At 43.9% G+C, this 268,709-nt stretch overlaps 10 protein-coding genes and 2 long non-coding RNA genes across 55 annotated transcripts; 6 read left to right on the top strand and 6 right to left on the bottom strand.

The window, feature by feature from the left end:
* Positions 1–13,688: 13,688 nt before the first annotated feature.
* On the bottom strand, positions 13,689–16,653 carry LOC310687151. 2 transcript variants are annotated; one of them, XR_014516273.1, is made up of 2 exons: positions 16,513–16,653; positions 13,689–13,852 (listed from the first exon to the last, which is right to left on the bottom strand). It is a non-coding gene; the product is annotated as an uncharacterized lncRNA (long non-coding RNA). The 2 variants fall into 2 exon arrangements; XR_014516274.1 differs by having other exon boundaries at positions 16,477–16,653.
* A 46,557-nt stretch (positions 16,654–63,210) lies between these two features.
* On the top strand, positions 63,211–83,278 carry C1QTNF4 (C1q and TNF related 4). Its single transcript, XM_083461386.1, has 2 exons — positions 63,211–63,354; positions 81,704–83,278. The coding sequence occupies exon 2, from the start codon at positions 81,706–81,708 to the stop codon at positions 82,825–82,827; it is 1,122 nt and encodes a 373-aa protein (XP_083317512.1). The 5' UTR covers positions 63,211–63,354; positions 81,704–81,705; the 3' UTR covers positions 82,828–83,278.
* A 360-nt stretch (positions 83,279–83,638) lies between these two features.
* On the bottom strand, positions 83,639–94,247 carry FAM180B (family with sequence similarity 180 member B). The gene is made up of 4 exons (XM_083461688.1): positions 93,676–94,247; positions 88,650–88,717; positions 84,746–86,365; positions 83,639–84,501 (listed from the first exon to the last, which is right to left on the bottom strand). Exons 1-3 carry the CDS (start codon positions 93,761–93,763, stop codon positions 85,907–85,909), a joined length of 615 nt encoding a protein of 204 aa, XP_083317814.1. The 5' UTR covers positions 93,764–94,247; the 3' UTR covers positions 83,639–84,501; positions 84,746–85,906.
* A 2,878-nt stretch (positions 94,248–97,125) lies between these two features.
* NDUFS3 (NADH:ubiquinone oxidoreductase core subunit S3) lies at positions 97,126–104,813 on the bottom strand. 2 transcript variants are annotated; one of them, XM_083461640.1, is made up of 7 exons: positions 104,684–104,813; positions 103,193–103,255; positions 102,584–102,681; positions 102,165–102,314; positions 99,870–99,995; positions 98,356–98,475; positions 97,126–97,399 (listed from the first exon to the last, which is right to left on the bottom strand). In XM_083461640.1, exons 1-7 carry the CDS (start codon positions 104,724–104,726, stop codon positions 97,232–97,234), a joined length of 768 nt encoding a protein of 255 aa, XP_083317766.1. In that variant the 5' UTR covers positions 104,727–104,813; the 3' UTR covers positions 97,126–97,231. The 2 variants fall into 2 exon arrangements, with proteins under 2 accessions (XP_083317766.1, XP_083317767.1); XM_083461641.1 differs by lacking the exon at positions 104,684–104,813 and adding an exon at positions 104,265–104,371.
* Positions 104,814–104,925: 112 nt separating this feature from the next.
* On the top strand, positions 104,926–115,987 carry KBTBD4 (kelch repeat and BTB domain containing 4). 3 transcript variants are annotated; one of them, XM_083460462.1, is made up of 4 exons: positions 104,926–105,066; positions 106,864–107,505; positions 112,088–112,194; positions 114,431–115,987. In XM_083460462.1, exons 1-4 carry the CDS (start codon positions 105,048–105,050, stop codon positions 115,289–115,291), a joined length of 1,629 nt encoding a protein of 542 aa, XP_083316588.1. In that variant the 5' UTR covers positions 104,926–105,047; the 3' UTR covers positions 115,292–115,987. The 3 variants fall into 3 exon arrangements, with proteins under 3 accessions (XP_083316588.1, XP_083316590.1, XP_083316589.1); XM_083460464.1 differs by lacking the exon at positions 104,926–105,066 and adding an exon at positions 105,131–105,495 and having other exon boundaries at positions 106,044–107,505; XM_083460463.1 differs by lacking the exon at positions 104,926–105,066 and adding an exon at positions 105,253–105,366.
* Position 115,988: 1 nt separating this feature from the next.
* PTPMT1 (protein tyrosine phosphatase mitochondrial 1) lies at positions 115,989–120,484 on the bottom strand. Its single transcript, XM_083461675.1, has 4 exons — positions 120,090–120,484; positions 118,110–118,190; positions 117,176–117,367; positions 115,989–116,414 (listed from the first exon to the last, which is right to left on the bottom strand). Exons 1-4 carry the CDS (start codon positions 120,309–120,311, stop codon positions 116,199–116,201), a joined length of 711 nt encoding a protein of 236 aa, XP_083317801.1. The 5' UTR covers positions 120,312–120,484; the 3' UTR covers positions 115,989–116,198.
* A 52-nt stretch (positions 120,485–120,536) lies between these two features.
* CELF1 (CUGBP Elav-like family member 1) lies at positions 120,537–162,463 on the top strand. 34 transcript variants are annotated; one of them, XM_083460582.1, is made up of 16 exons: positions 120,544–120,671; positions 131,338–131,424; positions 132,375–132,488; positions 137,975–138,162; positions 139,805–139,887; positions 140,860–140,908; positions 145,585–145,719; positions 145,896–145,975; positions 146,317–146,478; positions 147,064–147,145; positions 149,894–150,022; positions 151,670–151,783; positions 151,914–152,099; positions 152,907–153,050; positions 154,805–154,973; positions 159,621–162,463. In XM_083460582.1, the coding sequence occupies exons 3-15, from the start codon at positions 132,418–132,420 to the stop codon at positions 154,930–154,932; spliced, it is 1,551 nt and encodes a 516-aa protein (XP_083316708.1). In that variant the 5' UTR covers positions 120,544–120,671; positions 131,338–131,424; positions 132,375–132,417; the 3' UTR covers positions 154,933–154,973; positions 159,621–162,463. The 34 variants fall into 34 exon arrangements, with proteins under 34 accessions (XP_083316719.1, XP_083316727.1, XP_083316699.1 ...); XM_083460602.1 differs by having other exon boundaries at positions 151,673–151,783; XM_083460572.1 differs by having other exon boundaries at positions 147,076–147,145.
* A 4,458-nt stretch (positions 162,464–166,921) lies between these two features.
* On the top strand, positions 166,922–179,104 carry RAPSN (receptor associated protein of the synapse; the record flags this gene model as incomplete). Of its 3 annotated transcripts, none has more annotated exons than XM_083461240.1 (8): positions 166,922–167,137; positions 171,428–171,802; positions 173,498–173,656; positions 174,123–174,221; positions 174,467–174,589; positions 175,655–175,708; positions 176,665–176,864; positions 178,071–179,104. In XM_083461240.1, 8 exons carry the CDS (start codon positions 166,922–166,924, stop codon positions 178,141–178,143), a joined length of 1,299 nt encoding a protein of 432 aa, XP_083317366.1. In that variant the 3' UTR covers positions 178,144–179,104. The 3 variants fall into 3 exon arrangements, with proteins under 3 accessions (XP_083317366.1, XP_083317364.1, XP_083317365.1); XM_083461238.1 differs by having other exon boundaries at positions 171,464–171,802; XM_083461239.1 differs by lacking the exon at positions 166,922–167,137 and adding an exon at positions 168,733–169,505 and having other exon boundaries at positions 169,582–171,802.
* Positions 179,105–180,476: 1,372 nt separating this feature from the next.
* PSMC3 (proteasome 26S subunit, ATPase 3) lies at positions 180,477–187,899 on the top strand. The gene is made up of 12 exons (XM_083461222.1): positions 180,477–180,701; positions 180,897–180,977; positions 181,563–181,688; positions 182,573–182,677; positions 183,163–183,225; positions 184,367–184,504; positions 184,706–184,849; positions 185,132–185,280; positions 186,474–186,570; positions 186,724–186,869; positions 187,416–187,497; positions 187,665–187,899. The coding sequence occupies exons 1-12, from the start codon at positions 180,675–180,677 to the stop codon at positions 187,773–187,775; spliced, it is 1,269 nt and encodes a 422-aa protein (XP_083317348.1). The 5' UTR covers positions 180,477–180,674; the 3' UTR covers positions 187,776–187,899.
* A 483-nt stretch (positions 187,900–188,382) lies between these two features.
* LOC310686949 (transmembrane protein 178B-like) lies at positions 188,383–200,082 on the bottom strand. 2 transcript variants are annotated; one of them, XM_083461516.1, is made up of 4 exons: positions 199,620–200,080; positions 193,417–193,530; positions 191,077–191,214; positions 188,383–190,156 (listed from the first exon to the last, which is right to left on the bottom strand). In XM_083461516.1, the coding sequence occupies exons 1-4, from the start codon at positions 200,062–200,064 to the stop codon at positions 189,912–189,914; spliced, it is 942 nt and encodes a 313-aa protein (XP_083317642.1). In that variant the 5' UTR covers positions 200,065–200,080; the 3' UTR covers positions 188,383–189,911. The 2 variants fall into 2 exon arrangements, with proteins under 2 accessions (XP_083317642.1, XP_083317643.1); XM_083461517.1 differs by lacking the exon at positions 191,077–191,214 and having other exon boundaries at positions 199,620–200,082.
* Positions 200,083–200,179: 97 nt separating this feature from the next.
* Positions 200,180–205,080, top strand: LOC310687163. Its single transcript, XR_014516285.1, has 2 exons — positions 200,180–200,503; positions 201,268–205,080. It is a non-coding gene; the product is annotated as an uncharacterized lncRNA (long non-coding RNA).
* On the bottom strand, positions 203,766–223,984 carry SLC39A13 (solute carrier family 39 member 13). 4 transcript variants are annotated; one of them, XM_083461398.1, is made up of 10 exons: positions 223,828–223,984; positions 212,050–212,352; positions 211,089–211,202; positions 208,976–209,097; positions 208,053–208,208; positions 207,078–207,167; positions 206,640–206,690; positions 205,865–205,997; positions 205,644–205,743; positions 203,766–205,306 (listed from the first exon to the last, which is right to left on the bottom strand). In XM_083461398.1, the coding sequence occupies exons 2-10, from the start codon at positions 212,318–212,320 to the stop codon at positions 205,231–205,233; spliced, it is 1,113 nt and encodes a 370-aa protein (XP_083317524.1). In that variant the 5' UTR covers positions 212,321–212,352; positions 223,828–223,984; the 3' UTR covers positions 203,766–205,230. The 4 variants fall into 4 exon arrangements, with proteins under 4 accessions (XP_083317524.1, XP_083317525.1, XP_083317526.1 ...); XM_083461399.1 differs by having other exon boundaries at positions 223,569–223,933; XM_083461400.1 differs by lacking the exon at positions 208,053–208,208.
* Positions 223,985–268,709: the final 44,725 nt, after the last annotated feature.

Here is a 268,709-nt window from a genome sequence, read left to right on the forward strand (position 1 = left end):
TATTTAGAAACAGAGCATTAAAACTCTCCTAGGAAGTCCAAAGTGTCAGGTCAATTAGTATTACAGTATTAGTAGCAGGCTGGCTTGGAAACATTTGTTCGGCTGCTGTTATGTAGGATGGTGAAACGTTGCAGAAACAGAGGACGCTGTACAGTAATGGCTACAAAAACTGATGAGGGACAGATTAGCTTGGGCAGAGAAGAGATGGGCTCCTTTAAGGGTTATCTGAGGCCAAGCGAACCTGCTATAATTAGTAGCCCAGCTGCCACTGACGGGAAATACCCAAAGACAAGATGTAGCCCCTGTTCACTGTGTGCTGCACAGATTGTGCTACCAGACTGCTCCTCAGCTACTAAGAACACCCCAAACAGGCAGAAGTTAAGCAGGAGAGACCTTTCCAGTTTATGCCAGGGAACGCTTCACCTGCTTAACTTCTGCATATCAGGTGGCAGTTAAAGGCCCAGAGTCTTCACTCATAACCTGTTTTTTATGTTATGGTTACCACCTTCTTTTTGCAGCAGATTGAATGGCATCAGCAAGGAATAATGATCATGCTATGAAGAGCCTTTTGGGCTGCTGTTAAAGGCACAGTAGCTGGGGGGAAATAAGTTGGCAACCCTAAATGACTGCAAACTTTTAGGCTCCTTTTAAAGGCACAGTGGGCAGGATTCCACCCCACCTACCCACCAGTGACCACTTCACTTCCACGTGAAGAAAAGCATCGCCTGCTGAATTTCTGCATGTCAGATGGTGTGGCTAAAGGCATAGGAGCAGGCTGGGCTGGTTCTTTCTGGCAACCCCTTCTGCCAGCGACATAGCTGTCAACCTTCCCTTATTCCCTTATTCCAGCGCCGTTTCCCACAGCTATCGCGGATTCTTAGATATCCCATGGACTGTCCCCGGGACAGGTGAGGCTGCTGATCCCTTATTTTCAAATCTGAAAGTTGACAGCTATGGCCAGTGATGAAAGCATCACCACCGTGCACTGAACCAAGCAGCTCTTGAACATACAACAAGTTGGGAGGTTGTTTGAAGTCATCCCATATATATATCTTTCTTCCTTCCATTTTTATGTTTTCCTCTTTATCACTAAGAACCAGGTTTTCTCCCAGCTGGACTGCTCTGTCCCAAACACTCCCTGACTGACAGGGTTGCCACCTTTTTCACTGGTCCTGCTTCTGCCTTCAACAGCAGCCTGACTCTCACCCTCCTTTACAATTGTTATTTTTCCCCATTGAGCACAAGCCTGGGCATGCCTCACCAGAAGGCTATTGCTGTGTACAATTCCCAGACATCTGGGAATTGTAGTTTGCTATGCATGATGAGAATTTTAGCTCTGTGGGGGTAAACTATGGTTTGTAGGGCATGTCCCTTCCCTGTAGCATTAGGACTGCAGTTTCTTGTCCTAGTGTCATGGATGCAAATGAGTGGTGGGAGGCGTCAGCTGGGGAACATCCAAGGGAACCCCAAAGGAAAGAAGACTCAGAATCAGGGGGTTGGTGGTGGGATGACAATGAATGGTCCGAGGGATGAAGAGGGTGGAGCAGAGACAGACAAGACCAAGAAGTCTCAGATTGCAAGGGGGAGGAGGAGACTTGGGGAGCTGTGGGAAGGCGGGGACCTGATTGGGATGAGACCTGCTGGGAATAGTTGCTGTGCTCACTAGGCCTGTGCTGTTTTCTTTCTTTCAATAAAGAATTAACTGCTCCCGACTCTGACGCCTGGACACCCGATACATCTGAGTGCCCCTTTAAACCTCCCAGCAGAAAGGACTAGAATGAGCAAATGCATTCCAAGGTCGAAAACTCTGCATCCTACGAGAAGGCAAGCAGCTATTATGCTTTTCGAGGAATGCCAACTTTTCAACAGCAGATTGATCTGTGGTAATTAGAAAGCAATAATCTTTAGCTCAAGGCCATAAAATAATGCACCTGCCGATTTCTGCATGTGGAAAGCTCCATTAAAGACACAGAAGTGTGCCAGGCTGGTTTATTTCTAGCTAGTTGACAATCCAGCTCCTCTCCCTCCTGTTCTCTTTCTGCAATTTCTCTCTTCTTTCCCTGCCCTGCTTCCAGCACACCATAGGGCACACCAACCACCACACCACACCAACCAACCAACAGGGCTCCTGCACCTTTACTAGTTGCATGGCAAGCTGTACTTGCTGAAAGTCCTGCTTCGACACAGCTCTTAAAGGTACAGAAGCCCTGCCCTCTTTTGCATATGGCCCTCTAGAGCACTGAGAGATTGGAAAGCATGTATCTGGTGTTGGAGAGAGGAGGAGGCAACCCTACCAACCATCCATTAAGCGGGAAGAGTAGGCGTTCTTCCATGTCAAAGATGTGTCTAGATATGAAAGTGACTGGGTCTTAAAACAGTCATGGAGTTACTCAGGGAGAGACTTTGGGGCTGCTCTGGGAGGAAGGGTGGAATATACTATTAAGTGATAATATAACAGCCTGCTAGACAATATGAGAAAGGTGATTGCATGTCATGGGAAAAAAGAAAGAAATAGGCATAGTGGGATCAAGTTTGGTACTACAGCACATGGGAAGGAAGATTTTACCCTTCTCCCCAGACTGAAAATTGCCCCCCCCCACTTCACCCTTAACCACCCCTTTCCCATGCACTGCAGTCCTTATGCCTGCTATTTAGAAACAAAAACAAAACAAGACTCATGAAATGTGCTCATACATGTCTCATGTTGTCCCAGAGGATGCCTAGAATCTGATTAGAGATGTAATTGCAGCTAAGCCCTTTGGGAACTGTGAGGATAAGTGAAGTCACCACCAGTTATTGTCACATTTCTCTTTGGGCTGCCTCCCTGATTTAGGGTGACAAGGGGTTGAAAGGGGACAGGGGATCCTGCACCTTTGGTAGCTGTGGTGCTAGCAGAGGCGGCTGGTGCCTATTGGGGCTAGTAGGACAGAAGGCCAGGAATCCAACAGTGCTTGGAACCACAGCCCATAATAGGCAGAACTAACTAATTCTAGTTTTGTCTCCATTCTTGGCCTGATATTTCTACCCAGAATGATTAGCTAGCGGAGTTCATTCCTCCTGAAGTTTCCAATTTATTGTACTCAAACTCCTCTTTGCCATCTTGACCAGCACCCTTGCTAGTGCAATCTACTCTCTCCTTTCTGTACATCTCTACACCCAGGTATACCCGTGTCCCAGCTGATAATCGCAGTCCCACCAGACTTCTGATATTCCCACCACAGCTGTGTTCTCTTCTAATACTATATTGCATTGGTATAACTTAACCCAGAAGCTCCAAAAATGTATATTGTGTTGTGAGTTTGAGTGGTTAGACAGAAAAGGATTGATGAGGGGAATTAGACATTGTGTTCTCCCAATCGTTCCATCAGTGCAAGCATTTCAGGTTCCCCAATGCAATGGACTCCCCTCTCTTTCCCCCGCATGCTGTCTGGGGCTTCTCCTGGGCCCCACAGAGCTTATTTGTGGGGGGCATAGGAGAGGAGAGGGTGGAAAGTCCCATTGTGCTAGCAGGACTCCTTGTGCTGGATCCTACTAGTGCATCTACTAGTTCAATCTGGGCCTATGATCATAGCTGTCAAGTGTCCCTTATTTGAAGGGACAGTCCCTTATTCCAGCGCCATGTCCCGCTGCTGTCCTTTATTGATGGATGTCCCTTAAATGTCCCTTAAATGATGTCCCTTCAATTTCAAAGGAAGCAGCTCCTCCCCCTCCCTCCCTGCCGGCCAGGGAGGAGGGAGGCTCCAACTGTGTTGCTTGGCTGGGTTGCTCACCCAATAAGAAGCCTAAGAACGACTTGGGGGTGGAGCTTGCATGCCTTGTGTGTGGCTAGTTAATACAAGCTGAGGGGTTTTTTGAATGCTGGACGCCATTTTGTTGCACGTGCTGCAGCAAACTTTGCAGTGCAAAGCCAGGCCAGGGAGCCATCTTAAGTTGAGGCTGCATAAGCCTTGTGATGCATGTGATTCAGATTCTGTTCATATATAGTTATATAGTTATATAGTTGGTTGGGCAGTGTTCTCGAAGCTACCAGCATGAGTTTGACCAGACTGCAGGAGGACAGGAAGACTGGAGTGCCTGGAACAGGTGAGGCTGCAGCTCCCTTATTTTGGCTGCTGGTCCCTTATTTTCAAGGCTGCTGGTCCCTTATTTTCAAATCTGTAAGTTGACAGCTATGCCTATGATACCAGAATGACTGCTAATAATGTTCTTTTGTTAGGAAAAAGAAAGGCCAACAGCCCAGGAAATCTAGGACATGCTAGTGACTCATCCTTATCCCCTCACTCCAAAGGGAGGGGAAAGCTAGCTGTGTGTGCAAAAGAAGGAAATAATAGAACCTGAAGTTTTTGAGTGTGGTGAACAGAGGAAGAGAAGCAGAGAGGGCTGAGGTGAGTGATGGGGCTTTAAAAGCATCTAGGAGGAATACAGGGATGTCTGTCTGTGTAGGGACTTCTCCACACTGGGGTTTACTGTGTGTTTGTAACTGTTTGGGTCCCCATTAATTTGTGTAGTTCTCATACAAAACCAGTCCCCATGCTTTTCCCCTGTAAATTTGGGTTTACCTGATACCTACTGCCTTGCAGTACATCTTCCAGAGAAAAGGCTAAGGAGTATATGTGGGATGTAAAACACAGAGAATTCAAATACAACATTCCCAGAGTGAATATGTTTACACATGAGGAGGAATGTTTGTCCAGCCAGCAGGTAAACTTCCTGTTTCCTTCTGGGCTGGGAAGGCTTTCTCTACATATGACCAGAGGTGGGTGTGACCTTCCCTATGCAGGTAATGACAAAAGCACAGGGCAGGGCAGCCATCTCTCTCTCTTTGACTCCATTCCTCGAAGAAGCAACATCTGCTTAATCTGAGATGCTCAGCCAAGAGAGGACAAAGGAGCTATCTCCTTATGGGATAGTTTCCAGGTATATTACTCTTGTAACTCAAGTCTGTCTTCTGGGATCCATCTGTGAACAGAATGAGTGAGTAAACTCTTTTTATACTTTTATAGAAGACTGTGTCGTGTCTATCTTTTTATAAGGGACTAAAGGGGAAATTACCAGGAAACTTATTTTTGAGGCTTATACAAGCCTGGCAAACGCTATCCACTGCACAAGTTTAAAAATGTTACTCTGCTAAATTGTAGAACTTGTTAACACAAGTTGGAAAGGATATAATTAAACAATATATCCTCTCCTGCCTCCCTGAACATTCCCACAGTAAACTCTACACAAATTCAGAGTGCAGTCCCTTAAAGGTTGGGTGGTGATGCCTTGTACGCCTCCTTCCGCCAACTCCTGCAGCCAAGCTTGTGCCAAACGTATTGCTCTGCTTTCCTTTGGACCACATCAGTGAGGCTGAGATGGGGGTCTTGTCATCTGGGCAGCCCAGGACTTCCACACACATTGCCCAGGCTCGTGCCCCTGAGAGGTCACTTTGGTGCTGCTACACAGCAAAAACCATGTGACAGGTAGCAGTTACGAGTTACCAGTCTCTACAGCCACAGCGGGTGCTGTGATTCTCCAGTGGTTTGACTGCACCACTGGCATACCTTCCAACATTTCTCCGATGAAAATAGGGATGTCCCACTCCATAATGATAATTTTACTATTTATACCCCACACATCTTACTGTGTGTATCTGAAGAAGTGTGCATGCACACGAAAGCTCATACCAAGAACTAACTTAGTTGGTCTTTAAGGTGCTACTGGAAGGAATTTTTTATTTTGACTATGGCAGACCAACACGGCTACCTATCTGTAACTACATCTTACTGGGCTGCCCCAGCCACTCTGGGGAGCTTCCAACATATATAAAAACAGAATAAAATATTAAACATTAAAAAAAATCCCTATACAGGATTGCCTTCAGATGGCTTGGGGTTGAATAACTCCATATCCTCCAATGTTTCTCCAATGAAAATAAGGACATCCTAAAGAAAAGCAGGACATTCTGGGATCAAATTAGAAACTGGGACGGCTTCTCTAAATCAGGGATGTCCCTGGAAAATAGGAACACTTGGAGGGTCTGCACTGGAGGTGCATTTCATTGTCTCTTGAGACAGATGCCAATAACCTGATACAAGGGTAATTAGATAAACTGGGGAAAATGAGGCTCCATGCCACTCCAGATGGATCGTGGATGATCTGTTTCAGTGTGTTTGGATCAATAATCCCTCTGCCGCGCCACTTTCCATGCCTGCTACTTAATACTTTCATTTCTTTTCTGACTGCACTTGTAACTTTTTCTGGTGTGCTCCTAAATATTTTTTCCCCTTTTGGTCCCTCAGATTTGCACAAAACCAGAAAGCTGCACAATGTGCTTTTGCACACTTTTTTGGTCAGGGATTATTCTGTTTTTTTATGGTGGAAGGGAGATAAAATACCAACTAAAATGGAGCAGCAAGTGAAATTATTTGAATATGCAGAATCGGCAAAGATGACAGGAAAAATTAGGAACCAGAAAAAACAAAAGTTTAACAAAGAATGAGATATATACAAATTATACTTAAAAGAACATTGCTCACATATGAAACCTTTGACATGCTTTGATTAACTTCTGCAATGTTATATGCCAAAAAGATTACAGACAATTTATAATAAAGGGTATACAATATGCAGTCAACAAGGAAACAAAGGACCCATACTGAGGAAGACAAAAGTCCCAATGCATGGAAGAACTTTATTTTATAAGTAACATTCTCTTTGTATAGGGTGTGATTTGTTTTTTCTTTTGTTCTTTTTGGGGTGAGTGGTTTCAATATTTAAAATCAATAAAGATTAAATTGCTCGCGCGCGTGCTCTCTCTCTCTCTCTCGTTTTTAACCCAAGGTATGCAGCAGCTATCTCTGCACATGCCCTATCAGTAGTTAACTAGCATAAAAGAATTCACACATTCAAAGGCAGAGACCATCACAAAAGGGAACGCCTACTGATATGAATGGGAGAGACCAAAGATGCTCCTCATATACAAACTCAAATAGGTGAGGGTGTAGACTACTGTACTCCAGTCTAATCTGAATGGGAGGGGAAGTGGATTAACAGTTTTAAAATGCTCAAAGGTTTCCTGTGATTTGGAACAGCCTTTATTACGAAATACCTGGGGAAAGCATTTCATTGATGATTCAAAGCTGTTTGCATAATAGCTCTGTTCTTTCACTGTTTGGTCCACTAAAATGCGTAATTCATACTAAGTTTCTCGTTTTTTTCCACTGCTTGAGAACACGGCGGCTCCTACTTTTTTTCCAGCAGTGCTGGAGCCTCAAAGGGCAAACATTTGTATGGCCAGCAGGAGACTTGGGTTGTTGTGCTGTTTTTAGCAGCATTGACAAAACAAGGTGTCAAAAAAGCCGCTTTCTATTCAATGAACAAAAACACCGTTTTGATGGCTAGTGTGATGTTGGAACATTCTGCTAAAAGCCTTATTGCAGGCCCTGGGTGATACCCTGCCCTCTGTTTTCAAGGCAAGCCATTACAAGGAGGAGTTTGAGTCAAACAGGAGCTTGGGAAGATAATAAGATACTATTACTTCCTTATTCCTGGTCATCTCTGATAGTGGGCAGCTGTTGCAATGCCTTCAACACATGATGTATTTGGCATATATGTTCTTACATGTAAAGCAATCATGTGGAGAAGACACGACAAGAGGTTTATAATTTCATGAAGCTTCTGGAGAAAGGGATATCCAGGGCAGCAGATTTGCTAAAAGGGTGCTTAAGCTGTCCAGCTATTTCAAAATAAACTAACATTTTTAGTTTTAGCTGTCTGCCTCTACCGATGTTGTTGTTGTTGTTATCCCGCCTTTCCTCCATGGTTTTGCCTGCCGCCCTATTTTATTCCCTCAACAACCCTAAAAGACAGTGACTGTGTCCCAAGGTCACCCCATAAGCTTCATGGCTGAATGAAGTTTTGAACCCATTTCCCAGGTCCCAATCCAAAATTATAACCACTGCACCGTGCTGGTTCAACTTGCATAATGCCAAATAAATGAAAATGTGACAAAATGCTGTAAAACCCCAAACCTAGCTAAGCACTCCCTCCAGGAACTTTTTAGCTCTTGGAGGATTAGGTAGGGGGAGCATAACAGTGCATTATGGTAGAGTTAGCCCCAGTGTATTTATACCTAGCTGGGATAGTTCAGGCAATAGTGCACAAGACTCTTAATCTCAGGGTTCAAGCCCCACATTGGACAAAAGATTCCTGCTTTGCAGAGGGTTAGACTAGATGACCCTCATGGTCCCTACAATTCTGAGATTCTATGATTGGTCTGGCTGTGTATGCAGAGCCCATGAATCTATGCCTCTCTAATGCAGACATTTCTATAGGAAATACCTTAATGACTCACTGAATGATGATGCTTAAAGAGCTAACTGTGCCTGCTGTCAGCTTGCGCCTTTTTCCTGTGCTTCCCCAGAGGATGATTCAGCAATAGGCCTGGCTAGCCTCCTTTCTGCAGATTTGTAGCGTGGGCCATATAGCAGCTCCTTTAAATGAAACTCTTAATTGCTACTACTTAGTGCATTCTCTGAAGAGATCATCAGACTGCAATGGGCAAACATTCTCTCTGCTTATGCCAAATTGCCACCAAAGCTCTCCCCACCCAGCGGCGGAGCTAGCCACTCAGGCACCCAGAGCAGCACACATGCTGTGCACCTGGGGGGCAGCAATCTGCCCTGGGGGGACTTTGTTACCCCCCTCTGGGATGACACCTGGCATGTACCGCCCCCTTTCCTACACCCCTGTCCCCACCCTCTCGTTCTGCCATTATCATCCAATATACCCCAGCCACTATACCCACTATGTGGACACACTGAAAAACCAGATATTCAAAAGTATCGCAGCAAAACTTTTGATAGGATTGAGGAACAAGGCACAGAAGGAGGGACAAAACAGCTTTAGAGCTAGGAGAAAGGTGTCTCAGAAGAAATAGAATATAGAGGATTATAACAGGAATGATATAAGTGTAGGGAAGATGGAGCTTTCTCCTTCTCCCAGTGATGTTAACTGATACAGTCGTACCTTCTAAGTTGAATGGAATCCTTTCCAGAAGTCCATTCGACTTCCAAAACATTTGGAAACCAAAATGCAGCTTCTGATTGGCTGCAGGAAGCTCCTGCAGCCAATTGGAAACCACGGAATCCCCGTCTGATGTTTGGGTTCCAAAGAAGGTTCGCCAAACAGAACACTCACTTCCGGGTTTGCGGCATTTGGGAGCCAAAACGTCTGAGTACCAAGGCATTTGGGATCCAAGGTACGACTGTACTAGGTTTGAAAGAGAGAGAAAAGAAGCGCTATTGTACACAATGCATCATACTTCACTCGTGGAACTGACTGCCACAGGAAGTAAAACTAGAAGCGTCACAAGAAGCCATGTGGAGGGAGTATTTCAGATTGGTAGTGCTGGGAGAGATGGGCTTGTCACATTCTCGATTACACCCCTGAAGCTGCTGTTTCCCCAGGGAGGAGGACATAAAAATGCCATTTATGCCCCTGGATGCTTTCCTCCATGGAGCAAATACCAGCTTCAGGGGCATTTTTATATGGGAAAATGACACAGGTAAAATAGACCTGAAGGTCTGCTGTTCTTTTAAAAATTAAGGCTTAAATGACTGCTATGGGTGGGAAGGAAATTTGATTCACTTCAGACTTAAAGGTGAATCTATCAGTTTTTCACTTTCCGAAACAATACAAATCGCCGCCCTCTTTCAAAATTCAAAATTTTGTGATGCAGTTCTGCAGTGAAATAATGCTTATAAAAAGGCATGAGTTGGGGGAAAGCATGCATAAAAATAAATAGCACACAAAAATGTATTATATTAGAGGAAATTGCTCACCTTGGTCAAAGGAACATACAAAAATGTGGTTATCAGGAGAAATTGACAGATCCTCCCATCCCTAATGACTGTCCATTTTATCTTGCTCTGCTTATGGAATAAGTACACAGTATCACTTTTCTCATTTTTTGCCATTGTTTTATTAAAATGCCCTTTCTGTAAAACTTTGAGGCCTAGTGAATAGTGTGCTGTAGTGGTTAGACCATTGGACTAAAGCTGCAGAGACCCGGGTTTAAATGCCCACTCGGCCATGAATCTCACTAGGTGACTTGGAGCCATTCACTATCATTGCATTCCTGCATTACATTTGGGCATGGGCATGGGCAGAGGCAGTTTTAGGGTAGTGTGACCGGTTTGGCCATACTGGGTGCCACACTGCAGGGGGCACCACAATAATGCTGTACAGTGGAGTGCAAGGGGGGGATTTTAGTGTTGCACAGGGCACCACTAAAATTTGGAGAAGGGCCACAAATTAGTGGTAGAGTACACATGGTAGATTTTTGCATGCAAAAGGTCCCAGGTTCAATCCTTAGCACTGCCAAGTAGGGCTGAGGGAAAAGACTTGTGTGTGAAATCCTAGGGAACCAAACCCAAGAGATCTGCTGCCAGTCAGTGTTGGCAATCGTGAGCGAGATAGACCAACTACAACCAAGCCTAAGTAGCGCCACAACATTTGCTCATATTCTTGTCTCAACCTTCCTTTTCTTTCCTTGTCAAAATTAAGTTTATATGCTTGTGGGGAGCAGAGATCTCTCTTTTGTCTCTGCCCTGTGAAGTGTCATGTATGTAGCCAGTGGCAAAATATAGAGCACATAGCTGCTCCTCCACTGAGATGTCTGAGCAGCTCCCAGCTGATAATGGCGTTTGCATATTTGCGTATGTGTGTTTTCCATGCTCAGCCAGTGCTAATATTTTGTGCTCTGCCAGATATAATGCTAAACCACGAGCACTCCTCTAACAATTGCTCCAAACTAATGAAAGGTTTTCCTTCGCAGCAAAGGGCAACAGACATTTCCCTGTTCCACTGCTTCCATATCAGATAATTACCTCGTGAACTGTTGACATATGTAGGATGAAGCCTTGGTGCTAAATTTGCCAACGCACTTCAAAAAGATGGCTATCCTTTTGTGCAAGATCCTTGGTGAGCCGCTTCAAGGACTTCAGCACACAATTGCTCATTTTCTCACATGCTCACATAAGATGCTGGGGTCATGTCCTTCCAAACATTTCAGCACATAGCCAACTAGATACAAATTGGCCTGCCTCACACAACACAGTTAAGCCACACGATGATTTGCTGGGACTCTGAGAACATGCAGGCTCCCAGAGAGGAGCTCATAACCACTGGTCCTTTTTGCTCCCATGCTCCCATGCAAGTCAAGGTTTGGCCTAGCTCGGAGCAGAATTCAATGTTACATCCATAAGGAAACCTGGACAGTTGCTTGGAACCAGCTGACTGGAACTCCCCGGGGAGAAAAGCAACCTTGGGAGGGCAAGAGTCGCAGAAGGAAATTGATAGGTAGAGAAAGGGTTAAATATTCCCTCCCTCTAACATTTTCCTGCTCTAAATTTCCCCCTCCTGAGGTGGCTTTGCACATACCCACCAACAATTTGGGAAGCCAAATCGGGACACCTGCCCATCCCCATCATTTGCTCGCTCGCGCACTTGCCAGTTGCCACTGCCTGCCCACCCACCCCCTCCCTCCCTTGCCCCTCCCTCCCCCATTGCACTTTCTCCCGCCAATGATGCCATCACTGGCGCAACCTCCTCTGAAGCCACTGGCTCCTCCACTACCAGTACCACAGAAATACTTCTGGAAGCCAGTGCTGCAGTTCCAGAAGTGCTGGCTTCCAGAAGTGCCCCAGCAAGAGAAGGAAGAAAAGTGCTGATGTGGGGGCGGGGAGGGGCAAGGTAGGTTTTGCTTCTGTCTTTTTCCCCCACAAAAAAATTATTCATTTTATAACACAAATAAACAACACAAACAGAAAAACAAACAATACAAACAATTTCTTGTCTTGTCCTTATTTTTTCTAAACCTTGTTAGGTGAGCTTCCCCAAGTCCCCCCTATCTGATTTTCATTTTACCTCACCTTTAGCAGTTTACATATATCATAATTTTTAACCATTTTCTTTTATCACACTTACTTTTACCATAAAAATCTTCACATATTACCCCTTACAAATAATACTATTTTAAAATACACTATCTTCTACTTCTAACCCTAAAGCCTATATCCACTTCCAAAGCTATTCTAAGATTTAAATATTAACATATTTTTTCAAATATTCTTTAAACTTCTTCCAGTCTTCTACCATCATCTCTTCTCTCTGGTCCCGGAGTCTCCCAGTCAATTTGGCAAGTTCCATTTGCTTCCGTCTTTTAGTCCCACACTCTGGTGTGGGCCAACTGACTCACGCCACAGAGCGGGGCAAAAAAAAGAAAGGTGTGTCTTTTGAACTCGTTCTCTGGAGCAGCAAGAACCCAGGAGCCAAAACAGGATGTTCCACTTAAAACAGGACACTTCTGTGGTGTGCGTCTAACTGTTGAGCTGCTTGCTTCCCACTCAGCTATCAGCTCTCACACTCCCAAAAGCCGCCAGTCAATTAGGCTGTTCATATTTCTTTGTAGCTGATGGCAATATAATTGTCCTTGGCTAGTGGGAGTAGCAAAGGGAAGGGCCCTTTTGACCCAGGAAGGCTCACTGATGCCAAGCAAACCCCCAGAAGTGATGTAGTGTTTGTTGAATGTGGTATTTGGTGTGAACAGAAATCCTGGGATACGCTGCAAAATAGATCCTAGCCAAAGATCAAGTGGAGATGCTGAGGAGAGGAGAGGAAGGAATGTGCCGTCTCCACTGCGCAAGCCGCTGCGAGAGGAAAATGGGTTTAAAAGTAAAGATTGGGAATGAGAGCCTGTGTGAAACTCTGAGCCGGTATGAAAGAAGCCACAATACTCTGCGTGGGATGGAAACAAAGGCACACAGGTTAATGGTGGGAGAGAGCGAAAAAGTGAGCCTGTGGGGCAGTCACACTGAATGTGTGGGTAAGCTGAGCAGAACGCGGAGAGACAATACAAATGCGAGATGGATTTCCAGGTGGTTTGTTGCTTTGCAAGTATTTTCGTCTTCTTTTTTGTCCTTGCCTTCCTTTGTGCCTTTCTGTAATAAATAAACTTCTGAGGCCTTAATCTTGTCAAAGCAATTGCTGCACGCAAGAAGCCAATTCAGTAAGACAAGCCTGTAGATACAGCTGCTTTCTGGCTCCCCCCCCCCCCGCCCCGATTTCTGAAGAAAACTCACATTTCTTCACTATTTTAAGTACGTAGCTGGGACACATTTTCATTTATCAGCCTCATATCCAGAATCATCTTCAACAGTTCTGCTTTTCATTTAGAAGGCAGTATTTGGTGCAGAACATAGTACAAAATGAAGATTGCAGCGCTTTCACCTCTTGCATTTTTTCCTTTACAGTTATGTAGATGTGACAGGCACAGGAGCCCCGAGAGAGCAAAAAGTTGGCAACTCAAGTAGACAGCTGGACCTGTCCCAGCCCCTCTCAGCCGCCTCCTCCTCCTGCGGCTCTTCCCTCCCTCTAGTAACTGCTTCTTTCCCCTCAGCCACTCTGTCCTTTTGTGACATCAGAGGCAGCCTATAGCTGATAGCAACAGCTAAGGAGGCGTCAGCACAACCTCCCTTGGCCTGACCATTGTGGGGGCACCTCAGTAATGGTTTATTATAAAAAAATATTTACAGCCCACCCTTCATGTGTGCTGATTGGGGGGGGCAGGGGGTCACACCATAAGCTCAGGTATTTGACCTTCCATTATCTGTCTGAAGAAAAAGATAGAAGAGACATGAAAGGTATATGTATTCGGAAAAAGCATTTATATAGAAATATAAGCTGGCTTGTATTTAAGCCCTGCAATTCTCTTCATTGCTTTCACCAGGGGTGGGGGGTGGGGGTTCAGATAGCCCTATGGTTGGTTTCATGCATGGTCTTGGGAAAGCTTCATCACCTTCAGATATTCCTGGAATCAAAAAGCAAAAAAACAGACAGTGAGGGCGACAGCTACCATCCAACAGCATCACCCAAGCACCACCACTGACATCTGCCTGGTGACTTCATCCACTAACTTCATCCTTCCAACTTCCACAGGTTTCATCTATTCATAACCAGTTTCCTTTCACACCTCTCATCCAAGCACCATGCACCTACCATTTGTCTCCACCACATTCAAAACTTCCCATTCACGCGCTCAAGCATTTGCCAGCCAATATCCAAGAAGAAGGGTGGGAGAGTGCTAGAGTTCTGTCTAGTCCTGTTACATGGGATCAATTCCAATCTGTTACCTCCGAGGATGTGGACAGGCTGCTTGGACGAGTGAAGCCAACCACCTGTCTCCTTGATTCTTGCCCATCCTGGCTGATAAAAGCGAGCCGGGAAGGGCTGGGCGATGGGCTCTGCGGGGTGGTGAATGCTTCCCTCTGTGAGGGAGCCTTCCCAGACCCGCTGAAAGAGGCGGTCATTAAACCACTTCTTAAAAAAACATCTTTAGACCCAGCCAATTTGGCCAACTATCGCCAGTCTCAAATTTACCATTCTTGGGCAAGGTGATTGAGCGGGTGGTTGCCAGACAACTCCAAACACGCCTGGAGGAAACGGACCATTTGGATCCCTTCCAATTGGGATTCAGGCCTCACCATGGTACTGAAACTGCCTTGGTCACGCTGGTTGATGATCTCCGGCGGGCTAGGGACAAAGGTGAGAGCTGTTTCCTAGTTCTGCTGGATCTCTCAGTGGCCTTTGACACCATCGACCATAACATCCTTCTGGACCGTCTTGAGGGGCTGGGAGCTGGGGGCACTGTTATACGGTGGTTCCGCTCCTTTCTCCTGGGCCATGTCCAGAAAGTGGTGGGGGGGATGAGTGTTCAGACCCCTGGGCTCTCACTTGTGGGGTGCCTCAGGGTTCCGTCCTCTCCCCCATGCTTTTTAATACAGTGGTGCCTTGCAAGCCGAAAATAATCTGTTCCGCGAGTCTCTTCGTCTAGCGGTTTTTTCGTCTTGCGAAGCAACCCTATTAGCGGATTAGCGGATTAGCGCTATTAGCGGTTTAGCAGCTATTAAAGGCTTAGCGGCTTAGCGGCTAAAAGGCTATTAGCGGCTTAGCGGCTTAGAAAAAGGGGGGGAAGCGAAAAAAATCACAAGACTTGCAAGACGTTTTCGTCTTGCAAAGCAAGCCCATAGGGAAATTCGTCTTGCAAAGCGCATCGAAAAACGGAAAACCCTTTCGTCTAGCGGGTTTTTCGTCTTGTGAGGCATTTGTCTTGCGGGGCACCACTGTATCTATATGAAGCTGCTGGGAGAGATCATTTGGGCTGGGTGTTCATCAGTATGCAGATGACACCCAGCTCTACCTCTCATTTAAATCAGAACCAGTAAAGGCGGTGAAGGTCCTGTGTGAGTGCCTGGAGGCTGTTGGAGGATGGATGGCGGCTAACAGATTGAGGTTGAATCCTGACAAGACAGAAGTACTGTTTGGGGGGGACAGGGGGCGGGTGGGTGTGGGGGATTCCCTGGTCCTGAATGGGGTAACTGTGCCCCTGAAGGACCAGGTGCACAGCCTGGGAGTCATTTTGGACTCACAGCTGTCCATGGAGGCACAGGTTAATTCTGTGTCCAGGGCAGCTGTCTACCAGCTCCACCTGGTACGCAGGCTAAGACCCTACCTGCCCGCGGACTGTCTCGCCAGAGTGGTGCATGCTCTAGTTATCTCCCGCTTGGACTACTGCAACGCGCTCTACGTGGGGCTACCTTTGAAGGTGACCCGGAAACTGCAATTAATCCAGAATACGGCAGCTAGACTGGTGACTGGGAGTGGCCGCCGGGACCACATAACACCGGTTCTGAGAGATCTGCATTGGCTCCCAGTACGTTTCCGAGCACAATTCAAAGTGTTGGTGCTGACCTTTAAAGCCCTAAACGGCCTCGGTCCAGTATACCTGAAGGAGCGTCTCCACCCCCATCGTTCAGCCCGGACACTGAGATCCAGCGCCGAGGGCCTTCTGGCGGTTCCCTCATTGCGAGAAGTAAGGTTACAGGGAACCAGGCAGAGGGCCTTCTCGGTAGTGGCGCCTGCCCTGTGGAATGCCCTCCCAGCAGATGTCAAAGCAATAAACAACTATTTTACTTTTAAAAGTCATCTGAAGGCAGCCCTCTTTAGGGAAGTTTTTAATGTTTGATGCTGTACTGTTTTTAATATTCAGTTGGAAGCCGCCCAGAGTGGCTGGGGAAACCCAGCCAGATGGGCGGGGTATAAATAATATTATATTATTATTATTATTATTATTATTATTATTATTATTATTATTATTATTATTATTAGAATGTCAATGGACACATTCACTCCTCTTTCCTGTCCGTTCATTCACACCCCACCATCAATTCACAAATATGCATTGGCTCCTGCCAGCTGGCTTACGAAGGTGAATTTCAACCAGCTTCCACCCACAAACACCAGCCTGCTTCAGCCTTAAAGCACCCACCAGCTTCTAAATGCAAATTCCACCAGCTTCCACCCACCAATGTTTGCCAACTTCTGCTAGGGCCACCACTAGACATCAGCCAGCTTCCAGCCATGGATTTCAGATACCTTCAAGCCATGATCCCGCTCTGCAAGCCAACTTGCCTTGTTGTTGCTCTAAAGCATCCCACAGCCTCATGATCACCTCCGTCCATCTGTCAGTTTGCTTCCTCCAAGTGGAGGGAGACTGCATGGTGCTGAATGCCATAGCTGTTGCCTCTGTGGAAGAGGGAAAGGCCCACCTTTCTATCCACTCAGCTGCCATGTATTTTTGTGACGTCACAGGTAGTCTGTAACCAATGGCAACAGCTGGGGAGGCATAATCTCCTCAGGCCTCACAATTGTGAGTACAACTCAGCAGTGATTTATTTGTGTTCTTGTTTATTATTTAAAAATATGTAGACCAACCTTCCTCTGTACTGCTAGCAGGCAAAGCCATAAAACCATCCTACCCAGGGCTGCATGCCAGTGGTAAGTGGGAGGCAGAGGGGAATAGCACAGTCAATGTGACTCCCGTCTTTGTACAGCTATGCAAAAGTCAGAGGTTTCTAAGTGCCCCCCCTTTAAATCCACTTAAGCAAGAATGTTCAAGGAAACATTCCAACCAGGCAAAATCACTTGAGTGTGTAGCGTACAGCTGGAGAGGAGTATGACCTGGAGAGAGTCCACTGTTGTTGTTTAGTCGTTTAGTCGTGTCCGACTCTTCGTAACCCCATGGACCAGAGCATGCCAGGCACTCCTGTCTTCCACTGCCTCCTGCAGTTTGGTCAGACTCATGCTTCAAGAACACTGTCCAACCATCTCGTCCTCTGCCGTCCCCTTCTCCTTGTGCCCTCCATCTTTCCCAACATCAGGGTCTTTTCCAGGGAGTCTTCTCTTCTCATGAGTCCACTAGGCTGCATTTAACTCATGGGCTGGACGTTCCCCCACCCCTTTCATAAAACCCAAGGGTTTTATTCAGCATTAGCTATATTCAGAGTAGACCTAATCAATCAGTAGACATGGTAACTCAAATCCATTGATTTTGAGAGGCCTACTCTATGAAGTATTTGAATATTACTCCAATTATTAAAGACGTAAGAAGTTGAACAAAGGAGAAGGCTAAAATACTAACTTCACACTTTGTTTTATTTTTAGAAAACAACCTTAAAAGCTTGAGGGCGCTTAGAGGGCTAATACCTTCACAACGCTGATGGTCATCCTTACAACAATATTTTAACTGTGTGGTGTGTGAAGAAATGCATGTTTCTGTCTATTGTGAACCTCCCACTATTCAGTCTCATCTGCAAGGGCATGCCTGTGTCAGAAAGGAGTGATAGCTCATTTAAGATGGTGCTTGCTTGCTTTCTGTAGTTGTACATGTTTTAAAAGTATTATCTTTTCAACAAACAAACAAACCCTGCCATCTGATTGAGGGGACCTTTATAACTCATTAATCAAACCAATTCTCTGATTAAACATTCAGACCATGTAGTCCCTTCCAGCTCTAGAATTCTATGATTTTAACAAAAATAATCCTAAAAATGTAACTTGCTTTATGTGGATAATTGCTTGCATGTGTGTCCGGCAAGGTACAAGGACCATTTTCCCTGCTCAAAGGTTCCCTACAATATTCTTATTCTTAGATTCTCCATTTACAAAAGGAGAAAAGCAGACCAATTTCATGGGCAATGAGCACTCACAAAGCACCAAACCCACTTGTATGTTTCCTATAGGGATCTGGCTGACCACTCTGAGAAGGGTGCTGGACCCAATTTTTTATTTGTTTATTTCACAAAATTTATTTACCGCTTGACTGCAATAAAACCTCCAGGTGGCTTACAAGATAAACCTCTAAGCAGCTTACAAGACACAAGATTGGTCTTATTTTCTTATGTTGTGTAAACCATGTAACCTATTGCGACTCTAAAATCAGATTTATTGTGGGGCAGAAGGGAGATCAAAGCAAATGGCTAAAGAGCCCTTTAACTTTGCTCCTTATCACTGCATTTCAAATACATGATTGCCCTCTGCTGGAAGGATTTTTAAAAGTTCTCCTTTTAAAATCGCATCTATTGGTTCAGTAAAAAAATCAAAGAAAGAAAGAACTTGTACATTTGGGCATTCTGATGCGAATAAAAAGTATACAGGTGTACAAGATGGTTCCCATATATGCATATTTGTGTATGTGCCAGATGTTTACATCTGAACATGCCTGATACTGCTGGTTTTAAGTGGTGGGTCCGCTACAGCAGCAAAATGGTTAAAGAGGTGAAGCTTTGCCATGTCTGAGAAACAGAGTTCAATCTATATAACTTGTCACTAACCACCTTAAGCAAATTTGGGAAATGGGGGTGCAACCATTGAAAGCAAATATATACAAGGGCTTTTCCATGTGATCAACTGAAGTGCATGCCAAATGCATTTTTTCCTGATTGGCAGTATGTCCTCACAACCCTGCTCAGAGAATGTATTCCCACTGTAAACAGATACGGTAAATGGGCGTATACAACTTAGGCAACAAGCCAAAGGCACACCCTTATTTTCCTTTCTCTTTTTTTAAGCAGGCAGGCAGGCACCTCTTTGTGCTATGTTCAGTACATTTGCTATAGTTATGCTGAACAATTTCCCTAGTCATCACCTTAGGACTTGTCAGCTTCAGAGCTGGTGTTGTGCAGCACAGGAGCACACTGCCTCCAAATAATTTGTAAGGTGGCTAAAAGAAAGTGTCACATAACACAGCATAAGAAAGCATTGGTGGAGTGAGGTAATTGGGCAGAGTACAGTGGCTGCTTCAGGCAGCTTGTTTCAGGAGTCATGAAAGAGCCATGGAGATTTGTTTATTTTTCTTGTATTTTTACTGCCAGGTAAAGGGGAAAGTGCTTGTGGGATTTTCCACCTCTGGTCCCAAAATAGCTTGGCTTGCCTTGAGTTCTAAGCATCATAATGGGATGGGAGTGCCTTTTGCTGCTCCACCTCAGGCAGCAAAATGCCTCAGGCAGCCCTTGGCACCAGCCACATGTCATATGATAACCGTAAGGGCAGCCACATTCCACAAAGCAGCAAAGCAAACTTGGATGACTTTAAAAGGGGATTCATGGAGGATATTCTATCAAAGGCTGCAAGTCATGGTGCCTGTTGTCAGGAGTGCGTGCAGGAGCCAGGCCCTGTGACCAGTAGGGCTTCGCAGGACTGGGGCCTTCCTAAGTTTATTCTGGAGACGCAAGGCACGACTGCACAGGTGAGGCCGTTTCGTAACTCACTGCACCTGGTGGCGAGAGCCAGGAAGGGATATAAGGTCAGCATTTCCCTCCAGCTCTTTGCCACAGGAACACGCTTCCTGCCTTGTTGCGTTTGGCTTCTTGCTTCCTGATCCTCGGACCTTGGCTTCGTGACTCCTTGCTTCTCAGTCCTTGGACCCTTGACATTGTGACTCCCTGCTTCCTGACCCTCAAACTCCTGGTTTCTGGACTCTTTCCTGCTCCCACCCTGCCATCTTGCCCCCAGTCCCCATATCCTCAGCCAAGACTTCAATTGCCTGTATACCGGACCAAGGCAGCTGGCGTTCTGACTCCAGTATCGCATACCAGTTGCTGAGTGCAGAGAGTGCTGTTGTGCTCACGATCTTCTTCCAGGATTCCCATACGCATCTGGTTAGCCATTGTGGCAAGCAAATATGGGACAAGATAGGCCTTTGGTCTAATCCAGCAGAACTCTTATGTTCTTAAGACAGCATTATCTAATCAAAGGCTTACTTTCCCCCGCAGCAACAAAATATCCTCATTCAAGTTCTCTGAGAGTCACAGTTTAAACATCACGAAATCCCCACACCCCACCCGCCAAAAAACAAGATGTCTCATCTCACTGCCATTTAACAATCAAGTTCTGAAACTGTTGGAGGGCACATTCTTAAAAAAAAAAAGACCAATTATTCAAGCAGGAACATGCAAATTTGTTCTGAATGCGTATTTGTAATTATTGTGATTGCAGACAAAGCTATGTTATTCCAAGTGAAAATGACCAATTAAGTCCATAATTGGCCCTTTGCATGTGAACTGCTTAACTGGAGAGCAAAGCAGTAGTAACTGTGCATGCAAATCAAGCAATCCCCGTGACAGGCTACGTTTAAAGCTCAGACCTTCTTCCATGGTGGAAAATTACAAAGCAATGATAGTTCTGTAAGGAGGACTTCGTGGGAGTTAAATCATCTCTATAAATACATATTCTAATTTGCCACTATATTCCACAGTAAGGAATCTAGCATAGAGCAGATTGGATTCTCAGTGGCTAGAATCAGGGAGAAGGAAACTAACCCCATCCTGTGTGCAGGCACACACACAAACATTGCCCATCTTATAGTGCCCCCAACTGAACCCATTTACCTTTCCCCCATTTGACTGCATAGTTTCAGTCTTAGGAGAGGAATATAAAACACTGCAATGGGAGGCCAAAATCGACCTTCTATCCCCTCCCCCCATATTTGATAACCTGGTCCAAATTTATGGAATTTTTGCAATGAGGGTGTAATGTGTCTGTCTCATGTACAGAGGAATTATATACTTTCTGCTGTATGCTTGGAGTGCTACACATAGTAGTAGGTTAGATGCTTTTCATTTCACTCTGTTGTGATGCTCACTACAAAGCGAAGAACTTTACAGGAAAAGGGTATTCCAGTATCTCAGAGGGCAACATCTGAGCCAGTCAGTCTGATTGCCAGTTATGCCGAGGCCACATTAGGCTTTTCTGGCAAGGTAAAGAGAAGTTGGCCATCTCCCATCCCAAGAGTATTTCCTGAACAGATGTCGTCAACATTTGCTATGGCATTAGGCCTAGACTTGTCAGGCAAGCAAGTCTGACTTGGACAGTTCAAGTTTGTGCTGTTTGCTACCTGCCATGAAACTCTAAACCAGTGACAACTCTTGTGGGTGGCCCAAGCGGGATCTGTCAAGCCTCAGCTTCTCCATCAACCCCTCCTGCCGGATGAGAAGCAGTCAGAATGTTTTTGAGACTAGCGAGCAACATTTCATTTCCACAATGCTGATAGTTTATTATTATTATTTCATTTATTTATTCAAAGGATTTATAGCTTTTCTTTTGAGAATGTGCTCCACAAAGTGGCAAGCAACATATCTGAAGATATAAACTTAATAAATAATGAAAATATTAAACCCAACAAAAGCACAGAGATAAAAATAAAATTTAAAAACTCCACCAGACCCTTGTGTAACACCTCCTGTTTATATTAATCATTAAATGCCATCAAGAAAAAATGAGTCTTCAAAGCCCACTAAAAGGACATAAATATTGGAGCCTGTTTAATTTCAGAGGAATGGAGTTGCGGAGTCACCAAAGAGAAGGCCCTGCAATGAATGTTCACTTTTATTTATTTGTTTACTGCATTTATTGCACTTATTGCACTTATATACAGTACTGTCTTCCTGCCAAGACACTTAAGCAAGCCATCTGAGATGGATCTCAGCATAATTTTTGAATCCAAAAAAAATCTGCTTCCTCAGGCGTTTGATTGAAGTTGCTGGTTCCCTCCACAGCCCTCCTTTGTGCTACCTTCCATACTCTTCTGGAGGGTCTCCCACCCTCTGGAGCAGTCTTTTTTCAAGGGTGCGATGGTCTGCAGCAGGAAAGAGGAATTGCAAAAAGCCACTTCCCCTTCTCTTAAGTTAGTGGACACCTCCTCTGGATTAAAAGCAATTCCATAAATAGGACAGCGAGCTACGTAAGATTCGCCCCAAGGCTTTTCTGCTTATCCTCAAATGCCAGCCAGTACTCGTCTGTAGATGTTCAAAACACTAAAAATCATTAGAAAAGTTTAAAATCTTGTTTGGGTGCATTTTCTAGGAAAGACCAGTATTTCACAACTCCTTCTAGACCTCTCCTTGCCGTGTGTTTTTATTTATTTTTAATGTATTTGCTGCCTCATCAAAAGTTGATAAGGTAGACTACATTTCCTAGTTTAATGCATTCATTTTTTACAATATACTAGTATGACACTCTCTCACACAAAAGCCAGCTGCCTTACTTCCTACTACGGAGAAAATTGTGGGAAATTCACAGGAGGGAAATTCTCATATGGAAGGTAAAAATCAGAAAACAGAACAGAAATTGTAGCTCATTTACTCCCTGTTACAAAAGAAGAGCCTGCTGGATCAGGCCAATCTAGTACAGTGGTACCTCGGGTTACAGACGCTTCCGGCTACAGACTCCGCTAACCCAGAAATAGTGCTTCAGGTTAAGTACTTTGCTTCAGGATGAGAACAGAAATTGTGCTCCAGCAGCGTGGCAGCAGCAGGGGGAGGCCCCATTAGCTAAAGTGGTACCTCAGGTTAAGAAGAGTTTCAGGTTAAGAACGGACCTCCAGAACGAATTAAGTTCTTAACCCGAGGTACCACTATACAGGATCCTGTTCTCACAAAACCCGCAAGCAGGACTCAAGCAGAAGAGCACTCACCTGGGGTTTCTGGTGTTCAGAAGCTTTTTGCCTCTGACTGCTGAGACCTTGTTCCCTTTCCCAGATACAAGAAAGCACAAATCAGTGAAATAATGGACACAGTGGAAGATCAAAGAAAGTGTTGCTCAAGGGAGTTGCTTGGTTACTCCAAAACCATATATTTCTCACATATAATGGGAATTATTTGAGAACCCACCTTTTAAACTGAAAGACTGCACATAATGCATGATGGACTTTGCAGCTTCCTCCACCCTCTTGTGTAAAATCAATTTGGAATGCAGTTTTCGATCCTGTTCCCTCCATTTTCAGGCCAGATTGGGAGATTGGCTCATGATGGTAGTCATCTTACATTTCCTCCAGAACTGAAAGATAACAATTTACTGACACCTGGACCTTGACAGTATCCAGCTTTTGAAAACCAAGGCTCAGCTCACAAGGCAGATCTGCAAACATATCCCCCCCCCCAAAAAAGTGCTATGGGGCAGCCTCCCCACAGAACCATTAGCCCTGGCACCAGATTCCAAAGGATCCAGAATTTGAAACAGCCCTGTCAGTGTAACATCACTTTGGCTTAACTGAACTCCATTTATTTTTTCATACGAATAGAATATTCTGAACTCTGCTCAGTTTCCTAGCATCATCAGAAGCACAAATAAACAATTCACTTCACATTAGTTTGATATCAATTCATATTTAAGGACTGAATCAGCTGCCAGGCGACTGGCTTGAGAACAGTGTAGCGGCAATTCATATATACAGAGCACAAATATAACAGAAAGAAACAATGTCAGCTCACATTAACAATAGGAACAACCCAATGATCCTAATTTAAACATATATGTTAATATAAGCAGTCCATATGTCCAAATACATAACCAAATGAGGCTGGCAATGGTAAGAAGTATGTATTGCATTTGCAAATCATTAACTTGATACCTGATGGCTACAGCCCCTTTTCCTAATATAGAAGAAAGGGGGTTGCCAGCTTTTGGACCTTTAGAGCAACTGGATCTGCAACCATTAGCAGATGATTACATTTGCTTCTACATTTTCTTTGGAATTTGCCCTCCTTTGATCGCTCACTTGCTTTGAAGACTCCAGATGATGAGACTGCCAAGCTATTGCAGTCTGGTGTTTCCTGCATGTTGTCCTCCCTCCTTCCCTAGACCTAGTTCGTGACCATGTTTTTTTCTGGCTTTAAATGCGGTAGCAGTGCATTCAAAATCATTTTCCTCAGTGTCTCACAGCAATGCCTCAGATATTGGGAGTGTTTAAATGGTGGCTCATAGCTGCTCACTGCCAGGCTGTGCTAGCGCATCCTCCAACATTTCTCTGATGAAAATAGGAAACTACATCAGGAAACTTCTCCCACATTTGAACCCTGTCGCACGCATAGACATCATATACACATCGGACACCTCGAGCCAATTGCAACCACTCTGCCAAACCTACCTCACAGAATTGTTGTAAAGGAAAAATGTGTGAGGGAAGGGATTGTGTGCAACACCTTTGACAGATAAATGGAATGAAATAAGATTTTAGCTGTAAGCTGCCTTGAGTCCCTGTCAGGGAAAAAGGAAGGAAATAATAATAATAATAATAATAATAATAATAATAATAATAATAATAATAATAATAATAATAATAATAATAGCAACAACAACTGTGAGAATGAACAGGAACATACTAGGGAGTAACTCCTATTGAACTCAGTGGGACTTAGTTCGGAGTAAAAATGTTTAGGATTGCAGTATAAGAGTGCCCAGTCTTGGCCCAGTTACCTGGAAGTAAGTTCCATTGAATACATTGGGACTTACTTATGAGTAGACAGTGTAAGGCTCCATTTACAATAAAGGAATAAACACTCCATGCGTTTCCTTTAAAAATGGCTGGCTGCATTGCAATTATAGAATTTAAAGTGGATTGGTGACATTTTCCTTCAAAATTTATAGAAAGGGCTTTGTGTGCCAGCTTCACCATTTCCTTCATTTGGTGCAGCTGTTTTATTTTCAGGATAAATATGACTCCGTTTTTGCACTTGAGCACACACACATACAGACACCATTTTTTATTGTTCTCCAAGTCATGGAGGGGAGGAAAAAGGAAAACATGGACATTCTGGGATCAAATCAGAAACCAGGATGGCTTCTGTAATTCCGGGACTGTCCCTGGAAAATAGGAGCACTTGGAAGGTTTGTGCTAGTGGACTTTGGTGTGGGCTGTGGCCCTTACAGCTGCCCTAGGGGGTAGGGTCTGGGGTGAAGCCTGCTGGAACCTGATATTCACTGAAAACATTTATGTCCTTAATCTTCTTACAGCTCATCTCCTCAGTCCTGGTCACACTGAGCTCATTCAGATCTTCATCTCCCCAATTATGCACCAGCATATTCCTAATTATGGAGCCCAGCTGGCCTCCGATTTCCATCTCGCCCAGACTGAAGCCAGGGTCAGGGTTTCCAGGCAGCAGCCTCTGCATTTCAAAGGAACGATGCCTTAGAGACAAGCTAATAAAACTGGTAAAAGTGCAAATGTAGAGTGTTTGTATCTGAAACACCTTTCCAGAAGTCATTCACGTTGCAAGCAGCTCAAACTGGGCTCGGCCGAGTATTTAATAATGGTTGAAGCAACATGCAAAATTCTCCCTGTCTGCAAGCATTAACTAAGACTCTTCCCTCCTGCGGTTCTCTCTTTTATACAGGAATGTATTTAAGATTCATAGCAGAGTTTTCAGTTATAATACTGGAAAAGTGAAAAGTTAGCTTGTCATGAGAAGCTTCATTATGGGAATTTGAGTTTTTGATCTTTCTGCTTTGTGGAACCGTCTAAGTTTAGTCCCATTTCCCTGACGGGGCCTCTGTCCTTTCAACAGTGGCATGATGGGTAGAGATGGAGGAGACGCAGCTTCCCCAGCAGGGGAGTCTACTGAGAGGGAACAAAGCACTTCCCAGAAGCCTCTGTCAGGTGGCCAGGGCTGTAGCTCAGTGGCGGAAGACACGAACCAGGTGGCGGAGATACCAGGTTTGATCCCCGCCATCTCCAGCAAGGGCTGGGGGAAACTGCCATCCGAAAGCCTGGAGGAGAGCTGCTACCCTGCCCATCAGTACAGTGGTACCTCGGGTTACATACGCTTCAGGTTACATACGCTTCAGGTTACAGACTCTGCTAACCCAGAAATATTACCTCGGGTTAAGAACTTTCCTTCTGGTGGTGCGGCAGCAGCAGGAGGCCCCATTAGCTAAAGTGGTGCTTCAGGTTAAGAACAGTTTCAGGTTAAGAACGGACCTCTGGAACAAATTAAGTACTTAACCCGAGGTACCACTGTATAGGCATTGCTGAGCTGGATGGACTAAGGGTTTGACTCATTGCAAGGCAGCTCCTGTGTCCCTAGCCTTTATCTCTGAGGTAGGCTTACAATCTCAGAGGCGCTGACACGTCCATCCCCTGTATAATCTAACAGCCGAGCTCCCATCAGCATCAGGTGACAAACTGTGGCCGAACTACCTAGTGCAAGATTTGCATCCCTGGACACACCAAGCTAGCATATCAAGGAGAATGCTACCACCTACAATCAGGTGTAGCACGGTGGGGTGCCATGGGTGCCATGGCCCCAGGTGCCATTTTGAGAGGGGGCCCAAACAGGCACCCCCACAGCAGGCTCCTTCACCGGAGCCTGGCTCTGCACCAGAAGTAGCTGGGCCTTGGCTGCAGTGCTTGTGCCTGCTGCAATTCCGCCCCCCGGCTCAGGCCTGACCTGGGGGAGCAGAGCAGGCCCATGGGTGGCAGTGGAGATACCTCGCGTACACAGGCTCCAGGTTGCCCCCAAGATTGGGGGAGGCCAGTGCACATCGTGCAAAGTCACACACTTCTCCTGGAGCCATGCAAGCTGGTGATGCTAGCTGCAGTGAAGCCCGACGGGGTCCGCTGCAGCCATGGGAAGGCCTGACAGAACCTGCCATAGGCCATGGATTATTGAGGGCACTTGGTCCCCTCCTTGCAGGGCTGATACAACTTAACAGCTTGTGATTTCAAGGTTCCCAGGAACAGTATCTTTCAGTCATCAAGCGCCTGTGGGAAAAGTTAGGCTTCTGAATTCCTCCAGAATGTAAATAGTGAGAAGGACAGACATATCTCACCAGGGAGGGCATTCCATAAATGAGGAGCAACCACCACAAAGGCCCTGTCATGGGTAAAAGCCAAGAGGGTAGCACCCAATGGTGGCACCACCAACAAGGCCTACAATCTCTCCTGAAGTTTTAGGTACTATTTTAGGTACTATTTTTTAAAAAAAACACCACTATTTTTATTAAAAATGTCTTGGTTTACAAAAGTATGTGCAATGTCTCTTTTTTCAAGTTACATTTTCTACAGATCAGTTTCATTTGTTGAGACATTAGTGTTACATTAAGAAGAAGAAGAAGAAGAAGAAGAAGAAGAAGAAGAAGAAGAAGAAGAAGAAGAAGAAGAGTTTGGATTTGATATCCCGCCTTTCACTCCCCTTCAGGAGTCTCAAAGCGGCTAACATTCTCCTTTCCCTTCCTCCCCCACAACAAACACTCTGTGAGGTGAGTGGGGCTGAGAGACTTCACAGAAGTGTGACTGGCCCAAGGTCACCCAGCAGCTGCATGTGGAGGAGCGGAGACATGAACCCGGTTTCCCAGATTACGTGACTACCGCTCGTAGGGGAAAGAAGTGGAGGGGGCCATGGTGAGTGGGGGTGGAGTCGGGTGGTGATGTTTCTATTTTACTTAATGTATGTGTGGGGTTTTGTGGGTTCTCTTTACTATTCACTTGTGTTCCTTTGGTGGTGAGAGAGGTTGGGGTTGGCCTAGGGTGTGGTTCCTTGTTTGTGATTGGCTGTGGTGAACTTTGTTTTCATGTGTGAGTGGGGTGGGTGGGTATTTTTGAATCAGGTTAGCAATATTGATTTGTATGCTGTTGGTGGATTCTTGTTGATCCATAGCTGTCAACTTTCCCCTTTTTTAAATGGAAAATCCTAATTGGAATAAGGGAATTTCTCTTAAAAAAAGGAAAACGTTGACAGCTTTGTGTCATTGACTTGTTGGGCTGTGTATGTGATAAAGGGGAGCCATACTAGGTGAAGGCATCTTTCTCCATTTGTCCCTGTGTCAGTTTCAGTTTATTGGTTAGTTTTTCTAATAAGGCTGTTTCCCATACTATTGGTCCATGCTTACTCCTGACAGGTCTCTCCAGTGTCTGGCTATGATGTTTCTGGCTGCTGAGAGTAGGTGGATTATGAGCTCTTTGTGATGTGAGTGGACATTATTATATTGAAAGATGTTTGGTAGGGCTAGTTCTGGGGTGACTTCTAGTACTGACTTAGTTATTCTTGTATGATTGTTGGATTTTGGGACACGCCCACCACATGTGGAGGTATGTGCCTGTGGAGGTGCATCCTCTCCAGCATTTTGGTGAGGTTCCTGGGTGTATTATTATCACTAGTTTCCTTGGTGTTGGGTAATTTCAGGTACTATTTAAAGTTTTGTATGTGCTAACACCTTGAAGTGGGCCCTGGAAGCTCACTGGCAGCCAGCGCAGCACTTTCGGTGAAGCTACATGTAGTAGCCACATTTTGCAGTAGCTCATAGACTCACAGAATGATAGCTCCTGCTTCCAGACCAACTTCAAGGGCAGCTCTACATAGAGTGCATTGCAGTAGTCCAGATGGGTGGTTACTAGAGCATGGGGAACTAAGGGCAGACTATCCCAAACTAGGAATGGAGCAAGTTTAGTGTGAGCCTGGATCTGACACACCCACACAAAAACTGATGGCTTAATTCAAACACAGCTCTGCCCCCCTTTTGCTATTTTCACTGCATTTTCAGTCTTACTTGCAAATACCGAGCCAGAGGACATGCTTTGCAGAGTGGCATAACGTTTTGACAGGAGGGCTTGCCTGTCCCAACGTACCAATGTGTGTTTTCGGGCTATTCTAAAATTGTTTCCTGAAATCTCTGTTGTTTACACCAAAATTACCTTGATGTTATGGGAACAGTGGGATAGAGGTCCGTGATGCTGAGCCGAGTTTGATCTAAAATTAATTATGTCAGGTGGTGCCTGGAGCTGTCTCTCTCTCCCTCTTTCTCTCCCAGGTCTCCTCATCGCTCGGTGTATGTTGCTAAGGGAAAAGCATCAGAGAGAGCTGTGGGAGGCAGGAGGCAAAGATCATGCTTGAATTTCCCCTCCTCTTTATGAGCTTTGCGCAGCTTTGCCCCAGCTCCCTGCCCAGCAGCTCTCCTTGACCTTTCCAAAACTGGGCTGGCCCCAGCCTTGCAGATGGCAGCTCTGCAGTCAGGCCACATCTTCTGCCTTCAGTTCAGCTGATTTTCCTCGAAATGCAAACAACAAATGACAAGCCACGTAATAAGGATGCCTTTGTCGGCAGAGGAGAAGCAGCTGAGAATTCTAGCAGGGAAATATGTTTCATTTTGAGAACGAGAGCCAAATGCATAAGCAGGAGGCCAATTAGAACAGCCTAAGCAGGTGCAGTCAAGGGGCTAGAAGTTTGCTTTTTCTCAAGGACTTAAAAAATTGCACGATGGGCCACTGTTCAAAATAAAACTAGAAAGAAATCATGAATGGTGTGGAGATAGTGGAGAGAGAGCTTTTGTCCCTCTCGCTCAATACTAGAACCTGGAGTCACAAAGCTGAATGGGGGGGGGGATTCAGGACAGAGGATTCCTGGAGAACAGGCGAAGTCCCGGCAGACTGGAGGAGGGCAAATGTTGTCCCTATTTTCAAAAAGGGGAAAAGAGAGGACCCAAATAATTACCACCCAGTCAGTCTGATATCAATACCAGGGAAGATTCTGGAGCAGATCATTAAGCAAACAGTCTGTGAGCACCTAGAAAGGAATGCTGTGATCACCAATAGTCAGCATGGATTTCTGAAAAATAAGTCATGTCAGACTAACCTGATCTCGTTTTTTGACAGAATTACAAGCCTGGTAGATGAAGGGAACGCAGTGGATGTAGCCTACCTTGATTTCAGCAAGGCATTTGACAAGGTGCCCCATGATATTCTTGTAAAGAAGCTGGTAAAATGCAGTCTTGACTCTGCTACCACTCAGTGGATTTGTAACTGGCTGACTGACCGAACCCAAAGGGTGCTCATCAATGGTTCCTCTTCATCCTAGAGAAGAGTGACTAGTGGGGTGCCACAGGGTTCTGTCTTGGGCCCGGTCTTATTCAACATCTTTATCAACGACTTGGATGATGGACTCAATGGCATCCTGATCAAATTTGCAGATGACACCAAACTGGGAGGGGTGGCTAACACCCCAGAGGACAGGATCACACTTCAAAACGACCTTGACAAATTAGAGAACTGGGCAAAAACAAACAAGATGAATTTTAACAGGGAAAAATGTAAAGTATTGCACTTGGGGGGGGGGATGAGAGGCACAAATACAAGATGGGGGACACCTGGCTTGAGAGCAGTACATGTGAAAAGGATCTAGGAGTCTTGGTTGACCACAAACTTGACATGAGCCAACAGTGTGACGTGGCAGCTAAAAAAGCCAATGCAATTCTGGGCTGCATCAATAGGAGTATAGCATCTAGATCAAGGGAAGTAATAGTGCCACTGTATTCTGCTCTGGTCAGACCTCACCTGGAGTACTGTGTCCAGTTCTGGGCACCACAATTCAAGAAGGACACTGACAAACTGGAACGTGTCCAGAGGAGGGCAACCAAAATGGTCAAAGGCCTGGAAACGATGCCTTATGAGGAATGGCTAAGGGAGCTGGGCATGTTTAGCCTGGAGAAGAGGAGGTTAAGGGGTGATATGATAGCCATGTTCAAATATATAAAAGGATGTCACATAGAGGAGGGAGAAAGGTTGTTTTCTGCTGCTCCAGAGAAGCGGACACGGAGCAATGGATCCAAACTACAAGAAAGAAGATTCCACCTAAACATTAGGAAGAACTTCCTGACAGTAAGAGCTGTTCAACAGTGGAATTTGCTGCCAAGGAGAGTGGTGGAGTCTCCTACTTTGGAGGTCTTTAAGCAGAGGCTTGACAACCATATGTCAGGAGTGCTCTGATGGTGTTTCCTGCTTGGCAGGGGGTGGGACTCGATGGCCCTTGTGGTCTCTTCCAACTCTATGATTCTATGATTCTATGATTCTATGAAAGGAAATACTTTTTCACACAGTGCATAGTTTAGCTATAGCATTTGATCCCGTAAGATGGCGTAAACTTGGGTGGTGGGTCTAAAAGGCAATCCAACAAATTCTGAGAGGCTGAAGTTATCAGTGCTGGTCAGTATCAGAAGCAGTATGCCTCTGGATGCCAGTTGCTAGGGGACACAAGCCAAAGAGGGCAGCACCAGATTAAGGGCAGTTGCCACCTTTGGTTGGGCAAAATAAAGGACAGGTCAGGCAAAATATGGGACAGGTGGGGGGAGATAGGGGGAATTTTATGCCCCCTTTGTGCACACAAAAAGAAATTTTTCTCCATGGTACCGGAGCAAGCCTATGCTGCTGCAAACCCCTTGAAAGTGAGAATTTGTTGTATTGATTACTAAATTGTTTATAGCGATTTTGTTAGCTTTGATTATTCACTTTGGCAATGAACTAGATTATTGAGGCATATTGTTTTATTTATATTAGCTGCAGAAAAAGAACACACATATATATATAAATCACACATTTTCCTCAAAGTATCCTGGGAACTGTCATTTGTTAAGAGGGCAGGGAATTTCAGCTCTGTTGCAAAGAATGCTGCTTTGGCGCAAGATCAATGTGCTTTAAATGCATGATGCATACACAGCCAAAAATATATATAAATGCATTATACACCCATCATGGGAGGCAGCGGTGTGCATTTTCTGAATCTGGTGAGGTATGAGACCAAAGAACAATGCGCTCTGGCCCTTTGTCTTTGTCAAGCGCAAGTCTGGCCTGATTGCACACTGGCTCAAAGGAGTCCAGCTTTGCACAGAGTGCCTGGAATTGCCAACAGAAGAGCGGGCAGCTTTCCTGACACCTCAAACAACTACGAGGATAAATGAAAGCACTCGCCCAAGCTTTTATCCTTATGGCATGTGAAGCTGAAAACACAAGCTCTTCATGGAATGCACATCATTATATCTGCCTGCAAAGGTGTAGTTGAACTCTTACACTGTCATGGGGTGATGGGGGGGGGGAGTAAAGATTCCCACTGCTGAGATGAGTGAGAAAAGCCTGAGCAGGAGGGCCCAGGAATAGTGACATTTTAATGATTGTTTCAAAGCAACAGAATGTCTGTGCTGGAAACAAGCTGCCTTTCATTACCTTTGGACACGAATCACTGTCTGCTATTAGGTGCAGAACCATCTGGCAAAATCAGCCAGCTAGCCTCTCCCTACTTACTCCTGGGCATGAATTCTGGGGGCAAGGACTGTGGGTTGTGTTTTTAAAGTCTGGCAGTGATTAGTTTCTTTTAAAGTAGGTTTTTTAAAATACAAAATTTTATGAAGCTTTTTTAAAAAGAAGAACAAAATGAATGAATACAAAGAACAGCACAGAATGTAAAATACAGAGAAAGCAACAGTGACCAAAAGACCTCCACCAGTATCCAAGAGCAGACACCTTCAAGATAAATAATTCCACAGAGCAAAGGATATAGAATCATATACTGTATATGTGTGTGTGTGTGTGTGTGTGTGTGTGTGTGTGTGTGTATATATATATATATATATATTTGCTTTCGTAGATTTTCACGGGTACAGGAATGCAGGTTTTGGTGTCTTCGGGTGTCTTCCCGTGTAAGAGTTGGGGTGTCTAGGCGACGTTTCGACGAGGTCTCACTCGTCATCTTCAGGCTGGTGCTTTCGGCTTCTTGTTACTGGAACAGAGCAGGATCTCAGTGTTTGAGTTCCTATAAATACTGTTGAGGGGTGTGGTGTATAGCCTCCAACGTTCTGGGCAGAGAGGAAGTTCCCAGGTTAGTGTGCCTTTTCTTCTTTTGTTCCTTAATTACTTGAGGGATATCTTGAGTGATTTCTTGAGTGATATTCTGAGTACCACTTAGGTGGGTCATTAAGTGTGGATTAGTTGCTAAAGCTTTCGTGTCTTGACCTCTTGAGCTTGTGAAGAGTTTTTCTGAGAAGATGGCTGTACTGCACTTAGTTGTGCTCTGGCTTGGCTTCGTGTATAGGGGCGAGCTGTGGTTTTGTGCCCTGTGCCAGCCAGATCTGTGTAGGGATTGCAGGGGGGTGCAGCATCCAGAGGTGCCACTATGGTTTGGCTACTGGATGGTGTCTGTAATTTATCTGTGGAGAGGGTCTGGGTTTGGGTCTGGTGTGGTTGATTGGTGATGGCGTTCTGTGTGCCTCTGGTTCTGGTGTCGGTTTTTGTGGGGAGGGCTAATTTCCAGATGTCTGGCAGGCGGGACGTGTCGTCACGCTTGTTCATGTTGTGAGGGTGTTTCTCTATCTCGATGGCTTCCATGATTATTCTCTTGTGGTGATGTTCCATGTTAAAGAGCAATTTGGAATCTGCAAAATTAATTTCGTGTCCTGTTTCTTTCATGTGTTGGAAAAGAGAGGAAGTTTTTTCTTCTTTTTTGGATGCTGCACCCCCCTGCAATCCCTACACAGATCTGGCTGGCACAGGGCACAAAACCACAGCTCGCCCCTATACACGAAGCCAAGCCAGAGCACAACTAAGTGCAGTACAGCCATCTTCTCAGAAAAACTCTTCACAAGCTCAAGAGGTCAAGACACGAAAGCTTTAGCAACTAATCCACACTTAATGACCCACCTAAGTGGTACTCAGAATATCACTCAAGAAATCACTCAAGATATCCCTCAAGTAATTAAGGAACAAAAGAAGAAAAGGCACACTAACCTGGGAACTTCCCCTCTGCCCAGAACGTTGGAGGCTATACACCACACCCCCTCAACAGTATTTATAGGAACTCAAACACTGAGATCCTGCTCTGTTCCAGTAACAAGAAGCCGAAAGCACCAGCCTGAAGATGACGAGTGAGACCTCGTCGAAACGTCGCCTAGACACCCCAACTCTTACACGGGAAGACACCCGAAGACACCAAAACCTGCATTCCTGTACCCGTGAAAATCTACGAAAGCAAATATCTCACCTCTACGGGGAGGAAACCTTCCAGCTGACAAGAACCTACGAGAAACTAGAAATCCGAAGAGCCACCATCTTATGTGATCTCTTGTTCCTACGCAACTGCCGAGACAACAACTTAATTCCCACATGCTTCCAACTTAAATTCCACTCTAAAACCCCAGCTACCGAAAGGATCCTGAAACGAACTGAACTATCCCTAATCAGAAACGAAATACATAAGAAAAGATACCTACTAAACCAAACCAACAAAGATCTGCTCACTCTTCACCTCAAACTCTGTAACAAAATCCACCCTGCACTCTGGGACAAATGCAAACAACTAGCCGTCTGGAGAGCTGAAACTGAGACCTCACATAAGACAGACAGACACACCAACAAACTCCACAAACTAGAGAAACGCCAGAAGCCCAGCCACCCTCCACAACAACCCATGAAACAAACAGTACATAACATATCAGACAGGATCCTCACCTCAACTGAAACCAAAGTACTCTCCAAAGGTTTCAACTTTGCAGTCGCCCCGAGACGCATCCCCACGGAAAACATCATATGCGGAGTCGAAGCTAGCCTAACCAAAATCAACCCAGATGAAGCCAATAAAATCAGACTTGAAGTCACCAACATCCTCTGCTCCAGCAAACCACCCAGAAGCAATTTACACAAAGAAGAACAGAAAGCACTCACCAACCTGAGGAAAGACAACAACATAATCATTCTCCCAGCAGACAAAGGTAATGCCACTGTTGTGATGAACACATCGGACTACCAAGCAAAACTATCAAATCTACTCCAAGACCCTACCTACCAACCTATAAAAACAGATCCCACCACCTATCTGGAAAAAACCACCAAATCCAAAATAAAAGCCTCTCCTATCAGTGAAGAAATCCAGCTAAGAATCATCCCCAGAGAAAAATCATCCAGATGCCCCAAACTCTACGGTCTCCCCAAGATACACAAAGAAGGAACACCACTCAGACCAATAGTCAGCTCCATAGGCTCACCTCTACAAAATCTCGCTAAATTTCTCGCTAAGCAACTTCAGCCCTATGCAGAATCCATCGCTTCACACGTTACTAACTCCTTCCAGTTCATAGAAACAATAAAGAAGCAAAACCTACATCCCGATGACCTACTTGTGAGCTTCGATGTTGTATCTCTCTTCACACAAGTGCCCATTAATGAAGCCTTGACAGCCATTCAAAACAAATACAATCCCCCCGAATACATCCTGGACCTGACCAACCACTGCCTAACCAACACGTACTTCATCCACAATGGACAAAGATACAAACAGATAGAAGGAGCACCTATGGGATCACCCCTCTCACCGGTCATCGCAAATTTGTACATGGAACACTTTGAAACCAATGCTTTAGACAAGTCAGAACACAAACCCAAACTTTGGCTCAGATATGTTGACGACACCTTTGTAATTTGGCCACACGGGAAAGAAAAACTAGATAGCTTCCTCACACATCTCAACAGCCTACACCCCAAAATACAATTCACTATGGAAATAGAAGCCAACAACCAACTTCCCTTCCTTGACGTCCTAATCTACAAAAAACCTGATGGCTCCCTAGGACACACTATCTACCGGAAAAAAACACACACCAACCGCTACTTACATGCACAATCACACCACCACCCTGCACAAATAAACTCCGTAGCCAAGACTCTCATCTCCAGAACCAAACGCCTGGCTGACAAAGACCACTTGACAACTGAGTTACAGAATCTCTCAAATGTGTTAATCGCCAATGGATACCAGCAAAACAGGGTTACGAAGCTAATCCAAAAAGAAACACCCCCCAAAAACCAAGACACAGAAGAAAACAATGGCATGGCCCTCCTTCCTTATATCAAGGGCACTACAGATAAAATTAGCAAAATCCTCCATAAACACAATATCAAAACAGCCTTTTGCACCAACCAAAAAATAGCCAATATCCTCAGAAACCCCAAAGATAAAATCCAGTTGGAAAACCAAGGGGTCTATGAAATACCCTGCAAAGTCTGCCCAGCCACGTACATTGGACAAACAAACAGACGAATAAATGCACGTATCGCAGAACACAAGAATGCCGTCAAAAAAGAAGAAAAAACTTCCTCTCTTTTCCAACACATGAAAGAAACAGGACACGAAATTAATTTTGCAGATTCCAAATTGCTCTTTAACATGGAACATCACCACAAGAGAATAATCATGGAAGCCATCGAGATAGAGAAACACCCTCACAACATGAACAAGCGTGACGACACGTCCCGCCTGCCAGACATCTGGAAATTAGCCCTCCCCACAAAAACCGACACCAGAACCAGAGGCACACAGAACGCCATCACCAATCAACCACACCAGACCCAAACCCAGACCCTCTCCACAGATAAATTACAGACACCATCCAGTAGCCAAACCATAGTGGCACCTCCGGATGCTGCACCCCCCTGCAATCCCTACACAGATCTGGCTGGCACAGGGCACAAAACCACAGCTCGCCCCTATACACGAAGCCAAGCCAGAGCACAACTAAGTGCAGTACAGCCATCTTCTCAGAAAAACTCTTCACAAGCTCAAGAGGTCAAGACACGAAAGCTTTAGCAACTAATCCACACTTAATGACCCACCTAAGTGGTACTCAGAATATCACTCAAGAAATCACTCAAGATATCCCTCAAGTAATTAAGGAACAAAAGAAGAAAAGGCACACTAACCTGGGAACTTCCCCTCTGCCCAGAACGTTGGAGGCTATACACCACACCCCCTCAACAGTATTTATAGGAACTCAAACACTGAGATCCTGCTCTGTTCCAGTAACAAGAAGCCGAAAGCACCAGCCTGAAGATGACGAGTGAGACCTCGTCGAAACGTCGCCTAGACACCCCAACTCTTACACGGGAAGACACCCGAAGACACCAAAACCTGCATTCCTGTACCCGTGAAAATCTACGAAAGCATATATATATATATATATATATGATTCCACCTGTAGTGTTGGAAGGCACCACAAGTGTCATCTAGTCCAACCACCTGCAAGCTTTTGCCCAGCATGGAACTCAAACACACAACACTGAGATTAAGAGACTCATGCTCTAGTGACTGAGTGTTTTTTATATATATATATATATATATATATATATATATATATATATATATATATATATATATAAAAAAAAGTTGGAAAGCCTGACAGTTACAATATTGAATTATAGACTGTCTTAATATTGTCTTGTTCTCCAGCTAGAGTCACTGCAAAAATCTTCCTTCCTTCCTTCCTTCCTTCTTTTATAAACTTTACTGAAAAAAATAGAAAGTGTTCTGCAAATATTTCTGTAAAAGCCAGAAATCACCATCATCATGTCCACAGGCGGGCAAACATACATAGGTAGCTCAAGCAGCAACTATCAGCATTTTAAATGGGTAATCGTCTGGGGAATTTTTTTAATAATATAATTGATTTTTAAAAACAGAAATTACATTTTGTTCATTATACTGTATTTCATAAACTACAATGGGGATTCTTATAAAATCCAATAAAGATACCATCATAAATCTGATTTATCTACAAATATCATATCATATGTACTGCTAAGCAGTAATTACGCTCCTGAGTAATCATTTTATTAAAATGCTAGTATTCAAAAGGTACATTCTATAACCAATTCCAGTTTTCATATTCTTGCCTTGTTTAGCTTCTCCCTTGTGACATGAAATTTTATCATATGTGAACATTTCACCAATACACAAGGCATTCTAAATTATTTTTAACCAATTGACTAAAGAGACCTTCAGTAGCCTTCCATTTACTAGATGACTCAATTATTGCAGTTTTTATTAAGTTACCAACAATTTCTTGAATGTTCTTTATGTCCTTTATGTTCCTAAGCATGAATCTAACTGATAGCATTGGAATAATCTTCACGTTTAAGAGATTCTTCAGTCTCCTTCCAAGCAGTCCTGAATCATTTGTACAACAGCAATATAAACTCATGGACCAGGATATTTCTGCTCTGCCTATTCTTAATCCATTTCGCAGGAATGAGAATTTGTATATAAATCAGTAGCGATTTTTTTCTTGGAGGCAGAGTATCTGATATCATTAAGGAAGAGAACTTTCTACTTTTCATCCATTAATTCCTCTCGTAAGTTACTGTGGAGTCAGTGGGGAAATTTTAATTTTAAATGTTTACCATCCAACTTTTCCTATATCATTGTCGTAAACATTTGATAAAAGATTCTGGAATTGCTATCTTTTTAATCAGCAAACATGGTTACATTTCTATTCACTCCATTTTCTCTTACAAATTGTACTAAAAATAAGCTAAAGTACTTCATGCAGCGCATAGTTAAATTATGATACTTGCTCCTATAGGAGGCAGTGATGGCCACCAGTTGAGATGGCTTTAAAAGAGGATTAAACAAATTCATGGAGGAGAGGACTATCAATGGCTCCTAGCCATGATGGCTATCCTCTGCCTCCAGGGTCAGAAGCAGTGATGCTTCTGCATATCAGTTGCTGAAATCCAAAGAAGCGTGTTCTTGTGCTTGAGTCCTATTTGCAGGTTGTTGCAAAATGAGAGTCAGACAGACAGACAGAAGGTGTCAAGCAACTCTGCCAGGTGAAACCTGGGAGCTGTTCTTTTATTGAATATTAACAAGCATTGCAATGGGTGTGCTAGTTGCTGATTGGCTGATGCGAAGACAAAGAAACTCATCTCTTATTGGGTAGTATAATTACAAGGAGGGATTAAATAAGTATATTAATCTTCAGTACATCAAAGGGTAAGAAAGAACTTGAGCTCAGACACTTATGACAGCTCCTTATCAAATTAAAACTAGAGATTGATTATAGCATGACTTAAAGCAATTACTAATGATTTAGGATAACATAAAGAATATAATTGGGAGCGAATAAACATCAACTTTTTGACCTGTGCACAATGAGGAGAGATCTTTGGTATGTGGCCTTGGTACGTTACACACTTAATAACAAGAGAGAAATTATTAGCAAGAGAGGAGATTATAAATGAGATTTCCCAGAATGCAATAGGAAGAAGAAGAAGCAAGGCTTCCCATGATACGACAGTTTATGTTCAAAGACTTCCATTCAGCAGGTCTTCCACCGGCATCTGGTTGGCCACTGTGAGAACAGGATGCTGCACTAGATGAGTCCTTGACCTGATTCAGCAGGTTCTTATTATGTTTTTATGTTCTTAAATAAATAATACAAACATACATACATAAACAATTGGAAATACTGAATTGTGAGTCCTGGTCTCCATAATCACCATACTCACTAAAGTTCACCACGTTCAAAAAAACCTCCCAATTTATTCACCACATTCAAAAATCTCCCAATTTAAAAACAAATCTATAATCTAATTGTAACTATAATTTGCATATTATCAGTTCATGAATGACACTCCATGGGCAGGGGGGGTGGAGATTATCCCTACAGATGACACTTTAGAACTAGGTTTGCCTTTTACTTTCTCTCAGCTCAAAAAGCATGTTTTCGTTATGGAATACTTACTATTACGGTGTGACTCCCCACCCCACCCCCTCTTTTCAAGCACAGTTGGTAAAATACTGCATAAAGTTTTAGTTTTCAAACACCTTTTCCTCCATATAGACCTAGTGGTGAACCAGCACAAGAACAGACCAGGACAGGAGAAACGTGATGGATCTCAGGAGGAAAATATGCATGTTTACCCAGAGGAAAGTCCCACAGATGATAATAGGACAAGTCTGAATTGTATTGCTCCACTGATCTGTAATCATTGTCAAATTATGAGATCCAATATAATGTTATGTACAGGGCCGGATTTAGGTTTGATGAGGCCCTAAGCTACTGTAGGTAATGGGGCCCTTTATATGTCCAGCTGTCCTTTGTCAACAACAAAATTGTCAACAAATTTTGTGCTGAATATATGTTATATGGTAATTTATGGACCTAATAGGTATCTAAAGCCATTTGCACATAACAAAATATGTATTTTATCAAAGTTGAACTGAAATACAATTAAGAAGAAGTATACAGCGATACCTCGGGTTACGGACACTTCAGGTTACAGACGCTTCAGGTTACAGACTCCACTAACCCAGAAATAGCACCTCGGGTTAAGAACTTTGCTTCAGGATGAGAACAGAAATTGTGCTCCAGCAGTGCAGTGGAGGCGGGAGGCCCCATTAGCTAAAGTGGTGCTTCAGGTTAAGAACAGTTTCCGCTTAAGAACAGACCTCCAGAATAAATTAAGTTCTTAAACAGAGGTACCACTGTATTAATAGTGAAATTTGGGGGGGGACCCCAAGAGAGTGGAGCCCTAAGCTATAGCTTGTTCAGCTTATACGTAAATCCGGCAGTGGTTATGTATCTGCGCAAAATGTGTTACAATGAACAGAACTCAAAGAAAATATTTGCTATACATTGTCTCCATCTTTTGGATATTCTAGGAAATGCATTTCAGAAATCTATCCATGCAGTACATGTAAAACATATACACCCACAAAGTTCAAAATTGTATATTATTTTTGTGTTTTCACTCAGTTACTTTGCAGCGAAGTTCTTTGGGAGGGGGCAGGAGAAGTGCCCCCCCCCCAAGTTTATTAGCATTGCCATTAATATGGTGTGGGTGTGCTGTATCATGTGATCACTTATGTAGAGCAGGGCTTACCTGCCCCCCCCCCCGAAAATATTTTATTGGAGTTGGCACTCCTGCTACATCTTAGTTGCGACACCCTGCAGCACCCCATAGGCTTGGCATCCAGTGCAGAGGAACTGGTCACACTGCCCTAAATACATCTCTGTCAGTGAGCAGCTCTCTTTTGCACAAGCTGCAGCTTCTTACATAGAGCACATGACAGCAGACTGCTCTTGAGGTTAACAATGTGTGAGTCAAGAGTAGCTGTGGATGTGAATGAACCCTGTAACATTCTCATGCGCCATATTTCCTGAATGACAAAGTCACTTCCTGTATGGTTTCTTGAAAAAGATTTAAACGTTTCTTTATGCTTTGGGTTATATTTTGTATATTAATCAAAGAAAAATTATTTTAAAAAGAGAAATGTGATTGGAAGGAAAAGATTCAAATTTGAGTTCTGCCAGAATAAGAGCAACACTAGTTTTGTTAGATTATAATGCAGCACAAGCACTGTAGAAAATGGTAGGCTATTAAATCAGGGTATTCATTTATATCCTGCATTTTTTCCCCATAGGCTCTGTGATTACATCTGCCTTCTGGTTTTGCAACATTGAAACTGGCCATGTTCTTCCTGGAGAGGACAAACTCCGGGGTTACGTCATGTGTTTCCTTGTGAGAGGAAGGGCAGGATATAAATGTGACTAGATAGGGAGACAAATAAAATAGCAAGGCATAGGCTTGCTTCTAGGAACAGGCAACAAGCATGTTGCTAAGATGTAATATTCACTTGCAAACATTGTACTTCTTTTGGATAAAATGAAGCACAGGGAAAGCCAGTGCTCTCTTCACCAGTTGTGGTTGCTATGGCAGTTGGTCTACATTGTTCATTTTAAAACAGTGTATTTTTCCATGATTCACTGAATATTCTTAGCCATTCTTCCCTTCTACTTTGAGCCATCCCTCTACTGCCTGCCACCTTATTCTCTGCTGTTAATAACTGTTGGCCAGGTTACAGCACACTTGGAAATGTTTAAAAAGGAACTGACTCTGAAAGTCAAATTTCCTGAGCACCTCTTCTGTCAAACAAGCAGTTCAGTCAATGATACAGAACTTACCTTGAGCTTCAAAAGACCATTCAGACTGCTTGATCTGCTTTTAATTGCTTGCTTGCTTCATTTATTTATGTTTACTGCTTTGGGGATTATTGTGATGTTTATAAGTGCTACAAATAAACAAACGAATAAGTAAGAACCTATTCCTATAAATACGCAGTAAGCCCTTAACACTCTTTAAGTGCTGTACTACTTGCACAGATAAAAGTTGAAATGAGTTTACATTTAAGGCAACCCCCCAAAGAATCTTGAAAACGGTGCATTAAACATCATTGAAGTTCATCCTAAAAAGGTTAATTTCCAACCTTAATTTCCCACTCTAAATCATGGGCTATTGCAGATGGAGAGTGGGCTGGGAGGGAGGCAGTGCAGAAGGTCTCAATGTCAAAACATGGGTAAGTTCCACTCGATGCTGTGGAAAGGGGAAGAGAGAGCTAGAAATGAAACTGCTACTTATTGCCGCAGAAACATGTTTAGCACCACATCTAGTTTGGCCGAAAGACAGACTCCTTCAAGCAAGCATAGGAAACCTGTGGCCTCCCAGATGTTCTTGGATCATCCTCTCATCATCCTTGACCATTGTCCATGCTGACTGGGGCCAAGATGAGTTGGAGTCCAGCAGTTTCTGTTAGGATTTTTATCTATCCGAGCTGCTCCAGCGAATGGTACTAGGATTTGTATACATCATGTGAGTGTCTGAGAGAGCGTGAGAAAGGAAGTCTGTATTATCTCTTCCTTCTGAGTACTATTGGAAGTTAGTTTCACTTCTGTGGGTGTCACAGTTTTCTGTACTGGTGTTCAGAGAGCAGAGACATACTGATGGAGTCTCTGTATAAAAGACTGCAAATAAAGTAGTTTTAGAATTACAATTGAGTCTTTCTTCTGCTATGATATGCCAGAAGACTGGCGTGCTCTTTTCAGGAGAGAAGGGTCGCTTACTACCGGCTACTCTGGACTGAAGGAGATTTACAGCCAGAGGGGGCCACCGGGGATTGCTCCGGAGACTTGGAACATTTGCAGCCTTCCCAGGGCATGTTTCCCACAGTTTCTAGAGGGCCACAGGTGCCTCATTTCTGGTTTCAGGGATGATAGAAAGATGGTCTACACATCTGGTTAGATGCTGCCCCAACAACAATCTCAAATTATGGGGAAAGTGTGTGAATCATACATCCCATTCCCAAGCAATGATATTTGAACATCAAGATCTGCACAGATACACAGACGCTGTACTTCCTTATATTAAAGTGTGCACCGATAATGTAACAACAGAGAGGTTCATTAGAGTCTATGGGAACTGCAAACCCTGGATGGCTGCTGAAGTAAGGTCACTCCTGAAAGCTTGGGATACTGTCTTCAAGGCAGGGAACACAGATATATACAGAGGGGCAAGAACAAAGCTCAGGAAAGGCATTAAGGTGGCAAAACAACAATATAAGCTTAAGGTGGAGAATTGCCTAGCTGATAACAACGCGAAACAAGTGTGGCAGGGACTGCAGCACCTAACCAACTACAAGGGCAATACGAGGAACACAGTTAAGGCTGATGATTTGTTGGCAGAGGAGCTGAATATCTTCTTCACCCGCTATGAGGTAAAAAGATCAGGTATCATAGCTCCTGCCTGCCAGCCTACAAACTCTCAGCCACTTATTCTATATGACCATCAAGTGAAAGGTGCATTGAAGGCGGTGAATCCCAGTAAAGCTGCTGGTCCAGATGGGGTGCTGGGGATAGTGGTAAAAAACTGTGCCGATCAACTAGCAGGGGTCCTGACAAGGATTTTTAACATCTCTCTGCAAACGGCTTGTGTTCCATAACATTTGAAAGCAGCCACCATTTTCCCAGTCCCAAAGGAAACAGCAACTAACTGCCTAAACGACTACAGACCTATTGCATTAACATCTGTAGTGATGAAATGCTTCGAGAGATTAATCCTTCAACACCTTAGGACATGTTTTCCAATGGATTTTGATAAACATCAGTTTGCCTATAGGAGAAATAGGTCAACAGATGATGCCATAGCTACAGCCTTTCACCTTGCAGGGAGTTATCTGAAGAGACCGGGGAATTATGTTAGAATGTTGTCTATTGATTATAGCTCGGCTTTTAATACCATCCTTCCGGACATTCTTATCAAAAAGCTGGTGGAACTAGAGCTTTCTTCTACCATCTGTGACTGGATTAAAGACTTTCTGAGGGATCGGACACAAACAGTAAGGATTGGGCCTGTTACATCTCCCTCCCTGAAGCTCAGCACTGGCACCCCACAGGGATGTGTGCTGAGTTCCTACCTGTACTCGTTGTATACATATGATTGTAATTTCATCTGATCCACTGTAATTATTAAGTTTGCAGATGATGCTACCATAATGGGTTTAATTACAGGTGGAGATGAATCAGCATATAGGGAGGAGGTTCAACAAGTCTCCACATGGTGCCTAGAGAACAACTTGCACCTTAATATCAGCAAGACAAAGGAGATGGTGTCGGACTTTCAGAAGAAGAGAGGGGTACTAGCCCCGTTGTATATTGGGGGGTGGGGGTGGAGAGAGTCTCTTCCTTTAATTTCCTGTGAGTTTACCTTAGTGAAGACCTCACTTGGAAAAACAATATAACTCAGGTGATTAGGAAAGCCCAACAGAGACTCCATTTTCTCAGGGTCTTGCGAAAGAACAATGTTAAACAACAATTGATGACCACCTTCTACCGGTCCACAATAGAAAGTGTCCTCTCACAGTGTGATACGTTGGCTTGACAGTCACAGACAGAAAGTCTTTACAGAGGGTGGCGAACACAGCACATGGTATTATGGGCTGTCACCTGAGCCCGCTAGATGACATCGCAAGGGATTGTTGTCTTAGGAGAGTGAGAAAAATTCTCAGGGACGATTCACACACCAGCCAGCACCTCTTTAATCTTCTACCCTCAGGCAGGAGATGTATAATCAGTTGTGCCAACAGGCTAAAAAACAGTTTCTATCCGTGGGCTGCTGAACGGAAAATAATATAGTGCAACTGACTTTCGGGGTTGGTGTGTTGTGCGACAAGCACACAGAGTGTAATGAGACTAAGTGTTTGGAGGGAAGCTCAGTTAATTTCATTGTACACAGGTTGTACATTGACAATAAAGGTATGATGATGATACTGTTACTGTAACTGTATCTGATTAAAATTACTGGCTTTTTGTATGAGAGCTTTTGGCTTTGAGATATGATAATATGGGGGGGAAATTGTATATATGTTTTCATTATTTCATTATTTTAAACCCACTATGTCAGGGAAGAAATAGGCCGCTCCTCTTTTTTGTATGGAGAAGCATTCGACCATGTAATGACTCTCCTTCAGTCAGAAGTGATACGACGACAGTTTGAGAACACTTACCACATGTGCAGTACATGTAGTCTGGATCAATCACGGTGATGGTCCTCTGATCTGATAGAACATCACCCTCTCAGATTTTATGTGAAAGGTTGAGTGTTTGAAAGCATCCCCAGTGTGAAAACAAAACTCCACACATCAAAATTTTACTGCCTCACAGACAAAGTCATTCATATGGGATAAGTGATGGCCACATTAAAACTGCGGTGGTACAGTCAGTCCATGCATGCAAGGACTGAACCACATAAAAATGAACATGTCAAGCTGGGAGGGAAGCAGTTTTGCAGATAGGCTCCCACCCCAGTGAAAGCAAGTTGGGAAAAGTGGAGAGAGGGTTTTTCAAGCCCGAATTGGTTTTGAATAGTAGTTTTAATATCAACATTTGCTGATTTGCCAAAAACAATCCCCTAAGTATCCAGTAGATGGTGGAAGGACATCACAAATGCTTCTCAGTTCAAATGGTTTTCTAAATGCAGCAGAGTTAAATATATTACAGCAATCTTCTCCCCTATCTATCAATAGACATGTTTTTATGTAAGTAGTTCTGCCATTTTCATCCTCTTCATTTAAATTATACAAATGTATCAGAATATGCATTGTTGAATTGATGTCTTACTATATAATCTGATCCCATGAATACTGAGCTCTTACAACCCTCCTGGCATATGATATTTTGAAATCTTATAACCTTCCTATACACTGCACATATGTATCAATAAGACCCCTAGAGGACATATATGTGTTGTAGTGCTGTGAAAGAGAGGGAGGCTTGGTTCACAAGCACATCCTGCTAGTGTGTGTGTGTGTGTGTGTGTGTGTGTGTGTGTGTGAGAGAGAGAGAGAGAGAGAGAGAGAGAGAGAGAGAGAGATTAGATTGTAACAAAACTAAGCGGCTGACAAGAAATAGTAAAACTATCAACAAAAGCAGTTAAAAGCAAGTAACTAAAAACATTTTAAAACAATTTGAAAATGCAGTAAACTGAAAAGAGCTTAAAACACATCGACAGCTACCTTTCTGGACAGGCTTGCCTAAACAAAAATGTTTTAAGCAGGCCCCCAAAAGGATACAGTGAAAGCGTCTGCCTGATGGAAGCGGTTCCAAAGTGTAGGTGCTAACACACTAAAAGAACAATTTCTTACAAGTATGGAACACGTATTGTACCAGATCAAAGTGGTCAAGTGGTAAGGTGGTCCTGAAACTAAACTGGTCCCAAGCTTCTTAAGTGCTTGATATACCAATAGCACTACCTTGAACGTGGTGCATCCTGGTAACAAATCAGCAACCAGTCCAGATCTCTGAGCAGGGTTGGATGCTGGCAGGGTCTCGCTCCTGTCAACAGCAGTGCTGCAGCATCCTGCACTATCTGCAGTACAATCATACTTCGGGTTACAGCCGCTTCAGGTTGCGTTTTTTCAGGTCACAGACCGCCGAAACCCGGAAGTACCAGAACGGGTTAGTTCTGGGTTTCAGCGGTCACACATGCACAGAAGTGCTAAATCGCACTTCACGCATGCTCAGAAGAGCCGAATTGCAACCCGCACATGCGCAGACATGCAGGCGCAGGTTGTGAATACTGCGGGTTCCGAACGTGCATCCCGCACTGATCACATTCGCAACCCAAGCATCCACTGTATCCTGATCAAGTGAAAGGGAAGCTTCACACAGAGTCCACTGCAGCACTGAAGCCACCGCTGCCTGGCCTGCCATGGTAAAGCTCCTTCAGGGGCAGTCCAGGGAGGTTAATGGACCAATTGCTCTATCACATGAACCACTCGCTTACAGTGCCTCTGTCTTGCCAGGATTCAAGTTCAGCTTATTTTCCCTCATCCATCCCACCACTTTGTCCAGGTACCACTCCAGGTCCTGCACAGCCTCCCCTGATTCAGATGTTATGGAGAAATTCTAATGACAGCTTCATATAGATTTCGAACAGCATGAGAGAGAAAACGGCGCCCCGTGGAAATGCCTAGCACAACCACTAGGGGCCCCCAAAAGCACTCTTCCAATGCTTGAGAATAACCAGGATTTGTTCCCAAAGGCAAGACTGGAACCATGTGATTCAGTCAATGGCACTGTAAGCCACATGAGGGACGCGGGTGGCGCTGTGGTCTAAACCACTGAGCCTTGGGTATGCCAACTAGAAGGTCGGTGGTTCGAATCCCCGCGACGGCGTGAGCTCCCGTTGCTCGGTCCCTGCTCCTGCCAACCTAGCAGTTCGAAAGCACGTCAAAGTGCAAGTAGATAAATAGGTACCGCTCCAGCAGAAATGGCTTAGTCATGCTGGCCACATGACCTGGAAAAACTGTCTGCGGACAAATGCCGGCTCCCTCAGCCAGTAAAGTGAGATGAGAGCCGCAACCTCAGAGTCGTTTGAGACTGGACTTAACTGTCAGGGGTCCTTTACCTTTTTTAACTGTAAGCCACAGAGAGGTTAAGAAGCAGGAGCAAAGTGACAGTCCCCTTGTCCCGCCCTCTGTAAAGGTCACCCATCAAAGCATCTAAAGGCACACACCTTCATTTCCAATCAGTACATATCCCACAGCTTCCTGATGAAATCCTTTTTGTACCATAGATGTTCCAGTTTATTTTTGCCCCACTTTTGTTGTGCAGTACTGCCCCTCCAGACAGCAATAATGTGGTACCTTTGGTGAAGCATCAGAGAACATACTGAAGCAGAATAAATCTACCACTAAACTAATGCACAATGATTGTGCCAAGAATGCACCCACAATAAAACACCACTCTGGAGGGGACCTTAGTCAAATTTGTGTGGGGTTTTTAAACCCCCATCATTTATTATTTTACCTGTTTCGTAAAAAAATAATATTGTGTGGGCAGATTGTTTCTCTTTGTTTCAAATATATCCAACAACTTGACTTTTAAGACCTACAGATGACACCCTGCTGTTAATGCCCTGCTTCCATGGGGCACAGAGATTTTTTGTTGTAACTGCAGAACTCTATTCTTCTGGTCTTTTGTCTGCAGCTTCTGATATTCAGTGCTATATTGCCACTGTACATTTAGCTATTGTCCCACTGATAGACCTAATATCCTCCATGAATCCCCATAATCCTTTTTTAAAAATCCCTTTAAAATCCTTGTACTGTAATGGGGAGGAGCTGCCTTATTCTAAGTGAAACCACTGGCTCGTCTCGCACAGTTCTGGCACTACTGACAGCAGCGTTCCAGGTTCTCAGGCAGAAGTCTTTCCCAGCTCTGCTACCAGAGGTTATTTACCCAGAGATATTAGAGAATTGAATGTCAAGGCATTGTGCACACAAGGCATGTGCTCTGTGACTGAGTTTGGGGCCCATTATACACATGCTTTGCATTTCCTTGGCCTGTGTCGACACAATAACCAGATCTATAATATCTAAAATGTATGTTTGCTCTAAAAATCATTCTCTTCCACTGTGTATTCCATTTGAACAGCAATCATAAATGCATACTAGCAGCAAGAACAATCCTCAGAGTTTTTAGTTGGTGTGGGTGCCTGTAAGCCTTCCCCTCTGCAGCTAATAACAGCTTCAGAGTGGGGGGATGAATTTGCACTGGTGAATCAGTAAAACGACAACACCATTAAAAGAAATCACACAATGGTCCTGATCCGAATCCCACATGCACGCATGTGCATGGAGCTTTATTCATGGAACCCACACATAACGTCTACTGTGGCCCTCAGAATCTACACTGGAGTAAACAACGTTTGCTTACTCTTGGGTGTTCTTTGCAGGTAAACAGATTTTTCACATAAAAAGACACTAAAAGGACTCAGCTATATAGCTGCAAATAAAACGTTTAAAGTGCCGTATACAATGTGACACTAAATGATGATCATGAGCCTTATGGAAAATTCAATGTATTTTTTTTTAAAAAAAAAACATTTTCAGAACATTTTTTATATGTGTATAGATTCCACCTATGAGAATTAGGGAAATTCCTTATATCCATCACAAAAGTACAGGGGGAGGTGTATGTAGATGATGTGCTCAATTCAGAGAGCCATACCTATTTTAAGCAAGTGCCCAAACTGTAATCAGTGGTCTCCCAAAACAGTGTCTCCTTGTGACCACTGAATCACATATCTCACAGATGGCTGTGAGTCAGAAACTGTATGTGTGTGCATGCGCATGTAGTGTGGTGGGGAGAAAGGCTGGGTGACTAGGATGGTGCGGTGTTTGTGCTTGAATAACCATTTATGTCTGAAGATAGCAGAGAGCTGCAAGGAGAATATCTGAAAGAATCTGCTCTCTGTGAGTGTAGAAATGGATGCGGAGTGACAAGTGCAAGTTGCAGGTTTACTTAACTGGAAAACTGGTAATACATCTAGAGTTCATGTTGTTATGTGCAGTTCCATAATAAAAGCCATGACATCTTTGAACAGATTTAAAACCCATAGGATCTGGAGAACTATTATTGCAGGTGAATAAATTGTCACCTTCATATAAGCTGCCTTCAGCTGTCCATTTTTCCACGGGAGGAGGGGAAAATGAGAATAGCAGCACTCATTCTCTATCGCCTTCCATGAGCTGGAGGGCAACTGTCTCTGCAATGGAGAGTCAACACTGCAAGTGAAAGTTCCCCATGCATTTTAAGACCCTGGTTTTCCAGGACTTTAAAATGCACAGGAGTCTGACTACAAGAAAGAAGATTCCACCTAAACATTAGGAAGAACTTCCTGACAGTAAGAGCTGTTCGACAGTGGAATTTGCTGCCAAGGAATGTGGTGGAGTCTCCTTCTTTGGAGGTCTTTAAGCAGAGGCTTGACAACCATATGTCAGGAGTGCTCTGATGGTGTTTCCTGCTTGGCAGGGGGTTGGACTCGATGGCCCTTGTGGTCTCTTCCAACTCTATGATTCTATGATTCTATGATAGAGCAGGCTAGGAATGGACAAATCTGCTCATTTTTCCAATCTTAAGTTCAGATCTCTACATTTCTGCATCACTTGGTGAGTTAAAAGTCCTCATGAAAACCATGAATGTATTCAGTTTTGCCTAATATTTGCAAGCATTTCCCCCTAATGTAATGCTTTAGTATCCACACCTCTTCCTAATACATGCATTTCTGTGCACATATTTTGGTTGAAAACTGCATGTCAGAATTCAGGAGTTGCTTTTCAGTTCATGTATCATCATGGGAAGTGCAAATTAGATAAGTCTAAATTAAATTGTGAGCCAAGCTATATTTCTTCTTCCATTCTTACTGCAGACATTCACCCTCCAACTCAACTGGAGCCACCCTTAGAAGTGTACATAGTGCTCTTGCTTGGCACAGCATTATCTAACCTCCCTATAACAAATCAGAATGAATGCTCAATAAATAGCTGGTGTCTTCTAACCTCCCTGCAAATTTTGTTCAAACAAATGATGAATGCTCAGTGAACAGGTCACCTGGAAATGACCTCAGGAGTTGTGAATATTTTACAATGCCACTAGTCTATTGGTTGGAAACCTTCCATTTGCTTCATTTGGATGACACAGTGGAACTCATTTGGCTAATGAAACAGGGTTTCCACATGAACTTCTGGATCTGAGCACAACTGCTCCTTTGTCAGCGAGGTCCCCCTACACAAAAGCCCCCACCCTTCTCATTGTCCTAGAAGGGGTTCCTTATTGGTGTCCTTGCTATTGCCTAGCTTTGAAGTCTGGCTTGTTATTTGGTTATATCTCGGGTTGCAAAAAAACTGATACAGTTGATCCGGTTTCCATTGTGAGGGAATGATTTCATGTAAAGCAAGCGAAAAGGCACCAACCAGTTTGTTGGCCGGCTGAGTGGAACTGAGAGTGTGTTGCATGCAATGCTCACTTTAACAATGCAAATCTGGCACAATTCTACAGAGAAACTCAATGAACAGAGTTGAATCAAAACAAAAGTACCATATTTTTTGCTCTATAAGACTCACTTTTTCCCTCCTAAAAAAGTAAGGGGAAATGTGTGTGTGTCTTATGGAGTGAATGAAGGCTGTGCAGCAATCCCAGAAGCCAGAACAGCAAGAGGAATCACTGCTTTCGCTGCGCAGTGATCCCTCTTGTTGTTCTGGCTCCTGAGATTCAGAATATTTTTTTTCTTGTTTTCCTCCTCCAAAAACTAGGTGCGTCTTGTGGTCTGGTGTGTCTTATAGAGTGAAAAATACGGTATCTCGGTCTAACACAAACCAAGAGGGATCACCTGGTTGCCAGGAGCTGATACATAAAGGAACTGAATCTAAACTCTTGTTATCTTCCTCCATCAGGAAAAAATCGTTTACCATATGATATAGGTAAAGGGACCCCTGACCATTAGGTCCAGTCGTCACCGACTCTGGGGTTGCGGTGCTCATCTCGCTTTATTGGCCAAGGGATCCGGCGCTTGTCTGCAGATAATTTTCCCGGGTCATGTGGCCAGCACGACTAAGCTGCTTCTGGCGAACCAGAGCAGTGCACGGAAATGCTGTTTACCTTCCCACTGGAGCAGTACCTATTTATCTACTTGCACTTTGATGTGCTTTCGAACTGCTAGGTTGGCAGGAACCATATGATATAAGCAGCGGTAAAACATGAGTGATTCAGTGTGCATTCAGATAAGGGTTGAATAACCTTAACCAATTAGAGAAACCAGTAATAATAATCACCAGCCTATTGTTTGGAAGAGTCCTGCAAGGCATCTCAGGTGGAAGGGGAGAGGGCAGTATTTATTTCTTAACTATTCTTTCCACAGCTGTTGAAGTATTAGGAATTTGGCAATCCTATGGTTCTACAGCTAGCATTTCTGGAACACAGAATTATGCTTTAAAAAATCCACACTGCTCCCAAAAAGTAGCCAGGATTGGCTGAAACACAGAATTTATTTAATTAGGTCTGGGGAAACCCCTGACATTGACTAGCATTAAAATGAGCATATGGTGTTGGCATCCTAGATCACTAGTAGTTTTTACATGAAAGAACCGCCCTCTAACTAATCTTCACTGAAAAACTGAGCTATTTACTGAGAGTGAAAACATCTATCTTTCCACCAAGAACTTTGAAACCAGATACAAGGTATAGGAATATGAACTTCTCATCTTTTGCATTTATCTTTAATACACCATGTGAACCCATAGCCTTAAGACAGCATCAGTCTCAAAGTAAGATTTTAGGTGACAAGCTGCACCCAACATTTTAGGCATGGTCCTTCCTTCTGCACTTAGGGCTCCACTAATGGAATGGGGGGTTGCCAAATCCCCCTCCTTCTTGCAGCCCTCCACACCACTGCATCTGCAGTTATTGAGGATTCTTCTAGAACAGGTTTTGCGGGGAAACGGGACCACAGGAGGAATGGAAAATATCACCTTTCTGCTTCCATTAGCACAGGCTTCTGATGTATCAAAAGCCCTTCTGTAGACAGAAAGACTTTTTCTGTTCATGGAAAGGCAATGTTGGATGCAATCCTTCAGCACCATTAGGCAGAATGGTAGGATACAAATTTAATAAATAAATACCAACATACATGAACACAAATACAAATACACTTTCTTCAATTTTAGTGAATTAAGCTTATGGTTTTGTGTTTGTCTTCCAATATGTGTCATCTTTCTGTCCTGAATGTTTTTAAAATTGCATGTGCCTATCCATAATTTGCTACTACGACTGAAACAAGGATTGTGGATGCATGTGAAGAGGATTGGGAGCCAGGATTCAAAGCTCCATACTCAAGTCTTTGGCCCCCAGTAAAGCTTAAAATTCCCCAATTCAACTGAAATTATTATTATTATTATTATTATTATTATTATTATTATTACCCCGCCCATCTGGCTGGGTTTCCCCAGCCACTCTGGGAGGCTTCCATAAAACATCAGTCATTAAAAACTTTCCTAAACAGGGCTGCCTTCAAATGTCTTCTAAACATCAGATAGTTGTTTATTTCTTTGACATCTGATGGGAGGGCATTCCACAGGGCAGGTGCCACTACCGAGAAGGCCCTCTGCCTGGTTCCCTGTAACTTCACTTTTTGCAGTGAGGGAACCACCAGAAGGCCCTTGATGCTGGACCTCAGTGTCTGGGCTGAACGATGGGGGTGGAGACGCTCCTTCAGGTATACTCGGCCGAGGCCATTTAGGGCTTTAAAGGTCAGCACCAACACCTTGAATTGTACCCAGAAACGTACTGGGAGCCACTGTAGGTCTTTCAGGACCAATGTTATGTGGCCTCACTGGCCACTCCCAGTCACCAGTCTAGCTGCCGTATTCTGGATTAGTTGTAGTTTCTGGGTCACCTTCAAAGGTAGCCCCATGTAGAGTGCGTTGCAGTTGTCCAAGCAGGAGATAACTAAAGCATGCACCACTCTGGCAAGACAGTCCGCGGGCAGGTAGGGTCTCAGCCTGCGTACCAGATGGAGCTGGTAAACAGCTGCCCTGGGCACAGAATTGACCTGCGCCTCCATGGACAGCTGTGAGTTCAAAATGACTCTGAGGCTGCGCACCTGCTCCTTCAGGGGCACAGTTGCCCCATTCAGGACCAGGGAGTCCCTGGTTCGGGTTGCGAACACTGCAGGTTGCGAACGTGCCTCCCGCACAGATCACATTCGCAACCTGAGGTTCAACTGTAGTAGAAGGTTATGGCAGTGTGCTTCTAACTGGAGCCCCCAGGTGAGCTCCCGTCATTTCTGACCATAAGTCTAAAAAGGTTGGGATGATGGGACCCAATGTTGAAGAGCACTGTGCAGTCCTGGTTATAGCTGGATTGCAGAGTTGAGAAGACCAAGAGATCACAAAGAGCACATGGCAATAGTCCAGCATCAGTACCTGGATTGGTGCACCATGTGAGCCAAAGGCCATGTCAAGGCTCAGGTAACCTGGAGCCAAAGGGCAGGTCATTTGGAGAGTCATCCCAGCACCAGACTAAAGCCTGATTGGGCTGCATTTGGAAAATGCATGCATTTCTCTGCAGAGTACTGTTCTGCATATAGTTGAATACAGAAAGGATGCAGGAATTGAAGAGATTTCACAGTGACTAGTTAACAGAGAATGAAGGCAATGAAAGTTACTATAGAATTCATCCGATAGAAGTTAATGTTTAAAAATGGTGAATCAATGAGCCCATTCAAGGTTATTCCCATTGAGGGACTAGAATCATGGAAGCAGACCATGAATCATACCCAAGTAGTATGGGTAACAGTGTAATTGAGAGGTAAATGAAATTATGATTCCACGGCTATGGAGCAGAGATTGACGAGGCAGCCAAAAGCATTATTGAAGATAGAGATCCTAGATCCTTTTCCAATTAGATAACTGTCAACTTGGGCAAAAATTAAACAGCAGCAGCATTTTCACAAATAAAGTCTCATTCCAAAAGTCTTTCCAGACATTTTTGTGGGAGGTATTCTGGAAAAAGGAAATTGGAATATCAAGCACAGCTGATTAATTAAATTACCATAACTGGCAGAACTGGAAAAGTCCCAAGAGTATAGATTGGATGCAGCAGGAATCACTACAGTGGTGCCCTCCAGATGTTGTTGGATTGAAAACCCTACCAACCCTGACTATTGGCCATGCTGCCTGGGACTGATGTAGCATCTGGAAGGCAACACACTGACTGCCTACCCCTGTGATACAAGGTGAGTAAGATACAGGTCTCTCAATTCCCCCCTCCAGCCTTCAGGAGCCAACATGTAGGAGGAAGTCTTTCAACTTTTGTTGCCTTAATTCATGTAGAGAAGGAGGCCTGAATTACCCACAGTTTCTCCAGTTGGCAACCATCACTTTTAAAATTACTGAAACATAGTTGTTTTTTGTTTCCATGGACATTTTTCTCAGCTGGATGTGGAGAAGTAAATTAAAAATTTGTGCCATGGAGCAAAACGTGACGTCCACATCTATAAGGGCAGCATATGCTTGGTCCCACCAGAAAGCTGTGTGGTTGTACTTGAAGTAACAGATGGCATGACTAACCCAATGATATTCTGAAAATGTTAAGAAGAGAATTAATGTACAGTTCGTTGACAGAAAATATCTGATGCAAGGGACAAAGCCACGACAGAGTGGCTGTCTTGGCAAAATTGCATGGCTCTAATTGTATGGTATGTTTTGGGTTTTTTTGAATACAAGGAGATAATTATGCATTATAACAACATATAAGAATAAGCTTAAGTTTTCATGGGGGAGCATCTATATTATTATTAGCATTATTTATTTGAAACATTATACAAAAAAAGTCTCAAAAGTGTCTTACTGTCATGGAATTCTACTCAGTATTGATCCACAGTAGATTCCAATGTATAGTTAGCAGAGTAACAACTTAAACATGTTGCAGGATTCCAAAAAAAACCAGAGGCAATTGTATTTCATCCAGCAAAGCTTTACTGCTACTGAAGGCAAATGAGCATAATGGTCACAAATCCAATACATTCAAGATTGGCACTGTCCATAAGAAATCCAGTTGCAGTAGACTTAATTTAAACTTATAATAACTTATAATAAGTCTAAACTTTAACACTAAGCATACTATATATACCACACCAGAAGGAAGAGAGATAGAAAGAGAAAGTGGAAACCCAGGCTCCTTCAGGCCCTACTTTTATAGTTAGCATGACTTTGACTGAAAGACATAAGAGAACCAGTTTAAACCAGCTGTACTCAGCTTCTCTGAAGGAATAACCCAAACATCATGAACCTTCTACTTGTTTCTTTCATACAGAGAAGCTTCCAGAAGCTTCCAGAACCCTCTTGAATTAATTAGAATAGGAAAGATCTCTACACATCAGCTCAATACTTTCTGCACTAATAAATGCAAACTGACACTTACAACATCATAAAATTAAAAAAATGAATAAATTAGTTAAAGAACAAGGAAATCAAAATAAAGTGAACAAATATTTCCTGGAGTGCCCAAGCAGCAACACTCTTACAAGGACACATCCTACCTCACCCCACTAAAAGATGAGAACCACAAAAGAGGCCCAAATCATACTAAGTATCATCCAAAGCTAACAGCCAGAAGCCTGGGGAAACAGGAATGCCATAGCCTGTAAGTTAATAATGATGCCGTTGGGTGTATTTTTCTAGGGAAAACATTCCACAGATAAGGAGCCAGCACCAAAATTGGCTGTTCCTGTGTTGTCACCTCCACAGCTCACCAGATCTGCTTCATCAGGTGTATATGAAGGAAATTCAGTTAACATTATCATCAGTTTTGTTCTGAAAGGAATAGCATGTGGAATGCTGGCACTCCCAACCTAATGTGGATGAGAACAGGTTTCTAGGGGGAGAAATTACTATAGAACAGGTGTGGAGAAGTTTGGGTCCTCTAGACAGCCCCAGGAAGCAAAACCCATTGCAAGGGATATGGGGAGCTCAGCAACATCTGGAGGCCCCAAGGTTCCCTACATCTGTTTTAGAGAGTCATAATCCTGTAGGACAGATCCTGAAGCTGAGGCTCCAATACTTTGGCCACCTCATGAGAAGAGAAGACTCCCTGGAAAAGACCCCAATGTTGGGAAAGATGGAGGGCACAAGGAGAAGGGGACGACAGAGGACGAGGTGGTTGGGCAGTGTTCTTGAAGCTACAAACATGAGTCTGACCAAACTGCGGGAGGCAGTGGAAGACAGGACTGCCTGGAGTGCTGGAGTCCATGGGGTCACGAAGAGTCGGACATTACTAAACGACTAAATAACAACAACAAAATCCTGTAGACTTCTGAACACAGCAGGTGAGGCTTCCCCTCCTTTGAACTAAATATTACTTATCATTTCTGTGGTGTTCATGGCATTCCTTAGGGCATATCTCTCTACACCACAGACTTAAATTTGTTTAACAGTTATTCATTCTCTTCAGGGAACCCTTGGAACTGTAGTTCTGCAAAGGTGGCTGGGGATCTCAAAGAATTCTCAGCAACTCATCATCACACAATTCTCAGTATTCTTTAGGGAAAGCTATGACAGTTCTCCAAAAGCATAAAGCTGATATAATTTTGTAGTGCAAAGTAGAAATTTAGTGTCGTCAACTACAATCCAAGCAAGATCACCCCAAGAAAATGCATTGAGGGTTGAATCCAGAGGAGACCCACTGAAATCAATGGGGCTTAAGTTAATCGTGAATAACCTAAGCCCTACTGATTTCAGTGGACCGATTCCAATCACAGCGAAGTGTGGATCCAACACAGGGCTCTTTCCTTCTCTACATTCTACATCTTATCACTCTGGGTCCTGGTTAGCCATCAGAAACTTTGACGATGGAGTTCCTCATCCTTGCTTAAAGAGTCAAGAAAGATCTCAGATGGGCCCTAGAATTGCCTTTTCACTCCAGGTGTGCTGGACTACAACTCCCATCATCCATGACCATGGGCCATGCTGGCTGGGGATGATGGCTGCTGGGATCCAATATCTGGAGGGCCACGGACCTGTCCATCCCTGTTTTAAAAATAAAACAGAAAAATGATTAAGTGTAATAGAGAAGCTTTATACGATTGCTTAATTAGCATTAAGAGGGCACAATTTTTCTTCCTAAGGATGGAGAACAACAGGATGAGCTCCTTATAAATGCATATTAATGGCATCAAGCAACATGATTTTATTATGCACTGTAGATGACCCCAGGAAAGCAAAGGAGTCCCATATGGTGTCTCAGCAAGAGAAGACATCATACACCTACTACAGAAGAAGTCGCAGTGACCCACTTGAGAAAGTAAACAGAGGGCAGGCAAGAAAAGAACTGGGTTCCCTACTTTACTGAATATGAAATGCAAGTCCTATGTGACACTTAAGGAATTGTCATTTTATCAGTTATGATAAATAGAGCAGCTGGGAATGAGATTTTTTTAAAATTCCGTTTTATCCTTTTTCTTTTTATAGAGCTTTTGTGTTCTAGCACAATTGATCGGCTCCTTTGTATTTTGTCTCCAGCAATACCATCTTTGTCATGCGGGTGGTATTTGAAATAGGTTAAGTGCTCCATGTGGTGAACTTAATAATTGTTTCTGATGAGGTTGTTAAGTCGTTTTGGGCAAGATAAAATGACTACCAAATCCTAGCACTCCATCATTTTCCATGAGTTTGTGTTGGGAAGTGATTGATCAGCTCTGTAGAGTGTATGTTACTGTTGAACACAGTGGCCCCTTGCTGGCTCTAGAGCAGTGTTTCCCAACCGGTGTTCCGCGGCACACTAGTGTGCCGTGAGACGTTGCCTGGTGTGCCGTGGGAGGGAGGCGGGCGAGTCGGGCGGCGAGAGGCGGGGCGGCGGCGGCGAGGATCCGCGGTGAGCCGGGGGCGGCTCCGCGGTGGTGGTGCCGAGGTTTCTCTCTCCATTCTCCCCTCACACACACACACAGGAAATAACACAGGATCAGCTGACAGGACCCGGCCAATGGGGTGGCGGCGGGGCAGCGCGCGCAAAAGGGAGGAGCGCGAGACGGCGGCGGTGCAGGGCGGGAGGGCGGCGCATTGCGCGTGCTCAAACCCACCCTCCGAGGCGCAGAGGGGAGCTGGGCAAGCGCCTTCTTCAACCACGCGCTCGTTTAAAGAGGCAGCGCCCGGGCGGAACAGAACTCTGTGCCTCTCGCCTAGGGATGAAGGCGGGCACCGGCTTAAGCCAGTAGTAGCCTAATAATGCATTAACTTCCGTGGGACTTCCAAGTAAACACAGTAGCCCAGCGCCTCCCTCCCCAAAAGGAGGGGGAATTACAGCAGCGCAGGCGACTCCTGCGTCTCCCCGATATTTAAGGCTGCCATCCCTCGTGCACACTTACGCGGGAGCAAAACCCCGTGAACAAACTAGGGCTTACTCCAGAGTAAATACGGGTAGGATCTGGCTGCAGTTGTACAAGAAGAAGCAATTGATAACGTTTTCGCGCCTTCGGGATTGCCTTCCTTCACGCCTTCCTCCTCCCGGGTCCTTGAGAGCGCGGGAAGCGGCAGCGCGAGACCGGCGTTGAGCCCGGTAGATATTGCGCTTGCCAAGGCAGTCATTTGGGAAATGAAAACTTGCAAAGCAAGCAACCAGTTCAATCTGAAGTACGTGTATGCTTAATATCCTGTATCTGAAACCTGTTCTGCCCCCTCCCCCACACTTGGTGCCATTTTTATCTACACATGCAGCAGAGTAAGTTGACCCAGAATAGTACCAATTCAGATGGCAGATGGGAGAATGACAGTGCTGAATGCTTTCCCATGTAGAACAGTCCCTGCAAATAAAAACCTAGCATATTTGGAAGAGGGATGCTAGCCTAACCATTACCTTCTATACTGTTACTATTTTTTTATTTTTTTTACATAAGTAAAAAGTGACCTTTCCCCATCTGGCATGGTGGTGTGCCTCGAGATTTTTTTCATGAAACAAGTGTGCCTTTGCCCAAAAAAGGTTGGGAAACACTGCTCTAGAGATAGGGGCTGTGGTCTCCAGTCCAGGCTTAGGAGTCTCCAGCATCTCAGTTACATAAGCAACTTGGCCTCTGGTGTCTCCTGTTCTGCATTGGTGTTCAAGCCCTCCTTTTATGGAACCACTGGTCCTTCAGCCTTTGAGTGTGCCCAAGTGTGATCATGATACATATGCAGGCAGACGAGCTAACATGGGGTGGAATGATGAGTGGGATGTAGGCAGCACAGGGACCATATCCTATACTCCTTCAATCCACAGGCATGCCCACATCAGTAATACGAGCAGAAGTGTTGGTTAGCCAGGCTAGTGGTCCATAAAGCATTCCTCCCGACTGGCTCAGCTATGTATCCTGGATTTGAACCTGGGGCACCACACATGTGTAAAACATGTGCTCTTAGCTCCTCCTGCAACCACTGTACCCCTAGCATCTATGGCCAGGTACTGAGGTGAGAGAGGCAAACAGCCTGTTATGAGTGTGATTTGGGTCTGCTATTGCGGTTGCGAGGTTAAGTAACTGCTCTGTGAGTTTGAGTTCCTTCTCTTTTGCCTCTGACATTCTGTTTGGTGAGTCACTGGAGGTTGCTACTCACAGTGTGTGTCTGAGTCTGCCCTGGCCCCTTCCTCCTGTTTGACTGCTTGGCAAAAGTGCATTTCCCTCCTTGGGTCGGCCTTGAACCCTTGTCCGAGGAAGACTGTGCGTGCTCTCTGCTGTAGGCATCCTGCCCAGAAATCGTTGTGATTACTCTGTGTTATGTCTTCCACTTACCTACTTTTTGTCCATTATAATAAAAGTGTTTGTGAGGAACATAAGTGTGTGTCTTCTGTGCCAACTTTTAAATGCCTGAAGAAAACTTTACTGTTCCACCAGGCCTATGCAGCAATTAAGAGTACATCGCCCACAATGGTTAATTGATGTTTCTTTTTAATTTTATTTTCTCTTTTAACTAGTTTTCAACTTTCTATGATTCTATTGTCTGGTTTTGTTTTTATATTGTTGTAAACCTCTGCAATATATTTTTATGATACAGTGGTATATAAGTATCTTTATAAATAAAAACAGATAAATTAAATTTGAACACCTGCCTTTAGGGATGACTGGAGACTGACAGTACAGATGGTTATTATCTTATTCACATCCCAATCTATCAAGGCCTGTGCTCTGCATTTGCATCAGTGATCTCTTCCTCATGTAGGCTGCTTCGTTTATTTTCATGGCTTTGCCCAGGAAAAGGAATATGCACATAAGAAATCTTTGAATTGAGGTTTTGTTATTCTCTACCCAGAGGCTCTGGGATGAAGAAGAACTACAATAGTAAATAATATTATTATACTCAAGGTATACCAAATTAGAATTGTCTAACATTCTAGCCACTAATCATATGTGACCAATTTAGAATCTAGATGCAGCTAACTGAATTTTTAATCACACATTAACAACCGTAATAGATGCACGTTTTGGGCAAATGATCTTTTGTGCTCACATTTGTCTGCTGTTAATTACAGTCAGTGTTTGCTCATCGATCATTGTACTTCTGTTACTGCATATTGGTTCTCTGCTGAAGCATAGCACCACTGAAACACCAGCAATACAGCAACACAGAGGGCAAACCTGTCAAACACACTCAGCTCAATTGACCAGAATAACTGCTTTTAGCTAGAAAATAAAAAGGCAAGCTCAAACAACACTGCTCAAGTAGTCCCCTTAAGGACAGGGCAAAGGGCAAGCAAAACTCAGCTGCATTCAGGATGGACAGCAGGAGCAATTGTGCTATGTTCACACAGGAAATGACAGACAGCACCAAAAGCAGGGAGTTACTGCTTCTGGTGTGCCATTTACCAAGATTTTTTCTCTCTCATGTTCTCACTCTATAATGATATGCAAGGGTTTCAACCGAATTTATGAGTTCAGGGTGCTTGGCTTCCACTCTGTGAGACAAACCCTTTCCACACCTCAGTAGGAGCACTGTTCCTGGCATCTGCAGTTGCATGGTGCTACAAGGTAGTAGAGAAGGAGAAGCTTCAGCGGACCCCAAGGATGATGGCAGAACCACATTCTCATGATGGAGTTAATGTGCTGCTGAAGGGCTCCCCCTCAAGCGAAGTGGCTGTATTATCCAAATCACAGTACTCCTCAGGTCAAGACATGAGGCCTTGAAGCCGAGGACATGAAAATTTATAGCAAGGGGGTGACAAGCCCCTGGGCCAGCTCCATTCATTGAAGGCACTTCTGGTGGTCTGCCAGTGCTTGGTCAAAATTAGTGGGAAGCTATGGGGCCATTACAAGAGGGTAATGGTCAGGAAAAAGAAAGCCACTCTAAGACTTTCTTGTAATGGCATCCCACCAGAATAAGGCAAGAGAGTGGGCAAGCTTTTCTGCCTCTGTTTTTCTACCCACATGGTGCTGTTGGGCTAGGAGAAGATCTAGCAACTGCTTCATTTGATATCTTAAATCTTTGGTTTTGATTCATTATTCTGATGGTCATAGGATCTTTGAAGGCTAGGAGTACAAAAACCCATCACAGGTTAGGGCCATCCATCCATCAGCCCCACACAAAATAACATGCACAATCTACACATGCCTCCAATTCCCTGTAGTCTAGTATGTGGAAATTAGGACAAGTTAATAGACACAGATCCAGCACTCAATGACTGTGTCAGTCATTTCAAAGACAACGCAATAAAGTTCAAATGTAGACTGTCCATGATGCTGAGCAAAAACTAAGGTGCAAGGTTGCTCCTACATGAATATTTTTGTTGGAACAGAATGCTGGACTAGTTTGGCCTTTGCTTTGAGGCAGTTTCCTTCGCTCTCTCTCTCTCACTTAGTTTGTCACCCTTTAACTTTTCTTGCCTTTAACAGCTGCATCAATAGAAATTCAACAGGTCCCACCATGATTACAAAGGATGTGTCAAGGGGTAAGGTAGGTAGCTGTTACTGCAAATACCATGTATTTGTTTTTACCAATGTAAGGTAAAAAGGTAAATGACCCCTGGACAGTTAAGTCCAGTCAAAGGCAACTATGGGGTGCAGCACTCATCTCCGCTTTCAGGTCGAGGGAGCCGGTGTTTGTCCGAAGACAGCTTTCTGAGTCATGTGGCCAGCATGAATAAACCACTTCTGGCACAACGGGACACCATGATGGAAACCAGAGCGCATGGAAACGCCATTTACCTTCCTGCCACGGCAGCACCTATTTATCTACTTGCGCTGGTGTGCTTTTGAATTGGTAGGTTGGCAGAAGCTGGGACAGAGCAATGGGAGCTCACCCCGTTGCGCGGACTTGAACTGCCAACCTTCTGATCAGCAAGCCCAAGAAGCTCAGTGGTTTAGACCACAGCGCCACCCGCTCCCTCCCAGGCAAGGTGGAGCCAGCTGCCCCTAAGGATTAGCTTCCCCAAGACCTGGATCTTGGGCATTGCCCCTCCCTTCCTTCTCCTTTCTAGAAGGGCTAGTCATTTGGTGGGTGGAGGCGGGGAAGGATACAGCCTCCTCCTCCTTCCCAAGGACCTGTGCTTGCTTTTGGCAGGCAGAAACCCCTCAGGTTCAGCTTCGCCCCCCCCCCATCGCCACACCTGTTGAATTTCTGCATCAAAGGCGCCTTCCGCAGCACCATTGGAAGGAGCCCTGAGGAAGAGGCACCCCACCACCCCCACGAGCAAGGCGCCGCAGCCATGACTGCCTGGCATGGGAAGCGAGACGCCGCGCCCCGCCCTCCGCGCGCGCCCTTCCTCGGCTCCTCCTCCGGCCCCGGATTTTGCGCCGGAGCCCCGCTCGCGCCGGCGCCCCTTCTGCCCAGCCACCCCGCCCCCGCCCGCCCGCCTGCCCTCCTCACAGCCGCGGCGCCGCTTCCAGAGCTGTCAGTGCAGCGGCAACAGCAGCCGCCGTCCAGCCGGCTCTCTCCCGCCTCCTCCAGCAGCAGACGGCGGCGACGGCCACTTCAGCAGCAGCAGGTACATGGCGAAGCGCCACCTACAGCAGCGCCCCCAGGGCAGCTTCCATTGGGGGTGCGTGAGAGAGGCAGCCGCCCGAGGTTGCTTTTCCCACCTTTTCTTTTTCTCTCTCCCCCTGCTTTGATACAGTGGTCTCTCCTCCGGAGAGGGGGCAATGAATGCTGTATATGGAGGGTTTGAAGAGGAGGAGGGGGTTGTCCTACTGTGAAGCGGGAACGGGGGGTGTCTCTCTGTAAAGTATTATCCGGGGCAGATGAGATTACCTATTTGATGCATGGCTTATCTTTATGGAGCTTTGTTCTGGTCCGGAAGGGGGAGTCTGGATGGAGCCTGCGGGCTAAAGCCCCGTGCAGAATCCTGGCAACGGAGACAGGGAGGCATTTAGCTAGATATAGATGGTGTAGCCCTGGATATAGATAAAGACTCCTCAGCCTTGTAGGTTTTCTTGATCAGCTCCACCCCCATCCCCATTCTAAGGTCCTTACAGGTGACCTCCTTTTCCAGGTGTCCTTCTCCCCACTGATCCACTCCCCCCACCTGTCACTGATTTAAGAAGCCGCCAGATCAAAACGTAAAAAAGAAGGGATGTTTTAGAGTTGTGCTTATTGAGGCGGGGACACCCCCTATTTTCTATGGAAATATGAAAATCAGTTAATGCCAATGGAGCTAAAGGGATCAATTCATGTCAATAGAACCAAGGTCCAGCCTTTTAAAAATGAAGGATACCTCCTCAGACTGGGATATTTGACCCCTGAGATCTCAACTGGAGTGCTGTTTTGCTAACCTCCTCTCTACACCACAAGGATGGGATATCATCCGCTCTCTCGTTCTATTTCTCATAATCTTTGGGTTCCCTGACTGCTTTCTCTGTGGGACCAGGGTTAGAAACTGAGGGGCAATGCTGGAATTTGCGTGTGTGTCTATGGGTGGGTGGGTGGGCATTTCAATTCATGACAGAAGATTATCTGGGAAGGCATACAGAGAATCTCTCTAGTTGGTCTCTGGAGTTGAAACCTGAGGACAGAGTTCTATTCGGCCAATTTTTTTCCAGCAGGTAAGGAACAGGAGCAGGGTGTTAAACCCAGGAAACAAGTCTTGAGGCTCATTTCTTAACATTTGTTTATTTGCCTAACATTGTGAAGCGATTGCCTTCTGATCAAGAGGCCATCCCGATCCAGGGCGATGTTGCCACAGTCCTTGCTGTGACCTCTTCGTGAGCCCTCCTCAAAGCTCCTAGGAAAGTGGGTCAGCTTCTCCTGAGAAATCTATCTATCCGGCACTTTCTTTGTGAGTTTCTGCACTGCCAGCTGGTTAGGAGGCTGCACTCTGGCCTCTGTGTTTATGCACATATTGAATGCGCTTTGCTTCAATTATTCATTTTTGGTGCTACAGTAATTTCCTGCAGCTTCTCTTCTCCAGGGAGCTGGTGCGTAACAAGATTTTAACATACTCTGCTTTTGAGGATATCATCCCATTTAGCCACATGGCAGCTGTCTTTATTTCTGTGCTTAATATCGGATACGTAACCAATAACAGGAAAATCATTCCGGATCTGTCTGAATACATCAAGGGTCTCAATCATAACAAGTGTGGGAGGGAAGTATCTTAGCATTTCAACGTGAGGCTGAAAGTGAGGTGAAGTCACATCTAAACCAACCTTTTCCATCTTTTGGGCAGGGGGGCAGGATTACTGGACTCATTTGTATGCACGAATAGCCTGCCGTGACCATAAAGCAAGTAACTAACAGTAAAACACCAACCAAAACAGCCCCCCCCCCCCGCCCAGCCTTCAAACGTTACGACTCTTATATTTGCTGGCTTCACAATTTTGAATGACAGATTGTAAATTCAGTCAAGCTCTGTCCATTACATCAGAGGTAATGGAGGAATTTTATCAGGGTTCATGGATGTCAATTCCTTTCTGTGTCTGCAATTTCAGCCATAATATCTTGGTTGCATGCTACTTATACAAATATCCATTCCCATTTCTTCATCCGAAGTTTCTGCAAACAATGCCCTTTGTACATAAATCATGCATCCCTGAGTTCCAGGTTTGGTCTCCTGACTCGGTTATGCAATCAGATTAAATAGATGCAAATATTCTCAACTTCCTACATCCTGGTGTTTTGCCCATTTAGATTTTGACACTGGATCCATTTAAATTTTCTTTCCAAAGCAGGGTTGAATGATTGGGAATAATATGTGCAGGGAAAGAAGGAAGGGAGGCCATGGTTAGGGGGCTCAGCCATTGAAGAATAGCAGCACATGGGATCATGACTGATAAACTTCTGCTCATGGTGTGGAAGCCTCAATCACTGGCCACTGGAAGCCCCCACAATTCTTTCCTGATTTCTGAGGACTGAATCTAGACAATCCAGGTTGGTTTTGATGCAGTTGCAATGGAAAAATACTCATCTCTTAATCCCCACATAGTAAAGAGGTGGAGTAAACAGTTTTCAAATGTAGGAAGGGAAGAACCAAGCAGAAAGGTAGCTTAATGGCTGGCATTTGAAACCCCCAGAATGGCGAGGGAGGAATTTAAATCATAAGCTGTTGCAATGATGTCCCAGGCACTGTCCCAATATCAGCCCACAACACCAGCACAACCACTCAAGTCTCCACACAGTATTTGTGCAAGAATTGTGAGACACACATCTTCAGCAACATTGTGCTGTTGTTTAAGCACTTAGAAAATGTGGTTTCTGCTGAAACAGATCAGCTCATCATAGGAAAAACGTCTGGATCGTGTATGGCAATCAGATTTCTACTCTACATTCTGCACAATCTGGGAAGGGCCTGAGCCGTTAGCAGATATTGCCCTCATGTTTCCAAGCCTTTCTTAACAGCCTTGTGGTCTGGACTTTCCCCCCCTCCCCACTCTCTCAATATAAAAGGTGAGATACTTTCGGAACCAAATTTTGCATTTCAACAAAGGAGTCTGTGGATACATGAAATATACACACCTGGCCATGCTTAGAGTGATGCAAATTGACATGGAACAAGAATGGATATTTTTCTCCCCTTGCCACTTTAAAACAACACCTTCTAATCTGCCATTCCCTTTCAAAGGCAAACGACATTATTCCAGGACCATTTCAGGCTACATTGTTGGATTTTAAAAACAGAGAAAGTCAAAGCTCGAAAACCTAAAACCAACATTTCATCATCAAAGCCAGAGTTTTATGGGATTCAAAGCTATTTGCCTACTTTTGAATTCAACAAATTCAAGCATCAGAGCTATGTCTGATTTGAATGTTATGTGTGATTTATTTCATTTACCACTATTTAGCAAAGAGACCCCCTGATAAAACATCATACTGGGGTAGTGCCTTCTCATCCCATTCTTATGCCTCTCCTGCATTAGTTTTGAAGACAGTCTATAATATTTTGGCAGAGTCAGTCTAAGAAGCTAAAGTCTGAACTCTGCTTTATTCCCTAGAAGTAACAAATCACAGGTTTATTCTTTCATTCATTCCATATATTTATATACTGCTTAAAACTTGAGACAATCTCTAATTGAGTTACAAAATAACAAAAATGATATGTATACCATTAATGTGGCAAGCTCGTTAATCTCCACCCATTTGTTCTGTGCATCCCTTGAATATTCAGTTCTTAAAAGTAAAGACCAAGCATTTTGAGTGAAGGAATGAGGGCTAAAACAGACAGCTAGTGACCATGGAGAAAGCACTATCATTTGCATGCCAGCAGTGGCACCTGCCCTGGTCACTGATCACTGGCATGTTAACCCTACATGAGTATGGGCCAACTCACATGGTAAGTGTGTTAGACACGGTAGTGCATACATGAAATACTTGCATTGGAAACATAATGTGGGCACACACTTGGCTTATGCCCACTCTCACATCTGCTATTTGCCTCACTTTCTGGATTTCCCCAGAAATTTCAGAGATCACTTGATTGCAATCAGCAATCAGTAGAGGCGGAGATCCTGGCTCTTATTTGTCTTAGAAGCTCATTACTCACTGAAAGCCTGAGCCTGTGGTTCCATTTATACATATAATCAGCCTATGCATTGCAAGGGTGAAAGAAGCAGGGAAACTTTTGCTCCAGCTTACCTGAAGCCAGGATACAGTTGTACCTGCTCAGGTACAACTGTCCCTCCCCACGAGGGAAGGTCAGGGAAGATGTACATCAGGAACAAGAGAGGAAGAAAGATTGGCACTGGCATCTGCTGCCCCTGTGGATCTTGCCACCTGAGGCGGTCCCCTCACCTTGCCTCATGGGTGGACTGGCCCTATAAGTGCCCTTATGCAACCCTTCTATGTTGGGGGCTGGAGGCAGCCACCATAGCAGGACCAGCAGCTTCACTGATAGTATAAGTAAGTGTAGCATTAGAGCAAGGCCACAGTGCTGCAACTTAAGAATCCAGATACTGTACATGCAATGTTATTCTGCTTAACTTTTTTCACTGCAACTTGAGTACTTCAGTGTGGTCCAACTGTTTTTATGCAGCCACATGTAGCCTGCTGGAAATTTCTCTCATCCCCCTTCTGTGTGTTCTTTCGTGTGCCAATTCTGGTACCTCCGTAGTCCTCTACTGCCTCTCACCAATGCTTTGTAAATTACTGGCATGCTCTAATCAGAGTAAAGAACAAGAGAGAAAATCCTTTCTGTGCCTGATCAAAGGATTGAGGCTTCCAGTAGGAATCACCCTGCTAGGAGCAGGAACTGATCACAGAGCCAAGCAGCAGAGATATCCATCTAGAGGCTGGTAATTGATTGCAAAGGCTAGAGGAGAGGAGCAGGGAGAGATGAGTTCATGGTGGCAACCTCCCCCTCAGCCTCCTGTATTTGTCAAATGCTAGAATGTCTACCTTAGCGGTGCTGAGATGAAGACTCGAGAGGGGCAAAGAGAGACTGGCGATGACTGTAGAGAGAATATTACAGTGGTACCCCGCAAGACGAATGCCTCGCTAAACGAAAAACCCGCAAGACGAAAGGGTTTTCCGACTTTTAGAGGCTTCGCAAGACGAATTTCCCTATGGGCTTGCTTCGCAAGACGAAAGCCCATAGGGAAATCTCCTGGGACAGCGGGGAAGCGCAGCGCACCTTCTCCTCTGTTCCCAGACCTGTCCTGAAGGCTTGTGGTGGGAGGTCCGGGAACAGAGGAGAAGGCGGCAGCGCTTCTCCTCTGTTCCCGGGGCTTGCGGTGGGAGGAGGGTTTTTCCTCCCCACCGCCAACATTCAGAACAGCATTCTGAATGCTGGCGGTGGGGAGGAAAGCCCTCCTCCCACCGCAAGCCTTCAGGACAGGTCCGGGAACAGAGGGGAAGGCATGCAGCGCTTCTCCTCTGTTCCCGGACCTGTTTTGAAGACTTGCGGTGGGAGGAAGGTTTTCCTCCCCACCGCCAACATTCAGAAGGCTGTTCTGAAGGCTGGCGGTGGGAAGAAAAGCCCTTCTCCCCCGCCAGCCTTCAGAAGAGTTCCCGGAGGGCTGCCTAGGCTGCGGATAGCAGCATGCTGCCCCGCGCAAGGGGCGCTCTTAAGCAGAGCGCCCCTCGCGCGGGGCAGACATTCACAGCTTGGGGAGCCCTGCAGGACTTCCCCGCAGGGCTCTCCAAGCTGCGGATAGCAGCCTGCTGCCCCGCACGAGGGGCGCTCTTTAGCAGAGCGCCCCTCGCGCGGGGCAGACATTCACAGCTTGGGGAGCCCTGCAGGACTTCCCCGCAGGGCTCTGCAAGCTGCGGATAGCAGCCTGCTGCCCCTCGCGCGGGGCAGACATTCACAGCTTGGGGAGCCCTGCAGGACTTCCCCGCAGGGCTCTGCAAGCTGCGGATAGCAGCCTGCTGCCCCTCGCTTAACCCTCTGCTTAACAGTGCCCCTCGTGCGGGGCAGCAGGCTGCTATCCGCAGCTTGGAGAGCCCTGCGGGGAAGTCCTGCACGGCTCCCCAAGCTGCGAATGTCTGCCCCGCGCGAGGGGTGCTCTGCTAAAGAGCGCCCCTCGTGCGGGGCAGCAGGCTGCTATCCGCAGCTTGGAGAGCCCTGCGGGGAAGTCCTGCAGGGCTCCCCAAGCTGCAGATGTCTGCCCCGCGCGAGGGGCGCTCTGCTTAAGAGCGCCCCTCGTGCGGGGCAGCAGGCTGCTATCCGCAGCTTGGAGAGCCCTGTGGGGAAGTCCTGCAGGGCTCCCCAAGCTGCGAATGTCTGCCCCGCGCGAGGGGTGCTCTGCTAAAGAGCGCCCCTCGTGCGGGGCAGCAGGCTGCTATCCGCAGCTTGGAGAGCCCTGCGAGGAAGTCCTGCAGGGCTCCCCAAGCTGCAGATGTCTGCCCCGCGCGAGGGGCGCTCTGCTTAAGAGCGCCCCTCGTGCGGGGCAGCAGGCTGCTATCCGCAGCTTGGAGAGCCCTGTGGGGAAGTCCTGTAGGGCTCCCCAAGCTGCGAATGTCTGCCCCGCGCGAGGGGTGCTCTGCTAAAGAGCGCCCCTCGTGCGGGGCAGCAGGCTGCTATCCGCAGCTTGGAGAGCCCTGCGGGGAAGTCCTGCAGGGCTCCCCAAGCTGCAGATGTCTGCCCCGCGCGAGGGGCGCTCTGCTTAAGAGCGCCCCTCGTGCGGGGCAGCAGGCTGCTATCCGCAGCTTGGAGAGCCCTGCGGGGAAGTCCTGCAGGGCTCCCCAAGCTGCGAATGTCTGCCCCGCGCGAGGGGTGCTCTGCTAAAGAGCGCCCCTCGTGCGGGGCAGCAGGCTGCTATCCGCAGCTTGGAGAGCCCTGCGGGGAAGTCCTGCAGGGCTCCCCAAGCTGCAGATGTCTGCCCCGCGCGAGGGGCGCTCTGCTTAAGAGCGCCCCTCGTGCGGGGCAGCAGGCTGCTATCCGCAGCTTGGAGAGCCCTGCGGGGAAGTCCTGCAGGGCTCCCCAAGCTGCGAATGTCTGCCCTGCGCGAGGGGTGCTCTGCTTAAGAGCGCCCCTCGTGCGGGGCAGCAGGCTGCTATCCGCAGCTTGGAGAGCCCTGCGGGGAAGTCCTGCAGGGCACCCCAAGCTGCAGATGTCTGCCTCGCACCGGGCAGCAGGCTGCTATCCGCAGCCTAGGCAGCCCTCCGGGAACTCTTCTGAAGGCTGGCGGCGGGAGAAGGGCTTTTCTTCCCACCGCCAGCCTTCAGAAGGCTGTTCTGAAGGCTGGCGGTGGGGAGAAAAGTCCTTCTTCCCCCGCCAGCCTTCAGAAGAGGTCTGGGGACAGACTGTCCCCGGGCCTGGTCTGAAGGCGGTTTCCCTAGGAACGCATTAATTGATTTTCAATGCATTCCTATGGGAAACCGTGCTTCGCAAGACGAAAAACTCGCAAGAAGAAAAAACTTGCGGAACGAATTAATTTCGTCTTGCGAGGCACCACTGTAGTTGGAAATTACAGCCATTTTTGAACCTATGCAAATCAATATCAGGGCTTCAAGGTATGATGATGTACTGCCTCTCCCACCTACCCTTTTCCTTGCTTCAGTTTTTCCTGATCCAGTTATAAAGGGCTGGATCTGTTCCAAGGGCATCAGAAATACAAAGCAAGTAATGTGGTATCTTCAAATCAGGGATGGGGATCCTGTAGCCCTCCAGATGTTGCTGACTCCCTTCAGCCTCAGCCAGCTTGGCCAATGGTCAAGGAAGATGGGAGTTGTTTTCAAGTAACATCTGGAGTGCTGCAGTTTCCCCATCCCTGCTTTAAAGAGATCCATGTATTCTTACTGTAAGGGAAGCTGCTCCCATAAACTTTATGACACAAACTATATAATTACTTCCTTTGCATCTCTGACATGAATTTGAGCCTCATGTGATCCCACTGATCAGAGGGAGGCCAGCAGGTCAAAACCTTGTTTAATCATGTTAGGGAGATGATTAGTGAGATTCCAGCAGATTACATGTTGGAATTGTAACTGTGCGTCCTAAATCTGAAAGTCTCATCAGCCATGAACTCATCAAGTGGCCATGGGAAGATAACTTTCTCTGTTTTGATTTGTAATATTGGACAGAGAAATGGCAGCCACCTAACTCATAGGCTTGCTACTGGAACGAATTGAGAGAGAATGATAAAGCATGTTGCACTCCAGAACTACTCTGGAAATTATGAACAGTCATCATATGGATATCTTGATTTGCCCTCACTGGAGGAGCAGTTATGGAGGGTGTTTGCTGAAAAAGGAGTCTGAAGTCAATTATATTAACTGGAGGTATTGTGTCGTGTGTATATATGTTGCCAAGGGAAAGTATCTTGATCTAGAAGGCATGCGATTAGTTTTTGGTTTTTTGCTTTCCTGAAGCATAGATGAGGAATGTGTCTGAAGAAGAAATCCCATCTGCACCTTTATCAATATCAGCAAGACTTGTAAAAGGCATTAAAATGTGGAATGTGGAGTATTTTGAGCATTTCATTTTCCATTAAGACAAACCTGATAACAATTAGCTGTGCATTGTGTCTTATCCATACTGCATTTTAAGGGCTCATCCAGATTTCATTTTGTGCTGCACTCCTAGACACAGGTCAAGGCTTAATGCTCCATGTTTCAGTGGTTTTTGTTTTGCCCCTGCACTTTCACCAGGAAAATTCTCGTTTTGCCGCTGAATCTGAGCAAATGTCAACCTGCAAAGAACCCAATTGCCGTTTGCTCTGATTCAGTTTTCCCAAGGGAAGCGCTGGGGAATATACCAAAAAGCTACTTGGAAACAGATATTTAATGCACAAACCTGTGCCTGGAAAATGTGGCACAAAATGAAATCTGGATGAGCTCTAAGTCTTACAAGAACAATGAACGTAAGATCAACTGACAATACCAATAGAGGAGCAGTTGCAAACCATGGTGTCACACTTAATACTCTGTTAATGAGTTGAAGCCTTCTTTTATGACAGATACCATTAGTGACTCGAACCATCATCTGGAAACTTTGAAGATTATCTTCAGAATGAAAATTCTACATAGTTCAGTTCCTTTTAAAATAAAAACCAAAGATTCCAGAGCATATGTCTTCAGTCTTTAAACAACAATATTATAACTGGAGAGATGGAGAATCTGGCAAGACTCAGAGCTGCAGCCATAGAGAACCTGAAGATATACAGACTGATCATGAAAGTTATTATGTTTATAGGAGATTCATTCACTTTGTATTTTTTATAGGAAATGAAGCCTGAGGATCACAGCCAGTCTCCCTCTCTCATGAATAAAAATCAAAAATTACATGCTAAATCTCAGAAAAGAACAAAATCCTTATTGATAATATCAGCAATCAAAGGCTATCTGCATTGAGCGTATCATAATCCTGGCTTAGTAGAGGATGCTTGATGCATTTCTTAACAGAAAAGGAGACAAAATTAAACCAGCCGTATGAGGAAGAGAATTATGAGATAATATCTTTGTTGATAAGGCATATATATATTTATATATATATATATATATATATATATATATATATATATCTCCTGACTGAGATCCTTTGACTAAACCCTGAAGACTAACTAGTCAAAGAGATGTCTTCTCTAGGTGGAACATGACTCAATAAGAGTGTGGAGTCAACAAATGAGTGTGGTTTAGTGGAAAGAACATTGGGAAGAATTCAAAATAATGTTCTTCAGCTTGCCAAATGGAACACCTGCCAATTCCCTTTGAATGCTGTTCTGAGGGTTCTCCTGACCCCTCCCTGAACCAATTTCAGGGGGTGGGCATGTAGGACAGGGGGGAGGGGAGCCCCATTGTGCAAGCAGAAATTCTTCCACAGTGCTTCCACTGACGGGACCCGTTCAGTGAATCGTGCCATTGAGTTCAGCATCATGCAGACTATTCAAGTTTAGAATTTATGATTAATTTACAAATAGCAGCAAGAATGTGAATCGGAAACAAAGGGGATCCACATTTAAAGAGATCGGCATTTGGAAGACAGGTATGGCTATCACAGTGAAACACGCTATCTTTGTGAGAACGCTGACAGCAGAATGATAATCTTATGAATAATTGGTCTGAATAGCACCTTTTGAACCGTCAACTATCCTTGCAATTTATTTTCCATGTTGTAAACTCTGTTTGAATAAAAACACATTTGGACAGCCATAAGAAGCTCACTGAATCACTTTAGGCAAGTTCCTGTCTTACCATCTAATGTGGTTGCTGTGAAAATGAGATCACCCCAGGTATGCTGCTGCAGGGTTATTAGAGGAAGGGTAAGATACAAATAGGGTACGCAGGTGGCACTGTGGTCTAAACCACTGAGCCTAGGGCTTGTCGATCAGAAGGTCAGAGGTTTGAATCCCTGCGACGGCATGAGCTCCCGTTGCTCAGTCCCTGCTCCTGCCAACCTAGCAGTTCAAAAGCACGTCAAAGTGCAAGTAGATAAATTGGAACTGCTCTGGCGGGAAGGTAAACGGCGTTTCCATGCGCTGTTCTGGTTCGCCAGAAGCGGCTTAGTCATGCTGGCCACATGACCTAGAAGCTGTCTGCGGACAAACACCGGCTCCCTCGGCCAATAAAGCGAGATGAGCGCCGCAACCCCAGAGTCGGTCACAACTGGACCTAATGGTCAGGGGTCCCTTTACCTTTATTATTGGGTATAAAGTAGGGCCTTATCGGTTGAATACAGGTATTGAAATAACATGGTGATAAGTGTTTCAACAAGGCAATATACCGATGAACAACAGGCTTAGCAGCTTCCCAGGAGGTATCCCAGCTGGACCGATACTTTACAGATACTTTGCAGATAATTTGCAGGCACCTGGTCTCCTGCTTTGTTTGCTCTCTCCCTCCTCCCTCCTAACCTAAAGGATAAGAAGATAGATAAGAAGATAAGCCCTCACACAAACCAGTAAACACTTTCAGCTTCACCTGTATCTTTCCACTTAGGTAAACAATAGCAAATATAATAACACACACAAAAATTAATAAGATTCTCTGAAATATAACATATTCTCTGGAATATGATGTCAGTTTGCAAACGTAATGCCTGGATCTGTGGCAGAGCCATCTAATGTGGTGTCTTCCAAATGCTGTTGAACTACACTTCCATTAGCCCCAGCCAAAATGGCCAATCATCAGGGATGGTGGGAGTTTGTAGTGGCCACTCTGGCTACCTCTGATCTATATATTGTTGCTGTTCATTGCTTTGCATTGCCTAATGGGTCATATCTGCCATTCAAAATGTCATGTCATATTTATGACATGAATAACATATAATATGGCATGAAAGTGAACTGGGAAATCTTAGGATCTATGTGAAGAAGGAGGTAGTGTAAATACAAAGGAAACAAGGCAGTGGTCTTCAGATAACTTGCTGCTAATGCCCACTCTAAGGTCCCAAAGGGATTAGGCACAGGGGGAAAAATCATTTTGAGTACAAACCTGTTTTGATTTGTTGTTGTTTTTTTGAAAGGCTCTTGAGAGAGATTGTAGTTTTTCTTCTGCAGGTATTAGCCATTTCCAAACACCTAAAAAGACAGCTCTGGGGGAAGTTAAAGTTCATCAGGTACCAGGAGGATGAGAAGTGCATTTCTTCCACCAGCCAAAAACCAGAGGAAATCTCTCTGGGACCAGAAGGCTGCAGAGCAACTGCTGGAAAGGTGGTTTTTTATTATTGAAGGCACAAAATAAACCGAAGCTGAGGAATTAGACTCCTATACTTCAGTCTTCTCATTGAGGCTTTATCCATTTGACTGTGGCATATTAACACTGAAATCCCATGAGGCTTATGCATTGTTAGAATGCACAAAATTGTATGGAATATTCCCGATGTCATATTCTCTGGGATTTGTAAGAATATATTATTGGGGTGGGGCGTGCAGAAGGATCAGGTATAGTGGAATGGGAAACACTGTAATCATCATTCGTGCACCCCTCAAAAAGTGCCAACCCATACTGCTATATAATCAACCTTGAGCTAAGTGTCATAGTGAATACCCTACCACTTGAAATAGAGTCCACATACTGGGCAGTTTTAGTGCTCCGCATTAGGGTGGGCATGCAGCTTCACAGAGGCCACTCTTCTATTTGAAGGGTCCAAGTCTGGTTTAAAGACAAAGAACCCTAAGAAAAATGAACAAGACCCTTGAAAGCAGAAGGGCTCTAACTTAGTGGCAGAAGGTCATGCAGAAGGTCCCAGGTCCTCAGCATTTGCAGGTAGGGCTAGGAATGTCCCATGTCTGAAACCCTGGAAAGCCACTGGTAGTCAATGTAGACTATGCAGAGCTAGATGGACCAATAGTTGGACTTGCTATAAGGCAGCTTGCTATGTTCCTATGCTGCTGACCATCCAGAGTTAATACCTGGACAGCAGACTGGGTAGGTACACAGGTCACCTTCTCATAGTCTTCCTCGCTCAGTTGTAGTTATTATTTCTACAAATGGATCCATGCGTATAGAATAGCATAGGCAAGGCTTATGCAAAAGTGTGTCCTCTTTTTTGGCAGTGCAGACAACCAGGCAGGCAAAATCTTCTACCACGAACAGAGCCTTAGTTTCATATGGATTCAGTCCTTCTAAGGTATAATTAACTTTTTCCTGTGATGATGCACGCAAATTATAAATTGTGTCATCATCTGATACTTGGGATCAGCATCCTGTGAATGGAACAGGCAGCACACAGTATCAGGGCAAATCAAAGAAAAAGCTTTATCACGTCTCTGCTAACCACAGGGCATGCAGGCTGCTCATTGTACAGGCTTTTGATGATTCATATAATTGAGACACTTGCAGCTGTCCTGAGACATTAGGGTGATGTGTTACAGTGCAGCCGGCTAGAAAGTACCAGGATTTTTTTAAAAAAAAAAATGCAGCTCACAAGATGTTGAGAAGTACTTATATCATTCCGTGCAGCTACATCATTTCTTGTGAGTAGGCAGTTCACCTTTTTTCGATCATGGGTCTAATCCGTTAGCCATATGTCCAAAAAGTCTGTGTTTGTGGAACATCTGCAGTGTCGAGATTAAAATATAGAACTGTGCTGTGCCTCCTCATAAAATTCTGGCCTCATTAATTATAAGAAGGCTCACCTTTCCATAGCCTCAGATTCATTGTGGACACCACCTGCAGTCTTAACACCATGAACATAAAAATGCAAGGATAAAGTTCACCTACCATTTTGACTTTGCCAGAGGTCAGAAAAACTCCTCTCTAACCAATGTGAGGCTATTGATATTTGTTTCCCTGAGAAAATGGTGAAATACTTAATTTCTGAGAGGGGCTGAAAGTAGTGGCTGAATATGTGAACTGTTAAATGTTTCAGCTCTTGACTTCCTGGTCATTAATTTAATAGCAATAAGATGAGTCACATGTGGGTACACTCTGGGTGCTATAACCACATAAAAATTGCCATCTGTTCATGATTGATGGCCGAGAGGCTGACTTCATTAATAAATAACATTTACAGAGAAATCACCATCTAATTTATGTTCTGGACTCATTTATATCCTGCCCTAGTGTGCTTCAGAAGATATGCAGCTTTATAACCTGAATGTAGCTGTGTTGGCCCAAGGATTTAAGGTATGCTTTGCACCCTCAAGGGAGCACCTTAATTTGGAGGATCTTATGGATGTTCAAACTGAAATTTCTCTTCTCCTGCACCTTATCTTCTTAGATAATCCAGGCAAAGTGATCCTGCTGATGTCTGGAAGTGGGTTCTTACCTAATGATGGGACCTAGTAAATGCCTGGCTTAGCAGAGAAGGATCTAGTTGTTCAACTGCCTGATTTCCAACCCCTGGAGCAATGTGTCTGCATGGAATCTCTCATCCCTTTCACTTCCATGGGAGTCTTCTCAATGGGACACACTACTTCCAGAGCTGCACTTTATATTTAATTCTCTCTCTCTCTTTCTTTCTTTCTTTCTTTCTTTCTTTCTTTCTTTCTTTCTTTCTTTCTTTCTTTCTTTCTTTCATACCTTTTTATTGGGGGAGGGGACTGGATTTTGTACATTAACAACACAAGGATTGGTAAAATAGCCATCAAATGCCGTAAATACCGGTAGCTAAATATTTCTAACCAATGTAAACAAATCACATAACCACTTTTACTTTTGTAAGTATTTTCTTATCCGGGGAAGATTTGGGAAACTATATTAATATATGAGGACAAAAACCAGTGATACATTCAGATCTGGGTGAGCCTGAGGATAAATAGTGCCCTGGCCAAGGAGCACCTTGGTAAGTGTTGCAGTCTTGCCAAGATGTTTGGCTTGGAAAACTGAACAGTGTTAACAGCTTCTCCAGCTCCCAAGCTTTTCCAGCAATAGCCATGAAAAACTGCTTCATTTCACCCCTAGCTCACAACATACAGTCAAAAAGCACCAGGCTTTGCTCAGTGCTCCCTTCCAGTCAGCACGCAGGGTGAGCCTGCAGCTCAGTCAGCTTAGAGATGGGTGAATATGTCAATGATGGTTTCTCCATTTTTCATTTTTTCCACTTTTGAATTCAGTTCCCCACATTTCCACATCAGTTCGGGCTTTGAAAAAAGAAGTCCTTGTGAAAATTCATCGACATTTAGTACAAATTTCTCCTAATACACACATCTTTGTATGGAATTTTGCCTAATATAATCGTTTTTGCAAAGCATATTTTCCCTAATGTAATGCATGTTCATATGACATTTTCACACTAGTATATACACTTTTGTCCATATTACTTGGCTGGAGAAGGGCACTGCAAAATTCAGAGAAGTATGAATCTGAAAGGATGGCTGTGTTTCGGTTTCCATCTTCTTTCAGAAAGTGTGAATTAAGTAGTTTGTCCTTTAATGTGAACTGAATGTACGCATGTACAAAGGCATTTCATGATATTTGTGTGGTTTAAAAATGTTTGCAGATAAAAGTAGCTCAATAGTCCCCTCTATTTCTGATGAATGACTATTGATTGAGACAGAAGATCAAACCATTCTGACGTCTTTGTCAAAGGGAGATTTGGAATTCTGAGAAAATGCAAATAATTTGCTGACTATTTAGGAAGAGCTCTAATTCAAAATGAAACTAAGTGGCTACTTCATCCAAGAGCTGCTGCAAAGCGGCTAAATTTAGCCTCTTCTATAATGACCTTATCCGGAAATTAACACTGAAGCAGTAACAGGGCAGTTGTTGTTTCAGGGACCGTGGGGGTCAGCATTCAGTGGAGACGTCTTCAAGTCTGCAAGCCCTTTTTGCATAGCAGCTACCAGATGCCTCTCTGAGAAATGCTGAACCTGTCCCAGAGAATAAGACGTGCTTTGGAACAATGCTGGCTACATGCTGTCAAGCTCAGTCCTTTGCTGTCATCCCCAGCCTGAGTATGAACAAAGACATAGCAGCCCTCCAGGGCTTCAGTGCAATCTTGTGGCCATAATATCTGAATGCACTAAGGATCCACAGACTGAGACTGGAGACAGTTGAAGGTGGTTTGAAACAGATTGCTTCTCATGACATGTACATTCATCCCATTTTCACCTCTGGTAAACATGCTTTGCAGGGTTTTGCAATTGTTTCAAAGCACCTCTGCATACACACAGTCTTTCTCATGCCACTTTTAATGCTCATAGAGACAATTGTGTGGCAGATACAAAGCTGTCCTTCTGCGCCATTCAGGGCTCCTGAGTGGAGCCAGTTCCTGTTAAATGTGGGGCTTGTATTGGGCACTGAATTTAAGTCTCATGTAGGCCTCACCCCCACTATGCATTTAAAGCACTATGGTACCACTTTAAAGAGTCACCATGGCTCCCCCCCCAAAAAAAAAACTCCTGGGAAATGTAGTATGTTAAGGTGTTGAGAGTTGTTGGGAGATCCCCTATTCCCCCTGCAGAGCTACAATTCCCAAAGTTCTCTGGAAAGAGGGATTGACTGGTAAACCACTCTGAGAAGTCTGGGAAATGTTAAACCATTATGGGAGAGGAGTGTGGTGAGAGAGTCCCATTTCACGAGTGGAAACTGCTCACAGGATCTGGATTCAACCTTATAATATCTTAATTTAGAAGCAGTTACTTAGATAAAAACTGAAACATGTGGCTTTGCAGTAAAAAAAGTGTACATCAAGCAGCTTTGAGTGAAGGCGTATTTTTTTCCTGTTCTGCGAATGTGAAAATAGTGAATGTGTTTACTATTCTATCGTACCAGAGAATTGAGAGGAAACCTTCTGTAGACACAGTCTTCATAGCTTTGGGGTAATGAGCGTGCAAAGGTTTTACATGAAAGGGGTCTGCTTGAAAGCCCTTGCTGTTTGCAGCACACGGGGATAAAAGAGATCTGATATTTCCCTCTATTTCTAATTATGCAACTGTAGATTTAGACAGAACATCAAACCATTCAGAAGTCCAGATTTGTGCCTGGAATTTGAGACACAGGCCTGAGAGTAAAGACAACCAGGACTGAAATCCTCACGACAGTATTTTGTCTTCCTACCAGCATCTCTCCCTAGAAGAGGATCCCAACACCTGTAGGCCACTTGCTTTACTTCTGCTTGTGCTTCAGAGTTTCCAGACACACACACACACACACACACACACACACACACACACGGTGAAGCGTATCTTTTTCATGGTATCTCTAGCACTTTGCCTTTGAAACCCTTTGATGCCCACAGCACAGCCTTCTAAATTCATAGGCTGCCACCTGGCAGTGGGCCAGCTCTGAAGTGACAGACAGTGCAGACAAGAGACCCCAGCCATTGAGCTCTCAGACTGAGTGATGTTTTAATGAGCACAAGAAAGAAAGGACAGTGAAAAGAGCTCCATGTCTATGCCATGACTGCCAGGTTTGTTCTCAGGCTGAAAGTGCCAATAGATCATGCTTTGGCCTCTTGCCATTAGGATTATATATATTGGAGCAGGGAGGGAAATGCATTTAGTTCTTTCTCATCTGTGTTTCTCGTGGACCATCGATGGTTGTTTATGGTAGGCAACCCAATCTATTTCTATCCCGTAGTTTGGATCCCCCTCCCTTTCACGAAAGGTCTGGTTTTTACTGCTAATATAGACATTGTGCTTTGTGCTCTCTGGTTCCATCCCCTCCTGTGTGTGGAGCTGCATGCAGATTGCCTCATCCAGGGGGGTGGAACTGGATTATCTGTCTGGAGTTTTAGCCTACCAAATGATAAAATCAGGTTTGTGAACAATGGTGTATTCATTTTCATGTTGTCGTGTCCCCCCCCCTCACTTTTTTCCTAATTTTCCCAGTGAAATGCCCCTACTGTTTGTGCCGGCAGTGAAGTAGCCTTTCTGGAACCAACCAGGGAGCAGCCCTAGATCTCAGCAGCTCTGTTTACATTTGCCTACTTCAGAGCTGCTAATAGGCTAAGCAGGACAAAGCCCACACATCTCATCATCACCCAAACCCTTTGATGGGTGACCAAATCACATCCAGCCCTGGCATGCACCTTAGGAAAAGGAGGCAGGGGGGACTAGCAGTCAAAGTCAGAGTGAAATGGGAAATACATTCTAAACCAAGGAATTATTTATCACAATAATCATTATACAAGCAAACCCTCCAGAAATAAATCCTTAATAGGCTCTTTGAAGATGAGCCAAACCCATTTATTTGATGCTTTGGTGGAGACCGTAAGCAGATTTGGCCTATTAAGGATTTATTTTTGGAGTGCTTGTATATACGATAATTTATTTTATTGTAATAAAGAATTCTATGCTTAAAATACATTTACCTCCACTACCACCCCAAGCTCTGTTTTTGAATCTAGCCCTGTTAACAATAGTTTCCAGACCTCTTGCTCTCAGTGGGCAAAGCATCTTGAATTAGCAATCAGTGTTCCTTAAAACCAGACAGCAGTGTTCAACTGAAAAGGGAGAGAAATGTCAATAGTAGGTTTAGGTGAACAAATACTGGTTAAAAATGGAGAAACAACTAAAATATTGGACAGAATTAGGTTGCCATAGCAACAAATAGAGCTCTGTTTAGAAGTCTGCAGGGCTTGTCTGCAGACACATGTTGAATGGTTGGATTCACATGAAACTCCAGCAGTCTCCTCCACTATCTCCCCACCTTCCAACACTGATCCATGATCACTCATGTCACAGCTGGCGCTTAAGAAAGTTGGCCAGCCCAACTTCCCCCATGCCACATTTTCCCACATCAAAGGGTATTGTTCTGGATGGTTTTGATTTTAAACAGTCAGAGTTGGATATGCCCTTGGAGTTCATTCCTGTGCATGTTAAGTGTCTTCATGTTTTCAGTCCCAAGTAACCATACATAAACGTGTGGGCTGATGCCAGCTGAGACTGGTCAAGGTATGGTAGTCTTACTTGGATTGCCACAGGATCTTTGGTGCTTGGATTTCAAATGCTTCCCTCCCTGCTGATAATCTGTTCCAGTTTTGAGTGTGATCGAGCTGCAGCGCTGAACCTGCTCTTACCTTGTTTTGAAATACTTCAACTAAAATGTTGTCCCCTTCACTTTTTAAAAAAATTCTTTAGATATGACGACTCAACTGAGAACCCAACTTTTGTTTGGCTTCCTGTGTCAAATCACCTGCTCCATTGTCTACGGCTTCCCTGCTGATTCTGGATCTGAGTTCCGGTCTGCTTTCTCCGTCGCTAGAACCAGCAGTATGGAAGGCAGCACTGAAATGGTGATCACCTTTGACAAAGTCTATGTGAACATTGGCGGGGACTTTGACCCCAAAGCTGGATTATTCCGATGCCGTATCCCTGGAGCCTATTACTTCTCCTTCACGGTTGGAAAGTACCCCAAGAAAAACTTGTCCGTCATGCTGATGAGAAACAAGAACGAGGTTCAAGCCATTGTATATGACGAGCATCACCGTAAAGAGCGGAAAGTGGCAAGCCAGAGTGCCATGTTGCAGTTGGACTACGGTGACACAGTCTGGCTGCGCTTACATGGAGATCCCAAATATGCCCTCTACAGCAATGTAGGTCCCTATACAACTTTCAATGGGTACCTCATCTATCCAGACACATCCAGCTATTTTCAAAACAGTGTTGGTTCCCAAGAGCTAGGAGAAACTTCAGGGCCTTCTTCACCTAATGTAATTCAGCAACTTTCAACGAACCAGAACGAAATCTCAGAGAAGCACCTGTTTTCGGACCAGCCCAGCAGATCGCAGGATACTCGCTCAGCCTTTTCTGCTGCCCGTTCGGAAAGCCTCCTGGGGTCAGATGAGAAGCAAACCCAGCACGAGCCAATCACATTTGACACAGAATTTGTGAACATTGGGAAAGATTTCAATTTCTCCACCGGCATCTTTACGTGTCGCGTTCCAGGTGCCTACTATTTCTCCTTCACCATTGGCAAGATGCCCTTCAAAACCATGTCCGTGAAACTGATGAAGAACCACAACGAGGTTCAGGCGATGATCTACGATGACAACCACTCCAAAAGGCGTGAGATGCAGAGCCAGAGCATTATGCTGCCTCTGCAATATGGCGACACCGTCTGGCTCTACAGCCACCAGCACGATGGCTATGGTGCCTATAGCAACCATGGCAAGTACATCACCTTCACTGGATTCCTGGTCTATCCCGAGACAAAGACAAAACCGCCTCCAGATGCCAACATGTCTCCAGGGTCAAGAATCTAAACAGATATATGAAAAGGGCATAAGAGAAGCCAAGATGCAGTAGGCTCTGGTGCAGGTCCTGGACGGACGTCATCTTTCACATGACAATGTTAAGAGCATGCTATTGTATGTCCAGTGCATTCCTTATGCTGCACGCTTGTGTTCTGACTGCAGAGCCATTGTTGTTTCTCCCACTCATTCATTCATAGAATGACCTTCACGGGATATGTGTGTTTTGTTCATTATTGATGTTTGATTTAAGCATAAAGCATGAGGTAGCTTGGGGAGTAGAAGAAATAGGGGCAGTGAAATGAGATGTGAATAAAGGAACTGAATACTGGAAGAACTTATGAAAGACTCGGCAAGGCACTTGGGAGTTGATAACATCCACTGCAAATGCAGACCAACACTCTGAGAGAGGGGTGTCTGTAATGAAAATAATGAACTCAATAAAATCCTGAGAGAAAAGGTACTGGGTTTCCTTGTCTGTTTTGATGTATTAGATTGATTTAGATGTATTAGATTAGATATAGCTACCTCCATCATCAGTTCATGGAACATGGTACAGTATGTTTTGGAGCTGCCAATTATTAAAGAATGTGAGGCAGATTGGTTACAAAGAGAGGTGATCAATTAACTAACAGGCAATTGTTAATTTACATAAATTTTAATATTGCCAAAAACTCAATATTGAAGGAAGTGTGAGTTAATAAGCATTAACTACTCCCATAAAAAAACTGGAACCAACATAACCTTAAACCCAATAACACGTCTGCCCTTAGCTGGCCCCTGCAATTAAAAATGCCCCCCTCTAATTAATCAACTAAATAGGGTAAATCCAATGGTATTTATTCACTAGCAGAATACAGATGGTGGAAACGATTCCCCTTTCCCCTCTGTGCACCCCATAATCTGCTCTAGAGGGTTGGGGCATTGCCCAGAGCAAGAATGGGAGGGAACACAGAAGACTGCATGAGAGACAGGAGAAGGGTGAAACTCCATCATGCATGATGTGGAATGTCGCCCACTTAACACTTCTGGCCTCTGTGTGTGCACAGCTGTGTTGTTAACACAACAATGTATTATTGGCTATTGCATATATTGATGACCACAGTTGGTGCCTTCAACAGATAGGTTAGGTGCCTGAAGAGCAACTCAGTTGTCTCCATATTAATAATCTTTGGAGCTGCAAATGGATAAATTCTGTTATCGAAGCCAGACATACATCCACTGGGCAAAGCTATGCGGCTGCCTAGAGCCACTTTAACAGCAAATGAATGGGACCCAAACCCACTGAGTTCTGTTCTGTGGTATAAGTTTTTCTGCTTTTTTAAAAGCATTGTTTCCATGTTTGGGTGCTGGGGCATCTATTCCCTGTGTGCTTGGCCCTGGCATGCTGCATTTTGACCAATACAACTGGTGTAGGATTGGGATATTCCGGCACAGACACCTGCTGAAGCCCACTTCTGCATACAGGCAATGACTGATTTAGTTAAAAAGCCAAGGGCAAGACTAAAGCTATTTCTTGGCTAAGACAATGCTGTCACAAGTATATATATTCACATTTTAAAAGGTAGCATAGCCCTTAAAAGTTTATATCAGGTCCCAACCAGAACATATGCAACACTCTAGTCTCATTTGCTTACAAACTCTGTTAACTAATCCCATACAGACAGCTCCCTAAACGGCACATTCCTTAATACAGTGGTATCTCAGGTTACATACGCTTCAGGTTACATATGCTTCAGGTTACATACTCCGCTAACCCAGAAATAGTGCTTCAGGTTAAGAACTTTGCTTCAGGTTGAGAAGAGAAATCATGCTCCGGCGGTGCAGCAGCAGCAGGAGGCCCCATTAGCTAAAGTGGTGCTTCAGGTTAAGAACAGTCTCAGGTTAAGAACAGACCTCCGGAACGAATTAAGTACTTAACCTGAGGTACCACTGTACATTCAAAATTAAATTCCCACAAGTGTTTGATACCACAATTCAGTTATGGCTTCCCCAGTGCACTGTTTATCACACAAAGCATATTTGATTCATATATGGAGCCAAGCAAGCTTGCTTGCTTATGGTACATTCAGTGGTTAAAGTTGCAGGTCGTGGAACAGACTTACTAAATTTGCTAACTGCTTCCTTCAAATGGTCTGGATTCAGGGGCATAGCAAGGGGGGTGCGGTAGGTGTGGTCTGCCCTGGGTGTCCCCACTAAGGAGGGTGAGAAAATGGTGGGCAACACTCACCACGGGGCCTGCAGTGCACCTGAGCCATGCGTCTCTTCTGGGAGTGACGTGGTGGCTTGAGCGCCTGCAGGCCCCACGCTGCCCCAAACAGTCCGCCCATTGCCTACCCCTCAGCTGTAGGGTGACTGAGTGGGAGGAGGCAGGCAGACTCCTTGGAGGCCCCGCGGTGCCCCCATGAGCGGCTAGCCCCGCCCCTGGGCGCAGGGCACGCGCGCCACCCCAGGTGTCCAATCGGCTTGCTCAACTGTTGTCTGGATGCCAAACCTAGTAGAACTAAACTAACCCTTTTCTGACATAGTGGCTTTTAGGGCAAACTGTACACTGTACCTGAAGACTTTTATGTTCTACAAGAAGAAACACTAAGCTGGAAGGACTGCCCCATTGGGCATTCAGTCTCATCACTTTCTTTCTGACATACAGCCTCCTGAACTAATGCTTGTCCATAATTTCGTAAAAGCTCCCTTCTAAGAAGATACATGTTCTGTTGGTAAACAGTTCTTACAATTCGTAAGAGTTCCCTAGTGTTTAACATGGATCTGGTTTCTTGTAATTTCCGCTACACACAAAATTGCAGTGTAACACATAAAAATGCCAAGAGCAGGGACATGTAACTCCATGTTCCTCAGTAACCCAATTCCAATCAACAGCAAAGTGCTGTCTGAACTGCATGTCCTATAGAGAGCGCAGGGCAGAGGCCTTGAACAACATGCTAATCATAGAAATCCAGTGAAAAGCTAAGCAGCAGCTACACCAGAGATAAGAAAACAGGAAGGGTGACACTTCTGTGCACATTCCTGGAGAAGGAACCTAAAAATATATATTTGCATATTAATTTGGCTTAGAGGGACCAAGATTTCCCCTTTATGGATGAGAGTCTCTTTGGGTCCTGGCTAGGCTAGACCGGTAGAATTTCTTCAGTGCAGAAATATAGACAGGCATTTCCTGCCAAGGCCTAGAGGCCAGAAGCTGAACAGAATCCATAGATTCCTTCGAACAGAATCGTTTGCAGAGATCACGGAGTATTTCAATAACCAGCTGAGAGAAAAGGTTGATCCAGAGGTTTTTCTCCAGGCCTTGAATGGAGCGAATTTGGTAAGCACAGTAGACAGTGGTAAAGATGAGCTTCTTGAATTCCAGTGGAGTTATAGGGGTGTCAGACTGTGAGAGGAAGTCCAGGTACTCTTCAATCCCATCTGGGTTTTTTGGAATCTCATGCTGAAAGACCCGGAGTAATCGCTTGGTGGGACGCAGAGAGGCAAACTCCTCATCCTCAATCCTGATTGTCTCATTGGCCATAATTTCAATTCCTCTCCAAAGTAACTGAAAGAAAAAGAATAGAATTGTGAGGATCAGCAGACAGTTTTTTCTCTGTGGTAAGAAGTGATCATGCTCGAGAATTAATTTTTGCTCAGGGCAGAGTGGCTAATGGCCAGGAGGATAAAATTTGTTTTCTGTTGTTGCATGTGACTTGACTTACTTGCTTGCGTATTCTGGGTTGTGTTATTAAACTAATTCCTGACACCATTCAAATGGCTTGTTGTGGACTCTTCTCTATTCACAGCATCTACAATCCAGCTTAGATTGGCTCATGAGAAATAACTGGTGATAAAAAGGACTCTTGGCAGTCCTATCTTTGGGCCAATGCAGGGATGGGGAACCAACATCCAGATGTTGTTGAGCTATAGTTCCCGTCATCCCTAACCGTTGACCATTGGGTAGTGAAGTCCAACAACATCTGGAGGGTCACAAATTTCCATAGCTGTCAACGTTTCCCTTTTTTTAACGGAAATTCCCTTATTTCGAATAGGATTCGAAAAACAAGAAAAGGGAAAAGTTGACAGCTATGCAAATTTCCCGTGCCTAGAGCTTGATTAATTTTATCTCCATTCTAGCTCTGTGACTCCTTATCCAAAGTTTCCTTTCCAACATAGCCTGTACCCATCTACAGGCATGTTGTCAAACTTGGGTGTCTTTTAGACTGCTAGGCATGGCAGATGGAGTGAGGGATCATCAAGAGAATATTGTTCACAACAGCAGGATTGTGGAACTATCCAATACCACATCATTTCTGCTCCTAGAGGAGATTTGTTTCCTGCATTCCTGATTCTAGCTCCTCAACACAAATAAGGGCAGGAAATTCTGATACAGGCTAAGCAAAGCTCACGAACATTAAGTGAAGATACCCATTTGCATCTGGCTGCTTGAGACCTCAAAATGAATTGTGCTCCAATATAATAAACAGAGTTCATCACTGATATCACCACTGTTTTGGTGGCAATGGTGTGTGTGTATTCAAGATTATTTTTAAAAAAGGAAGGGTGTGGAAGGTTCACACATACAGAGGGAGAATAAATATTAAGCACGGGTTCCCTGTTGAAGGTTAACGGTGGGTTCCAATTCTGAAGGATGAAGACCATCACCTTAAGAAATACTGCTGTTAAAGAAAGTGGTGAAACAGCAAATGTTGGTAGCCCAGTACTGAATGTGTTCTCTGTAACTCAGCTGCGCTGTTGCACAATCAAGAGTTCAGAATCTTTCCATATCTCCTTCCTATAGCCCAGCCAGCTAGCTCAGTCTAATGAGCAGAAGTAGCCCAAGGCTGCCATCTTCTGGACCATAGCTTACATAAACAGAAAACAGTGTTTCTCGGGAGTTCCATTTCTCCTCACTGAAGCTTCAACCGGTGCCTTAGCTGAAGTAAAAGAGAACCTGAAATCCTTAGTAATATGGAGCTGCTGTAAAAAAGGGGGGGGGGGCATTGTGCAGTATAATGATCTCAGTCGAAACTGAAGAGCCAAGAGAAAACAAATCAGAGCACTAATGTTATTGAGGGCCATTGCTACCATACAAAAATTTTGAAATTTGCCTCAAGCATTGGTAACAGTAACCAATTGCTGTGGTAGAGAATCTGCTTGCAGAAGGTCCCAGATTTAATCTCTGGCATCTCCAGGTAGAGCTTGGAATGTCCCCTGCATGAAACGCTAATAATAATAATAATAATAATAATAATAATAATAATAATACTTTATTTATACCCTGCCCATCTGGCTGGGTTTCCCTAGTGCTCTCAAAAGCTGCTGCCAACTCAATACAGTGGTACCTCGGGTTACATATGCTTCAGGTTACATACGCTTCGGGTTACAGACTCCGCTAACCCAGAAATAATACGTCAGGTTAAGAACTTTGCTTCAGGATGAGAACAGAAATTGCGTGGTGGCGGCGCAGCAGCAGCACCAGGAGGCCCCATTAGCTAAAGTGGTGCTTCAGGTTAAGAACAGTTTCAGGTTAAGAATGGACCTCCGGAACGAATTAAGTACTTAACCCGAGGTACCACTGTATATGGTAGATTCCTAAGCTCCTAGATTCACAGTGACCATCTTCACACCTAACACAGCCACATTCCTCAGTACTAAAGAAGGGGCAGAAGTGTGTCCTTGTTCCTACACAATGACAATCACACTTCTCCTCCTGGCACCAACAAAATGAAAGGTTGGGTAGCTGTAGGCCAAGAAGTTGGAGCTGTTGCAGTGATATCGGCAGGCCATGCCAAAGGTGAAGGAACCTCACATCCTTTTCTTTGTGGATTTGCTTTTGCCTAAATTACCTCTAGTATGATGCCAGCATTCTCAACCCCATTTGTATCTGGAGCATCCTGGAGGTCAATTTGTTCATCTGGAAAAACAATAGAGAAAATAGTATTTAAATCAACATCTCTTCACCTATCCTCCTTCACATAAATGCCTGATTTTCTGAGATTTATTTTATTGTGTTCAATATTAACCTGAGGTAAAAATCTCAGTTATAACACTTATCATAAAATAATCTTTATTATTATTTTTAAAAAATGTATACCACTTTTTATATGAAGATCACAGGGAGGTTCACAATATAAAAATACAAAATAAAAACACAAAATACATAATAAAACAAAAACAAAACGAATAACCCACTTCCCAGAAACACATTTAAAAGGCCATAGAATGTTAATCAGCCAAACAGCTTGTGAAAGAGAAACGTTTTCACTTGGCACCTAAAGGTAAGTAATGAAGGTGCCAGGCGAGCCTCCCTGTGGAAAGAATTCCACAAATGGGGAGCAATAATGATACAATCTGTTTTGTTCTCTCGGGTACACCAGTAAAGACAGATGTCAAATTTCTTCAATATAATGTGGTTTCATTTATTTAACAATCAGAGCATAGCTTTGATATTTACTTCATCATGGTCTTGTTCTCTCCTAGCTCCCTCATACACAACTCCAACAGACAGTCTGCCTCTGGCTGAGGCTCCATCCTTGCATATAAACCTCCCAGAGGGTTTCCCCTTCAAAATGTTTCGGGCCTTTTAAAGCCGGTTGGACTAAGTCAGGGGTTGGGAACCTCAGGCCCTCCAGGCCTTTTCAGCTGGCCTGAGGGATTTCCTCTAGACCAGGGGTCTGCAACCTTTAAGACAAAAAGAGCCACTTGGACCCGTTTTTGAAGGAAAAAAAACCTGGGAGCCGCAAAACCATTGCGACATTTAAAACAAATATATCTCCGGAGCCGCGATCTGACAGCGGGAGGGAAGGTGACGTCGGGGCGGTGCGTGACTAATGCACGTACCGCCCCCATGCGACGTCACAGCCAGTACAGCGCCCGCCACAGTGGAGAGTGTCGGGGCGCACAATGCGCCTCCTCCCCTCGCTAGTATCCGCCCCGGAGCCGCGGCAAAGGTGTAAAAGAGCCACATGCGGCTCCAGAGCCGCGGGTTGCAGACCCCTGCTCTAGACAATGGCTCCTCTCCAGATCATGCTCCTCACTTGTCCTACTTCTGCACCCTTCTGGGTTCTTTGTCTGACTGGAGTGCGATGCTTGATCTGCAATAATGCCTCATTCTCATCAGGACGGAGAGACATGTGAGTAGGGACTCTGGTTTTTGCAAGGCTGGATTTGCAAGCATCCATTCTTCCACCCACTTCTGCCTCTGACTCCACCCCCCCCCACTGACATGTGACCCCCCCCCCCCACCTTGTGTGTGGAACAGGAAAGACTGCTTGGCTTAGAGATTTGGGGGAGTATTATTATTATTATTCTGCCCCGTGGAGGACCTTAAGGTCCACAAATGACAACATTTTGGAGGTCCCAGGTTGCAAGGTGGTTAGATTGGTCTCAACTAGGGCTGGGGCCTTTTCAGTACTAGCCCCGACTTGGTGGAACGCTCTGTCACAAGAGACTAGGGCCCTGCGGGACTTGACATCTTTCCGCAGGGCCTGCAAGACAGAGTTTTTCCGCCTGGCCTTTGGTTTGGACTCAGTCTGACCCTTATGTTTCCCTCCCCTTATGGTCTTGATTTATCAGCTACTTTAAAATGAGGCTGCATTTTAAATTGCATTTTAACCTGTATTTTAAATTGGGGTATTTTTTCCCCTCTCTCTTTTTCTCCTGTTATGTTTTTATTGTGATTTTATTGGTGTTAGCTGCCCTGAGCCCAGCTCTGGCCGGGGAGGGCGGGGTATAAATAAAATTTATTATTATTATTAGGCATTTTCAGTGGGAGGTCTGTGCCCCAGTAGCCCCAGTGGACCAGCCTCCGCTGCATGCTGATAAAGTTAATAAAGTATACTGCAATGATCACAGTAAAACTTAGAACTACTGTATTTTGTTCAAAAGGATGAAATTTGCTGTAAGTGAGGTAGCCTGTTTAAAGGTCACAGAACTTCCTCCATTTCATGTTGTTGTATAGTGTTTTAACTTAACATGCTAAGTTATACTGAAGTCTTATCTCGTTATTTTATGTATTCATACTTAGCTGGTTCTGCATTTTCTCTGTTTAGGCATTATTATATATTTATTTATATCCTGCATTTTCCCCTGGCAGGGACTCATGCGCTCCATTGTTACAACCCGTAGGCTAGACCAGAAGTGGGGGCCCCGTGGCCCTCCAGATGTTGGTGAAGTACAACTTCCATCAGCTGCAGCAAACATTGTGAGTGCTCAAGAATGATGGAGTTGCATTTCACCAATGACTGAAGGGACACTAGTCCCCAAACCAAACAGTTCAGCTGTTCCCAGATTTCTTTGCTAGGGACTGTGGGAGGCAGCACCAGGCCATATTTTGCAAGTGGGGTTGCATACAGAAGCAGGTCTGGAGTGCATTATACTGTGGAGTCCAAAACTAGGCAAGTATCCTGGAATGGCGTACCAAAGATGAAGAGGTTAAAACTGTGATAATACATTGGGCTAAAAATTTTGGATATAATATTCAATCAGAATCATGGGAAAGGTTATGGAAGGAAGGTATTAACTTTGCTGCATCCAGCGAACTTAAAGAAAATGTTATGAAAATGATGTATAGATGGTATTTAACACCAGCTAAACTTGCCAAAATGTATAAGACAAGAACTAATGAGTGCTGGATATGTAAGGAAAAGGAAGGTATATTTTAGCACATGTGGTGGACTTGTAAAGAGGTAAAGGCTTTCTGGGAAATGATATATACCGTAATGAGTTAAAGAAATTGTTTAAAAATACTTTTGTTAAAAAACCAGAAGCCTTTTTATTGGTTATAGTGAGTGAAGAGATACTAAGGGAAGATAAAAGACTGTTTATGTATGCAAAGAAGTACCAACAAAAGAAGAGTGGCAGTTGAAGATGATGGACTTTGCAGAACTCTGACAGGAAAAAATCCTGACAGAAGCTGACAGGAAAAATCGAAAACCAACAAGATCAAGTGTTTCAAAAGGACTGGAGTAAATTTATACGATATCTGAAAGATTATTGTAAGCAACTAACATCACTAGCAGGGTTGTTTGAAGTCTTGTAATGAGAAACTTTCTACCTTTCTATATTTATTTAAATTTTGAGTTATTTTGTAATGTGTGTAATTAGAATCGGAAAACATACAAAATGCAATGATATAGAGGGTTAATTCTGAAAGCCATGAGGTGGGAGGGAAGGAGGTTGACAGGCTCTAAAAAGCCAGGGATGTAAAGTGGAGTGTAATAATATATATAAACTAGGCAAGTACCCTTGGGAATCAGGCACAGGGAGGCTCAGTGTATTGTCGGAATGAAAAAGCCAGTGGGAACTCCTGATCTACAATATTTTCATTTTTGGCACAGATGTAAAAAGGTAAGGTTCTCAACTCACAGAGGCAAGATAAGAACTAAAATAGAGGTTAGGCTTGCTCTAGAAATGTATTTTCTGAATTTCATCATTGGGATTATTAGATTAAGCTAAGGAGGTGCCTGCAAGAAATATAACATCTGCTGTTTCTGTAACTTTCCTTATTGCAGACAGCTTCCAGCTTTCCCTTCTAGAGTAATTCTCCCCAGAGTCATGGAGAAAAACTCACAAAAGTTGCTTGGAGAATGAGGCTGTGCACTTTTGCTTAGAAAAGATGATGTCTCTAGCCAGGTTGCAGTCTCCTGATCAAAGCCATCTGTCTTCAATTTTGGATTAAAGCTCAGATTGCAGCTGCATTTCACTTCTCCATAATACATAATTCAGGAAGTCTTTTGAGACTGACAGGCAGGAACAGAAATATTCCATTAAAATAACACTAATGGTGAAGTTAGTATAGTTCTCAACATCTGTTTTGTTGAGTTCACCCAAGTGACTTCCAAGCCTTTAAAAAGAAAAAGGTTCTGTTGGCAGTGGCAGGCATCCTATGCCTTCAGTAAATGATAGGAAAAGCCCTATTTTGTGCTACCTTTAAAAATATTGCTTTTCCCCTGGCCATTGCCACCCGAGGTGTATGTTTTTGGGACCCATCCAATTATTGTGAATGTGGTTTGTTTTAGACGGCTGTATTTTAAATTGTTGTAACTTAACCTTTAACATTCAACTTAATCCTTGTGGTGAAGTATAATAAATTAATAATAATAATAATAACCCTGCCACTTTTTTTTAAGGCACAAGAGTTGCTTTCCTAACCAGGACCTGGCAACTTCACATTTGATTACCCTACCAATGCAATCATATCACTACGGTAAATTCAAACTCCTGCTTCTGAGAGTGAGGTATCAAGAAAACGGCTACGGAAATTCAGTATATAAATAGACCAGTCAGAAACTAGCCCTCTCTGGAATTGTTAGTCCAAAACCATTTGCCATTTTGTGAATGCAACAGTGCGAGCAGCAATTGGAAGCAGAATACAGCAACAGAGTAAACCACTGCAGAAATAATAATAAAGTCAAGATTTTCCCCACAAAGCACCTGCCTCATAGCTGCCACCTATGTTTGAAGGCTGCTGGAAAATTCCCAGATGATGTTAACATGCTATTAATTCCAAGAGAGAAGAGCTGCATGAGTGTCCCATACAAACAGATGCTTGTTTCAGAGATTAAACAGAGGAAAAGTCGTTGATACGTATAGCATTCCTTAGAAAGTATGTGAAAGGGGTGTGTGAAAACTCAGTAGAAAGTATCTGTGTCTGCACTCTAGCAAGATCCTGACTTATTTTCTTTGGCACAGTAGCAATCCTTTCTTGAGTTTTATCAGATAACCTTCGTCCTGAAAAAAGCCCATGAAAAGCCCTCCACTGGCACTCATGCACAAAACAGCCCGAACGGTTGCATTGATAATAACAGAAATACCGGTATATTGGCTGCCCACTGCAGAGCAGCCTTCTCCAGTTGTGGGTGAGCTTCTTACCTGTCTGTCTCTGGGATCCAGCAAACACACAGAGCATCAGAGCTGCCCACAAGCAGATTCCAAAGTGCAGCTGCAACACCTGGGCCATGTCAGGAAGAGTCCTTACCCCTTTCTGCAGATAAAACACTTTGGGTGAACCTGAAGTTGTTTACTGCTCTGTAGTTTCTTTCTCCTCTCTTTACAGTCCAAGAAGTTGCTGCTGAGACAGCTGGCCTTTCTCCAATTCCAGCCCAGGGCAGGGCTTCCAGTTCAATTCCCAGTTCCTAACAGATAGTTTCCATCATAATGCAAAAGAAAAAGAAAAGAAAAAAACTTTGAAGGCTCAGGCTCCAGATTCTCCAAATGCTGTGCCAATGCAAGTCCCATTTATTTCCACTTGGAGCATCGGGCTGTTCCTTATTTGGTTTTTGGCTCACCAGGTTAAGACTTTTATGATTCTACCCCTTCCCCCAACCAGCTGCGAACTTTTAAGAAAAGAAAGAACATGCTCTTAATAACCAAGGATTTATACTGACAATTTGAAACGTGCATGGCCATAAACTAGTCCTCCTTAGAAAGGCCCATTGATACTGCCTGAAGGACAGTGGAAGTGCAGCTTGTTTCGTTTTGCTTCAAGTCATTCTTTCCCCCCCAAAGTTTGCTTTCCAGCACTGAAATCCAACAGAAATTCTGACATGCCACAGGAGGGTGGGGCTGGCAAATCTATGCCAGAAAGTATTCAGCAGAGAGGAAAGAAAGGTCATTTCTTCAACTCCGTTGCTCTTGGAGGAGAAAGAGTACAGTGACCTGTCAGAAACCAACACACACCCAACTGTCTCCATCAGCCAGCTATCTCCACATGGGAGGACCAGTTTTAAGAAGTTTGATATTATCATCCGTTTCAGCCATTCATAAGAATTTTCCACAGCACTTTCCCACCCCCACCCCTGGATTTCAGGAAAAACAGGATTTATGACCTATAACCCTGCAAATCCACTATGGCACTCCAATTGTTGTTGGGACTACATTTCCCATCATCCCTGATCATTGGCTGTGTGGGCTGGGGCTGATGGGAGCTGGGCCAACAACCGGAGGGCCTCAGGTTCCCCATCCCCTGCTGTAGGATCTCTCTCTTTTAGCACCATCCCAATGTTTTAAAAGGGTTGCTGGATTCTATATATTTAAATAATTTCATGGAGTGGGGGACTGGTAAGAAACTTTCTGCACCTACCCAGTCGTCCCCCCCTTGTACCAATATCAAAAGCTTATCAAGTTTGACCCAATGCTGTGGTTCAGTTTGCACCACAGACGTTTGCATGTGCAATGGAATTCCCCCTTCCTCTCCCCTGCAGCCCCCTCATGCACCCTCAACATGTATCCCAGAGGGATGTGGGTCCTTCCAAAGCAGATAGGGCAGCATTCAGACAAAGGAGAGGAAGGGTAGTGCCAGTGTGCAAATGGCAATCCACTTGTGCAGTGTTGAAATACAACCCAAATCCCATATTGATACACCAATATCTAGAGGGCCTTGATGTATTTCAAACCTATAAAGACACCTGCAGTCAAAACAGTATTGTTGCCCACAATCCTCTTCATTTTCATCTTTCCCAGCTACAGTACTGTATCATTTTCAGGTTTGGGGCCTCCACAGGCGGAATCTCTTCTTCCTCTCATTAGGAAGAGAGACAACAAAAGTGCCACAGTATCTTAATGCTACCCTTCTTTCCAAAACAGGTCTAAGCACACACTAATCCATGGAGTTTGATTCATTGCATCTAAGCCAGTTTTCTGGAAATTTTACCAAATTGGGTACTCCCTAGAGGTGCATGTGAGAAACCTCTAGAACATGTCTTTTTGACAAAGGATCGCTGAAACATCAAAAACGGCCCTGGACTTGTCATTTAAGTTCACTCCAGTAATTCTTGACAATCTGCAAAGTGTTGCAAAGGCACAAATCCATTGTAAGGAAAATGGCAAATGCTCCCCATTATCTAGAAAAGGGGAAGATGTTTGGGAAGATTCACCCACCCTACTCCCTCCAATGCAAAGTGGAAAGCACTCTGTAGCTGATTAGCTCCACATGTGCTGAACTCCAGCTGCTCAAATCTCTGCAGTGAGCTTTGGCACAACTTCTGTTGTCTCTCAGAAATCCCCCATACAGCAGCTTTTTTTAAACAAATGAAATTTAACTAGAACAAAAGCTTAAAACATCTGGATTCCAAACATTGTTCTGGGTTCAAACCCTCAAGAAAGGAAACGTTCCATATAATATATCTGAGGTCAAATTAAATCTATTGTTTGCAGCCCTCCACCCACTCATCCTCCCCCTTCTCTTATATCACACCCAGTCCTCTATGTTACAGCCTATGCTCAGGGATGGGGAACCTGTGGCCTTCCTGATGTTTCTGGACCGCAATTCCCATCATCCTTGACTATTAGCCATGTTGGCTGGGGCTGGTGAGAACTGGGGGTCCAACATCCAGAAGGCCACAGCCTCCCCATTCCTGTCCTAAGCCCTGCAACGATCTATGTCTTGCTTCTGCAGAGTGTTTGGCTCACTTTTGGTGCTTAATGTTTATTCTTAGTAGAGGGGCAACCAGAAAACCACAACTCATATTGCTCCACATTTCAAAGAGCAGCCTCCTTTATGGCCACATTCATTATTGAATAACAAAGCCATATGCTTGCGGTCACATTTACTGCAGCATATTGGGGTGGGGGGGTCACAAATGAATTGGCAGATAGAGACATTAATAAAATGTATCCAACTTCATGGCCTAGAGAATTTCTCAATAACCCGCAGACACTGCTGCCAGTGTCCTCCAACAGCAGCTGCGTGACCACAGCTTGTTTGAAGACACACAAATAGGCCTAACAATCCAATAGACTTTGTGTGCAGAGTTCCATGGGACTTCTCCTTCCTCTCTGCTCCCCCATAGCCTCAAAATCGGCTTGAGGGTCTTTCTGGATATTTTGAGGGTGGGGGCACAGGGGAGAGGAAGGGAAGTTCCACTGTGCACGTGGAAGTCTGCTGCACTAGCAGTTGAATGCGACCCGTTTTGCTTGTTTCAACAAAAAATATCAGTTTTCCAGCTACACAGAGTATTCAATAATTCTAGAATGGAGCCTTTTACCAAAAACTGAAAAAGCAAGGCTGGAACTTTGGTGCCTGCAGTGTCTCTGGGCAACTGAGAGTCTGTGCTTGCAAACAGTTGATGGTCATAAAGCATGGGATCCTTCTTTCTTGAGGTTTTTGTTTCTTTCCTGAAGGGAAGCAGAGTCTACTGTTCTCATAGTGCTCTTTTAAAAAACAAAAAACACAACCTCCCCAGTTTTTTGTACTCTTCCCTGCTGCTCCTTTGTATACCTTGAACCCTGCTCCAATCTTCTGGATATTAATAACACCTTATGCATGTTTCACAGCCAGTCTGAAAGCTGCATTTCCCGCACATATCAGACAGACAAAAAACCTTATGTCAAGTTTTTTTATTGATATTTAATATATATAAATACTTAGATCAAACAGGAAGGTGGTGACACAAGGATATCTCTGGCTTCCTCTCCTTCTTTCCTGCTGCTATTTCTCATCTCCTTTCTTCTCTCCTGCCTCTATCTTGATGGTTTGCGGAGCCTCGCGATAGGCAGGGAAAGTCTCCCAGGGACTGTTCAGATCAAATTTGCGGAACTCCTGAGACAGCTCCACAGGCTCTGCCACCACTCGCTTCACCTCATCATCATACCTGACCTGAAGGAGGAGAAAAGGCATTAAGATGAGCGATGGTGATGGCGGTCAACTACAAAAACATACCTGGAATTTTAGAATTAAGCTTCCTCCTCGTTTGTAGGTTGCTTAGTATAGATCAACAGTCAATTTTCCAGTTAGTTAAATTTTCCAGTTAGGCGATAAAAGCAGTTATCTCCAAATCTACAACTCCTATCATGCCTAGCTAACAGGACCAGTGGTCAGGGATGATGAGAGTTGTAGTCCCAAAACATCTGGAGGGCCGAGTTTGCCTATGCCTGTGCTAAAGCTTCTCAAGTGGTTTGTGAGCCCAAAAGTCATAAAGTGTAGGATTCTCAGGACATTATATTATGTAGCATCAAAGGCACTTAATCAAAGGCATGTCTCAGAGGGTGCTTAATACATGGACTTTTGGTCACAGGGCAGGAGACCAGGCAGGAAAGAGTTAACCCACCCACCCACCCCAATCAAAAGCATTGCCAGCAGAGTCAATGTCCCTTCTGAGGATGAAGTTCCTCCCACGTCCAGGACATGACTTCATCCATGCAAAATAGGAACTCATAAACCAAGGGTACAACATGCAGCAGCAGAACCATTGCCCTAAGGAAGCTAATGAACAAATATCGGAGAACATATCCACAAACAGGTGAGCTTCCTTTCCCTTTTCTTGAATTCTCTGTTGCCTGTACAGCAGAGTAAGACTTCAATTATAGGGTTTGATGTTTATTTAATATTACATTTATATCCCACCTTTCAGCCACAGAGCTCATACATGCTTCTCCCCTTCCCTATTATATCCTTCCCACAACCCTGTGAGAATTAGGCTGAGAGCTGCTGACTGGCCTACAGGACCTCCTTGAGCTTCGAACCATGCTCTAGTCCAACACTTGAACCACTATGCCATACTGGGCCTCTGGAAGGATTCTGCAGTTGAGTCTAGCTTTTCCAAATGCTCTTACCTCCACATATCCAGAAAGAGGGAAGTCCTTCCGGAAGGGATGACCCTCAAACCCGTAGTCTGTGAGGATTCGCCTCAGATCAGGGTGGTTAGCAAAGAACACTCCATACATATCCCAAACCTATGAATATGGGAATCAAGTAAAGAAACAGCAAAGTATATCAATTTTGGTCATATATATATATTCAAATTTTACAACACAAATTAAACATATTTTATTATACCATACATTTATTGACTTCCCTCCCCTTCCAAGGATCATTTAACTTTCTCACCATTCCTCCATATATTGATATATCCATCTAATTCTATTTTCCTATCTTACATCACTTCAAATTATACTGTTGAATTTACTTTAATACTGTCAGCGTTTTCAATTGTTCACAATTATTTTCAATATACCCGACAAAAAATTTCAACTCCTCCTTTAATACCTGTTCTTTTTATTCTCTTATTCTACTTGTTAGACCCACTAACTCTGAATATTCTAACATCTTAAGTTGCCAATCCTCCTTGCTGGGGACACCCCTCACTTTCCATTTTTGGGCTAGCAAGATCCAAGCCACTGTAGTTGCATAATTAAATAATTTTTTTGTCTCCTAGGAACCTCTGTCTGAATAATTCCTGACAAAAATGCCTGTCCCCCCCCCCCCCGGAATGTTGTTTTGAACGTTTTTTTCATCTCATTATATATCATTTCCCAATATTCTTTTACATTTTTGCATGCTCACCACATATGAAATAAAGTTCCTTCTACTTCTTTATATTTCCAACACAAATCCAATTCTACATTATACATTTTAGCCAATCTACACAGAGTTAGATACCATCTATGGATCATTTTCATAGAGTTTTCTTTCAGTGTGTAGCATGCAGTAAACTTCAAATCATTCTTCCAATGTTTCTCCCTGGCTTCTCCTCAGATTGTATAAATTTTTCGCCTTTTACAAAGTATAGCGTTTTGAAACCTAGCTTGGACCGATTTATATGAACATTTTTATTACCTCACACATACAAAGCATCAGACACTCATTGCTAGCTGGCTGAGACACCTCATAGGCAAGGCAGCAAGTGAGATTCAATCGTATAAATGCTGAAGATTTAAAAATACATCGATCACTTGCTTAAACTCTACTATTTTACATCATTTATATGCTGCTTGGATAAAACATCTAAGTGGTTTCAATTGTCCTGAAATGGCAACAAACACTCTCCAAATAATGCCAGACAGAAGTTATCCAGGACCTTAAGGCCTATAGAATTGAGATCATGTCATTGGGAAGGAGTGATCACTGATCAACACCTAAAGGGCCATTGAGCCAAAAGGGACAGAATGTGATGTTTGTAGAATAGGAATGTGCACACAGAAAACTGCGAGCAGCACCAGGCCCTTTAGGGCAACCTGGGCCACAGGGACTGTGTTCAACTCAAATTAAACAGTGGGCTCCCTCTTCTTCCAAGAAAACATACCAGATCTGTCCCCTCTTATCAAATATCAACCACCTTGCAGCTTACCTCTCTTTCATACCAGTTTGCTGCTTGGTGCACTGGGACTGCTGATTCAATGGGTGTCAATTCGTCAGTATATGTTTTCACACGAATCCGGGAATTATAGGCTATGGATAAGAGATTATAGACAATCTAAAAGGAAAAGGTAAAAAACAGCATTTTCATGTATTAGTACACCTTATCAGATTGTGACATCACAAAAAGAATAACATGTATGATTATAGTACAGCCACATAAAAAAAGACACAGGGAATTTTTTTTTAAAAAAAAGTTCCTTAATGTTGAAATGATTTCCAAAGCTAACAGTATATGCAACAAAAGGTCTTGTCTATACATGAAGAAATGGCTACTTCTGATAATGATCATATACAGTGGTTCCTCGGGTTAAGTACTTAATTCGTTCCGGAGGTCCGTTCTTAACCTGAAGCACCACCCCTGCTGCTGTGCCGCCGCACAATTTCTGTTCTCATCCTGAAGCAAAGTTCTTAACCCGAGGTACTATTTCTGGGTTAGCGGAGTCTGTAACCTGAAGGGTATGTAACCTGAAGCGTATGTAACCCGAGGTACCACTGTATCTCTGGTTTATTCCCAAGATATACAGATTTCTTAAGAGCCCATCTGTCAAAGTTTGCAGCACTGTGGCTGGAAGTACTACAAACCCACAACATAGATGAAATGTGATACAAATGTGATTTAAATTTAAATACAGCTCTACCTCTCTTTTAAATCAGAACCAGTGAAGGCGGTGAAGGTACTGCGTGAGTGTCTGGAGGCGGTTGGAAGATAGATGGCGGCTAACAGATTGAGGTTGAATCCTGACAAGACAGAAGTACTGTTTTTGGGGGACAGGAGGCGGGCAGGTGTGGAGGATTCCCTGGTCCTGAATGGGGTAACTGTGCCCCTGAAGGACCAGGTGCGCAGCCTGGGAGTCATTTTGGACTCACAGCTGTCCATGGAGGCACAGGTCAAATCTGTGTCCAGGGCAGCTGTTTACCAGCTCCATCTGGTACGTAGGCTGAGACCCTATCTGCCTGCGGACTGTCTTGCCAGAGTGGTGCATGCTCTGGTTATCTCCCGCTTGGACTACTGCAATGCACTCTACGTGGGGCTACCTTTGAAGGTGACTCGGAAACTACAACTAATCCAGAATGCGGCAGCTAGACTGGTGACTGGGGGCGGCCGCCGAGACCACATAACACCGGTCTTGAAAGACCTACATTGGCTCCCAGTACGTTTCCGAGCACAATTCAAAGTGTTGGTGCTGACCTTTAAAGCCCTAAACGGCCTCGGTCCAGTATACCTGAAGGAGCGTCTCCACCCCCATCATTCTGCCCGGACGCTGAGGTCCAGCGCCGAGGGCCTTCTGGCGGTTCCCTCATTGCGAGAAGCAAAGCTACAGGGAACCAGGCAGAGGGCCTTCTCGGTAGTGGCGCCCGCCCTGTGGAACGCCCTTCCAGCAGATGTCAAAGCGATAAACAACTACCTGACATTTAGAAGACATCTTAAGGCAGCCCTGTTCAGGGAAGTTTTTAACGTGTGATATTTTACTGTATTTTTGGGTTTTATGGAAGCCGCCCAGAGTGGTTGGGGAGGCCCAGCCAGATGGGTGGGGTATAAATAATAAATTATTATTATTATTATTATTATTATTATTATTATTATTACTTTTTGTTCAGTTGGATATTGTATTACACTGATGAAACACAATTTAAACTAATTTGAGCTAGAGAAGAATTTGAATTGCTATATTTAGGTCAATCTATGAAGACATTTATATATGTGTGAATGGTCGAGGCAAAGAAAAAAGAAGTTATAACTCTGTTGGACTGTACAGAGCTGTCAGATGCTGTAACTAAGAGGGTCCCACAAGTAAAATTATAGCTTCCCTTCTGTCAAACTAATATATTTTCAGGTATATTTATAAGTATCCACTTCTGGAAACAGGTGCTGCTGCTTCCCAAGACATTGCTTGATGACTAAGCAGGTCAATTAGCTGTTTAAGCAACAGAATTCTCTCCCAAAACAAATGTCACTAACATCACACTGTTAAGCACAACCACCATTTCTAGATCAGCGACTACATAGATCAACAGAACAAAAACTGAGAAAGTAACCCAGAAGTAATATACTAGTAGTCAGTGAGCATAAAGCCAAGGCAGTCAGCAAAACTGAGGGCTGGGGCACCAACATGGGGGGAAACTAGGATACTCTCACATTCTTGTTTAGCCATGTGAATTTTTTGGGAAGACTGCGTCTTCCTTAGAATCTTCTTTGTAGCATAGCTTGAAGAGCAGCTCCTACCTCAAAGCGGTTCTGTCGAGATGGAACATCGATTGCCGTCAGATCAGCTAAGTTTTTGAACTGGGCGTTGGTGTGATCTTTAAGAAAGGTCAAAACTGGAATGATCCCATCTGGATGAATTAAGATTTCTAGCTCGTTGAAACATGTCACCTGTTAAAATGAGAAATAGTAAAATTTTGTATGGATCAACTTCATCCAAATTCTAAGCACACATACTTAGATAGAAATCTCATTAAAACCAATGAAATGACTTCCAAATAGATGTGCTGAAAACTGTAAGCAGTTCAAGCTGCATAACAGCAGACCAAGGAACAATTGTATACCTTTCCAGCTCCTTGTAGCACTCATTAGCTTTCAGAAAAGACTTAGTACTGCCTATTACAGTTTCAAGAGAGAATGATACAGTTGATGGAACCCACCTGGACTTGTTGAACATACTTGGGCAGAATTTCAGCCACATATTCTCCAAAAGCACACAGCTGCTTTTGTGTCACTTCATCCTTTGGTCTAACAGTAGCTGAAAAGAAAGTTTACGGTGGTGAATTCTAAAAAGAACAGCACCAGCTCATAGCCAAGCCAGCTCAATGTTATTCCAACTGCTATCACAGGGATGGGAGCAGTTCAACACTGGTCAACATGGTCAGATATACCTATTGTACCATTAACTTTTCTGCTGTGTGTGGGGTTCTTTTTTGGAGGGGAGTGGGCCAATCAGCATGATAGAAAACATAATTATTCAAACTCTACAGCAGATTAGTGCATGCCTGACAGATAATATAATGCCTAGTAAGTATTCAGTGTCCACGAAACTGATAGTATTGTCTCAGAAATCAGGGAGCCTCTATAAACATTAAGTTTACCAGGAACTTAAGAATGAATGAGATGAAGTCATTTGCACATGTCCTTTTTAACATCAAACTTCATCTGCTTACAATCAGGTGGTGCATAGTTTTCACTTAACAAAACTGTACTTATTGTAATGCAAAATAAAGGATGAGTTGATGAAACACTAAGCAAGTCAGACTTACGTTGAGTCACTGCAGTATTCCCTTCAAACCGAGCTTGCAGTAGCATTGCAGATCGCCCAGAAACTATAAAGAGTGGGGAAAGTGTTAAATTGCCATTATTTACAGCCATAGCATCTACTGATCTCCACAAAGAAGTAGCTTCAAATATACCATAAAAATGTACAAATAATAAAAGCAAGATGGTACATTAATATACATTTCTGCAAGCAGTAATAAACATGGAATTAAAGGTATTTAAGCAGACCAATTGTGAGTAGGATTGCAGTCAAGATAATCTAGTTTAGAATGGAGTGCTGAAACATAGCATCTACAGCACTGGTCTTCAACTGGTGGACTAATCTGAAGTATATTACAATAGGAGCACTACCATCATGCAAATATATAGTAAAAGATTAAGAAATGGGTCCCCAAATGACTGTTTGGTTTAAAAGTGCTTACTAGGACTGAAAAGATTAAAGTCTACTGTTCGGCTCAGCAGGAAACTGTTGACTAGGATACACAAACTCAGGGCCCAAAAGAATACTTGAAACATCTATATCAGGCCTGCTCCACATTTTACTAACACCTATACATAAAATCTTTTCATCTTTTGATTAAGGGTGGTATAAATATATAAGAAATAAATGGAAATACCTTATTTTATTTTTATTTCTTATATTCTTATACCACCCTTAAGAATTATTTTAAATGGTTTAAAAACCCATGTATAGATTTTATTGTGTGATGACAGCACGTGTGGATTTCATATAGATCCCTTCCATGCATTTTTTTTAAAGTGGAGCGCTAATTACTGGGAAGTGTGAGTGGTGTCAAATGCTTGCAGGGTTTCTATAGGCATTTGGCTTATCAGTGTGAGAACAGAATGCTGAACTATAGCTGGGGCTTTGGACTGATCCAGCAGGGTTCTCCTTACGCTTGTAGAAAACCAAGGACTGCACTGTGAACTCACACTGAGAACAGTTTTATAAAACAGGGATCAACTGCAGTTACCAGTGTCCCTCCAGATGCTGCTGAAAAGTTTAAAACCAAAAACCCAGCAGGGGACTGCCTCGGGCCAAGACCGATAACTGACCCATCTAGCTCGGTAAGTATTGACCCGTGCGCTCGTTTTGTGGTTTGTCCATTTATTTGGCATAACCTAAACCAGGATTTCGAGGAGCAAAGTGTGCGGCGGCGGCGGAGACAGCAGGAGGCGGTGAATCGGTGGACAGAACGCCAACTGTTTCGCATCGCTTTCCCCATCATGGCGACCTCCAAAGCATTCTGGGAACTGTCGTTTCGTGAGAGAGCTGAGAACACCGCAGCAAAGCCCGGCCCGCTCCTGACGGAACTACAGCTCCCAGAATCCTTTAGGAAGGAGGGAGGAAAGGAGGCTATGCCCTCTGCAGACAAACACCCCAGCGTCCCCTCACCAGCAAGGGCCACAGCCCCTCCAGACGGGAAGCCCTCAGTCTCCTCCTCCCAACAGACCCCGCCAAGTCGCAGGCTCACCTCTCAGGCCGGCCCGAGCCAGCCCCAGCGCGGCCGCTAACATCTTTGCCTGCTCAGGGTCCACAGCCGGAGCCTCACAAGGACACCGAGCGAACTCGTAAGGCGCACGCGCGCCATCGAGCGCTCTCTCCTATTGGTCCGACGTAGCAGAAAGCGCTGCGTCCCGCTCGCGCAAGCTTCCACCACCGGAAAACCAATCCGCGCGAGCGGGGCTGGACGAAATGATCCGGAAGTCAGAGGCGCGCGCGGGCGGATCGGGTGATCGGCCAGCTTCCGGGAGCGCTTAAAAGAGCGGCGTCGGGAAGTGCAGCCCCTTCTGGCGTCCCCCTGAGCCATTCCCGGTGCGAAGTTCCGAGCCGGCGGAATGAAGGGAGGCGCCTCAAGTAAGAGCTGCCGCCCGCCGAGGCCGGGGCGCTTCTCTCCTCGGGGCTCAGCCCTGCCCGTTGCGGGGGCGGGAAGGTTCGGTTGCCGTCCGCCAGGGGGGTGGGGCGGCGCACCCGGACGCCGGGAGGCGGCGGCGCCGGAGCCGCCTTCCAACGAGGCGCCTCAGGGCCCGGCTCGAGGGCCCCGTGAAGGGCTGGGCTCGCTCGGGAGCTCGGCGCCGCCGCACTCGGTGCAGAATCGCCCGGGATCTCCGTTCCAGTTACGTTTGTCACGATGTTGGGACGGGGCGCCTCCGCTCAGTGAGCAAAAGCATCGAGAGACCTGTTTCCAGATACCGTCCCTGGCAGCTCATTGAGCCCTATCTGCTTTAAAGCAGATACCGAAACAGCCGCAGGCAATTTTAGACTGGGCTGCATTGCTATAGAGCAGTGTTTCCCAAACTTTTTTGGGCAACGGCACACCTGTTTACTGAAAAAAATCTCGCGGCACACCACCATTAAAGCCCCGCCCCGTGACGTCAGCGCGCAGCGTCACGCCGGGAGGGACGCACGAAAGTGAAAGTTTTTCCCCTCCCCCTTGCCGGGGAACCTCCAAGCTTTGGGGGTGGGAGGAGGCAGCAGAGCGAGGGACTGAGGGACGGCAGCGGCTGTTGTGGTGGTGGCGGCGATAGCGGGCGGAGGAGGGGGCGGCGGCGGGGCTTGAGGAGCCGTCGCCGGGAGTTGCTGCTGCTGTTGTTGCTGCTGCTGCCCGGACATGCCGGCCTCCTCCTCCTCCGCTGTCTCGCGCTCCTCCCTTTTGCACGCGCTGCCCCGCCGCTCGGCACCACCACCGCGGAGCCGCCCCCGGCTCGACGCGGATCCTCGCCGCCGCCGCCTCTCACCGCCCGCCTCGCCCGCCTCCCTCCCACGGCACACCAGCCAATGTCTCACGGCACAGTAGTGTGCCGCGAAACACCGGTTGGGAAACACTGCTATAGAGTACATTGCTTGGTCTAGGTCTCATTGTACTCTAGGGGTCTCACTTCTGAGTAGCCTCACGAAGAATTGCACTGCCTTGCTTTTGATCTGCCCAATGGTCAGCTTTCCCCTTCCATCAGCCTCGGTTGTCTTTAGGGCCTCTTCATGCACCATAGAAACCAAACGTACCTTTTTAAAGATGGTGTATGCACGGCAGTCAAACCCAACCCATCACAAACTTCCCGATGTCGGTGTACAACTTGTACACGTCTTTCAAAATGCACATTTGTTATTCTTCATATATTGCAGTTGTAATGCGCTCACCATGTAAGCAGAGCACAAAAGGCTTCTGAGCTTTTTAGTGTTCTGGTGATATCTGTACAATATTTTGGGGATGGTTTTTAAAACAACATAAACTTCCCGCAGTTCATGGGAAAAGGAACCCTTGTTAAGAGTACTTCTCTTCAGGTTAGCCAAGTTCAATTGACTCATACTGGGGTGTATTCCCAGTATGTTCCTCATACTCTACGAAGTCTTGTAATCTGTGATTACCCACCATTTAAGGATTGGTCTAACTTTTGAGTTCTTGTAAATATGGTGCACTATGTCACATACTACATAAATGACTTGATCCTGTTATGGTGTTACTTGGATACAAAACACTGGTACTCAAATAAGTAACACAATCTTTTGGCTGCTATTTCTACATGATAGGACATGTGTTCCTTATCTGTAGCATTTGTTTTTCCTTTCTTTTTCTTTTTATTTGTTTGCTTTAGTTGAGATACAGTACAGCACAAGTCTGTGATAAAAGAATCTCCAATGTCTGTTGTATTTCAGATTACTGGAGGTCAGATCTAAGCGGCAACATGGACTCACTGGAGGAGACTGGAGGTTCCTCAACAGAGGAAACTGGAAATTCCTTAACTGAGAACTACTTTGTAAATTACACTTTCACTGACCGTTCTCATTCAGGCCGTGTGGCCCAAGGAATTATGAAGTTGTGCTTAGAGGATGAGCTCTTTGCAGATGTCACCATCTCTGTAGAAGGCAAAGAATTCCAACTGCACCGGCTAGTTCTCTCAGCTCAGAGCTGCTTCTTTCGTTCTATGTTCACTTCCAATCTGAAGGAGGCACATAACCGGGTGATTGAGTTACAAGATGTTAGTGAGAGTGTCTTTCAGCTCCTTGTGGACTACATTTATTATGGAACTGTAAAGTTGAGGGCAGAAGATTTGCAGGAGACTTACGAAGTAGCAGATATGTACCAACTAACTGCCCTCTTTGAGGAATGCTCCCGTTTCTTGGCTCGAACAGTGCAAGTGAAAAACTGTTTGCAAATTATGTGGTTGGCTGATCAGCACAGTGATGTGGAGCTCTATACAGCTGCCAAGCACTGTGCCAAGTCATACTTATCACAACTTCAAGAAACTGAGGAGTTTCTGCACCTTCCTCTCCGTCTCCTGACAGATATTGTCTCAGGTAGGTAGAATGGTTACTGAGACCTGTGGTTACTAAGGCCTTTCTGAGAGAGAGATGGATTAGTACCACTGCATTTCAGTTTCAGACCTAGTTTTGAATCCGATGCCTTTGATTGCCCAGGTACATGGCTCTAAAGTGGACAGGAGGAGCACCTTCCTGTTGGATCTGCTGCACCTCTCAGAGGCTTTTGGTACAATAACTTGTGGTATTCCAGGTTATTTAGTGAAGATGAGGCTTGGAAGCACTTTTAAAACAGATTCTAGTCTTTCCTGGAGTAACAGTTCTTTAAGGTGGTACTGGGGGCCTCCTTCTCATCTCTTTTGCTTATGAAGTTCCACTGGGCTCTGTTCTGATTCCCGCCCCCTTTCCCAATTGTAATTTGTTTTACACATTTCTATACCCTTGTTGTTTAGTATCTACATGAAACCACTAGAAGTGGTGATATAGAGATTTGGAGGTCTATGCAATCAGTGTGCAGATTACATCCTACTCATTCATCACATTCCAGGGAAACTAGCAGTTTTAATAGAAATAGAAATCATTAATAGAAATGGGCTGGATGGCAGCTAGTAAATTGAAGCTTCAACTAAATACAGTGGTACCTCGGGTTAAGTACTTAATTCATTCCGGAGGTTCATTCTTAACCTGAAACTGTTCTTAACCTGAAGCACCACTTTAGCTAATGGGGCCTCCCGCTGCTGCCGCGCCGTCGGAGCACGATTTCTGTTCTCATTCTGAAGCAAAGTTCTTAACCCGAGGTACTATTTCTGGGTTAGCGGAGTCTGTAACCTGAAGTGTATGTAACTCGAGGTACCACTGTAATAGCCAGTAGTATATCCAACCTAGAACTAGGGGGCAGTATCCACCAAAGTAGAACCACTAGTTACGATCTTAAAACCCTATATGGTTTGGGGACAGGATAAATTTCTCCTGTATTAGCTTACCCATGCATTCAAATACTCTGCAGAGGCCTTTTGTTGGTTCTACATTCATTTAGTTGGAATGAAGGGGAAGGTTTTTTGTTGGAACTCCCTGGATGTTGATACTGCCCTCTCCTTGACCATCTGCTGCAGTGCAAAGCTCTTTCCATTTAAAAGGGCTTTTGGCTTTTAGTAGCTGGACTATACTACTGTACTACTGGTATGTAATCTTTCTGTCTCATATATATTTTATTGCTGTTTAATTGCTTTATTGCTCTTTGTTGGGCCTTGTTGTAGTTTATGGGTTATCTGCCTATGGGTGTTAGCAGATCTCTAGACATTGACTTCTGTTCATTCAAGCAGGGCAAACCCATAATCACCAATGGCAAGCAAGCATCTTGCTGTGAAGCCACTAGGCCTAGAATGCAAGATAGCTTGCTATGTCTTGCCTATCATATTTACACCTTCAGAAACCCCACAGCAGCGAGGTTATGAAAGCTGTTTATAACCCACAGCTCTAAGTACCCCATCCCCTCAATCTCTGGATTAAGACCTAACAGCTCTGTTGTGTGCTTTTCTGCTGTGGGGAACATGAAACGGACCCTTAGAGCTCTGCTTTGTTATCCTCTCTTGAGGGAGCTCTTTTTTTAGTCCGCTATCTCTAGGAATAGCAAAAATCCATTTTGCTTGCTGTTGACAGAACCACCTACATCTTGATTCATGTTACCTAGGAGTATGTTTTGATAAGCTGTAAAATGTAGTTCAGAGTGTTTTGTTTTCTAGCTGCTTAAGAGGTTTTGTTACAGTCAAGCAATATATTACATTTTGTCAAAATAAAATAGCTCCTTCTGGAGATAGATTTTACAGTAGCCATGCGTTCTTCAGTAATGCTATATACTGTTAAATCTCAAATTCTTAAGTTTAATGTGTTTCACATTTGAGTTTCACATAGTTCAACCCTGATAACCACAAATACCCTTTTTGTTACTAATGTTATAAAAATATTTCACTTCATGCATCTAATACACAGCTCTTATGTAGTAAGGGTGTACCCCTTTTCTTCTGCTCTTTATTTTTACTATCGCAAAATTGTTCTATAGGAAGCATTTGTGGACAGAATGCAGTGAACTTGTTCCGTCAGCGCAAGAATTTCTGCTTGTGCAACAGAATTCTCCTCTCCCCCATGCGCACCCTGCACCCTCCCCAAATCAGCTGCAGAGGGCTAGAGAAAAACCCAGAACAGATTTAGGGGCCACACAGTGGAAGTTCCATTGCACAAGTGGAATTCCTCACGCTGACAAAACAAGTTACTCGCATCCTGCCCTATATGTTTAGCCAGGCCTGTGGAAACATGTCAGGGGGAGCCAACATCACCTAATACGTTTGGCTGAGGGAAGGGCGAATTGTATGCGGCTCTGGGTGGTCATGCAAGAAGACAAATCATATGTCAGTATATCTTTGTGAGGAATTGAATAAATCTGAAATTTGTTGACTGCAGCTCTGGTAAAATTAGCATTGAAAGGGAAATCCCCAGATCCACCAATAGTTAGGTTTCCTATGGCAACCACTTCTGGCTCTCTTCGTCATCTAAAGGTCCAGCCACCTCCTATCTGGTTTTCTGATATTAATGTAGTTACAGAACTTCTTGCTGTTGGTCTTTGTTTTTAGCAATGTGCTCCTCAATTTCTTTTTTTGCATCACTTTTCGTCCACTTGCATTTCTTTTGCTGAAGTTTGTGTTCCCCTTTTGCTCTCCTAATTTGAACAAGGCTTCCATTTTATAACACTTGCGTGTTAACCAAGTGGGCAACCTCTTGGCTCTGGTGGGACCTTTCTTAATCTGAGCATCTAATATTGTGATTTTAAACAACTCCCAAGGAGTAGCATCCTCCTTTCCATGACAGCAAAGGAACGGTCATCCGTGGAGCGTGACGAGCTATCACGCTTCCTGAAGGCCTTGTCCACCAAACTCTCTTCCTTTCTCATACTCTCTTGGTCAGCCACTTGGTCAGCCTCAAGGGAGTGAATCTGTTCCCTGAGAGCTCACTGCATCAAGGACAAACCCAATTTTTTACACCACATACAGGGGTCAGCAGACCTTTTCAGCAGGGGGCTGGTCCGCTGCCCCTCAGACCTTGTGGGGGGCTGGACTATATTTTTTGTGGGGGGAATGAACAAATTCCTATGCCCCACAAATAACGCATAGATGCATTTTAAATAAAAGGACACGTTCTACTCATGTAAAAACACGCGGATTCCTGGACTGTCTGTGGGCCGGATTTAGAAGGCGATTGGGCCAGATCCGGCCCCCAGGCCTTAGTTTGCCTACCCATGACATAGATGGTGCACGTGACAAATTGTGTAATACACTGGAAAGCAACCCCCCACACCTCTGCTGGCATTCTACCTGCATATCTACTTTTGCAGTTTGTTTGGGTTTACTTTATTTGGAATTTGTTACATGAGAGGGTGGAGGAACAGTGTGCTGAAGAACCTAGAAAGGGATTGGACATTACTTCCTGAATAATTACGTACTAGATTGAAATTGATTTAGAGACTGAAGACCTCGACACACAACTCAAAAATTCTATGCAGCTATGTACTCCAGGTAGTTTTTAATACTCAGTTACAAGGGCCATAATTAGTTATGATTTGTAACATGATCGTTATATTACAAAGTTTATTAAAAAAATAAACTGAGACAATACATTGCTTAGTCTTAAATATTTATTTATTCAATTTATATCCCATCCTTCCTCCCAAAAAAGCCCAGGATGGCGTATGATGTATGTAGTTTCCCTTTAAGCAGCAGCTAATGCCAGAACTCAGAGCTAGAGGAAACTCAGAAAAAAGCAAGCTTAATGGCCAGCATTAATACTGAATAAAGTTTAAGATTTATCTGTTGTTTGGTCTACTGACCCACTTTTTCAACTGAAATCCCTATTAACTTCTGCTGGTTTCTACAGCCACTGATCTTATTACTAGTAATGGGATTAACCAAGAACCAGCTTTCCCACAGAAGCAAAGGCCTGCTATCCTGAAGAGCAGGAAGCGGAGTACTTAATTGAATCAGGCAATGGAACTGTATTTGACTGGACTTACATCATTGTACTGAAAGCACGGAATATTTAAAATTATTTCCAATGCAATGCAATGCAGTAACTTAAAACATGTCAGGATTTGTAACGTGGTTAAAAGTTTCTTTGTACGCAATACTGTCACCAAAAAATATACTAAATGTTCTGGTGAATAGCTTTTCTAAAATGACAACAAAGTTCATGTCTGTTGCAGCATCACTTCTTAAATGTCATTCTTTGTGAGACATATGACAAGATTTTTTTTAAAAAAAATAAAATAAAAAATTAAGCAGGACAAAATGAAGGCCTAGCTGTTTAACTGTGGCAAGCAGAGAATGTAGTCTGGTCCTGTTAATAATCTTGAGGCTATGGTTACCAGATAACAAATTCATTAAGTCGATAGCCTTGGGCAGGAAATATTTTTGCTGCTTCTGTAGAATAGGAATGCTAACATGCAAGGGCTCCTGCTCTTGTTTATACCAGCTAAACCTGGTATGTGTTGGGGGGAAAGGGAACACTGTACTTGCTATGCCCACGCCATGAAAATTTTATACTTTAAACTTTTTTTTTATCTGCAACCATACAGATGGGGTTCCATGTACACAGAATCCAGCAGCTGCCATAGAAACCTGGATTGGCTTCAATAAAGAAGAGCGTGCAGGTTTCTCAGAGATCCTGCGATCAAGTTTAAAGGTACATGACAAAGCAGTCTACTCAGTGTTTCAGCCTGCCTCCCTTAACTGTAATCAATGTAGAAAGGTTTCCATAGTTAGAAACGTGGGCTGCTCTTGACACTAGAGTGATGTAAGTAGTGGCAATTAGTCTGATGTGATAATAGAATTGTAAGTTCGTTTTCAACAGGGGGTGGAGGAGGATCCACTGGTGGGTTGCTTCTCCTACTCGATCCACTAGGCAGAATCAGCCTTGCCCTTTCAGTTCCAGAAGGTACAACAGCTAGCTGTAACCAAAAAAACAAAAGCATGGCAAACCCAAGAAGGAAAACAAAATACCCCATGAAACAGAAGATTAGAATTGCAGAAAGTTAACAACTGCACTATCATAACCTCATTTCACCCAACCATGGATACACTACTGTGGTGGTTCAGAAAATGAACTTATCACTGTAAGTCCAGTGTTCAGTTTTCCTGCAGTGGAGGACGGGATCTGTGGCTGGGATATAAAACAGCAGTAGCCAGGAGGCCACTGCAGGGACCTCCTACCTTGGCACCACTTGCCAAAGCAACTTCCTGCCAAAAGACAACACAGCAGAATTAAACATAATCCTCATGTAGCGCTTCAATAATGTGAAAACAGGTGGTCATTGCTGCTCTGCAGATGTCAACTCAAGGGGCATTAGTGCTAAAGGCAGCAGTCAAAGCACTCCTGGTAGTGTGATCCAGAAACTACATAGCACTTAGCTATGCACGTCCATATCCATCAAAACAGAGTTGAGGAGACATTTTTTTCTTGCAAAGTGCTTGGCTAAAACAGAATCAGACTGTCTCAACTCCTTTCCTCATCCTAAGTAAATTCACACCAGCCTATGAACATCTAGTGACACTACTTTTCCTTAGGACCTGGCCAAAAATGATGGCAATTAACTTCCTGAGCCCTGTGAAAAATAGAATTCCTTTTAGGAATGAATGTAGGGTGAAGGCCATTGAATCTGAGTGGAAGATACAGAGTTCTTTCCAAGATGACAGGGCTCTCTGCTCTGAAATCCTTACAGCAGAGGCAATTAACTACCAAGAAAACCACCTTATGGCTCAGACACTTTTAAGGCTATGGTTATAAAACTTGAAATGTGAATTTGCGAGGGCCTTGTTTAGGTCCCAGGTAGAAAAACGATATACCAGGAGAAGTTTCAAGTAACTCCTTATAATAAAAGGATGTGAGGATATGCAACCCTTGCATCCCTGAGCCAGAAGAGAGAGCTGCCACTCGCCTTTTTGGAGTGTTAGGTGTCAAGCCCCAATCCAGACCATCCTGAAGGAAAATGAACACCCACTTTGATGTTTGCATGCAATGTGTCCTCATCTTTTCCTGCACCACCTCACAAAGGTTTTCCAGATTTTTTCATAGGTGCAATGTGCACGAGTTTTATATTAGTTTAGAAAGGTAATGACTGCTCTGTAATCAGAGCCTTTATGTTCTAGACCCCTCCTCTTTCAGTTGTTAAACAGGAAGGTACAAGGTCTGGGTGGAGAAAGTGTCCCTGGGATCTCTCTTCTCTCTACTAAAAGGATCCCAGTCCCATCAGATTGGAAAACCAAGCCATGCTGGCCCAGAAGGGAGACACAAACAACTTCCCCCCCTCTATACACATGCTTCAAATAACCCTTTAGATCATGGTTGTGGGTGGAAATGTTTATAACCTGCTCACCTTGGAAGTTGGCTAAGGACACAAACAAATTACCTATATATGGATTCCCTTCTCAGCTGCTGGAAAATACTCAATTGTAAAGCTAGTTTAAACTTGCTAGCTACATAATTCAGTAACTGAACCTCCATTTCTTAACTGTTTATCTAGTTTTCATCTTGCTTGTAATATAGTAAGTTGTCTGTAATGATTGACAGCAAGTCTCAAAAATTTCAGGCAAAAGTCTTTTCCAGCTCTACTTGGGGATGTTAGGGATTGAACCAGAGGCTTTCTGCATGCTAAGCATTGGCCTGGAAAGCTATATACATTATGGTTATAAAATGAAATGAAAAAGTAAGAGTCACAAAAGACTTCAGTCCCAGCATGTCAGCTATCAGTGGCCTAATACATTGTGGTAAGTGTGGAATAGCTTACTAGTAATTTGAGCTGTGAAACCCCAAGCTAATTTGCCGTAGGTATTTCTTTGCACTTATCATTGGCCTCCTCTTGACTGAATTTCTGCATGCATACCTATGCACAACTTTAATCAATTTTTGTTTTATTGTTTAGGAAATTGGAGAAAACGTTCATATCTACCTGATTGGAAAGGAGTCATCCCGTACACATTCTCTTGCTGTCTCACTGCATTGTGCAGATGATGACTCCATCAGTGTTAGTGGTCAGAACAGTTTGTGTCACCAAATCACTGCAGCTTGCAAGCACGGTAGTGACCTCTATGTTGTTGGAGGATCCATTCCACGGCGCATGTGGAAATGCAACAACACCACAATAGACTGGGAATGGTGTGCCCCCCTGCCCCGCGACAGGCTACAACACACTCTGGTTTCTGTGCCCAGCAAGGATGCGATCTATTCACTGGGGGGCAAGACACTGCAGGACATCCTCTCAAATGCCATCATATACTACAGAGTAAGAGACAATGTATGGACAGAGACTAGCCAGCTGGAAGTTGCAGTGTCTGGGGCTACAGGTGTAAATCTCAATGGTGTCATTTATTTGTTAGGCGGGGAGGAGAATGACCTTGATTTCTTTACCAAGCCCTCTCGGCTTATCCAGTGTTACGATACCAATACAGAGAAGTGTCATGTAAAGCCTTACGTGTTACCCTTTGCAGGCCGCATGCATGCTGCTGTGCACAAGGACCTGGTGTTCATTGTAGCAGAGGGGGATTCGCTGCTGTGCTATAACCCTCTGTTGGATAGCTTCACGCGGCTCTGCTTGCCAGATGCCTGGAGCTCAGTACCATCTCTTTGGAAAATTGCTAGTTGTAATGGCAACATCTACATCTTCCGGGATCGTTACAAAAAGGGAGATGCCAACACCTTCAAACTCAATCCAGCCACTTCTGTGGTGACTGTCACCAGTGGCCTCAAGGTGCTACTCACGAATTTGCAGTTTGTGTTGGCATGAAGGAAGAAAGGTGCAGTGCCAGAACGAAGACATTCCTTTAAACAGCTCAGAGATGTATAGACCCCATAGCTCCAGCTCCTTGAGAAAGATCACAATACTTTAGAGAGTTCCCTGCCCCACCTTCCAACTCCTGCTCACAAGCAGCAGCATTGTAGCCACACATAGGCGGCATCCACATTCTGTCTGGATTACTGCTGTCACTGTGGTCCCCTGCTGGTCAGCTTCTTATGTCTCAGAACCCCACAGCTAAGAGGCTTCTTGGGCCTAAACCCTTTACCAACAAGCCCTATGCAAAATAGATGAAGTATTTATACTGTCTTATGTTGCAGGCTATCTAGTGCAGCAATCTGTCAAGGTACAAAACATCCCTTAGAGCTGCAGCTAGCAGATAAAAGTGAAGGCTCCCTCCTTTATCAGGGCTACGAAGGACAAGTCTAGCAAGAGGTATTGAAAGTAACATTAGCAATGCATTGGATTTGATTGAACTAGGAATAAAGGAGGCAGCTATCCCTGACTGTGTTCCTACCTGGCAAAAAATGGAAAGCTTGGACCCTTGCCCTCATTTAGAGGGCTCATGCTGTGACATACAGGGGGGAAAGACCATGCTGAAAGAGGAGAATCATGTCAAACCTATTTGTTGATACTGTAAGATCCTTGGGGTGCAAGTCTCAATAAAGGCCTTCCGGAACAACACAACTTGTTTATAATTGCTTGTATTTGAGAGGGAGCAGCGCTGGCAGTGGTCCCATGCTGGTGCACTGAGATAAGTAGTAATAGAGACCAGCAGTAGAGGCAAACCATGTTCAACCTAGCAGTGATAAAGCTGGAAGCTGCCAGATCTCCTTTGCTCTCATGCTTCAAGAAACTTTGTGGTAGCTGAGACAACAGTCTACCCCTAAACAATATGTTAGGAACCAGATGTTTTCAGTGGACGGTTCTGCACGTTGTGTGTTGGCTTGTTCTTTCCTTGCTGAATCTTTGGTGGCTCTTGCTGTGCAGGAGTTCCAGCAGTTACACACGTATGAAAGTCCTCCAGCAACTTCATTTGCTTTTCACGTATGATTATATGAGGACGTATCTTAAGAATTGTGGCTATTGCTTGTTGAGGGGTACAGTGGTGGAGCTGCAAAGGCAGAAAATCCAAATGAAAAACTATCTAAGCTGGGAACTAACTAGCTTAAGCAGTGGAATGGAAAAACAGATAGTGAGAAAGGGAAGTTCAGAAACAATGCCCTCACATTTAAAAGAATCCCAAATATTTGTTGTCATTTGTGAGTCTGTTGGCTAAAATCTGCCTTGTCTGATCCTAGCAGATTACTCAACAACTGTTATACTTAACTATCTCTTTTTTGCTCCTGCTGGAGGAAGAATGGCTGCTGCATTGCTTTCCATTCAATCTCAAAGCATAATTGATTATATTTGGGCTATATGCTCTAACACTATCCAGGTATCCCAGCATGATGAATGTATACAAGCCTAGACAAAGATCTTATTTTCAAAACTAAATGATGTACAACTGGTAAGGAAAAAATGCACTAATAGTCGTCTATCTAATATCCTACACATTTTCTCCCCACTTTCCAGGCAGCAAGGGGCTTGCAAGTGCAAGCATTTTTCATTCATACTGCCAACTTTAATACAGAAGTGGAAATGACTCCCAAGTCCACCCCAGTCACAGGGAAGCTGACAGTCATACTCATTTTCTCTCCCAATGAGTACTAAATGAAGTGCTATAACCTAATTAAAGCCAATAAATTAAGACCGTGTTGGAAGCAGAGTAGCAGTCCTGGGAAGAGTTCCGCTTCTCTTATTCTTGTTTAACAAAAGCAGTTTGTGTACAATTGATCCATTACCACTTTCTCAGTGTATTGGAAGCTTTCTTACCTGAATTAAATATGCAGCAACCATAGTGGCACTGCGAAAGCGGCCAGCTTTGCAGTGCACATATACTGAGTTCCCTGATGCACGATGCTTCATCACAAACTCAACACCTTTATGCAGGTTTTCCAATGATGGGACGCCAGTCAAATCAACAGTACTAAGGCGCAACTGCTCTACACCCATTTCTGCCCATTCCTGCAATTAACCCAGAAAACACAGAATCATCCATTTGGAAAAGAGAGGCAATGACCACTGTCACCTTTTCATTGGGCACAATGAAAGTCAAGGGAAAGATGCCACAAGAAAAAGTTGCTAATTTGGGCTGCAGTTATCTTCTGAACCCTACTGAACTCCATGAGACTTGGAGTAGACACACATACAATTGCACTGTTAAAAGTTATCGAGGAAAGCTGAAATAAAGACTGCCAAAACGGGACTAAGAAAATAATGCGGGAGACAAAATGGTAAAATTAGGTAGCAGTACAGTGAGGGTAACTAAGTGGGGAAAGGGGGAAATTTAAGTATAATTCCCACTGACCTCTGCATTTATTCAGAAGTATGAACAATTATGTTCAACATGCCTTTCCACCAAGTAAACATGCACATAATTGCAGCCCAAATCAAGACGTTTCAGTGAAAACATGGCCTGAGGCTTGCGCACCATGGGAGGGCAGTTTGGTGCTAATGCAGCAGTTTGCCCTCACCCCCAGAGGCGCACTCCATTGTCTCTCAAGACAGACAGGTGCCAACAATGTCTGTGTAAACATGCACAGATATGGTAGCATAACATGCAGTTCTGATTCAGTAAGATTGTGGGCTGTCCTGTACCCCCCTCAGACAGCATTCTATACTGATGTTTAAATATTCCCTTCTGAGGGAGCTTGTCAGTTGGATCCCCTCTTTTCTTGGACACAATGGAGCTTGTGGGGGAACTCACCTCAGAGGAATAACACAGGAAGCGAGTCTCATACTCTTCGTTCATGGTGACCACTCCTCGGACATTCTGCTCCTCTACCAACTGCAGGAAGAACAGACAACTAAGTCCAGGTCTCAATATATTTCAGTATCTAGCCCATCCTCTCCTAATGGTTCTCACTCAATATGTGCCATAAAGAGAAGCTTGCAGACAGAAGGCCATAGAAGCAGGTACCCACTCCCTTTTTTAACCACTTTTTGTGGAATCTAAATTGTTGCTCTGATTTTAATTTATGCTTTAGTTTTGTCAATATGTTCTGCTGCCATTTTAGCTATAATTTTTGCATATTTTATTTTGTTCACTATTGTTCAGTTTTCTTCTATATAATGTTTTATACATTTATTCTGGAAACTGCTGTGTGATTACCATACAATGAATAGCAGTCTTCTTCTTCTTCTTCTTCTTATTATTATTATTAAATTTATATACTGCTTAATGCCAAGATGGCTTCTGATTAGTTTACACAACATAAAAACCAATTGTACAACATTGTTAAAATACACAGCAAAACAATCCCATAAAGCAATAAAATATAATCATCCACGATGATTGAAATATGCAATCAAACAATTCCATTCAAACAGCACAGCAATTAAAACATGTATCTTCTAAAGCAAGTAGAATGTCAATACAGATGGGGGGCCTCTTGTATTTCTGCAAGGTATACATGCCTCAGCACTGATACCAGCAGTTAAAAAGTCCATCTCTGCATCATCACAAGCCAACAATCATCAGGTTGTGGCAGGACTAACTGGGATCTTAAGGCTTTTACCCGGCAATGGAACAGAGGTCCACCAGGTAGCCTGGTTCAGGGCTGTTGAGGGCTTTATATCAATCAATCAATCAATCAATCAATCAAAGAACTAAAAACTGGCTTGATAGCCAACAGGCAGTAAGTGTTGATCCCTTCACAGTTGGCATGAGGTGTATCCAATATGGGGCACTACTTGCCACCAGGATCTCAGCATTCTATACCAGCTGCAGCTTCCAAAGCAGCTGTCAGAAAAGTTCACAGTGCCTTATAGTAGTCTAAACATAAGGTTACCAGTACATATGTCACAGTGGCCAAACTACATTGTCCAGACTCCAGGAAAGTTGACTAGGTGCTCTTCACCAGCGAAGTCCCTCAATGCTATTCTCTGAGTTCCATCATGCAAGCTGGAGCAGAACCACCACAGAACAGTCTATAAACCTGATTTATAAATCTACTGTTGCAGGTTACAAATTGATTTATACCATTAGTGGCAAGGGATAATTTATTCCTTCTGCTCAGTGCTCCACTGCAGTGGGCCTTGGACCCAAGAGGGGCAGCTGCCCGCGCTTGAGTTGAACCAAAGCTAGAGAAAGCCCTGCTCAGGAACTTTTCCAGGGCTCACTACTCAGCCCTTCACATGAAACAACAGAAGCCAGGATACCTTGTAGCTTGTGTGGCCCCTAAAGAATAGCCCCAGCTGTTTGCTGGGTTCGAATCAGGATGGGCTTGCAAACCTTGAGCTTCTGGCAGATTTCAGCCTCCATCTCCTTCCATGTTGACAATCCTACACCGGCTACCCTCTTGTTGATGGGGTCTTGATCACTTTTGCTGGCAGATACCTTTGTATCTTTCAACAGCAGAAATCAAAGAGGTAAAGCCACAGAATCTACCGAGCGTGTCCAGCCTGCGCCGGGAGTAAGCCTGCGCCGAGTTCAACATAGCAGCGGGCGCAGGGCTAAAGCCTGAGTTTCTAAAGGGAAGGACGCAGCTAAAGAAGCAGAAACCTCGTGCGCCGTGGGAGCTATTCCGAGGTACCTCGCTGCTCCCCAGCCGAGTGACCCGCGGAGCCAGCCTTGGGGAGAAGGCGAGGAAACGGCGCCTGGCGCTGAGCCATAGCTCCCGCCCGGCAGCTGAAAGAGCACCCGCGGGCGAGACGCCTGTTCCGCCCGGCCCGGCCCTCCCGTTACCTGGCGGCTGCGTCCCCGCAGAGGCAGCGCCCCCAGCAGCACGGAGCGGTCGACGCGGCTGAACCAGGGCCGCTGCGAGCCGGGCAGCCACTCCCGCACCAGCGTGTACAGCAAGGTCGGGTAGAACAGGACCCGCGCGGCTCCGGGACCCAGCGCGCTCAGCACCATCGCCAGGCTGCCGGCCTCTTCGGGGCGGGGGGGAGGGCCGTTAGGGCAGCTCATTGCGCTCAGCGGAGAGGGGGCCGGGCCGCAGGCATCTCGGCGGCGCGGACGTGCCCGCGCGTCCAGACGCAGCTACAACTGTCGCGCGGGTGGGCGGGGGAGAGCAGCGAGCGTGCTCATTCGCGGACGGAGGGGCGCGCGCGCGGGGACGAGTCCGCTCGTTCCCTCGCGCGCCTTTATCTCGTTGGTGCGCCTCCTGCCCTGGGATGGTCTTTCCCGGAAGTGCCGCCATCTTGCGAAACCGGCCTGAGGCGGAGAGAGCCGAGCGGGGCGCGGGCGGATCCCCCGGGGCAGGCGCGAGGGCGGCGGCCGCCAGGAGGAGCCCGGGAAGGGCAAGGAAGGGAAGGCGCGCAGCCGACGGTGAGTCCGCTCAGTCCAGCTCGCCGGCGGCGGACGGGACGTCCATTTCTCCACCTTATTAGGACTCTTCTCCCTCTTTTAATTGGGCCTCGTTAGGACCCGAACGACTTTCGCTTCCCTTCCCCGCTGGCGAGACGGGAGTTTGGGCGGCGGGGGGGGGGGGGAGGGGAGGCTGCGCTGTCTGCCCCTTTTCTCTGCCTCACAACGGCCACTGCCTTGACGCTGACGGGCCGCCAGCTGCGCGGGTTGCCTGCCTTCCGCGGGTGGCGGGGCGGGAGCGTCTCATGACCAGCCGGAGACTGTCCCAAACCCGGGGGGGGGGGTTGAGAAGGAGGGAGAAGCGGCTCTCAGGCGCTTGGGTGGCGGGCAGCGGCGGGTGTTGACGCTTGTCCCTTCTTCTGGTCTTTGCGCTTCTCCTGAAATAGTTGCTGGCGAGACATTCCGGGGTGGGGGAAGAATTTCGCAGGCGCGCTTTATCGCCCGCGGGGCTCCGGGGCAGCGCAAGCCGCTGGCGTCGCCATCCCCGGGCCCAGGGGGCGGGGCTCGCCTCCGGGAGGCTGAGGGTCTGACACCACACGTCTGTGTCTCTCGCCTCCGTTACGGAGCTCCGCTTTACCTTTGAGATATTACTCTCAACTTCCACTCCCTCGCCGGCAAATTTGATCCCCCGGGCCGTGATGATGACCCGCTGGAAAGTGATTCCGACGAGGGACGGGATGTACGATGTATTCTTGGCGGTTTAATGGACCCCAAGTGGAAGGAAAATGAGGAGGTCGGAATCCCTGGAAGATCGGCCACGTGCTGCGATTTAATGACGACCCCCTGACTCTTGTGAAACGTCTCCCTGGCTTATAATGGCAGCCCCCTTAACTCTCCCCTGGCCACTTGGCTCAGTCAGAGTAGTGCGCCACAAGTAGTTGGGGTGTTGTGTTTCGAAAGGCATTTTGCCAGTAGGGGAGAAATAAACGTAGTAAACTTAGAGCAGAGGCAGATGAGTGAAAAGGTAGTCAGTGAAGTACAAATGGAGGAAAGAGGGACATGAGGGAGATGCTTTAAAAAATAAAATAAAGTACGGGTTGTACTAGTACTTTAGTCACGTTATGTGGGTATGGTTCAGTGCTAAACTACACAGATACTTGCATGGTTCATATATGTGGTTTCTTGTGTGGGAATTGCTGTACTGCACTTTCTCCCATAAATTTATTAACGTACTCCTAGGATACTAATATATGAGAAAATACTGCATGTATATGCTGCTTCCTTGTTCCATGTACTGCTCCATTGCAGGAACATACAGTACTAGAACAGTTTCTCTTGCTGCAGAAGAGGGAAGTGTTGCTGGGAGACCATTTTCTGTACAGTTTTACATGGTCTGGAATTTACTTCTTTCAGTTTGCTATAGCTTGGTCTTTTTTCTTCTTCAAATGCTTCTAGAACTATTCACTTTTGCCACTTACATAAAACATTCATGTAGTTCCTAATGTTTCGTTTCCTTACTATGTTCTGAGTACAATAGAGAAACAGCATATTGGGAAGTGGCTGTCAAGGTGGACAAGAAAAGAGGGCATTGTCTATCCTATGCCTCTGTGTAATGTGTTTTCATTGCAGTATACTATACTGCTATGATGGCTGCTGCTTGCTTTGCCCCTTGATGGGGCGGAAGCATACTGAAGTTGGCTGTCAGACAGAGTGGTCCCTCTGCTTCCTCCAGGGTCACACTACCTGTTTCAAGGCAAGGGGGAAAGGTGTAGTATTGGGGTAGATGAACAGAAAGGATAGGGCACAGAATGGCTTGCGAAACTGATTTGAGGGGGGAAGGGATGGAGTGAAGGGAAATAAGGCAATGAGCAAAGAGCACTTCCTCCACCCCAAGGGAAAATGGGATATTGGTTCCTATTTCTAAAAGTGTCTGAAACTGGAAGTGTACGGTATAAATTCAATCTATCAGTCAATAAAAATGCAACACTTAGATATATTACTGAATGATGGTGGAGACTGGCCTCTCTCCTATGGGGAGGGGATAGAGTTCCTTAGTCCTTCCACTCCAAAATCATAGACATTCTGCTAGTTGATTGCTATACCATTTTGTGGTGGCTTTGTCCACTATTCTAGAGTTGGATTTTTGTAAACTGTAAATGCCCAATTAGTCACTTGATATACATTTGCTTGCATTTGGCAACTGAATGTTTGTGCAGATTTTTGCTGCCCTTACAAATTATTTATTGTGATTCCTGACTGCATTTTTGTGTGCATCTGGTCATTAGGTTTGTTCTTTCCATACTTGTTTCATCTAGTTAGAACATTCCAAGTGGAGTGTTAAAAGTTAAAACACACTGAGCTGATTTGCATGTCATGTTCAAGCCAGGGGTACCTAATCTGTGCCCTCCAATTGTTGGTTGACTGCAGTTTCCACCATCTCTAAGAACATAAGAATATCCTGCTGGATTAGACCAGTGGCCCAACTAGTCCAGTATCCTGTTCTCACAATGGCCAATCAGATGCCTGTTAAAAACCAGGATTCCAACAACTGGTATTCAGAAGGATTCCTGCCTCCCAACTGTGGAGGTGGAGCATAGCCATTATGGCTAGCAGCCATTGAGAGCTCTCTCCTCCATGAATTTGTCTAATAATCCTCTTTTAAAACCACCCAAGTTGTTCACCATCATTGCTTCCTGGGGGAGTGAATGACTATGTGCTGTGTGTAGACTTACCTTCTTTTATCTGTCCTAAATCTTTCAATGTTCAGGTTCATTGGATGTTGATAAGTATTATGTAAAAAGGTAAAGGTACCCCTGCCCGTACGGGCCAGTCTTGACAGACTCTAGGGTTGTGCGCTCATCTCACTCTAGAGGCCAGGAGTCAGCGCTGTCCGCAGACACATCCGGGTCACGTGGCTAGCGTGACGAAGCTGCAGCTGGCGAACCGGCACCAGAGCAGCACACGGAAACACCGTTTACCTTCCCGCTATAAAGCGGTGCCTATTTATCTACTTGCACTTAAGGGTGCTTTCGAACTGCTAGGTGGGCAGGAGCTGGGACCAAATGACGGGAGCTCACTCTGCCGCGGGGATTCGAACCGCCGACCATGCGATCGGCAAGTCCTAGGCGCTGAGGTTTTACCCACAGCGCCACCCGCATCCCTGTAAGTATTATGAGACGGGAAGAAAAAAAATTATCTGCACTTTGTCCATTCCATGCATAATTCTATAAGCATCTATCATGCAGCCACAGAAAGCCCTCTCCCTGGTTCCAATAAAAAAAATATATATTGGTGGGAGCAGAAGTAGGACCAGAAACAAATACACAGTCTAAGTCCATATTTGTTCCTGCAGCATGGATTAAATCATGTGTCTCTGTTTTGCTTTAAATGAGGCTTGATTATTTTTTGCTTGCTGTCATGCATAGCTGTCAATGGAAAGATAGAGGTAATCCAATCTATGTGTCTCAGAATGAAGGCTGATTGGTGGGTTCATGAAGGGATTTTTGTCCTGTGTAAAATGTGATACACCAGAGTGTGTATCATCCCTGGCACATTTTAAAGCATATGGAATCTGGTGCTTTCCATGTGCACTTGTCCTTAATAAATTTCTTGCTGTAAAGTAGCTGCAAAATTGGAAATGCCCATTTTGTTTAATTCAAAAATGCACTGTCCTGAAGATGTCTTCATTACTTCTTCATCTCTGGATGATCTTACAGATGTCTCTGGACACTTTTTTCCAGACATATGCTATTCCACCACCATTTGTGTTTCTGGGTATCTGGGCAATGCTTATTTAACTTACCGGTAAATACAGTACCATTGTTTATAAAGAAGCCAGCGTAGTCCTTGAAGGCCTCTTCTTACCCAGAGTCTAACTTATTTAAGAGCCCAACCATATCAGCTTAAATCCTGCCTTGTTTTCCAGCAATTTTTTCATGCCTACTATCCACTTCCTCTTTTCCCTAGTTTGAGCGTGCTGCATAGTGATTTTCTTGCTGCCTGTCTCTGAAGCTGAGTTTCATGGCAGTGATAACCTCATTGCAAGGCCGAGAACACTGCAAGGCCGGGACTAAGGCTGATACTAGTACAGGCCCCAGAACTAGTATCCTTAAAAGTATTATTATTAAAAAGTATCACTCATTTCTTAATTTTACCATTGTGAAACTGTAAAATATTTTTATGCTGTTCAACCTAACTTTATTTTTAAATTTATGCATGTGCTAAGAAAGACAGTTACCTTAATTTCTGCCCCCCCCCATTTATTTTTCACAGGAAAGTGAATATCATAATTCCCAGACCAAGCTGTCAAAATTATGCCTGTATTTGTCACCTTGCTCCTGAATTTGTCTGTATCGCTCTGTCTTTTTTATGAATGTAATTATAACTAGTCTGCATGCATGCAGATCCTTGTCTGTTCCATTGTTCAGAAATTTTCTGTAGTATCCACTTGTCCATTAACATTTGAAAAGTGGGTGAGTTTAACACATTTCCCCCTGTCAATTAAGTTTCCTTGCATCTGTTCATGGCACCTAGATTTTTGGTTATATAAACTGGACATTTTCTTCACTAAACATATTTTGCTACATTTCTAAATGTGAAATAGCTTCGTTAACTCTCACTGGGTATGTATATATTAGCGGGCAGAGCAGAAGCTAGTTTCTCTTAGCAACCATGTAAGGGTAAAACCGCTGAATTTTTTGCTCCTCAAGAGAACGTGGAGCTAAAACAGTTCTTCATGTCTTCTGTATTGGTACAAATGCTGCAGACTAGCTTGCAGAGTGGATGGCCTTGTGTGTCGCATTGTATTTCAACCAGGCTTCCAGTGTCTGCATTTGCCAACCTGTTAGTTTGTATGCATTTTTGCTACAACTGGGGGCCCAAGCAAAATATGATAATATTGGTCTCTGGCAGTGCTAATGGCCTTGGAATATATCTTGCTGATAAAGTAACTAGTCTGTGAATGGGTTAGCTCAGAAGACCAGAGTTTTAAACTTTGAAACGATGAATATTTTTCATTGAGGGTGTTTGAAGACCCTGTCATTGGTTGGGAGAAATATATTTATGAAAGGGCATTATAAATTCTGTAATTATTTGATAATGTGGGCCCATAAACTTTGAGTTGGCATACACACCAACCATTATTATACTTAGAAAACTTGGGAGAGGGGTGAATTTGTGCTTGGGTTGGAGCTACCAAACCAGGGAGACTTGTGCTGCTTCTGCCTTTGAAGTCCAGTGCAAAATGAAAGGCACTGCCCCATAGGACACTGCGTTCTAAGGTTTTGCACCACATATTTTTACTGCTTGCTTCCTGTGATGGTATCTCAGGAATATAGTGTGCTGCATTTTGATGCAATATTATCTCCCAGATAACCAGAGAGATTTAACATCCATGAGCAGTTCAAAAGCATAGTGGCTCAACTAGATAAATAGGTATTACTGTGGCTGGAAAGTAAATGACATTTCCATGCACTCTGGCTTCCATCATGGTGTCACGTTGTGCCATAAGTGGTTTTCTCATGTTGGCCACCTGACTCGGAAAACTGTCTGTGGACAAACACTGGCTCCCTCGGCCTGAAAACGGAGATGAGCACTTCACTCCATAGTCAAATTCAACTGGACAATGGTCAAGGTTGATGGGAGTTCTATTACTACTACTACAGTTTATTATCCCCCCCCCTTTATCCTAAGATCCCAGAATTAAAATGCAACATTAATATTCATACACTGGTACCTTGGTTTAAGAACAGTCTGGTTTAAGAACGATTTGGTTTACAAACTCCGCAAAACCGGAAGTAGTGTCCCAGTTTGCGAACTTTACCTCGATCTAAGAATGGAATCTGAATGGTAGAAGGGTACCGGTGGCGGGAGGCCTCATTAGGGAAAGCGCACCATGGTTTAAGAATGGTTTCGGGTTAAGAACGGACTTCCAGAACGGATTAAGTTCATAAACCGAGGTACCACTATACACGATTTCCCACAATATTAAAAACAGTTTAAAACAACTTAAAATTACGCAAATAAAATGTGTCCTTAAAATATACATCAATTGTCAAAAGCAAGGCTAAAGAGGTGTAGTCCCGAACATATGGGGGACACCAGGTTGGGGAAGGCTGCTCTTTTCCCACTTTCTGTGTGTGTGTGTGTGTGTGTGTGTGTGTGTAGACAAAAATTCACAAACATGCACGCTGATTACTTTCCTCACATCTTTTCCCCTATGTTACATGTTAACTGGAAGACAGTAGCCTCTTGGAGGAGCCAGAAGGTTTAGCCTGTAAGCCTTGCCCATGAAAAATAAAAACTTTGTTATAGCTGTAGCTGGTGTCCAGGAGACAGTTCTGTTTAGTTGATTGCTGCTGTTCATTGTAGATCAGCTTCAGTGGGGTGGCCCCAAAGAAGAGATTGCCCCTTTGGGTTGGGTGTGTGGTGAAGGCAGTTGGGTGTGGATGGGCTTGCTCCTACAGCCCTAAGTGAGAGATTCAAGCGAGGCAGGAGGGATGGATATGAATGTACTGGCTTCCAAGTTAGAAATGCAATGCTGGGGAATTGTGTCTGTTGTGAGAGCAGATTGCACCTGTGTGATTGGAGATATTTGTTGATATTGTGATCTTATATTGTTTGGCATTTACAGTCGTACCTTGGTTTTCGAACAGTTTAGTTCTCAAACATTTTGGCTCCCGAATGCCACAACCCCGGAGGTGAGTGTTCTGGTTTGTGAACTATTTTTGGAAGCCGAACGTCCGGCGGGGCTTCCGATTGGTTGTAGGAGCTTCCTGCAGCCAATCAGAAGCCATGCTTTGGTTTTCGAACGTTTTGGAAGTCAGACTTCCACAATGAATTCCTTTTGACTTCCAAGGTATGACTGCACAGTACTTTTATACTTTTTTTTGAATTAATATGCTGTTCATCACATCTGGGGCCTTCAGACCAAAAGCTGTTTATATACAAATCAGAACATGAATATTTGCACACAAACATGCAAGCATTCACAACCATGAAACTTAACAACATCATAACTTACTTTCAACACTCTCCATACCCAGTGCATCTGGTTGAAGGTATGTATGAAGATACAGAATGCTCTGTGTGTGTTTATACAAATATTTGCCTTCTACTTACCCAGTTTGAAATGTTTTATCTCCCTTAAACAATACAGTCATACCTTCGCTTACCTAAACTTCAGGATACGTAAGCGGCAAACTCGGAAGTATATTTCCAGGGTTTTGCCGCATGTGCAGAAGTGGTCCCTCCAGTTGCGGAAACCTCGGGATCCAACCGGAGCTCCGGAACAGATCCCGTCCATAACCAGAGGTACCACTGTAGAGAATTTTAACTAGGTCAAATAAAGATGTCCTGTTTGGGTGTGGCCAGTCTACTACGTGACTGGCAGTCTTATGTTATACCATACACACTTGCCTGGAAGTACGTTTCCTTTGAGATCAATGGGATTTACTTAGCAATTAGTATTGCACTGATACAGTTATCTACATTACAGTTGTATTCCATCTGAGGACCTTAGTGTTCTAGCTTCGCTAGTTGTCCTGAGAGATGTGAGCTCCTTGTCCCAGTAAATTTCATAAGCGAGTGACCTACTTTCTCCAGCCATAGGCACTGCCCTTCTAGATCACCATCTAGTCTAGTCCATTATTCAGTTTCCAGGAAGGAGAAACAGGGAAGATGGAACAAGCTTTTCCCCCTGCTATTCCAGAGGATAGGAACTGAGCGATTGGATTCAAATTACAAGATTCCAACTAAGCATTAGGAAGAACTTTCTGATGGTAAGAGCTGTTTGACAGTGGAACTGACTCCTTTGGGAGGTAGTGGACTCTCCTTCCTTGGAGGTTTTTAAGCAGAGTTTGGATGGCCGTCTGTCATGGATGATCCCAGGGAGCTGAACTAGCTAACCCTTGGGATACCTTCCAACTCCATGATTCTATGAAACCAATTGAGTCCCAGGAAGATTGCAAGCAGCCTTCTTGTATGATTAATCTTCTAGTCTCTGACATCTTGAGGTATGTTTCCTCTGTCTATGAAAAAGCTGCTTAGCTATCATGGCTGAATTCTGTTAATTTTAAATTATTTTAAAAAACAATCTAGGCTATTGACCATCACTACGTTGTAATGAATTCTATAAGTTGTTGATCCATTGTGTGGTATGCTGCTTTTTCCATTGGTGACATAACCTGACCCTGAGTTCTAGGGGAACTCCCCAGAACAGATTGGGTTTTTTGGGAGGTTTCCGGGGGCATAAGCAGATTTCTGTTGTGCAAGTGGTCAGCTCACATTTTCTATACTAAGATGGCTAATCTGTGGCCGTCCAAATTTTGCAAGGCTACAACTTACATAGGGCTTGTGTGCAGCCAAATCATTTTGCACGTCAAACAACTTCTGCAGGTGCAAAGGAACTTCCATTCCCTCTTCTCTCTGGTGTGAAGCCCCAGTCTGATCTGGGGTTTTCCCCAAGCCTCAGAGCAGATTTGGTGTCAGTATAGGGGGAGGAAGGGGAGAGGGAGTTCCATTGTGCTCACAGAAGTTGCATACACAGTGATTTAGGTGGAGTCGATCTATAATTGCTGACCATTGTCCGTGCTGGCTAGGATTGATGGGAGTATGAAGTCCATCAACATGTGAAGGTCACAAGTTAAGGTCCCCTGTCTACATTATTTGAGTAATTACAGCAGGGCTGTCTTTAGCATATGCACCGCCGGGGTGCAAAGATCCGCCCAGCTCCCCCAATTTTTTTGGGGGGGGGGGGCGAACTCAAAGTTGTTGAGCTTTTTTGGAAGGGGGGAGCCAAAGTTGGGTAGGAAATAACTGCTTTTGTTTCCTGACTCGTTGGGAATATTTGACACTATTGGGGGGGGCAGGAACTTTCGCTCCATTGCTTTTCAGTGCCACCGATCGAGAGGGACCAGTATACAGTTGGTATGCATTTGGCGCTCGGTGCCTTGCACCCCTGGGTAAAGACAGCCCTGAATTACAGCTAGTTTAGACACACCTCATTGTATGTGTGAAGTTAGAATTTTTTGCTGTAATAAATATCCCTTTGCTACTCATTTGCTATTTTGTTGCCCATTTAGTATGTGTGAAATTTAGCCAAATCACTGGGGGCTTGATAAAATTGCTGCAAATGCAGGATGTGATCCATGAGCTATCAGTTGACCATTCTTGCTGTGTGTTATAAAAGCATGAAAGAATGATTTCTTTGGCATTGCCCAAACCTCATAGGGGACTGTTAACACGAACAACCTGCCACATGGAGCCATACCGACTTGATTGAATTGCAGGTTGCCATCTTATTTAGTTTTTGTACATAAACAAGCCATTATCTCTTGTGGACAGACATGTTCCTACGCTGCCAAGCATATTGGACTGAGTGTTGCATTCCCTCCCCCTTTAGTTAAGTAAATTTAATAAGCAGCAGAGCTACTGTGGCTTAAAGGATGTCTAGAGCAGTTTGTAAACTAAAGTTGTAGACTACCATGAACCAGTGTCAGGAAAGTGACTTTGGTTCTGTTATGAGAGGTCAGTTCACTGGATCTATAGGTTTTGGTCTCAGAGAGATGGCTCATATATCACAGAGAAGCACACTTGTTTTCTATTGTAACATGCAAAGTGGGACTCTTATTTACTGCTTTTGCTGCAGTTAAATATACTCATCCCCCATTTTGCATGTAATGTCAGAAGCACAACCAATTCATCCTTCTGCTTCCCCCCTCTTGAGTTTAGAATCCTCTGTCTTTAACCTCAATTGCTGATTTACACACCTCAAAAGAGAGGAGTATTGAGTATGATGGGGGGAAAGATTTAAAGAAGTTGGGTTACATAATCATAACAACATAAGAGACTAGCTGGATCAGACCAAAAGCCCATCTAATCCAACTTTCTGTTCTCACAGCAACCAACCAGACGTCTGTGAAAAACACTCAGGCAGAACATGACACATAACAGCACTTCCTACTTGTGTTTCCCAGCAACTGATATTCAGAGGCATATTGCCTCTGATAGTGGAGATAATATAGTTATTTTGAACAATAGTGATTGATAGCCTTATCATCCATGAATTTATCTAATCTCCTTTTAGAGTCATCAGAGTTGGTGGTCATCACTTCTTCAACTTGTACAAGTGAATTCTGCTGTAGAAAAAAGTGATTTTATCTGCCCAGAATATCCCACCATTCAGTTTCATTAGGTGACTGGATTCTGAGAGGAAGGAGATCTATTTCCATTTTCTCTACACACTTTAACTTTACACACCTCCATCATGCCCCCCTTATTGTCATTTTTTAAAGCAAAAACCCCCAAGCCTAATCTTTCCTCACAGGGGAGATGCTTCAACCTCCTAATCATTTTGGTTCTCTGTGTTCCCATCTTCAGTTATTTTTATTGAGGTAAATTATAGTGACTCATACTTCAAAGAAATCCATAAGCGGTTAATCATCTATGTATAACTAGTAAGTTTGAGCACTACAGCTTTAGGACAATGAGCACGCAACTGCCTTTAACATGACAGTCATTCTCCAGAAGTGGTTGTTGAAGCAGTAAATATACCATATACCAGTAAGTAAGCCATCATATTACCAGGCACTTAGCTTCTGACCTGGTTTACAAGTAAGAACAATAGAAGTAATAGAGACTAGCCAGGAAATAAGCAAGCTAACTAAATGGCGATTGGTACATTCAACAGGTATCAGAGTTGATTTCTACGGTAGTTCAGAATTAGCCTTGAAGGCACCAAGGAACCTGAACTTCATATGAAAGAAGACACTCCATGGTAGGTGTAGGAAAGTTAATATGCATAATTTACCCACCTTTTTTTTAGAACTCTGTGTCAGTTTGGTAAAACTTGCGTCTGAAGAAGGTTTTAACTAATGTGTGGGAAAGCAATTTTGGAAAAGGAGAAAGGACTTCAACTTAATGCCAGAGCTCGAGAGTTTAACACTGTGAGAATTTCAGACTGAATTGTGTATTGCAGTGAAAAATGCTATCGATGATTTTTTTCATATCTTGTAGCTAGCATATTAAGAAATGACTTCTTTGGCCAGGAGTCTCTAAATTTCACCTTGTTTTCCAAGTAAAATTGGGAAGTTTACCAATAGGTTCAATTGGGATTTCTCCCTGTTCTATATGCAATACTCAAGGCTGAAGTGAAATGTTGTTCTATTGAAGGAATTAGAAATCTTGCCCAGCCCCACATAGCAAGCATGTTGAGCCTGGTTATATATATGTTGAGCCAGGCTTCCACCATCTCATAAAATGTGATTAGTTGACCTCAAACCAGGAAAGCAGTGTAATGATGCTTGGTTTAAGAATATTCTACCTAAAGAAATATTTAAGGGCTCATACTTTTGTGGTAGTGAGTTTGATTGGAAGCTATGAAGCTAGTTTGTGTTCTTTTCTGCTCTGTTGCACACAACTATCTTCATGGATCTGACACTCTGTTTATCTGACAGTGCACTCAGTACTGCTTTGCCAGGGAAAATTGCACAAAACAAGCCCAGTGCATCAGCATTTTCATTGTGTACTGAGCTGAGTCTCTCTTCACATGGTCACATCCCCTTTTTAATCCTGGTCCTCATGTTTCTTTCCCAGTCCAGCCTGTTTTTGTGGTGTCTGTTGCTGGTCTCCCCAAGCTTGTGTTCTTGTGGTTTGAGTGTTATTTTGTGTGGATCACTGTGTTAAGACTCTCAGAAATTAAGTGGTGGTGTTCAATTGGTTCGACAGGACAGTGATCTAGCATTAGTGGTTTGTGGTAAGCAGAGAAGTGATGGCTGCTTTTAAGTTGGATTTCCTCCCAGAAATGATGGTGGATCATTGCTCCTTGAATGCCAGCCCTATGTGAGTATTTTGTTTTCATAGCTAATCTACATTAATGCTGATTGCTTTCAATTTGTTCTTTTGAAGGTAATTGGTGGGGAATTTTATTATTGTTCTGTATTAAGGGAAGAACCAAAAGAGGCATATAAGACCCTAGAGTTAATTTATGGAAGAGAGCCTAAAAATGCTTGGAGTTGATACTCCATGAACAAGAACTCAATTGAGGACAGTATGTTAAGTTTGTACCCAGCATAGGATTATGTTCCAGGGTGAGTTAATTTTAGAGAAATACACTTTATGGTTCACATAGCCCTTAAGATACAAATAAATTAAATTCTGCACTATATGTGGCACATCCTTGCAGTTCAGGAGGGAATGCCAAATACATTCTTGTGAAATTTCATAGCTTGATTTGTAACTATTGTACTTTTTTAGCATGTTAGATTTGCAGTTTTACACATTAAGTTAATTTTCTGCTCCTTGTATGTGCAGACACCTTAATATACTTCAAACACAATAGTAAAGTTTACTGATCAAAATTATATGGTATGGATGCATGTAGCTATCAAAGCATCATTCAGAGGCATTTAATGGTCGTGGTATTAGCTTCATTGGAATAAACTGTTTTCAGGTAAGTGTGGGACATCTATTTTCTTGATTTTAATCCAGAAAGATCCCAAATGTGTGTTTTAATCCCAAAGGATCCCTATTACAATTGCACTGGGGCTACTTCTGGCCCCTTCGATATCTAACTTTGCTCTGGGGTAGCAATTTAACATACATAGTAGAAAGCGACTAGCATGGTTGGTTGCACCATGTGTGTGCATTGTGTTTCAGAGTACAACAGAACAAACTCTACATAGAGAACTTACAAACCCTCATAATTCAACACTAGGTGATGATGTAGTGTATTCATTGGAGTCTGAGTACATGGGGGGAAATAGTATTATTTCAGTAACATGTATTTGGACTTGGTTACAAAAGGGCAAGGAGACACACCTGTTTATACCTAGATCCAAACATGTTGTTTGGGGGTTGTATCCAATTAATTATACTTGGAGTAGACCCATTGAAATTAGTGAACCTAAATTAGTTATGTTTATTGATAACTTTGGTTTATGTTTCATTCGTAACTCTTAGTAGTACCTGCATTGGATACAACCCTAGGAGTCTGTAATCCAGTCAGTTTTGCACAACTGACTACACTTGTTAATCTATGGATGCCAGAAATCCTGATGCATAGGCCTTTTAAGAATCAGCTATCTGTGTCAGCTGCACTTTTGAAAAATAAGTGGCCTGCCTTGTTCTGATATTTCTTGATTTTACATAATCTTACTGTTCTCTTAGATGTGGATTGGTGGGTAACCATTTGAGGTAGCAGTGAGATCACACAGATCCAGTTTTCGGAGCATGTCCTAGAAGTGGGATTGAAGGCAGTCCACAAACAGGCAATGCGTGTTGCACACCCAATCCAAATTTGGTTTTATTCTTCTCTCTCTCTCTCTCTCTCTCTCTCTCTCTCTCTCCCTTTCTTAAAAAATCTTTTAAAGGTGTGGGTCCCCTGAGGAGTCACAGATCGAGTTAAATGAAGCATATCCACATTTACTGATACTTTCATACAACAATATCTACAGCAGAGTAGCATACAAGTCCATAAAACATACTAGCAGTAAAAAAGGATTTATTTCCGAATAAATCCTTTTTTACTGCTAGTATGTTTTATGAACTTGTACCTGATTATTTATAATTTTTTTAAAAAACATACAGTCACAAACCCTTTAAAAGCAAAATAAAATACCAAAATCATACCATTTTTGATAGGAAAGGGGTTAAAAATAAGTTACATATATAAAATAAGAAAAAGAACAAAACCACCCAAATCTCTTTATAAAACTTTGCTGTGGAAAAGATAAATCTACATAACCTATAACAGTAGCAGCCTGAAAGAAACATAAATGCTTTTCACTTTGTAAAGTCTTGCTGTCTGGTTGCCTGGAGACAATTCTTAACTTTCAGTATTGGAGAAAACTAAAAACATTTTTATAGAGTTTATGAATAAATGGGTCAGCCATCCCCTGATAATAATCACTTGAAAATAATGGCACTTAACGTGGTTCACAAGAAGGAAAGTGACAAAAAAACCCCACTGAAGTTAAAACTGTACAAAAAGTTACTCCCTTGCTGTTGCAGCTTGACTTTCAGATTCTGCAGTATTAGCTCTGTGTATGTTGTATGAAGTTGGATTGAACAGTGTATGCCTTTGGGCAGCATGATGTTAATACAAGTCTACCTCCTGTCCCTTCACCACAACCTTATTCTCCTTTTTCCTCCCTGTAGCTAGACTGTAAAGCGGGGATGAAAATATGTGTTTCTTCAGATGTCATTGAACACCATCTTCCATCAGCACCAGCCAGCATGGCCAGTGGTCAGGGATGTTGGGAGATGTAGTTCAGCAACAGATGGAGGGTTGCAGGTTCCCTAGTCCTTATCTAGAAAAACCACATAGGCAAAGGAAAGCTTTGGCAGTTTTTTGGTGATCTGTGGTCCAGATGCCTAATTAGAATCATAGAATCATAGAGTTGGAATAGACCACAAGGGCCATCGAGTCCAACCCCCTGCCAAGCAGGAAACACCATCAGAGCACTCCTGACATATGGTTGTCAAGCCTCTGCTCCAAAGAAGGAGACTCCACCACACTCCTTGGCAGCAAATTCCACTGTCGAACAGCTCTCACTGTCAGGAAGTTCTTCCTAATGTTTAGGTGGAATCTTCTTTCTTGTAGTTTGGATCCATTGCTCCATGTCCGCTTCTCTGGAGCAGCAGAAAACAACCTTTCTCCCTCCTCTATATGACATCCTTTTGTATATTTGAACATGGCTATCATATCACCCCTTAACCTCCTCTTCTCCAGGCTAAACATGCCCAGCTCCCTTAGCCGTTCCTCATAAGGCATCGTTTCCAGGCCTTTGACCATTTTGGTTGCCCTCCTCTGGACACGTTCCAGTTTGTCAGTGTCCTTCTTGAACTGTGGTGCCCAGAACTGGACACAGTACTCCAGGTGAGGTCTGACCAGAGCAGGATACAGTGGCACTATTACTTCCCTTGATCTAGATGCTATACTCCTATTGATGCAGCCCAGAATTGCGTTGGCTTTTTTAGCTGCTGCGTCACACTGTTGGCTCATGTCAAGTTTGTGGTCAACCAAGACTCCTAGATCCTTTTCACATGTACTGCTCTCAAGCCAGGTGTCACCCATCTTGTATTTGTGCCTCTCATTTTTTTTGATACTGAGATCCGAAACTCAACTTCCTAAACAATAAGTCCATGGTGGAAGCAACATCTAGTAGGGGCAATCAGTATGTTCATACAAAATTCCACAGAATGGAAGAACCTGAAAGTCTCAGTAAATATATTATTTACAGTCTGTTCCAGTATTCTGAATAGTGCTTCTTCCTTTGTCTCAAATTCACAGATTATCAATAGGATTGACAAACAGTCAGTTGACTGACTGTTGTTTGACTTTGACCCAGTAAAGCTAAGAACACCACTGTGGGTTTTGTTATTTTAAATTTTGCAACTGTACACTGGTCCTGGCATTCTATGGTAAAAGTCAAAAGACAAAAACTGTTCAGTGAATTATTTCAGTCAGTAGAAATCATACTTGACATGGTTAAAAGTTACAATAATTCATTATTATTATTAAAAATCCAATGTTTTACAATAACAATTTGTTTTTATAATTAATGTAAGTATTAAATGTTTTGATGATGACAGTTAATTACTAGGTTGAATCTGTGTGCCTTCTGATATTAAAGCAAGGTTGCTATTTTTCTTTTTGTTCAGTTTTGAAAAAATATGTCACAGTGTCTGTGGATTATGAAATACAGGTTTAAATAGGAAGACAATGAATGCCTATAAGTGGAATGATCAAATGGGAAATTCAAATTCCTTTGTACAATGCCCTGCTCATTTAAACCTGAAACTCAGCAATCTACCATTGTAGCACAATTACCCTAAAGTGCTGACTCCTGAGGTTTGGGGCTAGGGGAGCAGGAAGGAAGCTGCTCATCTAGCCACAAATCTGAGTGGTGCAGTGCAGTGAATGGATGTTCCTGTTTTCTTCTCATCCTCCCAAAATATGCTGCCTTTAAGCTTGAAAGGTGAAACAAGTTTGAATGTGCACCTCATAGTGCAGGGGTGGGTAACTTCTGCTTAGCAGGCTAAGTTTGGCTTGCTGCTGGTCCAGTTTGGCTCATGAGGCCATTTCCCCAAAACCATGCCCGCCCGCCCGCCCATCTTACCAACATCAGTTGATAAGCAGGAGGACAGGATTTTATCCTGCATTGGCTGTGCCACTCTAGTGTCTGCAGGGAACAAATCACGCTGCTGAGGCAACAGGATTTAATATCAACTCATTAGATGACATCACATGACTGACAGGTGGAGAACCCTTGCTGGAGCAGTGTGAAAATGAGGGTGGAGGTGCTTCAGAGAGCAGTTGGCCAAGCCGCTCTCTGCCTCTCTTCAAAGAACAAAGGGTCTTAACCTTTGCCCAGCAGCTGATGGGTGAGCCTTGGCTGCACAAACCTCTTCCCAGCTCCCCACCTCTGCCATAGGGGCGTATCTGTGCCCCATCTTCCTTTTTTCTCTAACTGACACTGAATTGATCTTCACATGTCATTGCTCCTGGATGTCTGCTCAGTCCATTGAATTGCCAAAGTATACAGACACAGTTCAAGTTTGTGCAAATAGTAAACTCAGTGATCCTAAGTGACCTATCAAGGATGATGCTGAGTTTGGTATTAGTATAGATATGTTGCACCTGCATGAAAACGTTGCAGTGTGTTGTCGCTTCTGAATATGAGTGCTTTTCAGAGTTTCAGCTGGTCTTTTCTTCCATGCAGAGTATTATACCCAAACCAAACCATTGGTCTATTTTTACGATTCCCATTCAAGAATTTTATTTTTATGGTTTTTAAATGTTTTTTTAAAGTTCTATATGTCTGCAAACATTGGGTTCTCCCAGGCAGGTTGACACCTCCCTTTTGTTTCTCAGTGGCCCTGTTTTGGCTCCCATTTTTGTTGACACTCAGCACTTTAGTTTGCTGTTAGAGGGATTGGTGATATTTTTTCATCTTTATACTTACTACTAAATTCATTAGTTTTAGGTACACCAACTTTTAGCTCAGTTTTCTTTTTTCAATAAACCATTATTTACCCTTTATACAAGACTATAATACATTCTATTTCTAAGATGCTAACGTTTCTGGGGGAGAAAACGGCAAATTCGTCTGAGACATCTGAAGGCAATCAAGTCTTTGGAGAAGTGTCTCTTCTCTCTTCCCACCACGTGCCTGGTTTTCAGTGGGCAGAATATGTTCTCTGAATATCTCAGATAAGCAACACTTTGAGTTTTAATTATTATCTTTCTAATACATTTGAAGAATGGTTGGTTGGGACAGAGTCAAGGAGGACCCTTACAATATGTTTCTCATTGACTCATGCAGCTCAAAGAAAATGAATGGCACACTAGACCATCCTGACCAACCGGACATTGATGCCATCAAGATGTTTGTGGGCCAGGTCCCACGGAGTTGGTCTGAAAAAGATCTGCGAGATCTGTTTGAACAGTATGGTGCTGTCTATGAAATAAATGTCCTGCGGGACAGGAGCCAAAATCCTCCTCAGAGCAAAGGTGAGAGCCCTCTCTTTTCTTTTTACTGGAGGTTTTGGTCCAAGATCATTATGCGTCTTATTGACACTTATTACTCTGAGAAAGCATGTCTTTGTGTTGTTTTGATATCACGATCCATGCATGATCTTCATGTTACTGCATTTGCTTTGGTAGCAAGAAAAGCAGATAGTAGGAAGGTTAGTTTAAATGTCTGTTGTTCTTCACATGCAGATGCAAACTTGGGCATGTCACTACATGTTGACAGTTTTATCGTTGAGCTGTACCTGCATAGTTTGCTTATTTTATAGGTTTTCTCCTGAAAAAGCATAAATGTGTGAAGTAGCCCTAAGTTGGGGGCATAGTTCACATAATGTTATTCCATTTGGGTGTCTTACTGATAAGATTCAGAAGCAAGGAGTGTCCACTTGATGTCCATTGAAACATTTTCTACAAGATTGATCTGTCTTTTGACCTGTGCAACTCAGTCTCAAAGTGTGAAACAAGGCTCTCAAGAGTTTCAGGAAGTTGCCACAAAAGGTGTAAGCTCCTGACCCCCCATCTACTTCTGCCTTGAACTATTGACCAGGCCAGGAGGTAAGACTGTAGGAAAAGGTTTACTCTTAGTGTTACTAATAAGCATCTGATGAGGTGAGAATAAGGTGCAGCCATCAGCAGTTAACTTGCAATAGTAAAAAAAGGGTTTTATCTGCTGTATTGTGAATTCTGAAAACTAAAGAGTCATCCAGTGGAATGAGACCTCAAAATCCAAATGTCCATAGTGAAGGACGTTGCTTCAAGATGCAGATAAAGGGGACATTTTTTTTGCTCTCTCACTAAAAAAAAAGCTCCCTGCAAGTTGGGAAAGATACTATTGTATTTGGGACCCTGTATCTTAAAAAGCAGAGGCATCACCTTGCCAACAAAGGTCCGTATAGTTAAAGCTATGGTTTTCCCAGTAGTGATGTATGGCAGTGAAAGCTGGACCATAAAGAAGGCTGATTGCCAAAGAATTGATGCTTTGAATTATGGTGCTGGAGGAGACTCTTGAGAGTCCTATGGACTGCAAGAAGATCAAACCTATCCATTTTTAAGGAAATCAGCCCTGAGTGCTCACTGGAAGGACAGATCGTGAAGCTGAGGCTCCAATACTTTGGCCACCTCATGAGAAGAGAAGACTCCCTGGAAAAGACCCTGATGTTGGGAAAGATGGAGAAGGACAAGGAGAAGGGGACGACAGAGGACGAGATGGCTGGACGGTGTTGTTGAAGCTACCAGCATGAGTTTAACCAAACTGCGGGAGGCCGTGGAAGACGGGAGTGCCTGGCGTGCTCTGGTCCATGGAGTCACGAAGAGTCGGACACAACTAAACGACTAAACAACAACAACATTCAAATGAGGAATAGTTGATTTCTTGTTAGTTCAAGTTCTGCATGCCTCCAGCCTTGGGTCTTGTGAATACGTAAGTCACTTATATAATTGGGGCTGAAGTATGTTAAATAGTGAAGGCATTAGAAACATTAATTTTGATATGAATCATATCCTTCAAATATTCAGGCTTCAGTTAGTGGCACCTTTTGACGTAATGCATTCTGCTATCAAATAATTTATGCTGGAATGGATTATTTTTATATGTTATGCATCATGTAACTTGTTTGCATTACAGGATGCTGTTTTGTTACATTTTATACCCGTAAAGCTGCACTAGAAGCACAGAATGCTCTTCATAACATGAAGATTCTCCCAGGGGTAAGACAATAGGCATCATCTATTTAATCTGCTCTTTCAATATTACTGCATGAATCTACACTCAGGATGCCATCTTTTCTGGGATGGGGTATGTGGAGCCCCTTGGCTTGACTAATATAAATACAGGCAACTCCTCACCTACATGGGGGTTACATTCTGGGCCGCCACGTGCACAAGTGAAAAAACACATACAGTGGTACCTTGGGTTACATATGCTTCAGGTTACAGACTCCGCTAACCCAGAGATAGTACCTTGGGTTAAGAGCTTTGCTTCAGGATGAGAACAGAAATCGTGCTCCGATGGCACGGCGGCAGCAGGAGGCCCCATTAGCTAAAGTGGTGCTTCAGGTTAAGAATAGTTTCAAGTTAAGAATGGACCTCCAGAACGAATTAAGTACTTAACCCGAGGTACTATTGTAGTTGGGAGTACTCTCTCAACACCCTTTAAACACCTTCTCTGCTGCTCTCTCTTCAGTCGGTACCAAAAATAATGTATCCACAGCTAGAACTGAATCCCTGGGGCTGGCAGGAGGACATACGGGAAAGGGGCAGCTGCTGTTGAGCTATCCTGCACATCAGCTGTTAGGTGGGAAGGCTGAGCAGCATAAACAAAGTCCTGCTGCATTTTAGGTCTCTTCAGGTGCTTCCTCTGTCCTCATTGACATCCTCTTCAGGATTCAGGAAGGGTCTCCACGAGGACTCTCCTGCTCTCTCCTGCCATTTCCCGGTTTGAATTGAATTACTGAATTATTTCCCGGCACTTCGTGTGAGTTGATTGTGCAGAAGTGGGGAGACGCCTGTACTGTCTTCTCTGCCCTCTGAATTAGTCTCTGTAAAAATGGATTTCTAAGTTCCCTGGTTACGACAGCTTTGAAAGGAATGTATAGTTGTGGCTGGAGGTGATTTACTCCCCAAAACTTGATTTCCACCTCTGTACCACTCCCAATCCTAATTGCTTTATCTTTGTTACAGATGCACCATCCCATCCAAATGAAGCCAGCCGACAGTGAAAAGAATAATGGTAAGTGTATGTAAAACAGGCTTTTTTCAAATTAATAAGTCTGTTATATGGAAAGTTCATTGATTTTGACTTAGAAAACAGCATCCAAGTTACTAAAGCATCCCATACTACTACTACTGCCTTTGTGCATTGCCTTTTGCTTTGCACTTAAGAAGTGAAAGAAGCTGATCCGTCTCCCTTGGTTGAGGAAATGCTAATAATACTTCTACAGGTTCAGCTTCAAGTTCTATAAAAACATATTCATTGCAAAGGCTTCATTGTGATCCTAAAAGAAAAGGGGGAAAGCAATATATTTGCTTTCTCAGAACGATTTTGTTACCTTTGCTGCCTACTGAATAAAGATAATCTCTGGCATATAGTTCTGCATCTAGAATTAGAAGGCTGCTCTATATACACAACTTTCTCTTCTCTTACTATAAACCCTTCTGTTCTAAAAGAAGATTATAGTCTATTACCGTATGCAAAGATTTTTATTTTTTTAATGGAGCATTGTATTCAGGCTTGCAAGCTTGTTTCATACTGGAAATTACTTTGTAAAATCCACCTATGTTAAAGGAGAAATCACTGTCTTCTATTTATATTGAAAGGATGATCAATTTCTCAGTAATAAAAGCTGGTCAGTATTTTTTGCACTGTAGACTACTTAAGCTTTTCATTTTCTGTGGTTTCTGCACCATGAGTGTTGGGGAAGGCCGCTCCCTCCTCAGGCTAATTCCACCAGGCCTAGGGGGCGGGGCCCAGACTCACCTCCGCCACAGCTTTAAGGACACTGGTGCTGCTGCAGCAAATGTTAAAAATGTTTTTATATATTTTAAAGTGTTTTAAAGGTGTTTTTACTTTTTACTTTGTTGTACCACCGTGAACAGTGGTTGTTATCTATGTATTTTTATTTTGTTCCGTTTTATTTTGGTTTGGGGTTGAATATTGAGTGGGGTGGGGATTGGTTTTGTTTAGGTATAATTGTTTTTGGTTTGGTTTGTTTTTCTATTTTGTAAATGGAGGCTAGTATGAGGCTTGGGATTGCTACCGTGGAGGTATGGCGGTGGGGGCAGATGTTATAGGCGAAGGGGATCGAGATACGGATATGCTCGTACCCCTTCCAATCTGCGCCCCATCCCGAGGGATGAGGGTAGGGTGAGCAAGGATTACTCACCTCCGTCACTGGTGTTATGCAATGCCAGCTCTATAGGCAACAAAACCGCCACCCTGCGAGATTTCTTTACCTCGCAGGGGGTCGACCTGGCTTGTGTGACGGAGACCTGGGTGCGCGAAGGGGAAACTGTTACCTTACGAGAGATGGCGCTCCCGGGCTTCTCCGTCCTCCACCAGTCATGGACTGTGGGCCGGGGGGGAGGGGTGGCATTATTAATCCGGGAAGATTGTTCTTTCAGGGCTCTACCATCACCATTGATCCCCGGCATTGAATGTGTTGGCCTAGTTTGGGGCTCTGAGGTGAGCTTGGCTGTCTGGCTGGTGTACCGGCCACCTAGCGCACCAGCAGCCATCCTGTCAGGCCTGCTGGAGGCGGTGGCCGGCTGGGCCTTGGAGTTCCCTAACCTATTGGTATTGGGGGACTTCAACATCCATGCTGATGCCACTCCCTCCTCACAGGCTCTGGACCTGGTGTCTTCCATGGCGACACTAGGGCTCTCCCAGTTTGTTTCGGGCCCCACACATCAAGCAGGCCACACGCTGGATTTGATCTTTTGCGTCGGTATAGATGTGATCGTGTCTCCTTCGATGAAGGTGCCATGGTCTGATCACTACGCTCTGAAAGCCAGGATTGACTTTCCACCCCCACCCTGCTTAGGTGGTGAGCCGATTTGGGCTCGCCCGCAGAGGCTGATGGACCCTGATAGATTCCATCAAGCCTTGCGGGACCTTGCTCCCCCTGGCGACTCATTGACTGAGCTTGTTGAGGGCTGGAATATCCAGCTCCTGGCAGCCATCGATGAGATCGCACCTAAGCGCCCTCTGCGACCCCGCAGAAACCGGGCTCCCTGGTTTACCGAGGAGCTTCGGAAAATGAAGCAGGACCTCAGACGGCTAGAGCGAGTATGGCGGGGTGCCCGTGACGGAGCCTCAAGAACATCTTATGGGGTTTTTATGAAAACCTATGAGATGGCAGTGAAGGCCGCTAAGAAGTCTTACTTCTCGGCCTCCATTACATCCGCTAGCTCTCGCCCGGCGCAATTATTTAGTATAATTAGGTCTTTAACGTCCCTTGAAGGACAGCCAAATTTAAATAACAATCTGACACACAGCTGTGAGGCATTTGTGGGCTTTTTTGCAGAGAAGGTCCTGTTGCTCCGCCATGACCTCCCTGCCAATTTGGATACAATAAAGGAACTGGAGGCCCCTCGACTGTCCTCGGGTCCAGTATTGGACCACTTTGACCGGATATCCCCAGCCGATGTGGACAGACTCCTCCGAGCTGGAAAGCCCACCACCTGTCCTCTTGACCCGTGCCCGTCTTGGCTGATTAGAGCGTGTCCAGACGAGGTGCGGGCCCCCCTGGGGGATATTACCAATTTATCCCTTGGCACCGGGATATTCCCAGGGGAACTGAAGGAGGCAGTGGTGCGCCCACTCTTAAAGAAAACATCATTAGATCCCTTAGATCTATCCAATTACCGCCCGGTTTTGAATCTTCCATTCCTGGGTAAGGTGATTGAGAGAGCGGTTGCTGAACAGCTTGGCAGGTTTGTGGATGAAACATCGGCCCTGGATCCATTCCAGTCCGGCTTCCGCGCTGGTCATGGGACCGAGACGGCTCTGGTCGCCCTAACAGATGATCTCCGCAGGCAGCTGGATCGAGGCGGGTCGGGGCTGCTGATTCTTCTAGACCTGTCAGCAGCCTTCGACATGGTCGATCACGAACTCCTGGACCACCGCCTTGCCAACGTGGGGATCCAGGGCACAGTCCTTCAATGGCTGCGCTCGTTTCTCTCTGGTCAGGGACAGAGGGTGGCGCTTGGGGGGGGGGGAATTGTCATCGCGCCACTCCTTGGTGTGTGGAGTGCCTCAGGGTGCGATACTCTCCCCGATGCTTTTAAACATCTTTATGCGCCCCTCGCCCAGCTTGTCCAGAGTTTTGGACTGGGTTGCCATCAGTATGCCGATGACACCCAACTCTATCTGTTGATGGATGGCCATCCTGACTCGGCCCCAGACACATTGACCAGATGTCTGGAAGCTGTGGCTGGATGGTTACGTGGGAGCCGGTTGAAGTTAAATCCTTCGAAGGGGGACGGGGCGATATGGGATTGAGGGGGCAACTCCCAACTCTTGCGGGGGTGCAATTAGTGCCAGCACCGTCTGTTAAGAGTTTGGGTGTAATCTTCGATAACTCCTTCTCTATGGAGGCGCAGGTTACAGCTATAACAAAGGCGGCATTTTTTCATCTCCGCCAAGCTAAGCAGTTGGCTCCTTATCTCTCCCGCCCTGACCTAGCCACTGTGATCCATGCGACAGTCACCTCCAGACTGGATTATTGTAACTCGCTCTACGTGGAGCTGCCCTTGAGACTGACCCAGAAACTCCAGCTGGTGCAGAATGCCGCGGCGAGACTCCTTATGGGGTCTTCGCTGCAAGATCACATTCATCCGGTACTATACCAGCTGCACTGGCTCCCGGTGGAGTACAGGATCAGGTTTAAGGTGCTGGTTTTAACCTTTAAAGCCCTATACGGCCTAGGACCCTCGTACCTACGGGACCGCCTCTCCTGGTATGCCCCACAGAGGAACCTACGGTCTGCAAATAAAAACATCCTGAAGGTCCCAGGCCACAGAGAGGTTAGGCTGGCCTCAACTAGAACCAGGGCTTTCTCGGCTGCGGCTCCAATCTGGTGGAACACTCTGTCACAAGAGACTAGGGCCCTGCAGGATCTGACATCTTTCCGCAGGGCCTGCTAGACAGAGTTGTTCCACCAGGCCTTTGGTTAGGGCGCAGCCTGACTCCCTCCTCTGGCAACCTGCACAGAATTTTGCTTAACGGTTGCCATCAATTTGATTTTAATTAATTTTTATAATTGAAATGTTTTTAGAATGTTGGATTATTTGATTGTTTGATTATTTGATTGTTGTTAGCCGCCCTGAGCCCGGCTTCGGCTGGGGAGGGCGGGATATAAATAAAAATTATCATCATTATTATTATTATTATTATTTATTTATTTATTTATTAATGTGTAATACATTCTTTGTTACAAATTATGTAATTATATAAAATTCAAATATGTGCTCATTTGTCTATCAGCTTGTTCAAGAACGAACAAGTTGTTCATGGTTTAAATTCGTGGTTTAAATTTTAAATATGGTTTTACATTTTTGTGTACTGGAACAGCTTATTGATATTGCCAAAAAAAATATGCCAAGTAGCAATGTACAATGAGAAGATCTCTCTATTTAATCAATTCTTAATCTAAGTGACGGTATCCGGTGCTCCTGTTCTGCCAGTCGATTTACACTACAGAACAGAACTTCACTTCCTCTCCCTTACAGCCCCCCTGCCCCCTCAAAATCTGATTCAAGGGCTTGGGGGACCAGATGGAGAATTTTTTGGGTTCATACGGTGAGGGGTGTGTTTGTAGATAAACTGTGAAGTAATCTAATTATATAATTTTACTTACTTCTTTAGTCAGGGCAGATAAGTGACTTCCCTTTTTGTTCTTCTCTTAGCTGTGGAAGACAGGAAACTGTTCATTGGGATGATATCAAAGAAGTGCAATGAAAATGATATCAGAATGATGTTTTCCTCCTTTGGGCAGATTGAAGAATGCAGAATTCTACGGGGTCCTGATGGCTTAAGTCGAGGTAAGCATGGGGAGCTGGTATGAAACTGTTGATCGTTTTGCAGATCTCTCACACCCAAAGTATCTTACTGGAAAGCATTTTAAATCTTTGAAGTCAGCAGAATGTCCACCTCCGCTTTTTTTTGTAAAAGGTTTGTGTAAACTTAGCAAGTGAATTTGATCCTACTATCTTCCCAGGTTGTGCTTTTGTGACTTTTACAACAAGAGCTATGGCACAAACAGCAATCAAAGCAATGCACCAAGCACAGACCATGGAGGTAAGAAATGTTATTTAGAGTAACTGGGATAGTTTGCATTGGGATAGTTTCCAAGCCTTAACGGTTGGAAAGAGCAGAAGGTTCTGTAACTCTGAAGTTTTCTAAGTGTTGCGGTATTGTTTCTTGGTTTGAACCCCCGCTATTGGCACGCCCACACATATCTCCAATTTTATGATAAATTAGATAAGATGCATTAACTTTAAAATATGGGAAACTGGGCTAGAACTCTGGAAGCTAGGAGATTGCTTTAATAAGATTGGTGTATTTTTCTAAATGATCAGAGTTATTTGTGGCATTTGGAAGTAATGTATAAAGTATAACTATGTGAATTGATATTGCAGGGATGCTCTTCTCCCATCGTAGTGAAATTTGCAGATACCCAAAAGGATAAAGAACAGAAACGAATTGCACAGCAGCTCCAGCAGCAGATGCAACAAATCAGTGCTGCATCAGTTTGGGGAAACCTGGCTGGACTGAACACACTTGGACCCCAGTACTTAGCAGTGAGTTTCCCTGGCGGTTTCTGTGCAAAATCATTCGGTTTATCCACAATAATTACTTGTAGCAGAAGAATCCTTGTGCTGATGTTCTGTTGCAAAACTCGGTGTTTCATGGGCAGGTTCATGAGTGTAGGTAATTAAGTTGCTACCATTTAACAGCATTCATGTGCTCAGGTTGGTGAGGAGGGATCTGTCACTGTTTCATGAGGACTGAAGTACTGGCCTTCTAAAGGTTTTCATTTGGCATAAATACAGAAAGGATCTGTGTTATTTTCTGTGTTATTTTCTGTGTTTAGTATGTGCGTAGTGTTTTCTGTGGTGTGAGGCATTTTTGCAATTACACAATCAGTGGCACACTAGCCATGAATTGAGAGAGAACATTTTGCATGCAGTTGTGTGGGCAGTGAGATTTCACCCTTTTAATGGTATTTGGGAATGCTATTGCTTTGTGTGCCGCTTGATATGGTCTGTTTGAACAGTGGCTATTCCACTTAGGACGGCGCTCTGGCTGTGGTGTAGTGCAGTGTCTCCCAGCAGTGGAGCCAGCCCTCATTCTCACTCTTGTTCTGTTTTTGGTGTAATGTCTAGCTTTATTTACAGCTCCTTCAGCAGACAGCAGCTGCCTCCTCTGGAAATCTGAACACACTGGGCAGCCTCCACCCAATGGGAGGTGAGTGTTTTCTTTCCTTGTCCCTTGGAATCTCAAAGTAGGTTCGATGTCATATTGAAAAAGAATCATGAGAAGGCTCTTAAGAAAGTGTGGTATGATATACTAATGTCAGTGAAGATGGCTCTCAGTTGCTTATGACAGAGAAGAATCCGGAGTTGAATTTTTACTCTTCTCTCTGCACTGCCTCTTCATTATTTCTAGGGATTTTATTTCAAATGTGCAGGAAGTGTTCTAAATGCAGAAGAAGTAAGAAGTACAGTTGCAGTTAGGTGACTGTCCAACTCATGTTCCTCATACTCAGGCATATTTAATATATCTACTTTTCTATCTATTCTGGAATCTTTGTAATGGTCAGACAATAATAGGAAAAATATTGCTTCACTTTATATAGTGAATTTCAAGCTGTGTTTAATTTTAGAATCTACATATGTCTAGCTCACTAATAGGGATTTTTCTGGGGGAGGGGAATCAATTGGAATTAATTACTTTTGGGGGGAGGGGGATTCAGTTTGCAATAGAAAATTTACTAGAGTAACTTAATTTCGCATGCTTGTTTTTAGTTGTATTTCGTAAGTATAGATATAGCTTTAAAAAATAGAAAGTGGCACCCATTCATTGTTACTAGTGAATCTATAAAATTAAGAATATTCACAGAAAAATAAAGCACCAGAAAACTTCAGAAATTTTTCCACCTCACATCACTTGTCTAGCATCTATGCTTTTGTGTTTGAGCAATCTTTTTGTTGTATCTCTTACAGCTAATAGCTTCTCTTTTTTTAAGAACGAAGAAAATTAGCAAAATAAGGCAAACAATTCCTGTCCCAGTACCTACAATTTACCATCAGGGTAACAAAAGCTTTACATATTAAATGTAAAGTAATTTTTTTAATATTGCTTTTGAACAAGGGACTACAATCATCAGTGAAGAGCCACAGCTATCTTTAATAAGCTTTCCATTTGAAAGTATTAAGAGTAATGGAGAAGAACCACATGGAACAATATTGTAAAGGATAAAAACGTATAAAATTAGATGGTGCATACCTCATACACTGAATTAGAGGTGGGATGACAGGTTAATGTCAATACAGTGAATAAGGGGAAGAACATACAGCTGTGGTCAGCATTTTTACTCTTCTCTCTGTACTGCCTCTTCATTATTTCTGTGTTTAGTATGTGCGTAGTGTTTTCTGTGGTGTGAGGCATTTTTGCAATTACACAATCAGTGGCACATTAGCCATGAACTGAGAGAGAACATTTTGCATGCAGTTGTGTGGGCAGTGAGATTTCACCCTTTTAATGGTATTTGGGAATGCTATTGCTTTGTGTGCTGCTTGATATGGTGTGTTTGAAAAAGGGTTGGACTAGATGACCCTTACGATCCCTTCCAACTCTGCAATTCTATGAATCAGAATAATTTGAATTCTGCTTTTTCCAGACAAGATACAGTCATACCTCAGGTTGAAGTAGCTTCAAGTTAAGTATTTTCGGGTTGCACTCCACGGCCACCCGGAAGTAACGGAGTGTGTTACTTCCGGGTTTCGCCGCTTGCGCAGACACTCAAAATGTCGTTTTATGTGTACTTCAGAATGCAAACGGGGCTCCGGAACGGATCCCATTCATATCCAGAGGTACCACTGTACTACAGAGTCCCTCTTTAACATGCTGCATTCACATGGATTTCAAGTCATTGGCAGTTGTAACTGGGAAATGTAGGACAGCGTGATCAAGAACTCCTGCACCATTTAGGTTAAGTCCCTGTAGAGGTTATGGAATCATAGAATTGTAGAGTTGGAAGGAACACCAAGGGTCATCTAGTCCAACCCCTCGCAATGCAGGAATCTTAACTAGATCATATATGACAGATGGTCATCCAACTGCTGCTTAAAAACTTCCAAGGAGATAGAGTCCACCAACTCTTGTGAGAGTCTGTCCTACTGTAGAATAGCTCTTACCATCAGAAAGCTTTTCGTGATGTTTAGGTGGAATTTTGTTTCTTTTCACTTGAATCCATTGGTTCAGTTCCTAAGCTTGTTCTATCTTCCATGTAACTGGCCATTAGATATTTGAAGATGGCTGTCATATCTTCTCACAGTCTCCTCTTACCAAGCTAAACATGCCCAACGCCCTCATAATGCTTGGTTTCCAGACCCTTTATCATCTTGGGTCACCCTCTTCACGTGATCCAGCTTGTCAGTATCCTCCTTAAATTGTGGTGCCCACAATTCATCCTGATTTGCTTGCCCCAGGCTTACATAGCACATAGTTAAAATATGTAACTCACTCCCACAGGAAGTAGTAATGGCCACCAACTTGGATGACTATAAAAGAGGATTAGACAGATTCATGCAAGATAGGGCTTTCAATGACTACTAGCCATGATGGCTGTATTCTGCCTCCATGGTCAGAAGCAGTATACTGAATTCCACTTGCTGGAAATTGCATGAGAGGAAAGTGGTGTTTGCGCTCCGGTACTGCTTGCAGGTTACTCACAATCACCTGGTTGGCCACTGTGATAACAGGATGCCGGATGGAATGGTCATTGGCCTGATCCAGCAGGCTCTCCTTATGTTGTTGCCCTGTAAGTGAGAATATTATTTTAAAAAAATTATTGCATCAGGAGGTTGTGGTGCTTGAGAATGTTAGGCTTCACTCTCCTCCATAAAGCAACTTCTGAATGCTGTTGCATTCACTAGTGATTTAGTGCTTAGTGGTACCAGAACAGAAACACTATTCATTGATGTGTTGCAGGATTGAATGCAATGCAGTTACAGAACCTAGCTGCATTAGCAGCTGCAGCCAGCGCAGCTCAGAGCACACCAAGTGGTACCACTGCACTCAATTCTTCTAACAGCCCTTTAAGTGTGCTCACCAGTTCAGGTAAGAGAGCCATGTCTTGGTATAATACAGTTTTGCATATCTTAAGGCCACATGACAATGAGCCGGCTACTCATTAAATCATAAGCTTTTTTGTGGGGAGACTTGATTAGTCCTGCCTCCCCAAAACACATTTCTGCTGTTTACACAACATGAAACAAATCAGTGTAGGTGTCTTCAGCATATGTGATAGAAGTGGGTGTATGTTGCATCTGTAAATAAAATACATTTCTGCTTAACATGTGAAGTAGTCCTCAAACATCGAAGCCATCTTCCACAAGAAGGTGTTCTTTTTCAGAATATAGTTGATCTTCTCTCCTGTGTTGTGATTCTCCAATTTTCAACTTGCTTTAGAATATTGCAGGGTCAAGTGGAATTGAGAGAAGGGTTGCATGTCATAATTAGTTGGGAGAAGATAATTTGCATTCTGATCACAGATGCAGGCACACCAGGCCACGTATTGGCGTTTCCTAAGTGCAGTGCTGTACTTTGATACATGGAAATGAATGGTGACTTTGAAGGAAATTAAGGGATTTCATTTAAGGACTTCATGAGAAAGAATGGAAACTAAAGTGGTCCCAGTTATCTAGCAAGTCCGATGCCAGAGTAGGAGTGGGAAACGTTTTTCAACCTGAGGGTCACATTCTCTCATGGGCAGCCTTCTGGGGCCTGCAAAGCAGTGATGAGTGGGATAATGGATGTGACTCTTTACCTTTGTAGAGCAGGCTACAGTCCAGTCACGCAAAAGGTCAGATGTTTTGACACATGCATCTCTCCATCCAGTCAAGCAAGAGGTATTATTACAGTTTAAGGACACATTCCAGCCAGGCCAGAAGAACTAGAGGGGGGTGAGGAGCAAGGCTTTGAAGGGCTGTGGCCTGTGAAGAGCCCTAAGAGCCTGATAGAGAGGCCTGGACGACCACATTGGTCCTGGACCAGACATCCCCCACCTCTGTGCTAGAGTGTAGGAAAGGGGAAGTACTTGGGAACTGAATGGGTATATCATGATCAACTACTGAGCAGTCAACTGTTCTGAGGTAGTAGAACTCAAATGTCAGTAATGCAGCATGGTACAAATTCATGTCAGATCAGCTTCCATTGTGCCTGCATCAGCATGTCTAGCTGCCAGTTGATCGGGACAAGTGTTCCCAGCCTCTGTTGAGCAAGGCACCCAATACTGTGCAGGTCCCTACCCAGAGTTCTCATTTCTACTGTGGTTTCTAAGCAGGTTACCAAACAACAAAGGTCCCTTCTCAGCAGTCCTGCTGGTTTTTTATTTTCTCCACACACCATACAAATGAGAGAGACTCCATCTCCCAAGGCATCTGTTCATTTCAGAGATTCTGAGGAGGAAATTAGTGATGACCTCAAATAATGGCTGGCTTGTAAACTATGCCAACATTTGTGGACCCCTGCCTGCCTTAGTGTCTAGGCACAAGGTTACCAGTGAAACAGGCTTTGAGGTTTGCACCCCCAAAAATACACTGCTGTACACAATTGGGGAATTTTAAGTTTTGGTATTTTAACTATCCTTGGTATAAATTACTGAAACCTGCAATGCAACATTTTTTAGTGCACATTTTGGAGAAAGTAGTGAGATGTGATTGCGTTGGAAGCAGCTATTGGTGTCTAATGCTTTCATTTTAATAGCAGGATCATCACCCAGTTCCAGTAGCAGCTCCTCTGTTAACCCAATGGCTTCTCTTGGAGCACTGCAAACACTGGCAGGGGCTACTGCAGGCCTCAACGTTGGCTCTTTAGCAGGTATGTTTAGCATGAAGAAAAGAATGAGCCCTTTGTTCCGGTTGCCTCACAGCTTCCCTTAATAATAACATATGATTTTAAAACTGGTTGACAAATCAGTCACTGACATTTATTCAAATTTTCTGCTTAGGAATGGCAGCCTTAAATGGTGGACTAGGCAGTGGTGGTCTCTCAAATGGCACAGGGAGCACTATGGAGGCCCTATCTCAGGCTTACTCTGGGATCCAGCAATATGCCGCTGCAGCTTTGCCCACACTTTACAACCAGAGTCTGTTAACGCAGCAGAGTATTGGTGCAGCTGGAAGTCAAAAGGAAGGTAGGTGAAAGACAGTGGCGGGAAGGTTGGTTCTCTAAGAGCTAGAGTCCTGTACTTTTGCAAGAGAGAGAAACAATAGAAACTACAGACAAACATTATGTTAAAATATCAAATATTTTGGCTCCCTGGCCTCAAATGGCTAATTTACATAGACTGTTTCTAGTAGCCTTTGGCTATTGTTACGCATCCAGGTACACATACACACACACTCTCTCTCTATATATATACACTGCTGCATTTAATTTTGAAAACCTTCATAAATTTTGTTTTTATCCCTTCTTTTAGAATCTTTAACAGTTCCAGATTCCTGGGAAAGTGGGGAATGGTTTTCATATTTCAAGTGGTGCATTTCATACACAATAAATTCTGTCTGTACAATAGTCTAGTAAGGTGGTAGGACACTGACTTTATTGAGAATGTAGAGAGCACATTGGTGTGCTCATGGTAAATGCATCATTGATGACTGGCTTTGAAAGGTATAGGAACTTGGAAGCTAGTTTTGTGCCCACATAATTAGCTGTAAAGATTCATTTCACATTTGTATGAAGTTGTGAGATTTCCCCCCTGCCTGCTGAAGACATGATTTAGAAACTAAGACTGAGAAGACACACTTTTTAAAGCTGCAGTTTTTTGGCAGGAAGTGGGCAGATTTTTCACTGACAGAGCCAAGTTTGAGTTGAATGACTCTTAGTACTCTGGAACCATCCCTAGCTCTTGAGAACTGAATGGGTTTTGATCTCTGCTTCAATATTAATAGCCAAAGAGTTGTGCTTTCTTTGAATTTTTCTCTAAATGGATATTTTCAAGGTCCAGAGGGAGCCAATCTGTTCATCTACCACCTCCCCCAGGAGTTTGGGGACCAAGATTTGCTGCAGATGTTCATGCCTTTTGGGAATGTTGTCTCCGCCAAGGTTTTCATTGACAAGCAGACTAATCTGAGCAAATGTTTTGGTATGTTGGGTATATTTTGCAGAAATGTTCTTAATTCCTTTCCTTAAGATAAAATAATATGAAATCAACTTTTGTGTGCATAGCTCTTCACTGCTGTGTGAGCATGATAGAATCACATGAGCCACTTGTATCTCTCAAAACCTAGCTTAATGAGATTCAGACCATGAAGATTTGTTTTGCTACCTTGTAGGATTTTGCCCCTTCATGAAGTAATATCTGATGAAACTTCTTTGATAACTTGATATTCACCAGTTCATTGATATCTTTGGTAATGAGGACACGCCTGTGCAGCTTCATACTCACCAGTGGGAATGCAGCCTACGAACCATAAAGCTTGGCCTGACCTATGCTTGACAACCCATCCCAATATTTCTTCATGTGTTTAACTTATTTCAAACACACGAAACACCTTTTGTAGATGTATAAGTCTTGTTCTGCCGATTTTGAACCAACTTATCACATCATTGCCTCCCCCTTTCTGTTCTAATGTAGATTGTTTTGACACAGTGGCTTATGTGTAGATTCACTGTGGAAGCAGGTGATACCCTCCAGTATGTAACATAACTTATTATAGCAGAAGTAAACATGAAAAGAATAGTTAATAATTGGCACATGTTTCGTATGACATCAAAACTTTATCCTAGTTACCCTTTCAATTACCTTCTTAATACTAGAATTTCTTTGCTATCAGACAGGTCCTCTTTTTGGCATTTTCAACACAATTCCTAGCTTTTTCCAGACCTAGGTAGGTAGCAAAACAAGGTTTATGAAACCCTTTTGGATCAGGATATGGTGTTCTGTGTTTGCACAGAGCTTTTCAGTTCCTTCCATCTCACAATAGTCCGTCAGAGGCCTTTCAGAATGGCACTCCAGGAGGCACCAAAGGCTGCTTCCAAAAGGGAAAATAGACCCCACCACCATATCTCACTCGCACTCACACCTCACTCTACGTAATAAACAGATAGTTTTCTAATGCAGTACACTATTGGCTTAACATTATCTTATAATCTTGTGGCTTTGAGTCCTGACTACTTACAAAGTTCTACGCAATTCCCATTGACGTTGGTGTGACTTGTATGTATTTAACTGGGTATATAATTGCAGACAGGTATATTTAGTGTTGATGTGTTTTGCCTTCCTGGGAACAGAATTTTAAATTCAGCAGAAGGGAACTTGACAGAATCCTCCTATGCTCTGCAATTTAGTGATTAAAGTGCCTATTTGTTCAATCTCCAAACACACTCTACTTGGTTGTAGCCTTTAGCATTGTACTGAATTCAGCCGTTTCCCTATTTATACTCACCAACACTTTACATTTTACCAGCTGTCTGCCACTAGTCATCTCAGCTCTCCTTAACACAGCACCCTGTCTGGTGGTCACAATCCCTGGCTGTACTGGGCTAATACTGTACTGAACTTAATGTTTAGAAGCAGCTGGAGCAGAACTTCAAACTCTGCAACTTACACTTCACATAAAATATCACTGTTATGTAAGAAGTCATTTACTATAGCTCAGAAAAGCACCTGCATACTCTTTCGTTTGAGTCATAAGGAAACTGGCCTCCCTTGTGATTTTTTTAATAAAAAAGATCGTAGCCCTCTTATATTCTCTAAACCTATGAACAGTTCATACACTTCATGGTTGCAGTACCAATGCAAGCACAGATGATGATGTCAAGATAGAAAAACAGAATGGGTTATTCCCATTCCAGTCTGACCATAAATGTTTTAAATGTATGTTTTCCTTTTCTTAGGTTTTGTAAGTTATGACAATCCAGTCTCTGCACAGGCTGCCATCCAGTCAATGAATGGATTTCAAATTGGCATGAAGCGACTGAAAGTACAGCTCAAGCGCTCTAAGAATGACAGCAAGCCATACTGAGCGCCCCTCCCCTCTGGAACTGGAGTGAGAAGGATCTTCTGGTAAGTTGGGGAGGAGTGTGCCTGGTGATTCAAAAACTCTTTAAGGCTGTATTTTTACAGTCACAGAAGCTGATTGATGTCATTCTAACTGGCACATCTTCCCCTGAAGACTCGGCTGCAGCCTCTACTGGGAATTCTTCGGATGGAGGACGAGTTTGTGATTCTGTTTCCAGTGTTTTACTTTGGAGTTTAGGTGCCATATCGCTGATTATTATTTTTTTAAGTTTGCTGTGTTTGTAACCAGTGTGTTTTGAGAAGGACCAATGCCAGCCACCTTGGGGAGATGGGGAGATACCAGGTGCAATTGGAACTGACATTGCATGACTTAGACTTAAGAAGGAGAAAAGACCTATTGCCAGGCCCCAAGTTATATTCATGAAAAGAGGGAGGGAGAGAATCTGAATCCAAATCACTTGGTGGTTGGTTAGTGAACAGACCCTCAAGGAACATTGCCAAATCCTCATTTGCCCAGCTTTACTTAATTAATGCCTTATGGGAGAATGTTATACTGAATCAGTCACTAGGGTGGGAGAAAAGTAATTGGGCGAACAGATTCATGTATTAAAGGAAAACTGCAGTAATTATGAGTGTGTGGTCAGCTTACAAAATGATCCAATTGTGTTTCTAGAGCAAACATTTACAATCCAGCCAGAACAACCTTTAAAAATTGGATACTTCCAGTTTTCCAGTATTTGTTGTTTAATGGAAACTAGGCAATTTATAATGGAGGTATACATCTTAGCCCCACAATTTGCTCACGATCTGCTGCAAATTCTGTATGTCTTGATTGAATTTCCTTTGCGGCTTCTGCCCCAGTTTTACAGCTTGTACATAAAGATATTACTAGAATCAGTGTTCATAAAGCACTATTTAAATCCTAAGCACTAAACTGACAGATGGCTTCTAAATAAGCTCATGGTTCTTTGATTCCTGACTTTCTGCTTTTTTGCGCACACTCTTTAGCTGAACATTCAGAATAATACTGCCCCAAAGATCAATTTTTTTGCTTATATAGTTTGATTTTTCGTATGTTGCTGTTTTGCTACATTGCAGTTTTCCTTTGAGTGCATGGGCCAATATAAAACACAAAGGGCTGAATCTGCTGCACAGGATCTTGATCCTGCTATTGTTTATCACCCAATATATTTTAACTCACAACTCAGAATTCTTCCCCTTCTAATACACACTTATTTTTTTCCACACGTATGAATTTGCCAAAATGTTAAAGGGTGGTTTGTTTGTTTTTGTACACACTGATGACATGGGACTAAAGGGAACTTTGACATTCTGGCCTCAGCCATGGCAAGAAGTCAGTGTAGAAGCTAGCTCTAAAGCTACAAAAAGCCACCTCTATCTGTGAGGAAATGAACGGTGTTATATATATATTCACTGCATTCCTGTGTCCTCAGTTTATTCGTCTCTTTGGCCCCATTTTATTATTATGTTTTTTTCACAGCACCCCAGTCAACCCACAAATTTTGTGTTTGGGAATCGTGTTTAGGGGAGCAGGGACTAGGTTGTTTTTTTTTTAAAAAAGGCTTTCAGTTCACTCTGTCAGGAAGAGCCACAAGGCTTGTTGAGCCTGAGATGCCATTTAAGAATGTGCCAGAAACTTGGAAATCAAACATAACCAGGGACTGGGTCCCCTGGTGTATCAAACCTCAGAAGTATAAGATGTATTGGGCCTTCCTTCTCAGGTTCAAGTAATATTTTTCTTGTGAATTTGGAAGTATTGTTGATGCAAACTGTCAGTATTATAAAGCACACAGAATGGTGGCAAAAAAGGTTGAATGGTCAGATTGCCAAATTTCCCATTTATGCTGGCATATGGTACCCTTCTGTGTTCAGTATTTGGGTCTATTCAGAAGCATATGCATACATTTAGGTGAACTGTATACATTTGAATTTTGTGCACTAGGAAAAGTTGTGTCCTGATATTCTGAGGGGGGGGGAGTATTGGAGTGTTGAGGCTTCCAGAGTTGTCATGGGATTTTTTAAAAAAATAAATAATATACTTTTCGGGGGGCGGGTGTCATGGTTGGGAGCAGCTGCTCCATTTGCAACCTGATATAACCAAGAATGTTGTTTCTATTTTTATAGAAGTTTTATACTGCTCCAGGGTGGAGAATATTTATTATCTAAATTATTTCACTGGAAAAAACAGGGTTTTGCATAATCCTGAATGTGATTGTGTTACACATACATACAGCAATGTGCATGATTGAAACTACTGACTTTCAGTGACCTGTCTGCAGTTGGAAAAGCTGCTAAATAGGAAAAGAATTAATGCTGTGAACTAGTGGAGAGGGAAAGCTGTGCTCAAGTTTCTCTATAGTCACTTCTCCCAGTACTTCCTCTCCCCTGCTCTCTCAGTTACATTTTTGTTTTTGTTTTGACTACCCAAATTAGTTTTCTGTGAATTATCTGTTCGCTCACCCTTTTATTTAATGTCCATAATATTCCTAAACAGCATATATGCTCTCATCATGGAAACTGTGAGGCAAATCACCTCCTGTTAAATTAACATGACAGCAAGTGGGTATAGATGGTTTTATAATCTGAGAAGTATGATTTATGTGAGTGCTCTCATCCCACCTGAGAATTGCCAAAGTAAACTTTCCAGGTTAAATTCCAGAAATCAGGACTCTGGTGTGTATTGGCAAAGTTGCTGCGCCTTCCGTGCTGGTGCTCTGAATTACTTTTAACTAGAGGAATTTAACCCCATATTCCTCTCCCCTCCCTCAGTTTAATTCTGATCTGCCCATTCATGCTTTTCAAAACAAGTAATAAAACTAAGTCTCTGGAGTAGGTTCTCTATTGGCAAGGAAATCGCGCACACAAATTCAGCTTTCCACTTGTAGGATTACGGCCTATTTGTCACATTGTGGGTTGTTCTGCACAGTTTTTAATTTCCTCCATCCTTTTTCTTTTCCAAGTTTGAACAGATCCTTTGACATAAAACCCTGAATGTTACCTTTTTGCCTATCCCTCTGTAGGAGACCAGATTATTATCTATGTTTGATCCAATATGACAAAGGGATCAAATTGGGAAGCACAGCCAATTTTAGTTGTTCTTTATTAAGAAATACAGGCTGCTATGTATCAACTTAAGTTGTATTTAACCTAAAACAATCATAGATGTATTTTAGATTAAAACAAGTTCTCAGAATAAATTGGGTGTCTGGTAACATGCAGAGACAAATCTGTAATCAATAAAAGAAGAAACGTTGAACTGAAAAGTATTTTGGGCTGACTTTGGCATTCCTGAGGCATATCCCCCTCCCCAAAGAAAAGCCTTATTCTTGTAATTTAAAAAAGGCTCTCAACAACTGCTGATGAATTTGCCTCACAATAGTGTGCATTTCCTCTGTAACATTTTAACTTGAGTAAATATATGTATATCCTTCAGCCTTGTGAGTGTGTCCTGGGGGCTGGGGGGGGGAGAGAATCTACTTTTCAGATTCTGCTTGATGTACATGTTAAGATCAAAAATCTAAGACAGTAGAATAGCTTAGCACTTGTAAACAGAAGCTCAGTTTTCATTTGGGAATTCACACACACAAATAGAAAAATAAACTTTTTAGCATGAAATGAAATGCAACCGTATGTTTTAAATCAGAATATTATATGCCTTTAATTGTAATTGGAATAAAAGTTACAGTAAACCTAACAAGCCTGCTTTTTCCAGTAATCACATGCTGCCTCAGACAGTTTTCCATGTCATTAAGAGAATGCTTAAATGTATTTGTCATGCAAATCACATCTCTTGTGTTGTGCCCTTATTGGAGATTCTATCAATTCTGAGAAAATGTCAAGATACTCAGACAAAATTCCTTCCACTCAAACTGGTAACAGTGACTGTAGAACTTATGAGAGCCCAGAATTCCACCTCACAAAGTCAGGGAGAAGGATTTATTTATTGAAAAAGTTGCAAACGTTTATTTGTAGGTATTAAATAAAAAGGGCTCAGCTGAGGCAAGTCTTGACTTGCAATAAAGTCTTAATTCCTTCCTATTTCAATGGGTTTCACTTCTATTTATGTATCTTATGTCATTTTTTGGTTCTAAAACCAACAGCCAGTATCCTTGTTTCCTAAAGAATAGCTGAAACAGAGGATGGATTTCTTAGGCTACTACTGCCTATGTATGTCGCATGATAGGAAAGAAGAAAGTATAATCAACCATCAACCCCAGTGGTTCCTCCTGTGTCCCCCCATCTCTTAAAATCACCCTGGAACCACATTTTATGGATTCAAGATCTAACAGAGGAGGAGTTCTGTGTTTTCTTCCTCAAGCAGAGGTAGCAGGAGCACTGGCTCAGGGCTGTGGTGACTGCACAGCTGTCTGTATGCCACTAAGCCATAGTCCATTCTGTAGCTAGTGTCTAAAGGAAATCCCAGGCCTCTACTTCTATCTGGTTTCTGGTCGTTTTGATATTTATTTGGTGTCTTATGCACTTCAACTTTTACTTGTTTGTTGTTGGCATGTGCTGCCCTTCCCTGTCAACTCCCCTCCCCAAGAGGTCTCATTGTACAGTGCCCATTCTTGTTCTCTCTTTCTCACTCTCACTCTCTTTCTCTCTCTGTTTGGATGTACTGCTCTGTGTAACTCAGTGGGTCTCCTTCTTTCTGGTTTGTTTTTTTTCTAGATTCCTGCCGTTTGTTCATCGTTGTGCCTAAAGCATGTCGATGTGGCGTTCAAGTACATCGTCCAAATCCTTGTCTCTTCAGCTTCTCTGATGCTTGAACTCTCACCTTTGACCTTGTGTTGACTTTTTGATGCTGATGTGTATTTTTATTATGTTTGTTTCTTTTCTTTTCTTTTTTTTCTTTTTTGTGCTGCCAAATTGGTTTTGCTAGAAAGACTGCTGAAGGGGAATATTTAAACTTGCATTTGAATATAAAAGAATTCTATTTTTCTAGAACTTCGTAAGATAACCACTTGATTTTGTGATTCTGATTCTTTGTAACTGTCTTCAGAGCAGCCTTGCTAGCATACCTCGTGGAGTATTGTATTTCTGTGAACATACAGCCAATCACTTTCTAGGCTTAGTTTTTTCTGTGTGCTTAGTTTTAAAACAAATCTTTGAAGGAAAAGGTAAAATGATGCGACTTTAAAAATTTAGGAGGCTTCTGGTCACATTTTGCTGAATCTATTTTCTGTGCTTGAGGAGACAGCATGTATTCTTTGACTTGAGTAGCCTCAGCAGAAAACACTTGAACAACACTTTCTCCTGATTGTAGCTGCATTTTTGCCCTGGCACTTACTGTTTTTTTCCTTCCTGTGTGATTATCAGCCTTTGTCTGCAGTGAAATTTAATCAAAGTTGATGTTGTATTTTGTTAAACCCTAGCATGCTTAGTTTTTTGTAACTACAGTATCCTCATTAAAATGTGAGATTTTGTTTTTTTTTCCCCTTTAAAAACTCAAATAACGCCCTTGTAAACGTTTTGCATGTTTCCTGCTGTGTTCTTCACAACCTTGTGTATATAAACACCCTTCACCTCTGTTTTCTATAGTTTGTGCAAAAACTGAGTAATTCAATAGGTTTCAGATCTATCCTTTTTTGGATGCCAGACTTGTGGTCATATGTCACGTAACGACATCTCCTGTGCATTTAGACTGCTTTACACGATATCTGCACCTTGCTCTATCATCACAGCTATTGAAAGGTCTCAGGGGGCTTGATTGCACTGTTCAGGTGGTGGTGGCGGCGGCAGGGATAGAAGGAAAGGTGTGGGGTGTTTGCAGTAATATTGCTTCTAAGATCCATTGGAGCGAAAGCTCTTTTGGGGTAGCCTTAATTTGTACCTCTTGTTTAATATGTGGCTTGCTTTGTGAGGTTTAGCACCATTAAAGCTCAGTGGATGGAAGCTTGATTGCTCTCCAGTCTTTACACTTGAAGTATCATGTTCTGCATATCCCATAGAAGGAATCTGTAAGTTTAGGCACAGAACTGCTGACTCTTTCCCCAAGCGACAAGCACAATATAACAGCCTAATAGCTGTTGCCTGAACAGGGTACCAACCCCGGCTCCTTTTCTCAGGGGCCTTAGCTGGGGGATGATCTCTACAGAGATTTTTATTTTTTTTAAGTTCTTAAATTGGGTAAGGAGTCATGCAGTCTTTCTTTCTTTTTTTCTGGCCTGATGAAGAAATAGCACGGATTGTCCTTCTCTGGGAAGCATGCATCAGCCTTCCTGCATAAACGACCTACTGTAGAAGCTGAGACTTAGTACTGGGTTTCACAGCACCTGCAAGAAACTCCTGTGGTAGGTGCCTAATCACAAGGGGCAAAGGGTTGGGGAAGCTATAAAGAAACTTCAGACAGGAGAAAGGAATGTGAGCAAAACTTCATAGAGTAGGGATGTTTGGGAGACCTGTCTCTAGGCCACATGGAGTGTTCTAGTCTTTAGGACAAAAAGAATTCCTGCTCCATTGTTGGGTGGGTAATATTTCTCCATGCTTGTTAGATAAATATGCATAGGTAGCTATTCCCTCAACCTTGTGATCTTCAACTTTTGAGGGTGAGAGTTGCTTGCAAAGAGATGATTGCAATATCTGGGTATACAGCTGTGAGATAGTTGCTCTTAGGCTCACAGTCGCAATGCACAGGGATGTCTGATGGCAGGGAATGTGAGACCCTGCAGTGTATTGATTAATTTTGCCAATACATTTCTTTACAATGCGCATATAGTTTCATGAGGAACTCTGGGGGAGCCTGTGGAAACAAAAATCTCTGGAGAAAACCAAAATGCCAAACGTTGGATGTTCCTTTTCTTCTTTCTTTCCTTTCTTTGGTTGTTTTAATTATTCTGTGGTGGTTTTAATGAATTTGAGACAGTAACGCAGCAGCTGCCTTTTATTTCTGGCTGCTTTTTGTGAATAATTTAAAAAAAGAAAATTTACATTTTGGAAACAAACCTGTGGGCTTTTTTATTGGTACACACATTGTATTTAACACTAGGGGTTTTGTACAGTTTTTTGGGCTTTTCTACTAGAAAACAATGTAAAGTGATTCACAAATGTGACAAGAAAACAAATTGCCACTATGACCAAATGTAGAGTCTGTTCTGCAGTAACAGGATTTAATCAACTCAAATTTGTGATTCTGTTGTAGCAATGCTTTTCTTTCCTTGTTTGAGCTGTTCCTTTTTTCTTGTTTGATTTGCAAAATGTCCTTTTTGTGTGAAATTGTGTTGTACTCTGTAGAAAATTATGGCTTTTACTTTAATGGTTTAAAAACAGAAGCACATGTTGCTTTTCTGATCACGGAGTTTGTGTAGTGGATTTAAAAATGAAAGTTTTGTTAAGTTTGGAACAAGCGAGTATGTATTAAGGAATTTTCTTCCTTTTGTGTGTGGTTTCTTTTTGTCCCACTGGGGAACCTAATGCCGTTTTAATTGCACAGACACACAGACAAGAAGTCATTTTGTATATGCCAAGTGTGGTACCTCCCTTTGTTTATTTGCTATTAAACTGTTTGAGAAGAATTTTCTGTGTCATTCTTGTTTTGGCTTGCACATGACTGGCTATGTGGGTACATGAATTCTAGAATATGAGAAAGAGGACTGCTCCGACTGCCAAGACTAGAAGATAGAATAAAATTTCTTAATTGTATAAACATGGGCATAGCCAGGATTTTTGTTAGCGGGGAGCAGTCTTTTGTTAGGGGGGCAGAACCTCAGATATAAATTGAAGTTTATTGATTTGGATTGATTTAGGGGAGCAGCTGCCCCTCCCCTTGGCTATGCCCATATGTATAAAACAGTGGCCTAGTGTTCGTAGATACACCTTGTAATCTGTCCTTGGTTCTTTATTTTTCCTGTTACCCTCTCTTAATTTAAATTAACCTCTTGCTGATCACATTTCCTATCTGTGTGTGAGTTTTACTTCCTTTCATGAATGGTAAGTTTGTCAGACTAAGGATGAGTTCTGTCTAGGCCTTTCTGGAAAGCTAGTACAGTCATACCTCGGGTTACATATGCTTCAGGTTGCGTTTTTTCAGCTTGCGGACCGCTGAAACCTGGAAGTACCAGAACGGGTTACTTCTGGGTTTCGGTGGTTGCACATGCGCAAAAGTGCTAAATCACGCTTTGCACATGCACAGAAGCACTGAATTGCAACCCACACATGTGCAGATGCGACGCTGCGGGTTGCGAACGTGCACCCCTCACGGATCACGTTCGCAACCCGAGCGTCCACTGTACATCAAATGCAGTCATACCCCAGAGTTTTTTTGGAGGGATACAAAGAACAGCATTGCTCTTTGCCCACAGCAGTTGGAATACTTGGTGTGAGTGTGGTCGCATATACACTTACACACTTACATTTCCCTGTCTATATGCCAGATTTTTTCAGTCCAGTGATTCATTAAGCCTTGGCATTTTATATTCTGACAATGGCTATTCCAGCGCCACAAAGAAGTACATAAGTGAAGCAAGATGGTGATATTTCCTCCTTTGTCTTTCATCTCCACAGCCTATTAGAAATGGGCATAACATTTCTAAATATAGACTTTGATAGGGCTACATACAAGCTACCTCTGCTAGTAGTCACTGATGGATCTGTTCTCCATGTTTTGTATTAAAGCAATTATAATAGGCCATCACAACATTGCTTGATCGCATAAGGCAGTATTTTTTCAAATATGCTGGTTATGACTAATTTAATGTCCTAACTCTTATGGTCTTAATATTCTCATTAATGTCTACTGATGATTTTATAACCATCTAAAGTAAAATGTTACAGATGCTTAAACCCTTACTTATAAGAAAATATACTCCATCCCCTGATCATCCTAGATGAACTCTGCTGCAACTTTTTTTTTTGTTAGATAAGGCCATGTATAGCATAAGAATTTCTTCGCCAGTTCAGGCATTTCTAACAAACAAGCACATCCTTGGTATGGACACACAACAAACTTGTATAATGACACTCTGTTGCTTGCTGTTTTTTCCCATCTATTCCCTCATTTCAGATACTGCCTTTGCTTCTTGTAATGCCACAGCAACTCATATTTGTTTTCAGAGTGCTTTCTACTACATCTCATCTTTAGTAAGTAGTTAGCCAGTTCATAACCCCTATCAGTATTCATGTACAAATAGGAGCATACATCCTGCAAGTGAACAATTCTGATTTGCATTGAATTTGTCGGTCTGGAGACCACCTGTATTTTTATTGTGCTGATTACTGCACCCTCTGCATCAAATCACTACCAAGTTCTCAATTTATTGAAAAATGGATGTTAAACCAGCTGTTTTCTTTTACAAAATGGCTTTCAGTACATTGTAGGTGCTCCCCAGAAATGTAAAGCAAAGTGGACTCTTCTGCAACAAAATGACTTGCATAAAAAGATGAGTATTAGGCAGAATTTCATTTAGAAGCCAGTTGGGACATAAGGAATCATGCTCTTAAGGAAAGTACAGTTAAAATGAAACATCTTACTTTTCTTAGAATCAGGGTCTTCTTGTTTGAACAATTTAGGAGGTATGAATAGCTTTCCCTCTTACTGGATCAACACCTTTAAGCATTTTTAAAGCAATGTTGTCAATTTAATTACTGTAACAGTGACTGTAAGGTAGCAATTATTCAGTCATGCATTCCATCCAGTCATCCAGTGCAGCCTTTTAAGCATACAGCAGATGGTTGTATCACCTTTTTGTGGTACACAAAACAGCAGAAAAACTAATAGCTGTTTAAAGTCCAAGAAGGGTGAGTAGAAGATGGAGGAAGCAACTGAATGACCCATTTCCCTTCAGTGAGAAATGGGAACAAAGCATCATTATGCTCGCTGTGTGTTATTTACCAATGTGAAGCTGTATTGCTTGTATAAAAGAAGATCAGCTGAAACCAGGCCTATGTATTAAAACATTCTGGCTGTAGTATTCATTTTCTGTCTGGCTGTAGTATTCATTTTCTGTCGTCCTACCTTGGCTGCATGTTCAGTCCTTCCTGATTGTTTTGTTGTTCACAGTTGCTCTAGCTATGGAGAGATCAAATGTGTTCACTCTTTCTGATCTACAAGCAAACAGTTGTCAGAGGTCAAAGGGGCACATTGGTTGCCTGATGTGATTTTTTCCCCCAGCTCTCCTAATCCACTAAAAAAAGCACATTGGAGGCCACAAAAAGATTTTGGAGAGGCTATCTGGCCTATAGGCTAAGAGTTTGCCACCCCTGCACTACGGTAAAGAGTTCTGCATGTACATAGCACCACCTACTGAAAAAGCTGGCCTTCACAGTTCAGCCATTTTCATTAATGAAGCTGTGCTGTGAGAGATGGAGAAACTTGTGTCTTTTTCTTCTGGTTTCTTCTAGACCTATTAGTATAGTTCTCTCTTGTGAACATGCTACTAAGAATTTTCTACCACTATGCATGTGGCCCTAATTCACCTAGTAACTAGTCAACCACTAGAGTCCAAGAATTCCAGGATTTTGCTCACAGGACTATTAGATCAGACCAAAGGCCCATCTAGTCCAGCATCCCTTTTCTCACAGTGACCAGCCAGATGCCTTTGGGAAGCCCACAGTCAGGACTTGAGCACAATAGTGCCCCCTCACTCATAATTGCAAGCAACTGGTATTAAGAGGCATACTGCCTCAGATATGATAGTCATAGCCACTATAACTTGTAACCACTGACAGCCTTAGGCTCCATGAATATATCTCATTTGTATTAATTTGTACACTAATATGCCACCTTCAGTAAAATATGGATGTGCCACAATCTGTCATGCTGAGTACCAGTCATAGCTATTTTTGTCACGTGCGTATCTGTACTTATATAAAATAGTTTTTGTAATGTAGGGTTCCCCCCATGAATGCATTCATTGAGAGGCTGATAACAGGAACTGACTCTTCAGTGTGCACTGGGCCAACCAGCAGTTTCCGCATTACAAAACACATGCTTTCATACAAGTATGGACCGGAGAATACTGAAATACAATGTGAGGATTGGTGCCAAGTTCCCTAAGCTCAGCTTTACACTTGCATGAAAAAGGTCCCAGTTACCTAAGTTCATAGCTGGCAAATAATGTTTCAGAGCCACTTCAAATGTTACACTTTAAAATGTACATCTAAGATAAAGTGTGTTCCTAAATATTAAGAGGATGAGTGCCACAAATACACATAGCAGAGACGTTCACTCATTAGGGAGCTGTGACTGTCAACAGCCCTCTTAGGAATGTATGTTATGTGGCAATCTGAGGTTTGCTGCTGTTTAATGTGCGAAATGATCCTCGGTGTTAAATCCTTCTGCATTTAATACTCAGGTTTCCAAGATGTGTGTTTGGATGTGTGTTTGGCAGCGTTCTTGGCCATTGTGCTTAACAAGCACCACACATCTCATCTCACGGTTAGGCTACTCATAAACCCTTAGTGCTCTTAGAGTCTGTTTAATGCTAGAATGGAAATGGATGAAAGCCTTGATTTGCTCTACCGCAGCAGCAAAGGATGCCTTCTCTGGTATATTTATAAAAGCAACGTAGAGGGAAGGACAGCGGCTGCCTCTGGCTTGCTTTCTGACCTTGGGAGTTACCAAGACTGGCATTCCTGTGAAGTCATGTGACCAGGATTGGCGGGCACAGCTGTCACCAATGGAGGGGAGGGGCACAGGAGTGGCCATTCCGATTGAATTTCACTCCAGCCACTTGAGATTTTTCTCTTCTTTTCTTGCAGTGGTTTTTTTTTTGTCTTCCGCCTCTTTTGTTCATTGATTTGGATTTTAGGAAGTTCTAGCAGGACAGCAGCATCCAAGATGCTAGCCTAGAATATTAGGATGGTTGCCCTAAGACCTTGGTGGCCACACTTGCCATCTCCTGCTGACATTCCTTCATCTGAATCGTCCGAGGTTCCTGTGGTCCAGAGCTTCCGAATGGTAAAATCTGCCTTCCAGTTTTAGCACCAACTTTATTGTGTTTCACGGTGTGTCTGCTGTCCTGGCAGGTTAGTATATGACGCTCTTGAGCACAAAGGAGATGGGTCAGGACCAGACAAAGCAGCAGATAGAAAAAGGACTCCAACTTTACCAGTCCAACCAGACAGAAAAGGCCCTGCAAGTTTGGTTGAAAGTTTTGGAAAAGAGCACGGATGCTGCTGGCAGGTTTCGAGTCCTGGGTTGCCTCATCACCGCTCACTCAGAGATGGGCAGGTACAAAGACATGCTAAAGGTAAAGCAGATTTCACGCTGATTGCCTGCTCTTTTCTCTCACTAAAAAGGGGGCGGGAGCTGTGGTGGGCAAGCAGGCTTTGGGGAGCAGTTCAGCAGACAAACTGCAAATACAGTGAGCCTGGATTTGGTAGAATTGCTCTTGAAAGGTCCTGTAAATTGCTTATATTTGTAAATTGCCATCCTGCATCTCTGCTCCCAGTTCTCCATCCCCAGAAATTCTTAGATTGTCCGTCTTTGATGTTTAATTCCCAGGAACGTAATTGTGCTAGCCAAAGCATGTTGTGTTATTGTAGAAGATTGTTCAGTTTTGCAAAGCATTATTTGCGTGTGAAAGTGTGCATAACTGTTCAGGAGGCAATGCCCTGAGGCTATCCTTTGATTTCAATGACTCATCTGTCATATTATGCAATCTTCAGAAGAAGGGGGTTATACAAATTAAATAAATCAGCAACAATAGCCAGACACTCCTTTCTTGTTATCATTTTACTAGCATTTATGGTCTGATGCCAGTAAGGCAGTGACTCCCCAATGGTGCTTCGTCAGGGTTGCCAGAACTTCCCCTAAATGTTCAAAGCACCCTGCATACCTTCTTGTGATGACCTAACCAGGGGGTGAGGGGTAAACAAAAGATGAGCCCTTATAGATCAGACCAAAGAGCTATCTAGTCCAGCATCCCCTTTCCCACAGTGGCCAATTAGATGTTCCTGTTGTTGTTCCCCAGCAATTAGTATTCAGAGACGTGCTGCCTCTGATCCTGGAGGAAAGCTATACAACCATCATGGCTAGTAACCACTGGGTTGTAAGTGCTTTGCAAAAGGCCATCAAACGAGACGAGACTGGAATTCAGATCTTCCAGAATCTCTGTTCTTATTGGCCACTACATGACACTAGTTCTTTTGAAGGCAGGGGTGGTGAATCTGTGAGCCCTCCATATCTCATCAGCCCCAGCCAGTGTAGCTGATATGTGGGGGCTGTAGTTCAGTGGCAGGGAACACCCAGCCCCCAGGCCTCCCCCTTTGGCCTATGGGGCAGTTTCAGCCAAGCCACAGCCACTTGCCCTGCACTTACGTCTCTTATGACTACAGTGTAGTTCAGCAACATTTGGAGGGCCAAAGGTTAAGTCACCCTTATTTTAAGGCACTTGTAGGAAAAGTGCAGTGTAGACAGTTGTGGGAGGATTATCTGTATATCGTGGGTTGGGTGCTGGCCAGTGTACCTTCAACAGAGACTCAGCTCCACTAGTGGTCCCTTCAGTAAAATACTTGGGAACCTAATTTCTTGCTAGTGCAGCATGTACTAGTAGCATTTGCAAGGGTTTCATTTGAGGGTTCACTGAGCCCCAAGACCAAGTGATAGCCACACAAGAGATTCTATAGAACCTAACACTAAAGTCTGAAACATGGGCAGGTGGATACAGCCCTGCCCCAGAGAGCTCACAGTCCAAATAGGTATGCACACAAACTTAAAAGAGGGGCTGCAGAAGAACAACAATTAGCCACCCCAACAGTTGCTTAATGTCATTTCCTCAGTTTGGTGTTTCGTGTTTAATCTTGTTACATCTTCCACAAAGCAAGTGCATTAATCTCTGTGCAGGCCTCAGAGTGATGCAATCCATCTTGAAGAGCTCACAGCCAGGTGCTTCTTAGGTAAGAACAGATGCATTGGATGAGGAGGTGCTTAATGATGCTCAAACCCATACACAGTGGCCAGGAGCATTCCAGTTTGCAAAGGAGGGCTTTTCTTATATTCTTAAGTGTTCTGGGAGGGCATTCCAGGACAGCAAGGGGGAAAGGGGGAAGGCATTTCAAGGAGCAGGCACCCTTTGGATGGCTGAGGGTTGTAGGAATGGATGAGTGAAGGTCACAAGAAGGTACATGTTTGGAGATCAGTGCAGAGGAATAGGCAGGAACAAGGCAATGGAGGCTTTGCAGATAAATGGAGAGCAGGAGAGGTTCCAAATTGACCAAAATATTGACAGGAGCTTTTAAAAGTTTAAAGTCAGGGTTTCCCAAATTTGGGTCTCCATCTGTTGTTGGACTACAACTTCCATCATCCCTAGCTAGCAAGGTCAGGAATGATGGAGCCCCAAGTCTGGGAAATACAGGTTTAAACCATAGAAAAACAAATGAGACAGCAGGCTTGAAATGACACAGTAGAATCCAATGTTGTGTGAGCAGGCTTGCACTTGAGCAAGGAGACTTCCCTTCCCTCCAATCTCCCCACCCCTGTTATACCCCCAAAATCTGCTCTGGAGGGTCTACCAACTCTTTAGAGCAGATTCTGAAGGTGAGAAGAGCAAAGAAGGTGAAGTCTAGTTGTATGAGTGCATGAGTTCAGTACACACAGAGAGAGAGAGAGAGAGATGAGTGCGCGAGGGCATGCACAAACATGCATGGACAGCATTGGCTTATATCTAATATTAAGTCTTAAAATAATAAACAGGGACGATAACCTGTGAAACATTTAATTTAGCTAAGATGACTTCATCTCTAACGTGTGCTTCATCAAGATGCTGGAAATGATACAGATACCTTGCCTTGAATACTTCAGAGTCTAAATTAAGAGACCTGGACCTAAGTTTGGAGAACCTTCTGGAATAAACAATTTATAAATGGAAAGCCTTGCCAAGCACTTCTGTTCATCAAGATGGCGCTTAATTCTTTGCCTCAAATCTAGCATGGGAGCTGGTTTTAATTAGCTGGGAAAGGACATAGTTGCACCTGCTTAACACTAAAGGAGAGACCACAGGCAAAAGTTCTGGATGACAAAAGCTATGTGAGTTGAAGAGGGGCTGGTCTAGGGTGCAATTCCAGGGATCAGCATCCTGGCTGCAATTAATCCCTTTCTTAATGATACACAGAAGGGAAGCAAGTTAATGGAAAGAGTTGTTAGGACTGCTTTACCCAGGACGCGCTTTTCGCTATGGAAGGGAAGCAGCCCACGCTAAGGAGACGCAGCAGAGAGAGAAAAAGAGCTGGGAGTGGTTTGTTTTACTTAATTATATTGCATTTGGGTTTTGACCAGCTTAATTTAAAAAATCAAGGCAGCAATATCCTACCATTTCTGACTCACTTGTTTCTTATACAAGAAAGCCCTTTCTTCGCCCAGCGTGCTTCCAGATTACCTGCTTATTGAGCATTCATCCTGATTTCTTTGCAAAGGAGATGAGGCCATGTTGGCTATTTAATGAGCATTGTTTCTTCTTTGCTTGTGGGGAGGTGAGATGTTACTGCATCCCATGTTTCTAGTCACTTTTCTTGCCGCAAAAAGTCCAACCTTTTGGGGAAGCACCTTTGTTTCACCAGATCTCTAAATCAGCTTTAGTTATACCACTGAATTTGCTGGTAGCGCCCTCTGCCCTCTTAGCTTCCCCACATGTAACAGTTTTCTTCAGCAATTAGTCCTTTATCCCCGCTAACCTCCACTCAAATAATAGGGTTAAACCAGAAAGCAGACATAGTAGCCATGAAAACGATTAGTTTTTCAAGCCAAAAAGCAGCAGACTGCAGTGCAATGGGAAGAGTGAGCCAGGGAGGCATGAGAGTGATCGGATATCACAGTGTTTAGTGGTTGAGAGTGGGACCTGCACAGCTATTTAATTATTTGAGAAAATTAGTTTCGTTAAAGCTGTTCAATATTTCATGTAGTTGAAAATAAGCCAAAACAAATTATTTAGGGAGCAATTCAGTCCATTCTCATACTGCTGCCATCTTTCTGAAAATGCCAGAACTGAAATATAAAAAGACAGGGTAGGATATGGGTAAGGACTCTCGAATTTTACTGAAAGATATCTTTCCTGAAATTCCCTCACACAGAAACTCTGGTAAGGATAATTGAGTAGGAAGAAAACTGACCTTAGCTAGCAATAGACTGAATGGAATCATTGGAGTTTACAGTAGTATAGCTGTGAGGAATGGGGATTAATTACGATGCCCATTGAGATTCATAAAATGATAGAATCATACAGTTGGAAGGTTCCCCATGCAATGCAGGAATCTCAAGTAAAGCATCCATGACAGATGGCCATCCAAGCTCTGCTTAAAAACCTCTAATGAAAGAGGTTTAAATTCCTCCCTCTCTCACCTTCTGTCTCCTCCTGTGACCATTGGCTTCTCCTCCTTATACCTACTATTGAGGCTTCTTTGTCATGAAGGTCTCCCGCATCTGCTTAAACCACCACCTCTGGCCTTAATTCACCCAGTGTATCATACCTCTGTATTCTTAACTCCAAGCTCCTCAGTGCATCATGCACCTGAATGCATCAGCGGTATCTTTTCTAGCAACAGAGATGGTGTTCCTTAAATGTTCTGTTCTCTGCTGGAAGTTTGCAGTTGTGCAGATTGACACAGCCCGGGAGCTGGAGGATCCGGACTACCTTACAGAGAGCTACCTGAATCTGGCTCGGAGCAATGAGAAGCTCTGTGAATTCCAAAAAACCATCTCCTACTGCAAGACCTGCCTGAACATGCAAGGCACCACAGTGAGCCTGCAGCTCAATGGCCAAGTCAGCCTCAGCATGGGCAATGCCTACCTCGGCCTCAGCATCTTCCAGAAGGCTCTGGAGTGTTTCGAGAAAGCCCTGCGCTACGCCCACAACAATGACGACAAGATGCTGGAGTGCCGGGTCTGCTGCAGCTTAGGGAATTTCTACACACACCTCAAGGTGGGTACTGCTCAGGCAGGAGGTGGAGAGGGACTGCAGTTAAGAGGCTGGACCATATGACAGGAGCAGAAGGAATTTGAGGCATGCGGACAAATGTCCATGGGCCTGTCCAGACTGTGGTTTGGTCATGTAATGTGTGGGATGAGGTTGGGAAAAATATCCTGGTGACAGGCAAATACCTTTGCCCCCTCTTAGGCTGCCCCACAATGAGTGTGGGGAGCCATCATGCAGGCTGAAAAGATCCTGACAACCCTTGCCAACAATAACAGGAGAAGGGCACTGATTGCCTAGTTAGCAAAGGTGGCAGTGCCAAGTTGGCAGTCCTTAAAGAAGGGCTTGACTTTGAGGCTGCTCCATATATTACAGTTTTGGTATAGGAAGCCTGCAAATTACGAAGGGGTTACATTCCAGCAATCACGTCTAAACCAAAATCAAAACACATTTGGTGCACTGGCGAGTGATTGCCAAAGTCTTTTCGCCCGGACAGCTGCCCCCTTTCTTATTTATTTGCCAAGCAAATAAAGCTGATTGTGCACAAGGTAAATGTGCTTAAGGGGGACCATAACATTTATACAGTGGTACCTCGGGTTAAGTACTTAATTTGTTCTGGAGGTCCGTACTTAACCTGAAGCACCACTTTAGCTAATGGGGCCTCCCACTGCCGCCGCGCCGCCAGAGCACAATTTCTGTTCTCATCCCGAAGCAAAGTTCTTAACCCGAGGTAATATTTCTGGGTTAGCGGAGTCTGTAACCTGAAGCATATGTAACCTGAGGTACCACTGTAATAACTGCAGTTATAGCAGCTTTTGGTCATGTGGTGTGGTTGTGTCTGATTAGTTGTCACATACAGAATTTTCTGAGAAAGTGAATGCAGTGCCCATCAACATGGACAATGTTTTATCAAATAACTCAATAAACTACTGCTTCACTTGTGTGAATGAATCCCAAAGTACTAGTACTTTTCTTCTAGAAGAAAAGGTACTCGCCATAAAGTTGTTAGAGTAAGTGCCACACTTTTAATAAGTGCTTTTCTTCTAGGGGGAAAAAGGTGCTGGTACTGCGTACCTTTGAGCACCCCCAGGGGGGGAAGCACTGCTAGTACCAGTGTTTTCCATTGGAGAGGGTTTGGCAGGTTTCCCCCCATATGCTTTACTTTTCTGAGAAGGAAATTCTTCCAATTCTGGGGAAAACAAGCATATTCCTATTCTGGGGCAATAGCCCCCCTGACCCTGGGTGTAACATTGGCAACACTTGTTTTTAATGCATTCTCACTTTAAACTTGGGGATTTGTAAAAGACTCAAACCCTTTCCCCAAATTGGTGCTCACTAAAATATGTACAATGAGATGCAAGTACCTTTGAAGAGCAACAGCAGTGTGCAGAGTAGGTGGGTTTCCCTAAGTTACTGAAAATAGGTGAGTTTGTAAATCTGCTAAGTTTTATCTTCTAATTTATGAGAGGTTGTGGAATTAAGAGATTGGTCAGAAATAGGCATGTCTGCTGTACATACCATACAATGCATGCACCTTACAGCCTGACTGATTAGGGACTAGATTTCAGCCTGCTTGCAGAACTGGAGATAGGTGCTCCCATTATTACCTTGACAGGCTCTTTGCTGCTCCGCAAGCGGTCTTAAGGGTCTCATGCTTCTCTCCCGCCCACCTCTGTCCCTGCTTTTGTCTCTTATCTTTTTAAGGACTATGAGAAAGCCCTGTTCTTTCCATGCAAGGCTGCGGAGCTGGTGAATGATTATGGAAAGGGCTGGAGTCTAAAGTACCGCGCGATGAGTCAGTACTACATGGCTGTGGCCTATCGGAAGTTGGGGCGCTTGGCCGACGCAATGGAATGCTGTGAGGTACAAGGTGGCAAGGCGCTAAAAAAAAGAGAATGAGAGGTCTCTGCAGGTCAGCAAGGGATGGACCGTAATTCTGTGGCAACAGACCTGCTTTGTGAGCAAAGGATCCTAAGTTCACTCCCTGGCATCTCAAGTTAAAAGGTCATATAGACCCTAGAGAGATTCTGCCAATCAAAGTGGACAGTATTGCGCTAGATAGAGAAATAGAAGGTCTGACATAGTGCAAAGTATATTCCCACATAGATAAAGGCATCTATTGCAATATATGCCCTGTAGCTCATCCTGCTTTCTCTTATTGCCAGCAGATAACATGGGTGAGGGCTCTCCAGTGCAAGTGGGGCACAAGACCAATATACAATATATGAACACCCTCACCCCCAAGTAGATGCAAAATTCTTAGAGCAAACTGGATCTATGGTGTGGTTGACAAGGTTTAAATTCTGATTCTGTGACATTTTCTTGCTAGGAGTCAATGAAGATTGCCCTTCAGCATGGAGATCGTCCTTTGCAGGCACAATGCCTGCTTTGCTTTGCTGATATCCACCGCAGCCGTGCAGATATACAGGTATGCAGGCCCATGCGGAGTGGGATGGGGGGCAGCCAGGTACACTTGCCCACGACTAAGCCAGCTGAGGTGCCTTGCCAGAGACCTACTGCTTTTTTGTTTGAGTTTATGACTTTATTCTAACAAGACTCCTGTCCTGGGCCTCAGACAAGCTCTGCATGCTCCTGCAGGTATGAAACAGGCAAAAGCAGCCTGAAGATGAAGTTATAAGGCTTGGAGAGTGATTGACCTCTCTTATACCCCAGACAGCATTCCCCCGTTACGATTCCTCAATGAGCATCATGACCGAGATTGGGAACCGTCTGGGACAGATCCAGGTGCTGCTGGGCGTGGCCAAGTGCTGGGTGATTCAGAAGGAACCGGACAAGGTCAGTGATAGGCTAAACTGAAAAGCTGAATAGATGACACTTGATTCCCCTTTGATCTCTTCCGTTTCAGTTCTTTCCCCTAAATCCCAACAACTTGGCCCTCACAGTTACCACCTTAAATATTATTTGTACTGGTAAGGCTAGCCTGTACCAATCCAATGTTCCTGTGGCCTGATTTTTATTACATGAATTAAGAAGTAGCCTAAGACACCAAGGTAGCAAATGGGGAGCAGAGGGGGATTGATGCTTATCACCATGGCACTTTATTTCTTCAGTTCTATGCTCATTTTATAGGAAAGTGTAACATCCAGTTCCGACCAAAGATCCTTGGTTTGTGGCTGGGGAAATTCAAAAGTTCATAATAAGGGCAATCTGGAGATAACCGTGAAACATTAAGATTACCTGTTCCCATAATAGATACAGTACGGTGGTTTTTCTTTCAGGGTTAGTGAGCATGAAGAGACAGAGACAATGCCTTCCTGCTCAGATATGTTCACGGACCATTCACAGAGAGTATGACTAAGGATTCCTTCATGGCAGGGGTAGATGGGAAATCTGCAGCTCTCCAACGTGGGAGGCAGCAGTTATAAGTTACCAGTTTCTGCAGCCACTGTGGGCGCTGTGATTCTCCAGCGGTTTGAGTTCGTCCCTGGAGACGTATTCCATTGTCCCTTGAGACAGATAGATGCCAACAGCGATAAATCAGATGTGGCAAGCAGGACCATGTAGCTGCACCGTAGATTTCCACAAAAGGCCTTACCAAATTGACCATCTTAGTTTCTGTTCCTTCTCTAATAATCTCTAGGGTGGAACTAGGCTTTCTCACTGCCACTGCACGGTTGAGTTGAAGTTTTCAGTGAGCTATCCAACATGAGTAGATATAGGCGCTCTTACAGAAATGCACACAATAGATTGTAATAATTAAAAAAAAAAATCAAGCTAAAGCCATAGCCTTTTTACCTGAGGTGTGTTTCGGCATGCAACATGAAAGCTGCATAAAATGGATTTATTTCTGTCTCATCTACAGTAATATGCAGCATAGTGAGCTTGTTTCATTTCCCACAGGCACTAGAAAGTATCGAGAAGGCTTATGAGCTGGCAGAGGGACTAGGAAACAAGGTAAGTCCTCTCATTGCCAATTCCTTGTGCCAATTATGAGGTAATCTGCTCTATTTATTTAAAATATTTGAGTTGTGTCCATCTAAGTCATATTCTGAGGAGACTTGCTGAAATCAATGACCATTGACTTTGATGGGTCTACTCTAAATAAGAAAGGATATAAAAAGTTGAATCCAGCTTTCTGCTTAACAGGCCTCCAAGGCAGCTCCCTAGTGAAAATGAATGCACAATATCACCATAAGAAGACACTTTAAAAAGGCAGTGGTGACTGATGAAAGCCCTGGCATTGATGGAAAACTATAGACTTGTAATTGGTTAACAGTCAATTCCTTTCACCTGGGTCCTTTTGAGGGAGCAGGAATAGGAATTCCTAACAGAAACTACAACACCTCACCATAATACAATTCCCAGGATTCTTCAGGAGAACACTTTAGTGTAAATTGATAATGTAAGCTGCGCCCTTGGTGGAGGGAGGCCATCTTAATAGAAAAGGAAGAAAAGAGCTATTCCTAGCTTTTTATAACTTTCAGGAAAATGGAGTTAGCATGATAGCTACTACACTGAGGAGAAAAAAACCTCTCTCATTTTACAGATGGTTTAGGAGAGGCAATCATTGTAAATGTCCATAAACTTCATTGGGTCTCCTCAGAGTATGGTTAATGTGGGAAATTGTCCACTGAACCTGAAAAGAGGGACATTTTCATCAAGCTTGATTAATATGTATGTTGTAAGATTTTCACCTTACAAAAACAAGAGTTCTAGGTGAGAGAAGACTAACCTGGCAGATGGTAGAGGACAAGGAGGAGCACAAGGGGAGACACAGGAGGTGATAAAGGTGTCAGAAAGTTGTAAAAGAGAAAGTTTTCTCGTTGATTAAGGATTCAAATGGCTGGATCCGCAGAAAGCCAGTCTAGTCCTCTGTGATGCCCTTTCCCTCTTTCCCCATCTCCACACAGCTTGGCCTGCTGAAGGTTCACTGCCTGTGTGAAGGCATCTACCGCACAAAGGGACAGCAGCGGGAGCTTCGCAACCATGTGGTGAAGTTTCACGAATGTGTGGAAGAAATGGAGCTTTACTGTGGCATGTGTGGCGAATCCATTGGAGACAAGAACCACCAGCTCCAAGCTTTGCCCTGCTCCCATGTCTTCCATATAAAGTAAGTAACAGAAAGGGATGCATCAGATCATAAGTGATAGAGCTGAATTGACTGGGCGGTGTTGGTGAATGAATGAATTCTTTATTAACTAATGAAGGTCTGCTGTTAATGACACAACTCTTGTTTTGTAGTGAAGTTGGTAGGGAGGTATATTGAAGTTTATGACCCAGTAGGAACTAGGTCATATTGCACCACAAACAAGTCGCGAAATGTGGGGAATTGGAATAGGAAATGGAAGAAAGGATGGATTGTGTTTGATGTCTACTCCAAAATGAGCAATTAGAATAATAAAATCAGGAAGTAGTTGAAGGTCATCTATTCCAAAATGTTGTCCAAATTTAGCATATGCTGTGCATTAAAAAAGGAGTTGAAGGGGTAATCTGTCGCTGTGAGTTACTAAATCCTGCCTTACATGGTGGGAAATGCAACAGGCAAGTGGGGAGAGCGAGTGAATGGAGCAACTCCATGCTTTGCAGAACCATGGAATGAAACTAGGGGAGTTCAGGAGTGGTTTGGAAGTCTGATTGTAAACAAAGAGGTCCTGGAGGCCAGCATCAAAAAGAAAACAGCAAATGACCTCATGGATGAGAAATCTTGGCATCCATAATCTGGCAAGGCTAACTTTAGCATGTAGTAAATAGCACATCAAATATTAACAAACAAAAAAGAGAATGTGAACAGGTTGGTAGCATAGCCATGACTAATGGTTAATGTGAGTGGATAAAACCCACAAATTGCAGCAAATGAGTTGCTTAGTTTTCTTCAATGAAAAAGAAAGCATCCCTGTAACAGATTTGGAAAACAGTGAGTGACTAAGTTAGACTCTGAGTCGATACATTGAGATCAGTGGGCTTATGTCCTTTAATTTCAATGAGACTACTCTGAATATTGATTTGTGTGGCAGTGTTTTTTTAATGGTACCGTTATGTGCCTTATTCCTGTATCTTAAATACTGTACTGAGATAGCTCAGTTGGTAGACCATGAGACTCTTATTCCCAGGGTGGTGGGTTTGAGCCCCATGCTGGGCTAAAAATTCCTGCATTTCAGAGGTTTGAACTAGATGGTGCTTGTGGTTCTTTCCAATGATTCAATTATGAGTATAGGTAATTAGTAATTATCAGGTCCTATTCCTCCCTAAGGACTAGTTATTTAAGTTAGGACCTCCTCTACACTCCAGCTTAAGGTGTTCTTCTTTTTCACTGCAGGTGCCTTCAGACCAATGGGACACGTGGTTGCCCCAATTGCCGGCGCTCATCTGTTAAACCAGGATTTGTGTGATCCACTGAATCCATGATTTAAGAGAGCTCATTCGAAAAGTGTCAAATAGCTGGAACATTTTAGGCTCATGGTATGGAGATGGGGAACCAATGGGTAGGAAGAGGGTCTCCTGCAGACTGGATGCAACATGTGGACCTAGTTCTCTGCTCCCTGATGTTCCACACATCTGAGTTGTGGATGTCTACCTGGAGTTCTCTGACATCTCTTTCCTCAAAACCAGTCATCACAACCAATATGTCACCTCTGTTCTTTGAAGGGAATTGGTTAGCATGTCTTCCTACGATCCCAGTCCTCTCATTCTCATGTTCTGCTGCTTCTGGTAGTTTCTACCAGGTCCAGTTCTGACACTCGTACCACACACCTTGTTTTTATTCATTCCTTGTGGGAAACAAAATTATCATGACAACACACTACTTGGATGATGCAGCTATGGAGAGGTACCAGCCATTTCCCAAGTACCGCTATAAGTTACTTCCTCATGGCATGTATTGGATGCCTAGCAACAGTTCCCTGTATATACTTTGGGAAATGAATATGATATCCGTAATATAAAATAGGATCCTTTGATGAGCTCACCTGACTTATCAAATTCAAGCTTCTTTTGCCTTAGAATGTTCAGCTCTGTGATGTCTCCACCTGTCCTTCAGCAATGTGTTTGTGTCTGCCACAGTGTGCTTGGGATTCTGCCCAGAGTATTGGATTTATTTGGCTTGAGAGCCACTCTGTTCTGCTCCTGCAGAAAATCCAGTTGCTGCATGGGACTACAAAGGGAAAGCCTCTTGGGCCAGGGTGGGGGAACGTGTTTGTTGGGGGGATGTTTCTTTTGTTTTATTCGTTTGCCATAGTATTGTGATGTTACACAAGCAGAAGCAGTTATCTGTCTGCAATTATGTTGTCTTCAGTATATTTATACATTCGGTAAAACTGTTTATACTGGAATCAATAAAGTTGTATCAGCCAACGACTCAGTATTTTCAAATCACCTTAACACAGTTCTCTCTCCCATCACCACCGCCCACAAACATTAAAAGCAGTTTTTAACCCAGTAATGCATGCTGTAGTTAGCATCATTTTTTATTAATATACTGTTGCATTTTGTGTTCCTATCAAAACAACAAGAAGAAAACCAGAATGTAGAGAGAAGGGAATGGCATTTTTAATGCAAGACCTATTTGAGGAGAATTGGAAAAGGCTTGTGAGCAACCCTAAGTGCAGATGAGGGATTAAATCAGTATGTTTGTTAGGGTTTTTGTGGATTTCTTATGCTATGTGTGTGCAGAATCTTAGCAGATTTCCTAGCATGGGTTGTGGAGGGAGGAGAGCTGAGGCTGAGGGTGGCTTGCAACAATCTCTTAGCATGATGTCACCCATTATTAATAATCCATCTTGCCGATGTGATGGTGGCATGCTGCGAGAGACAGTGGCTTATATGACAACCCTCTAATGAAGTCCACTTTTAGCATCCCTATATTGCAGACTGCGTGAGAATTTTAACCAAGTGTGGGTCACGATCTCCACCTATCTGATGGGGGACTGAGTGAGAACGACTTGGCAGCGGTCTTTATTGTTGAAACATGACTCAGATCCCGGTCTCAACTGCTCTATTACACAGTAAACACATTTTACGTAGATAACGGCGATTGCAAAGGAGAAGAGCGCTAAGGGTGTTCTTTCGTCTGAACCACCTGACGTTGAGCGTATGGGAACATTGAGACGCTGCCAATTAACTGAGCACTTTAAAGGGAAAGTTCACAGTTAATTGACTGCCTGAATATTATATCCCTAAAAGGCTTCAAAGCTAAGCTGGCCTCCGGACTCATTCTTCCCTCGTCTCTCTCCTACCCTGTTGCTGGCCCCCGTTTTCCAGCCCTGCCAGCAAACGGTATATAATAACCTCGTTTAATGAACTTGTTATGTCAACCACACGTTTTGGTGTGGACGAGGCAGCATACTGTTAAGAATAAACAGCTTGCATCAGGTTGTTATAGCTAAGGAAAACCTAGCTGAGCTGTCCATTCCTTCGTTCACATACGCGCAAAATAATACCAGGCGCATTTGTGCTTGTTTACCCGCATTCTGAAACGGGGTGTTTCCCTCCTCCTCCTCCCGCAGTGTAAAACCGAAATCGAACTGAGGACTAGGGGAAGGGTGCTCCTCCTAAGGTTTTTATCTCTATGAAGCTAAATCGTCCGAGGTTTCCGCCGCTGCCCTAAACTAAGATGGCAGCCGAACCGCTCGAAGTTCTACTAAGGAGCTAAGGAAAGACCATCACTCAGCGAATTTGAGCGCGTGGTCACATGACTCCAGTGTAGGGAAATCGCCTATTCCACCTGCTTCGGCAGATTCGACTTTCCCATATTTTCTCGCTGGGTTAAGGAAAAGGCAACTGTGGTAACTCAGCTTTAAAGAGAGACGGGGAACATTGAGAGACGTCGGTCACCACTGCAAAGAGAGTCATTATCGCTGCTCTCGCCAAGCGCGTCGAATCTGCTGCTTCGAAGGCGGAGCTTGGCTAGTGTGGCTAAAGAAAGATGGCGTCGGTCTGGGATGAAGCGGAGGTGAGGAGATGGGGGGACGGACGGATGAGGGCGCAGGGGGTGAAAGGGGACCCCGTGGTCTCGGTACTGTTCGGCGGCAGAAGCTCCCCCGGTCGGGCCGCCCCGTGGCTTCCGCGGAAGGGTCCTGGGTGGGTGAGGAGAGCCGGGCCTGAAGAGACGGGCTGCTTCTGGCCATGACTCTGTGTTTCTGCCTAGGATGGGATCGGCGAGGAGGTCCTCAAGATGTCCACGGAAGAGATCGTGCAGAGGACCCGCCTGCTGGACAGCGAAATCAAGGTGAGGTTGCGCTGGGCTGGGCTGGCAGAGCCGGTGGCTCCAGGTTGCCATTGTCCCTTTTCAGTCTTTTCTGTTTAGTTCCTGTAATCGAGACACACACACCCGGCTCGCCCTTCCCCTTAAGGCCGTTCTCGTCACCTAGCATACCTGCCTTTCGAGGCAAAATGCCCAGTCACTTAAGTGTGACTTAAGTCCTGGCTGCACTATACATTTAAAGCAGCACCATACCGCTTTAAACAGACATGGCTTCCCCTGAAGAATCCTGGGAAGTGTAGTTAACAGTCCTGAGCATTGTTAGGCCATCCCTATTTCCCTCACAGAGCTACAATTCACAATGGTCTAATAGTAAATCTGTCTTCCCAGGGAGCTCTGAGAATTGTAGCTCTGTGAGAAGAATTAGCTGAGAGCTGTTGGGAGACTGTTCCGTTTTCTTCTACTATGGCCAAATTATTTTTGCTGCTTCTTTTTTTCTCAGCAGATTTGTTTCCTTTCATTTTTTTGTTTAGTTGTTTCTCTCTAGACTTGCATGAACATACTTACGCTGATGCTTGTTTTTTGTAGTAATATCTTACTTGGAATTTACAGATCATGAAGAGTGAGGTGCTGAGAGTAACCCATGAGCTGCAAGCCATGAAAGATAAGATCAAAGAGAACAGTGAGAAGATAAAAGTAAACAAAACACTGCCATATCTTGTTTCCAATGTCATAGAGGTGAGTTTCTTATGCCAATAGTAAAATGGATGCTGCTAAGATTGATTGTTTCTTATTTGTGCACATGAGACGATCCTTTGGTGCTTTAGAAGATGGCTTAAGATGGTAGTGCTAAACAGGTTCTGCAAAGAGAACATGGGTGGAGTCTGTGGAGAAAGCACTATAACAGCTTGGCCTGTTAAAATATGTATGTTTGTTTTAAAAGGCATTATTTCTAATGTTGTCGTTGCTGCAGAGTTCCTTTCATAGTTTTCACTAGCTCAGTTTGATTTCTTGATGCAACTTTTTGGCTGCAGTGCTAAATAAATTTATTAGGTAAACCCCACTGAAGACAATGGAACTTAACTTCCAAGTATATATGAAGACAGTTGTCTCTCTCCCTGTGCTTTAATTTGCTAGTCTGAAAAATAGTCATAAATGAATCAACTGCAAAGAGGACCTACATTTCTTGGCAAAGGCAGCAATCTGCAGTCTCCCTTTGCATTTCTAATGGGGACTACTTTTCATTTTAAAACTTAGGGGAAAATACTGAGACAACTTTTGGACACTGGTTATTAGCTTATATTTTGCAGTGAACTACCCTGGGAGCTGTTTGGCTAAAGGGTGATATAAGTAAATGCTTAATAAATTAAATGGTGTCTGCCTATATTACACAGTATTTCCTAGCTGTTGTGCAATAGGCAAAACTACCTACTGACTTGTACCTATTGATTTCCCCTGCAAAGGAGTGATGGACCAAGATAATTCTGGAGGCCTCAAAGACTCTTAATAATTGCTGGATAACTTAGTGCTTCTTTCCATTGCTGTGTGTAATTGTCAGCCAGGATTATGATGTGATTAATTGTGGTATGCTTGCACTCCTGTTGGTCTCTTTGCACCTCTAGCTGCTAGATGTTGATCCCAATGACCAAGAGGAGGATGGAGCAAATATTGACCTTGATTCTCAAAGGAAGGGCAAGTGTGCTGTGATCAAGACCTCTACTCGTCAGGTGAGAACAGCTTGTTGAGAGTGCTGTCATTTATACACACATATATGAAGCTACCTTAAACAATTTTAACTGGAGGTGCAAGGGATTGAATCGAGGATTTTGTACATGCAAAAAAGTATTGTTGTTTTATTATTTATTAAATTTGTTAGTCACTTTATTTTGCTCAGGACAACCCAAAGCAGCTTACAACCAACCAACCAAACAAACAAACAAACAAACGGATCCATTGAACCCATTGAAAATAGCTATTGAATTATGCCCCCCCCCCTCCACAAAACACTAAAGATCATGACATTACCTCCCAATAGAAGCTTACCTGGCATATCTTTTAAAGCTTTTTTATTTCAGCTGGCATTTTTAAGCTAGGGCTTTTTTTAGGTTTTAAGAGTGCATTTTAGATTTATTTGTTGTGTTGAGCATTTGGAGAACTGATGGCACCTAGGTCAAATCCAAATGTTAATACTTTGTTGCATTTTCTTCAACAGACTTATTTCCTGCCTGTGATTGGGTTGGTTGATGCTGAAAAACTGAAGCCTGGAGATCTGGTGGTGAGTAGTTTCTGCTCTGCGCAACCATAAGCAGCCATTTGTTTTTCATGATATACTGTTGAGGGTAAAGGTAAAGGGACCCCTGACCATTAGGTCCAGTCGTGGCCGACTCTGCAGTTGCGGCACTCATCTCGCTTTATTGGCCGAGGGAGTTCAGCTTCAGCTTCCGGGTCATGTGGCCAGCATGACTAAGCCGCTTCTGGCGAACCAGAGCAGCACACGGAAACGCCGTTTACCTTCCCGCCAGAGCGGTACCTATTTATCTACTTGCACTTTGACGTGCTTTTGAACTGCTAGGTTGCCAGGAGCAGGGACCGAGCAACAGGAGCTCACCCCATTGCGGGGATTCAAACCTCCGACCTTCTGATCGGCAAGACCTAGGCTCTGTGGTTTAACCCACAGCGCCGGATAGTTTACCTTAAATGAGGTATCCCTAATTGTCTTGAGAATTATTATGACATTTTAGTAAACTGCCACCCCAGGCAATCTGTTCAGCCAATATTTCTTAGCTGTTTGATTTAAGTCCATAGTAGACTTCCCTTTTAATGCAGCTGAGGTATGTGTGAATGCTGTACAGCAGGGGTGGCTAACCCAAAAGTGGCCCTCCAAGAGTTTTTTGTAGCCTATCAAGACCCCCACCTCCCCCCAAAAAGAGAATTCTTTTTAAAGAAATATTGGATACTTATGAACACTGAGATTCACTTCACAAAAGTACTGCTTGGTGTCTTATTACGGAGTTCTTGTTTACTCCTCTGATGCTGAATCTTGGTGCATACAAGAATTATTTTTCTTATGCCTCAGACTAGTGGTTATAACATGACTTATGATGACAAATATTCCTTTTCATGAATGTCCGTGGCTGTTCGCTTTTCGCAGTTTAGTAACTATTTTCTGCTTTAAAGTAAAGACTAGTCTCTTGTTTGATTTCAAAATGGAGTCCAAAATTAAGCCAGTGCAACAGTGCTTGTTGCTTCATCTAATGCCCAGAAATAGTAACTCTAATGTTTAATTGACAGATTCTTGATGGATTTGCAACAATAACACAAGAGAATTTAAAAGGGGGGGAGGGGCAGAGAGCATGACCTGAGTATGAAGATGTTGGTTTTGGAGTGAAGACTAATTCCTGAACTTATATCTGCAGGGAGTGAACAAGGACTCTTACCTGATTCTGGAGACCCTGCCCACAGAATATGACTCACGGGTCAAAGCCATGGAGGTGGACGAGAGGCCTACAGAGCAGTACAGTGATATTGGGGGACTGGATAAACAGATCCAAGAGGTGAGAACAAGGGGGGGGGGGGAGGGAGCAGTCTTTTAAGCTGTAAGCCTGCAAGCAGGGATTGTCTTGTTCTTAATATGTCTGCGGCATTGGATACATTTTAGGTGCTTTATAAATGATAAATAATACCTGTCCTGGAGTGTGGATTAATGGGCAGCATGGTCCATGGTAGGGATTCATCATCTCTTTCTGTCTTGGCAGCTGGTAGAAGCGATTGTCTTGCCAATGAATCATAAAGAAAAATTTGAAAACCTGGGTATCCAGCCTCCTAAAGGGGTCCTCATGTATGGACCTCCAGGAACAGGAAAGACACTTTTAGCAAGAGCATGTGCTGCACAGACAAAGGTAAGATTTGATGTTGAATTCCCAAAGTCCAGGTATTGGGTAGGGGTCTGTATGGTGATTCCACAGCTGCGTAGTCCATGCTTCAAATCCAAATCCTTTCATACTGCATTTGATTTATTTTATTTCAATATTAGTTTTTTAAGTTGTTTTACTTTATGGAAGTGTATACTGTTAAGATGCAAAATACTGTATTTAGTACAAAATTTGTTTGCCTTGGATACCACACTTGTGCAGAACCCACAAGCCTGCATATACTTTCCTTTTCTGCTACCCACTCTGTAGGCTACATTCTTGAAGCTGGCTGGCCCACAGCTGGTGCAGATGTTCATTGGAGATGGAGCCAAATTAGTGCGAGATGCCTTTGCATTAGCCAAGGAGAAAGCACCTTCTATCATCTTTATTGATGAACTTGATGCCATTGGCACAAAAAGGTAAGATCTTGGGACTGTATATGATCTGGAAATCATGCCAGGCTCCTTTGTGAAGCCAAATAAGACTGTAATGTACAAGCATTGATAGGATCGTTCCTGATTTCTGTAAGAATATATGTTAGATGAAAAGATGGCTGAACTTTTGTAGTCCTAATTGAGATCCATGGTAGCTGTTGAAAAACCACCCTCCTTATAAGCTAGCTCCATATACAGGCAACAGCAGATTCGCATGGGCTTTCGGTTCCTGACCCCTGTGTGCATCAGCAGAGCATGCATAAGTCCATTTTGCCCCATCAGGCCCCCTTTTCCAGCCACTGCTAGGTTGCTGCGTTCCTAGTCACACATCAATTGGTGGTTGCCTGTACATCAACAGCTGTTTTTGGACAGGAATAGTCTGGCCATAGTGATTCATACATTGCTATAATCAAGTCTTGAGGTTACCAATGTGCTCTGAATGGGGCTACCCTTGGGCCTGGTCTGGAAGCTCCAGCGGGGGCTAGACTGTTTATGGGGACAGACTTTCACCAGCACAGAAGTCTGGTGTTCAAAAGCTTGCATTGGCTGCCTGTAAACTACTAGGTCAAGTTCTAGGTTCTTGTATCAACCTTAGCAACTTGGATCCAGGAGACCACAAGAACTGCCTAGTATCTCTGTCCCATCAATGAAGTCTTTGGGGTAATCACTGTTAGTGCTTCCCCATGGCTCGGATGCACAACTTGTATCCACCGGGAGCCATGTGTTCCGCATTTTGGGCCCAAATTTGTGGAACTTCTTTCCACTTGGGGTCAGACAGGTCCCCTCCCTGTTGAACTTCCAGCACCTACTGATGATTGTTGTTACAGCAGGCATTTTAATTGAAGTCAGATAGAATTGTCCTAAATCATACTACTGTTTCCCATGTCAGCAGCATAGACCCAATCACCTATCTTGATTAGCCCATTGATATTGGCCTATTAACACTGGCACAGTAACTAATAGTATGTTTACATGACACATGCAAAATCCATGCTTCTGAAGGTTCAAATGGTGGTTGTGCTACCAGACCATAGGGGAGTCATTTGCTTCACTGACTATGATGACATTGCAGTAACAATTAGATTAGGCTTATGCTTGTATGGTGAACAAGAAAATAAGGTTTCTGCAAGGGATCTGCTGTGTAACAAAAGTTGACTTTATACCATGATTTCTTCCAGATTTGACAGTGAAAAGGCTGGTGATCGGGAAGTACAGAGGACCATGTTGGAATTGCTGAACCAGCTTGATGGATTCCAACCTAACACACAAGTCAAGGTAACTTTCCTTTGCTTGAGGGTACGAGGTGGGCGTGCTGCAAGCAGAGATTACAGAGTGGCTTTCGAAGCCATTTTGATGAGAAAGATGTTAATAGGTTCACCTGCATCTCAGAGCACTAAAATCACTGTTTCTGGGTTCTCTCTTATCCAGGTGATTGCTGCGACTAACCGTGTGGATATCCTAGATCCTGCTCTACTCCGTTCAGGACGACTGGATCGTAAGATTGAGTTTCCAATGCCCAATGAGGAGGCTAGAGCCAGGATTATGCAGATCCATTCACGCAAGATGAATGTCAGGTATTAAAAAGGAATGAAGCCAGCTTGTGGAAATGGCTGGGTTGCAGGCAATAGTACTCTTCCTTTATTCTCCAGGCCTTGTCATAAGTAAACTATAGAGTGTTCTTGTCTTGGATTCAGTAGGAGCACAGGTTATGCTATTGGGCTTAAGAATCTTGACTTTCTCAGAGCTCAGTTCTGATCTTTATGGCTGTAAACACATGTTAGCGCTGGGTGGTACTTGCTGTAATCTCAGAAATCTAAGAGACAGCCAAGCAATATTTCCAGTGATCAAGTGGGGCTTTAGTACCCCTCATTGCTTCTTTCCTTTCCCTGTGACTTGTCAAATCAGAATAATTAATTCAAATTTAAATATAGTAAGTGTGCTTAATTTTATACAGAGGGCAGGTTTTTTGCTTTATGTGGTGCAGAAATTAATTTTTATCACTGAACATTGCACAGCCCTAGCTTTCACTTTGAAGCATTCTCAGGAAGTTTTTGTGTGTCCTTTCCAGTTGAGTTCTTTTCCCCTTTTTAATTTTGAAAACATAATTTCTTTCTTTGCAGCCCTGATGTGAATTATGAAGAGCTGGCTCGTTGCACAGATGACTTCAATGGGGCACAGTGCAAGGCTGTGTGTGTGGAAGCGGTAAGTAGATCTACCCCACCCCACCCCCAATGTTGCTTCCTTTGAGAAACTGTCCTCGGCAGCTGATGCTGAACTGGGGAGAGTGCCTTCAACACAAAAGAGTGGCAATTTTCTGTGATGCATTATTAGGTTTTTTTCCTGAGCCATCCTTTTTCTCTTTGGATCAGGGGATGATTGCCTTACGGCATGGAGCTACAGAGCTTACCCATGAAGATTACATGGAAGGAATCTTGGAAGTCCAGGCCAAGAAGAAAGCCAATCTACAATATTATGCCTGATTCTTGCACCTGAAGCTTATTATTCAGGCTTTGGATGAGAAACCAGGATCAAGAGTTGGATCTGGAACTTTCTTACTTTCTGTTATTACCTGATGGGCTAAAATAAAGCATTTGCTTTGACTAAGGCAGCTGTTATGTTGCTACACCTTGAAGAAAAAGAATTACCTTCGTGGAATGGTACCCTTATGCATGTATGAGGCATATGTCTTCCTTTTAACCCCTTAAAAACACCTAAATTTGCCATTTGCTGTTTATGTGATTGAATTCTTAATCTTTTAAAAAATTACTCCTTCACCACAGCATTCCAGTTCCTGCTGATGTATGCTTACACCCCCTACAGAGCATTTAAACTAAAGGCACAGGTATACTAAAGTCCCCTAGAGGGTGTAAGGTTGCACCAATCAACCTGCTTATTCTCTTGAAGTAATTTTTATTTGAGGCAAAACTTGTCCCATACACACATTAGGCTTTGTGGGCAGGAACAAGATCAACAGCTGGGATTACGAGGCCGGCTGCCAAATAAGTGACATTCCTGTCTCCCTGCATGACAGGGTTTCTCCAGCAGCTGTGATTGTGTAGAAGTGCAGAAAATTAATGTCAGTCTCTCTTAATGAGATCCAAAAGGCTGAGAATCTCCAGCTTCTCACTGGACCCAAGCCTTTTAATTTAATGCCTCTTGAAACTTACAACTTCCATTTAAAAATCACACTTTCCATGAATACATTGACTTTAGCACTGAGTTATTAATTACATGCCACTTAAAAATACAATGTAAACAGCCCTCCAAAAAAGGCTTCTGTGTAGTCTTTTGAGGAGACAGAAAAGGAGTACAACGAGGAAAGACCAGTTCCTCCCCTTCAGCACCATTGTTGATGTTCCTGAGTTAGGCCCAGCTCTCGTTGTTCACGTGCGTACTGAGTCCATTTAATAAAAAGTGCTTCCTTTTCTGTTAGAAGAGGATGCTACCAAGCGGGCTGTCTTTTCAAGTTTCTGTGCTCATTATCCAAAATGGTAAAGTTCTACAGCCTGGAAGGATTTGAAGCAACTTGCAAATCTCATTTGCCTATTACAGCAGTTGCCATGACAACATCATTTCTAGGATGGGAGCCCTGGTCCACTTTCTTGCCTCAACCAGAAACCTGTTGTTTTGTTCTTTGTGTTACTTCAAGCAGGAATATCACACGTGACTAAATAACTTAATTAGGTTCAGCCACCCCTGCCATCCCCAAAAATGATTTTCTGTATGCGTGTGAGTTATCTTGACACTAACTCAGGCCTGATGCCTTGGTGGAAGAATTCCTCAAGCACTGAAGTCTCATTTATTTGCTGCTTGCTCTAACTCCCTATGTGTTATCCCAGAAGTAACCTTTCATGAGCTACTGCTATACATATTTGGCTCCCAGAACTGGCATAGGTTAGATACTGTGTGGTCCAGAGGAAGAACTTGCTAATGTTCCTGTCTGAATGTCTATAAAGCCCCCACTTAAGCTGGTGTCAAAGGCTGAAGCAGTAGGCTGTGTTAAGCCTGTAACAGCATCAGGTCCCTGCTGCAGAAGAGAATCAGTAGGATAGCTCAGTTGGTTAGAGCGTGGTGCTGATAACACCAAGGTTGCGGGTTCAATCCCTATATGGGATGGCTGCATATTCAGGTTGGACTAGATGATCCTCAGGGTCCCTTCCAACTCTATGATTCTATGAATACTGAGACTGCCTGGATTTCCCTTTGGTCTTTACCTCTGACTGGTCCTCAAAGATTCTTGGAAATGGAGTTCCCTGGAGTCACAAGGACGCCAAAGGGAATTCACAGTGGCTTCTGCTCCTAGCAGAAATCTGATTCAGCTTAAATGGTACACAGATCCTACAGCAACACACCCTATTTAACAGAAAAGTTCCCTTTAGGCAAGCCAGGAATAAAGAATTAACCTGATTTGGTTGGTTGTATCAGACAGGCAGGCTGAAGAATCAAAGGAAGGGAGCGGTCCCCCCCAAGTCTTTGACATAGCAGCTGAATTCCTTCGTTTGTTTGCAGTGGGAACCTCCCTTCTTCATGAATTTCAGATGCCCCCACTATTGGCAGTAACCCACTGCCGGACCTGGCCTGGCCTGTGCTTGCTAGAGTCCTTTGCTCCTTTCTCATCACACAGTACCATTTTCCTGTCTGGGTTTCTGTACGACAGTCCGGGGGCTATTGAGAGAGGGGGCCAATGTGCATAAGAATCCTGCCAGAAGCGTCAGTCCCAGGCCTCCCCAAGCACAGAACATGGACCAGCCATAGCCATGACTGATGTCCTCTGGTAACCCATAGACATAGCGAGGGTAACGAGACAGCTCAAAGTTTATCCCAGCCACACATGTGCAAAGGGAGATGATGCAGCAGGTACCTGAAAAAGAAGAGAAGAAAGATAAAGCCAATGTTTCTCAGCTTCCTTGCAAAGGGCTGCCTCAAATATGTAAAGCTCCCATTTTTTGTGACTTGAGGAATTTTGTTGTAGAAGGAAACAAACTTTCACAGCCTATTATCCACAGCATCTGATTCTCAGATTCAAGGGCCTTTTTCCTGCCCCTTTTCAGGCTACTGTCAAATCTGAACTATGCTTTCACATTTGTTTTGATCTCGCTGTTTGATCTCTACAGAGAAAAGAAATCTGTTTTGAATATCTTCTTCCTCATCAGCTGCTTTTCTCTCTAAAGATTATGCTGCTCTTTTCATGTTACACTGTACAAGGAAATGGAAAACTAGCTCCTTTGCAAGAGCAGGATATAAATTTATAAAATACATAAAAACCATTAGAGGGTTTCTGGCTTCACCTAAAACCAGTTAAATAAATAAAAATAAAAATGCAGATTTCTACTAGCACACCTATGAAGTAGCCAGTCACATAGCTACAAGCACAGCAGTGGGTATGCTGTGCGCCAGACCCTTATCAGTATTTGACAGATGATCAGTGCCACCCACTGGTCAATCACATGCTATCACATGAATGACAGGTGGGTTGTCCTACCCATCTGTCACAATCCCTCATGGGGGTTTCCCAGGGTAGAACTGGTCCAAGAACTGGGTAAGTACCATTATCTGACACATGTTTCCATCCCGGTCCTTTTTGACATTTGAAAGACTTATCACACATTTTACGTTCATTGAGACAGTCCAAACAATTATATCACCTGTTCCCTAGTTCTTGTCCTGTGAGCCCAGCCCCCAGCCCCCCCCCAGGCTTTAATTCATTACATATAGGGCACAATACCAAATGCATTTCTTCAGAAAATGGCTCTCAGCCTACGAAGAAAAAAGCACTCTCACCTCCCATAAGGAAGAGCAGTCCAGCTACATATTGCATGAGCTCATGCTGTTTACAGCAGCCCAGCATACCAATGATCCACCCAAAGAGAATGATGGAAACTGCCATACCAATAAAGCCAGCTGTCATTCTCCGCAGATCTGAGGAGGTGTTGGTGCAAGGAAGAAAGAAGATGGAGAAAGAGGGAGAGAAAAGAGAGTCTGTGAAGAGTAATTTGGAGACCGCAGAGGAAATCAGAGGTGGAGGCTCACATTTGCACCAGTGATCCATGAATATGAGTGCTTCCATCTTGTGAAATCTTATAAAGCATTTAAGAAGGCAAAGTCTCAGCGCTTCCTAAAAATATCACGCCTTTCCCTAAGAACCCCCAAGTCAAGAACATAATCACTTTGGAAAATGAGCCAGATTGTGGAAATTTGCCTTCTATATTTATTACAAGTGGTTTACACTGTGGTTTTATAGCTCTTTACAAGAAAGCACATAAAGAGGCAATCTCTTTGACTATCCATGCCATCAGTCTCCCATTCAGAAGCATGATGTGCTCCTGGGTTACACAGACTGCTGATGTGGTGCTGTTACAGGAGCAAGCTAGGTTGCTATTGACATGTGTCCTCAAAGAAGTCTAGAAAAGTATCCATGAAATTAGGCAATGAAGAGGAAAGGGTTAGATACTCATTAGCATATGGCTAGTGGGTTGGTGGAGCAGGAATGGCAGTGAAGAAAGGAAAGTAGTAATTAAAGTACAAGGTATGATACCACCAGAAAGGAAAGCTATATGGGGAACCAGCTGTTGAGTGGCAGTATTTAGCATTGTATGGGGGTTCCAGTTTGGAGCACAAATGTAAGAAAGCCCTGAACAAAGCTATACAGAATTAAGGTTGTCTCACTGGCCACCATAACTGTGTAGCTCAGAGGTCAGAATAACCTCCGAGCTAAACCACCACTCCAAGAATACCTTAACCGTGTTTTTGATTGCATAAACTGATGGAAAAGGGACGAGATCTTAATTTGGGGCATAGATGGCCTTTTGATCCCTTCTGGCTTTAGGAATATACGAGTAACAATGTCAAAGTCCTCCTATATGCAGCGGTGTAGCTGGCCTCTCAGGTGCTGGGTGCGGCCTGTGCGTTCTTCAGCCAGGGGTGGGGCGAGCCACCCATGGGGGTAGGGCACACTGCATGGAGCCTCTCTGCTGCCTCCCCCTCAGCTGCAGGGCGGCTGCCGTTTCAGGCAGTGTGGAGCCTGCAGGCACCTAAGCCACTACGTCACTCCCAGGAGAGATGCGTTGCCGTAAGTGCCGGCCCCCACAGTGTGGCACCCAGTGTCAGCCGCGTTTCATTACATTTGTTGACTGAACTAAAAAGTTTTGTGAGCCCATTAAAAAACCCCCACAACTTCATATTTTTGTTACTCACACACCCACCCAGTGATGACGCCCGGGGCGGCCCCCACCCCCTTCCTCCGCCACTGCCTACATGACCATTTCAACTTTTTAAAGGATTGGCTGACTCCGATTCCGCCTCCCACCCCCCAAGCTATTTTCAGTTCCACAGTGGTAAACTTGCAATCCAATAGTAACATACGCAGCACCTCAGTTACATCAGCACCCAAAACATTGTTCCAGTGCAAAGCTGCTCATTTCAACTTCCTCTCACTTAGACTGGAATGGAGAACCTTTCCCAGCCTGAGAAAATGCTGGGAGAACTTCACACCAGCATTGGTTGGGTCCAACTGAAAGTAGATGTGGTGCAAGTGGGCAGGGTTAGAGTTGGTAGTGGGTAACACCGTTTGTTCTTCCATTCAGTTCTCTCTCTCTCCCCCCCCCCACCCCTCTCTCTGACACACACACACATTCTCTCAATGTAACCTTCCTGCCACCAGCTGCAGTTTTGCATGAAAAAAGGATCCTATTTTAGGAGGCTTTTTCCAAGCCTAACTGCAGTGTGGGAAGTGTTTTCAGCAGCTGTGACCCTCTACAAAACACTGCATTTAGGCTTCAAAAAAGCCCTCCTATTGGAGCCAATAGCAGGTAAAATTCAAGGCTAAAATAAATGAATACAAGGCATGGTGGTCTTGGGTGGGCTCAGAAAGTATTTGTTTACTCCTGTGTATCAAAAAGACCATGTACATGGAAAACTAATGTGTCAAGAAGAAGGCTCCTTGATATGCTAGCTTTCATGTGCATGATGCTTTCAACAGGAATAGTCAAACGTGTGATTTACCCCACCTGCATTCTGAAGCAGTACAGTTCCAGGAGGTACATGTGATTCTCCTGAACTTTGATGAATTCTGGTAACAAAGATACAAAAGAACTATGTTCAGCGAGTGCTTTGGATACTCACGGAGGGCATGCCACTCATCCTGGCGAATAGTGTTGGTAATATTAACAGGCAAGTTGCGTGGCAGGGAAGATGAAGTGTAGTGATACTTCACAGATGTGCAACGCTGTATGACTCCTGAAAGAGAAAAAATGACAAACAGAAACACTATATATCTGACGTTAGGCTTTATTGACATTGCTTTCCGTTTACTGCCTCCTAAACTATATTAGGCTTGCTTTAGTTTGTACTCATAATGCTAAGCCATCATTCAATGCAGGGCCAGATTTAGGTTTGATGAGGCCCTAAGCTATTGAAGGTAATGGGGCCCTTTATATGTGATATTTTAGGGAGCAGGCTAGCAGGCAGGGGCCATTACTTACATCATAGGACACAACACAAAACACTGTTGCTGTATGCATTTTTTTATTTTATTTTATCTTATATTTTGGAAATGTACATCCAGTTGTTTTTTCCTTTAATTTTTTAGGGCCCCCCAAAGAGAGTGGGGCCCTAAGCTATAGCTTGTTTAGCTTATACGTAAATCCAGCACTGATTCAATGTGAACCATGTCACTTAATTTCACCTCTGCCACAAATTCAGTACAGAGTATTAGGCAAACCACTGATTCTCAACAAAAGCCCAGCATCTGCAATAAGGGAGCTACAATACAGATCCTATTTATAGTGTTGTAAGGATTGCAAAAAGATAATATATGTAAAGCACTTTTAATATTCAGAATTATGATGTATTGTGATTATTATTATTATTATTGATATTATTGTTATGTTTATTACTAATTATCACATTTCATTATTAAAGCACGGCATCAAATAATCAGCAGGACCTATAGTAATATACTCTTTTCTAGGTTGATGTTCTGGTTATAGTGGACAGGAACAGAATAACAGAACAAGATTATTTCTACTATGGAAGAAACACGGAGAAGCTGAAATGGGACCTGAAGTTTCTAAAAAAAATAACAGGATGAAAACTGTGAAGAAAAAATTAGAATGAATATTGTGACTGTGGCCTTTTGGATCACTGTTCATAACCATTAAATAGAGGCAACCTCTCCACAATGTAATCCATGAGTCCCTCCTCTTATATCACCCTTAAGTGGCCTTTCCAAATTAGTTTGTGCTATGGAATATTATAGAGCCAAACCAAAGAGTTATCAATTCATGATTTTATCATTATGATAACAGTGAATTACGTCTTTCAGATAGACCCCCAACTCAAGTCAGTTTCTGGTGTCTTCTGTAGGCTCCCAGGGGGATTCTGTTATCACTTGCTAGAGCTCTTTGAAGATTTGATTTAAATAACTGAACTTCTCTTTCCTGAATTTTCATTGTATTTATAATTAACTGCTTAGCCATAGGACAAGGCAAATATGTGCTTAAATGTCTTCTACCGATTTTCACCTGCTTTAGGAGATTAGGGAGTATCAGTTTCTTACCCTATCTTTATTGAGACATCAAATCCAAGGTAGTCTCTGAAAACCTACTTTTTATACTGGGGAAAAAAATATTGCTTTGTGACAAGCAGTTCTCTCTCTCTCTCTCTCTCTCTCTATATATATATATATATATATATATATATATATATATATATATTTAAAAAACTCACTTTTAGGAGCTTGAAGAAAATTGTGAAAAAGAATAAGCAGGGCTGCATTCTCCCCCCATAGTGGTTAAAAAGCATATATTTCATAGTTCAAACAGGTAAAAATTAATCCTTGCCAGTTTTTCACAAGTAGGAACTGTCACAGAAAATTGATGCATTGCATTTAAATAGCAGAAGTTTAAAAGATGGTTGCATCCATGCTCACCATGGATAAACTAAAGCTTTTAAAGAAAGATACTTCAGTATTGCACAGCAGAATAGGAGACATTTATCTCCAGCCATAATGTAGTGGTAGATCACATGCCTTGCATACAGAAAACTGGCATCTCCAGTTAAAAAAAGAGAGCTGGAATCAGGGAGGGAAAGCCTTGTGCCTGTGATCCTGGAGAACCACCACCAGCCAGAGTAGAAAACACCAGCCTAGCTAGACAAAGAATATAAACTGGCCTATCTAATCTCTTATATCTTCTCCTGTAATAGGGCCTGTGCATGAAGAAGCAAATAAAGATTCTCATGCCAGCTCAAGGGACCCAATCACAGAAGAGGCACACTCAGAACAGTGACTCACAGGCATACCTAGCAGGGCTACACTGAAGAGAGATAATTCTTATCCTTACATGCCTTGGATGAGATCTAGGTTTCCTCTACTTCCCCCTGCAGCCCCACATGAGCTCAAAATCTAGAGCAGGGGTCTGCAACCTTTAAGACAAAAAGAGCCACTTGGACCCGTTTCCGAAGAAAAAACAACAACTGGGAGCCGCAAAACCATTGCGACATTTAAAACAAATATATCCCCGGAGCCACGATCTGACAGCGGGCGGGAAGGTGACGTCGGGACGGTGCGTGACTAACGCACGCACCACCCCCATGCGATGTCACAGCCAGTACAGCGCCCGCCACAGTGAGGAGTGTTGGGGCGCACAATGCGCCTCCTCCCCTCGCTAGTATCCGCCCCGGAGCCGCAGCAAAGATGTAAAAGAGCCACATGCGGCTCCGGAGTCGCAGGTTGCAGACCCCTGATCTAGAGGGATCTTCCAGAATAGATGGAAAGCTGGAGAGGGTAAAAAGAGAAATTGGAAGTCCAGTTGTACAAGTGCATTTCCATTGCACAAGTGGTCAGAAATCATTAGAGGTTGATGTTTAGAAGTAAGCCTTTTCAAATGTAAGAACGAAGTATGCCTACAAGTTTATTGATTGATTGATTTTTAAGTGTCTGAGCCATCAGAAGTTTGGAGCACACTGCTCTAGTGACTATAAGTACATGATGAGACACACACATGAGCTCATTACTTTGAATAAGTATTGTTGTTTATAGAGGAACTGACATGGAAACGGAAGATAGGGAAAAGTTGAACTAAGAGACTAGAAGAAGTACAATAATTTGCAGTGCAATACCATACATGCCTACTCAGAAGTATATCCCAATGCAGTCAATGGGGCTTGGTTGCAGGTAAGTGATTATAGAATTGCAACCTGAAAAAACAAGGCTGTTTTCTTTTATGTGCAAATATATCCACACACAAAAAATATTAATTATGGCAAAAGACACAAGACTATGACTATGAAGAGTTATTTTTGAAGGCATACTAGCCAGGAAGGATGCTGGCCCTCCAAGCCATAAGACAAAGGAACCCAGGAAGGCATTTAGGCCACAATCCAACACAAGGGACGCGGGTGGCGCTGTGGGTTAAACCACAGAGCCTAGGACCTGCCGATCGAAAGGTCGGCGGTTCGAATCCCTGCGGCGGGGTGAGCTCCCGTCGTTCGGTCCCAGCTCCTGCCTACCTAGCAGTTCGAAAGCACCCCTAAGTGCAAGTAGATAAATAGGGACCGCTTTCTAGTGGGAAGGTAAACGGCGTTTCCGTGTGCGGCGCTGGTGCTGGCTCGCCAGATGCAGCTTAGTCACACTGGCCACGTGACCCGGAAGTGTCTTCGGACAGCGCCGGCTCCCAGCCTCTTGAGCGAGATGAGCGCGCAACCCTAGAGTCGGTCACGACCGGCCCTGATGGGCAGGGGTACCTTTTACCAACACAAGAGCATGCGTAATCCCATTGAGTTTAATGGGTTTACCCAAAACTAGCTCTGTCTTGGATTGTAGCCCCATTGCCTGACATGAATTAACTTTTCATAAAAGAGAGAACATGCTGAAAACAGTGTTAGAGAACAAGCAACAGAGTTTGTTTTCAATCCTTCTGGAAATAACAGTGGGAGCAGAAGGCCTTTGGCCAAAGTGGAGGAGGGAGAATCAAAGAGATGTAAAACAGCATGATCCACGACAATACTAATTACTATAATGAAGTAAATGAACTGCTTTCAACATGGAAACATAAAAATGCAGAAGATGGATTCTAGTGAATTAAATGCAGAAAAGCAGATGTGATGTTACAATGGGTTCTGTAAAGAGAATCTACATCTATATCTTAGACATGATACAGGATCAGAAACACCAGGTTAGCAAAATAATATAGCACCATTCATGGACATCAGGCTTCACAAAGAAGAGTTTTGACAGGTTCTCAACCCAATGATGTTCACAACCTAAAAAACATGCTGTGAAGCCTTAACAGAAGGGGCAAAACAGAGGTTAGGATAGGGCATGCTATTATTTTAATTACATGTTACACAATAGTCTATGAGCTGTTCCAAAGGCTTTCTGGAAATGATGAGTTTTGAGGAGAGACCTGAAGGAAGTAAAGGTGTTTTCAGGGGCAGTTCTAGGTGTAACGGGCAGCAAGGGAGTAGATAGTTTATTGGTGTATATATTCAAAGACCTTTAGAGCTAGAACTCTACTTCAAACCATCATCTTGCCATCTCTATATGTATCCTTAAATAATCACTGAGAAAGAGATTTCTCAAAATGCAGGGTATAAAATACATAAATAATTTTAAAACACCCCAGATGTTTCTCCAACAGGCTTTCATTGTTACCAGTTTTAATGAGCAAAATCTTTTACCCTTGTTGCTGTTTTTTTAATTTGTAAGTATTGGTTGTAGAATATGTTTTTTGTCATTTTTTTCTAAATTCATTGTTAACTGAACTTTTTACTGATTATGCTGTATGTCATTCTTTTAGCAGACGACTGAAATATATTTTTATTGAGTGATTTAACTATTTCCTATTGTGAGATAGAAATGCCACAATCTCTGCTATTAGCAATTTCTTCAACTGCCTGGAAGACTATACTTGAAATGTAAGGAAATGGGCTGAAGCATCTTGTGCTGCCAGCATCGGAATATTATATAGCTCATGTTTATTGGAAGCATGAGCTTCCATCCTGTTGCAATTTTCACAACTGTTACAGGTAAAGGAAATCCTCTGGAAAAGGTGTGAGATTCAACCACTCTATGTCCAATGCAGCACAATGAAGACAACCATTGCCAAATTTTAGAAGGGTAAAGCAAGAGCTGCTTTCTATGTGCAGTTCCTGGGCATATGTCAGGAATGCCAGGTACATTTCTTAGCCTCTCATGGTGGAAAGTGGAACAACACATAGCAGCCACAAAAAGATTTTGCCTGACAATCAAGAGATATATCTGACAGTGACCTGCAGCTGGATATGGTGGAGCCATGTGGCAGTAATGGCGCCCAGCATTCAGGTTTGTCACTCATATATAGACAATGCCACTTACAAGGCAACAGCCCTTTCTGACACCACACTGCACGACTCCGGAATTGTGCATGGCGTCCGTGGAAAATGAAGGCATGTTTTCTTTCGGGGCAATCCCATGTCTAAAGCAAGATCTTCCTTGTGCATAAAGCACATCCCACCCTGGCCAAACAAATTGCACCTCTCACCCAGGTGGGTACAGCACCCCCTGCCCATTTATTTATTTTTAACTGTGTGCACTGCATTTTGTTTGGCAGACCTGACCACCTTTGAGCAGGTGGAAGAATGCATTCCCAGGGAGAAATGAATGGTGATGGACAGCTGTGAACAAGCATCACTTTCCCCAATGGCTGCAACCACAGAAACCCTGGCAGGTTGTACCCATGCCCAGCTGGTTCACCTGAGGTCTTCCAGAGGAACATATACAGGAGGTATCTTGCCCTGGTTATTCTCATGCATAAAGAGGGCATTGTGAGCGTTTGGGAAAGGACCCTAAGCCCTGGAGATCTAGGCCGGCAGAGAATCCAGTGGGAGACATGGAAATAACCACCATTTTAGGCAGCCTTGACTTGAGAAAATGCAATTGTCCCCCCCTTCCAGCTCTTGTTGAGCCCTCTTGCCACCATGGAAGGAGGAGGAGGAGAGAGCCTGCAAGGCTCTGGGACACCTGGCGCTTGGCTAGAAATCTGTGAGGAGAGCGGGTGAGGAGGCTGCCCTGAGGCGGGGACTCGGCCCCACAGCCCCAAGGAGCTCAGCAGAGGAGAAGGTCCCTGGAGGCGTCTCCCTCCCTGGTCTGGGCGGGGAAGGCAGCTCTGCAGACTCAGCACCCTGGACAGCAGCAGCAGCACCCACCCCACCGACGCCCCTCAAAATGTTCCCTCGACGGGAGCGAGCTCTCTCTCTCTCACTCCCGCGTGCGCGCGCCCTCGACCCCCGCCAGCGCAGCCCTCCCTCGACCTGTGGGGCGCGGCCGCCGCCCCCTCCCCGCGCACCTTTCTGGATGAGCTCCTCGCTGTCGGGCTCGAAGCCCGCGCGGTGGCAGCGCCGCCAGAGGCCGGAGACGGTGGAGTTGAAGCGGCGGCCGCAGTGCGATTCCAGCGCCAAAGCGGCGGCGACGGCGGCGGCCCCGGGGAGCAGCAGCGGCTGCGCTGCGGAGGGCGGCGGCGGCGGGGTTTGCCCGGGGAGCAGGGCCCTGGGCGGGCGGGCTCGGAGCGGCAGGTGCGGGCTGGGCGCCGACATGGAGCCGGGCGGGTCGCTGTTGTTGTTGCTGTTGCTGTGGGCGTTGCGCTTGTGGCCGTAGCCGCGGCAGCGCTCGCGGTGTCGCCGCGCGTCCGTCTCGTACCAGGAGTCGGTGCCGATGGCCACGGCCAGCAGCGCCAGGGCGGCGGCGGCCAGCAGCAGCCCGGAGCAACTCAGCGCCTGAGCCGCGGCCGCCATCTTCGCCGCCGCCGCCGCCTCCTCGGAGTCGCGCCGCCCGCCACTGCTCCCCCTGCAGCCCGGCCGGGGGGCCGCAGCGCCAGCCAGCCTCGCTCGCTCGCTCCTCGCCTCCCGCGCTCTGCAGGAGGCCCTCGTGGCTGCCCAGGCCCGGCCGCCCCTCGAGCAGCGAGCGGGCCCAGCACGGGGAACCCGAGGGGAGGCGGCAGAGGGAGAAGCACGGGGAACCTGAGGGCAGCGACAGCGCGTTCCTGGTCTGGGCTCTCCAAGAATTACTTGGGTTTATTTTGTTCGCAGTCTCAGGGCTCGGCTCTCCGGGTTCATTTTTCAAGCCTTCCTAGTGAATGCTTCCGTGCACGTTTATTTCTCGCGGGTCAAGCCCACGTTTTCCTTCAGGGAGGCCTACCTTTCTCTCTCCCTCCTGGCACAACAACCCTGTCAGGTAGGTTAGGCGGAGAGGCAGTGACTGGCCCAAGGTCACCCAGTGATATTCGTGGCCCAGCAAGGGCTTGAATCATGGTCCCAATCCGACACTCTGGCCATTACACCACACTGGCACAAAGTGCATCTTTCCACCACCCCACCTGTCTTGGTAAGAGTTTCAAAGCAATTGCTGAGGAATTAAAACACTTTCTATGCTGGGCATGTTTGCTGCTGTACTTCCCGGAGCAATCATGTGAAAGGAGAAAGATGGATACACATTCCTAATGGAGACACATGCCAAGATCTGTGGCTCCTTGGCATTTCTGTTGTTTCAAGAGCAGGGAAAGGAACCTGTGGCCCTCCAGATGTTCCTTGATTACAATATCCATAATCTTTGATGCAAGTTGAAGTTGATGGGAATTGGAGACCTCCAAATCTGGAAGGCTACAGGTTTCCTGGCCCTTGTTCTAGAGCAGGCATAGGCAAACTCGGCTCTCCAGATGTTTTGGGACTACAACTCCCATCATCCCTAGCTAACAGGACCAGTGGTCAGGGATGATGGGAGTTGTAGTCCCAAAAACATCTGGAGGGCCAAGTTTGCCTATAACTGTTCTAGAGCCACTCAGCTTTGGGCAAATTCCCTGACTAGGAAAATGAAAGAAATATGAAATGATCATACTTAGAGTCACGAGGGATTAGACCAGAGGCTGTTTCTTCTTGTTCCTTCCAACCATTGAGTAATGGCAGAGATGGTTCTTTCCATGATTTGTCATTTTTTTTCAGTGATATACATTCTGGAGTCCAATGAAAGGGTGAAAACATCTATGCTGATGAAGAAGAGGCCACACTCAGTTTTCTTTATTTCATCTCTACTGCCTCCATGCCAAGATCAAAACAGATGAATGAGAAAATGCACAAGAGCTAGTGCAAAACAAAGCCAGAAAGACAGGATTCTCTCTGCATTTCCTGAAGTGACAAATAGTGTGGAGAAATTAACTGTACTCCCCCCCCCCCCCGCCCCCAATCCTGTACGTAACACTGGGGTTGGCCTCTTCCCTTGGACCCTGAATGGCCACTTTAGGCAAAGCTTCCCAAGATCTGCAAACACAGTCCAGCCCAGGCAGTCTGGGCCGCAAGCCAGAAGCAACAGCTCACAGAGATTAATGAGTCAATGTCACCCACTTTGCATTCCTGAACTGTGATCAGAAAATTCCTGCTGCAGCTTGCAGCCTACGCCAAACCGAACCCTGATGCAAATAACATACGCTTCTGGGTACTCCCTCTTGGGTATGCACCAAAGCCTCTTACCAATGCCAACTGGATTTTTAAGGACAACAAATATCCTGGAAAAATATATTGGGTACTTTGTCTTCCATGGTAGCTTTCCCTCCTTCAAGCCAGGGCTTTGCTAGTCCGCACAGAAGCGTGGCAAATTAGAGTCCTGGAGCAGCACTAACTGCCTAACAGTGAATAATCACACAGGATGCCTGGGAATAGGAAGGGTGTCTGTTTTGGAACAGTGATGTTCTGAAGCTGGATGCCTAACAGCTGACAACAGCTGTTAAAGAAAGGCTACTTTCCATGGGCAGATCAAGAGAGACAGCCTTTTTCATGATGAGAGTCAATGAGGCAGACCAGATGCATTCACTGCTGCTTTCTGGAAAATATGTGATTGAAACTTTCCTCTACATGGGTACTATAGGCAACCGTCCTTCAGATAAAGCCACAAAAATAATGCAGAATCACAGTGTTCCCATCCCTGCAGATTTAAGGCTGCATAAGCAACAACATATGTTTCCACTACAAAGCAACAGGGAGCAGATGTTTAAATTATTCTCCATGCCCCGCTTAAGCAGAGAGGATGGTGCATGAGGTGATCCAACAGTGGATGTTGTTCCTGCAGCTTATGCAGACTACAACCAAGCAATTGTCCTAACGATTGTTCTGGCATCCCATGACTCAGTAGCACATCAGATGCATATTCACTGTGTCACACGTGATGTTGAGTTTTGAGCTGCAAGCTGTGCAATCATACAGAAACACCCACCCACCCCTCAGGATCTAGACAGAGTCCCCAAGGGGCATCTCACCTTTAGGCTTCACTAGAACTCACCAAACAAATGATCTGAGGATTGAAAGCACTGAGGAGTAAAGGCATGTTCAAACCAGAACAAAATTCAAGAACTTAATACAGTCTGAACCCATCTGACCTCTCTTTTAAACATCCTAAAACAGGAATATAACAAAAAGACTTGTCAGGACAAAAAACTGCCAGATCATTTGCACTTCCCCACGTGTAATTAGCAGCACATCCACGCTACTGAATTAAAACAAACAGCACATACAACAGATGCCTAGAGTGGAGAATGGCAGCAGAGTTTTGTGCTGATATTCTCCGAGTAGTGTTTTTGAAAGAAGAAAAAAAGTAGATAAGAAAATGGTCATCCATTTGCTGGAGTCAGGATGCAGATTTAGCTGCTGCCGTGGAAACTACTGTTTGTTCTAGGGCTGCTTGTGTCATTGGTGCAACATTGTAAAATGCTGAGGGCGGCTCCCAGGGGGAAGAGAAGCTGGTCATTGCTACAGTCAGGCAGCTTTTAAATGCTTTAATAACAACATATTGAATTCCCAAACCCTTGTGGCACAACGGGTCGGTGTGCCTGGCTGTTAAACAGAAGGTTGGTGGTTTGAGCCCACCCAGGGATGGCTGTAGGATTCCTGCATTGCAGGGGGTTAAACTAGATCAGGGACGTCCAGCTCCCAAGAGATTGCAATCTTCTCCCAGAAAAAAAACACCATGGGGGGGCAGGTCTAAGTTGTTAAGCTTTTTTGGAGGGGGCACCAAATTTGCAGTCCTAATTAGTTAATGGGAATGCTGAAAAACCCTCACCAAGAACAGAGCCAAGCCACGAGCGTCTGTTTTAGCGATCTTGCGTGAATGAAAGACACAGAGGGGCTGGGGCCAGTAATGAGCAAGTGATCGACCAATATCACCCGGGAATCAACCTGTCGATCACGGTCGACTGGTTGGACATCCCTGGACTAGATGATCCTCATGATCCCTTTCAGCTATACACTTCTATGATTCCAAGGAAATGCCTCCTTAGAGGCCCAGTGATAATCAGGCCTGTGCCCATTCCACAATTTGCTTGCTGCACTATGCAAGTACAGAAAAAAGACACACAAGCACAGATGATAAAAAGTTAGGACTACAAAGAAAACCATACATATCTGCAACTAAAACTGTAACTATTCACAGAAAACAACATAACTTCTACAAATAATGATAAAACATTTATTTATAAACAAGTTCAAATAACGAAACAGCTCGTTATATAAATGTAACATCATTGTATTCTTTTATTTTGAAGAGCACATAACCTCACACACAATTTACCTTTGTGCCACTGAAGACAGCTTGGTCAAAATGCATTTGACAACTGAAAGTGCTGTTTATTTGCAACAAGACCATTTAGTCATTTGTTCTTCTGTCTTTCAATACACACGGAATCTCATTGCTGTTTTTAGACGCCATTTCATCTCACTGTTTGGCAACTGAAGGGCCTATTCGAATTAGGCTGTCAAGCTGCGCTTACTTCCGTTTTTAAACTAGAAGTTATAACACTTAGTTTACTTGACAGTCCTGACTTAATCATCTGTGCTGACGCTGACTGGCCAGAAGTAATTCCTCTTTGTTTAACCCTGCAACAGTTGCACATCCAGAAAATCTTCCTTTTCCTCTATTTTTGGTAAAGCAAGCCAGCTCACTCAGCAAGGAGCTACCAGCCAAAAGGAATGCAAAATGTGTCACAGGGGCTGAGACAGATCCAGAAAGGCAGAGTCTGCTGCTTCCATACTACCTTACGATTTGAAAGCATGAGGAACTCTTCCCAGTTTAAGCTGTACAGCCGTAAACCAGGCATTATAGCCAGGTTCTTTGGTTAGAGGCAGGCATTGAACAACCTCTCCAAAAGTTTCCAGCGTGAATACTGATTTCAGCTATAATGCTTCAACCCAACTGGCTCTTCAGTTACTGCTTAGGGAGAGGCACAGGATCAGGCAGTAGCAGACCTCATCCTAGAAGGTTCAGAAAGCAATTTTATGGCAGGGTGGGAGGTTTCCATAGCTCAAAGGTAGCACTTATCTCAGATTCAATCCCTACTATCTCTACTTTGAAAGGGATCTTGGGTACCAGAGCCTTCCTTGCCCAAGATCCTGGAGAGCCACTGCAAGTCAGAGTACATAATGCTAGGCTAGAGGGATTAATGTAAGTCTGACCAGGTATATTGTGGTTTCCTATATGAAACAGACAGGTATTTTGGCCAGGGATGGAAGATAATTCTTTCATCTCTATGCTGACATTGCAACCTGCCTTTTTATTCTAGCACACATCAAGTCCAAACTGGCAACACTGCCCCTTTCAGCAAAAGCAGTTCCTCTCTTCATTGCTGGTTGTTGTTTTGTGTTCATTTAAATTATTATTTTTTAACCACACACACACAACTTGAAAAGAAAAATCCAGCCACCCCACTTTCTTTTCTCAATACTTTGGAAGTCCTGGCCTGTGAAGCTTTAGAAACAAGAAATGGAGTCCAGAACCAGGCTTCCCTGATTTGCCTCTCATAGCAGCAGCCAAATCCACAGGCACACAAAAGAAAAATTCAATGGTGTCCCTTATTGCTCTGTAACAGTTCAGAATGAAGGCAGCTTTGGGAAGCAGCAGAAGGCAGCCGGAGCAGGAGTCGCTCATTCGGTAGTGAATGAGAGAAGCACCATGACAATGATGCCAGTACACAGGAGGAGTACTTGTTGCACTGAGTTCCTAGGTGAAGGAAAAGAAGAAGAAGAGAGGATGGGCTGGAGATCAGGCATGAGGAGGATCGGGATCCTTCCACCCCCCCCCCACATTCTTATTCCTCCTGGGACCCTCAAGGCGGCTTATAATGGCTCCAAGATCAGGAATGGGGAAACTTTGGTTCTTCAGATGTTGCGTGACTCCCATCAGCCCCATCAACACAGTCAATAGGGATGATGGGAGTTGTACTCCAACAATATGGAGGGCCACAGATTTCCCTTTGCTGCCCTGGAAGTTATGCATGGGGTGTTCGCCACCCCCACAAGTTTTTCTTCCCATAAGTAGATGTGGTGAGGACACTTACCAAGGATTCTTCTCTTCTAAGAGATCGGGCACGACATTTACCAAGGCGATGTATAAAAAGCCCCCCGAGGTAAATGGGAGAATCCAAGCGATGGTTTCCCCTGTGTAGATAGTGAGAAACACATCAGTGACCAGGAGGTGGCAGGAGAGAACTGTATTTGGGTAAGATGGGATGGATATGTGGGTCTCTCATTCATCCCTTCTGCATACTCCAAGTCTTACCTGTCCCTTTAGGTGACTGAGCACAAATTGCAAAGCAAGCACCGAGAATGCCTCCAAGGGCCGTGGAGAGCTGTAACTTGGCTGCGCTCCAGCGATCAAAGCCGGCACGAAGGAGGATGACAAAATCTCCCACCTACAGCAATAAAGCGGGGACAAAAAAAAAAGAGAATTGCACAGAAGCTGACAACAGTCCCAAAGCATGGCACTGCAAGCTCTTTTCCAGAATTGCCATCTACAAAAAGTCCTTTCCTGAACAGATAACTAATTCCAAGCCGCAGAGTTAACAAGTGGGGAAGTCAAACATGGAACATAGTCAGTTAACTCATTTATTCTAGCCTCATAGGGAGGGAAAGTATTCTTTCCAATTATTTGGCTGGCAATAAGTAATTCTAAGCAAACAGAACATTCACCATCTGCTGCCACCACCACCAACACGTTGGCTGAGAGAAAGCCTAAGGATGTGCAAATATACAATATTTGCTTATCCCTTGTCTCTCCCTTCCATTCCATTTACTTCATTCATTGTCAAAATTCAGATTGTAAGATTCTTGGGGCAGGTACCTTTTTGGATTTTGTTACTCTGGAAAGTTTTGTGTATTATTGGTTGTGTGTGTGTGTGTGTGTGTGTGTGTGTGTGTGTGTGTGTGTGTGTATGTGTATTAGAGAGTGTGTATATTACAGAGATTTGCTCACTCTTTCAAACAAAGCCCTGGCCTCCCGCTCAGACAAAACATTGAGACAACTTCCCAGCAAGCCTATTACAGATCTTACTTACCTCATGGGGAATTTCATGCAGAAGGATTGCCATAGTGGTCAGGAGCCCAACCTACAGCCAATGGCAGAAACATGTTAAGACATTCCATATCACTCAACAGCGACACAAGTGCAGCAAAGCAAGACTTTTCTAAACATTTTTTTCCTGGGGGAAAGGGGAGATGCTGACCCTGCCCCCCTTTGAATGGTGATCTGTGCAGTTTTAGTGTTCAAAGCAATTGCAAGGGCTTTTAGTGTTGGGTTTTAAGGAAGAATGTGGAAAAAGCTGTAGTTATTTAATACATATTATATAGATATTCTGGAGAGTGAAAGTATTAGGAAAATGCTATAAAGAAACAGCACAGAATTGCTTCTTATTTGTCTACTTGCTTTTAACACCAACCTCTGGGATCTGAGCATTAAGGGAGAGTCAAACAGGTCCCCTAAACAGGGAACTTACCTTTCTGCTAACCAAAAAGCTGGCTGCCACTGCCAGGCCATGTGTGAAATTATCTATTGTGTTGGCCAAAAGATTGAGGTATCCGCTGATCTACAGTGGCAGGGGAAAAAAAGAGAAATAAAATCAGAGCATCTACCACCTGAAAGACAAGGAGACCACAGACAAAGGCCATTTTCACAAACAAAGGTAAGAATGCCAATTTTATCCACAAGGTAGCTTATATCAAACTTGTGAATGTGGTTAACGAGGCACATAACATAGTAAGTAGCAGTCTTTAAAGTGACTATCGTATTCTAACAACCCAATGGATGTGGGTTATCCTGTTTTGACAAGCAGATGCAGAAATTTAAAATATGGGTTGTCAGCTGTCAAACAGGAATGCAGCACGGGGCTTTTCTCTTAGTGGATGTGGTCCAGCTCTCCTCTCCTGAACTGTAAAATGGCAGTTATATTCTTAAAAACACAGAAAGATGTTGAGAGATGGCATTTTTGTAAAGACGCGGGAATTTTGTTTTTAATGATAGAAACTTTTAAAGAAAGCAGCTTAAATTCAGGTACATAAAGGATCAAGGAGAAGGCAGGTGAAGGTCCAAACCAAGCAGGCGATGATGGAGTTGAATGATGATTCCGGGGGGAGTGGTAAGATCCAAGGCTCAATCCCTGCCAATTATGTGGGACTGGGGAAAACCTCTGACTTTGACTCTGGACAGCTACTGCCAGTCAGAGTGGATGGGGCTAGACTGCCCAACGGTCTGACTCACTATAGGGAAGATTCATACATGTTTAAGAGGAAAGCATCTGCATGCCTGATCTCCCCTAAAAGTGGGGGTTTGGCTATTTATTTATTTTTAATACTGCCTGCCATCTTTGCTTTCAGGAAGTTATCGAACTTCCTTTTGAGTTGTTTTTGCTTAGACACATATCGCATTTTCTCCACTGGCCCATGGACCCCACCCCCACCACCAAATGGTTTACCTTGATCTTCTGAGCTGGTAGCGAAGACAAGTGAGAAGAACCATTACTCTGAGCTGTGCCCAACTTCTTTCTTTGGACTGGACTGGCTGCCTCCTGCACAGCAGAGAAACTGCTCCCATTTGGAATCCGTTTAGCAGGTGCTTTGGAATCACTGACCTAAGTCACGGAGAAGCGGCTGGTCTTTTTCCATGTCCATCAAACAGTGGCCCAGAAACCTTTTCCCATTCCCTTCATATAGTGCTATCCTAAACTCAAAGAAAACTATAGCTACTTCACATCTGATGAACTCCAAAGCAGAAGAATGTTTGCAAAAAAAAGGACACAGAAGCCCAGAGGCTGTCATTTTGTTAGGCAAAGTCACACAAATCAGACAAGGACGACCTCCACTTTGCTCATGCAAGGTTGACGGGGAAGCAAACAGGTATCCTGCTTTCCTGACTCTCTAACCTAAACACACACACACAATTCAAAACTTGAAAATCCCATACTTTGTATTTTGCATAATGTATTCAAATACCATATTGAAAGCATTTATGCCAAATATAGAGGAAGTTATGCCAAGTACAGAGGAACTGTGCACATGGTGGGGGCGGGAACTCATATAGGATAGGGGTGGCTAAATTGTGGCCCTCCATATTTTTGGGGAGTCTAACTCTCATCAGCCCCAGCCAAATGGTGAAGAATGATGGGAACTGTAGTGCAACAACATGTTGGAAGGCCACAAGTTAACCATTCCTGCCATAGGGCATTATGGAGCCCTTCTGTTCTCCTGCTGACCTTCACACCATGAGTTTATGTCATGCCTCCTGAATCACCGAGGAGGGATAGGAAGTTAAGCTTCATGCTGCGTTTCCAAGATCACATGGCAACATCACATGTCATAATCAAACTGGGATCTTGTGCCCCTCTCAGAATCCACTCACCAAGCTGGAGCTTCCTTCCTTTCCACTGTCTGGGAACATCTTCTGGAGGCTCAGGAAGGTCAGCAAACCAATGATCACCCAGAGTCCCAGGAGCTTCTGCTGCTGGAAACTCTGCCCTTCTCCTGTAGAGGGGAAAGAGGTAGAATGGACAAGTCTCACCAGAACTTGAAAATCAGGAGCCCCCAAAACCATTTTCCCCACCCAAAAGCAAACAAATTAAAACACACACCCCCTGCTTCATTCACACAAAAGGCAAACTGGTTTCCAGAAGAAACATACAAATCTGGGGCCAGTGCACTCTAGAACAGGGTTTCCAGACTTGGGTCTCCAGCTGCTTTTGGACTACAGTTCCAATCATCCCTGACCACTGGTCCTGCTAGCTAGAGATGATGGAAGTTGGAGACCCAGGTTTGGGAAACCCTGTTCTAGAGTATTATCAGTGCTGCTGGCGTAAAGTAAGAACCCACACACTCAGCACACATCTCTGATAAAGCTGAAACAAAAGAGTCTAAGGGTGCTTCCACATGTCAGCTATAGTGGGGATGCCAACTGACCCAGAGCATCAATCACCTGTAAACAACACAGGTAGGCAGGGGAAGGATGGATGAGCTCTGTGCATGATGCTGGAATGGGTGAATCTATAATAAATTGACCCAGCAAAGCTCTTCTGTTCTCAAGCACTCTTCTCAAGTGTAGAAAAAAGAAGCCTTGAAAATAGAAGAGGACTCTGTAGCAAAGGGTGGAAGGGCACCTGTGCTTTCTATAGCTCCCTCTTCCTATGGCTACCACTCTCTGTCTCTCGCTGTATATCTCTCCCCACCCATCTCTTCCTGGATACCTTCATGTACCTAGCTCCCTGCCAACCCACTTCCTGTGACAGAATGTTGATTCCTTGAAAACTCAAATCCTGCAAGCTGGAGATGCTTTACTTGCAAATTCATTAACTCTGAATGTTTTATTTGGAGAACAAAACTGGATTATTATTTTTTTGTGCAAAGACATTGGCAGCCCCTGGTTACAGCCACACGTTTACCAGTCAAATTCTGAAGCTGAGCCTGTCTAAGCTGCGTGCACAGGCATGAAGTCTGTGCTCTGGAGAGCTCATTCCTCCTCCTCCTCCCGCCACACCCTGGCAAAGTTCTTTGCCTAAGGACAAAAGATGTCCTTTTTGATTAGATGGAGTGCGGTCAGCTTCCCACACGCTGTTGAGACTGGCTGTAGGCAAGGGAGAATGACAGGCATGTGTGGGGTGACGCAATCCTGAAGCCCAAAGGCCAGATAAAGGCTGACAAGGCGGGGGAAGTCTTCCAAGGTCACATTTTCAGGAGGCAGCAACACCTGCGGACTCAAGGCAGGCAGCAGCACAAGGGCAGGTGCCCTTCTTATGGAGGGAGACCTATGCAGACCTTCAAGATCAGAGGAAGTTGTCCTTTACGAATCAAGCAGTTAATTGCAGGGCTGCATGGAAGAGCACCCTTCCTCAAGAGAGGCAACAACATGCTATTCAGGAGCAAAGGCGGCTGTGTTTGTTTCATCTCTTGCATCTATAGAAGAGAATTCCTTCCTCAACCTGGTGCCTGATTGTTGGACTACAGCTCCCATCGACTCCTGCCATAGTGGTCAATGGCCATGGAGAACGGGATCTGTCCTCCAACAACATCTAGAGGGCTACAGGTTGGGGAAGAGGGACAGGGCATTTCCCCTATGATAATCATCCATGAAACTCACTGGGTGACCTTGGGCCAGCTGTTCACTCTCAGCCTAACCTACCTCACACGGTTGTTGTGAGGATAAATGGGGAAGAGAAGAACTATGTTCACCATCTTGAGCTCCTTGGAGGCGAGGTGGGTTACAAGTGCAACAAGTTAATTAGTAATTCATTTGACACAGCTCTGGAAGAAGCATGACTATATTATTAGTATTATTAAGAGTCAAAGCATAGAACAGAGAGAAAACAAGCCCTGGCGTCCAGGCGTCCCCTTTGAAAAGATAACAAAAGACCCCAAATGGAACACATCAATCTGTGCAGAAGCAGGGAAAGAAATGGCTGTGGCGTGCCTTGCAGATCAGTGCCTGTGTGATTTCAAGGCATTTGCACAGTTCCAGGCATTACCTGCAGTGGCACTGCAGGTGTAGGCCCAGGCCTCTGGGAGCAGGTGCAGAAAAACATTTCCCAGGAGCCCACCAATGGCAAAGCTCAAGAACTGCTTCATCCGATGGGATCCCTCTGAAAAGACAAAGAGCAGCCAGTCACCAAAGATCTTGATCTCATCTTGCTATGCTACTCATGGGAAAGCTGAGGGAACAATCATCTCTTCCCCCATGCATAGGGTTTGCTGCCATAGCAGCTGATCAGGATGCTTTGTCTACTTCCAAGAAAATGCTGAAACTGGGAAAGCCAGTTGAAACACCTAGTACATTGCTCCCACCCAATGGGGCGGTTGTGAACTTTCAAGGAGAGGTAGGGCCAGTGGGAAAACTGTGTCCGCCTAGTGTCTGGAGAAGAGAGCAGGGCTGTGTTTATTCCACAGTTTTGAGCCTGCACCACACAAACACACAACTTAGTGTAGAAGTCAATATCCTGTTTCTAGCCCTTAAGAGTACAAAGATAAAATCAAAACCATGCAAGTGGCGCCAAGGGAAATCTCAAAAGCCACAGAAAGGAGGCATTTCCAACTGGATTTCCAGTGGCCAGAAGACAGGCCTTCATTGTTATGCCTGATGCTTTGGCCTTTCCCATGGCTAGTAGGAAACAAAGGCTTGCAAAATACTTATACCTATACATCAGTTACACAAGTCACAGAATCCACCTCTCTTGACATGAAATTTGGTTTACTACTAGAGGGTGAAGGTCCTATTTTAGAAAATCCACCAGCACATGCTCAACACCCTAAACTTAGCCATTGTCCGCCCACCTGACTTCATGGAATGACTTGATAAGAGCATATTGCTCCTGTATTACAATAAGCATGCCGCATCCAGGTCTTGCATTTAAAAGCTGTGCTACCCCGAGCAATCCCTGACTGGGATGCTGAGCCAGAAAAAGAAGGCAGAAGTCATCAGGGGGTGCTTACCTTCTGACTTCAGTGCTGCCCCTGTCTCGAGAGGAATCACCAGCAGGGGAAGGACCCCACTCAGCCCAACCATAACTGAACCAATCAGAGAACAGATCCAAGCATCCAGGCGCTCCTCGCTGAATATGGCCCCCCAGGACTCAGTCTCCTTTTCACACAGGGGACTAGCCTCATTGTCAGCCTGGGTCAGTGGAAGGTCGTGGGCCTGGCAGGCAGCCGTAAGCATCAAGAAGGCGAGAGTTCCATGGAGAAGCAGTCGTTCCCCCATCATCACTGTGCAGCCTCAGCCTGGCTGGTCAATCCCTGCAAGAAAGAGAGAAAAGATGAACAGTCCATGCCTAAGACCCTTTAGTGCTTCTCCTCTTCACCCATCCCTTTTGAAAGTCAGTCCCAAGACATTTGTTCTTTTTTTCCTCCTGAACTGAATTAGTCTTCCCATTGTTGACTTCAGGGGCAGAAAGGATGAGTCATACTTCTTTCTCTCATTTTTTTACTAGATGGAAATCTCATAATGAAGCGAGATGTCCCTGCAACTCCTAGGTAGCTACTTATTCTTGTATGTGGGGTCTTCATATTGTGAAAAAGAGGTATCAGCATAGATCTCGGCAGCCCTTTTCTGTGACTGAACATCACTTTCCTCACATTGGGGCTCTGTGGTTCTGAACCATTCCTAAAAGAAAATTCACATATCTCCTGTATGTATATACACTTATTGAGCTGGTGGGATTTTTCTGGTGTGGCCTGCTGGCCCATTTAAATTTGGCCACGTGGCCCAGTTAGACCAAACAAAGGTTCCCCCACCCATTCCAAGCATAGATGCCAAGGGCATCTGGCAATATACCAACCAACCATCTGCGCTCGTGACAGCAATGGAATCTGAGGTGGAGTGGCAACCTGACCAGTTCACCATGGGCGGCTTGAGGCAACATGCTGACTGATGAGGACATTACAAGGACAGCAGCCCAGCTGGAAACCCATCAAAATGGTAGTACAAAACTAGACCCAGAGTTTAATGGCTTCTGCAGATACTAAAATTATGTAAAAGAGGAATTCAACATGCCACTAAGCAGATCTGTCAGTATAAGTATTTCTGCTTACCTAATGGAATGATCCACTCTCATCCCCCACCATGCCATACCCTCCAGCATTCCTCAGATGAAAATAGGGACATTTTCATCTGAGGAATGTCGGAAGGTATGCTGCCCCTTCGGCACCTGTGTTTCTGCTGCCATGGCCCCAGGAGTTCTCACTCTCCCCCAACTGACCCTCATTGACCCCCACTTTTTCTGCCCCCCCAGCCCTCACATAGAGCATTTCCTACCAAAGGAAGTGCAAGTGCCACCACCAATACGCAAATGGATATATTGCCCTCCACCATCCTGAAAAAAACACCTTAATCCCAATTTTGTTTTGTTTTATTCTTTGGTAAATTTACAAAAATAAAAACACACACCAAAAAATAATTTGAGGGAGGGAGGGGGAAAGCCCCATTGCTATAGCAGAAGTTCTTGCATAGGCTTCTGCTGGCAGGGCCTGTTAGTTGAATCCCACCCTTAGTGGTTAAAGATGTTGGACTTTGCCTGGGGAAGCCCATGTGTAAGCGGCTGTTGATAAGCAACTCCAATCTCCAGACTGCTGTGGCCTCATCATGGCCAAGTATAAACACAGACCTAGGGGATGGGGATAGGAGTGTCAGACCCATTCTTATCAGTAGATAAAGACTCAGAGGAACAGCAGGGAGATGCAGTAGCAATGTAACTAAGAACCTCCACAGCCTACAGAGGCAAGCAGCAGGAAGTCTTTACCACCTGGGGGAGGAAAGCTAAATGAAAGAGAGAAGAAGAAAGAAAGAGAGAAGTATTCCAGACCCTGAAGGGTGGTGGTGGGGGAGTCAATCAAAAACTGAGTTATGGAACTCCAGAGAATCAGAGAGAGAAAGTAAACTTTGGGGCTGTATAAGAATTTTAACAATATTTGAAACTTAAGTTCCTGCTGATCAGAAGAGGCTGGGACTACATGTAGGAGAGGGAGACCTTCCCAGCTCTCCTCTAGAATCCTGAGGCCTACTTGAGTCTCTGAAGGAACCTAGGTTCCCGAACGTTGCTGGACCTCTCTTGAAGAGAAAGTAAGCAATAACACCACAACAGATATATTGCAAGTGTATCTGCATATTTTTGTAATCTGGTCAGGGCTGACCTGCTTCCTCCCTCTTTGCCCCATCTATGCACTTCCAGCCAGGTTTGTGGTGGTGTGAGAGAGCCAAGCAGCAGCCAGTTCCACAATGTATGCTCTGTCCTGTCCTGACACATGTATATCCAAGACACCATGTGGTCAGGAAACACCTTTTGGGAAGTCACCGGAGCAACCACTCAGAAACGACAGCTCAGGGGTTTAAGGCTCTTCAACAGGGATAGCCGCAGAATTTTTTAATATTTTATTTAGCCCATCTGTTGGCCCTGCAGTTTGAAGCTAGGAATTTCTGGTCAAACTATTTCTTCAGCCAGACTGTCCTGTCTACTCGAGTCTGATTGGCATCAGCTTTCCATGGTCTCAGGCAAAGATCTCTTCCGGTCCCACACTTGCTTTGTAGTTATTCAGTGGAAGTATTTATATCTTGCCTTTCAATCATACTAAAAAGGCAATTAACAACATTTTCAGTAACCCAAGATACTCTTGGCTTGAGTTGCCAGAGATTAATCCTGAGACGCTTTTTGCATGCAAAGTGTGTCCTCATCCAATGAGCTCTAGCCTTCCCCTCTCCACCCTCACATCCCTTCCTCTCCTTCATAGATTTGTATTCTACAATTACTTTCTCCCCAAGGTTTTCTGCAGGCAATGCAGTCAATCTCTCCTGCTCCCCCAAAAAAGTTAAGCTGGCAAACATGGGACTCTCTGCCCCTCTGCCTTCAGAGCAATCCTGTGAGATATGATTAGAATCAGACACAAGCCTTATTCACTCAGTCTCCCCACCTCCTCCAGCCAATTACCATAACACAAGGGGGTGAGCCCATTGGCCTTGGCTTCTCACCCCTGGCACTGTTCCTACAGCCCCCAATATGCTGAGGACTAACTTCTGCAGTGAAGAGGCTGTCCTACTCATGGGTCTCCCCATCATGTGATCTAGAACCCCAATCTTCTTAAGACTTCTTAATTGCATGGGGAGCTTTCTGCCAGTGCAGTTTGCCATCTTTTGGGGTTCCTTTTCCAGTCAGCAGTGTCACCCAGAAAGTCTTCCAGAATCTTCCACTTCACAGTTCGGCTCTTCTCTTGGTGAACTCCCATGTGGGAATAAACACCTCACCCATTTTTGTTCTTCTTAAAGTATTTATTGTCAAAGTAACACTACAGTGTATATGGTTACCAGATTTTTTTCAATGAATCCAGGGACACTCCCCCCCCCCTTTTTTTTGAAGCTGAGTAGCAACAGGGAATCAGTAGTGGGGATGGTGAGGTGAAAGACCCTGGGCCCAAGCACACATGCATACTGTATAAAGGTGCAAAGCCCTTCTTTCGCACCCTGTGAAACATAAATGTACAGAGTTTTTTAAAAACTGGGCAATGGCTGCCCGACCACAGCTCCCGAGCATTCCCCGATCTGTCAAAACAAAGGGGGGATGGGGGCAGGAGAACAAGGGAGGCTCGGGAGTCATGGGCAGGCGGTGCACCGTTGCCCAGTTAAAAAAAACCTCTGCACATTTATGTTTCACAGGGTGCGAAAGAAGGGCTTTGCACCTTGCCCAGCAGAGAAACCGTGCGCCTTGCACCCCTCCTGGGCCATGGCTGCCCGCCCGCAACTCCCGTGCCTTCCCCATCAGTCAAAACAAAAGGGGAAGGGGTCAGGAGATCTGTACCGCCAGATGTCCCCGGTTCCCCTTCGGCAGTGGCGGTGGCAGTCACCAGCCCGGAGCCAGCCACAGCCAACTGAGCTACCAGTTGCTGAGGCTTCCACTGCCACATTTTCCGGGGACAGATTTGCAAATCTGGGGGCTGTCCCTGGGAACCGGGGACGTCTGGTAACCCTAATATAATTTGTACAGCCATACCTTGGAGGTCGAAGAGAATCCGTTCCAGAAGTCTGTTCGACTTCCGAAACATTTGACTTCCAAAGCGCAGCTTCTGATTGGCTGCAGGAAGCTCCTGAAGCCAATCGGAAGCCGCAGAAGCCCCATCGGACATTTGGCTTCCAAAAGAACGTTTGAAAACCAGAACATGCACTTTCGGTTTTCAGTCATTTGGGAGCCAGAACATTCGACTCCCAAGGCGTTCGGAGTTGAGGTACGACTGTATAACTACTGGTCTAATAAAGTAAAATAAAACTATATGCAGATAATCATTCGGCCATCTGGCCAGAGCAGCAGCCTCTACACCACACACACACTTTCTCATCCAGAGCTTGCCTTATAAAGAAACCTGTTGCTAAGAGCAAAATTTGTTGCTAGGGCAAAACTTTTCAAGGATCATTTCAAATTATTGTTTAGACTACACTAACACTTTCTCAACATTATGCTCCAACATATGGGGCTTTGCAGGAAAGATCATGAAGATGATGGCGGAAGAGATCAACAGGATGGATGGATGGATGGATAGGGCTACAATTACTGTTTGAAGATCCCTCAGGGAACTTTGTGGCTGAACCAGGGATTTGATTCGAGGTCTTACTCATCCACTGCACCCTTCTGGCTCCAGTGATTTAAGAGAGGCTTGGAAAGAAACACTCGCCTTATATTACAGAAGAGTAACTACTAGGCAAGGCCATTCTGTCATTTGGGAGACAGATCTCTTTTTCAGTCTACTCACATCTGCCAAACATAGGACATGTGAACAAGCAGGCAAGGACAAACATTTGTGGCTTAGCAGCCCATATGCACTTGCTTGCAAGGCCCATGGTGGAATAAGTGAGTTATGGAAAATTCCTAGAAGGCAGAGTTCCAGGGGGCTAGAAGGCCTGGGAAAACACTGGGGAGCGGGAGGGGACAGAGCAGGGCTCCCTTAGTCATGTCAGTGCCAACTAATTTGGGGCCAACACATCTGAGACATGTGAGGTATCAAAATGCCTCCCGAAATTCCTTCTCTGAGTCATCCTAGGTTGAACCTGCATGTGATGCTTTGAGTAATCTGTTGTCTCCCTAAGAACATAGGACGCTGTCTTATACAGGTCCATCAAGCTCAGTATTGACTGGATGCAGCTCTCCAGCAGTTGAGACAAGCGTCTTTCGGAGCCCAGATGCCAGAGGCCAAACCTAAACAACCACATTTCCCCTAAAGTCAGCACACCTGCTTTCTGCAAACCAAGCAGCACCAGGTGCTCAGCCCACAGAAGCCCCCTGCTCACTGCTCAACATATGGGTGAAAGAAAGCAAAGCTCATGTGGGGAACACACTCTGCACTACTCAAGTTTCCTGCAGGATTCCCTCCAACTATCAGAGCCTTTTTCCTCCCGGGGAATATTTCCCCTGTCACACACACACACACACACACACACACACACACACACTTCTTGTTTAGCAATAAAACGGAACAAGGAAGCACTATTTTTAACTACCACAACTCCTCTAGGGAAGATGCCTATTTATAAAAGGATTTAACCAATTCATGGCAGAAGATGTTGATCAATGGCCATTTCCCATTACAGCTCCAAAGGAAGTTCCATTTTCAAAGGGAGTGTACCGGATCATCAGATGTTAAGGCCAACTATCGGAAGATTTCTATTATGTTCAGGACCTGCTTGTGAGTTTTACACAAGCATCTGGCCAGCAGAAAAAGTGCAGAGCTAGGTCAAATGCAGCAAATCAGTTCTTACATTCTCAAGTGGCAAGTATGGGAATAAGGAACTTATGGCTCTCCAGATGATGTTGAACTAAAATTCTCATCCCTGACCACCAGCCATGCTGGCTGGGGCTGATGGGAAATAGAGTCCAACAACACCAGGAGGGCCCACAGATTCCCCAGCTCTTCCCTAGGTGTTTGCCTAGTGACTGTTAGGAACTCTGAGCCAGCGTACAGGTTTTATGGTGTTTTATATTTTGCTGGAGGGATGTGGGTGGTACTGTGGGTTAAACCACAGAACCTAGGACTTGCCGATCAGAAGGTCGGCAGTTCGAATCCCTGCGATGAAGTGAGCTCCCGTTGCTCGGTCCCTGCTCCTGCCCACCTAGCAGTTTGAAAGCACGTCAAAGTGCAAGTAGATAAATAGGGAACCTCTGGCGGGAAGGTAAACGGCATTTCCATGTGCTGCTCTGGTTCGCCAGAAGCGGCTTAGTCATGCTGGCCACATGACCCGGAAGCTGTATGCCGGCTCCCTCGGCCAATAAAGCGAGATGAGCGCCGCAACCCCAGAGTTGGCCATGACTGGACCTAATGGTCAGGGGTCCCTTTACCTTTGCCTTTATATTTTGCTGGAAGCCCCCCAGAGTGGCTGAGGCAACCCAGTCAGATGGGTGGCATATAAATAATAAAATTATTATTAAATTATTATTATTATTACACTTGCCATGAGGTTACCACCCAAAGGCAAGTGATCTCCAAACCAGCAACCATATATAGTAACAGGTTTTAGGTGATCCTCAATGGATCCCCTTTCCACTTCTCCAAGGTACCGCTGCCCACTCGCTCTCCCTCTGTGCGCAAACTGAACAGCCTCCAAGGTACAGACAGTGATGTGCAAGGGAAGTGGAGGGTGTTGTTCCATTTCCTAACTCGTCATTGCTTGCCCACTTGGAGAGGACCGATGAACAGGCACCAAAGGAAAGTTGATGGACCAGCAAACTTCAGAGCATGACAGTGGACCCTTTCCTGGAGTGGGGTGGTACCCAAGGATGCCACCTGCTTCTGCCTGGAACTCCATTATCATATTGTGAGCCTCCATACCTTCAAACAATGAACATGAAGCCAGGGGAGCAAATAGTTTTACATATTATGACAGAGAGACGGAACATTTGCCATGGAAAAGGGGGGGGGGCATTTTTGGCAACATCCCTCCAGAGCTTGAGTGATGAGGGCTAGCACAAAAGATTCTGCATCTCATCTCTCCTGCAATTGCAACATGTCACATTAGTAACATAAAGAGGCAATGTGTTGGTGGGATTGAACCATCACAGGTCAGGCACCATGGTCAGAACTTCCATAACCTCTCACAACAACTCAAACTCAATGTTTTTCAACTGAGTAAATTCCCATATCCAGCTATGAGCCATCAAGTATTAAAAAACCTATGTGTGTGTCAGTCCTAAGAAATCCCCATTATTTATTTATTCTTTTAAAAAAGAACTCCAGTCCTTGGTAACTTAGGGAAACAGCTTTAATGCAAAACACATCTGGCCCAGTGACCCTTTCATAATTCCCAGTGAACAGGATTGAGGTCATGACCCACACAATTTTTTTAAAAGTAGAAGCTTGACTCAGAGCACATTCCATTTGGGGGTATTAGAAGTGGGAATTGTCCCAGAGGAGAGGAGACTCTGCTTGCTAGTGAATAACTGTGTTCCCTGGAGGATTATCTAAATTGCGAGGAGCTCCTGAAATAGTAACTGGAGGATGATTGATATACGTAAGATTTTTTATTTTTTTCCAATTCAGAATGAGATGCTGCAGGAAAGAAACCCAAAACCAGACAACAAGAAACACAAAAAAGTCTTTTCATATGGCACATGTAGATGATTGGGGTTGCTATCTGAAAAACACTTCTGGTTAAGCATGCTTAGGATTATGTTGTTAACACTGTGAAAAGTCTGCATGCCTCTCTAGACAGGAGACCTACACCCACTCCATTCTCTTGGATGGTAGAATCGAGAGCCAGTGCCACTTGAAATATAAACCTACACCAAGAGAAAGAGAGAAACGGAAAAGGGAAATAGACCAGAATGTTTACTTGAGACATTTCTGAAACTGCTTAGTCTCCCTTGCAAGAGATTTCCAGCCTATTCTAGAAATGGCCTTTATCCAATGCACCTGGAAAATCTAGCTCAGCTCTCCCCACAGCAAGCTCTGTGCAGCGGTCAAGAGTTTCTTCTGCTCCTGCCTCCTCCCCTGACAGCCAGCAGCTTTACCCTTTTGCTGACCACACTGTTCCAGCATTTTTCCAGTCTTGTATCCTACCACCATGCCACTCTTAAAATATATATATTCAGGCATATTCCTCTGGAAGCCCAAGGCTCATCTCTAATTATGCCAGAGAGCCCAGACAAAATGTCATCCTATTCCCCCGCAACGGAAATAGAAACAGCAATAAACAAACTCTCTTCCAGACCCTTTTACGAGTCCAGCAGCAGCAGCAGTAAACGCCTGGAATCCTACTTGAAATCCTGACCTTCTGCCAACAGCTACAAGGCTTCACAGCTCCCAGCCGCACCAATTCCGCCACTGTGGGGTTTGAAGCAACCCACTCACCCTGGAGTGACCCATTCAGAACCAAAGCCTAGCCTGATGCTGGAAGCAGGCCTAGCTCTAGTCTGTGGCTGGATGTAGCTTTGCCTGGGAGCCTCGTTCCCATGTCAGGGTTCCATGATAGAGCTCTGTTAAATAAACAAACTTCTATCCCTGCAGAGACAAACTCCTGTCAAAGAACATACAGATCTGAACTGGAAGAAACATTACAGCTGTTGACATGTTTTTGTGCCACTTCTAATTTTGCAAAGTGCTCCAGATCATATTATACAACTGCCTTATGAGGTAGGCCATGTTCCCATTCCACAAGAGACAAAATGGGGAAAACAAGTTTGATTTGTCCATCCAGTGAGTCCATGGGAGTGATGGGCTTGCCCAACATGCTACTTCAAGAGCCATCATGGAATTATCAAAAAGGACCTAATTTAAGCCTGCCAGGAACATGAGTCAGTCACAGGTAGGACTGCGTGGACTCTGTGCTAAAAAATAAAAATAAACTTCAATATCCCAAGCAATTCTGCACCAAGAAAAGCAGAACTATCTTTCTTACTTTGCCTAATTTATTCTTCAATACTTCTTCTTTTGCATAATTTATTCTGGTTCTGCAGGTCACTGAAACACAGCCATTGGAAGCCTTATTCAACCTGACTTCTGATATTTCAGCAGACATTGGCTAAACAATCTGAAACATTTTTTGTAGCCATAAGGACCCGAAACTTAAATGAAAGCTGGGAAGGTGGCTTCTGCATGCAATACCACATTATGTGTTTCCCCTCCACTTTCACAAAGTCACAGCAACATACAGGCTTGACTATTATTAGTGTGGATTTTTTTCAGCAAGTGGAGACATCTATGAACTCATCCTATGAACAGACGTGCAGCTAGCAATTCATGGGGGGATATGTTCTGCACCTATTCAGCAACCTCTAAAGGAGGAGAAGACGCCCCCTTTCTCCAAACTGCTCTTTGATTCTTCTTCTTCTTCTTTTGCACCTTATTTTGCTAGCAGCGTTGTCCATTAATTTCCAGTGGCGTAGTGTGGGTTGTCAGCACCCGGGGCAAGGCAAGTAATTTGCGCCCCCTAACCCGTGGATTTGCGCCCCCTAACCCCCAGATGTTGCGCCCGGTGCGACCGGCCCCCCTGCACCCCCCACACTACGCCACTGTTAATTTCTCTAACCCCCTTTTAGGGCCATCTCAGACAATGGCCATTATCACAAGCTGTAGCAGTGAATCCTATCAAGTGATTACACACTGTGTGAAGAAGTGCTTTATGGTGCCTGTTCTGAACCTAAAAAAGTTCATGGGAGGACCCAAATTCTAACATTATGATGGAGGAGGAAAAAGGTTTCTGTGAGTTTTGTCCACGCTATTCATAAACTTCATTGATACCCCACCTTTATTCTAAAGAGAAGCAATTATCAAATCACCACACCAGCAGTCACTAAGAGAGTGAGAACATAAAGAGGCAAATGACAGGTAAACTTGCTCCTACTTGAAAGAGGATCAAGTCATGAGTCCTTCATAATTTAAAACATTTCCACTACATGGGTCCACCATTCACCAGTATTATACAACCTCCATGAAGATACAGCTAATCACAGATCTTTGAACGGCATGTGTCCTTACTTAGCCTCAATGCAGATGTTCCACTGTGTTTCTAAAAACTTGTGTAAGGTCACAATGAAGTATAGTGGGTCATGCCTTCCATAAGTTAATACTTGTGACACAGTAACTACTCTGCACCAGACCAAATCTGCCCATTCCAGTTTCCTATCCTATTATAGGTAATCAACTTAGCACAGCTAGGATGATTGGGTTAGCACCCATAACCACTATTGTGAATGGATCACTGTGCTCATCTTATATGCATTTGAGCTTTAACAGACTTATCAGAAACTTTTTGCATTTCACGGCTCTTTGATCCCACTTTTTACATTCCACCCTCCCTCCTCTACATATTTATGTATATATTTTATCTGTCAGTTGAGGATAATACATTATGCATCTGGTGAAGTGAACTCCAGGTCACAAAAGTTTATACATGGGTGGATAACCTGTGGTCCTCCAGCTGTTGTTGGACTACAGCTTCCATCATCCCTGACCACTGGCCATACTGGCTAGGGCTGATGGGAGTTGGAGTCCATCAAGATCAGGAAGACCACAGTTCCTGATCCGTATAATTATCAGAAAGGCTGCAATCCCACATGTACTTGGCTGCAAATCAGTCTTGTTGAACTCAGTGGGATTTACTTCTGAGTAGACTTGCAAAGGCTGACACTGTAAAAGTGTCTGTATTTAAGATGCCACAACACACTTGTTTCTGCCTATAAGAAGTATCCTAACTCTTACAAGACCCAATTCTGGGTGGCCAAGACATAAAACTTCTACCAGATGGAATGCACTTCCATTCATCCCCAGTGCAGGTGCCTCTATGTACCAAGCCATTATTTTGCCTTTGAAATTCTTCTCTTCTCATCTCCCATTATAATTTGTCTGAGCTGGAAGCTATAGTTTTGAGTGGGCCAGCTAATATGCTAAAGCTGTCACCACAGATGTTCCTTTATTAAAACACGTGTCTATTTATTAAGAGGCACAGTGGGACATTATCTAAGAAATTGTTCTATGCAGAGTTGCCTTGGGAGTAAATCTCATTAAAATAGCTTCGGAGTAAACATGCAGAGTCTATTTAGCGGCGACTTCTGCTGGAAGGAAAACTGGTGGAGGACCGGAGAAGTGAAAAGCGATGGGGTACGTGTAAGGCTCATTAAGCACATCAATATGGTCTGCGTGCCGTATGGATCAGAACTCTATATTATGGCTATTTTCCTTCTGAAAACAAAATTACCAGGCAGCTCTTGCTCCTTGGGAGAGAAGAGCGCTACATTATCCTAGTGTCACCCACTTCTAGGAAGCCGGTAAAAGGAAACCCCTTCTCTCAACAAACCATACCGAGTCTAGGAAACACACAGTCAGAAGATCTCAAAAGCGCAGCAGTTTAAAAAAAGGAAGAAAGTGAAGGATCAGGCTATAATTAACGGCAGAGACAACGAAGCTAAATGCAACATCTGTCAGCAAGTGATTAAAGGACATGGGGGACGAAGAACCGAGTTTCCCCGAGGCATCAAGTAACCCACCTGGTCTATGAAGGATACCCCTCCACACACGCACTTCAATCCCGGGGTGCTCTTTCTTTTCCTATTGCTGCCCGGGCACAGGGTACCACTCGCGCCTCCTCTGCCCTCGCCTCGCCTCTTCCATCCCGCTCTAAGCCCCGGCCGCGCTCCGCCCGCCTCTCTGCCTCAGCCGCCCCGGAAAAGTTGGGCTCCCTCGACCCCGAGGATGAAGGGCAGGGGTGCTTCCCCCCCAGGGGCAGCTCAGGGGCTGGTTCGTTACCGTGCGACACCGGGGAGCTCCGGGCTGCCCCTGCCATCCAGCTGCGTCTCCGCTCGGGACCCCCTCCCCGCCTCTTCAGCCTCGGCTCCGCCTCCAGAAGCCAGCCACGTCGGTCCCATTCTCCTCGGATCAAAAGCCGCCGCTCCGGCGGACGCTTTAGCGCGCGGCACCGCTTCCGACGTGTCCGCCAAAGGGGGACCGGATAGCGAGAGCACACGCTTCTTCTCCTAGAAACGCTAAGGGAGCCGGCGGGGAACAGGACATGCTTCCGGTCAGGGCAGGATGGGGGACCGGAAAAGAGTCTTACTCTGCCGTACAAGTGACAGAGCGCAGGTCTAGGGCTGCTTGCTGCACGGATGAGTCTTCACCAAAGCTAGGACTCGCCGGCGGAGGTATCCTCGCAGAGAAGCTGCTGTTGCTTTCTCGTGCCCCACGTCTCCCTATGGGGCAGCATTTGTGTTAAAGACTAAGGAAGATTCCCTTTTTGGGTGTATTTGGTTGATAGACATCCGATGCCCTTTTAAAATGTGTTGTGGACAGAGGAGATTCTTGTTCTTGTTTTTATTGTGTATTTTGTGTTCTTACGTTGTAAACCGCCCTGAAACCTGCAGGTATAAGGCGGTATACAAATTTAATAAATAGTAATTGAAATATACTCGGAGTCGAGAGTGGATTTCATGCTCTTTATTCAGCTCATAGTGGTGAGGCGGAATGGAGTTCCCCCACACTGTCTGCTTTATATATACAGTATTTACACAATGGGCCCCACGTGATTGGCTAATTCCGGGATTCTCCTGTAGGCCAATCAGGTTGCGGATTCACTTCCACCTGGAGCTGGATTGGGCGGCTCCTGGGGACCAATCAGACTGCTGAATTCTGAATCCTATTGTTCTAGGACCAATCAGACTGCTGCATTCTGGATCCTATTGTTCTAGGACCAATCAGACTGCTGCATTCTGGATCCTATTGTTCTAGGACCAATCAGACTGCTGCATTTTGGATCCTATTCAACTCAGTACATAATAATAATAATAATAATAATAATAATAATAATAATAATTGCAAACCTTATAAAGAAGCCTTCCCCAACTGGTCCCCTCCAGAGATTTCGGACTGCAACTCCCACTGGCGGGTGTTGAGGGGATTCATGGTTCAAAACCTCTGAAGGGCACCGGGTTTTGGAAAACTCTTCTAAAGAGTGGCCAAGCACATTTCTTGTAACCTAGATTTTTTTAAAATTTATTACCTGAAACTAGTTCTCCCTGTCCATTCTTTGATCTTTAAAATGCTGGAACTGGCTAAGACTTTCAATTGGGATAAAGCAGGGATATGTGCAAACAGCAACCTGTGTAGATTGTTGCAATTAAACTTTCAACAAAACCTTTGTTTTCAAAGTGCCCGCCTTCACAAAAGCAATGTCTGAATAATAACGCAAATAATTGAGTGAACGTGAAAGGTTTGTGAGGGGAGAAAAGATCTGAAGGTTGGAGCCACTGAAAGCATGGAGAGGTTTAACCTGGGTGCTGGTAATGACTGGAAATTTCTGAGGGTTATCAGATGTCTCCAGGTGTTTGTTTACAAAGTACAGTGGTACGTAGGTTTTCGACCATAATCCATTCCAGATGACCATTCAACTTCCGAAACATTCAAAAACCGAAGCATGCATTTCTGGAAGCATTTACATCTGGAAAACTCAATACAGAAGCCACATGGCGCATTCGGCTTCTGAAAAGCATTCGAAAACTAAAGCAGTTATTTCAAGGTTTTTGGTGTTCAAAACCCGAAACGTTCAATTTCTGAGACGTTTGAAAACCAAGATTCCACTGTATCTCCCTTTATAAAATGATGCTTGAACAATAGCACACTATTATTTGTTTATTTAAATTTATATACTGTCCTTCACCTGTAGATTTCAGGGTAAAAAGATAAAAAGATAAGATAAAAAACACAAAATACATAACAAAAATAAACCAATAACCCCCTAGTTTAAACAGCTGCACAGTTTAAACACTTGCATATTAAAGCACAATGAAAGGTGAGCTTTTACCTGCTTTGTATCTCCTCAGAGTTGTTAGCGGCAAGAGAAGCAGCCTTATATTCTTACAGTGCAGTCCACTGAGTTAAATGGGGCTTACTCCCAGGTAAGGGGTTAGCATTGCAGCTTTAGTAAAATAGTCTGAGTTTGCCTATCCTTTCCCATATTCATCCCTCCTTTTCAGGGGATGAGCAAGGACTGGAAAATACCATTATGAACTGATGGGAACTGCTTCTAAGAGCCCTGTCGATGTTTCCTAAATGGAAGCTAAATTGTTAGGATGCCTTTCTTTTGATATCTGATCTGTCTCAATTGTTCAAGCTTGGAGGAGTTGGCACCTGAACCACCACCACTCTGTGGCAGTGTGGATATTATAAAGTATGCATTCATGAACAGGAAATAGAGTTAGTAGGTTTTGGAACGGAATCAGCATGTGAATTAGATTAAGGCTGGAAGCATATTGTGCCCATACAGGACCTCTCTCTGGAAATCTGAGGTAGGGTAGTAGATCTGCCCGCTTTGAAGGAGTGCTTGCTGTTTGCCTCCTCTTATGTTCTACATTTATCTAGTTTTGTAATAAATAAAGGAAATAAATTTTTTAAACCGTCTTCTCCAAAAGAAGTAAATGCCAAGTAGAACAAAGCTTCTTGTGACACTTTAAAGACTAATAAATTTTCTTATAACATGATTTTGTGGTGTGGATTGGAGCCTGCTTCATTAGATAAAAGCAGTGTGATCCTCAATTGTAAAGGGGAGAAACATAAAGGTTGATGTTAAATGGCAATGGAACGCAGAGATACATTCTGTGATTATTTAATCAGAGCTTAAATGAATGTGAAATGTCCTGTCACAGCAGCAGTGGCATCATAATGCAGTCATCTTAGTACAGTGTAAAGTGACGATGCAGCTATAGCTGAAATATATCTAAATGAGCACAGTGACCCTTAATAACAAGAATGATTGGGAACTGTATTCACAACAACATAAAGAGGTTTGCCACTTTTGCATTATGGCAAATCATAGAGAGATAGGCTGTGTACACACCATAAACACATTCAAAGCACATCTGCCCCCAAAGAATTATGGGTACTGTAATTTGTTACAGGTCCTGGGAATTATAGCTCTGTGAGTTATAGAGTTCACAGGATTCGGGGGCGGGGGGGTAGGGTGATTTAAATGTGCTTTAGAGATATTGTATGTAAGCAGTCATGGACCCATTCACAATACTCAAAGATGAAGCCTCAAACAAGATTTGCTTAAAGTTTATTTCGTTAGTGAACCAGCACCAAATGGGGAACATGTAGATAAATGGTGCCTCCATGTGGCTATTCTATGATGCTACAGTCCTCAACCTCCTATTTTGCTCATTCAGTGGAAGTCAGAGATTGTAACTTCATAGAACAACCACATGGAGGCACCATTTATCTATATAGTTTTATATCCCTAACACTTCTTTCTTTCTCTTCCTTCAAAATATTTGTATTATAACAATGCTAAAATATAACAAGTCAAAGCCACCAGCAGATTAAAACTTCATACAGATAACTCAGTCACATTTCAATTTGTGTAGCATACTCCCTTTGGGACAAACCGTTGCCATAGTCCTGGAAACGTGCGGAATTTATATACAGTGGTACCTCGGGTTAAGAACTTAATTCGTTCTGGAGGTCCGTTCTTAACCTGAATCTGTTCTTAACCTGAGGTATCACTTTAGCTAATAGGTCTTCCCGCTGCTGCCGCACAATTTCTGTTCTCATCCTGAAGCAAAGTTCTTAACCCTAGGTACTATTTCTGGGTTAGCGGAGTCTGTAACCTGAAGCATCTGTAACCCGAGGTATGACTGTATTTATGAGTTGCAAGTTAATTGCTTCTACAGTTGGGAGTAAGGTATACATGATGTTTGAGTATCTAATGTCTCTAATTTTCTTGGAGTAACTTTCTGTCTTTAGTCTCACTGACATGACCCAGCCCCACTGTTCCTGTTGGAAGAGCTGGGTGATGGTTTGATCTGTGTAAGCAGGGTTTGTCCAGCCTGCACTAAGATTGCATTTCCAGAACCCTAAACATTACTAGCCCCCTTCGCTCACTGTTCACTTCAGGGGTCGACGAGAGTGCAAAGGGGTTGTTTAGCTGTGCTATTCCATGGGTTCTTCCAGCTTGCTAACTTGTTCAAGAGAAATGCCAGCAGTGAGGAGGATTCAGACATCTCTGAGCCCCCTTCTCCTCCTAATCCCCCTTATTCCCACCTTTAGCATAGGCTGGCAAGGGTGGTTACCTCACCCTCCCACCTTCCAAAACTACATAGAGCTGAAGGAGGAAGCTGGAAAGGTGAGACTCCTTTCCCCTTCATCTTTTACCTAATACTAACTGAGCTGGCTGAGGTCAGGATCTTGCCCAGCCTGACTGCTTGATATTGGTCTGGACCGCGTCTGCACCTACCAGTCTGAGGATTCTAGTTTCTAAGAGAGAGGGTTAATGAACCTGAAACCAGGTAGGTTTGGCCCAGATTCATCCATTGCTAGATCAGCCAGAGGTGGTAGGTTGTCACTGGAGCTGAACAGTAGGCGGATGACTCTTAATGGTCAACAAATATCTGAATGGGGTACCTCTTCTCGCCTCCCTCAGGAATGTTGTAATCTAAGTGTGTGTGTCAGAAAAGACACAGCCAATAGCTTGAAACAGACTCTGTAAATTTGGGGGGATTTGAAGGTGCTGGCTGTTCCCCAGAAGACCTGATATGGGTGCAGGGAACTCCAACGATGCCCAAGCCACGTACTTGTAAATAAGGACACATTTTTACAAAACACCATATAACCCTCCGGTGACCTGCTTTCAAAGGAAACCAAACCCCTGAAACTTCTCATGACTTAGAGAAAAAGTGGAGTGAGCAAAAGAATATCCTTGAGTGGGGTTGCCCAAACTGAAACTAGGATCTCACTCATGCACATCATGTGATCTTCCATAGCCTTTGTCCTGGATACACTGCCTTTCTTTCAACACATACCCAAAAAGCACCACAATTGAAAACCAGCTGGGATGGTCTTCTAAGTTAGTATTCATCAAACCCTCTACTTCCCATTGCTCAAACTTTCTCTTTCCTCTACATGGCTTATCTAGAAACACCCTACCCTTATCCAGAATTCTTTAAACACTCTTAAGCTTATAATTGACCACATAAAGTGATTTCTAGAGACTGGTGTAATGAGCATTCATTTTGATTTGCTTTGGGGAGACTAGACAACTTGTGCCAAGCAAGTATTACTCCATACTTTCCAGTGCATCTTCTTGTCGCTTTTTATGGCAAAATGTCTGATCCTCTGAGGAAGAGGGTTTGTTTCACAAGAGCTCCAAATCAGCTTTAATTGCTCAGCCTGAGTTTGTTCGGCTATAACTAAATCCCACCTGAAAAATAGCGACAGTCTGGAAGCAACCTTGTTGGTAGGATGGGAAAATAGACAGAAATAAACTGTTACCCAAAGTACAGCTTGGAGAAACAGAAAATTCAAATTTCTTCCTATTTTGCTTGAAGTTGTCAGAGCAGCAATATATTCATATGTGCATGGGAAACATGTGAATTAGAGAGAGACAAACCTGTGGTTTCTCCAGTCTTAAGTTCAGTTCACCCTATTTCCACATCAGTTGGCAAATTTCATATTTAAAGTCCCCCACCCCTCCAAATGTCAGCATTATCTTAATGTACATTTCTCCTAATACACACATTTTTGTATGCAATCTGGCCTAAAATGCACACATTCACACAAAAAAACCCTTAATATAATGCATTTTTATGATGTTTACATATATATATATTCAGACTCACTTTCCCCTAATATACAAGAGAAGAGGCCTGCTGGATCAGGCCAGTGGCTCATCTAGTCTAACATCGTTTTCTCACAGTGGCCAACCAGGTGCCTGTGAGAAACCCACGAGCACCACAGCACTCTCCCTTCCTGGACTTTCCAGCACCAGATATTCAGAAACATGTACACATTTTGGTACACATTTTTTTGGCTGGAGAAGTGCACTGCACAATTTTGAGAAGTACAATTTTTATAGGATGACTGCATTTCAGTTTACACACTGTTGTGGGAAGTTTGAATTAGTTACGTACACTTGCATATAAATGCGAACCGGTCCAAATTTCTCCCCTAATATGCACCATTCTGTGATGTATTTCTGAAGCAAGTCACCGCTTCCTGGAAAGAATCCCAACATGCCCTTTAAAAGTAAACTGCTGGTCTTAGTTTAGTCTGAGAAGGGCCTAAACAAGGGGCAATAAGTTGTTCTAAAGCCTAGAAAAGGTTTGTGTTAGAAAAAGTATAATGAGAACAATTGGAAGTTATTTTTTACAGAAAACTTTATTGGATAAGACATGATGTTGTATAAACGTATGGTTCTTTATTGTTATTTTTCCTTAGTTTCAATATTTTTTAACCCTTTTTTGATGTGATGAATTCTTTTTTCTTTTTCTTTTTCTGTGCCTAATTTTGTTATACTTACCTTCATTGTATGACTATTTTAAAATAATACTTACTTTTTAAAAAAGAAAAGGTTTGTGCTTATCACAGAATTGTAGAGTTGGAAGGGGTCCCAAGGGTCATCTAGTCCAACCCCCGGCAATGCAGAAATCTAAACTGAATCATCCATTACAGATGGCCACCCAACCTCTGCATAAAATTTTTGGTTGCAATAAATCTTCTCATTCCACTTGTTTTAAAGACAGTTGTGGAATTTTGATCAGCAAATGCAAATCTGTCTGTCACCCAGGCTGGCTGGGGGGGGGGGGCGGTCAGTATAACAAAGGGATTAATTTCATTCTGAAAATAAATGGCATGACAGAAGTGGAACATGAGTATGCAAATGTCTAGCACCATCCGAATCCATTGTGATTTGTAATGCGTAGTTGTATGCAAATTATTCAGAGCTCTTAGGATACATTTTCTTGGCATTTCCAAGTACTGTACAAACTACCCACTGCTTTGTAAATAAAAATAGACATGTGCCAACTTGTAATCACATGGAGGACCAAGAGGGAAAAGATGCAGAAAAAGTCAGGCAACTTTGTTAGGGGCCAAAAGGTGAAATGCTTGACATTTTTTAGCAATGATCAGGGCATCTTTCCCATAAAAAAGATTGCATAAAGGAAGGTATAACAAAGGATACTGTTATGAGTTTGTGAGTGGAGTGTAAGCTGCATGCCTGAGCCCCCTTAGAATTCCTGGATCCAGCAAAGGTTAATATCTAAGCAAGGATTAATATTATTGAAAGAGCCAGACAACTTCCGTGGTAAGCACCATCTAATATGAGCCATTAAGGTAACAAAAGAAGTGGCTCTATGCCAGTTGAAAATTGGGTGGGTCCCCTCCCGGTCCCCTCCCTTAGCTCACTGGTAGTCAGAAAGACAAAGGCCAGAATAGAGTTGGGGTGTATGTGTGTAAACTAGAATCTGGAGGCAAGTATGCAGGCTGAAGCCTGTGAGGCAGAGCCATGCTGGACTTCTGCTGGAACCTAAAGCTGTGGCTATGGGAGAAGAAAGCCCCTCTTGGGGTTTTATTGCTGTGAGCCCCTCCATTACACACTCAGGTTGTATATATGTGTAAACAAAATATACAGCCTAAAGACACCATAGTCTCCACTGTCTCTCATTCTGAGGAAACTGAATCCTGGGTAAATGCCTGGAATCTCACACCACTCAGAGATTGGGGTGGTATGTAACAATACTCTCAGGAGTTTGCCAGCAACCAACATGGAAGTGAACAGCTGGCTTCGCAAATGGTGTAAACAGGAACGGTTTGGATTCTTAGATCACGGACTGCAGTTTCTTGATGATGGACTTCTGGCAAGCGATGGGCTGCACCTCACAATGGTTGGGAGGAATGTTTTTGCCAAAAATCTCAGAAACCTCATCAGGAGGGCTTTAAACTGACTAATATTGGGGAGGGAGACAGTGCTCCTGAAGGTAGGAGTCTATCAATTGATGAAGATGATCATCCAAATGTCATAGACCAAATGGAGCAAACAGCACGCAGACCTAGTGGTGGGAGGAAAAAATCCTTAAATAAGAGACACGGGGGAATGATTAATGGACTTCAATGTCTGTACACTAATGCGCAAAGCATGGGAAATAAACAAGATGAGCTTGAGCTCTTGGTACAGCAAACTAAATATGACATAATAGGCATCACTGAAACCTGGTGGGATAAGTCCCACGATTGGAATGTAATAATGGAGGGATACAATCTATTTCAGAGAAACAGACCAGACAAGAAAGGAGGAGGAGTGGCGTTATATGTCAGGGATGTGTATACCTGTGAAGAGATCCAAGATTTAGAACCTCAAAGCCAAAGTGAGAGCATTTGGGTCAAAATTAAGGGAGAGAAGAATAACAGAGACCTCATTGTAGGAGTTTACTATAGATCCCCAAGCCAAACGGAGGACATAGATGATGCCTTCTTGGAACAGATGGCCAAGCATGCAAAAGGAAGGGAGATAGTAGTAATGAGGGACTTCAATTACCCAGATATTTGTTGGATGTCAAACTCAGCCAAGAGCATAAGGTCAAACAGATTCCTCACTGGCCTTGCAGACAACTTCATTGTCCAGAAAGTGGGAGAAGCAACAAAAGGAACAGCCATTTTAGATCTGGTCCTAACCAATGTTGATGACCTGGTTAGGGGGGTAGAAGTGGAAGGATCATTAGGCGCGAGTGATCATGCTCTTCTGAAGTTTACTATACAGCGGAAAGGAGCAGCCAAGCATACTAGGACTCAATTTCTTGACTTTAAGAAAGCCGACTTCATAAAACTTAGGGAAGTGCTGCCCCATGGACAGTAAAAAATGGAAAAGGGGGAAACCACCAAAGAGGAATTCAAACAAATAGCCAGCACATGTAGACACAAAGTCAGAAAAGCTAAAGCACAGAATGAACTCAGGCTTGCTAGAGAGGTTAAAAGCAACAAAAAAGGCTTTTATGGGTATGTCCGTAGCAAAAGGAAGAACAAAGAAACAGTGGGGTCACTCAGAGGAGAAGATGGTGAAATGCAAACAGGGGACACAGAAAGGGCTGAACTCCTCAATGCCTTCTTTGCCTCAGTCTTCTCCGATAAAGAAAACAAAGCCCGAGAAGCGGACACGGAGCAATGGATCCAAACTACAAGAAAGAAGATTCCACCTAAACATTAGGAAGAACTTCCTGACAGTAAGAGCTGTTCGACAGTGGAATTTGCTGCCAAGGAGTGTGGTGGAGTCTCCTACTTTGAAGGTCTTTAAGCAGAGGCTTGACAACCATATGTCAGGAGTGCTCTGATGGTGTTTCCTGCTTGGCAGGGGGTTGGACTCGATGGCCCTTGTGGTCTATTCCAACTCTATGATTCTATGATTCTATGATACGATCCGCAATCAGATTTCCTGAGCTTTTAAGAAACAATCTCAAATGTAGCTGTGAAACGCTCTGCATTTGGGACTTCCGGAGGCGGCGCGTTCGGTAATGGCTGCCTGCTCCTGGTAAGGAGAAGGAGCTCCGCTGAAAACGGGTCGTCCGCTACGGCGAAGCGGAGACCCACTCAGGAAAACCACAGGGGGTGAGAGCCTGTGGTCCCGGGACCCGGCGGGTGCCAGAAGCAGCCCCTGAAACGTTGAAGGGACCCCGTAACGGGGCTCCGGATCGCGGAGGGGGTAGCGGCACTGAGGGTCGTCTCGCAGTCAGCGGAGCGAAGCCGCGCTGCTGTTGCCGATCAGCGCTGACCTTTCTTCCTGAAACCTTCAATTCCGGAAAACAACAACCCGTGAGTAATTGGGACTTTACAACCTTAAGATCCTTAAGAATTTCAAGAGTTTAAATTTGGCTGAAAGCGGAGTGACGAGAAACAGGAAGTCCGTCTTCCGGCAAAGCTTATAGATCAAAGGCAAAGGAACAGACAGGCTGGACGCAATGAAAAAAGGATTTTAAAGTGGAAGCATTATGTGTCTGACAGTACTGAGGCTTGAAATGAAAGGCAAGTTTTTTTATTAATTTATTCTACAGCGAGGAAGCAATTTGGGAACCTTCTCCTTTGGTGGAATTTAAAAGTTCAAGACCCAGCCTCGGGGTGGCAGGGGGAAAAGAATTTCTTTTGTGGATACAATTTATAAAACTGAAACAGATACATAGAGGCAACTTTGGACTAGATAACTAAGTAACTGTATCCTGCACCTTGAGAGGTGATACTTGTGACAATTTCGGAAGGGCTCTGCCAGTGGAAAAAGTTTTAAGGACTATTGGAAAGTTGCAGGAACTTTAATGGCGACCATAACTTTTTTCCTTTCTTTCTGAACTCCAACTTTACTCCCTCCAACTGCACTCCCTCTAGTGGAGACTGGGATTTACAACTTCTTGGGAACTAACTTTGTTTTGTCTCTCCGCTGTTGTTATCTACACTGAGGTCTGTCCTTCCCATGGAACTTTTGACAGTCTGACCTTGATTCATAGACAGGTGGGGAATGAGTGGCCAACCGAAAACAAGATCCGCAAAAGCGAAAGCAACAAAAGGCCAGCTTGTGCAAACAACTCTGACTTCTCAGTCACGTAGATCATCAGTCCCCGCTATACTGAAGGGAATTGAACTTCCAACAGTAGCTGAATTGAAGGGAACTAAACCTTCAACAACAGCTGAACTTAAGGAAGCTGAACAACCAGCAACAGAGGATATGGCTGCAGGTGGATCTGATACTTTTATGAAGGAGATGCTTCAACAATTTGCGATTTTAAATAAGAAGGTTGATGACCAAACAGCAAAAATTGACTTAGCCACATCCTCTATTACAAAGCTATCGGAACAAGTCGCACAGCACTCACAAGAAATTGGGAATCTAAAAGACGCTACTTCTGAGAATCGGAAATTGGCCGAAGCCGCGAACGAAAAAGCTGACCAAGCAATTCAAAAAGTGGATGAATTGAAAGGAGAGGTAAGGCCACTACACAAGCACATCAGTGACCAGCAGGCCTACCTGTCTATGGTGGAATTGAGAAATAGGGAAAATAATTTAAGATTACGCTCTATCCCAGAGATTGAAAAAGAAGATTTGATTGGTTTCTTGACAGCAGAATTCTCCAAATTTTGGGGAATAAAGGAAGACGAAGACTTTAAAATAACAACGGCATTTAGACTGGGAAGTGTTACCAGAAAGGACAGACCTAGAGACTGCCTGATCATCCTAAAGACTAAACAGGAGAGAGACAAAATACTTGACCTTCATTTTAACAAATCACTGGAGATCCAGGACAGAAGAGCGGAAATTTATAAGGACATACCAAAACAGCTACTGGATCTCAGAGCTAACTATACTGACCTAGCAAGACTTTTGAGAGGCAACGGAATACCTTACAGGTGGGAGTTCCCACAAGGCCTATCATTTAAATACAAAGGAAAGAAAGTTAGAATTAAGTCTAAAGAGGACAACCAGAAGTTCCTGCACGACAACGGAGAAGATCTTCAGAAGGGAACAGCAGTCCCTTGGCCTCTGCCACAGCCTGGACTGGAACCAACACCATCTTCTCCCTCGGATTCGGACAAAAAGGAGGACACCCCATAAAGAGCAACAACAGATCGATACAGGATGTCTCTGCAGCTGTACAGCTGGAACATTAATGGCGTAAATTCCCCGGAAAAACGAAAAAAGATCTTTCATATTTTGAAAAAAGAAAATTTGGATATAATTTGCTTGCAAGAAACCCACGTGACTAGGCTCCATAGGAAGGTATTAATCAACAAAAGACTAGGCCAAGAATTTATTTCATCAGACAAAGTAAAAAAGAGAGGCCTGGTGATCTACGCCAAGGAGAACCTAGCACCGAAATTTTTGTTTAAAGATGAGCAAGGGAGAATCTTGGCAATTGAAATACAATCTCAAGGAGAAAAAGTTTTGATAGTAGGAATCTACGCACCAAATGAGGGGAAAGCAGAATTTTACAAGAAGCTACATGAGACACTACTGGACTATCTGGACTATTCAAACATCATTATGATGGGAGACATGAATGGGGTGGTCTCCACTTTGATGGATAAGTCACAAAACCAAATAACTAAAGACGGCAGACTACCGAAAACCTTTTTTGAACTGACAGACAATGTGGATTTGATTGACATTTGGCGGGCAAGGAACCCCCTAGGTAGAGAGGGAACTTTCTTTTCTGAGGCCCACTCATCATGGACGAGAATCGACCAAATTTGGACAACTAGAGGGCTGGCAACGAAGACTACAAGAGTGGAAATCTGCCCAAAGACTTGCTCCGACCACAACGCCCTGAAAATGGAATTGAGACTTACTCCAGCCGGTTCCTTTAGATGGAAAATGAATGACACCCTCTTTAGAGATCAAGAGATCGTAAAGAAGGCCCAAAAAACTTTAAAGGACTATTTTGAAATCAACTTGAATACTTCAGTGGAAAAAAGAACAATCTGGGACGCTAGTAAAGCTGTAATGAGGGGGTTTCTGATACAACAAAATACTATCAAGAAGAAACTCTGGAATGGGAAGAAGGATAAAATCTTAGAGAAGATAAGTGATGGAGAGAAAAGGTTAAGATCTAAACCAAAATCTAAAGAGATCTTGCGAGAAATTAAATTCCATCAGGCACAATATTTGAAATTGATAAACCAAGAAGTGGAATGGAAAATTAAACAAATGAGACAAAGATCTTTTGAGTCAGCAAATAAATGTGGGAAACTGCTGGCATGGCAGTTGAAGAAAAGACAGAAATTAAACTATGTTACCAATCTAGAGGTGGAAGGGAAAAATATTCAGAAACCAGGTGAAATTAGAAAGTGTTTCCAGAAATACTTCAAAAAGTTGTATACACAAGGGCCTGAGGATGTGTCTGAGATTGAACAATTTTTGAAACTCAATGGCTTACCAGAATTGTCTCAGGAGAAGAGATCAATTTTGGATTGTAAAATAACACAACAGGAAATTGAGGATGCCATTCAGAATATGCAGCTGGGCAAATCCCCAGGCCCAGATGGACTTACCTCCAAATATTATAAGATATTAAAAGACTACTTGACTTTACCATTAATGGAGGTTTGTAACCAGATTATGGGGGGAGGAAGGGCACCGGAAACGTGGAAAGAAGCTTTCATCACACTGATACCCAAAGTGGAAACTGAAAAGACTCAACTTAGGAACTACCGTCCCATCTCACTCCTAAATGTGGATTACAAAATATTTGCAGACATTTTGGCAAGTAGATTGAAAAAGGTTTTAAATTAAGTAATTCATAAGGACCAAGCAGGCTTTCTTCCTGGCAGGCATTTGTTTGATAATACTCGGAATATTATCGATATTCTGGAACTTTTACAAACAAATATTAACACTAAAGCAGTGCTAATCTTTATTGACGCCGAGAAGGCCTTTGACAATATTTCTTGGAAATTTATGAAGAAAAACTTGGAAGGGATGGGAGTGGGACGAGGGTTTGAAAATGGTATAGAAGCAATTTATTCAGAACAAAAAGCTAAGTTGATAGTGAACAATGTGGTGACAGAGGAGTTCCATATTCAAAAAGGAACACGTCAGGGGTGCCCCCTATCCCCCCTACTATTCATATCAGTCCTGGAGGTTTTGCTGAACATGATTAGGAGGGACCGGCAAATACAGGGGATCACGGTCGGAGTGAAACAATATAAACTGAAAGCATTTGCAGATGACTTAGTAATAACATTACAGGAGCCAGAATCTAGTACAAAAAGAGTTCTGGAACTGATACAAGAATTTGGTCGGGTGGCAGGATTTAAGTTGAACAAACAAAAGACTAAAGTTTTGGGGAAAAACTTAACGCCCTTAGAAATAGAGGGGTTTCAGAAGGAAACAGAGTTAGTTGTGGTTAAGAAGGTGAAATACCTGGGGGTAAACTTGACGCCTAAAAACTTGAACTTGTTTAAGGACAACTATGAGAAATGTTGGTCAGAAGTTAAGAAAGATTTGGAAACATGGTCGAGACTGAAACTTTCCTTGCTGGGCCGAATTGCTGCTGTTAAGATGAATGTTTTGCCAAAAATGTTGTTTTTATTTCAAACCTTGCAGGTCGTGGACAGAATGGAATGTTTTGGAAAGTGGCAGAGGGACATCTCAAAGTTTGTCTGGCAGGGCAAAAAGCCCCGAATAAAGTTTAAAATACTAACTGATGCAAAAGAAAGAGGGGGGTTTGCCCTGCCAGACTTAAGGTTATACTACGAGGCGGCAGCCTTCTGCTGGTTGAAAGATTGGATTTTATTAGAGAATACAGATGTCCTAGACCTGGAAGGTTTTAACAACTCGCTAGGATGGCATGCTTATCTGTGGTACGGCAAGGCAAAAACGCATGGAATGTTCAAAAACCATATTGTCAGGAAAGCAATTTTCATGGTCTGGTTGAAATACAAAGACTTACTTGAAAGTAAGACTCCGAGGTGGTTATCACCAGTGGAGGCTAAGGCGTGGAAAAAACCCAATATGGAGACCGGCTGGCCGAAATATTGGGAACTAATAGAAAAAGTTGGTGACAATTGGAGGATGCGGAGCTTTGAAAATTTAAAAGATAAGGTGCAAGATTGGTTTCACTATGCCCAAATTAACGAGGTTGTTAAGTTGGATAAAAAAATAGGATTCCAGGTGGATAAATCGAAACTTGAGACAGAGTTGTTAGAACCAAAAACCAAGGTTTTATCGAGAATGTATAACTTGCTGCTTAAGTGGAACACACAGGACGAGACAGTTAAATCAGCTATGATAAAGTGGGCTCAAGACATTGGTCACAATATTATGGCTGAAGACTGGGAAAGGTTATGGACCACCGGTATGAAATTTACGGCATGCAATGCCTTAAAAGAAAACATTATGAAAATGGTATACAGGTGGTACATGACCCCAGTCAAGCTTGCAAAGATATACCATTTGTCTGATAACAAGTGTTGGAAGTGCAAGGAAGCTGAAGGAACATTCTTTCACCTTTGGTGGACTTGCCCAAGAGTGAAGGCCTTCTGGGAAATGATCTACAACGAGTTAAAAAAGGTGTTTAAGTACACCTTTCCTAAAAAACCGGAGGCCTTCCTCTTGGGTATGGTCGGCCAAAAGGTCTTAAAGAAGGATAGAACGTTTTTTATGTATGCTACCACTGCAGCAAGAATTTTGATCGCCAAACATTGGAAGACTCAAGATTTACCCACGCTGGAAGAGTGGCAAACGCAACTGATTGACTACATGGAGTTGGCCGAAATGACTGCCAGAATCCGAGACCTGGGAGAAGAAGCAATGGAGGAGGATTGGAAAAAATTTAAGAACTATTTGCAAAAATTTTATAAGTTATATGAACTATAAACTGACCATAAATTGGAAATGCTAGCCCCAGCAATGAGAGCGTAATATTTATGAAATTGGATAACAATATTGAAGGGATCAAAGTTTAAATGTTAAAAGGGATAATACATCTTGTTTTTAGAATAAATGGACAATAAGGGATTTAAACTTAAACTGCTATCAAAAGTACCAAAGAAACACATGAAACAAGGTTACAATTTGCTGATAAATTTATTGTCGGGAATGCTTTGTGCGGGAGATGTGGGGAAGTTCGATGGAATGTTGAAATAAGCTGTTGAAGGGCTATGATTCTCTTTATTTTATTTTTTTTCACATTTTTTGTTTTTCTCTTTTTTTTCTCTTTTCTCTTGCTGTTTTCTGTATGTATCTGGAAAAAATTGTAATAAAAACTATTTAAAAAAAAAAGAAACGCTCTGCATTTGATCAGATCAAGCAGGGACAGAGAAGTCCTGATCAAAATTACACTCATACACCTGACTGTTGTGTGTCCTGCAAGGCAGGATGGGGAAAATATGTTTTTTCTTGACAGGTATTGAGGTGATGCCATTGATTGAGAAAACATATACTGTACAGGGAAAGGATTAAACCTGAGGTTTTCAACCTTTTTGAGTCCACGGCTCCCTTGACCAACTGCATTTTTTCTGTGGCACCCCTGTGGGGCTCAGGAGCCCAGTTATGTCACCGCTTGCCGCTGAGCTGGCAGCCTCTCGCCCTTTTTCGAACACCCTCCTTTGTGGAGTGTTCCCTCAGCCTCCTCTCCCCCCTCCTTGGGAGTCCTCCTGGCAGCCACCACAGCCCCGCCCCCATCTCTGAGCTGCCTCAGCTCCTGGCTACCATTGCCTCCTGATCAGCCCCAGAGGCACCATTTCCCTGGGCAGCTTGCACCCAGGACTGCTGCAACAAACAGCTGTGCAAGCTTTTTGGGAGGCTCGACATGAGAGGGCATCAGAGGAGAGGGGGAGGAAAGAGGAACAGAGGCTAGCGTCACCCGTGACACCCCTGACCATCATTCAAGGCGCCCCAGGGTGCCACAGCCCACTGGTTGAAAACCACTGGATTAAACACATCCATGCTACTTTGATCAAATTCAGAGACGCCCGCTACCCATCACCACCAACACAAAGCTTTGGGAGATCCAATGGCAGGTGTCCCAGACAACCTGTAGTTTAGCAATGAGCCCTGGGGAGCAAATTTGTGGGTGCTGAGGGAGCAGAGTGCCTGAAGATCATGGGTTGGCTGTGCTGTTCTGACTCATCCCAGGATGCAGTTCTGCAAGGCACAGCAGAAAAGCAGAAGTCACTGCTGGAGAAGGAGGAGGGTCCTTGCCCCTTGGAAGCACAAACCAGGGAATTTTAGTCTTACTCATCATATTATTTTTATATCTGGTTTTTCAGATGTAAACCTCAAGGCTTCTGTCAGCGCATTAACTCTTGAGTTGACAGCCACACACCCAGCAGAGGCCTTGATTTCTAATTCCTAGTACCTTTGCCAGGGCAACAGATATACAACTGTTAAATAATCTGCTGTGGGGAATCCAGAACTCTTTCCTCAAGGCAGCTTCTGCGTTACGGGGATTTGTCACATTTTCCCTAGCGCTCCAAGCACAATATTTTGTCACTAGGGGAAAATACTTATTTCTCCCTGCCCCCACAGCCAGTTCACGCTGAGGGCTGTGAGGAATGTGGCTTTGTGAGTATGAAGGGCATCTCCCAGATGGTTGTTTATTTAAAGCATTTTAACTTTGGTCTCTCGAGTGGCTTAAAAAATATCAGAACTACAATCTAAGGCTGCATACAAAGCACATCTCCCCACCCCGCCCACGAGTTCTGGGTACTGTAGCTTATTAAAGGATGCTAGGAATTAGAACTCTGCGAGGAGTAAACTACACTTTACTACTTGTACAACAATAGTAGAAACAGCACGAAAAGAGAGAGAGGTGTGGAACCATGGAGTGCTTCATCAGACAAAATTAATTTGGAAGATGGGTATGTTCAGCTTTGGAACTAGGTCTTCATCGCAAAGGTGACATTTTCGTGCAAGGACTTCTTAGTGTGTGACAGAACTTCCTCTCTCTCCCCCGAATGCCTGTATGCCGCCCCCACCAAATCTGCTCCAGTGGGTTGGGAGAAAGGGAAACCCAAAACACATCTGGGGGTCAGGTGGTGGTGGGGAGGAGAGGGAGGGGAAGTTCTGCTGCTCATAGGATGACTTCGCTAGATACTATTCAGTGTTCTTGTAATAATCAGCTGAAATGAAAATAATTCGGGGGGGGGCAAACGTTGCTGATCTCTGACAGAGGGGCCTTGTAGTGCTTAAGGTGGTATGGGATGCAAGTAAATGTCAGGCTGCTGTCAGCAACTTCCACGGCCAGTTGCCCAGGAACATACAAAGACAAGGAATGTTCTTACCATCCACTTTTAATTCAGTATTTACAGAGAGAGGCTTTAGAACCCAGCCTCTTGGATAACGGTGTCCTGAGTGAATCTCCCTCCCCGCTGTCTCTCCCACTTCTTCATTCGTCATCCTCCACCTCCTCTATGGGTGCCATAGCTGTCAACTTTCAGATTTGAAAATAAGGGATCAGCAGCCTCGAAAATAAGGGATCTGCAGCCTCACCTGTCCTGGGGACAGTCTACAGGATATCTAACAATCTGGGATAGCAGTGGGAAGCAGCGGGAAATGGCGCTGGAATAAGGGAATTTCCCATAAGAAAAGGGAAGGTTGACAGCTATGATGGGTGCTGATGAGTGCCCTCTGTCTATGAGCTCTTTGCTCTTCTACTTTCAATGATCGCCGAGTTCTGGGAAAGGGAGGGTCTGGAATACTTTCTAAAGACACAGTGTTTGTCAGCTGCCCCCCCCCCCGTGCTTCCTCCTCCTCCTCTCCCATTATTTCCCAACTTTCCCCCTCAACTGCCTCTGAGCTGTGACCTCCCTTAAACCCCTGTTGTAATTCTAAACTGTCTTCCTCTTCTCTGGAAGGGTCAGGCTTTGGAAGGCAGTCTCCATCATTCTTCCTCTGCTCAGTCCCTGACAGTAAAGCAGTAACGCAGAGGTTTTTTATACAGCAAAGCACATACCAATGAAAGATAAGAGAGCAGAAAAAACAATTTTTTTGCAAGAAATAAAAAGAAAAGAAAAAGAATCAATACATTCTCCTTGAAAAGAGATAGTGAAACAGGATATCAAGATGTTGCAAATGCAATATTCAATTATAATAAACCAGGAAATAGAGCTGAAAATTAAATATTTGAAACAGAAACAATTTGAACAGGTTAACAAGCCAGGGAAACTATAAGCTTGGCAAAGAAAAAAGAAAAAACCTGCATTAATAGAATAAATATAGGAGGCAGAATTGTGGAAAATCAGAAAGAAATAAAAGATCAATTTGTGAGTTTTTATACATAACTATATTGAGCCAAATGAGGTACCAGTAATTTAGAAGACATGGGTAAATATTTAGAAGACAGTGGACTACCTAAGATACCAAAAGATAAAATGTAATTTCTGAATGGACATGTGACTATGATGGAATTACAGCAAGCAATTTTACAGGCAAAATTAGGGAAGGCACCCAGACCTGATGGACTTTCAGCAATCTATTATAGAAAATTACAAGATTACCTAATACAACCTTGAAAATATATTATGACTATAACTTTGAATACAGGAGTTACCAGAATCCTGGAAGAGTGCATAAACAACTCTGATTCATAAGCAAGATAGAGATCCAGAGCTGGTTATGAACTATCAACCTATTTCATTGTTGAATAACGACTATAAACTGTTTGCAGACATATTAGCTAGTAGGTTGAAAAATGTATTTAAAAAGGTATCCATCAAGATCATGCCAGATTTTCGCCGGGCAGACAAATGAAAGATAATATTAGAAACATAACTGACGTAATAGAATATTTAGAAGTGAGAAATGAAAAACAAACAGCTTTAATGTTTTTAGGCGCTGAGAAAGCATTTAACAATGCTTTCGTGGGCATTTATGTTTAAGGATTTGGAATATATGGATTGTGGAGACACTTGTATAAAAGGAGTTAAGACATATACTGATCAATCAGCAAAATTGATAGTAAATATTGTATTGAGTGAGAATTGTAAAATAACTAAGGGAACTAAAGGCTGTCACCTTTATTGTTTATAACAGTTTTAGAAGTTTTGGTACAAATATAAGATAAAATCAAGAAATTAAAGGAATAAGGATGGGACAGAGACAATATAAATTAAAAGCTTTTGCAGTTGACGTGGTGATATCTGTAGAGGAACCAATAGAGTCAATCCCAAAAGCACTGAAAGAGATTTTTAAAAAATGGGAGAAATAGCAGGTCTTAAAATTAATAAAGATAAAACCAAGCTCCTGGTAAACAATATGAATGATGAGAGTAAAAATAAAAAATAAATTACAAAGTTTATCAGGCTTAAAGTTTGAAAAGAAGATTAAATATTTGGGTGTGTTGTTAACAGCAAAGAATATAAATTTGTATAAAGATAATTATTTAAAAACTTGGGAGGATATTAAAAGAAATTTGCAAATATGGAGTAGAATGAAACTTTCATTACTGGGTAGGGTGTCAACCATTAAAATGAATGTATTACCAAGGATGTTATTTTTGTTTCAATCAATACCAGTGATTGTCAAGACAGATTGTTTCAGCAAATGGCAAAAAGATATTTCTAAAAATATCTGGCAAAGGGGGGGAAATTGAAAATAAAATATAAAATATTCATAGATGCGAACAAGAAATGTGGTTTCTCCCTGCTGGATATGAGATTATATTATGCAACATCTTGTCTGTGCTGGGTGAAGGAATGGTTATTATTGAAGAATCCACATATTTTAGATTTGGAAGGTCATGATAATATTTTTGGTTGGCACGCTTATTTGTGGTATGAAAAGGTGAAAGTACGTAATGGTTTTACAAACCATATAGTCAGGAAAAAAATTGTATAGAGTATGGGATAAGTATAAAAACTTGTTGGAGACCAAAACACCACTATGGCTTTCACCTTTGGAAGCCATAGCAATGAAAAAGAAAAAATATGATGGAAAATTGGGCAACTTATAGAAATTTATTAAGAGAAGAAGGTAGAAAATTTAAATTAAAAGAATTTAAGGATTTATCAGAGGTGATAACAACATGGTTACAATATTATCATTTGAATGAAGTATTTAAAAAGCTTATGAAGTGGGAGTTTGGGGAGCAAACATCACAATTAGAAAGAGACTTGTTAAATTGTAATGTTAAAGTAATATCTAAAATGTATAAGATGTTATTGGAATGGGAGACAAAAAGTGAATTATTCAATGATACACTGGGTAATAGATATTGATCATGATAAAGAAATGGATGCATGGGAATGTTTATGGAATGTGGATATAAAATTTACAGCATGTTATAATTTAAGAGAAAACTATATGAAAATGTTATATAGATGGTACCTAACACCTAGTAGGGTTGGGACGCGGGTGGGGTTGGGACGCGGGAGGCACTGTGAGTTACCTAAACCACAGAGCCTAGGACTTGCCGACCCGTCCAGAAGGTCAGCAGTTCGAATCCCCGCGACGGGGTGAGCTCCTGTTGCTTGGTCCCTGCTTCTGCCAACCTAGCAGTTCAAAAGCACGTCAAAGTGCAAGTAGATAAATCTGGTGGGAAGGTAAACGGTGTTTCCGTGTGCTGCTCTGGTTCACCAGAAGCGGCTTAGTCATGCTGGCCACGTGACCCGGAAACTGTACGCTGGCTCCCTCAGCCAATAAAGCGAGATGAGCGCCGCAACCCCAGAGTTGGCCACTACTGGACCTAATGGTCAGGGGTCCCTTTACCTTTAACACCTAGTAGAGGGACACAGGTGATGCTGTGGGTTAAACCACAGAGCCTAGGACTTGCTGATCAGAAGGTTGCGGTTCGAATCCCCGTGACGGGATGAGCTCCCGTTGCTCGGTCTTAGTCATGCTGGCTTAGTCATGCTGGCCACATGACCCAGAAGCTGTGCGCCGGCTCCCTCGGCCGATAAAGCAAGATGAGCGCCACAACCCCAGAGTCGGCCACGACTGGACTTAATGGTCAGGGGTCCCTTTACCTTTAACACCTAGTAGATTGACTAAAATATATAAATCCAAATCAAATATACGGTGGAAATGTAAAGAGAAAGAAGGTACCTTTTTCATATGTGGTGATCTTGTAATAAGATTAACATTTTCTGGGAAATGATATATAATGAACTGAAAAAGATGTTTAAGATAACATTTATTTTAAAAAAACAAGCTTTTCTTTTAGGAATTATGGGATCAGAACTACCTAAACAAAACTGCTGTTGCAGAACCTGATATTTCAGAGATCTAAAATAACATCCTAGTCAAAGCTGCATACATCTCTCTCTCTCTCTCTCTCTCTCTCTCTCTCTCTCTCTCTCCTGCTTGTCTTAAAATGTGAGAGGAACTATTAGGGTACACTGGGTGGGGAGGGATCTGATTTTCAGGTTTTATAACATTAAGAAATCTTATACTGGAAGACTACACAATAAAAAAAATGAACACATACACCTGCTGCTTGCCAGCACCACAAAAAGTTTGACCCAATACATGGATCCATGAGCCCGGCTGCGGCTGGGCAGGGTGGGATATAAATATAATAATAATAATAATAATAATAATAATAATAATAATAATAATAATAATAATAATAAATATTCATGTTTGCCTAGAATGTCAACAAAACTACCTTCAAATCCTAGAACACAGATGTGGACACAGAAGTGAGCTATGATTTAATTGTGGTTTTGAAGGGACAGGATACCCAAATCCTGTCTGAAATCACCCCAGGCTTCAATAATCACCCCAGGCCTCAAAACTGTCCAAAATTCCTTTTGTCTTCTAAAAATCCAAAACAGCTTTTCTCTGCTATTCTCTGCTATTCTCACAAGATGCTGTGCATAGGCAAAATGTTACTTTTAAAGGCTAGTGAATAGGCTCTGTCATACTCAGGCCTGAGAAACGAATCTTATCTCATTCCAGTTGCAACACATCTGAACATGCTGAACGCAAGGCTCTCACCCCCCCCCCCTTTCCTGGGAAGCGTGCCAAGAGTCCACAATAGTCCCAAGCCAGCTTTCTGTTCATGCTCAGAGGAACTCATGGGCAGGACTCTGGAAGAAGGAGGAGAAAGGGGGAAGGAACTGGAATGGGTATATATATACTCTGCGCACATGACTGTGAACTTGTGCATGCTTTTTGTGAACTATCACACTTGCTCCTTCTACCAGTTCATAGATGGTAGAAATAAAGCTTTTTCTCTGAAACTATTCCTTGGGACTCCCACTTCCCTTTCCCGGGCGCAATATTTTTCCCACCCGAGGGCAAAGCCTCATAAGGCTACAGTTTCGCAGGTAATCCCGTGTAAAAATTAAGCTGTATTTCTCTCCTTGGTCCCTCTGGCTGTAAAGGTTCGCCAGCCTTGCTTTAGCAGTTGATTTCTCCTCAGGATTCTAGTTTTGAAATGGTTTGCTTATGCTGTTTTCCTATTTACGAAACAAAGAAGCTCTGCACTGTAGGATTCACAGAGAGCCTAGATGGCACCATGTTGGGAGTGGCAAAATATAAGTTTTTTGTACATATTTCTCTGCTTGCAAACCTTAAAGCGCCACCTACTGGCCCTTGTGCATCACACACCCCCTTCCTAAAGTGGTGACTATGACAACATCAACACATAAAACCCATACAAATGAACTTAATAAGCACAGTATGATTATTATAATGTCCCGTGAAGGTCAGGGATGATTCTGTCCTATGGACAATCCGTTACTAACTTTTTCTTTTCTTTTCTTTTTTGCAGACCACCCAATGTTATGTAATCTCTCAGGAATGCTGGTGGTTTGTCTGAGAGGAGCAACACAGGGTACCTGAGCTATAAGATTCACAGCAAAATTAGGGTTTTTGCAAAGAAAATGCCTCCACTGTTAATGCCTTCATTGCGTGGTATGCAAGAGCCAACCCGTGACAGGCTTCTCTTCCCCCAATATGGCTCTTTTTGTTGAGTAACTGATTGATTTTGCAAGAGACAATGACATGAGGAGATGACAGCAGATTCACACATCCAGGTTGCCATCATGAGTAACAGAATTTGTGGGTTTTCTTTCATTTCTTAGAATTTCATCTTTTCTCGGACGATGAAGGATCTGGAACAGACAGGGCTAGGGGTCACTTTCCTCCTTGCCTGCCCTCAGCCCAAGTCCACTCCATGGATTGCAACACCCAAGGTCAAAGGTTCTCACATCCTCCTCTCTCTCTGCATTCTGGAGTTGGGCTACGCAGCTGCCCAGCACTCCTGACAGAGCCCAGAGGAAGTTATACAAGAACACTTTGTCAACACTCGTTCCCATACAGGCCAGCTCTTGTCTCCCTTGTTACCGTAAATTGGCACAAGAGCTGCTGAATCATGAGATGAGAGAGTCTCAGAAAAGTTATGAGATCTTCTCTCCCCTCTCCACAGCTCAGAGTTTCCCTTTTGTCTAGAAGTAGAGGGCCTGAGTTTGCCTTTCAGACCCACCTCCCCTTCCCACACAGTTTTCCACCTGTGCAACTCCTTCTTTATAAGAGAGCCATTTAAGGGTTTCTATGGACAATTACTCTTGAGAGTCCCATGGACTGCAAGAAGATCATTCTTAAGGAAATCAGCCCTGAGTGCTCACTGGAAGGACAGATCGTGAAGCTGAGGCTCCAATACTTTGGCCACCTCAGGAGAAGAGAAGACTCCCTGGAAAATACCCTGATGTTGGGAAAGATGGAGGGCACAAGGAGAAGGGGACGACAGAGGACGAGATGGTTGGACAGTGTTCTCGAAGCTACCAGCATGAGTTTGACCAAACTGCGGGAGGCAGTGGAAGACAGGAGTGCCTGGCGTGCTCTGGTCCATGGGGTCACAAAGAGTCGGACACGACTAAACGACTAAACAACAACAACATGGACAATTAGTTTTCACAGAATCATAGAATTGGAAGGGATCCCGAGGGTCATCTAGTCCAACCCCCTGCAATGCAGAAATCTCAATGCATGGTCCTCCATCCAATTTGAAACCATACTGGACCCTGCTGAGCTTTGCAAATGTGTTAGCCGTTTTATTGCTGCACCACTAACACAAATGTGTAACTCCTATGTTATAAGAAATGCAGACACCTCATTTTAAGGTTTTTGCCTCTGTTGCAGGAAAACGGCCTTTTTCTATAATTCAAACCACAAATTGTGGTTGCCGGGAAAATACAATTCTCCTTCCACAAGCAGGAAAAGAGTTGTGCAACTGGTGTTAACTTAGCTGTCTAGAGTGTGAGTCAAGAAGTCCCCCATTCATTTTTTACATCTGCTCTGAACTCGCTAGGCAAGTTGGTGTTAGGATAAGATATGCATTCACATAAAAGGAACAATCTCATGTAAAGATCTGCCTCAGAGGGCTTGTGTCATGTGCCCCCACCATCAGATGCACAGTGGGTGATTACTGGGGCAGGGCCTTCTCAATGGTGGCACCAAAATGAAAGAATTTCCTCCCTAGGGAAACATAAAAAACAAAGGCAGCCATACTGATCCAGAAGACACCCCTGCAAAAAAATTCAAGTTTGCTTTGTGTCTTACCAGGCACTATTTCAGATGTGGGGGGGGGAGGGTCCTCCAGTTGATTGGGTTTTTAGTTTTTATGATACTTTGTGATTTTGTTTCTTTTTTGCCATTACTGTTTTATAAATCTTCCTCAGGAGCATGGGCATAGCCAAGGGGGCGTGAGGGGCAGCTGCCCCCCTTAATCAGTAAAAATCAATACAAATCTGAGGTTCTGCCCCGCATAACAAAAACTGCCCCCCTAACAAAAGCTTGCCCCCCCCAACAAAAATCCTGGCTATGCCCATGCTCAGGAGCATGTATTTGCTAGAGCATTGTCAGTACTGGTCATTATCAAGCTTATACCATGTTATCCCCCCATTGTGCAATTGATGTAAAACAACTGAACCTATTTCCTTCCATCAGTGGTGATACTCAAGACTCCAATAAGTTCCAGTGCATGACAGTTTGGAACCAGCCAGTTCCTCTACACTCTGTGTACACACCAGAATGTCCACGTTAACGTCCACATGAGTTGCACAGAACCAATTTTTCAGTGTGCGATTTCAGTAGAACTCAATGGGTGAAATTCACTATTGCCCTGTTCTTTGCAGCTTGCCAGATGGAACAAACCCCTCTGCTACCCCACACTGTTCTTGGGGTTCTCCCAATCCTCCCAGAGCCAATTCTGTGGCATGTGGATGGGGGGGGGGGCACAATCTGCTGCACAAGTGGAAATCCTTGCGCAGGGCTTCAATGACCAGGCTTGTTAGGTCAATCCTGCCCAATGTTTCCTCTCCAAACTAGTGGCTTGTGTTTGATGGGATGCATTTGCACTGTGTGCCGTTGTCCCCTCCCCTCACTTAGTGCTTCCACAACCTCCCTGAATTCCAGTAATCTAAGGTCCATTGTGTGCACAAGGCCATTAAAAGATAATAACACTGAGGTACAAGTTTTCCAATATACCAGACTTGCACAAAATTTCCAATATACCAAACTTCCACAAAATTATGGGTGAAAAATTAAAACACCCGGCCCTACCAACAGCTCACTGAGGAGCACCTCGCCATTGTAGGCAGAAGGTATGATGATACATGATAGATGGCACAATGTGTTTTTTAAAAAAACACCTACCAAATAATGCACATAAGTTGTTTTAAACTAATACAGTGGTACCTCGGGTTAAGTACTTAATTTGTTCCAGAGGTCCGTTCTTAACCTGAAACTGTTCTTAAACTGAAGCACTATTTCTGGGTTAGTGGAGTCTGTAACCTGAAGTGTATGTAACCGGAAGCGTATGTAACCTGAAGTACCACTGTACTGTGTAATATTGTGTTTTAATATTAATGTGTTTTAATTGTTGTAACCTGCCCTGGGGCCTGAGATTGAAGGTCTAGAGTGTTGTAATAACAATAACAACAATAAAAACAACAGAAAAGGTAGTCTAGAGTTGGGTAACATGCAATTTTATGTTGGATTCCTGCCCTGCAGATCAGGGGAAATCTGAATTGAACAGGAGAAAAGTAGAGGCTTCCATTTGGATGAAGGCAACACAAAAAACATGTGCACGTGGTATGCATGGTAAACTGTTGTGTGTACACAGACTCTCTCACACACAGCCTGATCATCTATGATGGCATGCACTGTATGCCCTCATCCTCTCCTGTACCCATTGGAGACAGGCCTCTTGTCACAGTGCTTGTGGGAAAGGGAGGAACTGGAAGCTGTCTGAGAGAGATAAGAGGCTGAGGTTAGGAACAGACCAACTGTTACACCCCAAGGGATTTGCTGCTCTTTGTATAACCTTATTGTGGCTAAGCGATACAGATCAGCACTATTTTGATAAATTCCTTCCACTGAGGCAACCAGCAGTACATTTCCAAACCCTTTATCCCCTCAAGATATTAACGCTGGACTCCAGAGGAGCAGTCCTGTCAATCCACCACAAGGAAAAGACAAAGAATATGACAACACCTTAAAGGTTCACCTTTCTTGTTGCATGGATTTCTATAGCAAGGAGGTGTTTGTGTCTCACACCTACATTTGGATTGAATAACATTTGATGAAAAAAAATGGTAGTGGGTGCTTCCCTGTATTATTATTGTCACAGCCTGCCTTTTAGGGTGTTTACCTGTAAAGGTCTGTGCCTCAATAAACTAATTAGTCTTTACAATATCACAATTTTCTGTGCCCCCACCCCCCGTGAAAAGCTATCAAGGTGAAAGAACTAGGGATAAGAGAACACACAGTCTGCGGATGCGTCAGAGAGAATTAAGTATGTAGCCAAACGAGAGACTATGCTTTGTTCACTGAGAGGATGATACAACAGATGTGTCTGTTATAAGAAAAAACTGCTCCTTTTCCCTTATAGGGTACCCAAGAGCCTATGTAGGTTCTCTATCGGTAGGAGAAAATAACAGAGGCCAACCAGAGAATATTGAGAAGCAAAGCAGCTAGTAAGCCTGATCTTTATTAAACTGTTGCAAGAGGGTGCTTACCACCCCACACAGGAGGAAGGAGGAACCCAGAACAATGGTGTGCAAGTTCTTATATAGACTTTTGAAATTGCCACCTTGTAGCTCAAGACCACCCCCCAATACATCATACATACATCACAGAAGAGGCAGTCTACAGCAGAATCCTATCTGCCAGGATACCTGATAATGGTCACTGATTGCTTTTACCAGGGCATCCTGGCCATTCTTTTGTGATGGTAAAAACTCAGTTCCTGAATCCAGGTCACATGCTCACCCTATTCATACACAAATACGCTGTTAAGACAGGATTTGTGAGCAAAGAGACAATGGGGAGGCTTTCCTATTTCCTTCCTTCTTGCAGAGAAACATTTGAGGTCAATTTGGGAGAGTCAAAATGGTTTCAGGACTGTCTTGCTGTACTGTTTCAGACATGTGGTTTATATATTTATGTACGTTTTTGCCTTGCACATTTATGAACCTTTAATTTATATATTAGAGACCTTAAATTCTTATAACACGTCTATGCAGCTGGCTTGAAGTAGATTGGATGTAGTCACAAGACATCAGTGTCTTTAGCCCACACTGTTCCTCTGCTTGTCCTTTCCAGTCCTAATCATAGTTTAGAATGCCTTCTTTGGCTGGGAAGAGCACCCTTTGACCCTGTAGGGTCAACGGATGGGTGTTGTCTCTCAGATAAAGAGTCCAATCAAAGCACTTTCTATCTATTTATCTATTTATCTATTTATCTATTTATTTATCTATTTATCTATCTATTTATCTATTTATCTATTTATCTATTTATCTATTTATCTATTTATCTATTTATCTATTTATCTATTTATCTATTTATCTATTTAAAGTGGTTTAAAAAAATCCACTAGCACAGATCAATTGGTATACATATTCTTTTCCAGCACACCTTTCTACCCTGCCTAACATATTGGCCCTATGTCAACTCTGTCATTAATAGGAGGGCTGGTCGTTTAGACTGGGCGAGAAGTGAGATCACACTTGTAACAAAGCAGACCAGTCAAGTAACAATGGCCTGCTCGTATATTGTTGGGAATGACACTGAAAAATTCAGTTGTGGAACCACGAATCCTCTAGAGCAGGAGTCGTATTTTCACTATGACAGTGTGTGACCTATATGGGAGTGTGGAAATGAAGTTTATAATTGTGATGAAATTATGTCTGAGGTGATACTTATGAACAAAACAGATGTGCTGGCCGGCAAGGATGTCTCCCATTTCCCCCCCCCCCCCAATCCTGCAGTTTGCGTGCTGTGAAAATGTGGCCTCCCTCACAACAGAACTGTAATTGGAATGACCAGAAAGACTCTCATATGCTATTTGGCAATTTCACAGTACCACAGATGTTGTGTTGCAACTTTCTGATGCTTCAGATCAAATTAACTGACAGAAGGGGGGAAATAATAATTAAAACTTTCCAAAGCACATTCTAGTAAGAGCCTGATGAGGTGGATCAGCAGAGAAAATAAGTAATTCTGAATTACTGATTCAGTCTCTGTTCTGTAATTGATTTATTATTTACAAAATTTCTAACCCACTCTTATCCCAGAGCAGACCTGAAAGCAATATATTTTATTTTGAAGCAGAGCACAGAATAAAAAGCCTCCCAAGAATTGTCATAAATCCTTCTCAACTGTAAACAAGAGCCTGGCTAAAGAATGGTGACTAGAAGCCATTCCCAACAATCGCCTTTTCCCCCAGAGGACATCTTCTCATTTGTTGAACACGATCTCACCCATCTTCCTTCAAGACTGCTCTTCTGCGGTGAGGATAGGACATTCCTTATCAAGGGGGGGGGAGAGTCTCCCTCAAATTCTTTGACCATGGAGAGGTGGGTTAGGAGTGATTTAATACATAAAAAGAAATGCATGCATTTAAAGTACATTTAAAGTACATGGCTTCGCCCAAAGAACCCTGTGAGTGGTAGTTTAGCCCTCACACAGCTAGAATTCCCAGTGTCCCACAGCACACTTTCCTCCTCTCAGGTGCCAGGGGTGGTGCAATCAGGATAAGCAGTAGGAGGGCTTGGGGACAGATGGCAGGTGTTGCAAAGTCCTCTCCTTGTTCCCACTTCTCTGACTGTCCATATTTCTCTGCTGTTGTCAGTAAGAGCTGTTCGACAGTGGAATTTGCTGTCAAGGAGTATGGTGGAGTCTCCTTCTTTGGAGGTCTTTAAGCAGAGGCTTGACAACCATATGTCAGGAGTGCTCTGATGGTGTTTCCTGCTTGGCAGGGGGTTGGACTCGATGGCCCTTGTGGTCTCTTCCAACTCTATGATTCTAGGAGGAGCTGCAGTGCATCTCCTTTTACGGATGGAACAGCATTCTATCCACCCAAATCCCATGTACCTTTTTCTTTTTACCATTACACCACCCCTGCACATTTTCAAGGTTTTCCTTCCTCCATTCCTCATTTCTCGCTCCACCTACATGAATATAATTGCTTTCCCAACACTATTCGCCGCATTCTGTAATGATTCTCCCGTATGGATTTATTTAATTGTTTTAAATGCCTTTTGATGATTACCTTATTAAAATTATTATACACAAAGAGAAAATCTTCTTTCTTATCACTTTTGTTTCTGTTGTCCTGGTTACTGTTTGGGCCAGTAGTTCTCCAAACAAAAGATGACATCATTTTGGTTTCGAATATAACACAATACGCTGTTGGGTAATTAACAACTGAGTGTTCTTTTATTATTCGCATCCTAATGAAGGATGGTCTCTTTGGAACAAAAAAGAATGACAATGCAGCCTTACTATAAGTAAAAACAAAAAGCAGGCTACAAGAAAATACACAGAACCCAAAAACTATATGTGGTGTTCCAATATGTTTTATTCAGAGTAGAGCCACTGAAATTTATGACCAGGACTAAGTTAGGTCCATTAACTTCAGTGGGTCTACTCTGAGTAAAATTCACTTGACTACCATCCCATATCTTTATTGACAATACAAGACAGGCATAAAAATGAAGAATGGAGCACAATTGGTGATAACTTTACAATTGTTTTGATACCAGGTCCAATGAATAGAGTTCCACCTGTCAAAATTTGACCCGTGAGGCCAGTCCTGAAAAGAATCTGGCCCATGGAGCCAAAAAGGTTCCCCACCCTGGTCAAGGAGGATATTGTAGCATTGGGAAAGGTGAAGAAAATGACAGTTAAAATGATCAAGGGGTTAGAGCAACTCACCAGTGAGGAAAGGCTTTTTAGCTTAGAAAAAAGGTGAGCTTAGCTTGGTGTGCACAGTGTGGAGAAAATGCACATGGAGAAGTTTTTCCTCTTTCATAATACCTTGTGTCATCCAAGGAAGTTGAATGCCAGATTCAGGACAGGCAAAAAGAAGCATTCCCATCCCCCCAAGTGCTTAGTTAAATGATGGCATTCACTACCACAAAATGTAGCAATAGCAAAGTGGGCAGCTTTAAAAGGGGATTAGACAAATCCACAGAAGAAAAGGCTACCAGTGGCTATGAGTGATCATAGATGGCTGCACACAATCTCTATGATCAGAGGCTGCTGGAGTACGGTAGCAAATATCAAGAGAGGGACGTCCATTGTGCTCATGCCCTACCTCATCCTATAGGCACCAGTTTGGCTACTGTGAGAAATGGGAGAAAGCTGTACTGGACAGGCCATTGGACTGAAATGTACCTGTTCTTTTGTTCTTGTTCTTGTTTTTATTATGTATTTTGTGTTTTATTTCTTGCATTTTTATGTTGTGAACCACCCTGAGATCTACGGATTAAGGGTGGCATACACATTTAATAAATAATAATCAATAATACACAGCAAGCAGTAGAGCAATCATTTTCTAAAGCGATGCTCTTTACACCATAGTGGAACTAGAAGCATGGCAAAAAGTCTGAAATATCATTTTAATTAAGTCAAAATGTATATACTGGCTAAATGCAATAATTCACAAGCGAACAGCCTGAGCTTTGTTAATTAAGAAGCAAAAAAACCCAATGAAGCTTATTCAAGTGACAACAATCTGACCACATAGATTATTACGGGTCTGAGGAGTTGATGCCCGGAATTGCACAGAGGCTGATGGGTCAGCAGATTTCTCATTGCTTTCCCTCTGGAGCTCACCAAGTGTTCTGTTAACATTTTGCAACAGGTTCTGCAGCTCAGTTCACTGGGAGGGTGTAAGAGCCCACTGCTTCCTGTGGTGGTGGTGCTTCCTGTTTTCTCAAGACTGATGGAGACGAACTGGCGGGGCTGATGATTTTGAAACCAGGACAACTGCATGATCGCCTTGTGAGAGTTAAGATGGGAACAATGAATCACCACCATCATCCTCACAAAAAAATCCAAAGTTGGAATTTAGAAGGTGCAGAGCCTCACTTTCCAATATCAAAGATGAGTAGGGCAATGATGACTGTGGCTAAATCAACCAGATATACATTCTGTCTTGAGCTGTAAATGCACCTACCAGAATATTAAGGGGATATCTTCACCCACTGGAAGGAGCAAGACAAACACATTTTCACGTGAATGCATGTAGCTGCAACTATGGTTAAAATCTTAGTTCCTGTGGAGTTTCCAGTACCACCTGCTGCCACCCAATCCCAAAAATCTGAACAGGACTTATTGATGGACAAAGCATAAATTAAAGGTTAACCGAAAAGGCTATTTCTCAGTTCCAAACCAACAGGACTGCTGGAACTAGATAGCGCTCTCTCTCTCTCTCTCTCACACACACACACACAGAGAGAGAGAGAGAGAGAGAGAGGAGGAGGAGGAGGAGACGAAGAAGAAGACAGGTCCCTGTCCTAAGAGCTTAAAATAAAATAAAATGAATACAGTGCATCCAAGAGGAAAAGAGCAAGGAAGCGAAAACAGAGGTAAACAAGGAAGCAACATCTCATAGCTTCAGTGACACATGCTTAGGTTTATTTTCAGGGAAAAGATAGGCTACTGTTCTGCCCTTGTCACATTTATTTATTTAGTTCTGTAGTCCACCCACACGCCTCTGTCCCAAAGGCCCATGGCAATTAACAGTAATTAAAAATAGACAGAAACATATGCACCAGATCACATAAGCACATATTTATAACAGAGGATGGGCAGAAGGCATTTGGTGCAGATTCATCTGTCTTTTCCCCAGCAGACAGACCGGTGGAGGCAGCCTGAGAAGAATTATTTCTGGCAAGGAAATGGCCCAAGAGGAAAGGATTAAGAAGCCCCTCTCCATCCATGCCAATCTTCTGCATCAGATTACAGTCTCCACAGTATAAAATACAGTTTTGGATATAAACCTTGGAGAAAGCTACATGTTATTCAGAGTGACTTTTAGTTTGGCCCTGTGGTAACAATATGTGAAATGCTTTGAACGTTTCCCCCTCCTCCTTTTTAGTCTTTTTTTTAAAAAACCAACAACACACAAAACCTTATGGTGTATCTAGTATGGCTGAATGCCCACCTGTGTTTTGAAATTCTATCATGGGCCCTTCCTGACTGTTCAGAAAACAAAGACTGTGAAAGAGAAGCCTCCAGTTTCCTGTTGGTGCAACTCAGGCGTTCCACTTTCTCCTCACCTCATTCACTAAAGCAAACCCTCCCTCCTGCTTTGTTAGAAGGCAAAACATGGTATGATAAAGGTGGGTGAGTGAGGAAAGAGTTAGGCGGGAGGGTGAAAAGTGGCCAAGATGAGAGATACCGAGGAAGATGGAGGCTGAATTTCCCCACACAAATGGAGGTGAACACCCTACAACTTCCTGTGGCAGCGCAGAGAACTCTAAGGAACACCTGACATACATTAGTAGCATTGCGTTCATAATTAACCAGTAGCCATAGGGGCCAACTCTCCCCAATGAAGTATTTGAGGGGGCCGGCCCGCTCCAAGGTTGATGGGCATTGTCATTCAAATGGTGTGTGTGTGTGCTGTGTCTTGTGATCGATTATGCAGGGCGGGGCTTACCGGGCCCCAAATTTTTTATTCAAGTTGGTACCTCTGCCAGTAGCACAGGTTTTGTGTCTTAAGAACAAGCATATAGCCACACAGTCATTCACAGTACTCTACTACTGTCTAAGGTGGGATAGGAATCACTGCAGTGCAGGAAACAACAAGGCAGGGTGATAATGAATTCTGAAGGGTTATTGTGGTCCTCCCAGGCTTGCCAACTCTAGGAAGCCGTGGTGTCTTCGGCGCCCTTGATATTTGTTTGAAGGGGCCCTGGCCCCCTCAATGTTGAGGATGTGACGTCACTTATCGGGAGACAACACTTATCGGGGGACTAGTGCGGGGCCTAGCAGAAGGCTGCACCAACCTGTGCGGTCTTGGGAGGCGTGCGTGATGTCACACACATGCAAGGCATCCTGGGCCCTCTCAAACCTGGGGGCAACCTGGCGCCTCTATGTCCTTCAGAGTCCAAAGAAAAAACAACTCAGAATCAGGGCTATTTAAAGGCAATATGTTGGGGTTTTTTTTTTTCCTTTTCATTTGCCTTGGTTGTCACTTCCTCTTTTCTCTTCACCAGCTCAGCAGTGCTAGTAGCTTTTTATAAACCATGATTCCTACTGCTGTCAGCTCAGTTAGCAACTCCATGTTCAGTTGTGTTCTGTAGTTTAAAGTGCTCAAAAGGGTGGGGAGAGGGAAGAGGAGAGCAAGAGGAGAAAACAAATTCACCCATTCTGTGCATTTATTCCCATATGCCATATAATTTAATCCTCTGTTAGCACCACTCTCCACCTGCATATCATGTAGAAATTACATTGGAAAGCCAGAATGAGATGCTTCATCAGTATATTTCATGGTAAACCTACAAGTCTCCTAGTAGGTCACATTATGCTTCTGTGGGCCATGCTGTCTTGATGGATGGATCAGTGCCCTATTTCATTCCTGGTGAGGTCTCATCACTGACAACAGACTGCACCTTTCATAAGCATCTGAAATATGAGTCACTTGCCCAAGGTGGAAGCTGAAACCAATCTTTGCTCAGGCTGGCAGAGCTATTAAGAGATTTTGGGGGAGGAGCAATTTTTGCTTTGGAACTACTGCTGCCTATCTCTGTCCGTCCTTCTGGAGTCTCATTATCTCTACTTATTCTGTTCATTTGTAAATAAACAGACCTCTTGGTAATCAGACATGTCAGATCAGATTGTGCTAACCATAGGCGAGAGCCAGCACCATGGGTGGATCTCCTAGATGTATAGTAGTCAAACCACAGTTTAGAGCTATTTGGTTGGTTTCATTTCCCACCTAACACTTAGCTATACTGTACATACACTCCTAAATTCACATCATCTTCATGGCACAGCAACCTCTTGAAACAGACCAGTGGCCACAACTGTGAATTGTCAATGGTTGTTGTTGCTGCTGCTGCTGCTGTTATATTCATGATAAGATCTCAGGGTGGTTCACAAGATAAAAATACAAGGTAAAAGCACAAATAAATAGTTAAAACGAAAACAACAAAACAATACTCCCCCTCCCAAAAACACATTCATTTAAAAGACTATAAATATTAATCAGCAAGGAATGTTTTCACCTGGTGCCTAAAGATATATAATGAAGCTGCCAGACAAAACTCCCTGGGAGCCAATGCAGAAAAGGACCATGCTCATGTTGCCACCCTCTCAACCTTTTGTGGAAGAGGCACATGAAGAAGGGCCTCAGAAGGTGAACAGAGAGTCTGGGTCGGTTTATATGGGGAGAGGCAGTCCTTGCAGTGTTGCAGTCCTGAGCCATGAGCTGACATGTTAGGACATAAAACAAAGCGTGTCATGGTATCATATCTGAATGCAGTTCTGAATTCTCCAGAGCAATGTCCTCCAAGCCAAATGTGACAGTGGCTATTTCATTTGTTTAAACCAGGCTTCCTCAACCTAGGCCCTCCAGATGTTTTTGGCCTACAACTCCCATGATCCCTAGCTTGCAGGACCAGTGGTCAGGGATGATGGGAATTGTAGCCTCAAAACATCTGGAGGGCCAAGGTTGAAGAAGCCTGGTCTTCTTTAAATATGCTTAAATTTGGAGGATCTGGTTTTTACAGCAAAAAAAGGCGCACTGGTAAGGCATGCTAATTTTGTACCCACAGCTTACTCCTTTGCATTCTGTTCTCAGCTGAGCTGCAATATACCAAAAGCGAGCATGGCTAGAAGAAAAACATTTATGAGGAGAGGCTACAGGGAGGAAAGTGTAAAATACAGGGGCCATTCATCTGCCCCTTAACCATGCACTCCTTTTGGTCATAAAAAGTCAACCCCACACCGACTTCTGCTTTAGATATCTGAATAACCAAGTCTGTGGTGTCATGTCTAGTTTGATTCTAAGCTAACCATGCAAAGTTTGCTCTGAACTTTCCACCGCTTGAGGGGAAGGGGTGCATCGGGGCTGCCCCTAGACCACGAAGGAAAGGATTTGACACCCCCCGCCCATTCCACATGCAAAAGTTGGCCAGACTGCCAGATGGATCTTCCATTGACAATGAAAGAGGGCAGTGTCCCCCATCACATCAGAGGGCTAGTTTAGGAGGTACAGGGGAGGTCACGTGACACACACAGCTCTATCTATTCCCCACCACTCTACATTTGCCACCAGAGGTGGCTGCTACACTTTGGGGGCCCTCCACACATCCTTTTTATTATAGCACTTCATGATTATTTGCACTCACAATGCCATTAGGGCGGTCACGTGCAATCCTGCTTTGAATACTGTTTGCTCCTGCAAAATGTTTTGGAGTGGTCACACTGCTTCACTTCCAATCAGTGTATATCTCAGAACTTCTTGCTGAAAGCACACAGTGTTTTTACCACAAATGTTCTGGTTTATTTTTGTCCCGCCTTTGCTGTTCTGTAGGCCGTGCAGACAGCAATAATGTGTTAACACTGGGGAAGCATCTCAGAACAGCTGATAAATCCACCACTAATACACTATTATTGTGTGAAGAACATATACAGGATCATAGAATCATAGAATCATAGAGCTGGAAGAGACCACAAGGGCCATCGAGTCCAACCCCCTGCCAAGCAGGAACACCATCAGAGCACTCCTTACATATGGTTGTCAAGCCTCTGCTTAAAGACCTGCAAAGAAGGAGACTCCACCACACTCCTTGGCAGCAAATTCCACTGTCAAACAGCTCTTACTGTCAGGAAGTTCTTCCTAATGCTTCCTAAGGATACCCTTGGAAAAACAACAACTCCAAAACACTCATCTGGAGGGGTACTCTATGTCATGGTAGGGCCTGTTCCAGGGCTCATGAAACAATGCTCTCTTTCCAGAGCTTCTCCACCTGTCCTACAGTTTTGGAACTAAAGCTTTAAAAAGCTAAGTGTGGAAGAAGCACCAGAAGTCTGAATTTTCTTCCAGAATGCATACAGCCCTCAGCCCTCAGTTTCATATTCATGCTGTTGCATTGTTAAAGGAGGACTTTTTCTCTTGCTTCATCCTGGAACTCACAGGACATGGTTGTGCAAAAATGTCTACAAAGCAGCCACTCAGGCTTCTTACATAGCAAGAAGACTGTGTGAAGTTACAGTATCTTGCTTTCCCAGCTGCATGACTGTTGGTCAACGTCACTGATGCAGAAGAATACAGTTCCATGTTAATGAACACATACCAGATAGCTTCTGGCAAATTGTTATCACCTGTGGAGGAACTACATGTGACAGTGGCAGACCTGCTTCTTTGAACCACTCAGTCAAGCAGCAGTAAAACACGGGTTAGGATTTCCTCTAGAGCTGTTGTAAGTGGTTGGGAGGTGCTGAGCCCTTCAGCCAACTCTCCTTCTCTCCCCAACTGTTTCTCTGTTGTTCTCCCAGTCTGGAAATTAGCCCAGACAAGGGAAACTAGGTTGTGGCGAAAGATTTTGGAGGGAAGATGATGGGCTGAGGAAGGATTTGGCACCCTCACCTCATCCACCACTTTCTGATTTGAAACAAATCTCCTTCAAAAAAGGACATAGGTAAAGGGACCCTTGACCATTAGGTCCAGTCGCGGATGACTCTGGGGTTGCGGTGCTCATCTCGCTTTACTGGCCGAGGGAGCTGGCGTACAGCTTCCAGGTCATGTTGCCAGCATGACTAAGCCACTTCTGGCGAACCAGAGCAGCGCACAGAAATGCCGTTTACCTTCCCACCAGAGCGGTACTTATTTTTCTACTTGCACTTCGTGCTTTTGAACTGCTAGGTTGGCAGGAGCAGGGACCGAGCAACGGGAGCTCACCCCGTCATGGGGATTCAAAATGCCAACCTTCTGATCGGCAAGCCCTAGGCTCTGTGGTTTAACCCACAGCACCACCCGCGTCCCTCAAAGAGGACATAGAGACCAACAAACTAGAAATCCTAAAGGGGGATTCTTCCATAGAATCATTGTGGGTGGTGATAAGGAATTTAGCATTGTGGACATGCTGTTATTCCCCTGATGAAAATGCTCAGGGTAGTCTTGAGATGGAGAATGAAATCAAGGAGTTATTCAAAAGAGGAGATGCTGTAGTTATAGGTGACTTCCATTACCCTTACATAGACTTAGTATGATGTGTGTTCTGCTCACAACAAAGAGGTAAAATGTCTAGATATACTAAATGACTGTAGTCTATTAGAGACAAGCTGTTAGAGACAAGAAGATTTCATTTAGAAAATGGAGATCTCATCTGCATGAGGGGAAGAAAAAGGAACACAAACCCTGGGTAAGCATCTGAAACCCCTGGAATCTCACACCAATTGGGTGAGTGGGATGACGTGCAACAATATGATTAGTAATAAATGCAAGGCATGGCCTGGTTCAGAACTTGTGGGCATCATAGAGGTTTGCCTACATAAGAACCTTTCAGCAGAATTCAGGTTGGTTTTAAAGTGCGTATTCATCTTCTTCTTTTTCTTTGGTGATCGCTCGTAGCCAAGTAAGATTGTCTTCCATAAACACGGTTTTAACAATGAGTCTGTAAGTGACTGTGGAGGCCAATTCTGGATCCACAGGTCCTTCCACAGTGGGGACATAGGTTTCTGGGTGGGATTTGATCATGGTAAGGGTTTGCCAAACATGCCTTCCTCTTAGTGCATTTCTCCCTTTCGTCCTGAGTTCGAGTGTCTTCAAAGCCCATGATAACTTTGGAAAAGGCTGTTCTCCAGTTGAAATGCTCGCAGGCCAGTGTTTCCCCGTTGTTGGTGTTTATACTACATTTTTTAAAGATTTGCCTTGAGAGAGTCTTTAAACCTCTTTTGTTGACCACCAGCATTAGGCTTTCTATTGTAAAGTTCGGAATAGAGTAGCTGCTTTGGAAGACGATAATCAGGCATCTGCACAACATGACCAGTCCAACGAAGTTGATGTTGAAGAATGCTTTGACACTTTGCTTCTTTCAGTACACTGGCATTAGTTCTTCCCAAGTGATGTGTAATTTTTTTTGGAAACACCGTTGATGGACTCTTTCGAGGAGTTGGTGGTGGCGTTTATAAGTGGTCCATGTTTCACAAGTATACAGTAAGGTTGGTAGTACGATAGCTTTGTAAACAAGCATTTTGGTTTCCCTGCGAATGTCCCGGTCCTCAAATATTCTGCAATTTAATTGGGAGAAAGCCACACTCGCAGAGCTCAGGCGATGCTGGATTTCAGCATTAATGTTGGCCCTTGTGGAAAGATAACTGCCCAGGTAGGAGAAGTGATCAACATTTTCCAACATTACACCATTGAGTTGAATTTGTGGCGCTGCAGACGGGTTGTTTTGTACTTGTTGGTGCAGCATGTTGGTTTTATGGATGTTAGGATGGTTTGAAGGTCATCCTCTGAATGTGCACACACTACGTTGTCGTCAACATACTGATGATTCATAATGAGCCATTTGCAAACTGTTTTCAACATGCCCAGCTAGGACTTAGTACTAGTTATGGAGGAAAATCCAAAGAGCTTCCTAAAGGTCACCCAAGAGCTTGGGCAGGCCAAGTGGGCCTATTGACCTTTTCCCTTTGAATGGCATATATCTCCCACCCTTCAGTTTCATGGCAAGCAAAAAAGAAAAATGAGTCCAAAGCTCCCTGAGGCATGTCATACTAGTCATGTGGTTATTTGGATGCAGACCTGATGGTAGAATTTGTGTGTTGTCAAGGCCTACCCAAACAAAATGGAGAATACTAATTTCTTTAGGATTAACTGCTGAATACTGCAACAAAGAAGGTGACTAAAAAAAGGTCTTCCTTAATGACCTGATTAACAGGAATTCTGCCTTTGTACAAGAGAAGCCATAAGAATTATAAATATACAGCCTTGGTTTTGTTTTAGTGTTGGCTCCTCCTCGTCTCCTACCACCATCTCCTGTTATGAAACAAACCATTTCCCTTTTTTCAGTGACCACACACATCATTTAGGGAAATTCCAGAATATGCTGTGCAAATTCTGATTCACTTTTACCCCCACAAGGATTTAACTCATTCTGGGAATTGCCACAAGCGAATCCAGTCCAGCACGCTAAAGATATCGCGACTTCCCTTTTCTTTGTTTGATTGTTGTCAGATTTCATGCAACATCTTAATGTCCCAGCTTCTTGTCACCCAAGGGCCTGAGCATGAGGGGCAGGCAAAGTAACAGGCCTCTCTGGGATAGTTTGAATTTTCACACCATAGGAAATGTAGAGCCAATAGATACAACACCGTGCACACAGGTCAGGTTGTGGGTCCTTTGTACTATTTTTTTATAAAAACCACAAAATTCTGTAGCAATGTACTTAAATTATTCTCACCAAGAAACTTAAAAAGTCAATAATTTAAAATGACCTAACATGCTACTGATCATATATTTAATGGCCTTGAATTAGGGATTTAAAGCAGGGGGACCAGCGCTGAGATGAAATGTAAATGTGAGTGCGTGTCTGACAGCAGGAAACACAGAAACATTGAAAGTAATAGTGTACCTGTCTATAAGTTCAACTCAAACAGGAGGTCAGGAAGGTAGCAGAGCAACATAATTTGAACAGAACGGGAAGGGAGGTAAAGAGAAGAGCAATCAAGGAGCATGTTCCATACAACTCCTTACTCCTCTCCACTTGACTGGCAAAAACAGCATAATTTATGTTCGTTAAGCAAATAGGCTTCAATTTCACAATTTATACATGAATTTTAAGTTTCTTGGTGGAGAAGAATTTAAGTACAGTACATCAGCGGCGTAGCATGGGTTGTCAGCACCCGGGGCAAGGCAAGTAATTTGCGCCCCCTAACCCGGGGCAAGGCAAGTAATTTGCGCCCCCTAACCCGGGGCAAGGCAAGTAATTTGCGCCCCCTAACCCGCTGCCGCTGCCAGCTTCTTCTTGCTGCTGCCTGGGCTGGGCTGGTGTGGTTCTCTCCCGCGCTCAGCGCTGCGCTGGGCGGCCGCTGCACTGTCCCTCCCCCAGATAGTCCCTCGCTCTCTCTCCACACCTCACGCCTGGCACCCACCCCCTCCACAGTGGGCGGCGACCCAGCGGCTCGGATCGGATTCGCACAGCCAGCACTGCAGTGAGGGAAAGTGAGTGAGCCAGGTAGGGGCAGAGAGCTGCAAGTGCGAGCGCCCCCCCCCAGATGTTGCGCCTGGTGCGTCCGGCCCCTCCTGCACCCCCCACACTACGCCACTGCAGTACATTGCTACAGAATTTTAAAAGTCAGTGCAACTTCTGCATAGCATCCAGAACTTTGTATGCCCTTGAATAAAAATTGGGACAGTCTTATTCCCCTCCTCTTTAGGTGGAAATGTGCACTACTAGTTAACCTACTTCAGAATGTGGTAATGGCTGCTTACCCAGTTCATGGGTGAGTAGTGGTTGTGACTCAGCACAGCGCCTCCTTCATCCCCCCAAAGCCACACCATTTTTTTTGCGGCTGTTGGCCCCTTCTCCCTGACATCCATAGTGCATCCTGGTTCCCGCCAAACCCAGATTTCAATTTTTAACCAATCTGCAGTGGCCTAGAGAACAGACCTTGCTTCCATAGTCTTCACTCAGGTCTGCTTCCGGTGTATTTAAGCAGGTCGGAGTGGCCTGGCTCCTGGGGTAGAGGGTGCTGTGACTGGGTACGCAATAAGCCAAACTTGCTGCCTTTTGGGCCTTCCTATTCACTCTTCTTACTAGGGCTCTGGACTGCCACCCCAAAGTCCTGGAGTTGGCCCCACTGTAATGAATTACCTCTGCACACCAGTCTTGAGTTTTATTCAAGAACATACAAAGTTCTAGGTGTTTTACAGAAGTCGCACTGACTTAAAAAAACAACAACACTTTATGATGAACAATTTTATAAATTCCAAATATACCTTCCTTGTCACTCATGGCTGTCTGCAGCAAGATTTTTAAAAAGGAAACAAAAACCTAAAGACAACATAAAGCTGCAATAAAACATCAGGAGGCATAAATGACCTACCACACAATCCTCTAATACAGATAGACATCAAAATACATAATTTCATAGTAGTAGCCAACATTGCAAATGTTTACTGAAGTGAGCCTTGTATTTCTTCCTGAAAGTAAATTTCTAAATGGCATTTCCATAACTCAAGAACGCCAGCATACAGAGGATCAAGACACACACAAAGCTACCAGCCAAGCAAGCACCAACTGTAAAAAGTAGAATGACGTGTATTTCACAGATGTTTCCTGTGGGGTTGGTGAGCCAGTGTTCTCCACATCCAGAAACTAGCAAAATAGCAAGTAAAAGTTGTTTTTTTTTGCGGGGGGAGGGCAGAGGGGAAAGGACATATCTACAATATAGACTTAAAGTGATTTAACAGTCATTTCCCACTTCCTGGGAGAGGGAATTCCAGGGACTATAGTCCTGTGAAAGGGTTGGTGGTCTATGGACATTTAACAGAGAATTCCCATCACCCTCCACAAATGACATCTCCCATAATTCTTTGAGAGAAGCCATGACAGTTAAGCCACATCTGCATGATACATTTAAAGCACCATTATACCACTTTAACTGCAATGGCTTCCCCCAAAGAATTATGGGAGTTGTAGTTGAGAGCCAGTGTGGTGTAGTGGTTAAGAGCGGTGGACTCGTAATCTGGGGAACCGGGTTCGCGTCTCCGCTCCTCCACATGCAGCTGCTGGGTGACCTTGGGCTAGTCACACTTCTTTGAAGTCTCTCAGCCCCACTCACCTCACAGAGTGTTTGTTGTGGGGGAGGAAGGGAAAGGAGATTGTAAGCCGCTTTGAGACTCCTGAAGGGGAGTGAAAGGCGGGATATCAAATCCAAACTCTTCTTCTTCTTCTTAAGGTTGCTGAGAGTTGTTAGGAGACTCTCATTCCCCTCACCGAATTACAATTCAGAGTGGTTTAACAATGGATCACTTTTCCCAGGGAACTCTGGAGAGCAATAGAGAAGCCCTTTTGTATAGAACTCACTAGCCGAATCCTACCCAGTGTTTTCCTCTTTCCTTAAAAACTCCAGTATTCCTCTCCTCCCTCCGTCATAAGAGATTTAGAACCCTCATTCAAAAAGAAGGTTTTCTTTAAATCCTGGTCTGTTTATTGGCCTACAACAGCAATTCCTGTATTTGGCATAGAGAAGCTTTTGCCAATCTGGTGTGTGCTAGATGTTTTGGACTACAACTCTCATCAGACTCAGTCACCATGCTTATGTCGGCTGAGGCTGATGAGAGTTGGAGAGCACCTAGCTGGTGAAAGCTGACATACAAGGACCGACAATTCTTCAGAATCTCAAATTTGCACGTGAGTGAGGAGGCGTTTCATATATGACTTCACATTCATTATGTCAACAATCCTTACAACAGCCGTGAAGTATTACTGTGTGCGTACTGCAGTTGTGGTGGAAAATGTTACTGAGAGATAACAGCTTACCTAAGATCACCTACTGAATTTGTGGCAGAGATTTCTATATATTTGAACAGGGGATTTCATGGATCACATGTCAGTTTCTTAACCTTTATGCTACAGTAGCTCTGCAAGAAGCATAGTATAAGGGGGAAGAGATACTATTATCTATCCATAGACCCTGGGAGATTTACGCTGAAATGCTAAACACATGGGAGGAAATCCCATCTGTTAAGAAGGCTTCTGATAAACTGGAACATGTCTTGAGGAAGGTGCATGGCTCAGAGATCAACTTCTATCAGGAAAATTTGAAGGAACTGAGTATGTTTAACTGGGAGAGGAGATTATTAAGAGCTGATATCATAGCCATTTTCAAATGGCTGAAGGGCTGTAATAAAGTAATACGATGGAGCAGATCTCTTATTTGCAAAGCAATGGGTTCAAATTACAAGAAAATTGGTTTAGACTAAATGTCAAGAAGAACTTCCTGATAATGCAAGCTGTTTGGCATAGTGGAGCAGATTATCTTGAAAGGTGGTAGGCTTTATTGGAGATTTTTAAAGCAGTGTCTGGGTGGCTACCTATAAGAGATGTTGCAGAAATAGATTTTCTGCATTGGTAGATGGTTAGACTTCAATGCCCCTTCCAACTGATTCAATGGAGTAGATTACCTTTGATGTCCCTTCCAATTAAATGACTCTATGAACTGAAGGTGACTAACTTCTGAGTAGGCATGCACATTGTTGTGCTGCACTGCTGCAGTCCTACCCACATACTTAGCTGAGATTAAGTCTAATGGAGCTGGATGGAACTTAATTCTGAATACAGTGGTACCTCGCAAGATGAATGCCTCGCAAGACGAAAGAGTTTTCCGTTTTTTGAGTCGTTCCGCAAGATGAATTTCCCTATAGGCTTGCTTCGCAAGACGAAACGTCTTGCGAGTTCTTGCGAGTTTGTTTCCTTTTTCTTAAAGCCGCTAAGCCGTTAATAGCCGCTAAGCTGCTAAGCCGTTAATAGCCGCTAAGCTGCTAATAGCCGTGCTTTGCAAGACGAAAAAACTGCAAGACGAAGAGACTCACAGAACGGATTAATTTTGTCTTGCGAGGCACCACTGTATATATACAGTGGTACCTCGGGTTACATACGCTTCAGGGTTACATACGCTTCAGGTTACAGACTCCACTAACCCAGAAATAGTGCTTCAGGTTAAGAACTTTGCTTCAGGATGAGAACAGAAATCTTGCTCCGGCGGCGCATCAGCAGCAGGAGGCCCCATTAGCTAAAGTGGTGCTTCAGGTTAAGAACAGTTTCAGGTTAAATACGGACCTCTGGAACGAATTAAGTACTTAACCTGAGGTACCACTGTGTGTGAGAGAGAGAGAGAGTGTGTGTGTGTGTGTATGATAAAGCCTCTCCTCCTCCCGGAGGGGAGGGGTTGTGAGCGGGAGACGATTCCCGCGTCATGCAGGGGGCGTTCCGCCCCCTGCTTCAACTTCATTGGCTGGCGTGCCACACACCCCGGTTGGGCACCCAATAGGGAAGCTCTGTGGGGGCGTGGCTTGCCGCTCAAATGTGGCCGCGCCATCCATCCCTGCCATTGCACACACAATTTTCTTCAAGTCACCCACCCACCACTCCCTTTTAGAGTTTAGCTTTTCCTGAGACTTTGCTATGGACCT

The sequence above is a fragment of the Podarcis liolepis genome (genome assembly GCF_965112155.1).
Source record: "Podarcis liolepis genome assembly, chromosome: 1".
Classification (NCBI taxonomy): domain Eukaryota; kingdom Metazoa; phylum Chordata; class Lepidosauria; order Squamata; family Lacertidae; genus Podarcis; species Podarcis liolepis.

Excerpts from the sequence above, each read along its gene's own strand:
- C1QTNF4 (XM_083461386.1), top strand. The coding sequence starts at position 81,706 with ATGACGACTCAACTGAGAACCCAACTTTTGTTTGGCTTCCTGTGTCAA.
- FAM180B (XM_083461688.1), bottom strand. The coding sequence starts at position 93,763 with ATGGCCCAGGTGTTGCAGCTGCACTTTGGAATCTGCTTGTGGGCAGCT. Across the intron at positions 88,718-93,675 it reads TGGATCCCAGAGACAGACAG|ATGAACAAATTGACCTCCAG; the intron begins GTAAGAAGCTCA and ends TTGTTTTTCCAG. Across the intron at positions 86,366-88,649 it reads ATGCTGGCATCATACTAGAG|TTACTTTGGAGAGGAATTGA; the intron begins GTAATTTAGGCA and ends TTTTTCTTTCAG.
- NDUFS3 (XM_083461640.1), bottom strand. The coding sequence starts at position 104,726 with ATGTTAGCGGCCGCGCTGGGGCTGGCTCGGGCCGGCCTGAGAG. Across the intron at positions 102,682-103,192 it reads GAATACTGCAGTGACTCAAC|CTACTGTTAGACCAAAGGAT; the intron begins GTAAGTCTGACT and ends CTTTCTTTTCAG. Across the intron at positions 97,400-98,355 it reads CTCTTTCTGGATATGTGGAG|GTCAGGTATGATGATGAGGT; the intron begins GTAAGAGCATTT and ends CTCCTCCTTCAG.
- KBTBD4 (XM_083460462.1), top strand. Across the intron at positions 107,506-112,087 it reads CCTGACAGATATTGTCTCAG|ATGGGGTTCCATGTACACAG; the intron begins GTAGGTAGAATG and ends GCAACCATACAG. Across the intron at positions 112,195-114,430 it reads TCCTGCGATCAAGTTTAAAG|GAAATTGGAGAAAACGTTCA; the intron begins GTACATGACAAA and ends TTTATTGTTTAG.
- PTPMT1 (XM_083461675.1), bottom strand. The coding sequence starts at position 120,311 with ATGAGCTGCCCTAACGGCCCTCCCCCCCGCCCCGAAGAGGCCGGCAGC. Across the intron at positions 117,368-118,109 it reads TCCTGTGTTATTCCTCTGAG|GAATGGGCAGAAATGGGTGT; the intron begins GTGAGTTCCCCC and ends GGTTAATTGCAG. Across the intron at positions 116,415-117,175 it reads TTGCTGCATATTTAATTCAG|CTCCACCACTGTACCCCTCA; the intron begins GTAAGAAAGCTT and ends CTGCCTTTGCAG.
- CELF1 (XM_083460571.1), top strand. The coding sequence starts at position 132,418 with ATGGCTGCTTTTAAGTTGGATTTCCTCCCAGAAATGATGGTGGATCAT. Across the intron at positions 138,163-139,804 it reads AAATCCTCCTCAGAGCAAAG|GATGCTGTTTTGTTACATTT; the intron begins GTGAGAGCCCTC and ends TTTGCATTACAG. Across the intron at positions 146,479-147,063 it reads TTGGACCCCAGTACTTAGCA|CTTTATTTACAGCTCCTTCA; the intron begins GTGAGTTTCCCT and ends TGTAATGTCTAG.
- PSMC3 (XM_083461222.1), top strand. The coding sequence starts at position 180,675 with ATGGCGTCGGTCTGGGATGAAGCGGAG. Across the intron at positions 181,689-182,572 it reads TTGTTTCCAATGTCATAGAG|CTGCTAGATGTTGATCCCAA; the intron begins GTGAGTTTCTTA and ends TTGCACCTCTAG. Across the intron at positions 184,505-184,705 it reads TGGATAAACAGATCCAAGAG|CTGGTAGAAGCGATTGTCTT; the intron begins GTGAGAACAAGG and ends CTGTCTTGGCAG.
- LOC310686949 (XM_083461516.1), bottom strand. The coding sequence starts at position 200,064 with ATGGCGGCCGCGGCTCAGGCGCTGAGTTGCTCCGGGCTGCTGCTGGCC. Across the intron at positions 193,531-199,619 it reads CGAGGAGCTCATCCAGAAAG|GAGTCATACAGCGTTGCACA; the intron begins GTGCGCGGGGAG and ends TTTCTCTTTCAG. Across the intron at positions 191,215-193,416 it reads GGATGAGTGGCATGCCCTCC|ATCTGCGGAGAATGACAGCT; the intron begins GTGAGTATCCAA and ends ACACCTCCTCAG.
- SLC39A13 (XM_083461398.1), bottom strand. The coding sequence starts at position 212,320 with ATGATGGGGGAACGACTGCTTCTCCATGGAACTCTCGCCTTCTTGATG. Across the intron at positions 211,203-212,049 it reads GGCAGCACTGAAGTCAGAAG|AGGGATCCCATCGGATGAAG; the intron begins GTAAGCACCCCC and ends TTGTCTTTTCAG. Across the intron at positions 207,168-208,052 it reads TACCAGCTCAGAAGATCAAG|ATCAGCGGATACCTCAATCT; the intron begins GTAAACCATTTG and ends CTGCCACTGTAG.